The following is a 288,358-nucleotide window of genomic DNA, read 5'->3' as shown; positions in this document are numbered from 1 at the left end:
CACCACAGGTGATTAATCTTCAGTGCTAGTGGTATCCTGCAATTACATGATATGTGACCGTGCTCCTCCTAAATTACTGGTAATCGTCAACCTTCACTAGAGGTGAGCATGCTCCTCCAGTACTGGCGGAACACACTAGAGAGAGGTGTACATGTGAAAAGTGATGGTGTGATTCCGGATTCCGCACACTGACGACACCCAGCACTACCTCATCACCAACTCTGCCGAACCCTCCATTGTCACTGCATGTCCGACATCCAGTTCGGGATCAGCACAAATTTACTCCAACCAATTAATTGTCTTCGGTCCCCGCCACAAACCCCGCTCCCGAGCCAGCGACTCCAAACCACACCCTACACTAGAAATGATTGTGCACCTCTGGTCCTGCTGGGACCGACACTTCCACTACCTGTGACCGTTCTACTCCTGTATTGGTGGCAACTACACTGACACTAGAGGTTTTCGCGCTAATGCGTTATTACTCGCATCACGACATTTATAATAGACGTGAACTTGATCCACCGGTACTGGTGAAAGCTAATTTTCGTCATAGGCGGTTCTTCGAACGAGGAGGACTTGCATTCACGGGTTCACAGGTATTTCGATGAAAAACACGATGTTTCAGTCCTGAACTCCAATTGAGGGGGAGGAAGATGCCTGTGCATTATATTTTTTTTTGGCGTGTGGTGACTTTTGCACACCAGCCACCACACGGGCTTGACAGAGCTCGGTCTTAGTCCAGTTTAAGGGTGAACCAACACGACTGGAGACCTGCTCTGCTGCACTGATCTGTTGTGCACACATTTTGCAGTGTGGGCTGGCCGGTGCTGCCCCTTGGCCCGCAGCTCTTCTGGCCCCCGTACCAGCATCTGTCGAACCTCCGCCCCAAACACATGCCGCTCCCCCGCCCCGACCTTCCCATTCCTCTGTACCTGGGTCTTACCGATGTTCCTGCTCACGCCCTAAAACGGCGAACTGGGTTTTGATGACGTCACCCAGACGCCCATCTCATTATCCTTGGAGCAACTAGCGCTGGAGTTTGAAGTGGTATGCTGCTCCAGCTCTTTTATAGCACGACCTGCGGAGCTTTTCACTCTCAGGTTGGAGGCCACGATGTCCCAGCCCAGCCACTCCAGCTCTTTTACAGCCCGTTCTCTCACACGTCGGGGGGCATCGATGTCGCAGGCCGGCCGCTCCAACTCGTTTATAGCCCGAACTGCGGAGCTGTTCTATCGCAGGTCGGGGGGCCACGATCTAATGCTACATTTACACTGGAGTTGGCCGTGCTCCTCGTATACCACTGGTACCATGCACTTACACTGGAGGTGACCCTGTTCCTACTATAGTACTGATACCCTGCACTTACACTGGAGGTGCCCATGCTCCGACTCTACTACTGATAGCCTGCACTTACAGTGGAGGTGACACAGCTTATCCTGTGGTATTGGTGTCCTTCACTTACACTGGAGGTGATCATGCTCCTCTTCTACTACTGATTGCCTGCACTTAAACTGAAGGTGGCACAGCTCATCCTGTCGTACTAGTACCCTGCACTTATACTGGAGGTGACTGTGCTCCTCCTGTACTACTGATACCCTGCACTTAGACTGGAGGTGACACTGCTCATCCGTTATTAATGGTACCCTGCACTTACACTGGAGGTGACACTGCTCATCCTGTACTACTGTTACCCTGCACTTACACTGGAGGTGACCGTGCTCCTCCTATACTATTGATACCCTGCAGTTACACTGGAAGTGACCGTGCTCCTCCTATACCACTGGTACCATACACTTACAGTGGAGGTGACCCTGTTCCCACTATAGTACTGGTTCCCTGCACTTACACTGGAGGTGACCAAGCTCCGACTCTACGACTGATAGCCTGCACTTACAGTGGAGGTGACAGAGCTCATCCTGTAGTATTGGTGTCCTTCACTTACACTGGAGGTGACCATGCTCCTCCTCTACTACTGATAGCCTGCACTTACACTGGAGGTGACACAGCTCATCCTGTAGTACTGGTACCCTGCGCATACACTGGAGGTGACACTGCTCAGCCTGTGCTACTGACACCCTGTACTCACACTGGACGTGACCGTACTCCTCCTGTACTACTGGTACCCTGCACCTACACTGGAGGTGTCACTGCTCACCCTGTAGTAATGGTACCAACATTTACACTGGAGGTGACCGTGCTCCTCCTACACTATTGGTACCTGCACTTACACTGGAAGTGACCGTGCTGCTCCTATACTACTGATACCCTGCACCTACACTGGAGGTGCCACTGCTCATCCTGTACTACTGCCTCTACACTGGAGGTGACCATGCTCCTCCCATACTGGTTGTACAGTGTACTTACACTCGAGGTGACTTTGCACTCCTGTACTGGTGCTGCTCAGAACTTACACTGGAGGTGACAGTGTTCCTCTGATACAATTGATGCACTGCTCTTAAACTGAAGGCACCAGTGCTCCGGTACTGCTGGCACCCACACTTATACTAGCTGTCAACGTTCCACTCCTGTATGAGTGACATCTATAGTAATATTAGAAGTGACCGTGCCTCACCCATTATGCTCGCACCACTACATTTATACGAGAGGTAACCGTGCTCCTCCGGTACTGGTGGCAGCTACATTTACATTAGAGGTGACCGTGTTTCTCCGGTACTGGTGCTGCCCTACACTTAAAATATAGATGACCTTGCTCCTCCAGTACAGGTTGCAGATGCACTTACAATATAGGTGATCGTGCTTCTCCGGCACTGCTGGCACAGCTACATTTAGACTAGAAGTGAACGTGCTCCTGCGGTATTAGTGGTGCACAACACTTGTTTCATTCATGGTATGTGGGCGCCGTTGGCAAGGCCCACATTTAATGCCCACAACTAACTGCAATTGAGAAGGAGGTGGTGAGAAGCTTATTGAACCGCTGCAGTCGGTGTGGTGAAGATACTGCCATAGTACTGTTACGGAGGGAGTTACATGATGTTGGCGCAACCGCAATGAAGAAGTGGCCACATATATCCAAGTCATGGATGGTTTCAGGTTTGGAGGAGAACTTGGACATGGTGGTGTTGTCCTGCGACTGCTGCCCTTGTCCTTCTGGTGGTAGAGGTTGCGGGCTTTGGAGGAACTATTGAAGAAGCCTTAGCAAGTTTTGCAGTTCATCCTGGAAACGGTACAGACTGCATCCAAGGTGCGCCAGTGCTGGACAGCATGCATTGTTAAGGTGGAGGATCAGGAATCAATCAAAAGAGCTGCGGTGTCATGAATTGTGTCGAGCCTCTTGACTGTTGTTGGAGCTGCACGCATTCAGCTAATCGGAGAGAATTTCACCTCACTCCAGACTTAAAACATAAGAGAATAAGAAATTTGAGCAGGAGTCGGCCATACGGCGGCTCGAGCCTGCTCCGCCATTTCAATAAGATCATGGTTGATCTGATCGTGGATTCAGCTCCACTACCCCACCCGTTCCCATAACCCTTTATCAGCTAATCGTTTAAGAAGCTATCTATTTCTGTCTTAAATTTGTTCAATGTTCCAGCTTACACAGCTCTCAGTAGCAGTGAATTCCACAGATTTACAACCCACTGAGAGAAGAAATTTCTCCTCATCTCTGTTTTAAATGGGCGGCACCTTATTCTAAGATCATGCCCTCTAGTTCTCGTCTCCCCTATCAATGAAGTATCCTCTCTGCATGCACCTTGTCAAGCCCCCTCATAATCTTATACATTTCGAGAAGATCACCTCTCATCATTCTGATTTCCAATGAGCAGAGGACCAACCTACTCATCCTTTCCTCATAAGTCAAACCCCTCATCCCCGGAATCAACCGAATGAACCTTCTCTGAACTGCCTCCAAAGCAAGTATATTCTTTCATAAATGTGGAAACCAAAATTGCACGTAGTATTCAAGGTGTAGCCTCACCAATACATTAAATAGCTAGTTCAAGATTTCCCTGCTTTTAAACTCCATCCCTTTGAAATAAAGGCCAGCGTTCCATTGGCCTTTCTGAACACTTGCTGTAGCATACTATCCTTTTGCGTTTCATGTACTTGTGCCTTGTAGAAAGTCGAAAGCATTTGTGGAGTCAGTTGCTGAGAGTTGCATTAGACCAAGTCTGAAACCTGCTCTTGTAGCCAGAGTACTTTGGTGGCTGATCCAGTAAAGATTATTTTCAATGGTGACCCACAAGATGTTGATGATTGGGAATTCGGCGAAGGTAATACCGATGAATGTCAAGGATGGTGGTTAGCCTCTCAGTTATTGGCAATGGTCATTGCCTGGCACTTGTGTGGCGTGAATGTTACTTGCCACTTTTAATTTCAAGCCTGGCTATCGTCCCGGTCTTGCTGCAGGCGGGCATGGACTTTTTAATTTTCTGAGGAGTTGCGAATGGAACTGCACACTGTCTAATCTTCAGCGAACATTCCCACTTATGAACTTAGTGTGGAGTGAAGATTATTGATGAAGTAGCTGAAGATGGTTCGGTCTTGGCGAACTCCTACAGCGATGTCCTAGGGCTGAGATGTTTGGCGTCCGAAAGCTACAATCATTCTCTTTGTGCTAGTTATGACTCCAGCTGGTGGAGAGTGTACCTCTAATTTCATTGATCAATTTAATTAGGGCGATTGATTTCGCAATCGGTTAAATGCTGTATTGAATTCAAGGGCAGACCCTCTCACCTCACCTCTGCAATTAAATTCTTTTGCCCAGGTCGGTAACAAAGGCAACCTGAGGATTGGTGAACAGTGTGGAATCATCGTAGAATAGTAGAATGATTACAGCACGAAAGAAGGATATTCAGCCCTTCGAGCCTGTGCTGGCTATTTGCAAGAGCAACTCAACTAGTTCTACTGCAGCGTACTTTCCGCATAGCCCTGCAAAGGTGTTCCTTTTAGCGACTTATCAATATCTCTTTTGAAAGCCAAGATTGAGTCTGCCTCCAACATCCTTTTACTAAGCGCAATCCAGATAATAGCCACTCGCTGCGTGAAAAAGATTTTTCTTATGTTGGATTAGGTTACTTTGCCAAATCACCTTAAATCTGCATTCTCTGTTTTTCGACCCTTCTGCAAATGGGAAGAGTTTTTCTCTGTCTGCTCTGTCCAGATCCCTCCTGATTTTATCACTGCTATCAAATCTCCTCTCAATCTTCTCTGCTCTAAGGAGAATAACCCCAGCTCCTCCAATCGATGCACGTAACTGAAGTCACTCCTCCCTTTTCCGAACCCTCTCTAGCGCTTTCACATCCTTCCTAAAGTGCGCTGTCCAGAATTGGACACAATACTCCAGCTGAGGCTGAACCAATGTTATACACAGGATTATCATATTTTCCATAAGCTTTTTTAACTACTTTCACAACCGGCCCTACCAACTTAAACTATTTGTGCACATATATCCGCAAGTATTCCGGTCTTGCACCCTCTTTAGGATTGAACCCTTTTTATATATTGTCCCGCCTCATTCTTCTACCAAAATGAAGTATTCACACTTTACTGCATTTAATTGCATCTGCCACATTTCCACACATTCCATCAGCCAGGTTTGTCCTCTTGAAGTTTATCCTCATTCTCCTCACGGTTGAATAATCACCGACTGTCACCTGCAAATTTTGAAATTGTACGCTGTCGTCCCAAATCATTCAGAAAGCGTGTGACTCTGTATGCGTCTGGTAGCGGGAATTTAGGATGGGTTGAGAAAGACGCCACAAAGACAGTGGTCCTGTTCAACATGTACAGTATACTCGCTAGCTGTGAGGAAAAGGAGAAAGACTGCAGTGTGGATAGAAAAAATGCAGGCAAAGGCAGTCCAAGTGTTGGGGGTATAGAGAGCCCGACAGAAATGTGTAAGTGAAAGGGGACTATAATTAGGGGGTACAGAGCGTCCTATGAGAATCGGGAAGTGTGTGTGCAAATATTTTTGTTGTAATCAGAAAATCAACTGCCCCTGATTAAAGTGGGGGCCGGGGGGGGGTGGTCGGGTGGGTAACACTCTAAAACACTTTTCAAGTGCCCTCTTTTTTTATACCTGGAGCCAGGATAAGGTACATCGCACCTCGGCTGGAGAACAACTTGGAAAGCGAGTGGTAAATCCAGTTGACGTGTTCCATCCTGCAACAAACGACTTATTGTCGGAACAGGGAGGAGCTCCTGCTGAAAGTTAGGCACTACGTTAAAAAGTAGGATCTCGATGATAATAATCTGTGGATTAGTGCCCGAGCCACGTGCAAAACGGCATTGAAGCAGACAATTAAGGGGAATTCATACGTAGCTGAAGGGCTGGTGTGGGAAAGATGCGTTCCTTTCCATGGGTCACTTGCATTCTTTCTTTGACACGAAGGAGCTGTACTGATGTGACCGGCTCCACCAGAACTGGGAAGAGTCCCGTGTCTTAGTGGAAAAGGTAAATAATACGGTGGCAAAGGCATTAAACTAGTAAGATGCAGCAGGGGATCTACGAGAACCGTAATTAATCGAAAAAAAACAGGAAAGGAGTGCATAGGAAAAAATTAAGGAAGGGAGGAAATTAATGGCAAATAAATTAAAAGAGTTATAGAACAGGAAACGAAAACTATGGTTAAACATAAAATGAGTGGGAATTCTATTAAAAGTGAGTTAAACTCTCAGCACAACAATGCACAGAATGTCTGTAATAAAACAGGGAAGCTGGAGACAATAATGTGTTGCGAGGAACCAGACATAGTCGGGATTACTGAGACATAGCTGCAGAAAAAAACATTCCCGAGGGGACGCATGGCCTAGTCCTGCTCCTATTTCTTATATTCTTACCAAATCCACAGTCCACGCAAATATATTATCCCCAAACGCAGGAGCCCAAATTTTATGCAATAACCTATTTAGTGACATCATTTCGAATGCTTTCTGAAAATCCCAAAGAAGTGCATCCACTGGTTCTTCTTACTTACTCACATAAATCCATGTTAACGCTGCCCAATCATATTATAATTATAAAAGTTGCCACGCTCCTAATGATAGATTTGAACATTTTCTCTATTATTGGTGTCAGACTAACTGGCTTATAGTTCACTGTTTTATCTCTCCTAGCTGTATTCTTTGGTCTGTTTACCTATGACACCTTCCAATGTACGAGGTCCATTTAGAATCCAGGGAATTTTACAAGAACACAACCAATGCATTCACTATCTCTGCAGACACCTTATAGAGAGCCCTAGGATATAGGCCTTCAGGTCCAGGGGGTTAGTTGGCGTTTAGTCCCATTAATATCTCAATGATTATTTAATTAGCAACTCTAATTTATTGGATTTCCCCATTCTCACTAGACACCTGGTTCCCCAATATCTTCAGATAATTTTGTTTAAGTGTATTCTTCCATAGAGAAAGAGCCAAATTATTTGTTTAATGTATCTGCCATCTACTTATCCCCCCATGATAATTGCATCTGTCTCTGTGACACATGTTTACTTTCACTAATTTCTTCCATTTGCATATGTATATCATTTCTACAATCTGTTTTTAGGCTTTTGCTCGTTTAATTCTGTATATCAATGCGTGCAGCATCAGATATAATTTAGAATCTTAAATTCATCGTAAAATTTATGATATTTTATCAATTGCAGAGACATGGTTACATACTGGGAATGATTGAGAAATTAGAATTGCAGATTACAGGATGTTTGGAAGGGTCAAGAAACGTAGGCCCAATTACAGTAGCAGAAAGAACAGTTTCAGTAAAGGGCGATCAAGTACTGGGAACACTATTCTTAGAGGTAAGGGACAGTAAAGCATGCACGACTCTAGTGTGAGAAGTCAATAAAACTCCTGATAATAGTGATGCAATTGGATGTAGTAAACAGAGCAATTAGTGAAGCATGTTGCAAAGCAATGTCTTATAAAGGGAGATTTTATTTTTAACGCAGACTGGGAAAAACAAAACAGCTCAAGTAGTAAAGTCAATAAATGTAATAATTCAGGAAATTTTTCAAGAATAGGCTATCTTACAATCAACACGAGCACAGGTCGATTTAACGGCAAGGAATCATCCGGTTATTGCAAGGAAAATTAGGTTTGAGAGGTGGAAATTCGGATCTTAACTCAATGTTTACATTTAATTAAGACAAACGTCTGTGCAATGGGATTTGATCAGAGGAAACTAAATTTAACTCTTAATGGATAAACTTAAAGACAAACAGATAGATGTATGAAAATAATTATTCGACAAGACACAACAAACAGCACGTGCCCCTAAACGGCCAATAACTGCTTATGTGGTTAAGCAACCATGGCCACCAAATGAGGCAACAGAGCGTATCAAGCTAAAAAACGTACGTTCACAAATGCATAGAGCAGTGAAAATCCAGCATTCTATGAGCGGTGTTGAAACCTGAAAAGGGATGCAAAACATGTAACGAGAGGTGAGAAAACGGAAGCTGAAATATCAAATTTAACAGCAAAAGATTTTTATGAATATATTAAGAGAAAAATATTCGAAAGGAGAACGTGGGATCTTAAAGACAATGCAAGCGAGATTACATTGAGTAAGTGGCAGAATTGTTAAATGAGTATTACGTGTGCAATTTACAGTGGAAGTGGACAGCAAAATAAGTTATCAGAAGGTATCTAAAACAAATCGTGGGGAGGATCTTAGTAGATTTAATATCAGTAAAATGGAAATAATGGGCTATAAGGTAGACAAATCTGCATGAGTTGATGATTTCCGTCCCAAAGTATTAAAATAAATAGGTGAAGAAATTGCATATTTGTTACGTGCATTTCGAAAGCTCTCTAGATTGGGTTGGAATAGAAGATAGCAAATGTTACTCCATTATTGAAGAAGAGCGGAAAGCAAAAGGTAGGTAATACAGACTGATCTGTTTAACATCAGTTGTAGGAAATTTCATTGATTCGATTATCAGACAGGCGTGACTGAACAATGAGGCAAGAATGAGCTGCTCAAATAAAAGGAGCATGAATGGGCGACGGCAACCGTGTCTGACTAACCTAATTGAGTTTCTTGACGAGGTCATTAACATGGTGGACAATGACGTGTCCATGGAAGCTGTCCACTTGGGTATTCAGACAGCATTTCAAAATTTTCGTCAAAGAAGATTATCAACAAAATAGAAAATGAAGTTAATCTTGTGACAAGGGTTTGTCATTGGTTATCAGATAGGAGATAGAGATTTACTTTGAAGGGAATTTTCTATAATTGGCCGGATTTGATTTGTGGTGTTTTTTAGGGATGTGCACTGCTGCCACAGTTTTTAACCATATATATTATTGGCCTATATTAAGGAATAGAGCGGTGTATATCCAAGTTTGCACTACACTAAGTTAAGAGGTAAATTACCTTGTGTAGTTTGGCGTAGGAAATTACAAAAGGACGGAACCTGCATAGAGTGGATAAATATATTTCAAATAGAGCTGACCATGGTGGAATGTGAAACCATTCACTTTGGATCTGAGAAATACAAATTGAAATACCTTATCAATGCTGACAGACGCGTTGATGCTGATGAGAAAACCGATTTCGGTCTCCATGTCGGCAAATCAGTAAAATCTAGATCACAGATACAAAAATTAGCAAAACTGTCAATGGAATGCAATCGCTTTTCTCCAAGATTTTGAATATAAAAATGACCACAACGTGCTTTCGTTTTATTTAATGATGGTGAGACTTAGTTTTGGGCACCGAATATCAGGAAAAATAAATAATCCTTATAGCAGACAAAGTGCAGCTTCACCACAGTTGTACACGTGTTAAATTATGAGTGCATGTTGCATAAACTGGCTTGTATTTCCTTGTGGTTAAACAGTTGAGGGTTCAACATATCGAAACATTTTAATTCATAAACGTATTCAAAAGGGTAGATACATAAAACGTATTTCCTCTAAAGTAGAAATACAGAATACAAATTTCAACGGACAATCTGCTTATCTGTGAATGTCCTATTTTATTTGCATAAAAAATGTTGAACCTGATGAAGTCAGTAAGTAACTCGAGTCTGTCCCAGCATTCAATCACATCAGCAGTAATCTGTACCTTAAATCCTCTTGCACACCTTTGTTCCGTATCTTCTGATACCCTTATGTAAAGAAACACCTGTCCATTTGTGTCTTCAAAATTTGCGATGTCCAGCATCAATGACCTTTTTAGGAGGCGAGTTCCAGAATCCCAATAACCTTTGTGTGAAAAGATGCTTCCTGGTCTCATTCCAAAATGGCCTCGCTCTAATTCAAAGATTATGCCCAGAAAGAGAAAATGTTCTGTCTCCGAGCTCACAGCACATGGACCAGACAAGATGGAAAATTGTACAGCATTGCAAAACCTCAGTTATTTTGCCCAGTTCTGGGCGCATTACTTTCGGACGAATGTGGCGGAGGCGATGGAGACGGTGCAAAATGTATTCACTCGAATCATACTGTGATGACAGGCTTCAGTTATTAAGGAAATAAGGCAAAGTGAACTAAGAAAGTTAAGAGACATTCTGAAACGCGTGTTCAAATATTCAGAAGATCGGCTGGGAAATTCGGCAACTAGAGGGCATTAACATAGTCTCACCTGCAAAAATAATTTGAGATTGTAAGATGCTTATTTTAGGACGATTATATGTTATAACCAGGAATGCCTTAACATGAACAATGGAGGAAGCAGAATTCATAATACGATTCATAAGTGAAGTGAAGAAATTATGAAAAATAAAAAAGGAGCAGGAGGAAGGGTTGGGGAAATAGAACTAAATATATACCGCTTTCAGAGAGCCAGCAGAGGAACGATGGGCCGAATGTTTATAATGTGGATATAACGTGCATAATGTGGATAAATGTGACGTTATCATATATCATCTGAATGGTGGCAGATTAGGAAAAGGGGAGATGCAATGAGACCAGGGTGTCATGGCTCATCAGTCATTGAAAGTTGGCGTACAGATACAGCAGGTGGTAAAGAAGGCAATTAGTATGTTGGCGTTCATAGCTATGGGATTTGAGTATAGGATCAGGGAGCTCTTACTGTAGTTGTACAGGGCCTTGGTGAGGCATCACCTGGAACATTGTGCTCAGTTTTGGTCTCCTACTCTCAGGAAGGACGTTCTTGCTATTGAGGATGTGTCGCGAAGGTTCACCAGACTGAGTCCCGGGATGGCCGGACTGATATGTGAGGAGAGATTGGATCAACTGGGCCTTTATTCACTGGAGCTCAGAAGGATGAGAGGGGATCTCATAGAAACATACAAGATTCTGACGGGACTGGAAAGGTTAGATGCAGGTAGATTGCTCCCGATGTTCGTGAAGTCCAGAAGCAGGGGGCACAGTCTTAGGATCAGGGATACGCCATTTAGGACTGAGATGAGAAGAAACATCTTCACTCAGAGAGTTTTTAACCTGTGGAATTACCTGCCGCAGAAAGTTGCTGATGCCATTTCATTGGCTGTATTTAAGAGGGAGTTAGATATCGTCCTTACGGCTAAGGGGATCAAGTGGTATGGAGAGAAAGCAGGAAAGTCTGTGATTTTTCAGTTCATGATTCTGTGGACAGGAAATATCCTCCGCAGCTCAATCGACTCACAGCAGTACATGTAAGCCTCGTTTTCACAATGGAAGTGCGACTTTAATGCACCCTGCGTTAGTGATCAGTTCATGAGAATGCTCCAGATTGAATGATCAATGCAACCAATGCATCAGTCCTATTGATGAGGTTGTTCCAATTTTAATGATTGATGCAGCCATGGTTATATCCCAATATAGAGAATGCCCCAAATTGAACAACAACACAAACTTATAATGGTGTAGGAATTTAATGTAATAAAACTTCCCAGGACATTCACATCAGCCTTAATCACTGCAAACTCCGACAGCTGCACAGCCCCCGAGATGTCTACGCTCCTCTAATTCTGCCGTCCTGACCATCCCTGAATGTTATCATCATAGGCAGACCCTCGAAGTAAGGATGACTTGCTTCCAAGCCAAAAAGCGATGAGTTCACAGGTCTTTCAATGAAAGACCGAATATTCCAGTTCCCGAACTATGTTTTGAAGGGTGGAAGATGCCTGTGCATGGATTTTTTTAACGTTTGGTGGCCGTTGCACACCAGCCACCACACGGGCTTGACAGAGCTTGCTCTTGGTCCAGTGGAAGGAATAACCAAGACGACTGGAGACCTGCTCTGCTGCACAAAACTTGCACACATCGCAGTGTGGTCTGGCCCGTGCTGCCCCTAGGCCCTCGCCTCTCGTGGGCCTCGGTAAATTCGCTCTACGAACTCTTGCCGATCCTTCGCCCCTCCTGTTGTGCCTGTCCCCACTGCAATCAGCAACCTGGCTTCACAGCTGTCGCCCTCCTGCAACGGCACGCGCATCTCTCAGCAATGGCCTGCCATCGCACGCTGCTCCCTGTAATGGACCCGGCCTGCTGATGGTCTTGCATGCCTGTACGAAGCCGATTTCCAGCTCATACGTTACACACGTAAACCTGTTTGTAATCGCTCAACTATTGGTGATCTTGCCTACAGCTACCTTGGCCCTAACCTCTGGAACTCCCTCCCGAAATGTGTTCGCCTCTCCCTCTCTTTCCTCATTCAAAATGCTACTTAAGCCATAACTATTTGATCAAATTGTTTGTCACCTGCGATAATTTCTAATTATGTGGCTCAGTGCCAAATTTTTTAATCGCATATGCTCGTGTGAAGCGATTGGGAAGTTTTGCTGTGTTAAATGTGCTGTATAAATACAAGTTGTTTGTGTTAGCAAACAAAATTCGACACCGAAATATATATAAGGTGATTTAAGAGACAGCGACCTAAACCATGTTCAAAGAGATGAGTTTTAAACAGCACCTTCAAGGACGGGAGAGACGTACAGAGGAGGAGCGACTGCTAAGCAAATTCCACAGCATTGGTTCCAGGCAAGTGATTGCATGGTTGACTGCATGAAGCCACATTTGCAGGAGCACGGAGATTGCGGACTAATGAGAGTGAAGTCTGGGCCTTGCTCACCAGGCTCATCAGAAAGACGGAATCGCTGAGAGAAGAGTGCTCCCTCAGTACCGTCAATGGAAGTGCCGATCTAGAATAGGTGCTCAACACTGTGCAATGGGACTTGACCCCATCACCTCCTCACTCAGAGGCCAGAGTGACGCGAACGATGCCAACCATATGGACATCATCTGTGAATCGAAAGGCTGTGGGTTCAAGCGTGACTCCAGAGACTTGTGCAAAAAATCTGGACAAACAATACCACTGCATTATTTAAGGAGTGCTGCTCTGTCGCTGGTGCTGTCTTTCAGGTGAGTTGTTAAAACGAAGACCTTGTCTGCTCTCTCATGTGGATGTAAAAGCTCCCATGGCAATACTTTGAAGAAGAGTGGGTGAGTTCTCCCCGGTGTTCTGGCCAAGATTGATCGCTGACCACAATAAATCTAAAGCAGATTATCCAATCATTGTCGTAATCCTGTAATTGAAGGTTGCTGTGGGCAAATATGGCTGGCACATTTCTTGCATTACAATAGCGACAGCAATTGAAAAATGCATACTTTTCTGTAAAGAGCTTTGGGATGTCCTGAGGTCATGAAAGGAGCTTTATAGAATCATAGAATAGTACAGCACAGAAGCAGGCATTGGGCCCTGAAGTCTGCGCCTGCTCTTTCGAAGAGCAATCCAGTTACTCCCCCTCCCCCAATCATTCAGCATATCACTGCATTTTTTCTTCTTCAATTAGTTATACTATTCCCTTTTGAAAGCCGTTATTGAATATTCCTCCATCGCCCTATCAGGCAGTGTATTCCACATCCTAACCACGTCTTATGAAAAGTAAGTTTTCCTTCTGTGGCTCTGATTCTTTTGACAATCAACTTAAATATGGTTATCGAACATTTAATGCTTGGAATCGTTTCGCTTTATATATTCTATCTAAATCCGTCTTCATTTTTATAACCACGATCATTTCTCCTCTTAGCCCTCCCGAATTCAACGATAACATAGAAACATAGAAACATAGAAAATAGGTGCAGGAGTAGGCCATTCGGCCCTTCTAGCCTGCACCGCCATTCAATGAGTTCATGGCTGAACATGCAACTTCAGTACCCTATTCCTGCTTTCTCACCATACTCCTTGATCCCCTTTGTAGTTAGGACTACATCTAACTCTTTTTTGAATATATTCAGTGAATTGGCCTCAACAACTTTCTGTGATAGAGAATTCCACAGGTTCACCACTCTCTTGGTGAAGAAGTTCCTCCTCATTTCGGTCCTAAATGGCTTGGCCCCTTATCCTTAGACTGTGACCCCTTATTCTGGACTTCAGCAACATTGGGAACATTCTTCCTGCATCTAACCTGTCTAAACCCATCAGAATTTTAAAGGTTTCTAGGAGATCCCCTCTCATTCTTCTGAACTCCAGTGAATACAAGCCCTGTTAATCCAGTCTTTCTGGATAGGTCAGTCCCGTCATCCCGGGAATCAGTCTGGTGAACCGTCGCAGCACTCCCTCAATAGCAAGAATGTCCTTCCTCAGGTTAGGAGACCAAAACTGTACACAATACTGCAGGTGTGGCCTCACCAATGCCCTGAACAACTGTAGCAACACCTCGCTGCCCTTCTACTCAAATCCCTTCGCTATGAAGACCAACATGCCATTTGCTTTCTTAACCGCCTGCTCTACCTACATTCCAACCTTCAATGACTGATGTACCATGACACCCAAGTCTTGTAGCACCTCCCCTTATCCTAATCTGTCAACATTCAGATAATAGTCTGTCTCTCTGTTTTTACCACCAAAGTGGATAACCTCACATTTATTCACATTATACTTCATCTGCCATGCATTTGCCCACTCACCTAACCTATCCAAGTCGTTCTACAGCCTCGTGGCATCCTCCTCGCTGCTCACACTGCCACCTAACTTAGTGTCATCCGCAAATTTGGAGATACTACATTTAATCCCCTCTTCTAAATCATTAATCTACAGTGTAACAGCTGGGGCCCCAGCACAGAACCTTGCAGTACTCCACTAGTCACCGCCTGCCATTCTGAAAAGTACCCATTTACGCCTACACTTTGCTTCCTGTCTGACAACCAGTTCTCAATCCAGTTTCAGCAAACTACCCCCAATCCCATGTGCTTTAACTTTGCACATTAATATCATGTGTGGGACCTTGTCGAAAGCATTCTGAAAGTCCAAATATACCACATCAACTGGTTCTCCCTTGTCCACTTTACTGGAAACATCCTCAAAAATGTCTAGAAGCTTTGTCAAGCATGATTTCCCTTTCACAAATCCATGCTGACTTAGACCTATCATGTCACCTCTTTCCAAATGCGCTGCTATGACATCCTCAATAATTGATTCCATCATCTTACCCATACCGATGTCAGGCTTACTGGTCTATTATTCCGTGTTTTCTCATTACCTCCTTTTTTAAAAAGTGGGGTTACATTGGCTACCCTCCACCCGATTGGAACTGATCCAGAGTCAATGTAATGTTTGAAAATGACTGTCAATGCATCCGCTATTTCCAAGGCCACCTCCTAAAATACTCTGGGATGCAGTCCATCAGGCCCTGGGGATTTATCGGCCTTCTATCCCATTAATTTCCCAAACACAATTTCCCGACTAATAAGGATTTCCCTCAGTTCCTCCTCCTTACTAGACCCTCTGACCTCTCTTATTTCCGGAAGGTTATTATTGTCCGCCTTAGTGAATACCGAACCAAAGTAGTTGTTCAATTGGTCCGCCATTTCTTTGTTGCCCGTTATGACTTCCTCTGATTCTGGTTGCAGGGGACCTACATTTGTCTTTACTAACCTTTTTCTCTTTACATATCTATATAAACTTTTGTAATCCGTCTTAATGTTCCCTGCAAGCTTCTTCTCGTACTCCATTTCCCCTGCCCTAATCAAACCCTTTGTCCTCCTCTGCTGAGTTCTAAATTTCTCCCAATCTCCGGGTTCACTGCTATTTCTGGCCAATTTCTATGCCATTTCCTTGGCTTTACTACTACCCCTGATTTCCCCTGATAGCCACAGTTGATCCACCTTCCCTTTTTTAATTTTGCGACAGACAGGAATGTACAATTATTGTCGTTCATCCATGCGGTCTCGAAATGTCTGCCATTGCCCATCCACAGTCAACCCCTTAAGTATTATTAGCCAATCAATCCTAGCTAATTCACACCTCATACCTTCCAAGTTACCCTTCTTTAAGTTCTGTACCATGGTCTCTGAATTAACTGTTTCATTCTCCATCCTAATGCAGAATTTCACCATATTATGGTCACTCTTCCCCAAGGGGCCTCACACAACGGTATTGCTAATTTATCCTCTCTCATTACACAACATCCAATCTAACAGGCCTCCCCCCTAGTTGGTTCCTCGACATATTGGTCTGGAATAGAATCTCTTATGCACTCTAGGAAATCCTCCTCCACCGTATTGCTTCCAGTTTGGTTAGCCCAATCTATGTGCATATTCAAGTCACCCATTATAACTGCTGCACCCTTATTGCATGCACCGCTAATTTCTTGTTTGATGCTCTCCCCAACATTACTACTACTGTTTGGAGGTCTGTACACAACTCCCACTAACGTTTTTTGCCCTTTGGTGTTCTGCAGTTCTACCCTTATAGATTCCACATCATCCAAGCTAATGTCCATGCTAACTATTGCATTAATCTCTTCTTTAACCAGCAATGCTACCCCACCTCCTTTTCCCTTTATTCTATCCTTCCTGAATGTTGATTACCCCTGGATGTTGAGTTCCCAGACCTGATCATCCTGGAGGCACGTCTCTGTAATCCCAATCACATCATATTTGTTAACATCTATTTGCACAGTTAATTCATCCCCCTTATTACGGATACTCAGATACATGCACAGCTTCTCTAGTCATCCCGATAAATATAACCCCTCATCCTTGGAACCATCTGTCATTCCATACCCTCAACAGTAGCCACGTGCATCACAATTTGCTCCGCAGAATTGGGCACAATAATCCAGCTGGGGCGAAACTATTATTTTATGTTGGTTTAGCATAAGGTCTTAGCTTTTTTACTCTATGCTTCTAATTATAAAGCGCCGAATCCCATATGCTTTATGAACTGCTCTGCTAATTTGTCCAGCCAAAGTCGAACATTAGGAACGAGAGAATACCTTGCTGATATCTGGTCATGCCTGCCTCTGGAGCCTGCTACAGCGCCAAACATTTGTGAACGAACTCCCCCTGGTGGCTCTGCTCTTGCACCCCGTTTAATATTTTAATGTGTATGTTCTCTCTGCATTCTTAGAACCAAATGTATCACCTCACGCTTCTCTGCTATGAATTATATTTGAGATGTGTCCATCTATTCCACCAGCCTGTTTATGTCTTTTTAAGTCCATCACTATCTTCCTCACTTTCGACTATACTTCTAAGATTTGTATAATCTGCAAATTTCGAAATTGTTCCCCATGCTCCCAAGATCAAATCATTAATGTATATCAGAAACCGCACTAATCCTCGTACTAAACTTTGGGGAATGCTACATGATAACTCTATCTTAATTTTCTTTTTATTTCTGCTTTTAATTGTTAATCATCAAGACTCTCCCACTGAAGAAATTGCTTAATCTTGTCACGTCTCAGTTTAAGTTCCATCTAAAGTGTTCACCAAGATGACTTTTTTGCACAGCAATGCAAGATCTGCTCGCAGACATGAGGTTTCACAACAGTTCCGCTTTGAAATCTTTCACAGGTTTCGTCAAATTGTCACAACTTGTTGTATTATTGCCACATTGCAATCTTTTATCTCATGCACTATGCTAGTATTTCCATCTGATGTGGCAATTCTCTGCGCAAACCGGGCATATTCGTCAACGAGATTCTAATAATCAGATTTATGAAATGCCGTTGGAAAGTGTAATTCGACCTAATCGGGGAGACCGATGTTTGAGCAGATCCAAGCCCAGCATTTTCAATGGTAAAAGATGGCGTTTTTCAATTCAAGCATTGAAATAGTTCACTCTGGCTTGCTTTGTCTGTTTATAAGGTTATGGTGATAGGGTTAGATGAAGATGATTGGTAGGGGGCTCCTGTGTAGGTGAAACACTGACATGCACCAGTTAGCCGAAAGGGTCTGTCACTGCGTTGTATTTTAGGTGTCCGTATGGTTATTGAGAGTAATTTTATGGTCATGTGAGATTCCAAGTTAACTTTCAAGTTAACCTGGAAAAGGGAATAGAGAATTATGTCATGTCGATTGGAGTTCGCACGGTTGATGAAAAGGTCAGATCCCAAATTAAGAGGGCACTACTCTTTATGGTAAATGGTGACGGGGCCCCTAAGTAACTTGTATTTCCAGTAACTACCTGATACTTTCAGTTGGTTACCACCCTAGGCCTGTTTAATAAGGAATTGCGAACCTATCTGTCCTGGCTCCAGATGTAGTCCACATGAGCATTCAGACTAAAAGGAACATAAGGGCAGAAGGACAATTCGGCTAATTAATACGGTTACATACGAAAATTAGGATGCCATTCCAACACTCGATGCTGTTACATAGGAACAGGACGAGGCTATTCAAATCCTCGATGACGTTATGAAGGCAAATGTGGAGGTCATTCTTCACCTCAAGGCTATTACGTAGCGACAGGAATAGGTTGATCTGTCCCGCGATACATTTACAGAAGAGCTGCAGAATGACGTTCTGCTCTCCTGTCTCTCCCGCCTGCCGCAACCTGTTGCAACTTCATACATTTGTGAAATAACACCCACAGGTCTCTCTGCTCCTGCACCCCATTAAAATTGTACAGTTTAAGGTGTATGGTCATTCTTAGTACCGAATGTATCACCTCCCACTTCTCTGCTTTGAATTATGTTTCAGATGGGTCCATCTGTTATACCAGCTTGTATACGTTTTTTAAGTCAATCACTATGTACTTCACTGTTTATTACACTTCTAAGCTTCATATTATCTGCAAATTCCTAAATTGTGCCGTGTAGCCCTTAGACCAAATTGTTAATGTATCGCAGAAACCGAAGTGGTCCTTGTGCTGAACCTTGGGAAGAGCCACTCGATATCTCTATCTATCTTTTGTTTTTATTTCAACCTTTAATTGATAGTACACAATATCACCAAAAGTACAAACTGAAGAAATTGCTTAATCTTGTCACGTCTCAGTTTCAGATCCATCTTAAGAGTTCACAAGATGATATTTTTACGAGGCAAAGCAGAATCTGCAAGCACACATGTGGTTTCACGGCAGTTCAGCTTTGAGATCTTTCAAAACTTTTGTCAAATTGACATAACTAGTTACATTGTTGCCAAATTTCAGTTTTTGATCTAAGGCACATTGTTAGTATTTTCATCTGATGGGGCAATTGTCTGCGCAACCGGGACATAATGATCAACGAGATTTTAGTGATCAGATCGATTAAATGCCTTTGGAAATGTAATTGGACCTAACCAGGGCGTCCTGTTTTTGAGCAGATCCATGCCCACCATTTTCACATTTTGCTTTTCCTTATTAGAAGGTTATGCTGATATGGTTAGATGAAGATGGTTTGGAGGATGCTCTTGTTCACGTTAAATACATCATGCACTCGTTAGCTGAACTGGTCTGTCACTGTGCTGTAGTTCAGGTGTAAGTATATTTTCAACATGGTTATTAAGAGTAATGAAATGGTCATATGAGATTCCAAGTTATGATGCGAGTTTGGAAAAGCAGTGGAGAATCATGGCATTCCGTTTGGAGGTAACCCTGCGGATGAGATGTGATCAGTTCACAAATTAAGAGGGCGCTGCTCTTTATGATAAATGGTGACTGGGCACCTTGAGTAACTATTATTTCCAATATCTACCTGATCCCTTCAGGTCGTCACCACCCAGGAAATGATAAATAATGAAGAACCAATCGAATTGTCCTTGCTTCAGGAGGATACCATATGCTCCCATTGGGGCACGCAACGCATCGCTATGGAACCCCAGAAAAAAGATTTAATGAACGTCTTGCAACCAGTGCCTTGCACACCTGCTCGCCACGCCCGGGCGATACTGCTGCACTACCCTGCAAAACCGGCAGCAAATGCCCCGAAAGGGCACTGGAAGCTGGCCGCCGACCTGGAAATAATTTGCACCGCAATCACTGACGCTACGAAGCGCGAACACAAGCGGTAACGGACCGAATTACCAGCCCACATTGTTTTATTGCCTGACGCTAGTTTCAGAGGTAAGTATAATATCTATTTAATGCTTTGTTTCAATCTTAAGCGATCACAACACAGTTGCAATATATAACTACAAACAAAAGTGTTCCAAAATTGGAAGAGCAGAGGGAATAAAGTCATCGTCAAGAAATGCATCCTCAAGATTTTCAAATCTGATCAAATATTTTGAATCCTTTAATTTAGTTCATTCCCTTTATCATTCTCGTTACCCATCATGTTTCTGTAAGCCGATGTAGTGCAATCCTTTTTCTAAATGTGCTCCTTGGATATGCGCATTGCTAACAAGGCCAACATTTATTACACATGTGTAATTGCCCTTTTGTAGGTGGTGGTGAGCTGCCTTCTTGAACTGCTGCAGTCCGTGTGGTGAACCATCTGCGCAGTGCTGTTAGGGCAGGAGTTGAGAAATATAAAATATAAATAAAGAAACGTCTTGTATTTATGCAGCGCCTTTTACGACCTCAGGATGTCCTGAAGTGCTCTACAGCCAATGATGTACTTTTCAAATGGAATAACCCTGTTGTGTTCTCGGAAACTTGGCAGCTAATTTGCGCCATAAACAGCAACGTAATACTAGAAACATAGAAACATAGAAACATAGAAAATAGGTGCAGGAGTAGGTCATTAGGCCCTTCTAGCCTGCACCGCCATTCAATGAGTTCATGGCTGAACATGCAACTTCAGTACCCCATTCCTGCTTTCTCACCATACCCCTTGATTCCCCTAGTAGTAAGGACGTCATCGAACTCCTTTTTGAATATATTTAGTGAATTGGCCTCAACAACTTTCTGTGGTAGAGAATTCCACAGGTTCACAACTCTCTGGGTGAAGAAATTCCTCCTCATCTCAGTCCTAAATGGCTTCCCCCTTATCCTTAGACTGTGTCCCCTGGTTCTGGACTTTCCCAACATTGGGAAAATTCTTCTGCATCTAACCTGTCTAACCCCGTCAGAATTGTAAACGCTTCTATGAGGTCCCCTCTCATTCTTCTGAACTCCAGTGAATACATGCCCAGTTGATCCAGTCTTTCTTGTTATGTCAGTCCCGCCATCCCGGGAATCAGTCTGGTGAACCTTCGTTAACTCCCTCAATAGCAAGAATGTCCTTCCTCAGGTTAGGAGACCAAAACTGTACACAATACTCCAGGTGTGGCCTCACCAAGGCCCTCTATAGTTGTAGCAACACCTCCCTGTACTCAAGTCCCCTCGCTATGAAGGCCAACATGCCAATTGCTTTCTTAACCGCCTGCTGTACCTGCATGCCAACCTTCAATGACTGATGTACCATGACACCCAGGTCTCTTTGCACCTCCCCTTTTCCGAATCTGTCAACATTCAGATAATAGTCTGTCTCTCTGTTTTTACCACCAAAGTGGATAACCTCACATTTATCCACATTATACTTCATATGCCATGCATTTGCACACTCACCTAACCTATCCAAGTCGCTCTGCAGCCTCATAGCATCCTCCTCGCAGCTCAAACTGCCACCCAACTTAGTGTCATCCGCAAATTTGGAGATACTACATTTAACCCCCTCGTCTAAATCATTAATGTACAGTGTACACAGCTGGGGCCCCATCACAGACACTTGCGGTACCCCACTAGTCACTGTTGCCATTCTGAAAAGTCCCCATTTACTCCTACTCTTTGCTTCCTGTCTGACAACCAGTTCTCAATCCATGTCAGCACTCTACCCCCAATCCCATGTGCTTTAACTTTGCACATTGATCTCTTGTGTGGGACCACATATCATTATCTTCCTTTATCCCTCATTTAATTATATAGCTTCTCATTAAAAACTGTTTACCTCAACCACTCCTTGCGGTGGTGAGTACCACATTCTCAGTACTTTCTTAATAAAGAGTTTCCTCCAGAATTCCTTATTGAATTTATTACTGGCAATCTTATATTAATGAGCGCTAGTTTTGGACTGACCGACAAGAGGAAATATATTCTCTACGTTTAACCTATCGAAGCCCTTCCTAATTTTAAAGAATTCTATTACGTTACCCCTCGGGCTTCTCTTTCCTCGAGAACAGAGCCTCAGTGTGAGCAGACTTCCCTGATAGTTACACCTTCTCAGTTCTGATATCATCCTTGTAAACCCATTTTGCTGTTTCTCCAGTGAATCTATAGCCTTTGTAACTTTGTTCGTGTTGTCTAACCAAGGTTGTAAATATGTCCATCACAGCTTCTCTACTTTCCGACAATCCATTTCTTGCTAACCTTCGTTAACCTGAGTTACTGTTTGTAAAGATTTTGAACGCTACTCCTGCCTCTGTTTGGGCCTCTACCCATTTAGACTCATTCTCCCTTCTGACCTTCTTATTGCTGCTATCAAAATGTACCCACACATATTTAACTATATTGCAATTAATTTGCCATTGGCAAGCACATTCCGCAAGATTGTTAATGTCTTCTTTCTTGCTTCGCAGCCTGGAAGGGCCTTATGGACTCCTCCTGCTCATATTTTTTATTAAACAAACACCCCTTTGGTATGATCCACAGATTTGGATATTGTGCTTCCTATTGCCCAGTCAGTCTGATATCGAATTTTCAGCCGCTTCTCATTCGGCCTGATTTACTTTTGCATTGACTTGATATCTCCATGATCATTTTTATTCTTTGGGTGCCGCTTTCTGTTCTCTGCCCCTGCTGATTAGTGTTTCAGCAAGCAATCCTCAATCATCTCAGTGCAGGCCCTTGCCTATAAACTTTTGGGGCATTGTTATAACCCTGCTCCTGGTGAGTTGCTTTTAATAACCTTTGGTAAACGTCCCTTTCTGCACTTTAGTGTTTGGCCTATTCCGAGCCGAACCTGCTTCTCAGCCACATTTAATCGATATGTGTGCCTATTATCATCATTTACGTTTGATTTTCACTGTTGCATATCCGCAAATCAGGCGACCCTTGTCTGAAAATTGCTCGATTGTGTTAAATCAACCACTGAGGCAGTAACCGCTATTGCGGGAACGCATTAAAATGAGGACACGCAGAAGTGGTTAGTGCGGTTGGAATTGCCATTTGCATCTTGAAATGGAGACTGATCATTGCAGAGTTTCCCATAAGAATGGTATGAATTGCAATTCGACTCAATAATTGGGCCTAATATTTCGTCCTTATGCTGTAAACTGAGCCTAAAGCTTATTATCGATGCTGCATCCATCATAACATTCAGCCAGCTCCCTTCCCTGATCCTATGTCCCGAATCCCGCTTCCCCAGATCCCCTTCTCGCACCACCCTTTGCTTTTCCCTGTTTCCTTCCCCATATCCTCGCTTTCCCCAACTCAAAACTCTGCTCATCAGCCTCGGATTCCAAATCCCCCAGCTCGCCCGTTACTTCATTCGCTTTTTCTGTCTCCCATTTTGACTGAGCTCTGAACAGAAAACGCTGATGCTAAAACCATGATGTGCAACTGAAACATAGGAATTTCAGAGTATTGGTAAAGAAAAACGTGGATTCACACAGCGCCTTTCAAGGCAACCGGGCATCTCAAGCGCTCTGCAGCCAACGAAGTACTTTTGGAATATATAGTAAATGTTGTAATGTAGGTGAACTTTGATTGACAATGTTATAATTTGAAGATAACAGTTGATGTTAGATTCATCATGGGTCATTGAGTTCCCTGTTGGTGAAGGATGAGACAATATGGGAGCAAACAAGCATATTGACGGTTACATAAACTTGCTTCAAAGTTCACATTTATTTATTACGATCAATTGAAAGTTGTTTAAAATGACAGACAATTACAAGGTGACCTGCGGCAGTACGTATCATCACTCAGGATCAAATGGAGGACATTTAATTCAGACTCACGATATAAAATATGATGCTTTTGAAAAAAATGTGGGTAAATGTGCAGAGAGCAGCAGCACAGTAAAACACCCGGAGAACTCAGACTGAGAAATCAGACTGAAGTTGTATACATGGGGGTGAAATTTGTCGCTGGCTTATCTCAAAATGGGTGATCGCCAATCTGTAGCCATTATTTACCCTGCCCGATTTTCTTTAGCAGCAAAATCAATATCACCACCGTGGTTTTCAGAAGAAACTAGGGCGTAATTTTAACTAAAATAATTGCACAAAGCGGTGATAGCAACGGCGCTTTTAAACTTAGCTCTTGTCGCGCATGGTCGATTGCCTGGGTCGATTGCCTGTTTTACACCACACCCCATTTTACACTCCATGGTTCCCAATACAAATACAGATATCACAATTCCTAATGGAATGTAAAAATAAGAGCAAAATGCAGGACTATACAACTGGTATTGAATCATATCTACGTACCTTGATCCATTAATCTTTCCAAGCCCTGCTCCAATTGCAGAATGCACTTGGTCTTGACTCAGCAAGCATTACCACCAGTGGACTTTTTTATTGGTTCCTGAGATGTGGGTTTCGCTGGTGGTGGAGGGAGTGAATGTTTAAGATGGTGGAGGGAGTGAATGTTGAAGGTGATGAATGTGGTGGAGATCAAGCAGGCTACTTTGTCATGGATGGTTTCCAGATTTTTGTGTTTCAGGAACTGCACTCATCTAGGCAAGTGGAGAATAGTCCATCACATTCTTGTGCCTTGTAGATAGTGAAAAGGTTTGCGGGACTAAGGGGTGGGAGACACACCACAGAATACTCAGCCTCTGACCTGCTGTTGAAGGCACACTATTAATGTGGTGGTCCAGTTAAAATTTCCCGTCAATGGTGACCTCCAGGATGTTGATGGTGGAGTATTCTGTGATGTAATCCCATTGAATATCAAGGGCAGTGGTTAGAGTATATCTTTTAGGAGATAATTATTAACTGGCAGCTATGTGACGTGAATGTTACTTGCCACTTATCAGTCAAAAACTGAATGTTGTCCAGGTCTTGCTGCAAGTGGGCATGGACTGCTTCATTATCTGTGGATTTGCAAATGGAATGGAATATTGTACACACATCAGCGAACAGCCCCAGTTCTGAACATATGATAGAGGAACAGTGATAGATGAAGCAGCTGAAAATGGTGAGACCTCGGACACTGTCCTGAGGAACTCCTGCAGCAATGTCCTGGGGTTGACATCATCATCATCATAGGCAGTCCCTCGAAATCGAGAAAGATATGCTTCCATTCTAAAAATGAGTTCTTAGCTGTCTGAAGAGTCAAATATGGTAACTATTGCCTCTATCAGAGTTTGAAGGAAAGGGTGGGTGGGAGTGATTTGAGTCACGCTCCTTGCACTGCCTGCGCTTGGTTTCTGTATGCTCTATGCGACAGAGACTCGAGGTGCTCAATGGCCTCCCGGATGCACTTACTCAAGTTCTGGCGATTTTCGGCCAGGGACTCACAGGTGTCGGTGGGGATGTTGCATTTTTATCAAGGAGAATTTGAGGGTGTCCTTGAAACGTTGCATCTGCTCACCTGGGGCTATCTTGCCGTGCAGGAGTTCCGGGTAGAGCCCTTGCTTTCGGAGTCTTGTATCAGGCATGCAAACGATGTAGCCCGCCCAGCGGAGCTGGTTGATTGTGGTCAATGCTTCGATGCTGGGAATTTTGGCCTAACCACAACCATCTTCCTTTGTCCGAACCAGTGGAGAGTTTTTTCACCTGATTCCAATTGACTTCAGCCTTTCTCGGGATCCTTGATGCCACAATTGGTCACATGCCGCCTTGGTGTTAAAGGCAGTCGCTCTAACCTTCGAATTCAGCTCTTTTGTCAACTTTTGGACTTAGGCTGGAATGAGGTTTGAAGTCGGCTGGTTGTCGCCTATTTGTTATTTTATATTATATTTTTGATCAGCCTTAGCTTTACATATAATGTGTCAAGCCGACAGATTGAGTGGTGATCTGATGAAGGAATTCAAAATGATGAAGAATTTGGATCAGATGTATCAGAAAAACGTATTTCCACTTGTTGGCCAATGGATTACTTAAGACCATCTCGAAAAGTGGAGAGCGATGTTTAGATCGATTTTATCTATCCTGTGGGTCCTCCTTGTTTTTGTAAAGTGGCTCAGTAAAACTACACCAAGGACCAAGCATTGTTCCAGCTTTAATCCCCAAACAGATTGATTAACCATTAAGAGAACAAGGAAAGAGCAGCAACAATTTAAAGCGTATTTAAATAGTTGCATTGTGTTTTGTAAAATAATAAATCGCTTGCAGGTCTTGTGTTCAAACGGTACTGTAATTAATTTTTTTATGCAGTGATACCTTTAATATTTTCTCATCAAATGCAGTAATTATCAGTCTTCATGGAAGATGTTTAAATGCCAAGCCGAGAGAACTAGATTTCTCAGTCCATGTACAATGGCTGTTGGATTTCTTCAAAACAGTGAGTGCAGGGGAATTGGTGGAAGAGGAGGACAGGTCCCGAATGAACACACCCGAATTTCTGACCATTATTTTAAATGGGCACCAATTTGAGCAGGATCACTTCTGGGCATTTACCCCTCTCTGTCTTTCTCCTTTTCACGGTTCCGAGGTGATTTAAAAAAAAACAGACACAGTCACAGGCCATTCTGCCCACTCTACTCTCTAGAAACCATCCAGCGCAATTTGCTTTGATTGCAAAAGTGCCGACATTAACTCCGTGAGCTTCATGGATTAATAAATCGCTGTTAAAATTGAATCAACAGCCCAGCAGCCGCAACCCGGGCAGAGCATGCTCCAGGGGCCGTATGGCCGACTCCTGTTCCTATTTCTTATGTGGTAACCTTGAGCAATTCACACAACTTGATCCTCAAAAATTTTACCTGACAACAGCTCAACAATTCTAGCAACAGTGTGTTCAGAACAGTTGGGACAGGATTTATGCCTGTTATGTGGGTTGTAAACGCTTGTGTAACAGAACCGAATGAGAGAAGTTGATACCAAGCTAAATTGAAGAAAATGATGCTTACATTTTCTTTACCGCCAACCTTTAAATCTGTGCAAATCTGCATTGGAGCTTCTGTAAATAGCCTGACGTTTGGGAATTTGAGAAACATAATATTTAAATTGTCACCTTTACTGCCTGGGCATTAAACATTCATTGAAATAAATCAGGAAGATCAGATGGGTTCTGTAAGGGGCGTGCAAACGAGGCAGTAAGTATTATAATCTAGCCCCACCTCTCTCTAATCTGCCAACATCCATTGTAGCCACAACTACACAAGGGCAAAATGTAGAATTTAGTTTCAATTAGATATTCAGGGGCCGGCAGCCAGTGCAGGTCAAACACACCTCATCAGATGCTCTTTACAAGTAGGAGCAGGTACCTGGGCTTCCTTTCTCCCCTTTTCTTTCTGCTCATTAACTCAACCATACAGCTACCCAGGCTCTTTCTGAGATGCCGCGATGCACAGGATAACCTGTAAAACAGCACTTACTGCGTCCAAATAATTGTACTTGTTGCATTTTGTTACCTTTATGAGAAACATGATGAGATGGTTCATATTCAGAAGGAGTTAATTTTTCTCACTGATTTTATTTTTAACCATTCACCGTCCGGGATAATTTACTGACAAAACACACCAGGCCCAGAAGCTCCGCCGCCACTTTGGAAATTCGTGTTTTAGCTTCCCAGGATGTAATTTTCATCCATTAAAATACTGGAACGCGAATCATGAGTTGATGGCATGGTTTTTTCACCGGTGCTCCTGGGCAGTGCTCAGATCGCCAAAGTGGTAATTGTCTTTTAAACAGATCAAGAGAGTCCCTGGTTTTATCCCTGGTCTGAGCTGAGTTATCTGGTCTCAGTAGGAACAGCAGTAGAGAGACTGAATTAGACGTCCTTCCAATGGTCGACCAGCACTCAGAGCAAAGACTCAATCTGAAGACTTGCCAGCAGAGTATGACATGGAAAAATTATCCTCACACTGAACCTGAACCCATTGAGGGAAGTGAAAGGATAGAGTGAGCAAAAATGTTTGCAAATTGTCACTTTCTCCCATTAGAGCGACTGGTTACTGTGGTTACTAGAATTCATGGCCACAATATCTGACTGCTAATTGATAGAGCTTTGCATCGGCCTTTTTTTTGAATTGAAAGATATCTGATGAGGTGGGTGCTTTTCTGTGAAGGACATTTACTGCGAGATGGCAGCATTTAAACCAGTGCCAGATTTAAGCCCCATAGCAAGTTTTATTGCACATACTGAGAACCAGTTCTGCGCAGTTATTGGGGCTGGGGAGACTTGGAAGGAACAATACACATTTGTTACAATTACGTTAGGAAAAGGAGTGTGGTCAGGAGCAATTTGGGTCCATTGACAACTGATAACATTGATATTGGGGCTGATTTCACGGCCGCTATGAGTGCGTATGAGGTGCGCAGACACGCATAAGATTCCCGCAAGTTTCGGGTTTCATCACCCATTGCACATGCACCTTAATCCGGAAGTTGTAGGCTGTCAAGAATCCACTGGACAGATCATACGAGGCTAAGAGAAATGGGCATTTTGTGGAGGAGAGTGCATTATTTGCCCAACTTCTATCCATCGAAAGCCTGTGAAATTCTTACGCCTTTCTAAGTCATTTAAAGGACAGAAAATTAAATGTTTTATATAATTTAAATATATAAAGAACTGTGATATAAGGTAAGTTTATTTTTAGACCCGTTAAAATATGTACATTTATTTTTCGAAAATTGCTTTTAAATAGCTCTAAATAGCTTTAAATAGCTTTAAATAGATTTAACTCGTTTTAAATAGCTAATTAAATTCCAGTTTGATTAATTGTAAATATATGATATATTTAAAAGATGACTTTAAATGTTTGTGTATTTTTGGGGTATTCCCATTCATTCTTATGGTAATTCCCGACATACTGAACTCACCACAAGTAGGAATTGGAATACCCCTAATTTGATTGGTTGGGCCTGCCGATGGACACTTACAAAACGCCTGCTTCCCTGGGATAAGTGGGCCTCTAATCAAGCCGATGTGTCGAAACCCAGGGCCGCAAACGCCGAACCACCTGGACCATAATGTAAGTTGCGAGATTTTTTTAAGATCTGAGGCTGACGCCCGCAGCAAATCTCTCACCCCAATTTCTGCAACATTGTAAATATAAATAAGGAAATAGTGGATATGTTAAATAATTATTTGCATCATTTACATTTGCCAGACAATTCTAGACAATTAATATTGAATCATGGATGGGACTCAACAAAAGTAATGTAAGCAAAGTCAGTGTAATGAAGAAAATCATGGAATTAAAGAGTGACAAATCCCAAAGACCAGATCGGTTCCATCTCAGGGTTTCAAAGAAATTAGGTGAGGGGATTGCAGATGCCCTAACAACAATCTTCCAATGTTCTCTAGATGTGGAAACCGTTCCTTTAGATTGCAAATTTTAGCATGTCAGTCTGCTATTTAGAAAGTTGAGAGAGGGAAACCAACGAATTCGCCTAAGAGCCGGTGCTGGAAAATAACTAGAATCTATAATTAATGATTTATCGTTTGGACAGCTTGAAAAACCTTCTGGTGAGTGGCCACAGGTCATAGATGCCAATCAGAGAGAGCCAGCATGGCTTTGTAAAGGTTAAGTCAGGCCTCCCCAAATTGAGTGATATATTTTGCAGATGTGGTATTGAACAGGGAAATGTTTATGGACGCTTTTTTTATGCAGCAACGAGTTGTAATAAGTTTCCCTTCTGCGCATGCCTATCAAGAGAGAGTGAGGACAAATATCATCGGCTCCGTCCCATCCCCAGCGCAATATGTACTAACCTTGTTCTGCTCATGCGTCTCAGCCAATCCATCCAGCATGAGGCCCGAAGCCCGTGCAGCCGAACGTATCCGCCGAGACACCAATTGAGGCCCTGTCTCCCATAATGCCGAGCTCCGAGCCTCCCATAGCGCTGAGCCTCGCATAGCGCTGAGTTCCAAGCCTCCAATAGCGCTGACTTCCGCACCTCCCATAGCGCCGAGCCCCGAGCCTCGCATAGCGCTGAGTTCTGAGCCACCCATAGTGCCGAACCCTGAGCCTCCTATAGCGCAGTTCCGAGGCTCCCATAGCGCCATTCCGAGCCTCCCATAGCGCCGAGATACGAGCCTCCCATGGAGCCGAGCCCCGAGCCTCCCATAGTGCCTAGCACCGAGCCCCGGGCGTCCCATAGCGCTGTTCCGAGCCTCCCATAGCGCCGTTCCGTACCTCTCATAGCGCCGAGCCTCGAGCCTCCCAAAGCCACCAGCCCCAAGCAGGCGGCGGACCACGAGCCTCCACAGCGACGGGGAGAGCAAGAGGCAGGCAGGGAGATTGGGCGGTGAGGACAGCGAGAAGTGGAGAAAGAGGGTTTGAGGAGCGGTGGGAGACCTTGCCGGGGGACACAGAGCGAGAGACAGAGCCTTGTGCGGGGGGACAAGAGAGAGGGAGAGTCTTGGGGAAGAGAGGTAGAGAGAGCCTGGGGGCACGGGGGGTGGAGGGTGGTGACGGAGAGAAAGAGAGAGTCCGGGGGACGTGAACTTGGGCTGGGTGGTTCCAGTTTCACATTCCAGAGGAAATTGAGGGTGTGGCTTATCCTCCAAGGGGACAAATCAGCAATATGTCTGGAGAGCCAATCAGAGAACCCGCTGCATTTCAGTTAGTGCAAATAAGGTTATGCTTATTTATATGGATTTCCAGAAGGCATTTAATGAAGTCCCTGATTAGAGACTGTTCGCTGAAGTTGAAGCTCATGGAATTCAATGCAAATTATTGAGCTGGTTAGGTAATTGGCTGAGCAGTGGAAGAAAGAGTGTAGGGATAATGGGCAGATAATCTAATTGGCAGGATATGAGTAGTGGTGTCCCACAAGGATCTGTGTTTGAGATTTATCAATTCACCATATTTATTAAAGACTTAGATAATGCGATAGGAAGCTACATATCCAAGCTAATTGGCGAAAAAAAGATAGGCGGCATTATAAGCAGTCTAGTTGGAAGGATAACATTAGAAAGATAGTAATACATTCAGTGAACGGGCAAAATTGGCAAATGGATTTCAACGTAGACAAATGTAAGTTCACCCACTTCAGAATTAAAAAGGATAGAAAAGAGTACTTTCAAAATGGCGAAAAGCTTGCAGCAGTGTATGTCCAAACAGACTTGGGGTCCATGTACGTAGTGATTCAACATCATTAAATAGGGTCAGAAAATAATTTAAACGGCTAATGGAATGTGGGCCTTTATATGAAGAGGATTGGAATACACGGGGATAGAAGTTATGCTGCAGGTGTATACAGCCCTGTTAGAAAAGACCTGGAGTGCTGTGACAACTTCTGGACACCACACCGTTGGAAGCATATATTGGCCTTGGAAGAGTGTAGCATAAATTTACCAGAATGGTAATTGCACTCCAAGGGATAAATTACGAGGAGAGATTGCACAAACTATGGTTGTATTCCATGGAATTTACACGGTTAAGAAGTGGTTTGGTCAATGTTTTCAAGATATAAGGGGAACTGATATGGTAGATAGTTAATTTCATCTGGTTTGGGCAGTCGAGGACTAAGGGGCATTGAAAAAAAATGAAAGCCAGGCCATTCTGCAATGAAGTTAGGAAACACTTCCGCACACACACAGGCTGGCAGATGTTTGGAAATTTCTTCCGCAAAGGACATTTGATACTAGATCAATTGTTAATTTTAAAACTGAGATTGATAGCTTTTTGGTAAACAAAGTAATTACGGGATATGTGGCAAAGGCGGGTATATGGAGTTAGGCCACAGATCAGCACGAATATGGCAGAAAAGGGTCAAAGGGTTAAATAGCCTGCTCCTTTTCCTATGTTCCTATGTGGAGTAATGGTTTAAATTTAGTGCTGTTAATTTGAATTAATTCGCTTAATTATCTGATCAAAGGGATATTTAATTGCATTATTTAATGCATCTCTGAACTTAGTCTGGGCCACTGCATAAATAAGCGTGTTGGTGCAGGAATTCAAACCCTGGAGTATATATCCACTGTGTTCCATGATGGTTAAAGGATCCACGTAACCTGTTCGGAAAAATTGAGTGTCTGTAATTTCAACACATATTTGACAGAGGGAATTTACTATTAATAACAGGATAAAGCTGCCTGAAATTGCAAGCAATAAAGTAATGGATTTCCTTTGGTTCTCCATCTCTGGATCATTATGACTCTCTCCCTTCTTCCTTCCTCGGAGCCCTCTCCTGCCTCGACTGGCCTGTAGAATGTGCCTGATGGTCAGAGCATTGAACAGTGCAATCAACACAAAAGGAGCGAATGGGGTTAAAACAATGCGAAACCAGTGGTAAGCCATTGAAATGGGCAAGATGTAGCTGGCAGATTTTACAACACAGAACCATCGTATGTTATCAATTATTTCACCAAAATCGACTGCAAAGTAAAGTGGAATATTTAGTAAAAGACTCAACCCTCACACCGTTGTTACAACCACAGCCGCAGTTTTCGCCGTGCAATATTTGAATCTCAGCTTCTGGTAACAAATGGTGATGAATCGATCAAAGGTGAAGGCGACGGTTAACCAGACAGAACACTCAATGGCAGCAAATGCCAGGCAGATATTGAGAGTGCAGATGAGAGTATAGTTTAGGAATGAATGTGCTAAATAAATTCCTTTAATCTCATGCAGAATCACGTCAAATATCAGGACCAGTAGATCTGCCGTTGCCATGGCTACCAGGTAACGAGTGATACATGCGGAGAGACCGCACCTTCGCCGGGAGAGAATCACAATTGTGATTAAATTCGCTTCAATAGAAATGGGATAAATAAATTAATCATTGTCGTTGTTACAAAATGGCCGGCAGATAATGAGATTGAATCAATTTGCAGCATATATGTTCTGCTACTCAGCTCATGCTCTCTCTCTGACTCTTGATGTATTTCTATAGCTGTCACTGATTCCGACCATCCCTCTGTTGTCCTCACAATCTACGTTTCTCCTGCCTCTATCTATATGTTTCAGTTTGTTTCGGTGTCGCTCTAATAATCTCTGCCTCTCTATCTTTAGCTGGGAATTTTCTATTCGGTCATTTTTGGCGCGAATGGCTTAGGGTTAATATAGGTTCTTACCCAGAAACGTGATCTTAACCACCAGGTCTCCACAGTAGCATAGCGTGAGCTGCAGATTAGGACAGCTTTGTGAGCACACTCGTGCTGGCATCAGAAAACGTGTATCATTCAAATAAAATGGATGGGAACATTAAAGGGAGTGTAAGAATATGGGGAGAAATATTCTGAGATACTTTGGAGAGTCTCAGAAGATATCACCACCGGTTAGCCATCTTGGCCAGGGTGAAGGAGTGGATTACGCAGAAGATACAGGCAACTATATAAATAACGGAAGCCCGAGGTTCAGACATAATTTGGCAAGCCATGAGCCGACGCAATAAGGGAAAAATACAAATGGTTAAAGCACAATTGCCTTTAATGTAAATTGATTGATTCTTTGGATGTGGGCATCGCTGACCCCTCCCGAATTCTGTTCGGTGACTTGCTGGACCGCTTCAGAGCTCAGTTAGTTATCAGCCACGCAGATGTGGGACATGAGTCAGGCATAGGCCAGATGGTTAAGGATGGCAGGTTCCTTCACTGAAGGATAAAGGTGAATAAGTTTGCACATTATGACAGTCCGATATGCATGTGCTCAATTTATTACTGCTAAGTTTATTTTAAGTTCCAGATATTTTTGAGTGAATTTAAATTCTTAACCAGCCATGGTGGGTGTGATCTCACGTTTGTTGGGATTATTAGTCCATGTCTCTGCTTTCCTAGTCCAGGAGCAAAACCAATGTCCTTTGAAGTAAATCATCCAGCGCGTTTTCAAATACGCTATCAGTTTACACCTGGAGAAAATAGTTCTATTTACCCCTCAGTCTCTCAGATTGGCTTTGTTTACCACTTTATTTTTACTCTATCGATATTTTTGACCCTGTCACTCTCTAACTTTCTGTCTCTTTCTCTATTTCTGACTCTGTGGGTGAAATCGGTTTTCGATGCTAAAGCGAAGTAGGCAATAATGAATTGAAACTAATCTTATTCAGCGCCAGATGTTTTTGAATGTATTCCAATGGGAAAGGTAATTGGGCGCGGAGTAAAACGGGCTGGCATTCGCTTTGAGCCCGTCTACCACTGCTGCAGAAGACCAGTCCTGTAAGGCTCTAAAGAAAATTATTAACACTATCGGTGCTGAACCTGCGGGGAATTTCTTTTAGATTATTGCATTAAGGTTTTAGTAGAAACTAATGCCAGTTAATTGATCTCTGTGATTATGGGCTGTGCCAACAACCCCGTGAAAATAAACAGACGACAGAATCCACAAGAGCAGCGACACACCTAAACAGTGAATGAAATTGACAACTAATAGTAATGACTTACCAGGAACACCAAACACTGCGAGAATAAGGTACTAAACCTCTACAATCTGGGCAAGTATTGGTCGATCCTATTGTCCCAGTGACACGGTTCGGTGCTGCAGGCAATAGATCAGTCTGACATTAAGATGAAGCCGCTTCAATCCAACCATTATCTATATCTGAGATAAATCTCAAAGGAGACAATTAGCTTACGCAATGACGGACATTACTTACAGTCTTTTAAACAAACAAATCGGACCCCTGCTGTTCCACAAATTATATTTGGCTATTAGGAGGGTGAAGCTCCTGATTAGTGAAATATGGCGCTTGTTTTCCTCAAATAATGATTAAATGTGTCAGACAGAGCTTGTTTTTTATCGAGTACTTTTTGTTCTAGCCCACAATTTTCAGGGTTGTTTCAATGTTTTCTATTTTCTGGTTCCAGAAGCTAACACACGCCCAATCTAATGACTCAATATCCTCCCCTTGTACATTTCACTCCCTCTATATTATTCCTTGGTGAAGACTGGGGCAGGAGATTTGCTTCTGTTTTATCTCTACCATTGTACCTTCCTCTAGATGGTTATTTCCTTGTACATTCAATGAATCATTCCCTTTATGTAACTATTATTTTGTTTTTGATCTGTTTCTAAATACATTAAATTCGTTTGCTATTTACTTGCCACTCTTCCTTCAGACTTCTTACCGCCAGTTCCAATCTATTTTGCTTCCGGCCAATATTTCAGTTTGATTTATTTAACACTCGAAATGTCACGTGCTTTTTAAACTCATTTTAATTTTTATTCCACTGCAACTTCTTGGAACTGCACCTTTGGTTGAGCTACCTTTACGTGTGGGAATACGTGCAGATTGTAGATTAATATTCTGCTGTTTGAATGATTCCCACGATCTCTCCACTGCCTTATGGTGAGACTTTCATTCCACATTTTCTAGGATTGTTTACTTTCATTAACTGAAACTAACTTCGCCCTGTTCTGTATCTTTATCTGTGATTGTTGTCCCTCCTTTTCAGTTTTATCATGGAATGTTACTATATTTTACTATGCTACAGCACAGACGGTTATTTATTATAATCCTTGAACCGTGATATTTACACCTCCTTCACGTCTGCTCACTTTGGCTCTTACATTTCTTCTCATTCACCTGTCCTTTTCCTTCCCTTCACCTATCTTTCATTTCTGCCAGCATCAGTATCTCCTTCACTTTTGTCACGCACTGCCTGATATTCAATCCAATTGAGGGTTATGGAAGTGAATATTGGGCGCTTTGTTTAACAGGCAGGCGATGCTGTACCACCCGTAATACACAGAGGCCGATATTCAATCCCATCGACTGTAATGGAACATAACATTATGAAGTGTGTATAACAGGCAGGCAACGTCGTGTTATAAGCAAAACCTGATATTTAATACATTAGCTCGAATGTAACTGAAAGTATGCTTAACAGGCAGTATATGCTGTACTACCCGTACAAACAGCGCCCTCCTGTTAAATATTACCCAATATTCTGCTGCATTGCAGTCAATGAAATTGAATAGCCAGCTCTGTTTATAACGGGCGGTACAGCATATACTGCCTGTTAAGCACACTTTCAGTTCCATTCGAGCTGATGGATTAAATATCAGGTTTTGCTTATAACACGACATTGCCTGCCCGTTAAACAGAGAGCCTGATATTCTATCCCATTGACTGTAAGGGAACTAAATATTGGACGGTGTGTTTAACAGTCGGGCGATGCTGTTGCGCCCATTGTACACAGAGGCTGATATTGACTGTAATGGAGCTTAATATTGGGCGGTGTGGAAACAGGCGGGCGATGCTGTACCGCCCGTTATTTGAAGCACTGTAATGGAACTGAATATAATAAGAACATAATGAATAGTAGCAGGATTAGATGATTTGGCATCACGAGTCTGCTCCGACATTCAACAAGATCTTGGTTGATGTGATACTGGGCAATGTCTTTAACAGGCGGGAGATGCTGTACCACCCGTTATACACAGAGCCGGATATTCACTCCCACTGACTGTAATGGAAGTGAATATCGGTCGGTGTGGCAACGGCCGGGCGATGCTGTACTAGCGGTTTGTGCCACTGCTTGAGAAACATTTATAATCCGAGACCCTGAACATATAATACACAATTGTCAGCACAGATTTCAAAAGGGAAAATCTTGCATGACCAATCGTATTGTATTCTGTGACGAAGTAACACAAAGAGTATATTATGTTAATCTGCGATAATTTGATTTTCAAAAGGCCTCCCTCCTATGAGGTACTTAAAATAATCAATTCATGACAGATGCCAAGGCATGTGGGGTGAGGGGAAAAGTGGCTGAATGGATAGTAACCTACTACCAAACAGAAAACATCGCATGGAGGTTAAGGGTAGATGCTCAGACTGGCAAGATGGGAAGTGGTGTTAAACTGAGGTCAGTGCTGGGCCCACTGTTATTCAACAATTCCTTAAACTATTTGGACTATGAAATCAGAAGTACAGTTTCAACATTTGTAAATAAAACAATAAGTACAACTTTAATTTTTATAGTGCCGTTAACATAATAGAACTTACATGGCGCTTCACAGGAGTGTCATAAGACAAAAAACATTTAACGCCGAGCCAGATAAGGAGAAATTAGGGCAAAAAACAAAAACTTTGATCAAAGAGATAGGTTTTAAGAAATGTCTTAAGAACATAAGGAATAGGAACATGAGTCGGCCACCTGGTCCCTTCAAGCCTGCTCAGCCATTTAATAAGATCATGGACTCAGCTCCAATTCCCTGCCACCTCCGCAGTACTCTTGATTTCTTTATTGCTGAAGAATCTGTCTGTCACCGCCTTAAATACATTCAATGACCCAACCAACCGGAAAATGATGCATTTATCCCGACTCTCAGATTTTTGTTGGTTAGCCAATCCACTATCCATGGTAAAATATTGCCCCTAACCCCGTGAACATTTATCTTCTACAGTAACCTTTTATGTGGCACCTTATCAAATGCCTTCTGGAAATCCAAATACACCACATCCAACAGTTGCCTTTTATCCACCCTGCTCATTACGTCCTCACAGAAGTCCAGCAAATTGGTCAAACTTGATTACCCTTTCATAAAACCATGCTGATTGATTGAACTATGCTTTTACAAATGTCCCACTAATACTTCCTTAATAATGGACTCCAGCATTTTCCCAATAACATATGTTAGGCTAACTGGTATGTCGTTTCCTGTTTTTCGTCTGCCTCATTTTTTAATAGGGGTGATATATTTTCGGTATTCCAATCCGCTGGGACCGCCCCAGAACCCAAGGAATTTTGGGAGATTGCAACCAATGCATCCACTATCTCCACAGCTACTTCTTTTAAAACCCTAGTATATAAGCCATCAGGTTCAGTGGACTTGTCCGCCTTTAGTTACATTATTTTACAGAGTACTACTTCATTATTGTTCGTGACTGTATTAAGTCCCTCCATCTTTGTAGCCTTTTGATTATCCAGTATTGATTAACAATGAATAGTGGGGTGCTGCCGGGATCGCTGCTGGATCCGCAATTATTTACAATCTATATTAATGACTTGGAGGTAGGGACCGACGGTAATTTAGCCTAGTTTGCTGATGATACAAAGATACGTGGGAAAGAAAATTTTGAGGAGGACACAATTCTGCAAAGGGATATAGACAGGTTAAGTGAGTGGGCAAAAATATGCAGATGGAATATAACGTAGGAAAATGTGAGATTATCCACTTTGGTAGAAAAAGTAGGAGTGCAAATTTTAATTTAAATGTAGAAAAATTGCAAAGTGCTGCAGCACAGAGGGACTGGGCTACCTTGTACAATGTTTTAGTGTTTGCTACCGTGAAGACCGATGAAAAAATATTTGTTCAAAGTCTCTGTCATTTCGCTCTGCTCCATTATTAATTCCCCAGTCTCATCCTCGAGGGGACCAACATTTACTGTAGCTGCTCTTTTCCTTTTTATGTACCTGTAGCAACTCTTACAATCTGTTTTTATATTTCGTGGTAGTTTACTTTCATAATCTAGCTTCCCTCTCGTTATCAATTTTTAGACATTCTTTGCTGGCTTTTATAAGTTTCACAATTTTCTGGCTTCTCACTCGTCTTGGCCACATTGTGTGCCATTCTTTCAATTTGATACAATACCTTATTTCCTTTTTTGCCACGAATAGTTATTCCTTCTCTTCCTGTCTTTCCTTCTCATTGTAATATATTGTTGATGCGAGTTTTGAAATATTTCCTTAATTGTCTGCCACTATTCATGAAACATCCGATAATTTAAGGAGGAAAGAGAGTCGGAGAGGATGAGCGATGGAATTCCAGGGCTTGGGGTCTAGGCTGCAGAAGGCACGGCCACCAATTGTTGAGTGATTAGAATCATGGATGAGCAAGAGATCAGAATTGGAGGAGTAAGGGGTTTGTGGGGCTGGAGGTGATTACAGAAATAGGGAGGAGAAGGATGTGGGTCGCATGGACAAGCTGAGCACGGATAGGTCATGAAGTGAGAGAAAGAGGAGAAGGATGTGTGTTCAGAGCTGGGCAGGAGCAACCTTAGAGGAAGTTTGGCTCGGTTGTCATGGAGAAGGAAGGGAAGTGGCAGAGGCAGCTGAAATGTTGGTCACAATTTTAGAGACAAAGAAGTCGATGAGCTCTTCACACTTGTTATCGGAGGTGAATATGGAGGAGGCAGGGAAGCGGGGTTTAACAAGATGGTTAGCATTGAGAATAGAAGCCATGGTTTATCTTTGTTTTCCAGAATGATTCTGGAATCGTGAGCAATTTTGTCAGACAAGAGTAAATCCGATAATTATTTACATAGTCCAGCAGATCTGCTGGTGCATGGCATAAACTAATTGTCCACCTTGCGACCAGTACTCAAGGCAAAGAAGGTTATTGCCGGACCGTGGGGAACGAGCAGTGTAAGAGAAAGTAATTTTTTGAATAGTGAATAGGGCATCAACAGGGTGTGCGAGGAGATCGGTAACAGCAGGAATGTCGTTATGAATGGAGCGCCAGAGGTTGGACCGTTTAGATCCCATAAGTACGGCTGTAAGAGTGTTGTGAGAAAGTTTTTTTCCAGGGCTAAACACAGAAAGAAATAGGGTTAGGGGTGCGAGGGGCATGTGGTTAAAGAATGATAAAAGGAAGTGGTCAGAGACCATTTTATCTGTGATCGACATGATGAGAGTAGCGAGGCCACAAGAGATCGCAAGGTCGAGGGGTTGCCCTTCAATATGGTATGGGAAGTTTACATGGAGGGAAAGCAACAAATGCGAGGTATCGACTCGACTGAGAAAGACTATAACAAATTACAAGGAGACATTAAGACATTTTCAGAATAGACCTGTGATTAGCAAATTAATTTCAATGTCGTTTGATGTGAGATGGACATTTTGATGGAAGATTAAGCAGTTATGAAGTCAAATGGTATATTGGCCTTCATTGCAAGAGGATTTGAGTAGAAGAGCAAGTATTTTATACTGCAGTTATACAGGGCCTTGGTGTGACCCCACCTGGAGTATTGTGTGTAGTTTAGGTCTCCTTACCTCAGAAAGGATAAATTTGCCACAGAGGGATTGCAGCGAAGTTTCAGCAGACTGATTCTTGGGATGGCAAGACTGTCGTATGAGGAGAGATTGGATCGACTCGGCCTGTATTTACTAGAGTTTAGATGAATGAGAGGGGATCTCATTGCAACGTGTAATATTCTGACTGGGTTAGAAAGAATGGAGGCGGGGAGGATGTTTTCCCTGGCTAGGAAGTCTAGAACAAGCGGTCACAGTCTTATGATATGTGGTAGGAAAATTAGGACCGAGATGAGGAGAAATTATTTCACTCAGAGGGTGGTGAACCTGTGGAATTGTCCACCACAGAAGACTGTGGAGGCTAAGTCACTGAATGTGTTTAAGAGGGAGATAGATGGATTTGTAGAAAAAAAGGCATCAAGGCGTATGTGCGAAAAGCGGGAATATCGTTTTGCGATAGAGGATCACTTTCAACATATTGAAAGTCGGTGCAGACGCGGGGGGCCGAATGGCCTACTACTGCTCTGACCTTCTATGTTTCTATGACACCACACATTCCTTGGAAAATAAAAGTCTAAATGCAGTAGAGGAGTAATTTGATCTAGCGGTTACTGAACGTCGTGCAGAGATTAATAAGGCCACAAAATGCAAAGCAAGCTCTAGGATACATTTCTAGAGGGATCTAATTGGAAAGCAGAGAAGATACCTTCGAACTACAGTTGGAGTACACATCACTTTACACAGTTCTGGTCCACATATTTTAATCATCAGATCTAGGCACGAGAGAAGGCATAAAACGATTTCCAACGATTATACCTTAACAAAAAAATACACCTTTTAGGAACGACTGAACATGTTCTGGCTCTTTTCTATAGAAAAGAGACGAATGTGGTGGGAGCGCGGTGATTTTAAAGAAGTCTTCAAGATTATGAAAGGGTGGGGTAATGGACTAGATTTGCGGTGATGGGCAACTTTTGGGTGAAGGGTCAGTTTGGGGGTGATGGGTCAGTTTGGATGTGATGGGTCAGTTTGGGGGTGATAGGTAAGTTTGGGGTGATGAGTCAGTTTGGGGTGAGGGGTCAGTTTAGGGGTGATGGGTAAGTTTGGGGTGATGATTCAGTTGGTGGAGATGGGTCAGTTTGGGTTGATGGGTCAGTTTTTGGTGATGGGTCAGTTTTTGGTGATGGGTCAGTTTGGGGTGATTGGTCAGTTGAGGTGATGAGTCAATTTGGGGTGAGGGATCAGTTTGGGGGTAATGGGTCAGATTGGGTTGATGAGTCAATTATAGGGTGATGGGTCAGTTTGGGGTGATGAGTAAGTTTGGGGTTGATGGATCAGTTCGGGTGTGATGGGTCAGTTTGGGGTGATGAGTCCGTGTGGGGTGATGGGTCACTTTGGGGTGATGAGTCAGTTGTGGGGTGATGGGTCAGTTTGGGGATCATGGGTCCATTTGGGGGTGATGGGTCAGGTTGGGGTGATGAATAAGTTTGGGGGTGATGGATCAGTTCGGGTGTGATGGGTCAGTTTGGGGTGATGAGTGCATGTGAGGTGATGGGTCACTTTGGGGTGATGAGTCAGTTGTTGGGTGATGGCCAGTTTGGGGATGATGGGTCCATTTGGGGGTGATGGCCCAGTTTGGGGCGATGGATCAGTTTGGGTGTGATGGGTCAGTTTGGAGTGAGCGGTCAGTTTGGGATGAGGGGTCAGTTCGAGGTGGTAACTCAATTTTGAGTGAGGGTTCAGTTTGGGGTGATGACTCAGTTTTGCGGATGATGGGTCAGTTTGGGGTGATGAGTCAGTTTGGGGTGATGGGTCAGATTGCGGTGATGTGTCAATTTGGGGTGATGGGTCATTTTGGGGATACGTGTCAGTTTGGGGGTAAAGGTTCAGTTTGTGTTGATGAGTCAGTTTGGCGGTGATGGGTCAGTTTGGGGTAAGAGTTCAGTTTGGGCTGGTGGGTCAGTTTGGGGAATTGTCAGTTTGGGGTGAGGGGTCAGTTTGGGGTGATGGATCAGTTTCGGGTGATGGTTCATTTTGGGGTGATCGTTCAGTCTGGGGTGATTAGTCAGTTTGGGGGATGGGTCAGTTTGCGGGTGATGAGTCAGTGTGGGCTGAGGGGTCAGTTTGGGGAGATGGGTCAGTTTCGGGTGATGGATCAATTTGGGGTGAGGTATCAGTTTGGGGTGAAAGGAAAGTTTTAGGTGATTAGTCATTTTGGGGTGAGGGGTCAGTTTGGAGTGATTAATCAGTTTGGGGTGAGGAGTCCGTTTGTGGTGACGTGATAGTTTGGGCTGATTAGTCAGTTTGGGGTAATGGGTCAGTTTGAGGTGATTAGCCAGTTTCGCGTAAGGCGTCCGTTTGTAGTGATGGATTAGTTTGGGGTGATGGGTCAGTTTTGTGTAATAGTTCAGTTTGGGGTGATGAGTCAGTTTGGGGTGATGGGTCAGTTTCGGGTGAGGGGACAGTTTGTTCTGAAGAGTTAGGTTGGGGTGATGAGTCAGTTTGGGGTGAAGGGTCATTTTGAGGTGAATGGTCAGTTTGGGGTGAGGATTCAGTTTGGGTGATGAGTCAGTTTAGGGTGATGAGTCAGTTTGGGGTGATGGGTCAGTTTGGGGTGATGAGTCAGTTTGGGGTGATGGGTCAGTTTCGGGTGAGGGGACAGTTTGTTCTGAAGAGTTAGGTTGGGGTGATGAGTCTGTTTGGGGTGAAGGGTCATTTTGAGGTGAAGGGTCAGTTTGGGGTGAGGGTTCAGTTTGGGTGAATAGTCAGTTTAGGGTGATGAGTCAGTTTGGGGTGATGGGTCAGTTTGGGGTGATGGGTCAGTTTAGCGTGATGGGTTAGTCTGGGGTGATGTGTCAGTTTGGGGTGATGAGTAAGTGTTGGGGGTGATAGGTCAGTTTGGGGTGATGAGTTAATTTTTGGGTGATGGTATCAGTTTGGGTGATGAGTCAGTTTGGGGGTGATGGGTCACTTTGGGGGTGATGGTTCAGTTTGGGGGTGATGAGTCAGTTTGAGGGTAATTTATCAGTTTGGGGGTGATGGGTTAGTTTGGGAGTGATGGGTCAGTTTGCGGTGATAGGTCAGCTTGGGGGTGATGGGTCAATTTTGGGTGATAGGACAGTTTGGGGCGATGTGTCAGTTCGGGCTGATAGATCAGTTTGATCTTGTTGGCTATTTTGGGGTGATGGGCCAATTTGGGGATAGCGATCAGTTTGGGGTGAGTTTGCAGTTTTGGCTAATCCGTCAAGTTGGGGAGTTGCATCAGTTTGGGCGTGAGGTGTAAGTTTGTGGGTGATGGATCAGGTTGAGTTCATGAATCAGTTAGGCTGTAATGGGGCGTTTTGGGCGTATTGGGTCAGTTAGGAGTGATGCGTCTGTTTGGGGGTGATGGATCAGTTTGATTTGATGGGCCATTTTGTGGTGATGGGTCAGTTTGGGATGATGGGTCAGTTTGTGGGTGAGGGGTCGGTTTGGGGTGATGGGATGGTTTGGGAAGATAGATCAGTTTGGGAGTGAGGGGTAAGTTTCCGGTGATGGATCAGTTTAGGTGTCATGGATTAGTTTGTGTACGATGGGTAACTTTGCGGATGATGGGTCGGTTTTGGTGTGATAGTCCGGTTTGGCGTGATGGGTCAGTTTGGGGGTGAGGGCTCATTTGGGGGTGAGGGTTCAATTTTGGGGTGAAGGGTCAGTTTGGGAGTGAGGGATAAGTTTGGGGGTCAGTGGTCATTTTGGGGTGAGGGATCAGTTTGTGGATAATGTCCAACTAAGACACAGAAGGAAGTTTGTAAATTGACATGTAGGATCCATCGCTCAGACATAATCTCCAACCTGATCGCAGGGGACCCGACTTGTGCCCGGAAATTAAGGTACCGCGTCAACATGTCCCCGCCCCCACCCCTGTATGCCCGTGGTCAGGTGACTCCATCTCACAGAGTGCAGTGCGGCCATAGCGTTAAATCGCTGGAGCCTTTTTGTCTGCCGCCCTGCAATGTGCGAACGTGGGGCCACCATCGCTGCATCCGTTGGTCTGCAATTTATTGTAAATCCTTCAAAACTGGACAATGTTTATCTGTGTATTGTGGAAAGTGTGGAATGAGAGAGAAAGTAGAGCAAATGCTGTAATATTATTATAGGTCAATAACCCAGACGTTATCATGTGCGACATTAATGATTATTTGAATAATGTAAATATTTCTGAACTTGCAAATAATCATATGGAAAGTTATTGAACCGGGAAGATCATTCATGCCAGATTCATTTTTTAATACTAGACAGGAATCAGTGAGCTAGTTGTTGTGAAATGTTTAAGGACTACAATAAATACCAAGAGGATTGTTGTACCGAGGTATCAGTCTCTATATTGGTATCAAGAGGTGGTAAAATAGGATCACGATAATTTCTCCTCCCCTACTTCATTACTGTGTGCACAGTTTTAGTCTGCATAGTACAAGAAGTTTATAGAGGCATTGGGAACGTGCAAAAAGGATGAAAGCAGAACTGAAAGGTTATACCATTCAGGAAATGCTGAATAGGTTGGGGAGCATTTCTCTAGAAAAGATAAGGTTGAACAGCTACTTAAATTATGAAATTCTTTGATAGGGTAGATGTGGAGTAGATGTCTTTACTTTTGGGAGGGAACAAAACTACGAGCCATATATATTAAATATTCATAAATAAATCCAATCAGGAATTCAAGAGAAACTTATTTTTACCCAGTGAGTGTTCAGAATGTGGAACCAGCTATTACATGGAGTAGGTGACGTGATTAGCACAGGTACAGTTTAGGGGAAGCTCGAATTGCATATGCAGGAGAAAGGAATATAAGGTTATGCTGATGGGTTGGATGAAGATGGATGGGAGGAGGCTCATCTGGAGCACAGATCAGTTGTGCCGAATGGTCTGTTTCTAGACTGTAGACTCGATGTAACTTCATGTAAAATTAAAGTGGATTAATGATTTTAAATGGCGTGCAGGAACAGAGAGACCTGAGTGTGTATGTAGACAAACTTTGACGGTGGCAGGAAAAGATAAACCGTCTCTTCAAAAAGCACACGAGATCTCTGGCTTGATAAATAGAGGCACAGGAGCCGAAATCCCCGCCCCCGCCGGAACGCGGTGCACTTACCATGTTTCAGCTGTTTGCATTGCCACGGTGGCCTCTTTTGCGAAATTGCATTCTTAGTCTTTTTTTTCTAGTGGCCGGGAAGTCGTGACAATGGGGGCGGTCGTGAGCGGAAGTTTGGTATGTTGAGTGGCGGAAGTAGGGCGGCAGTCGGAATGTCCGCAGCTGTCACTCGTCAGCGTAGCACTTATGACATCATCGTGCTGTCGTGTCGCCATGTCTCACCCCTTTACTTAAAAGGGAGTACCACTGCGAGCTCTGCGATTCTTTTATTTACCAGGCAGGGTTTCGGCCTGGCCAGAGGTGTGGCACCCAAGGGGTGGTAGGTGCCTGTTGCCGGCCGAACCCGGCGGGGCATAATTGTCGGCCTGACCTATCAGTCTTCCAGCAAAAAATAAGTAAGATGGCGGCCGGGGCAGTGCACTCTCCCCTGTAATGGTGACCGCACCGAGATTTTGAACACACTGCAAGCACAGTGCACTGACAGAATACGCTGTCGGTGGTACCAAGCGGCGGCAGCAACATTTAATTGGTGGAATCTCGCATTCGGGTGGAATATCGGCGGTGTGCCCTTTGATGACTCAATTAGGATGGATCGGTAGCAGTGGGGCAGAAGTGGTGGGAGCAGGGCACCGTCGGGATGCAGTTGATCGGCATATTTTAACATGACAGCCAATCTACGAAAAATGGGTGGACATTCCACTCCGCAGCGTGGCCGTCGTTTTCTGGCGCTAACAGGCCGAAAGTGAAGGGGCAATTTCGGCCCCATAGACGACAAAGATCAAGGAAGCTATGCTAAACCTTTCTAAATCATTGTTTAGGACCCAGCTAGTGTACTATGTCCAATTCTGGGTGCTACATCTTCGGAAGAATGTCCAAGTATTGGAGAGGGTGCACAGGATATTTTCACGTATGTTTCGACTGGCAGACGAGTGGATCACCAAAGGAGACAGAATAAAATAAGTCGCAATAAAATCACGTGGAAACAATTTTTATTACAAAACAAGTTATTATGATCTGCAATGCACTGCCTGAAAGGGCGGTGGATGCACATCCAACAGTAACTTTCAAAACTAGCTGGATAAATATTGCAAAGGAAAGATTACAGGGAACCACAGACAAACCGCAGCAAATTCTCTCAGGGAAAATCACTGAATATATATATTATTTTAGTTATAGCATTTTCAACATGTTTTTGTTAAAACAATTATGGTGTTTCGATTTAGCAGCGAAAGATTCAATATGTGAGTACAATAATTTGATTGAGTATAAATATTTGCCATCCCACATTTAGAAGATCCATATTGAAATCTCTCAAGCTTTTCAGGAATTTCTGTACTTCTGAATACCGCAGTTAATTTACAACGGAATAACTTCAATCCATGACCTGGCATCAAATAAATACTGCAACCTGCAGATAAAAGCAAGAATCAGATTTTCAACCTCAATCAACGGACGACTGATGAGCACAAAAATATCTTCGTTGAAATGTTCCGATCCCTCGCCAAAAGACGGGAATTATTTTGCTGATAAAACATATAGGAAAATCTTTAGTGGGGAATCACCAGCCCCATTGAAGAATGAACGAAACTGTCAGGTAAAAAAAAACTTACAATTAAGACAAGACTCTGAAATGAAGCTCTAGCTCTTTATATAACTCTCCTCTGATGGTAACTGAGTTATATGGACCGAATTTCATGAAGTCATCCGCCCACCTAAGTGCTTCCAAAGGACCTCCAATGGCCGCTGAGGACCCACAAAGGTCGGCGTATGCAAATCAGCGACGTACGCTACCAATCTGAGCGGCAGCGGGCGGGAGCTCTCATTCTTGGCAGGAAAAGCGCTTGCCGCCCAAGTGCAAGCAATGAAGGACTCGGGCCCACGGAGGGTCGAAGTGGTAAAAATAAAATGCATCAAAACCAAAAAGAATACATCTGGCGACCTTCAGGGAATCGATCCAGAAATAATTTAAATAAACTTCACTAACCTTTTTCGCAGCATCTTCATACTTACCATTGAGGACAGAGCTGCCTGCACTCAACGGACCAAAACTAAACTAAAATTAAGTAGCGCTATCTCAATGCAAAGGGCGATAAGAATGAAATGCTTGCTAAGATCGATGATCCATGAAACAGATAGATTGGAGATAACCCAGGTGCTGCACATACCATAATCTATAACCGAAGTGAAGCAGAAAAAAATCAATGTGATCCGACCCATTCATTTCCACGGAGAAAACGTGTTTCATTCGAAGCCAGGGACCTGGTGTGAAGTGTTTAACAAACAAACAATTTAAACACATTTCGCATTTAAAAGCATTAAATAAAATGCAGAACGATTAGAGGAATATTATGAATAATCGCAAAATATGTGGTCACATAAAGCAAGTTGATTTCGCTGGAAAAATGCAATAATATAAGAGAGAGAAATAGATAGATAGATAAAAAGACAGATAGACAGACTGACAGACATAGATCAATACGTAGATAGCAGACAGACAGCGAAATATATTGTTAGATATTTAGATAGTAGACAGGCAGACAGATGGATAACCGTGTTGCCCGAGCAACTTTGCTGCATCATATTAGTGTAAGAACCCTTAAACTGTTAAATGTCCTTATCCATGTTTTAATACTAGTTCGTGCATTTCTACTGGGCTAATGACTTTAGAACAAGAGTGGTTTCAGACTTTGTCCCCAAAATTATATTGTATTAATACAACCTACATTATCTGGATTCTTGACTGTAACACACTTTTGTACCTGCAGTAATTTAGGACATTTGTTCAGTCTAAACAAACGGGCGGTTTCTTATTTAGCGATATATTCAGATTGGAGTTCCATGATACTGTTTAGAATTCAGACAAATATCATGGACTGGTCTCACCCCCTACCCCCACTGACTCAACCCAACTACCGTCTGGGACCCAGAACATCTTGTAGGTTGTAATTGCATCCCAGCTCATCTCCTGTATAAGAATCGCCGCCCTCTCTGGCCTGCTGCTCGACCGAGCTCCTGACCCTTTAAAACCCTCTCCCCCAATGTCGGTGCAAGGGTTAATATATTCCTTTCAAAAGGCGTAATTTGCTGTTTGCAAACTGCCGTCAGCAGCCCCACATTAAAAGGTCTGCCCTGAAACAGCAGCGTCAAGGAGAAAGACAGGAGAAGCTACCTGAGCAAGGAACTCATTTTGAGTTATTGGCCTACAGATAAAGGACCTTCAGCACAAGTACCAACTTCATTGTCGCAGAGCCTCGAGGTCAGAGCATTCTGTTCTGGGGCGCTGTAAGATACAGTGCATCTAATACCTACATTCACAACAATTAAATAAAAGAGAGCTCCATGTAATGCTCTTAAACTGCACCGAGCGCATCATCTGTTACATATAATAGCTTTAACAATACGGCAAACCCAGATTGAAACAAAATCTTTAATTCATACCGCGCCTTTCATGACCTCAGGACGTGGCAAAACAACTTGCAGCCAATGAAATACTTTTTTAATAAGGAACCCTCGTAATGTATTGCAACACCATATTTCTGAATTGTCCCTTTTGGACAAGATCAGATTTCTGATTTGTCCCGTGTAGGAAAAGTCACACGCCACAGTTTGTCTGAAATGTGAAATTAGATCCTGCCTGCTGCAGAATAATCAGGGTCTTGCTAATCTGTAATTTGATCCATTCATCCTGACAGCCAGGCTCCAGAGATCAGAGTGCTAACACTACTGCTTTCAGAGAGCAGTCAAGGCGCATCCCTCCTGAGCTAGGAGTACTCACAGCACTCATACCGCTAAGTTCAGAGAGGTATGGGCGATGCCATGGAACGATTTTACCAAAGACGCAAATTTTTAATCAAGGTTTTGGTGGACAAACTTCTTTCTCCTGTGTTCCTGAGCTGTGGCTCAGTGGGTAGCTCATGTACCTCGAAATCAGAATGGCAGTGCGTTCAAATCCTACTTGAGCACTAACAAATCTCGGTTAACACTGCACTGGTGGAGGTGCTGTGTTTTAAATGAGAAATTAAACCCACGCCCTATTTGCTATCTCAAGAGGACATAAAAAAGTTCAACGGCACTATTCTGCAGCAGAGCAGGGGAGTTATCGCCGATGTCTTGGGGCCAATATTTATCCCTCAATCAACATAACATAAAACCCAGATGATCTAATCATTATCACATTGCTGCTTGTGCGCAAATTGGCTTTGTATCATCAGCAAACATAGATACATTCGAATCGGTCCCTTGATCTAAGTCATGTATAACAATTGTAAATAGCTGAGGCCCAAGCACTTATCCTTGAGTCACCCCACTATTTACAGCCTGTCAACCGGAAAATGACCTGTTTATCCCTACTCTCTGTTTTCTGTCCATTATCTAATCGTCTATCCATGCTACTATATATCCCAAATCCAAGAGCCCTTAACTTGGTAACAACATTTTGTGTGGCACCTTATAGAATGCCTTTTGAAAATCCAAATATACTACATCTACTATTTCCGCTTTATCTACCCTACTAGTCTCTTCCTCAAAAATCTCTAATAAATTTGTTAAACATGATTTTCCTTTAATAAAACATGTTGATCCTCCCTAATCATATTATGATTTCTGTAAATGTTTCCTTAAGAATATATTCTGTTAATGTTTCCTTAAGAATGGATTCGAACATGTCAGGCTAACTTGCCTATCGTTCCGTTTTCTCTCTCCCTTCTTTCTTGAATAGCAGTTTTACATTTGCTACCTTCCAATCCGTTGGGTCTGTTCTAGGATCTAGGGAAAGTTGGAATATCACAACCAATGCATCCACTGTCTCTGCAGCCATACCTTTTACAGCCCTCGGATGTAGATCATCAAGTCAAGGGATTTGTTAGCTTTTAGTCCCATTACTTTCTCAAGTACTTTTTGGCAACAGCACTTTGTTACTTTAAGTTGATCGCTCTTATTCGCCCTTCGGTTCCCCATTATTTTGTTATGCTTTTTGTATATTCTACTGTGAAGACAGACACATAATAATTGTTTCATATTCTATTTTCTCACTTTTCATACATTTTTTGGTCATCCTTTGCTGAATATACTTGACCACTAACAAGATTACTGTGGAAATATTCACCACCTTTTGTAATCATAAACATTCTTTAACCTTAATTCAGTTAACAAATCTTATTTATGAAAATTGGCAGGAACAATTTGCAGAAATTTACTTTTCCTCCCATCACTCTATTCCACTACCAGCAGTGTGGCATGTGGGGGTGTGAGGCAAAGGACATGTTGACTGAAGTTGGATAATCTTTTTCGACAGAGTTGTTTCTAACATCATGCCTCAACCACTGAACAATGACTTCCTGATGATCCCAAGCTGCTGGCTCGTTTTTCGAATCTTCACCCCTTCTCACTGTATCCAAATTGATGAAGATATTTGTAGCGCTCAACCCAAATCTGATCTTCTGACTTCATACCCTCCCTGATCCCACATCCTCCCCGATCCCTTACCCTCCATGATCCCATACCCTTCATGATGCCATACCCTCCATAATCCCATACTCTGCCTGATCCCATATATTCCCTGACCCCTTATTCTCTCTGATCCCATATCCTCCCTGACCCCATAGGCTCCCCGACCCCATATCCACTAACTCCATATCCTCCCTGACTCCATAACTCCCTGAGCACATATCCTCCCTGATCACATATCCTGCATGACACCATATACTCTCTGGGCCCACGTTCTCTCTGACCCAGCATCCTCCACGACCCCATATCCTCTCAGATGCCATACGCTCTTCAAGCCAATATCCTCTCCAAATCCATATACTCTCTGAAATCAAAACCTCTGCGAACTCGTATCAACTCTGATCACTAATGTCTCCATCACTAAGATAATTCCCTGCACACAATCTCCTTCCAATTCCCTCCTCACAATCTCCCTCCAATTCACTGCTCACAATCTCCCTCCAATTCCCTACTCACAATCTCCCTCCATTCCCTCCTCACAATCTCCCTCCAATTCCCTCCTCACAATCTCCCTCCAATTACGTCTCACCCTGCAATTCCCTCCTCGCCATCTCCCTCCAATTCCCTCCTCACAATGACCCTCAAATTCCCTCCTCACACTGTCCCTCCAATTCCCTCCTAGCAATCTCCCTCCAATTCACTGCTCACCATCTCCCTCTAATCCCGTCCTCGCAATATCTCTCCAATTCCCTGCTCAAAATCGCCCTTCAATTACCCCTGACTACCTCCCTCCAATTCCCTCCTCACAATCTCCCTCCAATCCCCTCCTCACAATCTCCCTCCAATTCACTGCTCACAATCTACCTCCAATTCCCCCCTCACAATCTCATTCCAATTCACTGCTCACAATCTCCCACCAATTCCCTCCTCACAACCTACCTCCAATTCCCTCCTCACACTCTCCCTCCATTTCCCATTCGCAATCTCCCTCCAAGTCCCTCCTCACATTCTCCCTCCAATTCCCCCCTCATACTCTCGCTCAAATTCTCCCCTCACCATTTCCCATTCCATTGTTGTGTTTCTCCCAAACTCTGGAGGTTTCTGCACTTTTACAAATCTCCCTCCATATCGACCGTCCCGTTGATTGCAGCCTCGTCTGTATTCCCTGTCCCTTCAACCCATCATTGCGCAGCCTGCGTTCAGCCGCCCTGGTCCTGCAGTTTAAAATTCACTCCGTAAATTTCGCCAACTTTCAACTACTTTTCATCCCTCAAGAATTTCATTTACATCCTATATATTTGATTATTAAATGAGCACAAACCCACAATGGGTGGATGTTACGGGAAGAGTGCCGAGATTTTGGCCACAAGTTTACAATCTGCCATAAATATGTAAATCTTAATGTGTGAGTGGCAGTCGGCCATAGATGACCCTGGTTTATGAAAGGAGAGAAGTGTAAGTGAGGTACCTATAGAACAATAAGAATAACATCACTCGTTGGGCTCATTTTCGCATCGGGCGATGTTGTGAAATGGGGGATGTTAAATTAGTCGTGCTTTATGCTCCACGGCCAAATTTTCCAATCGATTGAAATTAATGGAAACGGAAATCAGGCGGGGTTTATAAGGGGCAGATCATTCAATGTCACCCATTTTACACCACATTCCAAATTTAAAATCGCACCTGTTGTCTTCGCTAAACATTGAGATCTGCGAGACTTTTTTGCAGAAAAAAATCAATTTCTTTGGTTTACGCTATCAGTTCTTCCATATCCTCCTCCAGAACACCCCAATTCTTGTTTCGATAATCATTTGTGAAAACTGGTGCAGAGTGTTTATTTATTTACATGTTGCATTGGTTCCTTTGCTCCGCGTCTCCTTTACTTAACTTTAAGAGAAAGAGCTCTCTGCATTCGTTATACTTTCCATCAGCTCCGACTGGCCAACAATGCACTGACATGCTCATAGGGCAATGTTGTGGCTTCCGGTCTGATTAGCGTCGTTAACAATAAACATAATGTAGTGGCTCAGGATCAAGGCTTCCTGCAGTGAAAATAATGCACCAAGTTTCCCTTCCATGGTTTGAAAAATAGATAAGGACGACCATGTTCAAGTAAGTGCCGTCTGACATTTCATACACCAGAAACCCTGCCAGTTTCAACTGAAGGAGGGTAAAGGTTATCTGCTGATGGGACCAGATGGGACAACCAGCGATGCCAGTGGGAAGGAAGTCATCTTCAAAAATATCAAAACTGCAAAACACACCAAACAGAATACTGCCAGTGTACGGTAGATCTGTGCAAGTGAATGCTTGAATGGATGGATGAGCTGGAATTCGATGCAGTAGCAGTGGGCTGCGATCTAATGAGCTGATTTGGCCAGACTGGGGCCTGAGTTTCTGGAATGTTGTTGGACCTGGACCCACCCTGGCCAAGTTTTGGTGCTCCACGGAAACCCTGCCTTGAAATGTATAGGTAAGGGGCTGGGCAAGGCTTCCAGTGGCTAACAGGTGGTGTTCTTTTCTCGGAATATTAATTCTCTGACCTGTTCCTTTAAAGCCATTTAGTTTCACTGGTCACCTGATTGATTAACAAGGTGGACGCTTGACTAGTAAAGCCACTCAGTTGCATAAACGAAGAAATGCTGCCCACCCAGGACAGCAGCACTTCCAGGAGAAGGTCCAGCACCACCTGTTCAGGACAACTAGGGATGGGCAATAAATGTTTGCCTTGCCAGGGGTGCCCACATCGCGAGAAGGAATAATAAACCTTCTGATGTGTGAAAACACAGCAGCCAAAATTGATAGCTTGACCGCCCAATGCCGCCAACATTTCTCTAGTCGAACATCCCAGTGCCACTTGCGTTGTGGCCTGGAGCGGGCGGGAGGGGAGAGCCACGGGAAGGGCCCGCCGACGTCAGTGGACGGCCGATGCACGTAATTATACTCACGCCCGCGGAGATGCCATATTCATGCGGGCGGGAGTCGGCAGCAGGATGGCGGGGGACCATTGAGTGCAGGCAGCTCTGTCCTCAATGATAAGTGTGAAGATGCTGCGAAAAACGTTAGTAAAGTTTATATAAATTATTTCCTGGATGGTGTTCCTTCAAGGTCGGCAGATGATTTTTCTTGATGCTTTTTATTTTTAGTTCATCGTCCCACCCTGGGCCGATTCTATCCTTGTTGGCACTTGGGCGGAAAACACCTTTGCTGCCGAGAATGAGAGCTCCCGTCCGCTGCCGCTCAGATTGGCTGCAAACTTTGCAGATTTGCCAACAAGCGAACTTCGAGGGACATGCGTGATGAAACCCTCGCCCAAATAACCGTCAGGGTCCTCAGCCGCCATCGCCAGTCCTTTGGGCAGGACTTGAGTGGGTGGAGGACTTCATGAAATTCTGGCCCATACTTACTGAGACGCAACCCATATAACTCAAACACCATCGGAGGAAAGTTATGCAAAGAACTGGACCGTCATTTCTGAGTCTTGTCTTAGTTGTAAATGTGTGTTTACTTACAGTTTTGTTCATTCGTCAATGGGGCTGATGATTTCCCACTAAACATTTTCCTGTATGTTTTAGCAGCAAAATAAGTCCCGTCTTGTGGCGGAGAATCGGTACGTTTCCACAAAGATATATTTGTGCCCATCTTTCAGCACAATGGTCTGCTCCACAGGACAGTAGTCAGTTGATGGCGGTTGAATATCTGATTCTTGCTTATATCTGCAGGATTCAGAATTTATTTCATGCCAGGTCGTGGATAGAAGTTAATCCAGTGGAAGTTACCCGCGGGATTCGGATGTACAGAAATTCCTGAAAAAGCATTAGAGATTTCAGTAATGTTGTTGTTAATGTAGGATGCCAAATATAGTGTCAATCAAATTATTGATGCTGACATATTGAATCTTTCGCTGCCATATACGAACGCAATAATTGTTTAAACAAAGACATGTTTAGAATGCTATACAAGAAATAAAATATACATTCAGTAACCTTCCCTGTGAGATTTTGCTTTGGTTTGTCTGAGTTTCCCTGTAATCTTTCCGTTGCAAGTATTTATCCAATTCCGTTTTGAAAGTTACTGTTGAATCGGCTTCCACCGCCCTTTCACGCAATGCATTTCAGATCATAATAACTTGCTTTGTAAAAATATATTATGTCCACGAAATTTTGTTGCAACGTATTTTATTTCTATGTGCTTTGGTTATCAATTGGTCTGCTAGTAGAAACGTTCGAGTACATCTCCTGTGTACCCTCTCCAATATCTGGACATTCTCGCTAAGATGTAGCACCCAGAATTGGACATAGTACACCAGCTGGGGCGTAAACAATGATTAAAAAGGTTTAGCATAACTTCCTTGAACTTGTAGTCTATGGGGCCGAAATTGCCCCTTCACTTTAGGCCTGTTATCGCCGGCAACCGACGGCCACGCTGCGGATTAATATGGTCGCCCATTTTTCCTAGAATGGCTGTCATATTGAAAATTGGCCATATACTGTATCCCGACGGTGGTGTGCTCCTACCACTTCTGCCCCGCTGCTGCCGATCCGTCCTAATTGCGACATCAAAGCGCACCCAGGCCGGCATCTTACTTATTTTTCTGGAAGACTGCCAGGTCTGGCCCACAATTATGCTCTGCCAGAGGCCTGGCATCCAAGGGGGTGGGGGGAGGTGTCAGGATGCCTGTTGACGGCCCGGTCGAATCCCTCACTGGTGGCCCAGTGGACCTAAATTAAAGAATCGTAGACCACGGACAGGCAGGGTGATGGTGTGCCTTCTTTTCCGGGCACAAGTCAGGTCACCTGCGATCAGGTTTGAGATCATGTCTGCGCGCTGAAGTCAAAAGCACTGAGCCAACAAGTCAAGTTGTAAACTTCTATCTGTGACTTAGTCTGACTTCACCCACAAACTGAACCCTCACCCTAAACTGACCCCTTACCCCCAAACGCACAGCTCACCCCCAAACTGACCACTCATCCCCAAACTGAACACTCACTCCGAAATGGAACTCTCACCGCCAATCTGAACCATTACACCCAAAACTGACTCATCGCAGTCAAATCTACCACTCACCTGCAAACCGATCCAACTTTCCTAAACTGACCCATCACCCCCAAATTGACCCATCACCCAAAACTTTCTCCTCACTCCCAAACTGATCCATCAAACCAAACTTTCCCATCAACCCAAAATCGACACCGCACCCGCCAAGTGAACCATCACCACAAACTGACCATCACCAAAAAGGAATCCATCACCCCAAACTGACGCATCATCCACAAACTGACTCTTCAACCACAAACCGACCCATCCCCCACACTGACTCCACGTACCCAAACTGATCGATCACCCCAAACTGACCCATCACCACCAAATCAACACCGCACCCGTGAAATTAACCATTACCACAAACTGACCCAACACCAAAAAGTGATCCATCACCCCAAGCTGACCCATCACCCCAAACCAACACATCACCACAAACTGATGCGTCATCCACAATCTGACTCATCAACCAAAAACTGACCCAACCCCCAAACTGAATACTCGCGCACGAACTGATCAATCAACGCAAACTGACCCATCACCGCAAACTGAAATATCACCCCAAACTTACCCATCAGCCCAAACTGAAATATAACCCCAAAATGACCTATCACCCGAAACTGACCCATTGCACAAACTGACCCATCACCCCAAACTGAAATATCACCCCAAACTGACGCATCACCACAAACTGAACCATCACCTCAAACTGTCATCACCCCAAAGTGACCCATCACCCCCAAACTGACCCATCACCCACAAACTGATTCATCACCAAAACTGAACCATCATCCCAAACTGACCCATCACCCACAAACTGACTCATCAACAAAAACTGACCAACCACCTCAAACTGACCCAACACCCCAAACTGACATATCACCCCAAACTGACCCATCACTCTAAACTGCCCCATCCCCCCAAACTGACATATCACGCAAAAACTCACTCATCACCACAAACTGACACATCACCCCAAACTGACCGATCAGCGCAAATCGAAGCATCACTGCAAGCTTCCCATCACACACAAACTGACCCATCACTCCCAAATTGACCCATCACCCTAAACCGACCCATCACCAAAACCGATCCATCAACACCAAACTGGCCGTCACCCTAAACTGACCCATCACCCAAAAACTGACCCATCACCCAGAAACAGACCCATCCCCCCAATCTGTCCCATCGTCCCAAACTGACCCATCACCACAAACTGACCCATCACCCCCAAACTCACTCATCACCCCAAACTGACTCTTCGCCCCAAACTGACACATTACCCCAAACTGACTCACCAACCCAAACTAACCCATCACCCAAACTGACCCATCACTCCAAACTATCCCATCACCCCAAACTGACCCATCACCCAAACTGATCCATTGCCCCTAAATTGACCCATCACACCAAACTGATCCATCACAAACAAACTGACCATCACCAACAAACTGACTCATTACCCCAACCTGGCCCATCACCGAAACTGATCCATCATCCCCAAACTGACTCATCTCCCACAAACTAACTCATCACCCACAAACTGACCCATCACCCCAAACTGACCCATCACACACAAACTAACTCATCCACCACAAACGGACCCATCACCCCAAACTGAGGCATGATATCAAACTGACCCATCACCCAAAAAGACCCATCACCCCCAAACTTACCCATCACCCTAAACTGAACCATCACCGACAGCAGACCCATCACGCACAAACTGTTCCGTCACCCCAAACTGACCTATCACCGCAAAACTAACCCAACACCCAAAACTGACCCATCACCCACAAACTGACCCATCCCACCAAAATGACTTATCACACCCAAACTGACCCATCACCCCAAGCTGACCTATCAGCCCCAAACTGACCCGTCATACAAAACTGCCCGAAAACCACAAACTGCTCCATTGCACAATACATACCCTTTACCACAAACTGACACATAATCAAAAACTGTCCAATCATAACAAACTGACCCATCACCCCAAATTGACCTATCACCCCAAACTGACCCAACACCCACAAATTGACTAATCACCAAAAACTGACTCAACACCCGAAAATGACCCATCACTCAAAACTGACCCATCACCGCAAACTGACCCATCACACCAAACTGACAAATCACCGAAACCGACCCATCAACGCCAAACTGACCCATCACCCGAAACTAACCCATCACCCACAAACTGAAACATCACCCACAAACTGACCCATCACCAAAACTGATCCATCTCCCCAAACTGATCGATCACACACAAACAGACACATCACACCAAACTGACCCATAACCTAAACTGACCAATTTCCCCCAAACTGAGCGATCACACACAAACTTACGCATCACCAACAAACTGACCCATCACCCAAAAATTTACCCATCACCGCAAACTGACCCATCACACCAAACTGACACATCACCCAAACCGACCCATCACCCCAAAACTGACCCATCACCCCAAACTGAACCATCACCCACAAACTGACCCATCACGCACAAACTGATTCGTCACCCCAAACTTACCTATTACCCCCAAAATTACGCAACACCCCAAACTGACCCTTCAACCACAAACTGTCCCATCACCCCAAAATGAACCATCTCTCCCAAACTGCCCCATCACTGCAAACTGCCCCATCACCCCAAACAGACACTTCACCCCAAACTGACCCATCACCAAAAACTGCCCCATCAAACCAAACTGACCCATCACACCAAACTGACTCAGCACCAAAAATGACCCATCATCCCAAACTGACCCATCACCCTAAACTGACCCATCACCCACAAACTGATACATCACCCACAAACAGACCTATCACACAAATTGATCCATCACCCCAAACTGACCCATCACACCAAAGTGACCCATAACCTAAACTGACCAATCAAACCAAACTGACCCATCACACCAAACTGACTCATCACCAAAAATGACCCATCATTCCAAACTGCCCCATCACCCCAAATTTACCCATCACCCCAAACTGGCCCATCACCCCAAACTGACCCAACACCCCAAACTGACCCAACACACACAAACTGACTCATCACCAAAAACAACTTATCACCCGAAACTGAACCATCACCCAAAACTGAACCATCACCCAAAACTGACCCATCATCCCATACTGGCCCATCACCCCAAACTGACCCATCACACCCAACTGACCCATATCCTAAACTAACCCATTTCCCCCAAACTGACCCATCACCCCAAACTGATCGATCACACACAAACTGACCCATCTCCCCAAAATGACCCATAACTAAACTGACCGATTTCACCCAAACTGACCCATCACCCCAAACTGAGCAATCACACACAAACTAACTCATCCACCACAAACTGACCCATCACCCCAAACTGAGCCATGCTACCAAACTGACCCATCACCCAAAAAGACCCATCACCCCCAAACTGACCCATCACCCTCAACTGAACCATCACCCACAACAGACTCATCACACACAAACTGTTCCGTCAACCCAAACTGACCTATCACCGCAAAACTAACCCAACACCCAAAACTGACCCATCACCCACAAACATAGCCATCACACCAAAATGACCCATCACCCCCAAACTGACCCATCACCCCAAGCTGACCTATCAGCCCCAAACTGACCCGTCACACAAAACTGCCCGAAAACCACAAACTGCCCCATTGCCCGATACAGACCCTTTACCACAAACTGACTCATCACCAATAACTGCCCCATCACACCAAACTGACCCATCACCCCAAACTCATCCATCATTCAAATACTGACACATCACCCCAAACTGATCCATCACCTCAAACTGACTCATCACCAAAAACTGACCCATCATCCCAAACTGACCCATCACCCCAAATTGACCTATCACCCCAAACTGACTCAACAACCACAAATTGACTAATCAACAAAAACTGACTCATCACCCGAAAATGACCCATCACCCAAAACTGACCCATCAGCACAAACTGACCCATCACCCCAAACTGACCCATCACCGCAAACTGACCCATCACACCAAACTGACAAATCACCGAAACCGACCCATCAACCCCAAACTGACGCATCTCCCTAAACTGACCCATCACCCACAAACTGAAACATCACCCACAAACTGACCCATCACCAAAACTGATCCATCTCCCCAAACTGATCGATGTCAAACAAACTGACACATCACACCAAACTGACCCATAACCTAAACTGACCAATTTCCTCCAAACTGACCCATCACCGCAAACTGAGCGTTCACACACAATCTGACGCATCAGCAACAAACTAACGCATCACCCCCAAACTGACCCATAACCCCATACTAACCCATCACCTCAAACTAACACATCACCTCAAACTGACCCATCACCCCAAACAAATCCATCACCCCAAACTGACCCATCACCCAAAACTGACTTATCACCCCAAACTGACTCATCACTCAAACTGACCCATTACCCCAAACTTACACATCACGACAAACTGACTCATAACCTAAATTAACCCATTTTCCACAAACTGACCCATCACGCCAAACTGAGCGATCACACACAAACTGACCCATCACCAACAAGCTGACCCATCACGCCAAACTGACCGATCACCGAAACTGACCCATCAGCCCCAAACAGACGCGTCACCAACAAACTAACCCATCAACCACAAACTGACCCATCACCCCAAACTGAACCAACACACCAAACTGACCCATCACCCAAAATGACCCATTACCCCCAAACTGACCCATCACACAAAACTGACCCATCACCCAAAACGACCCGTCACCCCCAAACTGACCCAACACGCTAAACTGACCCAGCACCCACAAACTGACCCATCATGCACAAATTGATCCGTCATCCCAAACTGACATATCTCCATAAACTGACCCAACACCGCAAACTGACCCATCACCGCAAACTGACTCATCACCACAAATTGACCCATTACCCCAAACTGATCCATCACCCCAAACTGACTCATCACCCCAAACTGACTCATCACCAAAAACTGACCCATAACCCCAAACTGATTCATCACCCAAAACTGACCCATCACCCTAAATTGAATCATCATCCCCAAACTGACTCATCGCCCAAAACTGACCCATCAAGCCAAACTGACTCATCACCCAGTACTAACTCAAGACCCCAAACTGACTCATCACCCCAAACTGATCAATCACGCACAAACTGAGGCATCACCCATAACTGATTCGTCAAGAAAATCTGAGCCATCTCCGCAACATGACTGATCACCCCAAACTGACCCATCAACCCATACCGACCCAGCACCCTAAACTGACTCATCACCCCAAACTGACCCATCACCCCAAACTGACCCATTTCCCACAAACTGATGCTTCACCCCAACTGACCCATCACCCAAAAACTGACGCATCACCGCAAACTGATTCATCACCAAAATCTGAGCCATCTCCACAAACTGACCCATTACCGAAAACTGACCCATCACCCCAAACTGACTCATCACCCCAACCTGACTCATCACCAAAAACTGACCCATAACCCCAAACTGACTCATCACCCCAAACTGACCCATCATGCCAAACTTACCTATCACCCCAAACTGACTCATCACTCAAACTGACTTATTACCCCAAATTGACACATCACCCCAAATTAACCCATTACCCAACCTGAACCATCACCCCAAACATACCCATCACCCAAACTGGTCCATCACCGCAAACTGATCGATCACACACAAACTGACCCATCAGCCCAAACTGAACTATAACCTAAGCTGTCCCATTTCCCCCAATCTAACCCATCACCTCAAACTGAGCGATCAAACAAAAATTGACCCATCACCAACAAACTGACCCATCACGCCAAACTGACCCATCGCCGAAACTGACCCATCAACCCCAAACTGAACCAACACCCACAAACTAACCCATCACCCATAAACTGACACATCACCCCAAACTGATCCATCACACCAAACTGACCCATCACCCAAACCGACCTATCACCCCCAAACTGACCCATCACCATAAACTGAACCATCACCCACAAACTGACCCATCACGCACAAACTGATCCGTCACCCCAAACTGACCTATTACCCCCAAATTGACCCAACACCCCAATCTGACCCATCACCCATAAACTGACCCATCACCCCAAAATGACCCATCGACCACAAACTGACCCATCACCCCAAACTTACTCATAGCCCACAAACTGACGCATCACTCCAAACTGCCCCATCACCACAAACTTCCCCATCACCCCAAACAGACACTTCATCTCAAACTGACCCATCAGCAAAAACGACTCATCACCCAAAACAGACCCATCACCAAAAACTGACCCATCACCCCAAACTGACTCATCACCCAAAACTGACTCATCACCCAAAACTGACTCATCACCCCAAACTGATCCATCAACCAAAAACTGAAGCATCAACCCAAACTGATTCATCAAGAAAATCTGAGCCATCTCCACAAGCTGACTCATCACCCCAAACTGACCCATCAACCCATACCGACCGAGCAACCTAAACTGACCCATCTCCCAAAAACTGAAGCTTCACCACAAACTGATTCATCAGCAAAAACTGATCAATCACCCCAAATTGACTCATCACCTCAAACTGACCCATCACACCAAACAAATCCATCACCCCAAACTGACCCATCACCCAAAACTGACTTATCACCCCAAACTGACTCATCACTCAAACTGACCCATTACCCCAAACTTACACATCACGACAAACTGACCCATAACCTAAACGAACCCATTTTCCACAAACTGACCCATCACGCCAAACTGAGCGATCACACACAAACTGACCCATCACCAACAAGCTGACCCATCACGCCAAACTGACCGATCACCGAAACTGAACCATCAGCCCCAAACTGACCCGTCACCAACAAACTAACCCATCAACCACAAACTGACCCATCACCCCAAACTGAACCAACACACCAAACTGACCCATCACCCAAAATGACCCATTACCCCCAAACTGACCCATCACACAATACTGCCCCATCACCCAAAACGACCCGTCACCCCCAAACTGACCCAACACGCTAAACTGACCCAGCACCCACAAACTGACCCATCATGCACAAATTGATCCGTCATCCCAAACTGACATATCTCCATAAACTGACCCAACACCGCAAACTGACCCATCACCGCAAACTGACTCATCACCACAAATTGACCCATTACCCCAAACTGATCCATCACCCCAAACTGACTCATCACCCCAAACTGACTCATCACCAAAAACTGACCCATAACCCCAAACTGATTCATCACCCAAAACTGACCCATCACCCTAAATTGAATCATCATCCACAAACTGACTCATCGCCCAAAACTGACCCCTCAAGCCAAACCGACTCATCACCCAGTACTAACTCAAGACCCCAAACTGACTCATCACCCCAAACTGATCAATCACGCACAAACTGCGGCATCACCCATAACTGATTCGTCAAGAAAATCTGAGCCATCTCCGCAACATGACTCATCACCCCAAACTGACCCATCAACCCAAACCGACCCAGCACCCTAAATTGACTCATCACCCCAAACTGACCCATCACCCCCAAACTGACCCATCTCCCACAAACTGAAGCTTCACCCCAAACTGATTCATCACCCCAACTGACCCATCACCCAAAAACTGACGCATCACCCCAAACTGATTCATCACCAAAATCTGAGCCATCTCCACTTAACTGACCCATTACCGAAAACTGACCCATCACCCCAAACTGACTCATCACCCCAACCTGACTCATCACCAAAAACTGACCCATATCCCCAAACTGACTCATCACCCCAAACTGACCCATCATGCAAAACTTACCTATCACCCCAAACTGACTCATCACTCAAACTGACTTATTACCCCAAATTGACACATCACCCCATTTAACCCGTTACCCAAACTGACCCATCACCCCAAACTGACCCAACACCCCAAACTGAACCAACACACACAAACTGACTCTTCACCAAAAACTGACTTATCACCCGAAACTGAACCATCACCCAAAACTGAACCATCACCCAAAACTGACCCATCATCCCATACTGGCCCATCACCCCAAACTGACCCATCACACCAAACTGACCCATATCCTAAACTAACCCATTTCCCCCAAACTGACCCATCACCCCAAACTGATCGATCACACACAAACTGACCCATCTCCCCAAAATGACCCATAACTTAAACTGACCGATTTCCCCCAAACTGACCCATCACCCCAAACTGAGCAATCACACATAAACTAACTCATCCACCACAAACTGACCCATCACCCCAAACTGAGCCATGCTACCAAACTGACCCATCACCCAAAAAGACCCATCACCCCCAAACTGACCCATCACCCTCAACTGAACCATCACCCACAACAGACTCATCACGCACAAACTGTTCCGTCAACCCAAACTGACCTATCACCGCAAAACTAACCCAACACCCAAAACTGACCCATCACCCACAAACATACCGATCACACCAAAATGACCCATCACCCCCAAACTGACCCATCACCCCAAGCTGACCTATCAGCCCCAAACTGACCCGTCACACAAAACTGCCCGAAAACCACAAACTGCCCCATTGCCCGATACAGACCCTTTACCACAAACTGACACATCACCAAAAACTGCCCCATCACACCAAACTGACCCATCACCCCAAACTCATCCATCATCCAAATACTGACACATCACCCCAAACTGACCCATCACCTCAAACTGACTCATCACCAAAAACTGACCCATCATCCCAAACTGACCCATCACCCCAAATTGACCTATCACCCCAAACTGACTCAACAACCACAAATTGACTAATCAACAAAAACTGACTCATCACCCGAAAATGACCCATCACCCAAAACTGACCCATCAGCACAAACTGACCCATCACCCCAAACTGACCCATCACCGCAAACTGACCCATCACACCAAAATGACAAATCACCGAAACCGACCCATCAACCCCAAACTGACCCATCTCCCTAAACTGACCCATCACCCACAAACTGAATCATTACCCACAAACTGACCCATCACACCAAAATGACCCATCACCCCCAAACTGACCCATCACCCCAAGCTGACCTATCAGCCCCAAACTGACCCGTCACACAAAACTGCCCGAAAACCACAAACTACCCCATTGGCCGATACAGACCCTTTACCACAAACTGACACATCACCAAAAACTGCCCATTCACACCAAACTGACCCATCACCCCAAACTCATCCATCATCCAAATACTGACACATCACCCCAAACTGACCCATCACCTCAAACTGACTCATCACCAAGAACTGACCCATCATCCCAAACTGACCCAACAACCACAAATTGACTAATCAACAAAAACTGACTCATCACCCGAAAATGACACATCACCCAAAACTGACCCATGAGCACAAACTGACCCATCACCCCAAACTGACCCATCACCGCAAACTGACCCATCACACCAAACTGACAAATCATCGAAACCGACCCATCAACCCCAAACTGACCCATCTCCCTAAACTGACCCATCACCCACAAACTGAAACATCACCCACAAACTGACCCATCACCAAAACTGATCCATCTCCCCAAACTGATCGATGTCAAACAAACTGACACATCACACCAAACTGACCCATAACCTAAACTGACCAATTTCCTCCAAACTGACCCATCACCGCAAACTGAGCGTTCACACACAATCTGACGCATCAGCAACAAACTAACGCATCACCCCCAAACTAACCCATAACCCCATACTAACCCATCACCTCAAACTAACACATCACCTCAAACTGACCCATCACCCCAAACAAATCCATCACCCCAAACTGACCCATCACCCAAAACTGACTTATCACCCCAAACTGACTCATCACTCAAACTGACCCATTACCCCAAACTTACACATCACGACAAACTGACCCATAACCTAAACTAACCCATTTTCCACAAACTGACCCATCACGCCAAACTGAGCGATCACACACAAACTGACCCATCACCAACAAGCTGACCCATCACGCCAAACTGACCGATCACCGAAACTGACCCATCAGCCCCAAACTGACCCGTCACCAACAAACTAACCCATCAACCACAAACTGACCCATCACCCCAAACTGAACCAACACACCAAACTGACTCATCACCAAAAACTGACCCATAACTCCAAACTGATTCATCACCCAAAACTGACCCATCACCCTAAATTGAATCATCATCCACAAACTGACTCATCGCCCAAAACTGACCCATCAAGCCAAACTGACTCATCACCCAGTACTAACTCAAGACCCCAAACTGACTCATCACCCCAAACTGATCAATCACGCACAAACTGAGGCATCACCCATAACTGATTCGTCAAGAAAATCTGAGCCATCTCCGCAACATGACTCATCACCCCAAACTGACCCATCAACCCAAACCGACCCAGCACCCTAAACTGACTCATCACCCCAAACTTACCCATCACCCCCAAACTGACCCATCTCCCACAAACTGATGCTTCACCCCAAACTGATTCATCACCCCAACTGACCCATCACCCAAAAACTGATGCATCACCCCAAACTGATTCATCACCAAAATCTGAGCCATCTCCACAAACTGACCCTTTACCGAAAACTGACCCATCACCTCAAACTGACTCATCACCCCAACCTGACTCATCACCAAAAACTGACCCATAACCCCAAACTGACTCATCACCCCAAACTGACCCATCATGCCAAACTTACCTATCACCCCAAACTGACTCATCACTCAAACTGACTTATTACCCCAAATTGACACATCACCCCAAATTAACCCATTACCCAACCTGAACCATTACCCCAAACTAACCCATCACCCAAACTGGTCCATCACCGCAAACTGATCGATCACACACAAACTGACCCATCAGCCCAAACTGACCCATAACCTAAGCTGTCCCATTTCGCCCAATCTGACCCATCACCCCAAACTGAGCGATCACACAAAAATTGATCCATCACCAACAAACTGACCCATCACGCCAAACTGACCCATAGCCGAAACTGACCCATCAACCCCAAACTGAACCAACACCCACAAACTAACCCATCACCCATAAACTGACCCATCACCCCAAACTGATCCATCACACCAAACTGACCCATCACCCAAACCGACCCATCACCCCCAAACTGACCCATCACCATAAACTGAACCATCACCCACAAACTGACCCATCACGCACAAACTGATCCGTCACCCCAAACTGACCTATTACCCCCAAATTGACCCAACACCCCAATCTGACCCATCACCCATAAACTGACCCATCACCCCAAAATGACCCATCGACCACAAACTTCCCCATCACCCCAAACAGACACTTCATCTCAAACTGACCCATCAGCAAAAACGACTCATCACCCAAAACTGACCCATCACCAAAAACTGACCCATCACCCCAAACTGACTCATCACCCAAAACTGACTCATCACCCAAAACTGACTCATCACCCCAAACTGTTCCATCAACCAAAAACTGAAGCATCAACCAAAACTGATTCATCAAGAAAATCTGAGCCATCTCCACAAGCTGACTCATCACCCCAAACTGACCCATCAACCCATACCGACCCAGCAACCTAAACTGACCCATCTCCCAAAAACTGATGCTTCACCACAAACTGATTCATCAGCAAAAACTGATCAATCACCCCAAATTGACTCATCACCTCAAACTGACCCATCACCCCAAACAAATCCATCACCCCAAACTGACCCATCACCCAAAACTGACTTATCACCCCAAACTGACTCATCACTCAAACTGACCCATTACCCCAAACTTACACATCACGACAAACTGACCCATAACCTAAACTAACCCATTTTCCACAAACTGACCCATCACGCCAAACTGAGCGATCACACACAAACTGACCCATCACCAACAAGCTGACCCAACAAGCCAAACTGACCGATCACCGAAACTGAACCATCAGCCCCAAACTGACCCGTCACCAACAAACTAACCCATCAACCACAAACTGACCCATCACCCCAAACTGAACCAACACACCAAACTGACCCATCACCCAAAATGACCCATTACCCCCAAACTGACCCATCACACAAAACTGACCCATCACCCAAAACGACCCGTCACCCCCAAACTGACCCAACACGCTAAACTGACCCAGCACTCACAAACTGACCCATCATGCACAAATTGATCCGTCATCCCAAACTGACATATCTCCATAAACTGACCCAACACCGCAAACTGACCCATCACCGCAAACTGACTCATCACCACAAATTGATCCATTACCCCAAACTGATCCATCACCCCAAACTGACTCATCACCCCAAACTGACTCATCACCAAAAACTGACCCATAACCCCAAACTGATTCATCACCCAAAACTGACCCATCACCCTAAATTGAATCATCATCCCCAAACTGGCTCATCGCCCAAAACTGACCCATCAAGCCAAACTGACTCATCACCCAGTACTAACGCAAGACCCCAAACTGACTCATCACCCCAAACTGATCAATCACGCACAAACTGAGGCATCACCCATAACTGATTCGTCAAGAAAATCTGAGCCATCTCCACAACCTGACTCATCACCCCAAACTGACCCATCAACCCAAACCGACCCAGCACCCTAAACTGACTCATCACCCCAAACTGACCCATCACCCCCAAACTGACCCATCTCCCACAAACTGATGCTTCACCCCAAACTGATTCATCACCCCAACTGACCCATCACCCAAAAACTGACGCATCACCCCAAACTGATTCATCACCAAAATCTGAGCCATCTCCACAAACTGACCCATTACCGAAAACTGACCCATCACCCCAAACTGACTCATCACCCCAAACTGACTCATCACCCAAAACTGACTCATCACCCAAAACTGACTCATCACCCCAAACTGATCCATCAACCAAAAACTGAAGCATCAACCCAAACTCATTCATCAAGTAAATCTGAACCATCTCCACAAGCTGACTCATCACCCCAAACTGACCCATCAACCCATACCGACCCAGCAACCTAAACTGACCCATCTCCCAAAAACTGATGCTTCACCACAAACTGATTCATCAGCAAAAACTGATCAATCACCCCAAATTGACTCATCAACCCTAACTGACCCATCAACCCAAACTGACCCTTCACCCCAAACTGACCCATCACCAAAAACTGTCCCATCACATCAAACTGACCCATCACCCACAAACTCACCAATCACCCCAACGTGACCCATCACCCCATACTGACTCATTACCCCTCACAAATCCATCACCCCAAAATGTCGCATCACCCAAAACGGACTCATCAACCCAAACTGACACATCATCCCAAACCGACTCAGCTCCCTAAACTGACTCATCACCCACAAACTGACCCATCACCCCCAAACTGACCCACCTCCCACAAACTGATGGTTCACCCCAAACTGACTCATCAGCAAAAACTGATCCATCACCCCAAATTGACCCATTACCCCAAACTAACACATCACGTCAAACTGACTCAACTTCACAAACTTCAACATCACCCTAAACTGACCCATCACCCCAAACTAACCAGTCACCCAAAATGACTCGTCACCCCAAACCAGCCCATCACCACAAACTGACTCACTACACCCAAACTGACCGATCACTCCAAAATCATCCATCACACACAAACTGTCCCATCACCAACAAACTGACCCATCTCACCAAACTGACCCATCACACAAACAGACCCGTCACCGTCAAACTGACGCATCACACCAAACTGACCCATCACCCACAAACTGACCCATTACCCCAAACTGACCCATCACCCAAAAATGACCCACCACCCAAACTGATTCATCAGCCCCAAACTGACCCATCGCACCAATCTGAACCATCACCCCAAACTGACTCATCACCCAAAACTGACCCATCACGCGAAACTGATCCATAACCCCAAACTGAAGCACCACTCCAAACTGACAGATCACCCCCAAATTGAATCATCTCCCGAAACTGACTCATCATCCCAAACTGACCCATCACCCCAAAACTGACCCATCACCCACAAACTGACGCAACACCCCAAACTGATTCATCACCAAAAACTGACCAATCACCCCAAAATGACTCATCACCCCAAACTGACCCATTACCCCAAATTGACCTATCACGCCAAACTGATCCATAACCCCAAACTGAAGCACCACTCCAAATTGACAGATCACCCCCAAACTAACCCATCTCCCGAAACTGAACCATCACCGCACAATGACTCATCACCCCAAAATGACCAATCACCCTGCAAACTGAACCATCATCCACAAACTGACGCAACATTCCAAACTGATTCATCACCAAAAACTGACCAATCACCCCCAACTGACTCATCACCCCAAACTGACCCATTACCCCAAATTGACCTATCTCGCCAAACTGATCCATAACCCCAAACTGAAGCACCACTCCAAATTGACAGATCACCCCCAAACTAACCCATCTGCCGAAACTGAACCATCACCGCACACTGACTCATCACCCCAAAATGACCAATCACCCTGCAAACTGAACCATCATCAACAAACTGACGCATCACCCCAAACTAATTCATCACCAAAAACTGATCCACCACCCCAAATTGACTCATCACCCAAAACTGACCCATCACCACAATCCGACCCAGCACCCTAAACTGACCCATCACCTCAAACTGACCCTTCACTCCAAACTGACCCATCATCAAAACTGCCCGATCACCCCATACTGACCCATCACCGCAAACTGACTCATCACCACAAACTGACCCATTACCACACACTGCCCCATCACCCCAAACTGACTCATCACTCCAAACTGACTCATCACCAAAAACTGACCCAGATCCCCAAACTGACTCATCACCCATACTGACTCATCACCGCAAACTGACTCATCACCCAAAATTGATTCATCATCCCAAACTGACTCATCAGCCCAAACTGAACCATCACCCACACACTGACGCATCGCCGCAAACTGATTCATCAAGAAAATCTGAGCCACCTCCGCAAGCTGACTCATCACCCCAAACTGACCCATTAACCCAAACCGACCCATCACCCGCAAATTGACGCATCACCCCAAACTGATTCATCACCAAAAACTGATCCATCATCCCAAACTGACTCATCACCCCAAACATCCCATTTCTCCAAAATGACCTATCAGCGCAAACTGACCCATTGCCGCAAACTAATCCATCACCGCAAACTAACTCATCACACCAGACTAACCGATCACCCTCAAACTGAACCATCACCCACAAACTGATGCATCACCGCAAACTGATTCATCACCAAAACCTGTCCCATCACCGCAAACTGTCCCATCAACCCAAACTGACCCATCAACCACAAACTAACCCATCACCCCAACGTGACCCATCACCCCATACTGACACATCACTCCAAACAAATCTAGCAACCCAAAATGACTTATCACCCCAAACTGACCCATCACCCCAAACTGACCCATCATCCCAAACTGACACATCATCCAAAACTGACACATCACCGCAAACTGATTCATCACTCCAAACTGACCCTTCACCCAAAAATTGACGCATCACAGCAAACTGATTCATCTCCAAAATCTGAGACATCTCCGCAAGCTGACTCATCACCGCAAACTGACCCATCACCCCAAAACTGACCCATCTCCCACAAACTGATGCTTCACCCCAAACTGATTCATCAGCAAAAATTGATCCATCACCCCAAACTGACTCATCACTGCAAACTGACCTAGTACCGCAAACTAACCCATCACCCCAAACTTACTCAACTTCACAAACTGACTCATCTCCCACACACTGACCCATCACCCCAAACTGTACCATCTTCCCAAAACTGACTCATCACCGCAAACTGACTCATCACCCCAAATCGACCCATCACCCAAACTGACCCATCACTCTCAAACTGACGCATCACACCCAAACTGATGCATCACCCCCAAAATGACCCATCACCCCTTACTGAACTTTCACCCCAAACTGACTCATCACCCCAAACTGACCCATCACCCGAAACTGACCCATCACACCAAACTGACTCACCACCCAAACCGACCTATCACCCCAAACACACCCATCACCTTAAATTGACCCATCACTTACAAACTGACCCATCACCCACAAACAGACCCATCACCTCAATCTGACCCCTTGCACAAACTGACCGATCAGCCACAAACTTACCCATCACCCACAAACTGACCCATTACCCCAAACTGACCCATCACCCAAAAATGACCCACCACCCAAACTGATTCATCAGCCCCAAACTGACCCATCGCACCAATCTGAACCATCACCCCAAACTGACTCATCACCCAAAACTGACCCATCACGCAAAACTGATCCATAACCCCAAACTGAAGCACCACTCCAAACTGACAGATCACCCCCAAATTGAATCATCTCCCGAAACTGACTCATCATCCCAAACTGACCCATCACCCCAAAACTGACCCATCACCCACAAACTGACGCAACACCCCAAACTGATTCATCACCAAAAACTGACCAATCACCCCAAAATGACTCATCACCCCAAACTGACCCATTACCCCAAATTGACCTATCACGCCAAACTGATCCATAACCCCAAACTGAAGCACCACTCCAAATTGACAGATCACCCCCAAACTAACCCATCTCCCGAAACTGAACCATCACCGCACAATGACTCATCACCCCAAAATGACCAATCACCCTGCAAACTGAACCATCATCCACAAACTGACGCAACACCCCAAACTGATTCATCACCAAAAACTGACCAATCACCCCCAATTGACTCATCACCCCAAACTGACCCATTACCCCAAATTGACCTATCGCGCAAAACTGATCCATAACCCCAAACTGAAGCACCACTCCAAATTGACAGATCACCCCCAAACTAACCCATCTGCCGAAACTGAACCATCACCGCACACTGACTCATCACCCCAAAATGACCAATCACCCTGCAAACTGAACCATCATCCACAAACTGACGCATCACCCCAAACTAATTCATCACCAAAAACTGATCCACCACCCCAAATTGACTCATCACCCAAAACTGACCCATCACCACAATCCGACCCAGCACCCTAAACTGACCCATCACCTCAAACTGACCCTTCACTCCAAACTGACCCATCATCAAAACTGCCCGATCACCCCATACTGACCCATCACCGCAAACTGACTCATCACCACAAACTGACCCATTACCACACACTGCCCCATCACCCCAAACTGACTCATCACTCCAAACTGACTCATCACCAAAAACTGACCCAGAACCCCAAACTGACTCATCACCCATACTGACTCATCACCGCAAACTGACTCATCACCCAAAATTGATTCATCATCCCAAACTGACTCATCAGCCCAAACTGAACCATCACCCACACACTGACGCATCGCCGCAAACTGATTCATCAAGAAAATCTGAGCCACCTCCGCAAGCTGACTCATCACCCCAAACTGACCCATTAACCCAAACCGACCCATCACCCGCAAATTGACGCATCACCCCAAACTGATTCATCACCAAAAACTGATCCAACATCCCAAACTGACTCATCACCCCAAACATCCCATTTCTCCAAAATGACCTATCAGCGCAAACTGACCCATTGCCGCAAACTAATCCATCACCGCAAACTAACTCATCACACCAGACTAACCGATCACCCTCAAACTGAACCATCACCCACAAACTGATGCATCACCGCAAACTGATTCATCACCAAAACCTGTCCCATCACCGCAAACTGTCCCATCAACCCAAACTGACCCATCAACCACAAACTAACCCATCACCCCAACGTGACCCATCACCCCATACTGACACATCACTCCAAACAAATCTAGCAACCCAAAATGACTTATCACCCCAAACTGACCCATCACCCCAAACTGACCCATCATCCCAAACTGACACATCATCCAAAACTGACACATCACCGCAAACTGATTCATCACTCCAAACTGACCCTTCACCCAAAAATTGACGCATCACAGCAAACTGATTCATCTCCAAAATCTGAGACATCTCCGCAAGCTGACTCATCACCGCAAACTGACCCATCACCCCAAAACTGACCCATCTCCCACAAACTGATGCTTCACCCCAAACTGATTCATCAGCAAAAATTGATCCATCACTCCAAACTGACTCATCACTGCAAACTGACCTAGTACCCCAAACTAACCCATCACCCCAAACTTACTCAACTTCACAAACTGACTCATCTCCCACACACTGACCCATCACCCCAAACTGTACCATCATCCCAAAACTGACTCATCACCGCAAACTAACTCATCACCCCAAATCGACCCATCACCCAAACTGACCCATCACTCTCAAACTGACGCATCACACCCAAACTGATGCATCACCCCCAAAATGACCCATCACCCCTTACTGAACTTTCACCCCAAACTGACTCATCACCCCAAACTGACCCATCACCCGAAACTGACCCATCACACCAAACTGACTCACCACCCAAACCGACCTATCACCCCAAACACACCCATCACCTTAAATTGAACCATCACCCACAAACTGACCCATCACCCACAAACAGACCCATCACCTCAATCTGACCCATTGCACAAACTGACCGATCAGCCACAAACTTACCCATCACGCACAAACTGACCCATCACCCAAAACTCACCCATCAGACCCAAACTGACCCATCACTCAAACTAACCCATCACCCACTAACTGACCCATCACCCCAAACTGTACCATCATCCCAAATTGACCCATCACCCCAAAATGACTCATCACCCCAAACTGAACCATCACCCAAAATGACTCATCACCCCAAACTAACCCATCACCCAAAACAGATGCATGACACACAAACTGACCCATCATCAACAACCAGACCCATCACCCCAAACTGACTCAGCACGCAAACTACCCATCACCCTAAAACTGACCCACCACCCCAAACTGACCCAACACCCCAAAATGACTCATCATGCCAAACTGACCCATCACCGCCAAACTGACGCATCACCCAAACTGACCCATCACCCTCAAACTGACGCATCACCCACAAACTGATCCATCAACCTCAAAATGACCCATCACCCAAAACTGAACCCTCACCCCAAACTGACTCATCACCCCAAACTGACCCATCACCCGAAACTGACCCATCACATCAAACTGACTCATCACCCAAACCGAACTATCACCTCCAAACTGACCCATCACCCTAAAGTGATCCATGACCCACAAACTGACCCATCACCCACAAACAGACCCATCACCCCAATCTGACCCATTGCACAAACTGAATGATCACCTCCAAACTGACCGATCAGCCACAAACTGACCCATCACGCACAAACTGACCCATCACCCAAAACTCACCCATCACACCCAAACTGACCCATCACTCAAACTGACCCATCACCCACAAACTCACCCATCACCCCAAACTGGACCATCATCCCAAATTGAACCACAACCCCAAAATGACCCATCTCCCCAAACTGAACCATCACCCAAAACTGACCCATTACCCCAAACTGACTCATCACCAAAAACTGACCCATCATCCCAAAACTTACCCATCACCCAAACTTACCAATCACCCAAAATGACTTATCACACCAAACTAACCCATCACCCCAAACAGATCCATGACATACAAACTGTCCCATCATTAACAAACTGACCCATCAACCCAAACTGACCCAGCACGCAAACTACCATCACCTTCAAGCTGACCCACCAGTCCAAACTGACCCATCACCGCAAACTCACTGATCATGCCAAACTGACCCATCACCCTCAAACTGAAGCATCACCCGAAACTGACCCATCACCCCCAAACTGACCCATAACCTAAGCTGGCCCATTTCCCCAAATCTGACCCATCACCCCAAACTCAGCGATCACACAAAAACTGACCCATCACCAACAAACTGACCCATCACCCCAAACTGATCCATCACACCAAACTGACCCATCACCCAAACCGACCCATCACCCCCAAACTGACCCATCACCATAAACTGAACCATCACCCACAAACTGACCCATCACGCACAAACTGATCCGTCACCCCAAACTGGCCTATTACCCCAAATTGACCCAACACCACAAACTGACCCATCACCCAAACTTACTCATCGCCCACAAACTGACGCATCACTCCAAACTGCCCCATCACCACAAACTACCCGATCACCCCAAACAGACACTTCATCTCAAAGTGACCCATCAGCAAAAACGACTCATCACCCAAAACTGACCAATCACCAAAAACTGACCCATCACCCCAAACTGACTCATCACCCCAAACTGATCCATCAACCAAAAACTGAAGCATCAACCCAAACTGATTCATCAAGAAAATCTGAGCCATCTCCACAAGCTGACTCATCACCCCAAACTGACCCATCAACCCATACCGACCCAGCAACCTAAACTGACCCATTTCCCAAAAACTGATGCTTCACCACAAACTGATTCATCAGCAAAAACTGATCAATCACCCCAAATTGACTCATCACCCCAAACTGACCCATTAACCCAAACTAACCCTTCACCCCAAATTGACCCATCACCAAAAACTGTCCCATCACATCAAACTGACCCATCACCCACAAACTTACCAATCACCCCAACGTGACCCATCACCCCATACTGACTCATTACCCCTACAAATCCATCACCCCAAACTGTCGCATCATCCAAAACGGACTCATCACCCCAAACTGACCCATCATCCCAAACCGACCCAGCTCCCTAAACTGACTCATCACCCACAAACTGACCCATCACCCCCAAACTGACCCACCTCCCACAAACTGATGGTTCACCCCAAACTGACTCATCAGCAAAAACTGATCCATCACCACAAACTGACCCATTACCTCAAACTGACACATCACGTCAAACTGACACAACTTCACAAACTTCAACATCACCCTAAACTGACCCATCACCCCAAACTGACCCATCAACCACAAACTAACCCATCACCCCAACGTGACCCATCACCCCATACTGACACATCACTCCAAACAAATCCAGCAACCCAAAATGACTTATCACCCCAAACTGACCCATCACCCCAAACTGACCCATCATCCCAAACTGACACATCATCCAAAACTGACACATCACCGCAAACTGATTCATCACTCCAAACTGACCCTTCACCCAAAAATTGACGCATCACAGCAAACTGATTCATCTCCAAAATCTGAGACATCTCCGCAAGCTGACACATCACCCCAAACTGACTCATCACCCCAAACCGACCAAGCACCCTAAACTGACTCATCACCGCAAACTGATCCATCACCCCAAAACTGCCCCATCTCCCACAAACTGATGCTTCACCCTAAACTGATTCATCAGCAAAAATTGATCCATCACCCCAAACTGACTCATCACTGCAAACTGACCTAGTACCCCAAACTAACCCATCACCCCAAACTTACTCAACTTCACAAACTGACTCATCTCCCACACACTGACCCATCACCCCAAACTGTACCATCATCCCAAAACTGACTCATCACCGCAAACTGACTCATCACACCAAATCGACCCATCACCCAAAGTGACCCATCACTCTCAAACTGACGCATCACACCCAAACTGATGCATCACCCCCAAAATGACCCATCACCCCGAACTGAACTTTCACCCCAAACTGACTCATCACCCCAAACTGACCCATCACCCGAAACTGACCCATCACACCAAACTGACTCACCACCTAAACCGACCTATCACCCCAAACACACCCATCACCTTAAATTGACCCATAACCCACAAACTGATCCATCACCCACAAACAGACCCATCACCTCAATCTGACCCATTGCACAAACTGACCGATTAGCCACAAACTTACCCATCACGCACAAACTGACCCATCACCCAAAACTCACCCATCAGACCCAAACTGACCCATCACTCAAACTAACCCATCACCCACTAACTGACCCATCACCCCAAACTGTACCATCATCCCAAATTGACCCATCACCCCAAAATGACTCATCACCCCAAACTGAACCATCACCCAAAATGACTCATCACCCCAAACTAACCCATCACCCCAAACAGATGCATGACACACAAACTGACCCATCATCAACAAACAGACCCATCACCCCAAACTGACTCAGCACGCAAACTACCCATCACCCTCAAACTGACCCACCACCCCAAACTGACCCAACACCTCAAAATGACTCATCATGCCAAACTGACCCATCACCGTCAAACTGACGCATCCCCCAACTGACCCATCACCCTCAAACTGAAGCATCACCCACAAACTGATCCATCAACCTCAAAATGACCCATCACCCAAAACTGAACCCTCAACCAAAACTGACTCATCACCCCAAACTGACCCATCACCCGAAACTGACCCATCACATCAAGCTGACTCATCACCCAAACCGAACTATCACCTCCAAACTGACCCATCACCCTAAAGTGATCCATCACCCACAAACTGACCCATCACCCACAAACAGACCTATCACCCCAATCTGACCCATTGCACAAACTGAATGATCACCTCCAAACTGACCGATCAGCCACAAACTGACCCATCACGCACAAACTGACCCATCACCCAAAACTCACCCATCACACCCAAACTGACCCATCACTCAAACTGACCCATCACCCACAAACTCACCCATCACCCCAAAATGGACCATCATCCCAAATTGAACCACCACCCCAAAATGACCCAACTCCCCAAACTGAACCATCACCCCAAACTGAACCATCACCCAAAACTGACCCATCACCCCAAACTGATTCATCACCAAAAACTGACCCATCATCCAAAACTTACCCATCACACCAAACTTACCAATCACCCAAAACGACTCTTCACCCCAAACTAACCCATCACCCCAAACAGATCCATGACACACAAACTGACCCATTATCAACAAACTGACCCAACACCCCAAACTGACTCAGCACGCAAACTACCCATCACCCTCAAACTGACCCACCACCACAAACTGACCCATCACCCCAAACTGACTCATCATGCCAAACTGACCCATCACCCTCAACTGACGCATCACCACCAAACTGATTCATCAGCCCCAAACTGACCTATCGCACCAATCTGAACCATCACCCCAAACTTACTCATCACCCCAAACTGACCCATCACTCCAAACTGATCCATCACACAAAACTGACCCATCACCCAAACCGACCTATCACCCCCAAACTGACCCATCACCCTAAAGTGACCCATCACGCACAAACTGACCCATCACCCCAAACTCACCCATCACACCCAAACTGACACATCACTCAAACTGACCAATCACCCACAAACTGAACCTCACCACAAACTGGACCATCATCCCAAATTGACCCATCACCCCAAAATGACTCATCACCCCAAACTGAACCATCACCCAAAATTGACTCATCACCCAAAACTGACCCATCACCCCAAACTGACTCATCACCCAAAACTGACTCATCTCCGCAAACTGACTCATCACCCGAAACTGACCCATCACACCAAACTGACTCATCACACAAACCGACTTATCACCCCCAAACTGACCCATCACCCTAAAGTGACGCATCACCCACAAGCTGATCCATCACCAATAAACTGATCCATCACCCCAAACTGTACCATCATCCCAAATTGAACCATCACCCAAAATGACCCATCACGCCAAACTGAACCATCACCCCAAACTGAACCATCACCCAAAACTGACCCATTACCCCAAACTGACTCATCACCAAAAACTGACCCATAATCCCAAAACTTACCCATCACCCAAACTTACCAATCACCCAAAATGACTTATCACACCAAACTAACCCATCACGCCAAACAGATCCATGACACACAAACTGTCCCATCATTAACAGACTGACCCATCACCCCAAACTGACCCAGCACGCAAACTACCCATCACCTTCAAGCTGACCCACCAGTCCAAACTGACCCATCACCGCAAACTCACTGATCATGCCAAACTGACCCATCACCCTCAAACTGAAGCATCACCCCGAAACAGATCCATCACCCCCAAACTGACCCATCACCCCAAACTAAACCATCACTCCAAACTGACCCCTCACCCGAAACCGACCCAGCACCCTAAACTGACTCATTACCGCAAACTGACCCATCACCCCAAAACTGACTCATCTCCCACAAACTAATGCTTCACCCCAAACTGATTCATCAGCAAAAACTGATCCATCACACCAAACTGACTCATCATCAAAAACTGACCCATCATACAAAACTTACCCATCACCCCAAACTTACAAATCACCCAAAATGAATTATCTCCCAAAACTAACACATCACCCCAAACTGATCCATGACACACAAACTGACGCATCATCTACAAACTGACCCATCACCCCAAACTGACCCATAACCTAAGCTGGCCCATTTCCCCAAATCTGAACCATCACCCCAAACTCAGCGATCACACAAAAACTGACCCATCACCAACAAACTGACCCATCACCCCAAACCGACCCATCACCCCCAAACTGACCCATCACCATAAACTGAACCATCACCCACAAACTGACCCATCACGCACAAACTGATCCATCACCCCAGACTGGCCTATTACCCCCAAATTGACCCAACACCCCAATCTGACCCATCACCCATAAACTGACCCATCACCCCAAAATGACCCATCTACCACAAACTGACCCATCACCCAAACTGACTCATCGCCCACAAACTGACGCATCACTCCAAACTGCCCCATCACCACAAACTACCCGATCACCCCAAACAGACACTTCATCTCAAAGTGACCCATCAGCAAAAACGACTCATCACCCAAAACTGACCAATCACCAAAAACTGACCCATCACCCCAAACTGACTCATCACCCAAAACTGACTCATCACCCAAAACTGACTCATCACCCCAAACTGATCCATCAACCAAAAACTGAAGCATCAACCCAAACTGATTCATCAAGAAAATCTGAGCCATCTCCACAAGCTGACTCATCACCCTAAACTGACCCATCTCCCAAAAACTGATGCTTCACCACAAACTGCTTCATCAGCAAAAACTGATCAATCACCCCAAATTGACTCATCACCCCAAACTGACCCATCAACCCAAACTAACCCTTCACCCCAAATTGACCCATACACAAAAACTGTCCCATCACATCAAACTGACCCATCACCCACAAACTCAACAATCACCCCAATGTGACCCATCACCCCATACTGACTCATTACCCCTAACAAATCCATCACCCCAAACTGTCGCATCACCCAAAACGGACTCATCACCCCAAACTGACCCATCATCCCAAACCGACCCAGCTCCCTAAACTGACTCATCACCCACAAACTGACCCATCACCCCCAAACTGACCCACCTCCCACAAACTGATGGTTCACCCCAAACTGACTCATCAGCAAAAACTGATCCATCACCACAAACTGACCCATTACCTCAAACTGACACATCACGTCAAACTGACTCAACTTCACAAACTTCAACATCACCCTAAACTGACCCATCACCCCAAACTAACCAGTCACCCAAAATGACTCGTCACCCCAAACCAGCCCATCACCACAAACTGACTCATTACACCCAAACTGACCTATCACTCCAAAATCATCCATCACGCACAAACTGACCCATCACCAACAAACTGACCCATCTCACCAAACTGACCCATCACACAAACAGACCCGTCACCGTCAAACTGACGCATCACACCAAACTGACCCATCACCCATAAACTGACCCATTACCCCAAACTGACCCATCACCCCAAAATGACCTACCACCCTAACTGAACCATCACCCCCAAACTTACCCATCAGCCACAAACTGACCCATCACGCAAAAGCTGATCCATCACCCCAAACTGACCCATCACGCAAAACTGATCCATAACCCCAAACTGAAGCACCACTCCAAACTGACAGATCACCCCCAAATTGACTCATCTCCCGAAACTGACTCATCATCCCAAACTGACCCATCACCCCAAAACTGACCCATCACCCACAAACTGACGCAACACCCCAAACTGATTCATCACCAAAAACTGACCAATCACCCCAAAATGACTCATCACCCCAAACTGACCCATTACCCCAAATTGACCTATCACGCCAAACTGATCCATAACCCCAAACTGAAGCACCACTCCAAATTGACATTTCACCCCCAAACTAACCCATCTCCCGAAACTGAACCATCACCGCACAATGACTCATCACCCCAAAATGACCAATCACCCTGCAAACTGAACCATCATCCACAAACTGACGCAACACCCCAAACTGATTCATTACCAAAAACTGACCAATCACCCCCAACTGACTCATCACCCCAAACTGACCCATTACCCCAAATTGACCTATCGCGCCAAACTGATCCATAACCCCAAACTGAAGCACCACTCCAAATTGACAGATCACCCCCAAACTAACCCATCTCCCGAAACTGAACCATCACCGCACACTGACTCATCACCCCAAAATGTACAATCACCCTGCAAACTGAACCATCATCCACAAACTGACGCATCACCCCAAACTAATTCATCACCAAAAACTGATCCATCACCCCAAATTGACTCATCACCCAAAACTGACCCATCACCACTATCCGACCCAGCACCCAAAACTGACCCATCACCCCAAACTGACCCTTCACCCCATACTGACCCATCATCAAAAACAGCCCCATTATCCCACACTGTCCCATCACCCCAAACTGACCCATCACCCACAAACTAACCCATCACCACAACGTGTTCCATCAATCCATACTGACCCATCACCCCAGACAAATCCATCACCACAAACTGACTCATCACCCCAAACTAACCCATCACCCCATACTGACCCATCACCGCAAACTGACTCATCACCACAAACTGACCAATTACCACAAAATGCCCCATCACCCCAAACTGACTCATCAGTCCAAACTGACTCATCACTAAAAACTGACCCATAACCCCAAACTGACTCATCACCCATACTGACTCATCACCGCAAACTGACTCATCACCCAAAATTGTTTCATCATCCCAAACTGACTCATCACCCGAAACTGACCCATCACCCACAAACTGACGCATCGCCCCAAACTGATTCATCAAGAAAATCTGAGCCACTTCCGCAAGCTGACTCATCACCCCAAACTGACCCATTAACCCAAACCGACCCAGCGCCCTAAACTGACTCATCACCCCAACCTGACACATCACCCCCAAACTGATCCATCTCCCACAAACTGATGCTTCACCTCAAAATGATTCATCAGCAAAAACTGATCTATCACCCCAAAATGACTCATCACTCCGAAGTGACCCATTACCCCAAACTTATCCATCACTGCAAACTGACCCATTACCCCAAACTAACCCATCACCACAAGCTGACTCAACTTCACAAGCTGACCAATCACCCCAAACTGACCCATCACCCCAAACCGATCCACCACCCTTAACTGACCAATCACCCCAAACTAACAATCATCCAAAATCACTCATCACCCCAAACTAACCCATCACCCCAAACTGACTCATCATTCTAAACTGACCCATCACCCCCAAACTGACCCATCAGCCGCAAACTGACCCATCAAGCACAAACAGAACCATGTCCCAAACTGACCCATCACACCCAAACTGACCCATCACCCACAAATTGACCCATCACACCAAACTGATCCATCACCCAAAACTGTCCCATCACCCCAAATTGAAAAATCACCCCAAACTGACCCATCAACCCAAACTGACTCATCACGCCAAACGGAGACATCACCCCAAACTGAACCACCACTCCAAACCGACCGGTCACACATAAACTGACCCATCTCCCGAAACTGACCAAACAGCGCAAACTGATACATCACCCCTAAATGACTCATCACCAAAAACTGACCCATCACCACAAACTGACTCATCACTCCATACTGACGCATCTCCCAAAACTGACCCATCACTCCAAATTGACTCATCATTCCAAACTGTCCCATTACCCCAAAACTGACCCATCACCCGCAAATTGACGCATCACCCCAAACTGATTCATCACCAAAAACTGATCCATCATCCCAAACTGACTCATCACCCCAAACATCCCATTTCTCCAAAATGACCTATCAGCGCAAACTGACCCATTGCCGCAAACTAATCCATCACCGCAAACTAACTCATCACACCAGACTAACCGATCACCACCAAACTGAACCATCACCCACAAACTGATGCATCACCGCAAACTGATTCATCAGCAAAAACTGATCCATCTCCACAAATTGACTCATCACCCCAAACTGACCCATCACCCCAAACTGACCCATTACGCCCAAACTGACCCATCACTCAAAACTGATCCATCACATACAAACTGACCTGTCACCAACAAACTGACCCTTCACCCCATACTGACCCATCACCCAAACTGACCCATCACACTCAAACTGACGCATCATCCCCAAACAGACCCATCATTCCAAACTGACCCATCACCCAAACTGAACCATCACTACCAAACTGACCCATCACCTCAAACTGACCCATCACCCCAAACTGTCCCATCACCCCAAATTGACACATCACCCCAAACTGACACATCACCCCAAACTGACTCATCACGCCAAACGTACCAATCACCCCAAAGTGAACCACCACTCAAATCTTACCAGTCACGCCAAAACTGACCCATCTCCCGAAACTGAACCATCACCGCAAACTGATTCATTACCCGGAAATGACTCATCACCAAAAACTGACCCATCACCCCTTACTGACACATCTCCCAAAACTGACCCATCACCCCAAACTGACTCATCATTCTAAACTGACCCATCACCCACACTGAACCATCAACCCCAAACTGACCCATCACACCCAAACTGACCCATCACCCACAAATTGACCCATCACACCAAACTGACCCATCACCCAAAACTGTCCCATCACCCCAAATTGAAAAATCACCCCAAACTGACCCATCAACCCAAACTGACTCATCACGCCAAACGGAGACATCACCCCAAACTGAACCACCACTCCAAACCGACCGGTCACACACAAACTGACCCATCTCTCGAAACTGACCAAACAGCGCAAACTGATACATCAACCCTAAATGACTCATCATCAAAAACTGACCCATCACCACAAACTGACTCATCACTCCATACTGCCACATCTCCCAAAACTGACCCATCATTCCAAATTGACTCATCATTCCAAACTGACCCATTACCGCAAAACTGACCCATCACCCGAAAATTGACGCATCACCCCAAACTGATTCATCACCAAATACTGATCCATCATCCCAAACTGACTCATTACCCCAAACATCCCATTTCTCCAAGATGACCTATCAGCGCAAACTGACCCATTGCCGCAAACTAATCCATCACCGCAAACTAACTCATCACACCAGACTAACCGATCACCCCCAAACTGAACCATCACCCACAAACTGATGCATCACCGCAAACTGATTAATAGGCAAAAACTGATCCATCACCACAAATTGACTCATCACCCCAAACTGACCCATCACCCCAATCCGACCCAGCACCCTAAACTGACCCATCACCCCAAACTGACCCTTCACCCAAACTGACCAATCACCAAAACCTGTCCCATCACCGCAAACTGTCCCATCAACCCAAACTGACCCATCAACCACAAACTAACCCATCACCCCAACGTGACCCATCATCCAATACTGACACATCACTCCAAACAAATCCAGCACCCCAAAATGCCTTATCACCCCAAACTGACCCATCACCCCAAACTGACCCATCATCCCAAACTGACACATCACCCAAAACTGACACATCACCGCAAACTGATTCATCACTCCAAACTGACCCTTCACCCAAAAATTGACGCATCTCAGCAAACTGATTCATCTCCAAAATCTGAGACATCTCCGCAAGCTGACTCATCACCCCAAACAGACTCATCACCCAAAACCGAACCAGCACCCTAAACTGACTCATCACCGCAAAATGACCCATCACCCCAAAACTGACCCATCTCCCACAAACTGATGCTTCACCCCAAACTGATTCATCAGCAAAAATTGATCCATCACCCCAAACTGACTCATCACTGCAAACTGAACGATTACCCCAAACTAACCCATCACCCCAAACTGACTCAACTTCACAAACTGACTCATCTCCCACAAACTGACCCATCACCCCAAACTGTACCATCATCCCAAAACTGACTCATCACCGCAACCTGACTCATCACCCCAAATCGACCCATCACCCAAACTGACCCATCCTCTCAAACTGACGCATCACACCCAAACTGATCCATCACCCCCAAAATGACCCATCACCCCAAAATGAACTCTCACCCCAAACTGACTCAGCACCCCAAACTGACCCATCACCCGAAACTGACCCATCACACCAAACTGACTCACCACCCAAACCGACCTACCACCCCCAAACAGACCCATCACCTTAAATTGACCCATCAGCCACAAACTGACTCATCACCCACAAACAGACCCATCACCTCAATCTGACCCATTGCACAAACTGACCGATCAGCCACAAACTTACCCATCACGCACAAAATGACCCATCACCCAAAATTCACTCATCAGACCCAAACTGACCCATCACTCAAACTAACCCATCACCCACAAACTGACACATCATCCCAAACTGTACCATCATCCCAAATTGAACCATCACACCAAAATTACACATCACCCCAAACTGAACCATGACCCCAAACTGAACCATCACCCAAAACTGACCCATCACCCCAAACTAACCCATCACCCCAAACAGATGCATGACACATAAACTGACCCATCATCAACAAACAGACCAATCACCCCAAACTGACTCAACACGCAAATTACCCATCACCCTCAAACTGACCCACCACCCCAAACTGACCCAACACCCCAAAATGACTCAACATGCCAAACTGACCCATCACCGTCAAACTGACGCATCACCCAAACTGACCCATCACCCTCAAACTGACGCATCACCCCCAAACTGATCCATCAACCCCAAAATGACCCATCACCCCAAACTGAACCCTCACCCCAAACTGACTCATCACCCCAAACTGACCCATCACCCGAAACTGACCCATCATATCAAACTGACTCATCACCCAAACCGAACTATCACCTCCAAACTGACCCATCACCCTAAAGTGATCCATCACCCACAAACTGACCCATCACCCACAAACAGACCAATCACCCCAATCTGACCCATTGCACAAACTGAACGATCACCTCCAAACTGACCGATCAGCCACAAACTGACCCATCACGCACAAACTGACCCATCACCCAAAACTCACCATCACACCCAAACTGACCCATCACTCAAACTGACCCATCACTCACAAACTCACCCATCACCCCAAACTGGACCATCATCCCAAATTGAACCACCACCCCAAAATGACCCATCACCCCAAACTGAACCATCACCCAAAACTGACCCATCACCCCAAACTGATTCATCACCAAAAACTGACCCATCATCCAAAACTTACCCATCACACCAAATTTACCAATCACCCAAAATGACTCATCACCCCAAACTAACCCATCACCCCAAACAATTCCATGACACACAAACTGACCCATTATCAACAAACTGACCCATTACCCCAAACTGACTCAGCACGCAAACTACCCATCACCCTCAAACTGACCCACCACCACAAACTGACACATCACCCCAAACTGACTCATCATGCCAAACTGACCCATCACCCTCAAACTGACGCAGCACCACCAAACTGATTCATCAGCCCCAAACTGACCCATCGCACCAATCTGAACCATCACCCCAAACTCACTCATCACCCGAAACTGACCCGTCACTCCAAACTGATCAATCACACAAAACTGACCCATCACCCAAACCGACCTATCACCCCCAAACTGACACATCACCCTAAAGTGACCCATCACGCACAAACTGACCCATCACCCCAAACTCACCCATCACACCCAAACTGACACATCACTCAAACTGACCAATCACCCACAAAGTGAACCTCACCAAAAACTGTACAATCATTCCAAATTGAACCATCACCCCAAAATGACTCATCATTCCAAACTGACCCATCACCCCAAATTGACTCATCACCCAAAACTGACCCATCACCCCAAACTGACTCATCACCCAAAACTGACTCATCTCCGCAAACTGACTCATCACTCCAAACTGACCCATCACCCTCAAACTGACGCATCACCCCCAAACTGATCCATCACCCCCAAAATGACCCATCACCCCAAACTGAACCCTCACCCCAAACTGACTCATCACCCCAAACTGACCCATCATTCGAAACTGACCCATCACACCAAACTGACTCATCACACAAACCGACTTATCACCCCCAAACTGACCCATCACCCTAAAGTGACCCATCACCCACAAGCTGACCCATCACCAACAAACTGATCCATCACCCCAAACTGTACCATCATCCCAAATTGAACAATCACCTAAAATGACCCATCACGCCAAACTGAACCATCACCCCAAACTGACTCATCACCAAAAACTGACCCATCATCCCAAAACTTACCCATCACCAAAACTTAGCAATAACCCAAAATGACTTATCACACCAAACGAACCCATCACCCCAAACAGATCCATGACACACAAACTGTCCCATCATTAACAGACTGACCCAACACCCCAAATTGACCCAGCAGGCAAACTACCCATCACCTTCAAGCTGACCCACCACCCCAAAACTGACCCATCAACGCAAACTCACTGATCATGCATAACTGACCCATCACCCTCAAACTGACGCATCACCCCGAAACAGATCCATCACCCCCAAACTGACCCATCACCCCAAACTAAACCATCACTCCAAACTGACCCATCACCCCAAACCGACCGAGCACCCTAAACTGACTCATTACCGCAAACTGACCCATCACCCCAAAACTGACCCATCACCCACAAACTAATGCTTCACCCCAAACTGATTCATCAGCAAAAACTGATCCATCACCCCAAACTGACTCATCATCAAAAACTGACCCATCATCCAAAACTTACCCATCAACCCAAACTTACCAATCACCCAAAATGACTTATCACCCAAAACTAACCCATCACCCAAAACTGATCCATGACACATAAACTGATGCATCAGCTACAAAGTGACCCATCACCCCAAACTGAACCATCTCCCTCAAAGTGACCCAGCAGCCCACACTGACTCATCACCCCAAACTGACTCATCATGCCAACTGACCCATACATGCCAAACTGACCCAACACTCCAAACTGACCCATCACCCCGAAAATGACTTAAAACCCCAAACTAACCCATCACCCCAACCAGATCCATGACACACAAACCGGCCCATCATCAACAAAATGACCCATCACCCCAAACTGACCCAGCACGCAACCTGGGATTGGGGGTAGTGTGCTAACGTGGATTGAGAACTGGTTGTCAGACAGGAAGCAAAGAGTAGGAGTAAACGGGTACTTTTCAGAATGGCAGGCAGTGACTAGTGGAGTGCCGCAAGGTTCTGTGCTGGGGCCCCAGCTGTTTACATTGTACATTAATGATTTAGACGAGGGGATTAAATGCAGTATCTCCAAATTTGCGGATGATACTAAGTTGGGTGGCAGTGTGAGCTGCGAGGAGGATGCTATTAGGCTGCAGAGTGACTTGGATAGGTTAGGTGAGTGGGCAAATGCATGGCAGATGAAGTATAATGTGGATAAATGTGAGGTTATCCACTTTGGTGGTAAAAACAGAGAGACAGACTATTATCTGAATGGTGACAGATTAGGAAAAGGGAAGGTGCAACGAGACCTGGGTGTCATGGTACATCAGTCATTGAAGGTTGGCATGCAGGTACAGCAGGCGGTTAAGAAAGCAAATGGCATGTTGGCCTTCATAGCGAGGGGATTTGAATACAGGGGCAGGGAGGTGTTGCTACAGTTGTACAGGGCCTTGGTGAGGCCACACCTGGAGTATTGTGTACAGTTTTGGTCTCCTAACTTGAGGAAGGACATTCTTGCTATTGAGGGAGTGCAGCGAAGGTTCACCAGACTGATTCCCGGGATGGCGGGACTGACCTATCAAGAAAGATTGGATCAACTGGGCTTGTATTCACTGGAGTTCAGAAGAATGAGAGGGGACCTCATAGAAACGTTTAAAATTCTGACGGGTTTAGACAGGTTAGATGCAGAAAGAATGTTCCCAATGTTGGGGAAGTCCAGAACCAGGGGTCACAGTCTGAGGATAAGGGGTAAGCCATTTAGGACCGAGATGAGGAGAAACTTCTTCACCCAGAGAGTGGTGAACCTGTGGAATTCTCTACCACAGAAAGTAGTTGAGGCCAATTCACTAAATATATTCAAAAGGGAGTTAGATGAAGTCCTTACTACTCGGGGGATCAAGGGTTATGGCGAGAAAGCAGGAAGGGGGTACTGAAGTTTCATGTTCAGCCATGAACTCATTGAATGGCGGTGCAGGCTAGAAGGGCTGAATGGCCTGCTCCTGCACCTATTTTCTATGTTTCTATATTTCTACCTATCACCCTCCAACTGACCCACCACACCAATCTGACCCATCACCACAAAGTGAATCATCGTGCCAAAGTGACCCATCGCCCTCAAACTGAAGCATCACCCCCAAACTGATCCATCACCCACAAACTGACCCATCGCCACAAACTGAACCATCACCCCAAACTGACTCATCACCCCAAACTGACCCATCACCCCAAACTAACACATCACACCAAATTGACCCATCACCCAAACCGACCTATCACCCCCAAACTGAACCATCACCCTAAAGTGACCCATCACCCACAAACTGACCCATCACCCACAAACAGACCCATCACCCCAAACTGACTCATTACACAAACTGAACGATCACCTCCAAACTGACCGATCAGCCAAAAACTGACCCATCACGCACAAACTGACCAATCACCCCATAGTCATCCATCACACCCAAACTCACCCATCTCTCAAACTGACCCATCACCCACAAACTGACCCAGCACCCCAAATTGTACCATCATCCCAAATTGACCCATCACCCCAAAATGACCCATCACCCCAAACTGGCTCAACTTCAGAAACTGACCCATCACCCCAAACTGACCCATCACCCCAAACTGACCCACCACTATAAACAGCCCCATCACGCCAAACTAACCAATCCCCCAAAATGATTCATCACCCCAAACTAACCCATAACCCCAAACTGACCCATTACGCCCAAACTGACCCATCACTCCTAACTGATCCATCACACACAAACTGAGCCATCACCAACCAACTGACCCATCACCCCAAATCGAACCATCACCCAAACTGATCCATCACGCTCAAACTGACGCATCACCCCCAAATTGATCAATCACCCCCAAAATGACCCATCACCCAAAACTGAACCATCACCCACAAACATACCCATCAGACCAAACTGACCCATTACACAAACTGAACGATCACCTCCAAACTGACCGATCAGCCACAAACTGACCCATCACGCACAAACTGACCCATCACCCCAAACTCACCCATCACTCCCAAACTGACCCATCACTCAAACTGACCCATCACACACAAACGGACCCATCACCCCAAACTGTAACATTATCCCAATTTGAACCATCACCCCAAAATGACCCTTCACCCCAACCTGAACCATCACCCCAAACTGAACCATCACCCAAAACTGGCCCATCACCGCAAAGTGACTCATCACCAAAAACTGACCCATCATCCAAAACTTACCCATCACCCCAAACTTACCAATCACCCAAAATGACTTATCACCCCAAACTAACCCATCACCCCAAACAGATCCATGACACACAAACTGAACCATAATCAACAAACTGACCCATCATCCCAAAGTGACCCAGCACGCAAATTACCCATCACCCTCAAACTGACCCATCATGCCAAACTGACCCAACACTCCAAACTGACCCATCACTCCTAAACTGACTCATCACGCCAAGCTGACCCACTACACCAAACTGACTCATTACCAAAACTGACCCATAACCTAAAACTGAACCATCACTGCAAACTGACCCATTACCACAAACTAACCCATCACCCCAAACTGACCCATCACCCCGAACTGACCCATCACCCCAAACTGACCCATCACCCCAAACTGACTCATCACCAAAAACTGACCCATAACCTCAAACTGAACCATCACTGCAAACTGACCCATTACCACAAACTAACCCATCACCCCAAACTGAACCAACACTCCAAACTGTCCGATCACCCCCAAACTGACCCATCTCCCGAAACTGATCCATCACCCCAAACTGATTCATCACGGCAAACTGACTCATCACCAAAAACTGACCCATCACCCCATGCTGACTCATCACCCAAAATGGACACATCACCCCAAACTGACTCATCATCCCTAACTGACCCATCACCCCAAACCTGAAACATCACCCACAAACTGAGGCCTCACCCCAAACTGATTCATCACCAAAAACTGACTCATCACTCCAAATTGACTCATCACCCCAAACTGACCCATTACCCCAAACTGACCCATCACCGTAAACTGACTCATCACCCCAAACTGACTGATCACCCCAAACTGACCCATCACCAAAATCGGAACTGCACCCTAAACTGACCCAGCACCCCAAACTGACCCTTCACCCAAAACTGACCCATCACCAAAAACTGCCCCATCACACCAAACTATCCAACCACTCCAAACTGACCCAGCACCCACAACCTAACCCATCACCCCAACGTGACACATCAGCACATACTGGCCCATCACCCCAAATAAATCCATCACAGCAAACTGACTCATCACCCCAAACTGACCCATCACCCCATACTGACCCATGACCGCAAACTGACTCATCACCACAAACTGACCCATTACCCGAAATTGACCCATCACCCCAAACTGACTCATCACCCCAAAATGAATCATCACCAAAAACTGACCCATAACCCCAAACTGACTCATCACCCAAAACTGACCCATCACAGCAAACTGACTCATCACCCCAAACTGACCCACCACTATAAACAGACCCATCACGCCAAACTAACCAATCCCCCAAAATGACTCATCACCCCAACTGACCCATCACACACAAACTGATGCATCACCCCAAACTGATTCATCAAGAAAATCTGAGCCATCTCCGCAAGCTGACTCATCACCCCAAACTGACCCATCAACCCATACCGATACAGCACCGTAAACTGACTCATTACTCCAAACTGACCCATCACCACCAAACTGACCCACCTCACACAAACTGATGCTTCACCCCAAACTGATTAATCAGCAAAAACTGATTCACCACCACAAACTGACTCATTACCCCAAACTGACCCATTAACCCAAACTGACACATCACTGCAAACTGTCCTATTACCCCAAACTAACCCATCACCCCAAATTGACTCAGCTTCATAAACTGACCCATCACCCCAAACTGACCCATCACTATAAACAGACCCATCACCCCAAACTAACCAATTCCCCTAAATGACTCATCACCCCAACTGACCCATTACCCCAAAATGACCCATTACGCCCAAACTGACACATCACTCCAAACTGATCCATCACACACAAAGTGAGCCATCACCAACAAACTGACCCATTACCCCAAATCGACCCATCACCCAAACTGACCCATCACGCTCAAACTGACGCATCACCCATAAACTTATCCATCACCCCTAAAATGACCAATCACCCCACACTGAACCATCACCCCAAACTGACTCATCAGCCCAAACTGACCCATCACCCCAAACTGACCCATCACACCAAACTGACCCATCACCCAAACCGACCTATCACCCCCAAATTGACCCATCACCCTAAAGTGACCCATCACCCACAAACTGATCATCACCCACAAACAGACCCATCACCCCAAACTGACCCATTACACAAACTGACCCATCACCACCAAACTGACCCATCTCCCACAAACTGATGCTTCACCCCAAACTGATTAATCAGCAAAAACTGATTCATCACCACAAACTGACTCATTACCCCAAACTGACCCATTAACCCAAACTGACATCTCACTGCAAACTGACCTATTACCCCAAACTAACTGATCACCCCAAACTGACTATACTTCATAAACTGACCCATCACCCCAAACTGACCCATCACCCCAATCAGACCCACCACTATAAACAGACCTATCACCCCAAACTAACCAATTCCCCAAAATGACTCATCACCCCAAACCGACCCATAACCCCAAACTGACCCATTACTCCCAAACTGACCCATCATCCCAAATCGACCCATCACCCAAACTGACCCATCACGCTCAAACTGAAGCATCACCCCCAAACTGATCCATCACCCCTAAAATGACCAATCACCCCAAACTGAACCATCACCCCAAACTGACTCAATCGCCCTAACTAACCCATCACCCCAAACTGACTCATCACACCCAAACTGACTCATCACTCAAACTGACCCATCACCCACAAACTGACCCATCACCCCAAACTGTACCATCATCCCAAATTGAACCACCACCCAAAATGACCCATCACCCCAAACTGAACCATCACGCCAAACTGAACCATTACCCTAAACTGACCCATCACCCCAAACTGATTCATCACCCAACATTTCTCATCACCCCAAACTAACCCATCACCCCAAACAGATCCATGACACACAAACTGACCCATTATCATCAAACTGACCCATCACCCCATACTGACTCAGCACGCAAACTACCCTTCACCCTCAAACTGAGCCACCACCACAAACTGATCGATCACCCCAAACTGACACATCATGCCAATCTGATCCATCAACCTCAAACATACGCTTCACCCCCTAACTGATCCATCACCACCAAACTGACCCATCGCACTAATCTGAACCATCACCCCAAACTGACTCATTATCCCAAACTGACCCATCACCCCAAACTGATCCATCACACAAAACTGACCCATCAACCCAAACTGTACCATCATCCCAAATTGAACCATCACCCAGAATGACCCAATCACGCCAAACTGAACCATCACACAAACTGAACCATCACCCAAAACTGACCCATAATTCAAACTGACTCATCACCAAAAACTGACCAATCATCCAAAACTTACCCATTACCCAAACTTACCAATCACCCAAAATGACTTATCACACCAAACTAACCCATCTCCCTAAACAGATCTATGGCACACAAACTGTCCCATCATCAACAAACTGACCCATCACCCCAAACTGACCCAGCACGCAAACTACCCATCACCTTCAAGCTGACCCACCACCCCAAACTGACCCATCACCGCAAACTCACTGATCATGCCAAACTGACCCATCACGCTCAAACTGACGCATCACCCCCAAACTGATCCATCACCCCCAAACTGACACATCACCCCAAACTAAACCATCACTCAAATCTGACCCATCACCCCAAACCAACCCAGCACCCTAAACTGACTCATTACCGCAAACTGACTCATCACCCCAAAACTGACCCATCTCCCACAAACTGATGCTTCACCCCAAACTGATTCATCAGCAAAAAATGATTCATCACCCCAAACTGACTCATCATCAAAAACTGACGCATCATCTACAGACTGAACCATCACCCCAAACTGAGCCAGCACCCAAACTACCCATCACCCTCAAACTGAGCCAGCAGCCCAATCTGACTCATCACCCCAAACTGACTCATCATGCCAACTGACCCACACGTGCCAAACTGACCCATCACCCCGAAAATGACTTAAAACCCCAAACTAACCCATCACCCCAACCAGATCCATGACACACAAACCGGCCCATCATCAACAAAATGATCTATCACCCCAAACTAACACAGTACCCCAAACTGACTCATCATGCGAAACTGACCCATTACCCTCAAACTGACGCATGACCCCCAAACTGTTCCATCACCCCCAAACTGACCCATCACCCCAAACTGAACCATCACCCCAAATTGAACCATCACCCCAAACTGACCCATCACACCAAATTGACCCATCACCCAAACCGACCTATCACCCCCAAACTGACCCATCACCCTAAAGTGACCCATCACCCACAAACTGACCCATCACCCACAAACAGACCCATCACCCCAAACTGACCCGTTACACAAACTGAACGATCATCTCCAAACTGACCGATCAGCCACAAACTGACCCATCACGCACAAACTGACCCAGCACCTCAAACTGTACCATCATCCCAAATTGACCCATCACCCCAAAATGAGCCATGACCCTAAACTGACTCATCACCCCAAACTATCCCATTACCCCAAACTGACAGATAACTGCAAACTGATCTTATTACCCCAAACTAACCCATCACCCCAAATTTACTCAACTTTATAAACTGACCCATCACCCCAAACTGACCCATCACCTCAAGCTCACCCACCACTATAAACAGCCCCATCACGCCAAACTAATCAATCCCCCAAAATGACTCATCACCCCAAAATAACCCATAACTCCAAACTGACCCATTACGCCCAAACTGACCCATCATTACGAACTGATCAATCACACACAAACTGAGCCATCACCCCCCCAACAAGCTGAACCATCACCCCAAATCGACCCATCACCCAAACTGACCCATCACCCTCAAACTGACGCATCACCCCCAAACTGATCCATTACCCCCAAAATGACACATCACCCAAAACTGAACCATCAGCCCAAACTCACTCATCACCCAAACCGAGCTTTCACCCCCAAACTGACCCATCACCCTAAAGTGACCCATCACCCACAAATTGAACCATCACCCACAAACATACCCATCAGACCAAACTGACCCATTACACAAACTGAACGATCACCTCCACACAGACCGATCAGCCACAAACTGACCCATCACGCACAAACTGACCCATCACCCCAAACTCACCCATCACACCCAAACTGACCCATCACTCAAACTGACCCAACATCCACAAACTGACCCTTCACCCCAAACTGTACCATCATTCCAATTTGAACCATCACCCCAAAATGAAACTTCACCCCAAACTGAACCATCACCCCAAACTGAACCATCACCCCTAAAATGACCAATCACCCCAAACTGAACCATCACCCCAAACTGACTTATCAGCCCAAACTGACCCATCACCCCAAACTGACCCATTACCCAAACCGACCTATCAACCCCAAATTGACCCATCACCCTAAAGTGACCCATCACCCACAAACTGATCATCACCCACAAACAGACCCATCACCCCAAACTGACCCATTACACAAACTGAACGATCACCTCCAAAAAACTGACCCATCACGCACAAACTGACCCATCACCCCAAACTCACCCACCACACCCAAACTGAACCATTACTCAAACTGACCCATCACCCTAAAACTGACCCATCACCCCAAACTGTACATCATCCCAAATTGACCCATCACCCCAAACTGACCCATCAACCCAAACTGACACACCACCCAAAACTGACTCATCACCGCAAACTGACTCATTACCCCAAATCGACCCATCACGCAAATTGCCCATCACCCTCAAACTGACCCACCACTCCAAACTGACACATCACTCGAAACTGACTCATCATGCCAAACTGACCCATCATGCCAAACTGACCCAACACTCCAAACTGACGCATCACTCCTACACTGACGCATCACCCCAAGCTGACCCACTACCCCAAAATGACTCATCACCAAAACTGACCCATAACCTCAAACTGACCCATCACCGCAAACTGACCCATTACCACAAACTAACCCATCACCCCAAACTGACCCATCACCCCAAACTGAACCACCACTCCAAACTCACCGATCACCCCCAAACTGACCCACCTCCCGAAACTGATCCATCACCCCAAACTGACTCATCATCCCTAACTGACCCATCACCACAAAACTGAAACATCACCCACAAACTGAGGCATCACCTCAAACTGATTCATCACCAAAAACTGACTCATCACCCCAAATTGACTCATCACCCCAAGCTGAACCATTACCCCAAAAAGACCCATCACCCTAAACTGACCCATCACCCCAAACTGACTCTTCACCCAAAAATGACCCATCACCAAAAACTGCCCCATCACACCAAACTATCCAACCACTCCAAACTGACCCATCACCCAGAACTTAACCCATCACCCCAACGTGAAACATCACCCCATACTGGCCCATCACCCCAAACAAATCCATCACACCAAACTGACTCATCACCCCAACTGACCCATCACCCCATACTGACACATCACCGCACACTGAGGCATCACCCCAAACTGAATCATCACCAAAAACTGACCCATAACCCCAAACTGACTCATCACCCAAAACTGACCCATCACACCAAACTGACTAATCACCCCAAACTGACCCATCACACACAAACTGATGCATCACCCCAAACTGATTCATCAAGAAAATCTGAGCCATCTCCGCAAGCTGACTCATCACCCCAAACTGACCAATCAATCCAAAACCGATACAGCACCCTAAACTGACTCATTACTCCAAACTGACCCATCACCACCAAACTGACACATCTCCCACAAACTGATGCTTCACCCCATACTGACTAATCAGCAAAAACTGATTCATCACCACAAACTGACTCATTACCCCAAACTGACCCATTAACCCAAACTGACATATCACTGCAAACTGACCTATTACCCCAAACTAACACATCACCCCAAACTGACTCTACTTCATAAACTGACCCATCACCCCAAACTGACCCATCACCCCAAACAGACCCACCACTATAAACAGACCCATCACCCCAAACTAACCAATTGCCCAAAATGACTCATCACCCCAAACCGACCCATAGCCCCAAGCTGACCCATTACTCCCAAACTGACCCATCACCCCAAATCGACCCATCACCCAAACTGACCCATCACGCTCAAACTGAAGCATCACCCCCAAACTGATCCATCACCCTTAAAATGACCAATCACCCCAAACTGAACCATCACCCCAAACTGACTCAATCGCCCTAACTGACCCATCACCCCAAACTGACTCATCACACCCAAACTGACCCATCACTCAAACTGACCCATCACCCAGAAACTGACCCTTCACCCCAAACTGTACCATCATCCCAAATTGAACCACCACCCAAAATGACCCATCACCCCAAACTGAACCATCACCCCAAACTGAACCATTACACAAAACTGACCCATCACCCCAAACTGATTCATCACCCAAAATTTCTCATCACCCCAAACTAACCCATCACCCCAAACAGATCCATGTCACACAAACTGACCCATTATCAACAAACTGACCCATCACCCCATACTGACTCAGCACGCAAACTACCCTTCACCCTCAAACTGAGCCACCACCACAAACTGACCCATCACCCTCAAACAGACGCTTCACCCCCTAACTGATCCATCACCACCAAACTGACCCATCGCACGAATCTGAACCATCACCCCAAACTGACTCATTACCCCAAACTGACACATCACCCCAAACTGATCCATCACACAAAACTGACCCATCACCCAAACCGACCTATCACCCCCAAACTGACCCACCACCCTAACGTGACCCATCACGCACAAACTGACCCATCACCCCAAACTCACCCATCACACCCAAACTGATCCATCACTCATACTGACCCATCACCCACAAACTGAACCTCACCCCAAACTGTACCATCATCCCAAATTGACCCATCACCCCAAAATGACTCAACACCCCAAACTGACTCATCACCCCAAATTGAACCCTCACCCCAAACTGACTCATCACCTCAAACTGACCCATCACCCGAAACTGACCCATCACACCAAAATGACTCATCACACAAACCGACTTTTCACCCCCAAAATGACCGATCACCCTAAAGTGACCCATCACCCACAAACTGACCCATCACCAACAAACTGACCCATCAACCCAAACTGTACCATCATCCCAAATTGAACCATCACCCAGAATGACCCATCACGCCAAACTGAACCATCACCACAAACTGAACCATCACCCAAAACTGACCCATAATTCAAACTGACTCATCACCAAAAACTGACCAATCATCGAAAACTTACCCATTACCCAAACTTACCAATCACCCAAAATGACTTATCACACCAAACTAACCCATCACCCTAAACAGATCTATGACACACAAACTCTCCCATCATCAACAAACTGACCCATCACCCCAAAGTGACCCAGCACGCAAACTACCCATCACCTTCAAGCTGACCCACCACCCCAAACTGACCCATCACCGCAAACTCACTGATCATGCCAAACTGACCCATAACGCACAAACTGACCCATCACCCCAAACTCATCCATCACACCCAAACTGACACATCACTCAAACTGACCCATCATCCACAAACTGTACCATTATTCCAATTTGAACCATCACCCCAAAATGAGACTTCACCCCAAACTGAACCATCACCCCAAACTGAACCATCACCCAAAACTGACCCATCACCCCAAACTGACTCATCACCAAAAACTGACCCATCATCCAAAACTTACCCATCACCCCAAACTTACCAATCACCCAAAATGACTTATCACCCCAAACTAACCCATCACCCCAAACGGGTCCATGACACACAAACTGAACCATAATCAACAAACTGATCCATCATCCCAAAGTGACCCAGCACGCATATTACCCATCACCCTCAAACTGATCCACCACTCCAAACTGACTCATCACTCCAAACTGACTCATCATGCCAAACTGAGCCATCGTGCCAAACTGACCCAACACTGCAAACTGACCCATCACTCCTAAACTGACGCATCACCCCAAGCTGACCCACTACCCCAAACTGACTCATTACCAAAACTGACCCACAACCTCAAACTGACACATCACTGCAAACTGACGCATTACCACAAACTAACCCATCACCCCAAACTGACCCATCACCCCAAACTGACCCATCGCCACAACGGACCCATCACCCCAAACTGACTCATCACGCCAAACTGACCCATCACCCCAAACTGAACCAGCACTCCAAACTGACCGATCACCCCCAAACTGACCCATCTCCCGAAACTGATCCATCACCCCAAACTGATTCATCACGGCAAACTGACTCATCACCAAAAACTGACCCATCACCCCATGCTGACTCATCACCCAAAACTGACACATCACCCCATACTGACTCATCTCCCAAAACTGACCCATCACCCCAAACTGACTCATCATCCCTAACTGACCCATCACCCCAAAACTGAAACTTCACCCACAAACTGAGGCATCACCCCAAACTGATTCATCACCAAAAACTGACTCATCACTCCAAATTGACTCATCACCCCAAACTGACCCATTACCCCAAACTGAACCATCACCGTAAATTGACTCATCACCCCAAACTGACTGATCACCCCAAACTGACCCATCACCAAAATCCGAACCAGCACCCTAAACTGACCCATCACCCCAAACTGACCCTTCACCCAAAACAGACACATCACCAAAAACTGCCCCATCACACCAAACTATCCAACCACTCCAAACTGACCCAGCACCCACATCCTAACCCATCACCCCAACGTGACACATCACCCCATACTGGCCCATCACCCCATAAAAATCCATCACACCAAACTGATTCATCACCACAAACTGACTCATTACCCCAAACTGACCCATTACGCCCAAACTGACCCATCACTCCAAACTGATCCATCACACACAAATTGAGCCATCACCAACAAACTGACCCATCACCCCAAATCGACCCATCACCCAAACTGACCCATCACGCTCAAACTGACGCATCACCCCCAAACTGATATATCACCCCTAAAATGACCAATCACCCTAAACTGAACCATCACACCAAACTGACTCATCAGCCCAAACTGACCCATCACCCCAAACTGATCCATCACACCAAACTGACACATCACCAAACCGTCCTATCACCCCCAAACTGACCCATCACCCTAAAATGACCCATCACCCACAAACTGATCATCACCCACAAACAGACCCATCACGCCAAACTGACCCATTACACAAACTGAACGATCACCTCCAAACTGACCGATCAGCCACAAAATGACCCATCACGTACAAACTGACCCATCACCCCAATCTCACCCACCACACCCAAACTGAACCATTACTCGAACTGACCCATCACCCACAAACTGACCCATCACCCAAAACTGTACATCATCCCAAATTGACCCATCACCCCGAACTGACCCATCACCCCAAACTGACACACCACCCAAAACTGACTCATCACTACAAACTGACTCATCACCCCAAATCGACCCATCACGCAAATTACCCATCACCCTCAAACTGACCCACCACTCCAAACTAACTCATCACTCGAAACGGAGTCATCATGCCAAACTGACCCATCATGCCAAACTGACCCAACACTCCAAACTGACCCATCACACCTAAACTGACGCATCACCCCAATCTGACCCACTACCTCAAACTGACTCATCACCAAAACTGACCCATAACCTCAAACTGACCCATCACCGCAAACTGACCCATTACCACAAACTAACCCATCACACCAACTGACCCATCACCCCAAACTGACCCATTACCCCAAACTGACCCATCACCCCAAACTGACTCATCACACCAAACTGACCCATCACCCCAAACTGAACCAGCACTCCAAACTGACCGATCACCCCCAAACTGACCCATCTCCCGAAACTGATCCATCACCCCAAACTGATTCATCACGGCAACCTGACTCCACCAAAAACTGATCCATCACCCCATGAAGACTCATCACCCAAAACTGACATCATCACCCCATACTGACTCGTCTCCCAAAACTGATCCATCACCCCAAACTGACTCATCATCCCTAACTGACCCATCACCCCAAAACTGAAACATCACCCACAAACTGAGGCATCACCCCAAACTAATTCATCATCGTAAACTGACTCATCACCCTCAACTGACCCATCACCAAAATCCAAACCAGCACTCTAAACTGACCCATCACCCCAAACTAACCCTTCACCCGAAACAAATCCGTCACACCAAACAGACTCATCACCCCAAACTGACCCATCACCCCATACTGACCAATCACCGCAAAGTGACTCATCACCACAAACTGACCCATTACCCGAAACTGACCCATCACCCCAAACTGACTCATCACCCCAAACTGAATCATCACCAAAAACTGACCCATAACCCCAAACTGACTCATCACCCAAAATTGACCCATCACACACAAACTGATGCATCACGACAAACTGATTCATCAAGAAAATCTGAGCCATCTCCGCAAGCTGACTCATCACCCCAAACTGACCAATCAACCCAAACCGATACAGCACCCTAAACTTACTCATTACTCCAAACTGAGACATCATCACCAAACTGACCTATCTCCCACAAACTGATGCTTCACCCCAAACTGATTAATCAGCAAAAACTGATTCATCACCAAAAACTGACTCATTTCCCCAAACTGACCCATTAACCCAAACTGACACATCACTGCAAACTGACCTATTACCCCAAACTAACACATCACCCCAAACTGCCTCAACTTCATAAACTGACACATCACCCCAAACTGACCCATCACCCCAAACAGACTCACCACTACAAACAGACCAATCACCCCAAACGAACGAATTCCCCAAAATGACTCATCACCCCAAACTGACCCATAACCCCAAACTGACCCATTACGCCCAAACTGACCCATCACTCCAAACTGATCCTCACACACAAATTGAGCCATCACCAACAAACTCTCCCATCACCCCAAATCGACCCATCACCCAAACTGACCCATCACGCTCAAACTCACGCATCACACCCAAACTGATACATCACCCCTAAAATGACCAATCACCCCAAACTGAACCATCACCCCAAACTGACTCATCAGCGCAAACTGACTCTTCACCCCAATCTGACTCATCAGCCCAATCTGACCCATCACCCCAAACTGACCGATCACACCAAACTGACCCATCACCCAAACTGAACGATCACCTCCAAACTGACGGATCAGCCACAAACTTACCCATCACGCACAAACTGACCCATCACCCCAAACTCACCCACCAGACCCAAACTGAACCATTACTCAAACTGACCCATCACCCACAAACTGACCCATCACTCCAAACTGTACCATCATCCCAAATTGAGCCATCATCCCAAATTGACCCATCACCCCAAACTCACGCACCACCCAAAACTGACTCATCACCGCAAACTGTCTCATCACCCCAAATCGACCCATCACGCAAACTGACCCATCACCCTCAAACTGACGCATCACCCCCAAACTGATCCACCACCCCCAAAATGACCCAACACCCCAAACTGAACCCTCACCCCAAACCGAACTACCACCCCCAAACTGACCCATCACCCGAAAGTGACCCATCACCCACAAACTGACCCATCACCAACAAACAGACTCATCACCCCAATCTGACCCATTGCACAAACTGAACGATCACCTCCATACTGACCGAGCAGCCACAAACTGACCCATCACGCAAAAACTGACCCATCCCCCAAAACTCACCCATCAAACCCAAACTGATCCATCACTCAAACTGACTCAGCAAGCAAACTACCCATCTCCCTCAAACTGACCCAACACCACAAACTGACCCATCACCCCAAACTGACTCATCATGCCAAACTGACCCTCACCCTCAAACTGACGCATCACCCCCAAACTGATCCATCACCCCCAAACTGACCCATCGCACCAATCTGAACCATCACCCCAAACTGACTCATCACCCCAAACTGACCCATTACCCCAAATTGATCCATCACACAAAACTGATCCATCACCCAAACAGACCTATCACCCCCAAACTGACCCATCACACTAAAGTGACCCATCACGCAAAAACTGACCCATCAACCCAAACTCACCCATCACACTCAAACTGATCCATCAATCAAACTGACCCATCACCCACAAACTGACCCATCACCACAAACAGTCTCATCATCCCAAATTGACCCATCACCCCAAAATGAGCCATCACCCCAAACTGACTCATCACCCCAAACTGACCCATCACGCCAAACTGACCCATCACCACAAATTGACTCATCACGCAAAACTGACCCATCACCCCAAACTGACTCATCACTCCAAACTGATCCATCACCCTCAAACTGACGCATCGCCCCCAACTGATCCATCACCCCCAAAATGACCCATCACCCCAAACTGAACCCTCACCCCAAACTGACTCATCACCCCAAACTGACCCATCACCCCAAACTGTACCATCATCCCAAATTGAACCATCACCCAAAATGACCCATCACGCCAAACTGAACCATCACCCCAAACTGAACCATCACCCAAAACTAACCCATTACCCCAAACTGAATCATCACCAAAAACTGACCCATCACCCCAAACTTACCAATCACCCAAAATGATTATCACACCAAACAAACCCATCACCCCAAACAGATCCATGACACACAAACTGACCGATCATCAACAAACTGACCCACCACCCCAAACTGACCCATCACCGCAAACTGACTGATCATGCCAAACTGACCCATCACCCTCAAACTGACGCATCACCCCCAAACTGATCCATCACCCCCAAACTGACTCATCAACCCAAACTAAATCATCACTCCAAACTGACCCATCACCCCAAACATACCCAGCACCCTAAACTGACTCATTACCGCAAACTGACCCATCACCCCAAAACTGACCCATCTCCCACAAACTGATGCTTCACCCCAATCTGATTCATCAGCAAAAACTGATCCATCACCCCAAACTGACTCATCATCAAAAACTGAACCATCATTCAAAACTTACCCATCACCCCAAACTTACCAATCACCCAAAATGACTTATCAACCCAAACTAACCCATCTCCCCAAACTGATCCATGACACACAAACTGACCCATCATCTACAAACTGACCCATCACGCCAAACTGAGCCAGCACGCAAACTACCCATCACCCTCAAACTGACCCACCATCGCAAACTGACTCATCACCCCAAACTGACTCATCATGCCAACTGACCCATACATGCCAAACTGACCCAACACTCCAACCTGACCCATCACCCCGAAAATGACTTAAAACCCCAAACTAACCCATTCACCCCAACCAGATCCATGACACAAAAACCGGCCCATCATCAACAAACTGACCCATCACCCCAAACTGACGCAGTACGCAAACTACCCATCACCCTCTAACTGACCCACCACCCCAATCTGACCAATCATCCCAAACGGACTCATCATGCCAAACTGACCCATCACCCTCAAACTGACGCATCACCCCTAAACTGATCCATCACCCCCAAACTGACCCATCACCCCAAACTGAACCATCACCCCAAACTGACTCATCACCCCAAACTGGCCAATCACCCCAAACTGACCCATCACACCAAATTGACCCATCACCCAAACCGACCTATCACCCCCAAACTGACCCATCACCCTAAAGTGACCCATCACCCACAAACTGACCCATCACCAAGAAACAGACCCATCACCCCAAACTGACCCATGACACAAACTGAACGATACCGTCCAAACTGACCGATCCGCCACAAATTGACCCATCACGCACAAACTGACCCATCACCCCATACTCACCCATCACACCCAAACTCACCCATCACTCAAACTGACCCATCACCCACAAACTGACCCAGCACCCCAAACTGTGCCATCATTCCAAATTGACCCAGCACCCCAAAATGACCCATCACCCTAAACTAAATCATCACCCCAAACTGACTCATCACCTCAAACTGACCCATTACCCCAAACTGACCCATCACCCCAAACTGACACACCACCCAAAATTGACTCATCACCGCAAACTGACTCATCACCCCAAATCGACCCATCACGCAAACTGACCCATCACCCTCAAACTGATGCATCACCCCCAAACTGACCCATCATCCAAAACTTACCCATCACCACAAACTTACCAATCACCCAAAACGACTTATCACCCCAAACTAACCCATCACCCCAAACTGATCCATGACACAAAAACTGACCCATCATCTACAAACTGACCCATCACCCCAAACTGAGCCAGCACGCAAACTACCCATCACCCTCAAACTGACCCACCATTGCAAACTGACTCATCACCCCAAACTGTCTCATCATGCCAACTGACCCATACATGCCAAACTGACCCAACACTCCAAACTGACCCATCACCCCGAAAATGACTTAAAACCCCAAACTAACCCATCACCCCAAACAGATCCATGACACAAAAACCGGCCCATCATCAACAAACTGACCCATCACCCCAAACTGACGCAGTATGCAAACTACCCATCACCCTCAAACTGACCCACCACCCCAATCTGACCCATCTTCCCAAACGGACTCATCATGCCAAACTGACCCATCACCCTCAAACTGACGCATCACCGCTAAACTGATCCATCACCCCCAAACTGACCCATCACCCCAAACTGAACCATCACCCCCAAACTGACTCATCACCCCAAACTGACCAATCACCCCAAACTGACCCATCACTTCAAATTGACCGATCACCCAAATCGACCTATCACCCCCAAACTGACCCATCACCCTAAAGTGACCCATCACCCACAAACTGACCCATCACCCAGAAACAGACCTATCACCCCAAACTGACCCATTACACAAACTGAACGATAACGTCCAAAGTGACCGTTCCGCCACAAACTGAACCATCACGCACAAACTGACCCATCACCCCATACTCACCCATCACACCCAAACTCACCCATCAATCAAACTGACCCATCACCCACAAACTGACCTAGCACCCCAAACTGTACCATCATGCCAAATTGACCCAGCGCCCCAAAATGACCCATCACCCTAAACTGAATCATCACCCCAAACTGGCTCATCACCACAACCTGACCCATCACCACAAACTGACCCATCACCCCAAACTGACACACCACCCAAAACTGACTCATCACCGCAAACTGACTCATCACCCCAAATCGACCCATCACGCAAACTGACCCATCACCCTCAAACTGACGCATCACCCCCAAACTGACGCATCACCCGAAACTGACACATCACATCAAACTGACCCATCACCCAAAAGTGACCCATCACCCACAAACTGACCCATCCCCAACAAACATACTCATCACCCCAATCTGACCCATTGCACAAACTGAACGATCACCTCCAAACTGACCGATCAGCCACAAACTGACCCATCACGCAAAAACTGACCCATCACCCAAAACTCACCCATCACACCCAAACTGATCCATCACTTAAACTGACCCATCACCGACAAAGTGACCCATCACCCCAAACTGTACCATCATCCCAAATTGAACCATCACCCGAAAAGGACCCATCACCCGAAACTGAACCATCACCCCAAACTGAACCATCACCCAAAACTGACCCATCACCCCAAACTGACTCATCACCAAAAACTGACCCATCATCCAAAACTTACCCATCACCCCAAACTTACCAATCACCCAAAATGACTCATCACCCCAAACTAACCCATCACCCCAAACAGATCCATGAAACACAAACTGACCCATTATCTACAAACTGACCCATCACCTCAAACTGACTCAGCACGCAAACTACCCATCTCCCTCAAACTGACACATAACCACAAACTGACCCATCACACCAAACTGACTCATCATGCCAAACTGACCCATCACCCTCAAACTGATGCATCAGCCCAAACTGATCCATCACCCCCAAATTGACACATCGCACCAATCTGAACCATCACCCCAAACTGACACATCACCCCAAACTGACCCATTACCCCAAATTGATCCATCACACAAAACTGATCCATCAACCAAACCGACCTTTCACCCCCAAACTGACCCATCACACTAAAGTGACCCATCACCCACAAACTGAACCATCACCCCAAACTGTACCATCATCCCAAATTGACCCATCACCCCAAACTGACTCATCACCCCAAACTGACACACCATCCAAAACTGACTCATCACCGCAAACTGACTCATCACCCGAAATCGACCCATCACGCAAACTGACCCACACCCTCAAACTTACGCATCACCCCCAAACGGATCCATCACCCCTAAAATAACCCATCACCCCAAACTGAACCATCACCCCAAACTGACTCATCACCCCAAACTGACCCATCACCCGAAACTGACCCATCACATCAAACTGACCCATCACCCTAAAGTGACCCATCACGCACAAACTGACCCATCAACCCAAACTCACCCATCACACCCAAACTGATCCATCACTCAAACTGACCCATCACCCACAAACTGACCCATCACCCCAAACTGTACCATCATCCCAAATTGACCCATCACCCCAAAATGAGCCATCACCCCAAACTGACTCTTCACCCCAAAGTGACTCATCACCCCAAACTGACCCATCACCACAAATTGACTCATCACCCAAAACTGACCCATCACCCCAAACTGACTCATCACACAAAACTGACTCATCTCCACAAATTGACTCATCACTCCAAACTGATCCATCACCCTCAAACTGACGCATTATCCCCAAACTGATCCATCACCCCCAAAATTACCCATCACCCTAAACTGAACACTCACCCCAAACTGACTCATCACCCCAAACAGACCCATCACCCCAAACTGTACCATCATCCCAAATTGAACCACCACCTAAAATGACCCATCACGCCAAACTGAACCATCACCCCAAACTGAACCATCTGCCAAAACTGACCCATTACCCCTAACTGAATCATCACCAAAAACTGACCCATCATCCAAAACTTACCCATCACCCCAAACTTACCAATCACCCAAAATGACTTATCACACCAAACTAACCCATCACCCAAAACAGATCCATGACACACAAACTGTGCCATCATCAACAAACTGACCCATCACCCCAAACTAACCCAGCACGCAAACTACCCATCACCTTCAAGCTGACCCACCACCCGAAACTTGCCCATCACCGCAAACTGACTGATCATGCCAAACTGACCCATCACCCTCAAACTGACGCATCACCCCCAAACTGATCCATCACCCCCAAACTGACTCATCAACCCAAACTAAATCATCACTCCAAACTGACCCATCACCCCAATCATACCCAGCACCCTAAACTGACTCATTACCGCAAACTGACCCACCACCCCAAAACTGACCCATCTCCCACAAACTGATGCTTCACCCCAATCTGATTCATCAGCAAAAACTGATCCATCACCCCAAACTGACTCATCATCAAAAACTGACCCATCATCCAAAACTTACCCATCACCCCAAACTTACCAATCACCCAAAATGACTTATCACCCCAAACTAACCCATCACCCCAAACTGATCCATGACACACAAACTGACCCATAATCTACAAACTGACCCATCACCCCAAACTGAGCCAGCACGCAAACTACCCATCACCCTCAAACTGAACCACCATCGCAAATTGACTCATCACCCCAAACTGACTCATCATGCCAACTGAACCATACATGCCAAACTGACCCAACACTCCAAACTGACCCATCACCCCGAAAATGACTTAAAACCCCAAACTAACCCATCACCCCAACCAGATCCATGACACACAAACCGGCCCATCATCCTCAAACTGACCCACCACCCCAATCTGACCCATCACCCCAAACTGACTCATCATGCCAAACTGACCCTTCACCCTCAAACTGACGCATCACCCCTAAACTGATCCATCACCCACAAACTGACCCATCACAACAAACTGAACCATCACCCCAAACTGACTCATCACCCTAAAGTGACCCTTCACCCAAAAACTGACCCATCACCCACAAACAGACCCATCACCCCAAACTGACCCATTACACAAACTGAACGATCACCTCCAAACTGACCGATCTGCCACAAACTGACCCATCACGCACAAACTGACCCATCACCCCATACTCACCCATCACACCCAAACTCACCCATCACTCAAACTTACCCATCACCCACAAACTGACCCAGCACCCCAAACTGTACCATCATCCAAAATTGACCCAGCACCCCAAAATGATCCATCACCCAAAACTGACTCATCATCCCAAACTGACTCATCACCTCAAACTGACCCATTACCCCAAACTGACAGATCACTGCAAACTGACCTATTACCCCAAACTAACCCATCACCCCGAACTGACTCAACTTCATAAACTGACCCATCACCCCAAACTGACCCATCACCCCAAACTGACCAACCACTATAAACAGACCCATCACGCCAAACAAACAATTCCCCCAAAATGACTCATCACCCCAAACTAACCCATAACCTCAAACTGACCCATTACGCCCAAACTGACCCATCACTCGAAACTGATCCATCACACACAAACTGAGCCATCACCAACAAACTGACCCATCACCTCAAATCGACCCATCACCCAAACTGACCCATCACCCTCAAACTGACGAATCACCCCCAAACTGATCCATCACCCCCAAAATGACCCATCACCCAAAACTAAACCATCAGCCCAAACTGACTCATCACCCAAACCGAGCTATCGCCTCGAAACTGACCCATCACCCTAAAGTGACCCATCACCCACAAACTGAACCATCACCCACAAACATACCAATCACCCCAAACTGATCCATTACACAAACTGAACGATCACCTCCAAACTGACCGATAAACCACAAACTGACCAATCACGCACAAACAGACCCATCACCCCAAACTCACCCATCACACCCAAACTGACCCATCACTCAAACTGACCCATCAACCACAAACTGACCCATCAGCCAAAACTGTACCATCATACCAAGTTGAACCATCACCCCAAAATGACCCTTCACCCCAAACTGAACCATCACCCCAAACTGAACCATCACCCAAAACTGACCCATCACCCCAAAACTGACCCATCTCCCACAAACTGATGCTTCACCCCAATCTGATTCATCAGCAAAAACTGATCCATCACCCCAAACTGACTCATCATCAAAAACTGACCCATCATCCAAAACTTACCCATCACCCCAAACTTACCAATCACCCAAAATGACGTATCACCACAAACTAACCCATCACCCCAAACTGATCCATGACACACAAACTGACCCATAATCTACAAACTGACCCATCACCCCAAACTGAGCCAGCACGCAAACTACCCATCACCCTCAAACTGACCCACCATCGCAAACTGACTCATCACCCCAAACTCACTCATCATGCCAACTGACCCATACATGCCAAACTGACCCAACACTCCAAACTGACCCATCACCCCGAAAATGACTTAAAACCCCAAACTAACCCATCACCCCAACCAGATCCATGACACACAAACCGGCCCATCATCAACAAACTGAACCATCACCCCAAACTGACCCAGTACGCAAACTACCCATCATCCACAAACTGACCCACCACGCCAATCTGACCCATCACCCCAAACTGACTCATCATGCCAAACTGACCCATCACCCTCAAACTGACGATTCACTCCTAAACTGATCCATCACCCCCAAACTGACCCATCACCCCAAACTGAACCATCACCCCAACCTGACTCATCACCCCAAACTGACCCATCACCCCAAACTGACCCATCACACCATATTGACCCATCACCCAAACCGACCTATCACCCCCAAACTGACCCATCACCCTAAAGTGACCCATCACCCTAAAACTGACCCATCACCCACAAACAGACCCATCACCCCAAACTGACCCATTACACAAACTGAACGATCACCTCCAAACTGACCAATCCGCCACAACCTGACCCATCACGCACAAACTGACCCATCACCCCATACTCACCCATCACACCCAAACTCAACCATCACTCAAACTGACCCATCACCCACAAACTGACCCAGCACCCAAAACTGTACCATCATCCCAAATTGACCCAGCACCCCAAAATGACCCATCACCCAAAACTGACTCATCATCCCAAACTGACTCATCACCCCAAACTGACCCATTACCCCAAACTGACAGATCACTGCAAACTGACCTATTACCCCAAACTAACCCATCACCCCGAACTGATTCAACTTCATAAACTGACCCATCACCCCAAACTGACCCATCACCCCAAACTGACACACCACTATAAACAGACCCTTCACGCCAAACAAACAATTCCCCCAAAATGACTCATCACCCCAAACTAACCCATAACCTCAAACTGACCCATTACGCCCAAACTGACCCATCACTCGAAACTGATCCATCACACACAAACTGAGCCATCACCAACAAACTGACCCATCACCTCAAATCGACCCATCACCCAATCTGACCCATCACCCTCAAACTGACGCATCACCCCCAAACTGATCCATCACCCCCAAAATGACCCATCACCCAAAACTAAACCATCAGCCCAAACTGACTCATCACCCAAACCGAGCTATCACCTCCAAACTGACCCATCACCCTAAAGTGACCCATCACCCACAAACTGAACCATCACCCACAAACATACCCATCACCCCAAACTGACCCATTACACAAACTGAACGTTCACCTCCAAACTGACCGATCAGCCACAAACTGACCAATCAGGCACAAACAGACCCATTACCCCAAACTCACCCATCACACCCAAACTGACCCATCACTCAAACTGACCCATCAACACAAACTGACCCAACAGCCAAAACTGTACCATCATCCCAAGTTGAACCATCACCCCAAAATGACCCTTCACCCCAAACTGAACCATCACCCCAAACAGAACCATCACCCAAAACTGACCCATCACCCCAAAACTGACTCATCACCAAAAACTGACCCATCATCCAAAACTTACCTATCACCCCAAACTTACCAATCACCCAAAATGACTTATCACCCCAAACTAACCCATCACCCCAAACAGATCCATGACACACAAACTGAACCATAATCAACAAACTGACCCATCATCCCAAAGTGACCCAGCACGCAAATTACCCATCACCCTCACACTGACCCACCACTCTAAACTGACTCATCACTCCAAACTGACTCATCATTCCAAACTGCCTCACATTCCAAACTGACCCAACACTCCAAACTGACCCATCACTCCTAAACTGACGCATCAGCCCAAACAGACCCACTACCCCAACTGACCCATCACCCTAAAGTGACCCATCTCCGATAAACTGACCCATCACCCACAAATAGACCCATCACCCAAAACTGACCCATTACACAAACTGGACGATCACCTCCAAACTGACCGATCAGCCACAAACTGACATATCACGCACAAACAGACTCATCACCCCAAACTCACCCATCGCACCCAAACTGACCCATCACTCAAACTGACGCATCACCCACAAACTGACCCATCACCCCAAACTGAACCATCATCCCAAATTGAACCATCACCCCAAAATGACCCTTCACCCCAAACAGAACCATCACCCCAAACTGAACCATCACCCAAAACTGACCCATCACCCCAAACTGACTCATCACCAAAAACTGACCCATCATCCAAAACTTACCCATCACCCCAAACTTACCAATCACCCAAAATGACTTATCACCCCAAACTAACCCATCACCCCAAACAGATCCATGACACAAAAACTGAACCATAATCAACAAACTGACCCATCATCCCAAAGTGACCCAGCACGCAAATTACCCATCACCCTCAAACTGACCCACCACTCCAAACTGACTCATCATGGCAAACTGACTCACATTCCAAACTGACCCAACACTCCAAACTGACCCATCACTCCTAAACTGAAGCATCACCCCAAGCTGACCCACTACCCCAAACTGACTCATCAGCTAAACTGACCCATTACCTCAAACTGACCCATCACCGCAAACTGACCCATTACCACAAACTAACCCATCACCCCAAACTGACCCATCACCCCAAACTGACCCATCACGCCAAACTGACCCATCACCCCAAACTGACTCATCACGCCAAACTGACCCATCACCACAAACTGAACCACCACTCCTAAACTGTCCGATCACCCCCAAACTGACCCATCTCCCGAAACTGATCCATCACCCCAAACTGCTTCATCACGGCAAACTGACTCATCACCAAAAACTGACCCATCCCCCCATGCTGACGCATCACCCAAAACTGACACATCTCCCCATACTGACTCATCTCCCAAAACTGACCCATCACCCCAAACTGACTCATCATCCCTAACTGACCCATCACCCCAAAACTGACACATCACCCACAAACTGAGGCATCACCCCAAACTGATTCATCACCAAAAACTGACTCATCACCCCAAATTGACTCATCACTCCAAACTGACACATTACCCCAAACTGACCCATCACCGTAAACTGACTCATCACCCCAAACTGACTGATAACCCCAAACTGACCCATCACCAAAATCCGAACCAGCACTCTAAACTGACCCTTCACCCAAAACTGACCCATCACCAAAAATTGCCCCATCACACCAAACTATCCCACCACTCCAAACTGACCCAGCACCCACAACCTAACCCATCACCCCAACGTGACGCATCACCCCATACTGGCCCAGCTCCCCAAACAAATCCATCACACCAAACTGATTCATCACCCCAAACTGACCCATCACCCCATACTGACCCATCACCGCAAACTGACTCATCACCACAAACTGACCCATTACCCGAAGCTGACTCATCACCCCAAACTGACTCATCACCCCAATCTGAATTATCACCAAAAATTGACCAATTACCCCAAACTGACTCATCACCCAAAACTGACCCATCACACCAAACTGACTCATCACCCCAAACTGACCCATCACACAAAAACTTACGCACACCCCAAACTGATTCATCAAGAAATTCTGAGCCATCTCCGCAAGCTGACTCATCACCCCAAACTGAACCATCATCCCAAACCGAAACAGCACCCTAAACTGACTCAATACTGGAAACTGATACATCACCACCAAACTGACCCATCTCCCACAAACTGATGCTTCACCCCAAACTGATTAATCAGCAAAAACTGATTCATCACCACAAACTGATTCATTACCCCAAACTGACCCAGTCATCCAAACTGACACATCACTGCAAACTGACCTATTACCCCAAACTAACCCATCACCCCAAACTGACTCAACTTCATAAACTGACCCATCACCCCAAACTGACCCATCACCCCAAACAGACCCACCACTATAAACAGAACCATCACCCCAAACTAACCAATTCCCCAAAATGACTAATCATCCCAAACTGACCCATAACCCCAAACTGACCCATTAAGCCCAAACTGACCCATCACTCCAAACTGATCCATCACACACAAACTGAGTCTGTCCAACAAACTGACCCATCACCCCAAATCGACCCATCACGCAACCTGACCCATCATCCTCAAACTGACGCATCATCCCCAAACTGATCCTTCACCCCCAAACTGACTCATCACGCCAAACTGACCCATCACCACAAACTGAACCACCACTCCTAAACTGTCCGATCACCCCCAAACTGACCCATCTCCCGAAACTGATCCATCACCCCAAACTGCTTCATCACGGCAAACTGACTCATCACCAAAAACTGACCCATCCCCCCATGCTGACGCATCACCCAAAACTGACACATCTCCCCATACTGACTCATCTCCCAAAACTGACCCATCACCCCAAACTGACTCATCATCCCTAACTGACCCATCACCCCAAAACTGACACATCACCCACAAACTGAGGCATCACCCCAAACTGATTCATCACCAAAAACTGACTCATCACCCCAAATTGACTCATCACTCCAAACTGACACATTACCCCAAACTGACCCATCACCGTAAACTGACTCATCACCCCAAACTGACTGATAACCCCAAACTGACCCATCACCAAAATCCGAACCAGCACTCTAAACTGACCCTTCACCCAAAACTGACCCATCACCAAAAATTGCCCCATCACACCAAACTATCCCACCACTCCAAACTGACCCAGCACCCACAACCTAACCCATCACCCCAACGTGACGCATCACCCCATACTGGCCCAGCTCCCCAAACAAATCCATCACACCAAACTGATTCATCACCCCAAACTGACCCATCACCCCATACTGACCCATCACCGCAAACTGACTCATCACCACAAACTGACCCATTACCCGAAGCTGACTCATCACCCCAAACTGACTCATCACCCCAATCTGAATTATCACCAAAAATTGACCAATTACCCCAAACTGACTCATCACCCAAAACTGACCCATCACACCAAACTGACTCATCACCCCAAACTGACCCATCACACAAAAACTTACGCACACCCCAAACTGATTCATCAAGAAATTCTGAGCCATCTCCGCAAGCTGACTCATCACCCCAAACTGAACCATCATCCCAAACCGAAACAGCACCCTAAACTGACTCAATACTGGAAACTGATACATCACCACCAAACTGACCCATCTCCCACAAACTGATGCTTCACCCCAAACTGATTAATCAGCAAAAACTGATTCATCACCACAAACTGATTCATTACCCCAAACTGACCCAGTCATCCAAACTGACACATCACTGCAAACTGACCTATTACCCCAAACTAACCCATCACCCCAAACTGACTCAACTTCATAAACTGACCCATCACCCCAAACTGACCCATCACCCCAAACAGACCCACCACTATAAACAGAACCATCACCCCAAACTAACCAATTCCCCAAAATGACTAATCATCCCAAACTGACCCATAACCCCAAACTGACCCATTAAGCCCAAACTGACCCATCACTCCAAACTGATCCATCACACACAAACTGAGTCTGTCCAACAAACTGACCCATCACCCCAAATCGACCCATCACGCAACCTGACCCATCATCCTCAAACTGACGCATCATCCCCAAACTGATCCTTCACCCCCAAACTGACCCATCACCCCAAACTGAACCATCACCCCCAAACTGACTCATCACCCCAAACTGACCAATCACCCCAAACTGACCCATCACTTCAAATTGACCGATCACCCAAACCGACCTATCACCCCCAAACTGACCCATCACCCTAAAGTGACCCATCACCCACAAACTGACCCATCACCCAGAAACAGACCTATCACCCCAAACTGACCCATTACACAAACTGAACGATAACGTCCAAAGTGACCGTTCCGCCACAAACTGAACCATCACGCACAAACTGACCCATCACCCCATACTCACCCATTACACCCAAACTCACCCATCAATCAAACTGACCCATCACCCACAAACTGACCTAGCACCCCAAACTGTACCATCATGCCAAATTGACCCAGCGCCCCAAAATGACCCATCACCCTAAACTGAATCATCACCCCAAACTGACTCATCACCACAACCTGACCCATCACCACAAACTGACCCATCACCCCAAACTGACACACCACCCAAAACTGACTCATCACCGCAAACTGACTCATCACCCCAAATCGACCCATCACGCAAACTGACCCATCACCCTCAAACTGACGCATCACCCCCAAACTGACGCATCACTCGAAACTGACCCATCACATCAAACTGACCCATCACCCAAAAGTGACCCATCACCCACAAACTGACCCATCCCCAACAAACATACTCATCACCCCAATCTGACCCATTGCACAAACTGAACGATCACCTCCAAACTGACCGATCAGCCACAAACTGACCCATCACGCAAAAACTGACCCATCACCCAAAACTCACCGATCACACCCAAACTGATCCATCACTTAAACTGACCCATCACCTACAAAGTGACCCATCACCCCAAACTGTACCATCATCCCAAATTGAACCATCACCCGAAAAGGACCCATCACCGGAAACTGAACCATCACCCCAAACAGAACCATCACCCAAAACTGACCCATCACCCCAAACTGACTCATCACCAAAAACTGACCCATCATCCAAAACTTACCCATCACCCCAAACTTACCAATCACCCAAAATGACTCATCACCCCAAACTAACCCATCACCCCAAACAGATCCATGAAACACAAACTGACCCATTATCTACAAACTGACCCATCACCTCAAACTGACTCAGCACGCAAACTACCCATCTCCCTCAAACTGACACATCACCACAAACTGACCCATCACACCAAACTGACTCATCATGCCAAACTGACCCATCACCCTCAAACTGATGCATCAGCCCAAACTGATCCATCACCCCCAAATTGACACATCGCACCAATCTGAACCATCACCCCAAACTGACACATCACCCCAAACTGACCCATTACCCCAAATTGATCCATCACACAAAACTGATCCATCAACCAAACCGACCTTTCACCCCCAAACTGACCCATCACACTAAAGTGACCCATCACCCACAAACTGACCCATCACCCCAAACTGTACCATCATCCCAAATTGACCCATCACCCCAAACTGACCCATCACCCCAAACTGACACACCATCCAAAACTGACTCATCACCGCAAACTGACTCATCACCCGAAATCGACCCATCACGCAAACTGACCCACACCCTCAAACTTACGCATCACCCCCAAACGGATCCATCACCCCTAAAATAACCCATCACCCCAAACTGAACCATCACCCCAAACTGACTCATCACGCCAAACTGACTCATCACCCGAAACTGACCCATCACATCAAACTGACCCATCACCCTAAAGTGACCCATCACGCACAAACTGACCCATCAACCCAAACTCACCCATCACACTCAAACTGATCCATCACTCAAACTGACCCATCACCCACAAACTGACCCATCACCCCAAACTGTACCATCATCCCAAATTGACCCATCACCCCAAAATGAGCCATCACCCCAAACTGACTCTTCACCCCAAACTGACTCATCACCCCAAACTGACCCATCACCACAAATTGACTCATCACCCAAAACTGACCCATCACCCCAAACTGACTCATCACACAAAACTGACTCATCTCCACAAACTGACTCATCACTCCAAACTGATCCATCACCCTCAAACTGACGCATTATCCCCAAACTGATCCATCACCCCCAAAATTACCCATCACCCTAAACTGAACCCTCACCCCAAACTGACTCATCACCCCAAACAGACCCATCACCCCAAACTGTACCATCATCCCAAATTGAACCACCACCCAAAATGACCCATCAGGCCAAACTGAACCATCACCCCAAACTGAACCATCTGCCAAAACTGACCCATTACCCCAAACTGAATCATCACCAAAAACTGACCCATCATCCAAAACTTACCCATCATCCCAAACTTACCAATCACCCAAAATGACTTATCACACCAAACTAACCCATCACCCCAAACAGATCCATGACACACAAACTGAGCCATCATCAACAAACTGACCCATCACCCCAAACTGACCCAGCACGCAAACTACCCATCACCTTCAAGCTGACCCACCACCCGAAACTGGCCCATCACCGCAAACTGACTGATCATGCCAAACTGACCCATCACCCTCAAACTGACGCATCACCCCCAAACTGATCCATCACCCCCAAACTGACTCATCAACCCAAACTAAATCATCACTCCAAACTGACCCATCACCCCAAACATACCAGCACCCTAAACTGACTCATTACCGCAAACTGACCCACCACCCCAAAACTGACCCATCTCCCACAAACTGATGCTTCACCCCAATCTGATTCATCAGCAAAAACTGATCCATCACCCCAAACTGACTCATCATCAAAAACTGACCCATCATCCAAAACTTACCCATCACCCCAAACTTACCAATCACCCAAAATGACTTATCACCCCAAACTAACCCATCACCCCAAACTGATCCATGACACACAAACTGACCCATAATCTACAAACTGACCCATCACCCCAAACTGAGCCAGCACGCAAACTACCCATCACCCTCAAACTGACCCACCATCGCAAATTGACTCATCACCCCAAACTGACTCATCATGCCAACTGACCCATACATGCCAAACTGACCCAACACTCCAAACTGACCCATCACCCCGAAAATGACTTAAAACCCCAAACTAACCCATCACCCCAACCAGATCCATGACACACAAACCGGCCCATCATCCTCAAACTGACCCACCACCCCAATCTGACCCATCACCCCAAACTGACTCATCATGCCAAACTGACCCTTCACCCTCAAACTGACGCATCACCCCTAAACTGATCCATCACCCACAAACTGACCCATCACCCCAAACTGAACCATCACCCCAAACTGACTCATCACCCTAAAGTGACCCTTCACCCAAAAACTGACCCATCACCCACAAACAGACCCATCACCCCAAACTGACCCATTACACAAACTGAACGATCACCTCCAAACTGACCGATCCGCCACAAACTGACCCATCACGCACAAACTGACCCATCACCCCATACTCACCCATCACACCCAAACTCACCCATCACTCAAACTGACCCATCTCTCACAAACTGACCCAGCACCCCAAACTGTACCATCATCCCAAATTGACCCAGCACCCCAAAATGATCCATCACCCAAAACTGACTCATCATCCCAAACTGACTCATCACCTCAAACTGACCCATTACCCCAAACTGACAGATCACTGCAAACAGACCTATTACCCCAAACTAACCCATCACCCCGAACTGACTCAACTTCATAAACTGACCCATCACCCCAAACTGACCCATCACCCCAAACTGACACACCACTATAAACAGACCCTTCACGCCAAACAAACAATTCCCCCAAAATGACTCATCACCCCAAACTAACCCATAACCTCAAACTGACCCATTACGCCCAAACTGACCCATCACTCGAAACTGATCCATCACACACAAACTGAGCCATCACCAACAAACTGACCCATCACCTCAAATCGACCCATCACCCAAACTGACCCATCACCCTCAAACTGACGAATCACCATCAAACTGATCCATCACCCCCAAAATGACCCATCACCCAAAACTAAACCATCAGCCCAAACTGACTCATCACCCAAACCGAGCTATCCCCTCGAAACTGACCCATCACCCTAAAGTGACCCATCACCCACAAACTGAACCATCACCCACAAACATACCAATCACCCCAAACTGACCCATTACACAAACTGAACGATCACCTCCAAACTGACCGATAAACCACAAACTGACCAATCACGCACAAACAGACCCATCACCCCAAACTCACCTATTACACCCAAACTGACCCATCACTCAAACTGACCCATCAACCACAAACTGACCCATCAGCCAAAACTGTACCATCATACCAAGTTGAACCATCACCCCAAAATGACCCTTCACCCCAAACTGAACCATCACCCCAAACTGAACCATCACCCAAAACTGACCCATCACCCCAAACTGATGCTTCACCCCAATCTGATTCATCAGCAAAAACTGATCCATCACCCCAAACTGACTCATCATCAAAAACTGACCCATCATCCAAAACTTACCCATCACCCCAAACTTACCAATCACCCAAAATGACTTATCACCCCAAACTAACCCATCACCCCAAACTGATCCATGACACACAAACTGACCCATAATCTACAAACTGACCCATCACCCCAAACTGAGCCAGCACGCAAACTACCCATCACCCTCAAACTGACCCACCATCGCAAATTGACTCATCACCCCAAACTGACTCATCATGCCAACTGACCCATACATGCCAAACTGACCCAACACTCCAAACTGACCCATCACCCCGAAAATGACTTAAAACCCCAAACTAACCCATCACCCCAACCAGATCCATGACACACAAACCGGCCCATCATCCTCAAACTGACCCACCACCCCAATCTGACCCATCACCCCAAACTGACTCATCATGCCAAACTGACCCTTCACCCTCAAACTGACGCATCACCCCTAAACTGATCCATCACCCACAAACTGACCCATCACCCCAAACTGAACCATCACCCCAAACTGACTCATCACCCTAAAGTGACCCTTCACCCAAAAACTGACCCATCACCCACAAACAGACCCATCACCCCAAACTGACCCATTACACAAACTGAACGATCACCTCCAAACTGACCGATCCGCCACAAACTGACCCATCACGCACAAACTGACCCATCACCCCATACTCACCCATCACACCCAAACTCACCCATCACTCAAACTGACCCATCTCTCACAAACTGACCCAGCACCCCAAACTGTACCATCATCCCAAATTGACCCAGCACCCCAAAATGATCCATCACCCAAAACTGACTCATCATCCCAAACTGACTCATCACCTCAAACTGACCCATTACCCCAAACTGACAGATCACTGCAAACAGACCTATTACCCCAAACTAACCCATCACCCCGAACTGACTCAACTTCATAAACTGACCCATCACCCCAAACTGACCCATCACCCCAAACTGACACACCACTATAAACAGACCCTTCACGCCAAACAAACAATTCCCCCAAAATGACTCATCACCCCAAACTAACCCATAACCTCAAACTGACCCATTACGCCCAAACTGACCCATCACTCGAAACTGATCCATCACACACAAACTGAGCCATCACCAACAAACTGACCCATCACCTCAAATCGACCCATCACCCAAACTGACCCATCACCCTCAAACTGACGAATCACCATCAAACTGATCCATCACCCCCAAAATGACCCATCACCCAAAACTAAACCATCAGCCCAAACTGACTCATCACCCAAACCGAGCTATCCCCTCGAAACTGACCCATCACCCTAAAGTGACCCATCACCCACAAACTGAACCATCACCCACAAACATACCAATCACCCCAAACTGACCCATTACACAAACTGAACGATCACCTCCAAACTGACCGATAAACCACAAACTGACCAATCACGCACAAACAGACCCATCACCCCAAACTCACCCATTACACCCAAACTGACCCATCACTCAAACTGACCCATCAACCACAAACTGACCCATCAGCCAAAACTGTACCATCATACCAAGTTGAACCATCACCCCAAAATGACCCTTCACCCCAAACTGAACCATCACCCCAAACTGAACCATCACCCAAAACTGACCCATCACCCCAAACTGATGCTTCACCCCAATCTGATTCATCAGCAAAAACTGATCCATCACCCCAAACTGACTCATCATCAAAAACTGACCCATCATCCAAAACTTACCCATCACCCCAAACTTACCAATCACCCAAAATGACGTATCACCACAAACTAACCCATCACCCCAAACTGATCCATGACACACAAACTGACCCATAATCTACAAACTGACCCATCACCCCAAACTGAGCCAGCACGCAAACTACCCATCACCCTCAAACTGACCCACCATCGCAAACTGACTCATCACCCCAAACTGACTCATCATGCCAACTGACCCATACATGCCAAACTGACCCATCACCCCGAAAATGACTTAAAACCCCAAACTAACCCATCACCCCAACCAGATCCATGACACACAAACCGGCCCATCATCAACAAACTGAACCATCACCCCAAACTGACCCAGTACGCAAACTACCCATCATCCACAAACTGACCCACCACGCCAATCTGACCCATCACCCCAAACTGACTCATCATGCCAAACTGACCCATCACCCTCAAACTGACGATTCACTCCTAAACTGATCCATCACCCCCAAACTGACCCATCACCCCAAACTGAACCATCACCCCAACCTGACTCATCACCCCAAACTGACCCATCACCCCAAACTGACCCATCACACCATATTGACCCATCACCCAAACCGACCTATCACCCCCAAACTGACCCATCACCCTAAAGTGACCTATCACCCAAAAACTTACCCATCACCCACAAACAGACCCATCACCCCAAACTGACCCATTACACAAACTGAACGATCACCTCCAAACTGACCAATCCGCCACAACCTGACCCATCACGCACAAACTGACCCATCACCCCATACTCACCCATCACACCCAAACTCAACCATCACTCAAACTGACCCATCACCCACAAACTGACCCAGCACCCAAAACTGTGCCATCATCCCAAATTGACCCAGCACCCCAAAATGACCCATCACCCAAAACTGACTCATCATCCCAAACTGACTCATCACCCCAAACTGACCCATTACCCCAAACTGACAGATCACTGCAAACTGACCTATTACCCCAAACTAACCCATCACACCGAACTGACTCAACTTCATAAACTGACCCATCACCCCAAACTGACCCATCACCCCAAACTGACACACCACTATAAACAGACCCTTCACGCCAAACAAACAATTCCCCCAAAATGACTCATCACCCCAAACTAACCCATAACCTCAAACTGACCCATTACGCCCAAACTGACCCATCACTCGAAAATGATCCATCACACACAAACTGAGCCATCACCAACAAACTGACCCATCACCTCAAATCGACCCATCACCCAATCTGACCCATCACCCTCAAACTGACGCATCACCCCCAAACTGATCCATCACCCCCAAAATGACCCATCAGCCAAAACTAAACCATCAGCCCACACTGACTCATCACCCAAACCGAGCTATCCCCTCGAAACTGACCCATCACCCTAAAGTGACCCATCACCCACAAACTGAACCATCACCCACAAACATACCCATCACCCCAAACTGACCCATTACACAAACTGAACGTTCACCTCCAAACTGACCGATCAGCCACAAACTGACCAATCAGGCACAAACAGACCCATTACCCCAAACTCACCCATCACACCCAAACTGACCCATCACTCAAACTGACCCATCAACACAAACTGACCCAACAGCCAAACCTGTACCATCATCCCAAGTTGAACCATCACCCCAAAATGACCCTTCACCCCAAACTGAACCATCACCCCAAACTGAACCATCACCCAAAACTGACCCATCACCCCAAAACTGACTCATCACCAAAAACTGACCCATCATCCAAAACTTACCCATCACCCCAAACTTACCAATCACCCAAAATGACTTATCACCCCAAACAGATCCATGACACACAAACTGAACCATAATCAACAAACTGACCCATCATCCCAAAGTGACCCTGCACGCAAATTACCCATCACCCTCACACTGACCCACCACTCCAAACTGACTCATCACTCCAAACTGACTCATCATTCCAAACTGCCTCACATTCCAAACTGACCCAACACTCCAAACTGACCCATCACTCCTAAACTGACGCATCAGCCCAAACAGACCCACTACCCCAACTGACCCATCACCCTAAAGTGACCCATCTCCGATAAACTGACCCATCACCCACAAATAGACCCATCACCCAAAACTGACCCATTACACAAACTGAACGATCACCTCCAAACTGACCGATCAGCCACAAACTGACATATCACGCACAAACAGACTCATCACCCCAAACTCACCCATCGCACCCAAACTGACCCATCACTCAAACTGACGCATCACCCACAAACTGACCCATCACCCCAAACTGTACCATCATCCCAAATTGAACCATCACCCCAAAATGACCCTTCACCCCAAACTGAACCATCACCCCAAACTGAACCATCACCCAAAACTGACCCATCACCCCAAACTGACTCATCACCAAAAACTGACCCATCATCCAAAACTTACCCATCACCCCAAACTTACCAATCACCCAAAATGACTTATTACCCCAAACTAACCCATCACCCCAAACAGATCCATGACACAAAAACTGAACCATAATCAACAAACTGACCCATCAGCCCAAAGTGACCCAGCACGCAAATTACCTATCACCCTCAAACTCGAAACGGACTCATCATGCCAAACTGACCAAACTGACTCATCATGGCAAACTGACTCACATTCCAAACTGACCCAACACTCCAAACTGACCCATCACTCCTAAACTGACGCATCACCCCAAGCTGACCCACTACCCCAAACTGAGCATCAGCTAAACTGACCCATTACCTCAAACTGACCCATCACCGCAAACTGACCCATTACCACAAACTAACCCATCACCCCAAACTGACCCATCACCCCAAACTGACCCATCACGCCAAACTGACCCATCACCCCAAACTGACTCATCACGCCAAACTGACCCATCACCACAAACTGAACCACCACTCCTAAACTGTCCGATCACCCCCAAACTGACCCATCTCCCGAAACTGATCCATCACCCCAAACTGCTTCATCACGGCAAACTGACTCATCACCAAAAACTGACCCATCCCCCCATGCTGACGCATCACCCAAAACTGACACATCTCCCCATACTGACTCATCTCCCAAAACTGACCCATCACCCCAAACTGACTCATCATCCCTAACTGACCCATCACCCCAAAACTGACACATCACCCACAAACTGAGGCATCACCCCAAACTGATTCATCACCAAAAACTGACTCATCACCCCAAATTGACTCATCACTCCAAACTGACACATTACCCCAAACTGACCCATCACCGTAAACTGACTCATCACCCCAAACTGACTGATAACCCCAAACTGACCCATCACCAAAATCCGAACCAGCACCCTAAACTGACCCTTCACCCAAAACTGACCCATCACCAAAAATTGCCCCATCACACCAAACTATCCCACCACTCCAAACTGACCCAGCACCCACAACCTAACCCATCACCCCAACGTGACGCATCACCCCATACTGGCCCAGCTCCCCAAACAAATCCATCACACCAAACTGATTCATCACCCCAAACTGACCCATCACCCCATACTGACCCATCACCGCAAACTGACTCATCACCACAAACTGACCCATTACCCGAAACTGACCCATCACCCCAAACTAACTCATCACCCCAATCTGAATTATCACCAAAAATTGACCAATTACCCCAAACTGACTCATCACCCAAAACTGACCCATCACACCAAACTAACTCATCACCCCAAACTGACCCATCACACAAAAACTTACGCACACCCCAAACTGATTCATCAAGAAATTCTGAGCCATCTCCGCAAGCTGACTCATCACCCCAAACTGAACCATCATCCCAAACCGCAACAGCACCCTAAACTGACTCAATACTGCAAACTGATACATCACCACCAAACTGACCCATCTCCCACAAACTGATGCTTCACCCCAAACTGATTAATCAGCAAAAACTGATTCATCACCACAAACTGATTCATTACCCCAAACTGACCCAGTCATCCAAATTGACACATCACTGCAAACTGACCTATTACCCCAAACTAACCCATCACCCCAAACTGAATCAACTTCATAAACTGACCCATCACCCCAAACTGACCCATCACCCCAAACAGAACCACCACTATAAACAGACCCATCACCCCAAACTAACCAATTCCCCAAAATGACTAATCATCCCAAACTGACCCATAACCCCAAACTGACCCATTAAGCCCAAACTGACCCATCACTCCAAACTGATCCATCACACACAAACTGAGCCATCACCAACAAACTGACCCATCACACCAAATCGACCCATCACGCAACCTGACCCATCATTCTCAAACTGACGCATCATCCCCAAACTGATCCTTCACCCCCAAAATGACCCATCACCCCAAATTGAACCATCACCCACAACCTGACCCATCACCCGAAACTGTACCATCATCCCAAATTGACCCATCACCCCAAAATAACCCATCACCCCAAACTGACTCATCACCCCCAACTGACCCATCACCCCAAACTGACCCATCACCCCAAACTGACACACCACCCAAAACTGACTCATCACCGCAAACTGACTCATCACCCCAAATCGACAAATCACGCTACCTGACGCATCACCCTCAAATTTGACGCATCATCCCCAAACTGATCCTTCACCCCAAAATGACCCATCACCCCAAATTGAACCCTCACCCCAAACTGACTCATCACCCAAACCGACCTATCTCCCTCAAACTTACCCCATCACCCTAAAGTGACCCATCACCCACAAACTGACCCATCACCCACAAACTGACCCATCACCCCAAACTGTGCCATCATCCCAAATTGAACCATCACCCCAAAATGACCCATCACGCCAAACTGAACCATCACCCCAAACTGAACGATCACCCAAAACTGACACATTACCCCAAACTGACTTATCACCAAAAACTGACCCATCATCCAAAACTTACCCATCACCCCAAACTTACCAATCACCCAAAATGACTTATCACCCCAAGCTAACCCATCACCCCAAACAGATCCATGACACACACACTGAGCCATCATCAACAAACTGACCCATCACCCTAAAATGACACAGCACGCAAACTACCCATCACCCTCAAACTGACCCACCACCCCAAACTGACTCATCGTCCCAAACTGACCCAGCACTCAAAGTACCCATCACATTCAAGCTGACCCACCAGCCCAAACTGACCCATCACCCCAAACTGATTGATCATGCCAAACTGACCCATCACCCTGAAACTGACGCATCACACCCAAACTGATCCATCCCCGCCAAACTGACCCATCACCCCAAACTATAACATCACCCCAAACAGACCCATCACCCCAAACTGACTCCACACCCAAAACTGACTCATCACTGTAAACTGACTCATCACTCCAAACTGACCCATCAGCCAAAACTGACCCATTACCCCAAACTGACTCATCACCAAAAACTGACCCATCATCCAAAACTTACCCATCACCCCAAACTTACCAATCACCCAAAATGACTTATCACACCAAACGAACCCATCCCCCCAAACAGATCCATGACACACAAACTGACCCATCATCAACAAACTGACCCCACACCCCAAACTGACCAATCACTGCAAACTGACTGATCATGCCAAACTGACCCATCACCCTCAAACTGACGCACAACCCCCAAACTGATCCATCACCCCCAAACTTACCCATCACCCCAAACTAAACCATCACTCCAATCTGACCCATCACCCCAAACCGACCCAGCACCCTAAACTGACTCATTACCGCAAACTGACCCATCACCCCAAAACTGACCCATCTCCCACAAACTGATGCTTCACCCCAAACTGATTCATCAGCAAAAACTGATCCATCACCCCAAACTGACTCATCATCAAAAACTGACCCATCATCCAAAACTTACCCATCAAACCAAACTTACCAATCACCCAAAATGACTTATCACCCCAAACTAACCCATGACCCCTAACTGATCCGTGACACACAAACTGACCCATCATCCCAAGTTGAACCATCACCCCAAAATGACCCTTCACCCCAAACTGAACCATCACCCCAAACTGAACCATCACCCAAAACTGATCCATCACCCCAAACTGACTCATCATCAAAAACTGACCCATCATCCAAAACTTACCCATCACCCCAAACTTACCAATCACCCAAAATGACGTATCACCACAAACTAACCCATCACCCCAAACTGATCCATGACACACAAACTGACCCATAATCTACAAACTGACCCATCACCCCAAACTGAGCCAGCACGCAAACTACCCATCACCCTCAAACGGACCCACCAGCCCAAACTGACTCATCACCCCAAACTGACTCATCATGCCAACTGACCCATACATGCCAAACTGACCCAACACTCCAAACTAACCCATCACCCCAACCAGATCCATCACACACACAACGGCCCATCATCAACAAACTGACCCATCACCCCAAACTGACCCAGCACGCAAACTACCCATCACCCTCAAACTGACCCACCACCCCAAACTGACCCATCACCCCAAAGTGACTCATCATGCCAAACTGACTCATCACCCTCAAACTGACGCATCACCCCCAAATGGATCCATCTCCCGCAAACTGACCTATCACCCCAAACTGAACCATCACCCCAAACTGTCTCATCGCACCAAACTGACCCATCACCCCAAACTGACCCATCACACCAAATTGAGCCATCATCCAAACCGACCTATCATGCGTAAACTGACCATTCAGCCTAAAGTGACCCATCACACACAAACTGACTTATCACCCACAAACAGACCCATCACCCAAAACTGACCCATTACACAAACTGAACGATCACCTCCAAACAGACTGATCAGCCACAAACTGACCCATCACGCACAAACTGACCCATCACCCCAAACTCACCCATCACACCCCAACTGACCCATCACTCAAACTGACCCATCACCCACAAACTGACGCAGCACCCCAAACTGTACCATCACCCCAAACTGACCCATCACCCCAAACTGACTCATCACCCAAAAATGACTCATTACCGCAAACTGACCCATCACCCCAAAACTGACCCATCTCCCACAAACTGATGCTTCAACCCAAAGTGATTTATCAGCAAAAATTGAACCATCAACCCAAAATGACTCATCATCAAAAACTGACCCATCATCCAAAACTTACCCTTCACCCCAAACTTAACAATCACCCAAAATTACTTATCACACCAAACTAACACATCACCCCTAAATAATGCATGAAACACAAATTGACCCATCGCCCCACACTGACCTTGCACCCCAAACTGACTCATCACCAAAAACAGACCCATCGTCCCAAATTGACTCATCAACCCAAACTGACTCATCACCCGCAACTGATCCATGATCGCAAAATGACCCATCACCCCAAACTGACTCATCACCCCAATCTGACTCATCGCCCAAAACTGACTCATCGCCCCAAACTGACTCATTGAACCCAACTAATACATCACCCCAAACTGACGCGTCACCCTAAACATACTTATCATCTCAAACTGACTCATCACGTGAAACTGACCCATGACCCCAAATTGACCCATCACCCCACACTGACCTTGCATTCCAAACTGACTCATCACCAAAAACAGACCCATCATCCGAAACTGACTCATCGCGCCAAACTGACTCATCGAACCAAACTAATTCATCACCCCAAACTGACACATCACCCCAAACTGACGCATCACCCAAAAACTGACACATCACACCAAACTGACCCATCACCCCAAACAAACCCATCACCCCAACTGAAGCATCACCACCAGCTGACTCATCACCACAAACTGACTCATCACCTCAAACAGACCCATCACCCCAAACAGACCCATCACCCCAAACTGACTCATCACCCCAAATTGAAACATCACCCTAAACTGACGCATCACCCCAACTAACCCATCACCCAAACTGACGCATCAACCCAAACTGACTCATCAAACGAAATTGACCCATGACCCCAAATTGACCCATCACCCCACACTGACCATGCACCCCAAACTGACTCATCACCAAAAGCAGACCCATCCTACCAAACTGATTCATCAATCCAAACTGACTCATCACCCGCAACTGACCCATTATCTCAAAATGACCCATCAACCCAAACTGACTCATCAACCAAAACTGACTCATCGCCCCAAACTGACTCAATGAACCAAACTAATTCATCACCCCAAACTGACCCATCACCCCAAACTGAACGTTCACCCCAAACTGACCCATAACCCGCACACTGAACAATCATCCCAAACTGATTCATCACCCCAAATTGACTCATCACCATTAACTGACGCATCACCCCAACTAAACCATCACCCCAAACTGACGCATCACCCCAAACATACTTATCATCCCAAACTGACTCATCAACCCAAACTGACTCATCATCCGCAACTGACCCATGACCCGAAAATGGCCCATCACCCCAAACTGATTCATCACCCACGAACTGACTCATCACCAAAAACTGCCCAACACGCCAAACTGACTTATCGCCCCAAACTAACTCATCGCCCCAAACTGACTCATCAACCCAAACTGACCCATCACCCAAAACTGACTCATCACCCCAAACTGACTCTTGACCAATAACTGACACATTACACCAAACTGATTCATCACGACAAACTGACCCATTTCCCCAAACTCACCCATCACTCCAAACTGACACATTGCCCCAATCTGACACATCACCCCAAATTGACTCATCACCCCAAACAGAACCATCACCCCAAAGTGACGCAACACGCTAAACCGACCCATCAACATAAACTGAACCATGCCCCACTCTGAATCATCACCTCAATCTGACTCATCACCCCAAACTGACACATCAACACAAACTGACTCATCACCCCAAACTGACCCATCACCCCAAACTGACCCATTACCCGCACACTGAACAATCATCCCAAACTGACTCATCACCCCAAATTGACTCATCACCATTAACTGACGCATCACCCCAACTAAACCATCACCCCAAACTGACGCATCACCCCAAACATACTTATCATCCCAAACTGACTCATCAACCCAAACTGACTCATCATCCGCAACTGACCCATGACCCCAAAATGGCCCATCACCCCAAACTGATTTATCACCAACGAACTGACTCATCACCAAAAACTGACCCATCACGCCAAACTGACTTATCGCCACAAACTAACTCATCGCCCCAAACTGACTCATCACCCCAAACTGACCCATCACCCAAAACTGACTCATCACACCAAACTGACTCTTGACCAATAACTGACACATTACACCAAACTGATTCATCACGACAAACTGACCCATTTCCCCAAACTCACCCATCACTCCAAACTGACTCATTGCCCCAATCTGACACATCACCCCAAATTGACTCATCACCCCAAACAGAACCATCACCCCAAAGTGACGCAACACGCTAAACCGACCCATCAACACAAACTGAACCATGTCCCCACTCTGAATCATCACCTCAATCAGACTCATCACCCCAAACTGACACATCAACACAAACTGACTCATCACCCCAAACTGACCCATCACCCCAAACTAACCCATCACACCAAACTGACTCATCACCCCAAATTGAAACATCACCCTAAACTGACGCATCACCCCAACTAACCCATCACCCAAACTGACGCAGCAACCCAAACTGACTCATCAAACGAAATTGACCCATGACCCCAAATTGACCCATCACCCCACACTGACCATGCACCCCAAACTGACTCATCACCAAAAGCAGACCCATCCTACCAAACTGATTCATCAATCCAAACTGACTCATCACCCGCAACTGACCCATTATCTCAAAATGACCCATCAACCCAAACTGACTCATCAACCAAAACTGACTCATCGCCCCAAACTGACTCAATGAACCAAACTAATTCATCACCCCAAACTGACCCATCACCCCAAACTGAACGTTCACCCCAAACTGACCCATAACCCGCACACTGAACAATCATCCCAAACTGATTCATCACCCCAAATTGACTCATCACCATTAACTGACGCATCACCCCAACTAAACCATCACCCCAAACTGACGCATCACCCCAAACATACTTATCATCCCAAACTGACTCATCAACCCAAACTGACTCATCATGCGCAACTGACCCATGACCCGAAAATGGCCCATCACCCCAAACTGATTCATCACCCACGAACTGACTCATCACCAAAAACTGCCCAACACGCCAAACTGACTTATCGCCCCAAACTAACTCATCGCCCCAAACTGACTCATCAACCCAAACTGACCCATCACCCAAAACTGACTCATTACCCCAAACTGACTCTTGACCAATAACTGACACATTACACCAAACTGATTCATCACGACAAACTGACCCATTTCCCCAAACTCACCCATCACTCCAAACTGACACATTGCCCCAATCTGACACATCACCCCAAATTGACTCATCACCCCAAACAGAACCATCACCCCAAAGTGACGCAACACGCTAAACCGACCCATCAACATAAACTGAACCATGCCCCACTCTGAATCATCACCTCAATCTGACTCATCACCCCAAACTGACACATCAACACAAACTGACTCATCACCCCAAACTGACCCATCACCCCAAACTGACCCATTACCCGCACACTGAACAATCATCCCAAACTGACTCATCACCCCAAATTGACTCATCACCATTAACTGACGCATCACCCCAACTAAACCATCACCCCAAACTGACGCATCACCCCAAACATACTTATCATCCCAAACTGACTCATCAACCCAAACTGACTCATCATCCGCAACTGACCCATGACCCCAAAATGGCCCATCACCCCAAACTGATTTATCACCAACGAACTGACTCATCACCAAAAACTGACCCATCACGCCAAACTGACTTATCGCCACAAACTAACTCATCGCCCCAAACTGACTCATCACCCCAAACTGACCCATCACCCAAAACTGACTCATCACACCAAACTGACTCTTGACCAATAACTGACACATTACACCAAACTGATTCATCACGACAAACTGACCCATTTCCCCAAACTCACCCATCACTCCAAACTGACTCATTGCCCCAATCTGACACATCACCCCAAATTGACTCATCACCCCAAACAGAACCATCACCCCAAAGTGACGCAACACGCTAAACCGACCCATCAACACAAACTGAACCATGTCCCCACTCTGAATCATCACCTCAATCAGACTCATCACCCCAAACTGACACATCAACACAAACTGACTCATCACCCCAAACTGACCCATCACCCCAAACTAACCCATCACACCAAACATAACCGTCACCCCAAACTGACCCATTAACCCAATTGACACATTACAAAAACAGGCCCATCATCCCAAACTAACCCATCGCCCCAAACTGCCTCATCGCCCCAAACTGACTCATCACCACAAACTGAACATCAGCCCAAACTGACCATTCACCCGAAACTGATCCATCACCCCAAAATGAACCATCATTCCAAACTGACTCATCACGCCAAATTGAGTCATCATCACAAACTAACACATCACCCCAAACCAAACCATCACCCCAAACTGACGCATCACCACAAACTGACATATCACCCCAAACTGACTCATGACGCGAAACTAACCCAAGAACCCTATTTGACCCATCACCCCACACTGACGTTGCACCCCAAACTGACTCATCAACAAAAACAGACCCATCATCACAAACTGACTCATCAACCCAAACTGACTCATCATCCGCAACTGACCCATGTCCCCAAAATTACCCATCACCGCAAACTGACTCATCACCCACAAACTGACTCATCACCAAAAACTGACCCATCTCCACAAACTGTCTCATCGCCCCATACTGACCCATCACCCCAAACTGACCCTTCACCCAAAACCGACTCATCACCCCATACTGACACTTCACCAATAACTGACCCATTACACCAAACTGATTCATCACGACAAACTGACCCATTACCCCAAACTCACCCATCACCCCAAACTGACTCATTGCCCCAAACTGACACATCACCCCAAATTGACTCATCACCCCAAACAGAACCATCAGCCCAAACTGAACCATCACTCTAAATTAACTCATCACAAAAACAGACCCATCATCCCAAACTGAACCATCACCCCAAATTAAGCCATCACGCCTAAGTGACTCTCCTCACAAACAGACCCATCACCCCAAACTGACGCAACACGCTAAACTGACCCATCAACACAAACTGAACCATGTCCCCACTCTGACTCATCACCTCTATCTGACTCATCACCCCATACTGACACATCAACACAAACTGACTCATCACCCCAAACTGACCCATCACCCCAAACTAACCCATCACCCCAAACATAACCATCACCGAAAACTGACCCATCACCCCAATTGACACATCACAAAAACAGGCCCAGCATCCAAAACTAACCCATCACCGCAAACTGACCCATCACTCCAAACTGAATCATCACACACAAACTCACTCATCACCAAAAACTGACACATCGCCCCAAACTGACTCATCGCCCCAAACTGACTCATCACCACAAACTGACCCATTACCCCAAACTGACCCTTCACCCCAAACTGACCCTTCAGCCCAAACTGATCCATCACCCCAAAATGAAACATCATTCAAAACTGACTCATCACCCCAAATTGAGTCAACATCCCAAACCAAACCATCACCCCAAACCAAACCATCAGCCCAAACTGACGCATCACCACAAACTGACCCATCACCCCAAACTGACTCATCGCCCCAAACTGACTCATCACCACAAACTGACTCATCACGCCTAACTAACCAAACACCCCAAACTGACTCATGACGAGAAACTAAACCAAGACTCCAAATTGACCCATCACCCCACACTGACCTTGCACCCCAAACTGACTCATCAACAAAAACAGACCCATCATCTCAAACTGACCCACCAACCCAAACTGACTCATGACCCGCAACTGACCCATGACGCCAAAATGACCCATCGCCCCAAACTGACTCATCAACCACAAACTGACTCATCACCAAAAATTGACCCATCACCCCAAACTGGCTCATCGCCCCAAACTGACTCAACACCCCAAACTGACACATCACCCAAAACTGACTCATCAGCCTAAACTGACACTTGACCAAAACTGACCTATTACTACAAACCGATTCATCACCCCAGCTGACCCATCATCCCAAATTGGTTCATCAACAAAAACAGGCCCATCATCCCAAATTAACGCATCACCCCAAACTGACCCGTCACCCCAAACTGGCTCATCACCCACAAACTGACTCATCACCAAAAACTGACACATCACCCCAAACTGACTCATCGCCCCAAACTGACTCATCACCACAAACTGACTCATCACGCCTAACTGACAAAACACCCCAAACTGAAACATCATCCCAAACTGACTCATCACCCCAAATTGGCTCATCACCCCAAACTGACGCATCAACCAACTAACCCATCACCCCAAACTGACACATCACCACAAACTGACTAATCACCCCAAACTGACTCATCACCCCAAACTGACTCATCAGCCCAAACTAACCCATAACCACAAACAAACCCATCACCCCAAACTGACCCATCACCCCAAATTGACTCATCACCAAAAACAGGCCCATCATCACAAACTGACCCGTCACCCCAAACTGACCCATCACCCCAAACTGAGGCATCACCCCAAACTGACTTATCATCCCAAACTGACTCATGACGCAAAACTGACCCATGACGCCAAACTGACTCATCAATCCAAACTGACTTATCACCGGCAACTGACCCATGGTCTCAAAATAGCCCATCTCCCCAAACTGACTCATCACCCAAAACTGACTCATCCCGCCAAAATGACTCATCGAACCAAACTAATTTATCACCCCAAACTGACACATCACCCCAAACTGATGCATCACCCACAAACTGACAAATCACCAGAAACTGACCTACCACCCCAAACTGTCTCATCACCCCAAACTGACCCATTACCCCAAACTGACTCATCACCACAAACTGACTCATCACCCCAAACAGACCCATCACCCCAAACAGACCCATCACCCCAAACTGACTCATCACCCCAAATTGAAACATCACCCTAAACTGACGCATCACCCCAACTAACCCATCACCCAAACTGACGCATCATCCCAAACTGACTCATCAAACGAAATTGACCCATGACCCCAAATTGATCCATCACCCCACACTGACCATGCACCCCAAACTGACTCATCACCAAAAGCAGACCCATCCTACCAAACTGATTCATCAATCCAAACTGACTCATCACCTGCAACTGATCCATTATCCCAAAATGACCCATCAACCCAAACTGATTCATCAACCAAAACTGACTCATCGCCCCAAACTGACTCAATGAACCAAACTAATTCATCACCTCAAACTGACCCATCACCCCAAACTGAACGTTCACCCCAAACTGACCCATAACCCGCACACTGAACAATCATCCCAAACTGACTCATCACCCCAAAGTGACTCATCACCATTAACTGACGCATCACCCCAACTAAACCATCACCCCAAACTGACGCATCACCCCAAACATACTTATCATACCAAACTTACTCATCAACCCAAACTGACTCATCATCCGCAACTGACCCATGACCCCAAAATGGCCCATCACCCCAAACTGATTCATCACCCACGAACTGACTCATCACCAAAAACTGACCCAACACGCCAAACTGACTTATCGCCCCAAACTAACTCATCGCCCCAAACTGACTCATCACCCCAAACTGACCCATCACCCAAAACTGACTCATCACCCCAAACTGACTCTTGACCAATAACTGACACATTACACCAAACTGATTCATCACGACAAACTGACCCATTTCCCCAAACTCACCCATCACTCTAAACTGACTCATTGCCCCAATCTGACACATCACCCCAAATTGACTCATCACCCCAAAAAGAACCATCACCCCAAAGTGACGCAACACGCTAAACCGACCCATCAACATAAACTGAACCATGTCCCCACTCTGAATCATCACCTCAATCTGACTCATCACCCCAAACTGACACATCAACACAAACTGACTCATCACCCCAAACTGACCCATCACCCCAAACTAACCCATCAACCCAAACATAACCATCACCCCAAACTGACCCATCACCCCAATTGACACATTACAAAAACAGGCCCATCATCCCAAACTAACCCATCACCGCAAACTGACCCATCACTCCAAACTGAATCATCACACACAAACTGACTCATCACCAATAATTGACCCATCGCCCCAAACTGCTTCATCGCCCCAAACTGACTCATCACCACAAACTGAACATCAGCCCAAACTACCATTCACCCGAAACTGATCCATCACCCCAAAATGAACCATCATTCCAAACTGACTCATCACCCCAAATTGAGTCATCATCCCAAACTAGCACATCACCCCAAACCAAACCATCACCCCAAACTGATGCATCACCACAAACTGACATATCACCCCAAACTGACTCATGACGCGAAACTAACGCAAGACCCCTATTTGACCCATCACCCCACACTGACGTTGCACCCCAAACTGACTCATCAACAAAAAAAGACCCATCATCACAAACTGACTCATCAACCCAAATGACTTATCATCCGCAACTGAGCCAAGTCCCCAAAATGACCCATCACCGCAAACTGACTCATCACCCACAAACTGACTCATCACCAAAAACTGACCCATCACCACAAACTGACTCATCGCCCCATACTGGCCCATCACCCCAAACTGACCCTTCACCCAAAACTGACTCATCACCCCATACTGACACTTCACCAATAACTGACCCATTACACCAAACTGATTCATCACGACAAACTGACCCATTACCCCAACTCACCCATCACCCCAAACTGACTCATTGCCCCAAACTGACACATCACTCCAAATTGACTCATCACCCCAAACAGAACCATCACCCAAACTGAACCATCACCCTAAATTAACTCATCACCAAAAACAGACCCATCATCCCAAACTGAACCATCACCCCAAATTAAGCGATCGCTCCTAAGTGACTCTCCTCACAAACAGACCAATCACCCCAAACTGACGCAACACGCTAAACTGACCCATCAACACAAACAGAACCATGTCCCCAATCTGACTCATCACCTCAATCTGACTCATCACCACAAACTGACACATCAACACAAACTGACTCATCACCCCAAACTGACTCATCACCCCTAACTAACCCATCACCCCAAACATAACCATCACCGCAAACTGACCCATCACCCCAATTGACACATCACAAAAACAGGTCCAGCATCCAAAACTAACCCATCACCGCAAACTGACCCATCACTCCAAACTGAATCATCACACACAAACTCACTCATCACCAAAAACTGACACATCGACCCAAACTGACTCATCGCCCCAAACTGACTCATCACCACAAACTGACCCATTACCCCAAACTGACCCTTCACCCCAAACTGACCCTTCACCCCAAACTGATCCATCACCCCAAAATGAACCATCATTCAAAACTGACTCATCACCCCAAATTGAGTCATCATCCCAAACCAAACCATCACCCCAAACCAAACCATCAGCCCAAACTGACGCATCATCACAAACTGACCCATCACCCCAAACTGACTCATCGCCCCAAACTGACTCATCACCACAAACTGACTCATCACGCCTAACTGACCAAACACCCCAAACTGACACATGACGCGAAACTAAACCAAGACTCCAAATTGACCCATCACCCCACACTGACCTTGCACCCCAAACTGACACATCACCACAAACTGACTCATCACCCCAAACTGGCTCATCACCCACAAACTGACTCATCACGCCTAACTGACCAAACACCCCAAACTGAAACATCATCCCAAACTGACTCATCACCCCAAATTGGCTCATCACCCCAAATTGAAACATCACCCTAAACTGACGCATCAGCCCAACTAACCCATCACCCAAACTGACGCATCATCCCAAACTGACTCATCAAACGAAATTGACCCATGACCCCAAATTGATCCATCACCCCACACTGACCATGCACCCAAAACTGACTCATCACCAAAAGCAGACCCATCCTACCACACTGATTCATCAATCCAAACTGACTCATCACCCGCAACTGACCCATTATCCCAAAATGACCCATCAACCCAAACTGACTCATCACCCAAAACTGACTCATCGCCCCAAACTGACTCAATGAACCAAATTAATTCATCACCCCAAACTGACCCATCACCCCAACCTGAACGTTCACCCCAAACTGACCCATAACCCGCACACTGAACAATCATCCCAAACTGACTCATCACCCCAAAGTGACTCATCACCATTAACTGACGCATCACCACAACTAAACCATCACCCCAAACTGACGCATCACCCCAAACATACTTATCATCCCAAACTGACTCATCAACCCAAACTGACTCATCATCCGCAACTGACCCATGACCCCAAAATGGCCCATCACCCCAAACTGATTCATCATCCACGAACTGACTCATCACCAAAAACTGACCCAACACGCCAAACTGACTTATCACCCAAAACTAACTCATCGCCCCAAACTGACTCTTGACCAATAACTGACACATTACCCCAAACTGACACATCACCACAAACTGACTCATCACCCCAAACTGGCTCATCACACACAAACTGAATCATCACGCCTAACTGACCAAACACCCCAAACTGAAACATCATCCCAAACTGACTCATCACCCCAAATTGGCTCATCACCCCAAACTGACCCATTACCCCAAACTGACCTTTCACGCCAAACTGACCCTTCACCTCAAACTGATCCATCACCCCAAAATGAACCATCATTCAAAACTGACTCATCACCCCAAATTGAGTCATCATCCCAAACCAAACCATCACCCCAAACCAAACCATCAGCCCAAACTGACGCATCACCACAAACTGACCCATCACCCCAAACTGACTCATCGCCCCAAACTGACTCATCACCACAAACTGACTCATCATGCCTAACTGACTAAACACCCCAAACTGACTCATGACGCGAAACTAAACCAAGACTCAAATTGACCCATCACCCCACACTGACCTTTCACCCCAAACTGACACATCACCACAAACTGACTCATCACGCCTAACTGACCAAACACCCCAAACTGAAACATCATCCCAAACTGACTCATCACCCCAAATTGGCTCAACACCCCAAACTGACGCATCAACCAACTAACCCATCACCCCAAACTGACACATCACCACAAACTGACTCATCACCCCAAACTGACTCATCACCCCAAACTGACTCATTAGCCCAAACTAACCCATCACCCCAAACAAACCCATCACCCCAAACTGACCCATCACCCCAAATTGACTCATCACCAAAAACAGGCCCATCATCACAAACTGACCCATCACCCCAAACTGACCCATCACCCCAAACTGACCCATCACCCCAAATTGAACCATCATCCCAAACTGACTCATCACCCCAAGTTGACTCATCACCCTAAACTGACGCAGCACCACAACTAACCCATCACCCAAACTGAGGCATCACCCCAAACTGACTTATCATCCCAAACTGACTCATCACGCAAAACTGACCCATGACCCCAAACTGACTCATCAATCCAAACTGACTTATCACCGGCAACTGACCCATGGTCCCAAAATGACCCATCTCCCCAAACTGACTCATCACCCAAAACTGACTCATCCCGCTAAAATGACTCATCGAACCGAACTAATTTATCACCCCAAACTGACACATCACCCCAAACTGACGCATCACCCACAAACTGACAAATCACCAGAAACTGACTCATCACCCCAAACTGAAACATCACCCCAAACTGACACATCACCCCAAACTGACTCATCACCAAAAACTGAACCCATCACCCCAAACAGACTCATCGCCTCAAACTGACTCATCACCCCAAACTGAGTCATCACCCCAAACTTTCACATCACCCCAAACTGACCCATCATCCCAAACTGACCTTTCACCCCAAACTGATTCATCACCCAAAACTGACTCATCCCGCCAAAATGACTCATCGAACCGAACTAATTTATCACCCCAAACTGACACATCACCCCAAACTGACGCATCACCCACAAACTGACAAATCACCAGAAACTGACCTACCACCCCAAACTGACTCATCAACCCAAACTGACTCATCATCCGCAACTGACCCATGACCCCAAAATGGCCCATCACCCCAAACTGATTCATCATCCACGAACTGACTCATCACCAAAAACTGACCCAACACGCCAAACTGACTTGTCACCCAAAACTAACTCATCGCCCCAAACTGACTCTTGACCAATAACTGACACATTACCCCAAACTGACACATCACCACAAACTGACTCATCACCCCAAACTGGCTCATCACAGACAAACTGAATCATCACGCCTAACTGACCAAACACCCCAAACTGAAACATCATCCCAAACTGACTCATCACCCCAAATTGGCTCATCACCCCAAACTGACCCATTACCCCAAACTGACCTTTCACCCCAAACTGACCCTTCACCTCAAACTGATCCATCACCCCAAAATGAACCATCATTCAAAACTGACTCATCACCCCAAATTGAGTCATCATCCCAAACCAAACCATCACCCCAAACCAAACCATCAGCCCAAACTGACGCATCACCACAAACTGACCCATCACCCCAAACTGACTCATCGCCCCAAACTGACTCATCACCACAAACTGACTCATCATGCCTAACTGACTAAACACCCCAAACTGACTCATGACGCGAAACGAAACCAAGACTCAAATTGACCCATCACCCCACACTGACCTTTCACCCCAAACTGACACATCACCACAAACTGACTCATCACGCCTAACTGACCAAACACCCCAAACTGAAACATCATCCCAAACTGACTCATCACCCCAAATTGGCTCAACACCCCAAACTGACGCATCAACCAACTAACCCATCACCCCAAACTGACACATCACCACAAACTGACTCATCACCCCAAACTGACTCATCACCCCAAACTGACTCATTAGCCCAAACTAACCCATCACCCCAAACAAACCCATCACCCCAAACTGACCCATCACCCCAAATTGACTCATCACCAAAAACAGGCCCATCATCACAAACTGACCCATCACCCCAAACTGACCCATCACCCCAAACTGACCCATCACCCCAAATTGAACCATCATCCCAAACTGACTCATCACCCCAAGTTGACTCATCACCCTAAACTGACGCAGCACCACAACTAACCCATCACCCAAACTGAGGCATCACCCCAAACTGACTTATCATCCCAAACTGACTCATCACGCAAAACTGACCCATGACCCCAAACTGACTCATCAATCCAAACTGACTTATCACCGGCAACTGACCCATGGTCCCAAAATGACCCATCTCCCCAAACTGACTCATCACCCAAAACTGACTCATCCGCTAAAATGACTCATCGAACCGAACTAATTTATCACCCCAAACTGACACATCACCCCAAACTGACGCATCACCCACAAACTGACAAATCACCAGAAACTGACTCATCACCCCAAACTGAAACATCACCCCAAACTGACACATCACCCCAAACTGACTCATCACCAAAAACTGAACCCATCACCCCAAACAGACTCATCGCCTCAAACTGACTCATCACCCCAAACTGAGTCATCACCCCAAACTTTCACATCACCCCAAACTGACCCATCATCCCAAACTGACCTTTCACCCCAAACTGATTCATCACCCAAAACTGACTCATCCCGCCAAAATGACTCATCGAACCGAACTAATTTATCACCCCAAACTGACACTTCACCCCAAACTGACGCATCACCCACAAACTGACAAATCACCAGAAACTGACCTACCACCCCAAACTGTCTCATCACCCCAAACTGACCCATAGCCCCAAACTGACTCATCACCAATGTCCTCGGGGGAGTGTTTGCTAGTGCTGTTGGGGAGGAGTTAAACTAATATGGCAGGGGGATGAGAACCAATGCAGGGAGATAGAGGGAAACAAAAAGGAGGCAAAAACAAAAGACAGAAAGGAGATGAGGAAAAGTGGAGGTCAGAGAAACCCAAGGCAAAGAACAAAAAGTGCCATTGTACAGCAAAATTCTAAAAGGACAGAGGGTGTTAAAAAAACAAGCCTAAAGGCTTTGTGTCTTAATGCAAGGAGTATCCGCAATAAGGTGGATGAATTAACTGTGCAAATAGATGTTAACAAATATGAGGTGATTGGGATTACGGAGACGTGGCTCCAGGATGAGCAGGGCTGGGAACTCAACATCCAGGGGTATTCAACATTCAGGAAGGATAGAATAAAAGGAAAAGGAGGTGGGGTAGCATTGCTGGTTAAGGAGGAGATTAAGGCAATAGTTAGGAAGGACATTAGCTTGGATGATGTGGAATCTATATGGGTAGAGCTGCAGAACACCAAAGGGCAAAAAACGTTAGTGGGAGTTGTGTACAGACGTCCAAACAGTAGCAGTGATGTTGGGGAGGGCATCAAACAGGAAATTAGGGGTGCGTGCAATAAAGGTGCAGCAGTTATAATGGGTGACTTTAATATGCACATAGATTGGGCTAACCAAACTGGAAGCAATACGGTGGAGGAGGATTTTCTGGAGTGCATAAGGGATGGTTTTTTAGACCAATATGTCGAGGAACCAACTAGGGGGGAGGCCATCTTAGACTGGGTGTTATGTAATGAGAAAGGATTAATTAGCAATCTCGTTGTGCGAGGCCCCTTGGGGAAGAGTGACCATAATATGGTGGAATTCTGCATTAGGATGGAGAATGAAACAGTTAATTCAGAGACCATGGTCCAGAACTTAAAGAAGGCTAACTTTGAAGGTATGAGGCGTGAATTGGCTGAGATGGATTGGCGAATGATACTTAAGGGGTTGACTGTGGATGGGCAATGGCAGACATTTAGAGACCGCATGGATGAACTACAACAATTGTACATTCCTGTCTGGCATAGAAATAAAAAAGGGAAGGTGGCTCAACCGTGGCTATCAAGGGAAATCAGGGATAGTATTAAAGCCAAGGAAATGGCATACAAATTGGCCAAAAATAGCAGCGAACCTGGGGACTGGGAGAAATTTAGAACTCAGCAGAGGAGGACAAAGGGTTTGATTAGGGCAGGGAAAATGGAGTATGAGAAGAAGCTTGCAGGGAACATTAAGACGGATTGCAAAAGTTTCTATAGATATGTAAAGAGAAAAAGGTCAGTAAAGACAAACGTAGGTCCCCTGCAGTCAGAATCAGGGGAAGTCATAACGGGGAACAAAGAAATGGCGGACCAATTGAACAAGTACTTTGGTTCGGTATTCACGAAGGAGGACACGAACAACCTTCCGGTTATAAAAGGGGTCGGGGGGTCTAGTAAGGAGGAGGAACTGAGGGAAATCCTTATTAGCCGGGAAATTGTGTTGGGGAAATTGATGGGATTGAAGGCCGATAAATCCCCAGGGCCTGATGGACTGCATCCCAGAGTACTTAAGGAGGTGGCCTTGGAAATAGTGGATGCGTTGACAGTCATTTTCCAACATTCCATTGACTCTGGATCAGTTCCTATGGAGTGGAGGGTAGCCAATGTAACCCCACTTTTTAAAAAAGGAGGGAGAGAGAAAACAGGGAATTATAGACCGGTCAGCCTGACATCGGTAGTGGGTAAAATGATGGAATCAATTATTAAGGATGTCATAGCAGTGCATTTGGAAAGAGGTGACATGATAGGTCCAAGTCAGCATGGATTTGTGAAAGGGAAATCAAGCTTGACAAATCTTCTGGAATTTTTTGAGGATGTTTCCAGTAGAGTGGATAAGGGAGAACCAGTTGATGTGGTATATTTGGACTTTCAGAAGGCGTTCGACAAGGTCCCACACAAGAGATTGATGTGCAAAGTTAGAGCACATGGGATTGGTGGTATTGTACTGACATGGATTGAGAACTGGTTGTCAGACAGGAAGCAAAGAGTAGGAGTAAATGGCTACTTTTCAGAATGGCAGGCAGTGACTAGTGGGGTACCGCATGGTTCTGTGCTGGGGCCCCAGCTGTTTACACTGTACATTAATGATTTAGATGAGGGGATTAAATGTAGTATCTCCAAATTTGCGGATGACACTAAGTTGGGTGGCAGTGTGAGCTGCGAGGAGGATGCTGTGAGGCTGCAGAGCGACTTGGATAGGTTAGGTGAGTGGGCAAATGCATGGCAGATGAAGTATAATGTGGATAAATGTGAGGTTATCCACTTTGGTGGTAAAAACAGAGAGACAGACTATTATCTGAATGGTGACAGATTAGGAAAAGGGGAGGTGCAAAGAGACCTGGGTGTCATGGTACATCAGTCATTGAAGGTTGGCATGCAGGTGCAGCAGGCGGTTAAGAAAGCAATGGCATGTTGGCCTTCATAGCAAGGGGATTTCAGTACAGGGGCAGGGAGGTGTTGCTACAGTTGTACAGGGCATTGGTGAGGCTACACCTGGAGTATTGTGTACAGTTTTGGTCTCCTAACCTGAGGAAGGACATCCTTGCTATTGAAGGAGTGCAGCGAAGGTTCACCAGACTGATTCCCGGGATGGCGGGACTGACCTATCAAGAAAGACTGGATCAACTGGGCTTGTATTCACTGGAGTTCAGAAGAATGAGAGGGGACCTCATAGAAACATATAAAATTCTGACGGGGTTAGACAGGTTAGATGCAGGAAGAATGTTCCCAATGTTGGGGAAGTCCAGAACCAGGGGTCACAGTCTAAGGATAAGGGGTAAGCCATTTAGGGCCGAGATGCGGAGGAACTTCTTCACCCAGAGAGTGGTGAACCTGTGGAATTCTCTACCACAGAAAGTTGTTGAGGCCAATTCACTAAATATATTCATAAAGGAGTTAGATGAGGTCCTTACTGCTAGGGGGATCAAGGGGTATGGCGAGAAAGCAGGAATGGGGTACTGAAGTTGAATGTTCAGCCATGAACTCATTGAATGGCGGTGCAGGCTAGAAGGGCCGAATGGCCTACTCCTGCACCTATTTTCTATGTTTCTATGTTTCTATCATCCGAAACTGCCCATGACCCCTAAATGAACCATCAACTCAAACTGACTCATCACCCGAAACTGACTCATCGCCCCAAACTGACTCATCACCAAAACAGACCCATCATCCCAAACTGACTAATCACCGCAAACTGACTCATCACTAAAACTGACCCATCATCCCAAACTGAACCATCACCCCATACTGAAGCATCACCCCATTCTGACCCATTACCCAAAACTGACCCATCATCGCAAAGTGACCCATCACCCCAAACTGACCCATCATCCCCAACTGACTGATCACCCACAAACTGACTAATCACCAAAAATTCAACTACCAGCCCAAACTGACTCATCTCCCCAAACTAACCCATCACCCCAAACTGACCCATCACCCACAAACTGGCCCATCACCCGCAACTGAACCATCACCCCCAACTGAACCGTCACCCCAAACTGGCTCATCATCCCAAACTGAACCATCATCCCAAACTGACTCATCACCTCAAATTGAATCATCACCCTAAACTGACGCATCACCCCAACTAACCCATCACCCAAACAGATTATCATCCCAAACTGACTCATCATGCAAAACTGACCCATGACCCCAAATTGACCCATCGCCCCACACTGAACTTGCACCCCAAAGTGACTCATCACCAAAAACAGACCCATCGTCCCAAATTGACTCATCAACTCAAACTGACTCATTACCCGCAACTGATCCCTGATCGCAAAATGACCCATCACCCCAAACTGACTCATCAACCCAAACTGACTCATCGCCCAAAACTGACTCATCGCCCCAAACTCACTCATTGAACCCAACTAATACATCACCCCAAACTGACGCATCACCCTAAACATACTTATCATCTCAAACTGACGCATCACGTGAAACTGACCCATGACCCCAAATTGATCCATCACCCCACACTGACCTTGTATTCCAAACTGACTCATCTCCAAAAGCAGACCCATCATGCGAAACTGACTCATCGCGCCAAACTGACTCATCGAACCAAACTAATTCATCACCCCAAACTGACACATCACCCCAAACTGACGCATCACCCACAAACTGACCCATAACCCCAACTGAGGCATCACCCACAAACTGAGTCATCACCCCAAATTGAGTTATCACCCCAACTGAATCATCACCCCAAACTGAGTCATCACCCCAACTGAACCATCACCACTAACTGACTCATCACCACAACCTGACTCATCACCCCAAACAGAACCATCACCCCAAACAGACCCATCACCCCAAACTGACTCATCACCCCAAATTGAAACATCACCCTAAACTGACGCATCACCCCAACTAACCCATCACGCAAACTGACGCATCATCCCAAACTGACTCATCAAACGAAACTGACCCATGACCCCAAATTGACCCATCACCCCACACTGACCATGCACCCCAAACTGAGTCATCACCAAAAGCAGACCCATCATACCAAACTGATTCATCAATCCAAACTGACTCATCACCCGCAACTGACCCATTATCCCAAAATGACCCATCAACCCAAACTGACTCATCACCCAAAACTGACTCATCGCCCCAAACTGACTCAATGAACCAAACTAATTCATCACCCCAAACTGACCCATAACCCGCACACTGAACAATCATCCCAAACTGACTCATCACCCCAAATTGACTCATCACCATTAACTGACGCATCACCCCAACTAAACCATCACCCCAAACTGACGCATCACCCCAAACATACTTATCATCCCAAACTGACTCATCAACCCAAACTGACTCATCATCCGCAACTGACCCATGACCCCAAAATGGCCCATCACCCCAAACTGATTCATCACCCACGAACTGACTCATCACCAAAAACTGACCCGTCACGCCAAACTGACTTATCGCCCCAAACTAACTCATAGCCCCAAACTGACTCATCACCCCAAACTGACCCATCACCCAAAACTGACTCATCACCCCAAACTGACTCTTGACCAATAACTGACACATTACACCAAACTGATTCATCACGACAAACTGACCCATTTCCCCAAACTCACCCATCACTCCAAACTGACTCATTGCCCCAATCTGACACATCACCCCAAATTAACTCATCACCCCAAACAGAACCATCACCCCAAAGTGACACGCTAAACCGACCCATCAACACAAACTGAACCATGTCCCCACTCTGAATCATCACCTCAATCTGACTCATCACCCCAAACTGACACATCAACACAAACTGACTCATCACCCCAAACTGACCCATCACCCCAAACTAACCCATCACACCAAACATAACCATCACCGCAAACTGACCCATTACCCCAATTGACACATTACAAAAACAGGCCCATCATCCCAAACTAACCCATCACCGCAAACTGAATCATCAAACACAAACTGACTCATCACCAATAATTGACCCATCGCCCCAAACTGCCTCATCGCCCCAAACTGACTCATCACCACAAACTGAACATCAGCCCAAACTGACCATTCACCCGAAACTGATCCATCACCCCAAAATGAACCATCATTCCAAACTGACTCATCACCCCAAATTGAGTCATCATCCCAAACTAACACATCACCGCAATCCAAACCATTACCCGAAACGGACGCATCACCACAAACTGACATATCACCCCAAACTGACTCATGACGCGAAACTAACCCAAGAACCCTATTTGACCCATCACCCCACACTGACGTTGCACCCCAAACTGACTCATCAACAAAAACAGACCCATCATCACAAACTGACTCATCAACCCAAACTGACTCATCATCCGCAACTGACCCATGTCCCCAAAATGACCCATCACCGCAAACTGACTCATCACCCACAAACTGACTCATCACCAAAAACTGACCCATCACCACAAACTGTCTCATCGCCCCATACTGAACCATCACCCCAAACTGACCCTTCACCCAAAACTGACTCATCACCCCATACTGACACTTCACCAATAACTGACCCATTACACCAAACTGATTCATCAAGACAAACTGACCCATTACCCCAAACTCACTCATCACCCCAAACTGACTCATTGCCCCAAACTGACACATCACCCCAAATTGACTCATCACCCCAAACAGAACCATCAGCCCAAACTGAACCATCACCCTAAATTAACTCATCACAAAAACAGACCCATCATCCCAAACTGAACCATCACCCCAAATTAAGCCATCACCCCTAAGTGACTCTCCTCACAAACAGACCCATCACCCCAAACTGACGCAACACGCTAAACTGACCCATCAACACAAACTGAACCATGTCCCCACTCTGACTCATCACCTCTATCTGACTCATCACCCTATACTGACACATCAACACAAACTGACTCATCACCCCAAACTAACCCATCACCCCAAACATAACCATCACCGCAAACTGACCCATCACCCCAATTGACACATCACAAAAACAGGCCCAGCATCCAAAACTAACCCATCACCGCAAACTGACCCATCACTCCAAACTGAATCATCACACACAAACTCACTCATCACCAAAAACTGACACATCGCCCCAAACTGACTCATCGCCCCAAACTGACTCATCACCACAAACTGACCCATTACCCCAAACTGACCCTTCACCCCAAACTGACCCTTCAGCCCAAACTGATCCATCACCCCAAAATGAAACATCATTCAAAACTGACTCATCACCCCAAATTGAGTCATCATCCTAAACCAAACCATCACCTCAAAACAAACCATCAGCCCAAACTGACGCATCACCACAAACTGACCCATCACCCCAAACTGACTCATCGCCCCAAACTGACTCATCACCACAAACTGACTCATCACCACAAACTGACTCATCACGCCTAACTGACCAAACACCCCAAACTGACTCATGACGCGAAACTAAACCAAGACTCCAAATTGACCCATCACTCCACACTGACCTTGCACCACAAACTGACTCATCAACAAAAACAGACCCATCATCTCAAACTGACCCACCAACCCAAACTGACTCATCACCCGCAACTGACCCATGACGCCAAAATGACCCATCGCCCCAAACTGACTCATCAACCACAAACTGACTCATCACCAAAAAATGACCCATCACCCCAAACTGACTCATCGCCCCAAACTGACTCAACACCCCAAACTGACCCATCACCCAAAACTGAATTATCACCCAAAACTGACACTTGACCAAAACTGACCTATTACTCCAAACCGATTCATCACCCCAGCTGACCCATCATCCCAAATTGGTTCATCAACAAAAACAGGCCCATCATCCCAAATTAAGGCATCACCCCAAACTGACCCGTCACCCCAAACTGGCTCATCACCCACAAACTGACTCATCACCAAAAACTGACACATCACCCCAAACTGACTCATCGCCCCAAACTGACTCATCACCACAAACTGACTCATCACGCCGAACTGACCAAACACCCCAAACTGAACCATCATCCCAAACTGACTCATCACCGCAAACTGACTCATCACCCCAAACTGACGCATCACCCCAACTAACCTATCACCCCAAACTGACACATCACCACAAACTGACTCATCACCCCAAACTGGCTCATCACCCACAAACTGACTCATCACCAAAAACTGACAGATCACCCCAAACTGACTCATCACCACAAACTGACTCATCACGCCTAAGTGACCAAACACCCCAAACTGAAACATCATCCCAAACTGACTCATCACCCCAAATTGGCTCATCACCCCAAACTGACGCATCAACCAACTAACCCATCACCCCGAACTGACACATCACCACAAACTGACTCATCACCCCAAACTGACTCATCACCCCAAACTGACTCATCAGCCCAAACTAACACATAACACCAAACAAACCCCTCACCCCAAACTGACCCATCACCCCAAATAGACTCATCACCAAAAACAGGCCCATCATCACAAACTGACCCGTCACCCCAAACTGACCCATCACCCCAAACTGAGACATCACCCCAAACTGACTTATCATCCCAAACTGATTCATGACGCAAAACTGACCCATGACCCCAAACTGACTCATCAATCCAAACTGACTTATCACCGGCAACTGACCCATGGTCTCATAATGACCCATCTCCCCAAACTGACACATCACCCCAAACTGACGCATCACCCACAAACTGATAAATCACCAGAAACTGACCTACCACCCCAAACTGTCTCATCACCCCAAACTGACCCATAACCCCAAACTGACTCTTCACCACAAACTGACTCATCACCCCAAACTGAAACATCACCCCAAACTGACACATCATCCCAAACTGACTCATCACCTAAAACTGAACCCATCACCCCAATTACTCATCGCCCCAAACTGACTCATCACCCCAAACTGACTCATCATCCCAAACTTTCACATCACCCCAAACTGACCCCTCATCCCAAACTGACCTTTCACCCCAAACTGATTCATCACCCGAAACTGCCCATGACCCCTAAATGAACCATCAACTCAAACTGACTCATCACCCGAAACTGACTCATCGCCCCAAACTGACTCATCCCCAAAACAGACCCATCATCCCAAACTGACTAATCACCCCAAACTGACTCATCACTAAAACTGACCCATCATCCCAAACTGAACCATCACCCCATACTGAAGCATCACCCCATTCTGACCCATCACCCAAAACTGACCCATCATCGCAAAGTGACCCATCACCCCAAACTGACCCATCATCCCCAACTGACTGATCACCCACAAATTGACTAATCACCAAAAATTCAACTACCAGCCCAAACTGACTCATCTCCCCAAACTAACCCATCACCCCAAACTGACCCATGACCCACAAACTGGCCCATCACCCGCAACTGAACCATCACCCCCAACTGAACCATCACCCCAAACTGACTCATCACCCCAAACTGACACATCACCACAAACTGACTCATCACCCCAAACTGACTCATTACCCCAAACTAACCCATCACCCCAAATTGACTCATCGCCAAAAACAAGCCCATCATCCCAAACTAACCCATCGCCCAAACTGACTCATCACCACAAACTGACTCATCACCCCTAACTGACTAAACACCCCAAAATGACGCATCACCCACAAACTGACTCATCACCACAAACTGAACATCACCCGAAATGACCCATCACTCCAAACTGACCCTTCACCCCAAACTGACCCATCACCGCAAAATGAACCATTATCCCAAACTGACTCATCACCGCAATTTGACGCATCACCCGAAACTGACGCATCACCCCAAACTGACTCATCACCCCAAACTGACTCATCACCCCAAACTGACACATCATCACAAACTGACTCATCACCCCAAACTGACTCATTACCGCAAACTAACCCATCACCCCAAATTGACTCATCGCCAAAAACAGGCCCATCATCCCAAACTCACCCATCATCCACAAACTGACTCAACACTAAAAATTGACACATCACCGCAAACTGACTCATCACCCCTAACTGACCAAACACCCCAAAATGACGCATCACCCACAAACTGAATAGTCACCACAAACTGAACATCACCCCAAACTGACCCTTCACCCCAAACTGAACCATCACCGCAAAATGAACCATTATCCCAAACTGAATCATCACCGCAAATTGACGCATCACCCCAAACTGATTCATCACGCGAAACTGACTCATCACCCGAAACTGACTCATCACGCGAAACTGACCCATGAATCGAAATTGAACCATCACCCCACACTGACTTCGCACCACAAACTGACTCATCACCAAAAACAGACCCATCATCTCAAACTGACTCATCAACCCAAACTGATTCATTATCCGCAACTGACCCATGACCCCACAATGACGCATCATTCCACACATCATTGCACACTTCATTCCACACATCATTCCACACATCATTCCACACATCATTCCACAAATCATTCCACACCTCATTCCACACATCATTCCACACATCACTGCACACTTCATTCCTCACATCATTCCACACATCATTCCATACATCATTCCACACATCATTCCACACATCATTCCACACATCATTCCACACCACATTCCAAACCTCATTCCAAACCTCATTCCACACATCATACCACACATCTTTCCACACATCATTCCACACATCATTCCACACATCATTCCACACGTCATTCCACACATCATTCCACACGTCATTCCACACGTCATTCCACACGTCATTCGACACCGCCTTCCAAACCTCATTCCACACCTCATTCCACACCTCATTCCACACCTCATTCCACAACTCATTCCACAACTCATTCCACACATCATTCCACACATCATTCCACACATCATTCCAATTATCATTCCACACATCATTGCACACGACATTCAAAATATCATTCCACACATCATTCCACACATCATTCCACACATCATTCCACACACCATTACACACATCATTCCATACATCATTCCACACATCATTCCACACATCATACCACACATCATTCCACACATCATTCCACACATCATTCCACACATCATTCCACACATCATTCCACACATCATTCCACACGTAATTCCACACATCATTCCGCACTTCATTCCGCACGTCATTCCGCGCGTCATTTCGCACGACATTCCTCACATCATTCCTCACCTCATTACACACCTCATTCCACACCTCATTCCACAACGCATTCCACACCTCAATCCACACCTCATTCCACAACTCATTCCACACCTCATTCCACACATCATTCCACACATCACTCCACACATTATTCTACACTTCATTCCACACATCATTCCGCACAATATTCCAAACATCATTCCATACATCATTCCACACATCATTCAATGCATCATTCCACATATCATTCCACACAACATGCCACACCTCGTTCCACACATCATTCCATAACATTCCACACATCATGACACACATCAATCCACACACCATGCCACACATCATTCCACGCATCATTCCACATCTCAGTCCACACCTCGTTCCACACATCATTCCTCACATTTTCCACACTTCATTCCTCACCTCATTCCACACATCATTCAATGCATCATTCCACATCTCATTCCACATCGCATTCCACATCTCATTCCACACATCATTCCACACATCATTCCATACCTCATTCTACAGCTCGTTCCACACATCATTCCTCACATCCTTCCACACACCATTCCACACATCATTCCACACTTCATTCCACACTTCATTACACACATCATTCCACACATCTTTCTACACTTCATTCCACACATCATTCCACACATCATTCCACACATCATTCCACACATCATTCAATACATCATTCCACATAACATTCCACATATCATTCCACACATCATTCCACATCTCATTCCACACATTCTTTCACACATCATTCCAGACCTCATTCCACAACTCGTTCCACACATCATTCCTCACATCCTTCAACGCACCATTCCACACATCATTCCACACATCATTCCACACATCATTCCACACATTTTTCCACACATCTTTCCACACAATATTCCACACAGCATTCCATACACCATTCCACATTTGATTCCACGCGTCATTGCATACATCATTCCACACATCATTCCACACATCATTCCAAACATCATTCCACACACCATTCCACACATCATCCCACACATCAATCCACACCTCATTCCACATATCATTCCACACCTCATTCCACATAACATTCTACAACTCATTCCACAATTCATTCCACACATCATTCCACACATCATTCCAAAAATCATTCCACACATCATTCCACACCACATTACGCACCTCATTCCACACATCATTCCACACATCATTCCTCACCTCATTACACACATCATTCCACACATCATTCAATACATCATTCCACATTTCATTCCACACATCATTCCACACATCAATAAACACATCATTCCACACCTCATACTACATAACATTCCACACCTCATACTACATAACATTCCACACATCATTCCACACATCATTCCACACATCCTTCCACACATCATTCCACACATAATTCCACACATCATTCCACACATCATTCCATACATCATTTCACACATCATTCCACAACATTTCACACATTATTCCACACTTCATTCCACACCTCATTCCACACCTTATTCCACACCTCATTCCACACCTCATTCCAGACCTCATTCCACACCTCATTCCACACCTCATTGCACTACTCATTCCACACATCATTCCAAACATCATTCCACACATCATTCCACACATCATTCCACACATCATTCCACACATCATTCCACACATCATTCCGAACATCATTCCACAACTCATTCCACACATCATTCCACACATCATTCCACACATCAATAAACACATCATTCCACACCTCATACTACATAACATTCCACACATCAGTCCACACATCAATCCACACATCATTCCACACATCATTCCACATATCATTCCACACATCATTCCACACGTCATTCCACACATCATGCATCACATCATTCCACACATCATTCCACATCACATTCCACAACTCATTCCACACCTCATTCCACACCTCATTCCACACGTCATTCCACACCTCATTCCACAACTCATTCCACAACTCATTCCACATATCATTCCACACATCATTCCACACATCATTCCACACAACATTCCACAGTTCATTCCACACTTCATTCCACATGTCATTCCAAACCTCATTCCACACATTATTCCAAACGCCATTCCACACATCATTCCACAACACATTCCACACATCATTCCTCACGTCATTCTACATATCATTTCACACATGATTCCACACATCATTCCACACATCATTCCACACATCATTCCACACATTATTCCACACAGCATTCCACACATCATTGCACACAACATTCCACACACCATTCCACACCTCATTCCACACATCATTTACATTTCATTCCACACATCATTCCACAGATCTTTCCACACATCATTCAACACAACATTCCACACATCATTCCACACCTCATTACACACATCTTTCCACACATCATTTACACCTCATTCCACACCTCATTCCACACATCACTCCTTACATCACTCCACACATCATTCTATACATCATTCCACACATCATTCCAAACATCATTCCAAACATCATTCCACACATCATTCCACACATCATACCACACATCATTCCACACATCATTCCACTCATTCCACACATCATTTCACACATCACTCCACACATCATTCCACACATCATTCCAAACATCATCCCACACATCATTCCACACATCGTTCAATACATCATTCCACATATCATTCAACACAACATACCACATATCATTCCACACCTCATTCCACACATCATTCCATAACATTCCACACCTCATTACACAGATCAATCCACACATCGTGCCACACATCATTCCACACAGCATTCTACACATCATTCCACACCTCATTCCACATCTCATTCCACACCTCATTCCACACATCATTCCATATCATTCCACACATCATTACACACATCGATCCACACATCATTCCAAACAACATTCCAAATTTGATCCACTCCTTATTCCACAAATCATTCCACGCATCATTCCACATCTCATTCCACAGATCATTCCACACAGCATTCCAAACATCATTGCACACATCATTCGACACATTATTCCACACATCATTCCTCACCTCATTCCACACATCATTCCACACATCATTCAATACATCATTCCATATTTCATTCCACACATCATTCCACACATCATTCCACACATTCCACACATTATTCCACACAGCATTCCACACATCATTCCACACATCTTTCCACACAGCATTCCAGATCTCATTCCACACCTCATTCCACACCTCATTCCACATATCAATCCACGTTTCATTCCACGCATCATTCCACGCATCATTCCAAGCATCATTCCACACATCATTCCAAACCTCATTCCAAAGATCATTCCACACCTTATTTCACACCTCATTCCAAACCTCATTCCACACATCATTCCACACATCATTCCACGCATCATTCCACACATCATTCCACACATCATTCCCCACATCATTTCACATCTCATTCCACACAGCATTCCACACATCATTGCACACAACATTCCACACATCATTTCACATCTCATTCCACACATCTTTCCACACATGATTCAATACATCATTCAACACCACATTCCACACCTCATTCCACTCATAATTCCAAACATCATTACATACATAATTCCACAGCTCATTCGACAGCTCATTCGAAAGCTCATTCCACACCACATTCTACACATCATTACAAACATCATTCCACACATCATTCCACAAATCATTCCACAAATCATTGCACACATCATTGCACACATCATTGCACACATCATTGCACACATAATTGCACAGATCATTGCACACATCATTCCACACATCATTCCACACATCATTCCACACGTCATTTCACACATCATTCCATACGTCATTCCACACAGTATTCCACACAGCATTCCACACATCATTCCACACATCATTCCACACATCATGCCACACATCATTCCACACCTCATTCCACACATCATTCCACATATCATTCCACGCATCATTCCACAACTCATTCCACATCCCATTCCACATTTCATTCCGCAACTCATTCCACACATCATTCCACACATCATTCCACAACATTCCACACATCATTCCGAACCTCATTCCACATCTCATACCACATTTCATTCCACACCTCATTCCACACATCATTCCACGCATCATTCCACGCATCATTCCACACATCATTCCGAACCTCATTCCAAAGATCAATCCAAACCTCATTCCACACAACATTCCACAACACATTCCACAACTCATTCCACAACTCATTCCACAAATCATTCCACAAATCATTCCACACATAATTCCACACATCGTTCTACACCTCATTCCACAAATCATTCCACACATCATTCCATCCCTCATTCCACAACTCATTCCACACATCATTCCACACATGATTGATAACATCATTGCACATATCATTCCACACATTATTCCACAACATTCAACACATGATTCCACATATCAATCCACACATCATTCCATCCCTCATTCCACTCCTCATTGAACACCTCATTCCACACATCATTCCACACCCCATTCCACACCCCATTCCACAACTCATTCCACATATCATTCCACAACATTCAACACATCATTCCACAAAACAATCCACACATCATTCCATCCCTCATTCCACACGTCATTGAACAACTCATTCCACACATCATTCCACACATCATTCCACACAACATTCCACACCTCATTCCACACCTCATTCCACACATCATTCCACACATCATTCCACACATCATTCCAAACATCAGTCCATACTTCATTCCACACCTCATTCTAGAACTTATTCCACAACTCATTCCAAACATCATTCCACACATCATTCCACACATCATTCCACACATCATTCCACACATCTTTCCAAACATCAGTCCACACACATCATTCCACACATCTTTCCAGATATTATTCGACACATCATTGCACACATCATTCCACATGTCATTCCACACGTCATTCGAAACATCATTCCACTCATCATTCCACACATTATTCCATACATAATTCCACATATCATTCCAGACATCATTCGACACATCATTCCACACATAATTCCACACAGCATTCCACACATCATTGCACACATCATTCCACACATCATTCCACACCTCATTCCTTACATCATTCCACACAGCATTCCACACATCATTCCAAACAACATTCCAAATATCATCCAATCCTCATTCCTCATATCATTCCACGCATCATTCCACATCTCATTCCACACCTCATTCCACACATCATTCCACGCAGCATTCCACACAGCATTCCACACAGCATTCCACACATCATAGCACACAACATTCCATACATCATTCCACACATCATTCCACACCTCATTCCACACATCAGTCCATACCTCATTCCACACCTCATTCTACACATCATTCCACACGTCATTCCATACATCATTCCACACAACATTCCAAATATCATCCAAACCTCATTCCTCATATCATTCCGCGCATCATTCCACATCTCATTCCACACATCATTCCACACATCATTCCATACATCATTCCAGATGTCATTCAACAAATTGTTCCACACTTCATTCAACACATCATTCCTCACCTCATTCCACACATCATTCAATACATCATTCCACATATCATTCCACACATCATTCCACACATCATTCCACACAACATTCCACACAACATTCCACACATCATTGAATACATCATTGCATACATCATTGCATACATCATTGCACACATCATTGCACACATCATTCCACACAGCATTCCACACATCATTAACACATCTTTGACACATCATTCCACACCACATTCCACACATCATTCCACACATCATTACACACATCATTCCACACAGCATTTCAAATATCATTCCACACCTCATTCCACATATCATTCCACGCATCTTTCCACACATCATTCCACACATCATTCCACACCTCATTCCACACATCATTGCACACATCATTGCACACATCATTCCACACATTATTCCAAATCTCATTCCACACATCATTAAACAACATTCCACACATCATTCCACACATCAATCCACACATTAGTCCACACCTCATTCCACACCTCATTCCACAACTCATTCCACTCATCATTCCACAAAGCATTCCACACATCATTGCATATATCATTCCACACCTCATTCAACACCACATTCCACACATCATTCCACACAGCATTCCACACATCATTCCACACATCATTGCAAATATTAGTCCACATCTGATTCCACAACTCATTCCACAACTCATTCCAAATATCATTCCACGCATCATTCCACACATCATTCCACACAGCATTCCACACATCATTGACACATCATTCCACACGTCATTCCACACGTCATTCACCACATCATTCCACACATCATTCCACACATCATTCCACACATCATTGCACACATCATTCCACACAGCATTCCAAATATCATTCCACACCTCATTCCACATATCATTCCACGCATCATTCCACATTCTCACTCTAAACCTCATTCCACACATCATTGCACACATCATTGCACATATCATTCCACACCTCATTCCACACCTCATTCCACACCACATTCCACACAACATTCCACACATCAATCCACACATCATTCCACACATCATTCCACACATCATTCCTCACATCATTCCACACATCATTCCACACATCATTCCACACATCATTCCACACATCATTCCACACAACATTACATACTTCATTCCACACATCATTCCAAACATCATTCCACACCTCATTGCACACCTCATTCCACACCTCATTCCACACCTCATTCCACACCTCATTCCACACCTCATTCCAAACCTCATTCCACACCTCATTCCACCCATCATTCCACACATCATTCAATACATAATTCCACATATCATTCTACACATGAGTCCACACATCATTCCACACCTCATTCCACATGTCATTCCACACGCCATTCCAAACATCATTCCACACATCATTTCACACTGCATTCCACACATAATTACACACATCATTCCATACCTCATTCCACATCTGCTCCAACACCTCATTTTCACACATCATTCCACACATCATTGCAAACATCATTGCAAACATCATTCCACACATCATTCCACACATCATTCCACACCTCATTCCACACATCATTCCACAACATTCCACACATCATTCCACACATCAATCCACACATCACTCCACACATTAGTCCACACCTCATTCCACACCTCATTCCACAACTCGTTCCACACATCATTCCATACATCATTGCACACATCATTGCACACATCATTCCACACAGCATTTCATACATCATTGCACACATCATTCCACATATCATTCCACACATCATTCCACACCTCATTCCACACATCATTGCAAACATCATTGCACTCATCATTGCATACATCATTGCACACATCATTCCACACATCATTCCACACCTCATTCCACACATCATTAAACAAAATTGCACACATCATTCCACACATCAATCCACAATACATTCCACACATTAGTCCACACATCATTCCACACTCATTCCACACCTCATTCAACACCACATTCCACACATCATTCCACACAGCATTCCATATATCATTCCACGCAACATTCCAAATATCATCCCATCCTCATTCCTCATATCATTCCACGCATCATTCCACACCTCATTCCACACATCATTCCACACATCATTCCACTCCTCATTCCACACATCGTTCCACACATTATTCCACACATCATTCCACACGTCATTCCACACATCATTCCACACATCATTCCACACATCATTCCACACAACATTCCACAAATCATTCCACACATCATTCCACGCATCATTCCACACATCATTCCACACATCATTCCACACATCATTCCACACAACATTCCACAAATCATTCCTCACATCATTCCATCCCTCATTCCACAACTCATTCCACACATCATTCCACACATGATTGATAACATCATTGCACATATCATTCCACACATCATTCCACAACATTCAACACATCATTCCACATATCAATCCACACATCATTCCATCCCTCATTCCACACCTCATTGAACACCTCATTCCACACATCATTCCACACCCCATTCCACACCCCATTCCACAACTCATTCCACATATCATTCCACAACATTCAACACATCATTCCACAAAACAATCCACACATCATTCCATCCCTCATTCCACACGTCATTGAACAACTCATTCCACACATCATTCCACACATCATTCCACACAACATTCCACACCTCATTCCACACCTCATTCCACACATCATTCCACACATCATTCCACACATCATTCCAAACATCAGTCCATACCTCATTCCACACCTCATTCTAGAACTTATTCCACAACTCATTCCAAACATCATTCCACACATCATTCCACACATCATTCCACACATCATTCCACACATCTTTCCAAACATCAGTCCACACACATCATTCCACACATCATTCCAGATATTATTCGACACATCATTGCACACATCATTCCACATGTCATTCCACACGTCATTCGAAACATCATTCCACTCATCATTTCACACATTATTCCATACATCATTCCACATATCATTCCAGACATCATTCCTCACATCATTCCACACATAATTCCACACAGCATTCCACACATCATTGCACACATCATTCCACACATCATTCCACACCTCATTCCTCACATCATTCCACACAGCATTCCACACATCATTCCAAACAACATTCCAAATATCATCCAATCCTCATTCCTCATATCATTCCACGCATCATTCCACATCTCATTCCACACATCATTCCACACATCATTCCACACAACATTCCACACGTCATTCCACTCATCATTCCACACATCATTCAATACATCATTCCACACATCATTCCACACAACATTCCACAAATCATTCCTCACATCATTCCATCCCTCATTCCACAACTCATTCCACACATCATTCCACACATGATTGATAACATCATTGCACATATCATTCCACACATCATTCCACAACATTCAACACATCATTCCACATATCAATCCACACATCATTCCATCCCTCATTCCACACCTCATTGAACACCTCATTCCACACATCATTCCACACCCCATTCCACACCCCATTCCACAACTCATTCCACATATCATTCCACAACATTCAACACATCATTCCACAAAACAATCCACACATCATTCCATCCCTCATTCCACACGTCATTGAACAACTCATTCCACACATCATTCCACACATCATTCCACACAACATTCCACACCTCATTCCACACCTCATTCCACACATCATTCCACACATCATTCCACACATCATTCCAAACATCAGTCCATACCTCATTCCACACCTCATTCTAGAACTTATTCCACAACTCATTCCAAACATCATTCCACACATCATTCCACACATCATTCCACACATCTTTCCAAACATCAGTCCACACACATCATTCCACACATCATTCCAGATATTATTCGACACATCATTGCACACATCATTCCACATGTCATTCCACACGTCATTCGAAACATCATTCCACTCATCATTTCACACATTATTCCATACATCATTCCACATATCATTCCAGACATCATTCCTCACATCATTCCACACATAATTCCACACAGCATTCCACACATCATTGCACACATCATTCCACACATCATTCCACACCTCATTCCTCACATCATTCCACACAGCATTCCACACATCATTCCAAACAACATTCCAAATATCATCCAATCCTCATTCCTCATATCATTCCACGCATCATTCCACATCTCATTCCACACATCATTCCACACATCATTCCACACAACATTCCACACGTCATTCCACTCATCATTCCACACATCATTCAATACATCATTCCACATATCATTCTACACATCATTCCACACATAATTCCACACAGCATTCCACACATTATTGCACACAACATTCCACACCTCATTCCACACCTCATTCCACACATCATTCCACACCTCATTTCACTCATCATTCCACACATCATTCAATACATCATTCCACATATCATTCCACACATCATTCCACACCTCATTCCACATAACATTCCACACATCATTCCACACATCATGCTACACATCATTGAAAACATAATTCCGACCTCATTCCACATAACATTCCACACATCATTCCACACATCATTCCACACTTCATTTCACACATCATTCCACACATCATTCCAAATTTCATTTCATACCTCATTCCACATATCATTCCGCTCATCATTCCACACCTCATTCCACACTTCATTCCACACCTCATTCCTCACATCATTCCGCACGTCATTCCACACAGCATTCCACACATCATTCCACACAGCATTCCACACATCATTCCATCCCTCATTCCACACGTCATTGAAAAACTCATTCCAAACATCATGCCACACATCATTCCACACACCATTCCACACCTCATTCCACACCTCATTCCACACCTCATTTCACACCTCATTCCACACATCATTCCACACGTAATTCCACACATCATTCCACACGACATTCCACACATCATTCCACACTTCATTCCAAACTTCATTCCACACATCATTCCAAACATCATTCCACATCACATTCCACATAACATTCCACGCATCATTCCAAACATCATTACAAACATCATTCCACACATCATTCCATACATCATTCCAGATGTCATTCCACACATCTTTCCACACATCATTCCACACAACATTCCACACAACATTCCACACATCATTGAATACATCATTGCATACATCATTGCACACATCATTGCACACATCATTCCACAAAGCAATACATACATCATTCCACACATCATTCCACACAGCATTCCACACATCATTGACACATCTTTGACACATCATTCCACACCTCATTCCACACATCATTCCACACATCATTACACACATCATTCCACACAGCATTTCAAATATCATTCCACACCTCATTCCACATATCATTCCACGCATCTTTCCATACATCATTCCACACATCATTCCACACCTCATTCCACACATCATTGCACACATCATTGCACACATCATTCCACACATCGTTGCAAACATTAGTCCACATCTGATTCCACAACTCATTCCACAACTCATTCCAAATATCATTCCACGCATCATTCCACACATCATTCCGCACATCATTCCACACAGCATTCCACACATCATTGACACGTCATTCCACACGTCATTCCACACATCATTCCACACATCATTCCACAGATCATTCCACACATCATTGCACACATCATTCCACACAGCATTCCAAATATCATTCCACACCTCATTCCACATATCATTCCACGCATCATTCCACATTCTCACTCTAAATCTCATTCCACACTTCATTGCACACATCATTGCACATATCATTCAACACCTCATTCCACTCCTCATTCCACACCACATTCCACACAACATTCCACACATCAATCCACACATCATTCCACACATCATTCCACACATCATTCCTCACATCATTCCACACATCATTACACGCATCATTCCACACATCATTCCACACCTCATTGCACACCTCATTCCACACCTCATTCCACACCTCATTGCACACCTCATTCCACACCTCATTCCAAACCTCATTCCACACCTCATCCACCCATCATTCCACACATCAATCCACACATCATTCCACAACATTCTACAACATTCCACACATCATTCCTCACCTCATTCCCCACATCATTCCACACATCATTCAATACATAATTCCACATATCATTCTACACCTGAGTCCACACATCATTCCACACCTCATTCCACATGTCATTCCACACGTCATTCCAAACATCATTCCACACACCATTTCACACTGCATTCCACACATAATTACACACATCATTCCATACCTCATTCCACATCTGATCCAACACCTCATTCCACACAGCATTCCATATATCATTCCACGCAACATTCCAAATATCATCCCATCCTCATTCCTCATATCATTCCACGCATCATTCCACACCTCATTCCACACATCATTCCACACATCATTCCACTCCTCATTCCACACGTCGTTCCACACATTATTCCACACATCATTCCACACGTCATTCCATACATCATTCCATACATCATTCCATACATCATTCCATACATCATTCCACACCTCATTCCACGCATAATTCTACGCATCATTCCACACATCATTCCACACAACATTCCACACATCATTCCACACAACATTCCACAAATCATTCCACACATCATTCCATCCCTCAATCCACAACTCATTCCACACATCATTCCACACATGATTGATAACATCATTGCACATATCATTCCACACATCCTTCAACAACGTTCAACACATCATTCCACATATCAATCCACACATCATTCGATCCCTCATTCCACACGTCATTGAACAACTCATTCCACACATCATTCCACACAACATTCCACACCTCATTCCACACCTCATTCCACACATCATTCCACACGAAATTCCACACATCATTCCGAACATCAGTCCATACCTCATTCCACACCTCATTCTAGAACTTATTCCAGAACTCATTCCAAACATCATTCCACACATCATTCCACACATCATTCCACACATCATTCCAAACATCTTTCCAAACATGTCCACACACATCATTCCACACATCATTCCAGATATTATTCGACACATCATTGCACACATCATTCCACATGTCATTCCACACGTCATTCGAAACATCATTCCACTCATCATTCCACACATTATTCAATACATCATTCCACATATCATTCCAGACATCATTCCACACATCATTCCACACATAATTCCACACAGCATTCCACACATCATTGCACACATCATTCCACACATCATTCCACACCTCATTCCACACATCATTCCACACAGCATTCCACACATCATTCCAAACAACATTCCAAATATCATCCAATCCTCATTCCTCATATCATTCCACGCATCATTCCACATCTCATTCCACACCTCATTCCACACATCATTCCGCACATCATTCCACACCTCATTCCACTCATCATTCCACACATCATTCAATACATCATTCCACATATCATGCTACACATCATTCCACACATAATTCCACACAGCATTCCACACATTATTGCACACATCATTCCACACCTCATTCCACACCTCATTCCACACATCATTCCTCACCTCATTTCACTCATCATTCCACACATCATTCAATACATCATTCCACATATCATTCCACACATCATGCTACACATCATTGAAAACATCATTCCACACCTCATTCCACATAACATTCCACACATCATTCCACACATCATTCCACACTTCATTTCACACATCATTCCACACATCATTCCAAATATCATTTCACACCTCATTCCACATATCATTCCGCGCATCATTCCACACCTCATTCCACACTTCATTCCACACCTCATTCCACACATCATTCCGCACGTCATTCCACACAGCATTCCACACATCATTCCACACAGCATTCCACACATCATTCCATCCCTCATTCCACACGTCATTGAAAAACTTATTCCAAACATCATGCCACACATCATTCCACACACCATTCCATACCTCATTCCACACCTCATTCCACACCTCATTTCACACCTCATTCCATACATCATTCCACACTTCATTCCACACATCATTCCAAACATCATTCCACATCACATTCCACATAACATTCCACGCATCATTCCAAACATCATTCCAAACATCATTCCACACATCATTCCATACATCATTCCAGATGTCATTCCACACATCTTTCCACACTTCATTCCACACATCATTCCTCACCTCATTCCACACATTATTCAATATATCATTCCCCATATCATTCCACACATCATTCCACACATCATTCCACACAACATTCCACACAACATTCCACACATCATTGCACACATCATTGCACACATCATTGCATACACCATTGCACACATCATTCCACACAGCATTCCATACATCATTCCACACATCATTCCACACAGCATTCCACACATCATTGACACATCATTTACACATCATTACACACCTCATTCCACATATCATTCCACACATCATTGCACACATCATTCCACACAGCATTTCAAATATCATTCCACACCTCATTCCACATATCATTCCACGCATCATTCCACACATTATTCCACACCTCATTCTACACATCATTAAACAACATTCCACACATCATTCCACACATCAATCCACACATTAGTCCACACCTCATTCCACACCTCATTCCACAACTCATTCCACACTCCATTCCACACCTCATTCCAAATTTCATTCCACAACATTCAACACATCATTCCACAAAACAATCCACACATCATTCCATTCCTCATTCCACACGTCATTGAACAACTCATTCCACACATCATTCCACACATCATTCCACACAACATTCCACACCTCATTCCACACATCATTCCACACATCATTCCACACATCATTCCGCACATCATTCCACACCTCGGTCCATACCACATTCCACACCTCAATCCACTCATCATTCCACACTTCATTTAATACATCATTCCACATAACATTCCACACATCATTCCACACATAATTCCACACAGCATTCCACACATCATTGCACACATCATTCCACACCTCATTCCACACCTCATTCCACACATCATTCCAAACAGCATTCCACACATCATTCCAGACAACATTCCAAATATCATCCAATTCACATTCCTCTTATCATTTCACGCATCATTCCACATCTCATTCCACACGTCATTCCACACGTCATTCCACACATCATTCCACACATCATTCCACACATCATTCCGCACATCATTCCACACATCATTCCGCACATCATTCCACACATCATTCCACACCTCAGTCCATACCACATTCCACACCTCATTCCACTCATCGTTCCACACATCATTCAATACATCATTCCACATATCATTCTACACATCATTCCACACAAAATTCCACACAGCATTCCACACATCATTGCACACATCATTCCACTACACATTCCACACCTCATTCCACACATCATTCCACACAGCATTCCACACATCATTCCACACAACATTCCAAATATCATCCAATCCTCATTCCTCTTATCATTCCACGCATCATTCCACATCTCATTCCACACGTCATTCCACATGTCATTTCACACGTCATTCCACACATCATTCCACACGTCATTCCACACATCATTCCACACGTCATTCCACACATCATTCCATACATCATTCCATCGATCATTCCACACCTCATTCCACGCGTCATTCCACACATCATTCCACCCATCATTCCACAACATTCCACAACATTCCACACATCATTCCAAAATTCATTCCACACATCATTCCTCACTTCATTCCACACATCATTCCACACATCATTCAATACATCATTCCACAAATAATTCCACACCTCAGTCCATACCACATTCCACACAACATTCCAAATATCATCCAATCCTCATTCCTCATATCATTCCGCGCATCATTCCACATCTCATTCCACACATCATTCCTCACTTCATTCCTCACCTCATTCCACACATCATTCAATACATCATTCCACATGTCATTCCACACATCATTCCACACATCATTCCACACAACATTCCACACAACATTCCACACATCATTGAATACATCATTGCATACATCATTGCACACATCATTGCACACATCATTGCACACATCATTCCACAAAGCAATACATACATCATTCCACACATCATTCCACACAGCATTCCACACATCATTGACACATCATTGACACATCATTCCACACCTCATTCCACGCATAATTTCACACATCATTCCACACATCATTCCACACCTCATTCCACACATCATTGCACACATCATTGCACACATCATTCCACACATCATTCCAAACCTCATTCCACACATCATTAAACAACATTCCACACATCATTCCACACATCAATCCACACATTAGTCCACACCTCATTCCACACCACATTCCACAACTCATTCCACACATCTTTCCACATAGCATTCCACACATCATTGCACACATCATTCCACATCTCATTCAACACCACATTCCACACATCATTCCACACAGCATTCCACACATCATTCCACACATCATTGCAAAACATTAGTCCACATCTGATTCCAGAACTCATTCCACAACTCATTCCAAATATCATTCCACGCATTATTCCACACATCATTCCACACATCATTTCACACAGCATTCCACATATCATTGACACATCATTCCACGCGTCATTCCACACGTCATTCCACACATCATTCGACACATCATTCCACACATCATTCCACACAGCATTCCACACGTCATTCCACACATCACTCCACAACTCATTCCACACATTATTCCACGCATCATTGCACACATCATTCCAAACAGCATTCCAAATATAATTCCACACCTCATTCCACATATCATTCCACGCATCATTCCACATTCTTACTCTAAACCTCATTCCACACATCATTCCACACATCATTGCACACATCATTGCACACATCATTGCACATATCATTCCACACCTCATTCTACACCTCATTCCACACCACATTCCACACATCATTCCACACATCATTCCACACATCATTCCACACATCATTCCACACATCATTCCACACATCATTCCACACATCATTCCACACATCATTCCACACTTCATTCCACACATCATTCCACACATAATTCCACACCTCATTCCACACCTCATTCGACACCACATTCCATACCTCATTCCACACCTCATTCCACACCTCATTCCACCCATCATTCCAAACATCAATCCACACATCATTCCACAACATTCCACAACATTCCACACATCATTCCTCACCTCATTCCACACATCATTCCACACATCATTCAATACATAATTCCACACATCATTCAACACCTCATTCCACATGTCATTCCACACGTCATTCCACACATCATTCCACACATCATTTCACACAGCATTCCACACATAATTACGCACATTATTCCATACATCATTCCACAACATTCCACACATCATTCCACACATCAATCCACACATCATTCCACACATTAGTCCACACCTCATTCCACACCTCATTCCACTACTCATTCCACACATCATTCCACACATTATTGCACACATCATTGCACACATCATTCCACACAGCATTCCATACATCATTCCACACATCATTCCAAACAACATTCCACACATAATTGACACTTCATTCCACACCTCATTCCACACCTCATTCCACACATCATTGCACACATCATTCCACACAGCATTCCAAATATCATTCCACACCTCATTCCACATATCATTCCACGCATCATTCCACATCTCATTCCACACATCATTCCACAACTCATTCCACACATCATTGCACACTTCATTGCACACATCATTCCACACATCATTCCACACATAATTCCACACAGCATTCCACACATCATTGCGCACATCATTCCACACATCATTCCACACCTCATTCCACACATCATTGCACACTTCATTGCACACATCATTCCACACAGCATTCCACACATCATTCCAAACAACATTCCAAATATCATCCAATCCTCATTCCTCATATCATTCCACGCATCATTCCACATCTCATTCCACGCCTCATTCCACTCATCATTCCACACATCATTCAATACATCATTCCACATATCATTCTACACATCATTCCACACATAATTCCACACAGCATTTCACACATCATTGCACACATCATTCCACACAGCATTCCACACATCATTCCACACAACTTTCCAAATATCATCCAATCCTCATTCCTCTTATCATTCCACGCATCATTCCTCATCTCATTCCACACTTCATTCCACATGTCATTCCACACGTCATTCCACACATCATTCCACACGTCATTCCACACATCATTCCACACGTCATTCCACACATCATTCCATACATCATTCCATACATCATTCCACACCTCATTCCACGCGTCATTCCACACATCATTCCACACATCATTCCACAACATTCCACAACATTCCACACATCATTCCAAAATTCATTCCACACATCATTCATCACCTCATTCCACACATCATTCCACACATCATTCAATACATCATTCCACAAATCATTCCACAAATCATTCCACACGTCATTCCATACATCATTCCACACATCATTTCACACAGCATTCCAAACATAATTCCACACATCATTCCATACCTCATTCCACATCTGATCCAACACCTCATTCCCCACATCATTCCACACATCATTGCAAACATCATTCCACACATCATTCCACACATCAATCCACACATCATTCCACACATCATGCCACACATCCTTGAAAACTTCATTCCACACCTCATTCCACATAACATTCCACACAGCAGTCCACACATCATTCCACACTTCATTTCACAAATCATTCCACACATCATTCCAAATATCATTCCACACCTCATTCCACATATCATTCCGCGCATCATTCCACACCTTATTCCACACTTCATTCCACACCTCATTCCACACCTCATTCCGAACGTCATTCAACACATCATTCCACACATCATTCCACACAGCATTCCACACATAATTCCATCCCTCAATCCACAAGTCATTGAAAAACTCATTCCAAACATCATGCCAAACAGCAGTCGACACACCATTCCACACCTCATTCCACACCTCATTCCACACCTCATTTCACACCTCATTCCAGACATCATTCCTCACATAATTCCACAACTCATTCCACACATCATTCCACACCTCATTCCACACATCATTGCACACATCATTCCACACAGCATTCCAAATATCATTCCACACCTCATTCCACATATCATTCCACGCATCATTCCACATCTCATTCCACACACCATTCCACACCTCATTCCACACATCATTGCACACTTCATTGCACACATCATTCCACACATCATTCCACACATAATTCCACACAGCATTCCACACATCATTGCGCACATCATTCCACACATCATTCCACACCTCATTCCACACATCATTCCACACAGCATTCCACACATCATTCCAAACAACATTCCAAATATCATCCAATCCTCATTCCTCATATCATTCCACGCATCATTCCACATCTCATTCCACGCCTCATTCCACTCATCATTCCACACATCATTCAATACATCATTCCACATATCATTCTACACATCATTCCACACATAATTCCACACAGCATTTCACACATCATTGCACACATCATTCCACACCACATTCCACACGTCATTCCACACATCATTCCACACAGCATTCCACACATCATTGACACGTCATTCCACACATCATTCCACACGTCATTCCACAGATCATTCCATACATCATTCCATACATCATTCCACACCTCATTCCACGCTTCATTCCACACATCATTCCACACATCATTCCACAACATTCCACAACATTCCACACATCATTCCAAAATTCATTCCACACATCATTCATCACCTCATTCCACACATAATTCCACACATCATTCAATACATCATTCCACAAATCATTCCACAAATCATTCCACACGTCATTCCATACATCATTCCACACATCATTTCACACAGCATTCCAAACATAATTCCACACATCATTCCATACCTCATTCCACATCTGATCCAACACCTCATTCCCCACATCATTCCACACATCATTGCAAACATCATTCCACACATCATTCCACACATCATTCCACACCTCATTCCACTCCTCATTCCACACCTCATTCCACACATCAATCCACACAACATTCCACACATCATGCCACACATCCTTGAAAACTTCATTCCACACCTCATTCCACATAACATTCCACACAGCATTCCACACATCATTCCACACTTCATTTCACAAATCATTCCACACATCATTCCAAATATCATTCCACACCTCATTCCACATATCATTCCGCGCATCATTCCACACCTTATTCCACACTTCATTCCACACCTCATTCCACACCTCATTCCGAACGTCATTCAACACATCATTCCACACATCATTCCACACAGCATTCCACACATAATTCCATCCCTCAATCCACAAGTCATTGAAAAACTCATTCCAAACATCATGCCAAACAGCAGTCGACACACCATTCCACACCTCATTCCACACCTCATTCCACACCTCATTTCACACCTCATTCCAGACATCATTCCTCACATAATTCCACAACTCATTCCACACATCATTCCACACCTCATTCCACACATCATTGCACACATCATTCCACACAGCATTCCAAATATCATTCCACACCTCATTCCACATATCATTCCACGCATCATTCCACATCTCATTCCACACACCATTCCACACCTCATTCCACACATCATTGCACACTTCATTGCACACATCATTCCACACATCATTCCACACATAATTCCACACAGCATTCCACACATCATTGCGCACATCATTCCACACATCATTCCACACCTCATTCCACACATCATTCCACACAGCATTCCACACATCATTCCAAACAACATTCCAAATATCATCCAATCCTCATTCCTCATATCATTCCACGCATCATTCCACATCTCATTCCACGCCTCATTCCACTCATCATTCCACACATCATTCAATACATCATTCCACATATCATTCTACACATCATTCCACACATAATTCCACACAGCATTTCACACATCATTGCACACATCATTCCACACCACATTCCACACGTCATTCCACACATCATTCCACACAGCATTCCACACATCATTCCACACGTCATTCCACACATCATTCCACACGTCATTCCACAGATCATTCCATACATCATTCCATACATCATTCCACACCTCATTCCACGCTTCATTCCACACATCATTCCACACATCATTCCACAACATTCCACAACATTCCACACATCATTCCAAAATTCATTCCACACATCATTCATCACCTCATTCCACACATAATTCCACACATCATTCAATACATCATTCCACAAATCATTCCACAAATCATTCCACACGTCATTCCATACATCATTCCACACATCATTTCACACAGCATTCCAAACATAATTCCACACATCATTCCATACCTCATTCCACATCTGATCCAACACCTCATTCCCCACATCATTCCACACATCATTGCAAACATCATTCCACACATCATTCCACACATCATTCCACACCTCATTCCACTCCTCATTCCACACCTCATTCCACACATCAATCCACACAACATTCCACACATCATGCCACACATCCTTGAAAACTTCATTCCACACCTCATTCCACATAACATTCCACACAGCATTCCACACATCATTCCACACTTCATTTCACAAATCATTCCACACATCATTCCAAATATCATTCCACACCTCATTCCACATATCATTCCGCGCATCATTCCACACCTTATTCCACACTTCATTCCACACCTCATTCCACACCTCATTCCGAACGTCATTCAACACATCATTCCACACATCATTCCACACAGCATTCCACACATAATTCCATCCCTCAATCCACACGTCATTGAAAAACTCATTCCAAACATCATGCCAAACAGCAGTCGAACACCATTCCACTCCTCATTCCACACCTCATTTCACACCTCATTTCAGACCTCATTCCAGACATCATTCCTCACATAATTCCACACATCATTCCACACGTCATTCCACACATCATTCCACACATCATTCCACACTTCATTCCATACATCATTCCAAACATCATTCCACATCACATTCCACATAACATTCCACGCATCATTCAAAACATCATTCCAAACATCATCCCACACATCATTCCATACATCATTCCAGATGTCATTCCACACATCTTTCCGCACTTCATTCCACACATCATTCCTCACCTCATTCCACACATCATTCAATACATCATTCCACATATCATTCCACACATCATTCCAAACAGCATTCCACACATCATTGACACAGCATTCCACACGTCATTCCACACGTCATTCCACACATCGTTCCACACATCATTCCACACAGCATTCCACACATCATTCCACACATCATTCCACGACTCATTCCACACATCATTCCACACAACATTGCACACATCATTCCACACAGCATTCCAAATATCATTCCACACCTCATTCCACATCATTCCACGCATCATTCCACATTCTCATTCCAAACCTCATTCCACTCATCATTCCACACATCATTGCATACATCATTGCACACATCATTGCACACATCATTCCACACCTCATTACACAACTAATTCCACACATCATTCCACACATCATTCCACACATCATTCCATACATCATTCCACACATCATTCCACACATCATTCCACACATCATTCCACACTTCATTCCACACATCATTCCACACATCATTCCACACCTCATTCTACACCTCATTCCACACCTCATTCCACACCTCATTCCACACCTCATTCCACACCTCATTCCGCTCCTCATTCCACACCTCATTCCACACCTCATTCCACCCATCATTCCACACATCAATCCACACATCATTCCACAACATTCCACAACATTCCACACATCATTCCTCACCTCATTCCACACATAATTCCACACATCATTCAATACATAATTATACATATCATTCCACACATGAGTCCACACATCATTCCACAACTCATTCCACACCTCATTCCACACGTCATTCCACACATCATTCTACACATCATTTCAAACAGCATTCCACACTTAATTCCACACATCATTCCATACCTCATTCCACATCTGATCCAACACCTCATTCCACACATCATTCCACACATCATTGCAAACATCATTGCAAACATCATTCCACACATCATTCCACACATCATTCCACACCTCATTCCACACATCATTCCACAACATTCCACACATCATTCCACACATCAATCCACACATCATTCCACACATTAGTCCACACCTCATTCCACACCTCATTCCACTACTCATTCCACACATCATTCCACACATTATTGCACACATCATTGCACACATCATTCCACACAGCATTCCATACATCATTCCACACATCATTCCAAACAACATTCCACACATAATTGACACTTCATTCCACACCTCATTCCACACCTCATTCCACACATCATTGCACACATCATTCCACACAGCATTCCAAATATCATTCCACACCTCATTCCACATATCATTCCACGATTCATTCCACATCTCATTCCACACATCATTCCACAACTCATTCCACACATCATTGCACACTTCATTGCACACATCATTCCACACATCATTCCACACATAATTCCACACAGCATTCCACACATCATTGCGCACATCATTCCACACATCATTCCACACCTCATTCCACACATCATTGCACACTTCATTGCACACATCATTCCACACAGCATTCCACACATCATTCCAAACAACATTCCAAATATCATCCAATCCTCATTCCTCATATCATTCCACGCATCATTCCACATCTCATTCCACGCCTCATTCCACTCATCATTCCACACATCATTCAATACATCATTCCACATATTATTCTACACATCATTCCACACATAATTCCACACAGCATTTCACACATCATTGCACACATCATTCCACACCACATTCCACACGTCATTCCACACATCATTCCACACAGCATTCCACACATCATTCCACACAACTTTCCAAATATCATCCAATCCTCATTCCTCTTATCATTCCACGCATCATTCCTCATCTCATTCCACACTTCATTCCACATGTCATTCCACACGTCATTCCACACATCATTCCACACGTCATTCCACACATCATTCCACACGTCATTCCACACATCATTCCATACATCATTCCATACATCATTCCACACCTCATTCCACGCGTCATTCCACACATCATTCCACACATCATTCCACAACATTCCACAACATTCCACACATCATTCCAAAATTCATTCCACACATCATTCATCACCTCATTCCACACATCATTCCACACATCATTCAATACATCATTCCACAAATCATTCCACAAATCATTCCACACGTCATTCCATACATCATTCCACACATCATTTCACACAGCATTCCAAACATAATTCCACACATCATTCCATACCTCATTCCACATCTGATCCAACACCTCATTCCCCACATCATTCCACACATCATTGCAAACATCATTCCACACATCATTCCACACATCAATCCACACATCATTCCACACATCATGACACACATCCTTGAAAACTTCATTCCACACCTCATTCCACATAACATTCCACACAGCATTCCACACATCATTCCACACTTCATTTCACAAATCATTCCACACATCATTCCAAATATCATTCCACACCTCATTCCACATATCATTCCGCGCATCATTCCACACCTTATTCCACACTTCATTCCACACCTCATTCCACACCTCATTCCGAACATCATTCAACACATCATTCCACACATCATTCCACACAGCATTCCACACATAATTCCATCCCTCAATCCACAAGTCATTGAAAAACTCATTCCAAACATCATGCCAAACAGCAGTCGACACACCATTCCACACCTCATTCCACACCTCATTCCACACCTCATTTCACACCTCATTCCATACATCATTCCTCACATAATTCCACACATCATTCCACACATCATTCCACACATCATTCCACACATCATTCCACACTTCATTCCATACATCATTCCAAACATCATTTCACATCACATTCCACATAACATTCCACGCATCATTCCAAACATCATTCCAAACATCATCCCACACATCATTCCATACATCATCCCAGATGTCATTCCACACATCTTTCCACACTTCATTCCACACATCATTCCTCACCGCATTCCACACATCATTCAATACATCATTCCACATATCATTCCACACATCATTCCACACATCATTCCACACAACATTCCACACTTCATTCGACACATCATTCCTCACCTCATTCCACACATCATTCAATACATCATTCCACATATCATTCCACACATTATTCAACACATTAGTCCACATCTGATTCGACAATTCATTCCACAACTCATTCTAAATATCATTCCACGCATCATTCCACATATCATTCCACACATCTTTCCAAACAGCATTCCACACATCATTGACACAGCATTCCACACGTCATTCCACACGTCATTCCACACATCGTTCCACACATCATTCCACACAGCATTCCACACATCATTCCACACATCATTCCACGACTCATTCCACACATCATTCCACACAACATTGCACACATCATTCCACACAGCATTCCAAATATCATTCCACACCTCATTCCACATCATTCCACGCATCATTCCACATTCTCATTCCAAACCTCATTCCACTCATCATTCCACACATCATTGCAGACATCATTGCACACATCATTGCACACATCATTCCACACCGCATTACACAACTAATTCCACACATCATTCCACACATCATTCCACACATCATTCCACACATCATTCCATACATCATTCCACACATCATTCCACACATCATTCCACACATCATTCCACACTTCATTCCACACATAATTCCACACATCATTCCACACCTCATTCTACACCTCATTCCACACCTCATTCCACACCTCATTCCACACCTCATTCCATACCTCATTCCAAACCTCATTCCACTCCTCATTCCACACCTCATTCCACACCTCATTCCACCCATCATTCCACACATCAATCCACACATCATTCCACAACATTCCACAACATTCCACACATCATTCCTCACCTCATTCCACACATAATTCTACACATCATTCAATACATAATTCTACATATCATTCCACACATGAGTCCACACATCATTCCACAACTCATTCCACACCTCATTCCACACGTCATTCCACACATCATTCTACACATCATTTCACACAGCATTCCACACTTAATTCCACACATCATTCCATACCTCATTCCACATCTGATCCAACACCTCATTCCACACATCATTCCACACATCATTGCAAACATCATTACAAACATCATTCCACACAACATTCCACACATCATTCCACACCTCATTCCACACATCATTCCACAACATTCCACACATCATTCCACACATCAATCCACACATCATTCCACACATTAGTCCACACCTCATTCCACACCTCATTCCACTACTCATTCCACACATCATTCCACACATTATTGCACACATCATTGCACACATCATTCCACACAGCATTCCATACATCATTGCACACATCATTCCAAACAACATTCCACACATAATATACACTTCATTCCACACATCATTCCACACCTCATTCCACACATCATTGCACACATCATTCCACACAGCATTCCAAATATCATTCCACACCTCATTCCACATATCATTCCACGCATCATTCCACATCTCATTCCACACATCATTCCACACCTCATTCCACACATCATTGCACACTTCATTGCACACATCATTGCATACATCATTCCACACCTCATTCCACACATCATTAAACAACATTCCACACATCATTCCACACATCAATCCACAAATCATTCCACAAATTAGTCCACACCTCATTCCTCACCTCATTCCACAACTCATTCCACACAGCATTCCACACATCATTCCACACAGCATTCCACACATCATTGCACACATCATTCCACACCTCATTCAACACCACATTCCACACATCATTCCACACAGCATTCCATATATCATTCCACACAACATTCCAAATATCATCCAATCCTCATTCCTCATATCATTCCGCGCATCATTCCACATCTCATTCCACACATCATTCGGCACATCATTCCATACATCATTCCAGATGTCATTCCACTCATCTTTCCACACTTCATTCAACACATCATTCCTTACCTCATTCCACACATCATTCAATACATCATTCCAAATATCATTCCACAAATCATTCCACACATCATTCCACACAACATTACACACAACATTCCACACATCATTGAACACATAATTGCATACATCATTGCACACATCATTGCACACATCATTCCACACAGCATTACATACATCATTCCACACATCATTCCCACAGCATTCCACACATCATTAACACATCATTGACACATCATTCCACACCTCATTCCACACATCATCCCACACATCAATGCACACATCATTCCACACAGCATTTCAAATATCATTCCACACCTTATTCCACATATCATTCCACGCATCATTCCACACATCATTGCACACATCATTGCACACATCATTCCACACATCATTCCAAACCTCATTCCACACATCATTAAACAACATTCCACACATCATTCCACACATCAATCCACACATTAGTCCACACCTCATTCCACACCTCATTCCACAACTCCTTCCACACATCATTCCACACAGCATTCCAAACATCATTGCACACATCAGTCCACACCTCATTCAACACCACATTCCACACATCATTCCACACAGCATTCCACACATCATTCCACACATCATTGCAAACATTAGTCCACATCTGATTCCACAACTCATTCCACAACTCATTCCAAATATCATTCCACGCTTCATTCCACACAGCATTCCACACATCATTGACACATTATTCCACACGTCATTCCACACGTCATTCCACACATCATTCCAGAATTCATTCCGCACATCATTCCACACAGCATTCCACACATCATTCCACACATCATTGCACAACTCATTCCACACATCATTACACACATCATTGCACACATCATTCCACACAGCATTCCAAATATCATTCCACACCTCATTCCACATATCATTCCACGCATCATTCCACATTCTCACTCTAAACCTCATTCCACACATCATTCCACACATCATTGCACACATCATTGCACAAATCATTGCACATATCATTCCACACCTCATTCCACACCTCATTCCACACCACATTTCACACAACATTCCACACATCAATCCACACTTCATTTCACACATCATTCCACACATCATTCCACACATCATTCCACACATCATTCCACACATCACTCCACATATCATTCCACACATCATTCCACACATCATTCCACACTTCATTCCACACATCAATCCACACATCATTCCACACCTCATTCCACACCTCATTCCACACCTCATTCCACACCTCATTCCACACCTCATTCCACCCATCATTCCACACATCCTTCCACACATCATTCCACAACATTCCACAACATTCCACACATCATTCCTCACCTCATTGCCCACGTCATTCCACACATCATTCAATACATCATTCCACATGTCCTTCCACACATGAGTCCACACATTATTCCACACCTCATTCCACATGTCATTCCACACCTCATTCCACACATCATTCCACACATCATTTCACACAGCATTCCACACATAATTACACACATCATTCCATACCTCATTCCACATCTGATCCAACACCTCATTCCACACATCATTCCACACATCATTGCAAACATCATTGCAAACATCATTCCACACATCATTCCACAACTCATTCCACACATCATTCCACACATCATTCCACACATCATTGCAAACATCATTGCACACATCATTGCATACATCATTCCACACATCATTCCACACATCATTCCACACCTCATTCCGCACATCATTAAACAACATTCCACACATCATTCCACACATCAATCCACAAATCATTCCACACATTAGTCCACACCTCATTCCACACCTCATTCCACTTCTCATTCCACACAGCATTCCACACATCATTCCACACAGCATTCCACACATCATTGCACACATCATTCCACATCTCATTCAACACCACTTTCGACACATCATTCCAAACAGCATTCCATATATCATTCCACACAGCATTCCATATATCATCCAATCCTCATTCCTCATATCATTCCACGCATCATTCCAAACCTCTTTCCATACATCATTCCACGCATCATTCCACTCCTCATTCCACACGTCGCTCCACACATTATTGCATACATCATTCCACACGTCATTCCACACATCATTCCATGCATCATTCCATACATCATTCCATACAACATTCCACACCTCATTCCACGCATCATTCCACGCATCATTCCACACTTCATTCCACACATAATTCCACACATCATTCCACACATCATTCCACACAGCATTCCATCCCTCATTCCACAACTCATTGCACACATCATTCCACACGTCATTGAAATTGTCATTGCACATATCATTCCACACATCATTCCACAACATTCAACACATCAGTCCACATATCAATCCACACATCATTCCATCCCTCATTCCACACCTCATTGAACACCTCATTCCACAAATCATTCCACACCACATTCCACACCCCATTCCACACGTCATTCCACATATCACTCCACAACATTCAACACATCATTCCATCCTTCATTCCACAACTCATTCCACACACAATTCCAAACCTCATTCCACATATCATTCCACAATATTCAACACATCATTCCACAAAACAATCAACACATCATTCCATTTCTCATTCCACACGTCTTTGAACAACTCATTCCACACATCATTCCACATCTCATTCCACACATCATTCCACACTTCATTCCACACATAATTCCACACATCATTCCACACATCATTCCACACAGCATTCCATCCCTCATTCCACAACTCATTGCACACATCATTCCACACGTCATTGAAATTGTCATTGCACATATCATTCCACACATCATTCCACAACATTCAACACATCAGTCCACATATCAATCCACACATCATTCCATCCCTCATTCCACACCTCATTGAACACCTCATTCCACAAATCATTCCACACCACATTCCACACCCCATTCCACACGTCATTCCACATATCATTCCACAACATTCAACACATCATTCCACAAAACAATCCACACATCATTCCATCCCTCATTCCACACGTCATTGAACAACTCATTCCACACATCATTCCACACATCATTCCACACAAGATTCCACACCTCATTCCACACCTCATTCCACACATCATTCCACACATCATTCCACACATCATTCCACACATCAGTCCATACCTCATTCCACACCTCATTCTAGACCTTATTCCACAACTCATTCCAAACATCATTCCAAACATCATTCCAAACATCATTCTAAACATCATTCCACACATCAATTCACACATCATTCCACACATCTTTCCAAACATCAGTCCACACACATCATTCCACACATCATTCCAGATATTATTCGACACATCATTGCACACATCATTCCACACGTGATTCCACACGTCATTCGAAACATCATTCCACTCATCATTCCACACATTATTCAATACATCATTCCACATATCATTCCACACATCATTCCACACCTCATTCCACACATCATTCCACACAGCATTCCACACATCATTCCAACAACATTCCAAATGTCATCCAATCCTCATTCCTCATATCATTCCACGCATCATTCCACATCTCATTTCACACCTCATTCCACACATCATTCAACACATCATTCCACACCTCATTCCACGCATCATTCCACGCATCATTCCACACATCATGCCACACATCATTCCACATATCATTGCACACATCATTCGACACATCATTCCATCCTTCATTCCACAACTCATTCCACACACAATTCCAAACCTCATTCCACATATCATTCCACAATATTCAACACATCATTCCACAAAACAATCAACACATCATTCCATTTCTCATTCCACACGTCTTTGAACAACTCATTCCACACATCATTCCACATCTCATTCCACACATCATTCCACACGTCATTCCACACATAATTCCATACATCATTCCATACATCATTCCACACCTCATTCCACACGTCATTCCACACGTCATTCCCCACATCATTCCACAACATTCCACAACATTCCACACATCATTACTAACTTCATTCCACACATCATTCCTCACCTCATTCCACACATCATTCCACACATAATTCAATACATCATTCCACAAATCATTCCACACCTCATTCCACACATCATTCCACACATCATTCCACAACATTCCACACATTATTCCACACATCAATCCACACATCGCTCCACACATTACTCCACACCTCATTCCACACCTCATTCCACAACTCATTCCACAACTCATTCCACATATCATTCCACACAGCATTCCACACATCATTGCACACATCATTCCACACCTCATTCAACACCACATTCCACACATCATTCCACACAGCATTCCACACATCATTCCACACATCATTGCAAACATTAGTCCACATCTGATTCCACAACTCATTCCACAACTCATTCCAAATATCATTCCACGCATCATTCCGCACATCATTCCACACATCATTCCACACAGCATTCCACACATCATTGACACATAATTCTACACGTCATTCCACACGTCATTCCACACATCATTCCACACATCATTCCACACATCATTCCACACAGCATTCCAAACATCATTCCAAACATCATTCCACAACTCATTCCACACATCATTCCACACATCATTGCAAACATCATTCCACACAGCATTCCAAATATCATTCCACACCTCATTCCACAAATCATTCCACGCATCATTCCACATTCACATTCCAAACCTCATTCCACACATCATTCCAAACATCATTGCACACATCATTGCACACATCATTCCACACCTCATTCCACACCTCATTCCACACAACATTCCAAACATCAATCCACACATCATTCCACACATCATTCCACACATCATTCCACACATCATTCAACACATCATTCCACACATCATTGACACATAATTCCACACGTCATTCCACACGTCATTCCACACATCATTCCACACATCATTCCACACATCATTCCACACAGCATTCCAAACATCATTCCAAACATCATTCCACACATCATTCCACACATCATTCCACACATCATTCAACACATCATTCCACACCTCATTCCACGCATCATTCCACGCATCATTCCACACATCATGCCACACATCATTCCACATATCATTCCACACATCATTCGACACATCATTCCATCCTTCATTCCACAACTCATTCCACACACAATTCCAAACCTCATTCCACATATCATTCCACAATATTCAACACATCATTCCACAAAACAATCCACACATCATTCCATTTCTCATTCCACACGTCTTTGAACAACTCATTCCACACATCATTCCACATCTCATTCCACACATCATTCCACACGTCATTCCACACATAATTCCATACATCATTCCATACATCATTCCACACCTCATTCCACACGTCATTCCACACGTCATTCCCCACATCATTCCACAACATTCCACAACATTCCACACATCATTACAAACTTCATTCCACACATCATTCTTCACCTCATTCCACACATCATTCCACACATAATTCAATACATCATTCCACAAATCGTTCCACACCTCATTCCACACATCATTCCACACATCATTCCACAACATTCCACACATCATTCCACACAACAATCCACACATCATTCCACACATTAGTCCACACCTCATTCCACACCTCATTCCACAACTCATTCCACAACTCATTCCACATATCATTCCACACAGCATTCCACACATCATTGCACACATCATTCCACACCTCATTCAACACCACATTCCACACATCATTCCACACAGCATTCCACACATCATTCCACACATCATTGCAAACATTAGTCCACATCTGATTCAACAACTCATTCCACAACTCATTCCAAATATCATTCCACGCATCATTCCACACGTCATTCCACACATCATTCCACACATCATTCCACACATCATTCCACACAGCATTCCAAACATCATTCCAAACATCATTCCACAACTCATTCCACACATCATTCCACACATCATTGCAAACATCATTCCACACAGCATTCCAAATATCATTCCACACCTCATTCCACAAATCATTCCACGCATCATTCCACATTCTCATTCCAAACCTCATTCCACACATCATTCCAAACATCATTGCACACATCATTGCACACATCATTCCACACCTCATTCCACACCTCATTCCACACAACATTCCAAACATCAATCCACACATCATTCCACACATCATTCCACACATCATTCCACACATCATTCCACAAATCATTCCACACATCATTCCACAAATCATTCCACACATCATTCCACACCTCATTCCACCCCATCATTCCACACATCAATCCACACATCATTCCACAACATGCCACAACATTCCACACATCATTCCTCATCTCATTCCACACATCATTCAATACATAATTCCACATATCATTCCACACATGAGTCCACACATCATTCCACACCTCATTCCACACGTCATTCCACACGTCATTCCACACATCATTCCACACATCATTTCACACAGCATTCCACACTTAATTCCACACATCATTCCATACCTCATTCCACATCTGATCCAACACCTCATTCCACATATCATTCCACACATCATAGCAAACATCATTGCAAACATCATTCCACACATCATTCCACACATCATTCCGCACATCATTCCACACATCATTCCACAACATTCCACACATCATTCCACACATCAATCAACACATCATTCCACACATTAGTCCACACCTCATTCCACACCTCATTCCACACCTCATTCCACTACTCATTCCACACATCATTGCACACATCATTGCAAACATCATTCCACACAGCATTCCATACATCATTCCACACATCATTCCATACAGCATTCCACACATAATTGACACATCATTCCACAACTCATTTCACACCTCATTCCACACATCATTGCACACATCATTGCACACATCATTCCACACATCATTCCAAACCTCATTCCACACATCATTAAACAACATTCCACACATCATTCCACACATCAATCCACACATTAGTCCACACCTCATTCCACACCTCATTCCACAACTCCTTCCACACATCATTCCACACAGCATTCCAAACATCATTGCACACATCAGTCCACACCTCATTCAACACCACATTCCACACATCATTCCACACAGCATTCCACACATCATTCCACACATCATTGCAAACATTAGTCCACATCTGATTCCACAACTCATTCCACAACTCATTCCAAATATCATTCCACGCTTCATTCCACACAGCATTCCACACATCATTGACACATTATTCCACACGTCATTCCACACGTCATTCCACACATCATTCCAGAATTCATTCCGCACATCATTCCACACAGCATTCCACACATCATTCCACACATCATTGCACAACTCATTCCACACATCATTACACACATCATTGCACACATCATTCCACACAGCATTCCAAATATCATTCCACACCTCATTCCACATATCATTCCACGCATCATTCCACATTCTCACTCTAAACCTCATTCCACACATCATTCCACACATCATTGCACACATCATTGCACAAATCATTGCACATATCATTCCACACCTCATTCCACACCTCATTCCACACCACATTCCACACAACATTCCACACATCAATCCACACTTCATTTCACACATCATTCCACACATCATTCCACACATCATTCCACACATCATTCCACACATCACTCCACATATCATTCCACACATCATTCCACACATCATTCCACACTTCATTCCACACATCAATCCACACATCATTCCACACCTCATTCCACACCTCATTCCACACCTCATTCCACACCTCATTCCACACCTCATTCCACCCATCATTCCACACATCCTTCCACACATCATTCCACAACATTCCACAACATTCCACACATCATTCCTCACCTCATTGCCCACATCATTCCACACATCATTCAATACATCATTCCACATGTCCTTCCACACAAGAGTCCACACATCATTCCACACCTCATTCCACATGTCATTCCACACCTCATTCCACACATCATTCCACACATCATTTCACACAGCATTCCACACATAATTACACACATCATTCCATACCTCATTCCACATCTGATCCAACACCTCATTCCACACATCATTCCACACATCATTGCAAACATCATTGCAAACATCATTCCACACATCATTCCACAACTCATTCCACACATCATTCCACACATCATTCCACACATCATTGCAAACATCATTGCACACATCATTGCATACATCATTCCACACATCATTCCACACATCATTCCACACCTCATTCCGCACATCATTAAACAACATTCCACACATCATTCCACACATCAATCCACAAATCATTCCACACATTAGTCCACACCTCATTCCACACCTCATTCCACTTCTCATTCCACACAGCATTCCACACATCATTCCACACAGCATTCCACACATCATTGCACACATCATTCCACATCTCATTCAACACCACTTTCGACACATCATTCCAAACAGCATTCCATATATCATTCCACACAGCATTCCATATATCATCCAATCCTCATTCCTCATATCATTCCACGCATCATTCCAAACCTCTTTCCACACATCATTCCACGCATCATTCCACTCCTCATTCCACACGTCGCTCCACACATTATTGCACACATCATTCCACACGTCATTCCACACATCATTCCATGCATCATTCCATACATCATTCCATACAACATTCCACACCTCATTCCACGCATCATTCCACGCATCATTCCACACTTCATTCCACACATAATTCCACACATCATTCCACACATCATTCCACACAGCATTCCATCCCTCATTCCACAACTCATTGCACACATCATTCCACACGTCATTGAAATTGTCATTGCACATATCATTCCACACATCATTCCACAACATTCAACACATCAGTCCACATATCAATCCACACATCATTCCATCCCTCATTCCACACCTCATTGAACACCTCATTCCACAAATCATTCCACACCACATTCCACACCCCATTCCACACGTCATTCCACATATCATTCCACAACATTCAACACATCATTCCACAAAACAATCCACACATCATTCCATCCCTCATTCCACACGTCATTGAACAACTCATTCCACACATCATTCCACACATCATTCCACACAAGATTCCACACCTCATTCCACACCTCATTCCACACATCATTCCACACATCATTCCACACATCATTCCACACATCAGTCCATACCTCATTCCACACCTCATTCTAGACCTTATTCCACAACTCATTCCAAACATCATTCCAAACATCATTCCAAACATCATTCCAAACATCATTCCACACATCAATTCACACATCATTCCACACATCTTTCCAAACATCAGTCCACACACATCATTCCACACATCATTCCAGATATTATTCGACACATCATTGCACACATCATTCCACACGTGATTCCACACGTCATTCGAAACATCATTCCACTCATCATTCCACACATTATTCAATACATCATTCCACATATCATTCCACACATCATTCCACACCTCATTCCACACATCATTCCACACAGCATTCCAACATCATTCCAACAACATTCCAAATGTCATCCAATCCTCATTCCTCATATCATTCCACGCAGCATTCCACATCTCATTTCACACCTCATTCCACATATCATTCAACACATCATTCCACACCTCATTCCACGCATCATTCCACGCATCATTCCACACATCATGCCACATATCATTCCACATATCATTCCACACATCATTCGACACATCATTCCATCCTTCATTCCACAAATCATTCCACACACAATTCCAAACCTCATTCCACATATCATTCCACAATATTCAACACATCATTCCACAAAACAATCAACACATCATTCCATTTCTCATTCCACACGTCTTTGAACAACTCATTCCACACATCATTCCACATCTCATTCCACACATCATTCCACACTTCATTCCACACATAATTCCACACATCATTCCACACATCATTCCACACAGCATTCCATCCCTCATTCCACAACTCATTGCACACATCATTCCACACGTCATTGAAATTGTCATTGCACATATCATTCCACACATCATTCCACAACATTCAACACATCAGTCCACATATCAATCCACACATCATTCCATCCCTCATTCCACACCTCATTGAACACCTCATTCCACAAATCATTCCACACCACATTCCACACCCCATTCCACACGTCATTCCACATATCATTCCACAACATTCAACACATCATTCCACAAAACAATCCACACATCATTCCATCCCTCATTCCACACGTCATTGAACAACTCATTCCACACATCATTCCACACATCATTCCACACAAGATTCCACACCTCATTCCACACCTCATTCCACACATCATTCCACACATCATTCCACACATCATTCCACACATCAGTCCATACCTCATTCCACACCTCATTCTAGACCTTATTCCACAACTCATTCCAAACATCATTCCAAACATCATTCCAAACATCATTCTAAACATCATTCCACACATCAATTCACACATCATTCCACACATCTTTCCAAACATCAGTCCACACACATCATTCCACACATCATTCCAGATATTATTCGACACATCATTGCACACATCATTCCACACGTGATTCCACACGTCATTCGAAACATCATTCCACTCATCATTCCACACATTATTCAATACATCATTCCACATATCATTCCACACATCATTCCACACCTCATTCCACACATCATTCCACATATCATTCCACACCTCATTCCACGCATCATTCCACGCATCATTCCACACATCATGCCACACATCATTCCACATATCATTGCACACATCATTCGACACATCATTCCATCCTTCATTCCACAACTCATTCCACACACAATTCCAAACCTCATTCCACATATCATTCCACAATATTCAACACATCATTCCACAAAACAATCAACACATCATTCCATTTCTCATTCCACACGTCTTTGAACAACTCATTCCACACATCATTCCACATCTCATTCCACACATCATTCCACACGTCATTCCACACATAATTCCATACATCATTCCATACATCATTCCACACCTCATTCCACACGTCATTCCACACGTCATTCCCCACATCATTCCACAACATTCCACAACATTCCACACATCATTACAAACTTCATTCCACACATCATTCCTCACCTCATTCCACACATCATTCCACACATAATTCAATACATCATTCCACAAATCATTCCAGACCTCATTCCACACATCATTCCACACATCATTCCACAACATTCCACACATTATTCCACACATCAATCCACACATCGTTCCACACATTACTCCACACCTCATTCCACACCTCATTCCACAACTCATTCCACAACTCATTCCACATATCATTCCACACAGCATTCCACACATCATTGCACACATCATTCCACACCTCATTCAACACCACATTCCACACATCATTCCACACAGCATTCCACACATCATTCCACACATCATTGCAAACATTAGTCCACATCTGATTCCACAACTCATTCCACAACTCATTCCAAATATCATTCCACGCATCATTCCGCACATCATTCCACACATCATTCCACACAGCATTCCACACATCATTGACACATAATTCTACACGTCATTCCACACGTCATTCCACACATCATTCCACACATCATTCCACACATCATTCCACACAGCATTCCAAACATCATTCCAAACATCATTCCACAACTCATTCCACACATCATTCCACACATCATTGCAAACATCATTCCACACAGCATTCCAAATATCATTCCACACCTCATTCCACAAATCATTCCACGCATCATTCCACATTCACATTCCAAACCTCATTCCACACATCATTCCAAACATCATTGCACACATCATTGCACACATCATTCCACACCTCATTCCACACCTCATTCCACACAACATTCCAAACATCAATCCACACATCATTCCACACATCATTCCACACATCATTCCACACATCATTCAACACATCATTCCACACATCATTGACACATAATTCCACACGTCATTCCACACGTCATTCCACACATCATTCCACACATCATTCCACACATCATTCCACACAGCATTCCAAACATCATTCCAAACATCATTCCACACATCATTCCACTCATCACTCCACACATCATTCAACACATCATTCCACACCTCATTCCACGCATCATTCCACGCATCATTCCACACATCATGCCACACATCATTCCACATATCATTCCACACATCATTCGACACATCATTCCATCCTTCATTCCACAACTCATTCCACACACAATTCCAAACCTCATTCCACATATCATTCCACAATATTCAACACATCATTCCACAAAACAATCCACACATCATTCCATTTCTCATTCCACACGTCTTTGAACAACTCATTCCACACATCATTCCACATCTCATTCCACACATCATTCCACACGTCATTCCACACATAATTCCATACATCATTCCATACATCATTCCACACCTCATTCCACACGTCATTCCACACGTCATTCCCCACATCATTCCACAACATTCCACAACATTCCACACATCATTACAAACTTCATTCCACACATCATTCTTCACCTCATTCCACACATCATTCCACACATAATTCAATACATCATTCCACAAATCATTCCACACCTCATTCCACACATCATTCCACACATCATTCCACAACATTCCACACATCATTCCACACAACAATCCACACATCATTCCACACATTAGTCCACACCTCATTCCACACCTCATTCCACAACTCATTCCACAACTCATTCCACATATCATTCCACACAGCATTCCACACATCATTGTACACATCATTCCACACCTCATTCAACACCACATTCCACACATCATTCCACACAGCATTCCACACATCATTCCACACATCATTGCAAACATTAGTCCACATCTGATTCAACAACTCATTCCACAACTCATTCCAAATATCATTCCACGCATCATTCCACACATCATTCCACACATCATTCCACACAGCATTCCACACATCATTGACACATAATTCCACACGTCATTCCACACGTCATTCCACACATCATTCCACACATCATTCCACACATCATTCCACACAGCATTCCAAACATCATTCCAAACATCATTCCACAACTCATTCCACACATCATTCCACACATCATTGCAAACATCATTCCACACAGATTCCAAATATCATTCCACACCTCATTCCACAAATCATTCCACGCATCATTCCACATTCTCATTCCAAACCTCATTCCACACATCATTCCAAACATCATTGCACACATCATTGCACACATCATTCCACACCTCATTCCACACCTCATTCCACACAACATTCCAAACATCAATCCACACATCATTCCACACATCATTCCACACATCATTCCACACATCATTCCACAAATCATTCCACACATCATTCCACAAATCATTCCACACATCATTCCACACCTCATTCCACCCCATCATTCCACACATCAATCCACACATCATTCCACAACATGCCACAACATTCCACACATCATTCCTCATCTCATTCCACACATCATTCAATACATAATTCCACATATCATTCCACACATGAGTCCACACATCATTCCACACCTCATTCCACACGTCATTCCACACGTCATTCCACACATCATTCCACACATCATTTCACACAGCATTCCACACTTAATTCCACACATCATTCCATACCTCATTCCACATCTGATCCAACACCTCATTCCACATATCATTCCACACATCATAGCAAACATCATTGCAAACATCATTCCACACATCATTCCACACATCATTCCGCACCTCATTCCACACATCATTCCACAACATTCCACACATCATTCCACACATCAATCAACACATCATTCCACACATTAGTCCACACCTCATTCCACACCTCATTCCACACCTCATTCCACTACTCATTCCACACATCATTGCACACATCATTGCACACATCATTCCACACAGCATTCCATACATCATTCCACACATCATTCCATACAGCATTCCACACATAATTGACACATCATTCCACAACTCATTTCACACCTCATTCCACACATCATTGCACACATCATTCCACACAGCATTCCAAATATCATTCCACACTTCATTCCACACATCATTAAACAACATTCCACACATCATTCCACACATCAATCCACATCTGATCCAACACATCATTCCACACATCATTCCACACATCATTGCAAACATCATTGCAAACATCATTCCACACATCATTCCACACATCATTCCACACCTCATTCCACACATCATTCCACAACATTCCACACATCATTGCACACATCATTCCACACCTCATTCCACATATCATTCCACGCATCATTCCACATCTCATTCCAAACATCATTCCACACCTCATTCCACACATCATTGCACACATCATTGCACACATAATTGCATACATCATTGCACACATCATTCCACACATCATTCCACACCTCATTCCACACATCATTAAACAACATTCCACACATCATTCCACGCATCAATCCACAAATCATTCCACACATTAGTCCACACCTCATTCCACACCTCATTCCACAACTCATTCCACACAGCATTCCACACATCATTGCACACATCATTCCACACCTCATTCCACACCTCATTCCAAACATCATTCCACACATCATTCCACTCCTCATTCCACACGTCGTTCCACACATTATTGCACACATCATTCCACACGTCATTCCACAGATCATCCCATACATCATTCCATACATCATTCCATACTTCATTCCACACGTCATTCCACGCATCATTCCACGCATCATTCCACACATCATTCCACACATCATTCCACACATCATTTCACACATCATTCCACACATCATTCCACACATCATTCCATCCCTCATTCCACAACTCATTCCACACATCATTCCACACATCATTGATATCATCATTGCACATATCATTCCACACATCATTCCACAACATTCAACACATCATTCCACATATCAATTCACACATCATTACATCCCTCATTCCACACCTCATTGAACACCTCATTCCACACATCATTCCACACCACATTCCACACCCCATTCCACACCTCATTCCACATATCATTCCACAACATTCAACACATTATTCCACAAATCAATCCACACATCATTCCATCCCTCATTCCACACGTCATTGAACAACTCATTTCACACATCATTCCACACATCATTCCACACAACATTCCACACCTCATTCCACACCTCATTCCAAACATCATTCCACACATCATTCAACACATCATTCCACACATCAGTCCATACATCATTCCACACCTCATTCTAGAACTTATTCCACAACTCATTCCAAACATCATTCCAAACATCATCCAAACATCATTCTAAACATCATTCCAAACATCATTCCACACATCATTCCACACATCATTCCACACATCATTCCACACATCATTCCACACATAATTCCACACAGCATTCCACACATCATTGCACACATCATTCTACACATCATTCCACACCTCATTCCACACATCATTCCACACAGCATTCCACACATCATTCCAAACAACATTCCAAATATCATCCAATCCTCATTTCTCATATCATTCCACGCATCATTCCACATCTCATTCCACACCTCATTCCACACATCATTCCACACATCATTCCATATATTATTCCACACAACATTCCAAATATCATCCAATCCTTATTCCTCATATCATTCCGCGCATCATTCCACATCTCATTCCACACGTCATTCCGCACATCATTCCAGACATCATTCCAGATGTCATTCCACACATTTTTCCACACTTCATTCAACACATCATTCCTTACCTCATTCCACACATCATTCAATACATCATTCCACATATCATTCCACACATCATTCCACACATCATTCCACACAACATTACACACAACATTCCAAACATCATTGAACACATCATTGCATACATCATTGCACACATCATTCCACACAGCATTACATACATCAATCCACACATCATTCCACACAGCATTCCACACATCATTAACACATCATTGACACATCATTCCACACCTCATTCCTCACATCATTCCACACATCATTGCACACATCATTCCACACAGCATTTCAAATATCATTCCACACCTCATTCCACATATCATTCCATGCATCATTCCACACATCATTCCACACATCATTCCACACCTCATTCCACACATCATTGCACACATCATTGCACACATCATTCCACACATCATTCCAAACCTCATTCCACAACTTATTCCACACATCATTCCACACAGCATTCCACACATCATTGCACACATCATTCCACACCTCATTCAACACCACATTCCACACATCATTCCACACATCATTGCAAACATTAGTTCACATCTGATTCCACAACTCATTCCACAACTCATTCCAAATATCTTTCCACGCATCATTCCACACAACATTCCACACAGCATTGACACATCATTGCACACGTCATTCCACACGTCATTCCACACATAATTCCAGAATTCATTCCACACATCATTCCACACAGCATTCCACACATCATTCCAAACATCATTCCACAACTCATTCCACACATCATTCCACACATCATTGCACACATCATTCCACACAGCATTCCAAATAACATTCCACACCTCATTCCACATATCATTCCACGCATCATTCCACATTCTCACTCTAAACCTCATTCCACGCATCATTCCACACATCATTGCACACATCATTGCACACATCATTGTACATATCATTCCACACCTCATTCCACACCTCATTCCACACCACATTCCACACAACATTCCACACATCAATCCACACTTCATTCCACACATCATTCCGCACATCATTCCACACATCATTCCACACATCATTCCACACATCATTCCACACATCATTCCACACATCATTCCACACATCATTCCACACTTCATTCCACACATCATTCCACACATATTCCACACCTCATTTCACAACTCATTCCACACCTCATTCCACACCTCATTCCACACCTCATTCCACACCTCATTCCACCCATCATTCCACACATCAATCCACACATCATTCCACAACATGCCACAACATTCCACACATCATTACTCACCTCATTCCCCACATTATTCCACACATCATTCAATACATAATTCCACATATCCTTCCACACATGAGTCCAAACATCATTCCACACCTCATTCCACATGTCATTCCACACGTCATTCCACACATCATTCCACACATCATTTCACACAGCATTCCACACATCATTCCACACATCATTCCACACATCATTCCACACATCATTTCACACATCATTGCAAACATCATTGCAAACATCATTCCACAAATAATTCCACACATCATTCCACACCTCATTCCACACCTCATTCCACAACTCATTCCACACATCATTCCACACATCATTACACACATCATTGCACACATCATTCCACACAGCATTCCATACATCATTCCACACATCATTCCACACCTCATTCCACACATCATTGCAAACATCATTGCACACATGATTGCATACATCATTGCACACATCATTCCACACATCATTCCACACCTTATTCCACACATCATTAAACAACATTCCACACATCATTCCACACATCAATCCACAAATCATTCCACACATTAATCCCCACCTCATTCCACACCTCATTCCACAACTCATTCCACACAGCATTCCACACATCATTCCACACAGCATTCCACACATCATTGCACACATCATTCCACACCTCATTCAACACCACATTCCACACATCATTCCACACTGCATTCCATATATCATTCCACACAACATTCAAAATATCATCCAATCCTCATTCCTCATATCATTCCACGCATCATTCCACACCTCATTCCAAACATCATTCCACACATCATTCCACTCCTCATTCCACACGTCGTTCCACACATTATTGCACACATCATTCCACACGTCATTCCACAGATCATTTCATACATCATTCCATACATCATTCCATACATCATTCCACACGTCATTCCACGCATCATTCCACGCATCATTCTACACATAATTCCACACATCATTCCACACATCATTCCACACATCATTCCACACATCATTCCACACAGCATTCCACACATCATTCCAAACAACATTCCAAATATCATCCAATCATCATTTCTCATATCATTCCACGCATCATTCCACATCTCATTCCACACCTCATTCCACACATCATTCCACACATCATTCCGCACCTCATTCTACGCATCATTCCACGCATCATTCCACACATCATGCCACACATCATTCCACATATCATTCCACACATCATTCGACACATCATTCCATCCCTCATTCCACAACTCATTCCACACACAATTCCACACCTCATTCCACATATCATTCCACACAGCATTCCACACATCATTCCAAACAACATTCCAAATATCATCCAATCCTCATTCCTCATATCATTCCACGTATCAGTCCACATCTCATTCCACACCTCATTCCACACCTCATTCCACACCTCATTCCAAACCATCATTCCACACATCAATCCACACATCATTCCACAACATTCCACAACTTTCCACACATCATTCCTCACCTCATTCCACACATCATTCAATACATAATTCCACATATCATTCCACACATGAGTCCACACATCATTCCACACCTCATTCCACACGTCATTCCACACGTCATTCCACACATCATTCCACACATCATTTCACACAGCATTCCACACTTAATTCCACACATCATTCCATACCTCATTCCACATCTGATCCAACACCTCATTCCACACATCATTCCACACATCATTGCAAACATCATTGCAAACATTATTCCACACATCATTCCACACATCATTCCACACCTCGTTCCACACATCATTCCACACAGCATTCCACACATCATTAACACATCATTGACACATCATTCCACACCTCATTCCTCACATCATTCCACACATCATTGCACACATCATTCCACACAGCATTTCAAATATCATTCCACACCTCATTCCACATATCATTCCATGCATCATTCCACACATCATTCCACACATCATTCCACACCTCATTCCACACATCATTGCACACATCATTGCACACATCATTCCACACATCATTCCAAACCTCATTCCACAACTTATTCCACACATCATTCCACACAGCATTCCACACATCATTGCACACATCATTCCACACCTCATTCAACACCACATTCCACACATCATTCCACACAGCATTCCACACATCATTCCACACATCATTGCAAACATTAGTTCACATCTGATTCCACAACTCATTCCACAACTCATTCCAAATATAATTCCACGCATCATTCCACACAACATTCCACACAGCATTGACACATCATTGCACACGTCATTCCACACGTCATTCCACACATAATTCCAGAATTCATTCCACACATCATTCCACACAGCATTCCACACATCATTCCAAACATCATTCCACAACTCATTCCACACATCATTCCACACATCATTGCACACATCATTCCACACAGCATTCCAAATAACATTCCACACCTCATTCCACATATCATTCCACGCATCATTCCACATTCTCACTCTAAACCTCATTCCACGCATCATTCCACACATCATTGCACACATCATTGCACACATCATTGTACATATCATTCCACACCTCATTCCACACCTCATTCCACACCACATTCCACACAACATTCCACACATCAATCCACACTTCATTCCACACATCATTCCGCACATCATTCTACACATCATTCCACACATCATTCCACACATCATTCCACACATCATTCCACACATCATTCCACACATCATTCCACACTTCATTCCACACATCATTCCACACATATTCCACACCTCATTCCACAACTCATTCCACACCTCATTCCACACCTCATTCCACACCTCATTCCACACCTCATTCCACCCATCATTCCACACATCAATCCACACATCATTCCACAACATGCCACAACATTCCACACATCATTACTCACCTCATTCCCCACATTATTCCACACATCATTCAATACATAATTCGACATATCCTTCCACACATGAGTCCAAACATCATTCCACACCTCATTCCACATGTCATTCCACACGTCATTCCACACATCATTCCACACATCATTTCACACAGCATTCCACACATCATTCCACACATCATTCCACACATCATTCCACACATCATTCCACACATCATTGCAAACATCATTGCAAACATCATTCCACAAATCATTCCACACATCATTCCACACCTCATTCCACACCTCATTCCACAACTCATTCCACACATCATTCCACACATCATTACACACATCATTGCACACATCATTCCACACAGCATTCCATACATCATTCCACACATCATTCCACACCTCATTCCACACATCATTGCAAACATCATTGCACACATGATTGCATACATCATTGCACACATCATTCCACACATCATTCCACACCTTATTCCACACATCATTAAACAACATTCCACACATCATTCCACACATCAATCCACAAATCATTCCACACATTAATCCCCACCTCATTCCACACCTCATTCCAAAACTCATTCCACACAGCATTCCACACATCATTCCACACAGCATTCCACACATCATTGCACACATCATTCCACACCTCATTCAACATCACATTCCACACATCATTCCACACTGCATTCCATATATCATTCCACACAACATTCAAAATATCATCCAATCCTCATTCCTCATATCATTCCACGCATCATTCCACACCTCATTCCAAACATCATTCCACACATCATTCCACTCCTCATTCCACACGTCGTTCCACACATTATTGCACACATCATTCCACACGTCATTCCACAGATCATTTCATACATCATTCCATACATCATTCCATACATCATTCCACACGTCATTCCACGCATCATTCCACGCATCATTCCACACATCATTCCACACATCATTCCACACATCATTCCACACATCATTCCACACATCATTCCACACAGCATTCCACACATCATTCCAAACAACATTCCAAATATCATCCAATCCTCATTTCTCATATCATTCCACGCATCATTCCACATCTCATTCCACACCTCATTCCACACATCATTCCACACATCATTCCACACCTCATTCCACGCATCATTCCACGCATCATTCCACACATCATGCCACACATCATTCCACATAGCATTCCACACATCATTCGACACATCATTCCATCCCTCATTCCACAACTCATTCCACACACAATTCCACACCTCATTCCACATATCATTCCACACAGCATTCCACACATCATTCCAAACAACATTCCAAATATCATCCAATCCTCATTCCTCATATCATTCCACGTATCATTCCACATCTCATTCCACACCTCATTCCACACCTCATTCCACACCTCATTCCAAACCATCATTCCACACATCAATCCACACATCATTCCACAACATTCCACAACATTCCACACATCATTCCTCACCTCATTCCACACATCATTCAATACATAATTCCACATATCATTCCACACATGAGTCCACACATCATTCCACACCTCATTCCACACGTCATTCCACACGTCATTCCACACATCATTCCACACATCATTTCACACAGCATTCCACACTTAATTCCACACATCATTCCATTCCTCATTCCACATCAGATCCAACACCTCATTCCACACATCATTCCACACATCATTGCAAACATCATTGCAAACAATATTCCACACATCATTCCACACATCATTCCACACCTCGTTCCACACATCATTCCACAACATTCCACACATCATTCCACACATCAATCCACACAATATTCCACACATTAGTCCACACCTCATTCCACACCTCATTCCACTACTCATTCCACACATCATTCCACACATCATTGCACAGATCATGGCACACATCATTCCACACAGCATTCCATACATCATTCCAAACATCATTCCATACAGCATTCCACACATAATTGACACATCATTCCACAAAACATTCCACACCTCATTCCACACATCATTGCATACATCATTCCACACAGCATTCCAAATATCATTCCACACTTCATTCCACACATCATTAAACAACATTCCACACATCATTCCACACATCAATCCACATCTGATCCAACACTTCATTCCACACATCATTCCACACATCATTGCAAACATCATTGCAAACATCATTCCACACATCATTCCACACATCATTCCACACCTCATTCCACACATCATTCCACAACATTCCACACATCATTGCACACATCATTGCATACATCATTGCACACATCATTCCACACATCATTCCACACCTCATTCCACACATCATTAAACAACATTCCACACATCATTCCACGCATCAATCCACAAATCATTCCACACATTAGTCCACACCTCATTCCACAACTCATTCCACACAGGATTCCACATATCATTCCACACAGCATTCCACACATCATTGCACACATCATTGCACACATAATTGCAAACACCATTACACACATCATTCCACACAGCATTCCATATATCATTCCACACAACATTCCAAATATCATCCAATCCTCATTCCTCATATCATTCCGCGCATCATTCCACATCTCATTCCACACATCATTCCGCACATCATTCCATACATCATTCCAGATGTCATTCCACACATCATTAACACATCATTGACACATCATTCCACACCTCATTCCACACATCATTCCACACATCATTCCACACCACATCCCACACCCCATTCCACACCTCATTCCACATATCATTCCACATATCATTCCACACATCATTCCACACATCATTGCACACATCATTCCACAGCTCATTCGACACATCATTGCACACATTATTGCACACATCATTCCACACATCATTCCAAACCTCATTCCACAACTTATTCCACACATCATTGCACACAGCATTCCACACAGCATTTCAAATATCATTCCATACCTCATTCCACATATCATTCCACGCATCATTCCACACATCATTGCACACATCATTCCACACCTCATTCAACACCACATTCCACAAATCATTCCACACAGCATTCCACACATCATTCCACACATCATTGCAAACATTAGTCGACATCTGATTCCACAACACATTCCACAACTCATTCCAAATATCATTCCAAGCATCATTCCACACAGCATTCCACACATCATTGACACATCATTCCACACGTCATTCCACACGTCATTCCACACATCATTCCAGAATTCAATCCACACGTCATTCCACACAGCATTCCACACATCATTCCACACATCATTCCACAACTCATTCCACACAACATTCCACACATCATTGCACACATCATTCCAAACAGCATTCCAAATATCATTCCACACACTCATTCCACATATCATTCCACGCATCATTCCACATTCGCACACTAAACCTCATTCCACACATCATTCCACACATCATTGCACACATCATTGCACACATCATTGCAGATATCATTCCACACCTCATTCCACACCTCATTCCACACCACATTCCACACAACATTCCACACATCAATCCACACTTCATTCCACACATCATTCCGCACATCATTCCACACATCATCCCACACATCATTCCACACATCATTCCACACATCATTCCACACATCATTCCACACTTCATTCCACACATCATTCCACACATCATTCCACACCTCATTCCACAACTCATTCCACACCTCATTCCACACCTCATTCAACACCTCATTCCACACCTCATTCCACCCATCATTCCACACATCAATCCACACATCATTCCACAACATTCCACAACATTCCACACATCTTTACTCACCTCACTCCCCACATTATTCCACACATCATTCAATACATAATTCCACATATCCTTCCACACATGAGTCCACACATCATTCCACACCTCATTCCACATGTCATTCCACACGTCATTCCACACATCATTCCACACATCATTTCACATAGCATTACACACTTAATAACACACATCATTCCATACCTCATTCCACATCTGATCCAACACCTCATTCCGCACATCATTCCACACATCATTGCAAACATCATTGCAAACATCATTCCACACATCATTCCACACATCATTCCACACCTCATTCCACACCTCATTCCACAACTCATTCCACACATCATTGCAAACATCATTGCACACATCATTGCATACATCATTGCACACATCATTCCACACATCATTCCACACCTCATTCGACACATCATTAAACAACATTCCACACATCATTCCACACATCAATCCACAAATCATTCCACACATTAGTCCACACCTCATTCCACACCTCATTCCACAATTCATTCCACACAGCATTCCACACATCATTCCAGACAGCATTCCACACATCATTGCACACATCATTCCACACCTCATTCAACACCACATTCCACACATCATTCCACACTGCATTCCATATATCATTCCACACAACATTCCAAATATCATCCAATCCTCATTCCAGATATCATTCCACGCATCATTCCACACCTCATTCCACACATCATTCCACACAGCTTCCTCACATCATTCCAAACAACATTCCAAATATCATCCAATCCTCATTCCTCATATCATTCCACGCATCATTCCACATCTCATTCCACACCTCATTCCACACCTCTTTCCACACCTCATTCCACCCCTCATTCCACACCATCATTCCACACATCAATCCACACATCATTCCACAACATTCCACAACATTCCACACATCATTCCTCACCTCATTCCACACATCATTTCACGCAGCATACCACACTTAATTCCACACATCATCCATACCTCATTCCACATCTGATCCAACACCTCATTATACACATCATTCCACACATCATTGCAAACATCATTGCAAACATTATTCCACACATCATTCCACACATCATTCCACACCTCATTCCACACATCATTCCACAACATTCCACACATCATTCCACACATCAATCCACACATCATTCCACACATTAGTCCACACCTCATTCCACACCTCATTCCACTCCTCATTCCACACATCATTCCACACATCATTGCACAAATCACTGCACACATCATTCCACACAGCATTCCATACATCATTCCACATATCATTCCATACAGCATTCCACACATAATTGACACATCATTCCACAACTCATTCCACACCTCATTCCACACATCATTGCACACATCATTCCACACAGCATTCCAAATATCATTCCACACTTCATTCCACACATCATTAAACAACATTCCACACATCATTCCACACATCAAAAACATCTGATCCAACACATCATTCCACACATCATTCCACACATCATTGAAAACATCATTGCAAACATCATTCCACACATCATTCCACACATCATTCCACACCTCATTCCAGACATCATTCCACAACATTCCACACATCATTGCACACATCATTCCACACCTCATTCCACATATCATTCCACGCATCATTCCACGTCTCATTCCAAACAAAATTCCACACCTCATTGCACACATCATTGCGCACATCATTGCACACATCATTGCATACATCATTGCACACATCATTCCACACATCATTCCACACCTCATTCCACACATCATTAAACAACATTCCACACATCATTCCACGCATCAATCCACAAATCATTCCACACATTAGTCCACACCTCATTCCACACCTCATTCCACAACTCATTCCACACCACATTCCACACATCATTCCACACAGCATTCCATATATCATTCCACACAACATTCCAAATATCATCCAATCCTCATTCCTCATATCATTCCGCGCATCATTCCACATCTCATTCCACACATCAATCCGCACATTATTCCTTACATCCTTCCAGATGTCATTCCACACATTTTTCCACACTTCATTCAACACATCATTCCTTACCTCATTCCACACATCATTCAATACATCATTCCACATATCATTCCACACATCATTCCACACATCATTCCACACAACATTACACACAACATTCCACACATCATTGAATACATCATTGCATACATCATTGCACACATAATTGCACACATCATTGCACACATCATTCCACACAGCATTACATACATCATTCCACACATCATTCCACACAGCATTCCACACATCATTAACAAATCATTGACACATTATTCCACACCTCATTCCGCATATCATTCCACATATCATTGCACACATCATTCCACACAGCATTTCAAATATCATTCCACACCTCATTCCACATATCATTCCACTCATCATTCCACACATCATTGCACACATCATTCCACACCTCATTCCACACATCATTCCACACATCATTCCACACAACATTCCACACATCATTCCACACATCATTCCACATATCATTCCACACATCATTACACACATCATTCCACACATCATTCCACATCTCATTCCACACCTCATTCCAAACCTCATTCCACACCATCATTCCACACATCAAACCACAGATCATTCCACAACATTCCACAACATTCCATACCTCATTACTCACCTCATTCCACACATCATTCCACACATCATTCGACATATCATTCCACACATGAGTCCACACATCATTCCACACCTCATTCCACGCATCATTCCACACGTCATTCCACACATCATTCCACACATCAATTCACACAGCATTCCACACATAATTCCACACATCATTCCACACATCATTCCACACCTCGTTCCACACATCATTCCACAACATTCCACACATCATTCCACACATCAATCCACACAATATTCCACACATTAGTCCACACCTCATTCCACACCTCATTCCACTACTCATTCCACACATCATTCCACACATCATTGCACACATCATGGCACACATCATTCCACACAGCATTCCATACATCATTCCAAACATCATTCCATACAGCATTCCACACATAATTGACACATCATTCCACAAAACATTCCACACCTCATTCCATACATCATTGCATACATCATTCCACACAGCATTCCAAATATCATTCCACACTTCATTCCACACATCATTAAACAACATTCCACACATCATTCCACACATCAATCCACATCTGATCCAACACTTCATTCCACACATCATTCCACACATCATTGCAAACATCATTGCAAACATCATTCCACACATCATTCCACACATCATTCCACACCTCATTCCACACATCATTCCACAACATTCCACACATCATTGCACACATCATTGCATACATCATTGCACACATCATTCCACACATCATTCCACACCTCATTCCACACATCATTAAACAACATTCCACACATCATTCCACGCATCAATCCACAAATCATTTCACACATTAGTCCACACCTCATTCCACAACTCATTCCACACAGGATTCCACATATCATTCCACACAGCATTCCACACATCATTGCACACATCATTGCACACATAATTGCACACACCATTACACACATCATTCCACACAGCATTCCATATATCATTCCACACAACATTCCAAATATCATCCAATCCTCATTCCTCATATCATTCCGCGCATCATTCCAAATCTCATTCCACACATCATTCCGCACATCATTCCATACATCATTCCAGATGTCATTCCACACATCATTAACACATCATTGACACATCATTCCACACCTCATTCCACACATCATTCCACACATCATTCCACACCACATCCCACACCCCATTCCACACCTCATTCCACATATCATTCCACATATCATTCCACACATCATTCCACACATCATTGCACACATCATTCCACAGCTCATTCGACACATCATTGCACTCATTATTGCACACATCATTCCACACATCATTCCAAACCTCATTCCACAACTTATTCCACACATCATTGCACACAGCATTCCACACAGCATTTCAAATTTCATTCCACACCTCATTCCACATATCATTCCACGCATCATTCCACACATCATTGCACACATCATTCCACACCTCATTCAACACCACATTCCACAAATCATTCCACACAGCATTCCACACATCATTCCACACATCATTGCAAACATTAGTCGACATCTGATTCCACAACACATTCCACAACTCATTCCAAATATCATTCCAAGCATCATTCCACACAGCATTCCACACATCATTAACACATCATTCCACACGTCATTCCACACGTCATTCCACACATCATTCCAGAATTCAATCCACACGTCATTCCACACAGCATTCCACACATCATTCCACACATCATTCCACAACTCATTCCACACAACATTCCACACATCATTGCACACATCATTCCAAACAGCATTCCAAATATCATTCCACACCTCATTCCACATATCATTCCACGCATCATTCCACATTCGCACACTAAACCTCATTCCACACATCATTCCACACATCATTGCACACATCATTGCACACATCATTGCAGATATCATTCCACACCTCATTCCACACCTCATTCCACACCATATTCCACACAACATTCCACACATCAATCCACACTTCATTCCACACATCATTCCGCACATCATTCCACACATCATCCCACACATCATTCCACACATCATTCCACACATCATTCCACACATCATTCTACACTTCATTCCACACATCATTCCACACATCATTCCACACCTCATTCCACAACTCATTCCACACCTCATTCCACACCTCATTCAACACCTCATTCCACACCTCATTCCACCCATCATTCCACACATCAATCCACACATCATTCCACAACATTCCACAACATTCCACACATCATTACTCACCTCATTCCCCACATTATTCCACACATCATTCAATACATAATTCCACATATCCTTCCACACATGAGTCCACACATCATTCCACACCTCATTCCACATGTCATTCCACACGTCATTCCACACATCATTCCACACATCATTTCACACAGCATTACACACTTAATAACACACATCATTCCATACCTCATTCCACATCTGATCCAACACCTCATTCCGCACATCATTCCACACATCATTGCAAACATCATTGCAAACATCATTCCACACATCATTCCACACATCATTCCACACCTCATTCCACACCTCATTCCACAACTCATTCCACACATCATTGCAAACATCATTGCACACATCATTGCATACATCATTGCACACATCATTCCACACATCATTCCACACCTCATTCGACACATCATTAAACAACATTCCACACATCATTCCACACATCAATCCACAAATCATTCCACACATTAGTCCACACCTCATTCCACACCTCATTCCACAATTCATTCCACACAGCATTCCACACATCATTCCAGACAGCATTCCACACATCATTGCACACATCATTCCACACCTCATTCAACACCACATTCCACACATCATTCCACACTGCATTCCATATATCATTCCACACAACATTCCAAATATCATCCAATCCTCATTCCAGATATCATTCCACGCATCATTCCACACCTCATTCCACACATCATTCCACACAGCTTCCACACATCATTCCAAACAACATTCCAAATATCATCCAATCCTCATTCCTCATATCATTCCACGCATCATTCCACATCTCATTCCACACCTCATTCCACACCTCTTTCCACACCTCATTCCACCCCTCATTCCACACCATCATTCCACACATCAATCCACACATCATTCCACAACATTCCACAACATTCCACACATCATTCGTCACCTCATTCCACACATCATTTCACGCAGCATACCACACTTAATTCCACACATCATTCCATACCTCATTCCACATCTGATCCAACACCTCATTATACACATCATTCCACACATCATTGCAAACATCATTGCAAACATTATTCCACACATCATTCCACACATCATTCCACACCTCATTCCACACATCATTCCACAACATTCCACACATCATTCCACACATCAATCCACACATCATTCCACACATTAGTCCACACCTCATTCCACACCTCATTCCACTCCTCATTCCACACATCATTCCACACATCATTGCACAAATCACTGCACACATCATTCCACACAGCATTCCATACATCATTCCACATATCATTCCATACAGCATTCCACACATAATTGACACATCATTCCACAACTCATTCCACACCTCATTCCACACATCATTGCACACATCATTCCACACAGCATTCCAAATATCATTCCACACTTCATTCCACACATCATTAAACAACATTCCACACATCATTCCACACATCAAAAACATCTGATCCAACACATCATTCCACACATCATTCCACACATCATTGCAAACATCATTGCAAACATCATTCCACACATCATTCCACACATCATTCCACACCTCATTCCAGACATCATTCCACAACATTCCACACATCATTGCACACATCATTCCACACCTCATTCCACATATCATTCCACGCATCATTCCACGTCTCATTCCAAACAAAATTCCACACCTCATTGCACACATCATTCCACAACTCATTCCACACAGCATTCCACACATCATTCCACACAGCATTCCACACATCATTGCACACATCATTCCACACCTCATTCAACACCACATTCCACACATCATTCCACACAGCATTCCATATATCATTCCACACAACATTCCAAATATCATCCAATCCTCATTCCTCATATCATTCCGCGCATCATTCCACATCTCATTCCACACATCAATCCGCACATTATTCCTTACATCATTCCAGATGTCATTCCACACATTTTTCCACACTTCATTCAACACATCATTCCTTACCTCATTCCACACATCATTCAATACATCATTCCACATATCATTCCACACATCATTCCACACATCATTCCACACAACATTACACACAACATTCCACACATCATTGAATACATCATTGCATACATCATTGCACACATAATTGCACACATCATTGCACACATCATTCCACACAGCATTACATACATCATTCCACACATCATTCCACACAGCATTCCACACATCATTAACAAATCATTGACACATTATTCCACACCTCATTCCGCATATCATTCCACATATCATTGCACACATCATTCCACACAGCATTTCAAATATCATTCCACACCTCATTCCACATATCATTCCACTCATCATTCCACACATCATTGCACACATCATTCCACACCTCATTCCACACATCATTGCACACATATTTGCACACATCATTCCACACATCATTCCAAACCTCATTCCACAACTTATTCCACACATCATTCCACACAGCATTCCACACATCATTGCACACATCATTCCACACCTCATTCAACACCACATTCCACACATCATTCCACACAGCATTCCACACTTCATTCCACACATCATTGCAAACATTAGTCCACATCTGATTCCACAACTCATTCCACAACTCATTCCAAATATCATTCCACGCATCATTCCACACAGCATTCCACACATCATTGACACATCATTCCACACGTCATTCCACACGTCATTCCACACATCATTCCAGAATTCATTCAACACATCATTGCACACAGCATTCCACACATCATTCCACACATCATTCCACAACTGATTCCACACATCATTCCACACATCATTGCACACATCATTCCATACAGCATTCCAAATATCATTCCACACCTCATTCCACATATCATTCCACGCATCATTCCACATTCTCACTCTAAACCTCATTCCACAACTTATTCCACACATCATTCCACACCTCATTCCGCACATCATTCCACATATCATTGCACATATCATTCCACACAGCATTTCAAATATCATTCCTCACCTCATTCCACATATCATTCCACGCATCATTCCACACATCATTGCACACATCATTCCACACCTCATTCCACACATCATTGCACACATATTTGCACACATCATTCCACACAATTCCAAACCTCTTTCCACTACTTATTCCACACATCATTCCACACATCATTCCACACATCATTGCACACATCATTGCACACATCATTCCACACCTCATTCCACACCTCATTCCACACAACATTCCAAACATCAATCCACACATCATTCCACACATCATTCCACACAACATTCCACACATCATTCCACACATCATTCCACACATCATTCCACACATCATTCCACACATCATTCCACACATCATTCCACATCTCATTCCACACCTCATTCCAAACCTCATTCCACACCATCATTCCACACATCAAACCACAGATCATTCCACAACATTCCACAACATTCCATACCTGATTACTCACCTCATTCCACACATCATTCCACACATCATTCGACATATCATTCCACACATGAGTCCACACATCATTCCACACCTCATTCCACGCATCATTCCACACGTCATTCCACACATCATTCCACACATCAATTCACACAGCATTCCACACATAATTCCACACATCATTCCACACATCATTCCACACCTCATTCCACACATCATTCCACAACATTCCACACATCATTCCACACATCAATCCACACATCATTCCACACATTAGTCCACACCTCATTCCACACCTCATTCCAGAACTCATTCCACACATCATTGCACACATCATTGCACACATCATTCCACACAGCATTCCATACATCATTCCACACATCATTCCACACAGCATTCCACACATCATTGACACATCATTCCACACCTCATTCCACACATCATTCCACACATCATTGCACACTTCATTCCACACAGCATTCCATACCTCATTCGACATATCATTCCACGCATCATTCCACACCTCATTCCACACCTCATTCCACACATCATTAAACAACATTCCACACATCATTCCACACATCAATCTACAAATCATTCCACAAATTAGTCCACACCTCATTCCAAACCTCATTCCACAACTCATTCCACACAGCATTCCACACATCATTCCACACAGCATTCCTCACATCATTGCACACATCATTCCACACCTCATTCAACACCACATTCCACACATCATTCCACACAGCATTCCATATATCATTCCACACAACATTCCAAATAACATCCAATCCTCATTCCTCATTTCATTCCACCCATCATTCCACATCTCATTCCACACATCATTCCACACATCATTCCACTCCTCATTCCACACGTCGTTCCACACCTTATTCCACACATCTTTCCACACCCCATTCCACACCCCATTCCACACCTCATGCCACATATCATTCCATAACATTCAACACATCATTCCACAAAACAATCCACACATCATTCCAACCCTCATTCCACACGTCATTGAACAACTCATTCCACACCTCATTCCACACATAATTCCACACATCATTCCACACATCATTGCACACCTCATTCCACACATCATTCCACAACATTCCACACATCATTCCACACATCAATCCACACCTCATTCCAGAACTCATTCCACACATCATTGCACACATCATTCCACACAGCATTCCATACATCATTCCACACATCTTTCCACACAGCATTCCACACATCATTGACACATCATTCCACACCTCATTCCACACATCATTCCACACATCATTGCACACATCATTCCACACAGCATTCCAAATATCATTCCATACCTCATTCCACATATCATTCCACGCATCATTCCACATCTCATTCCACACCTCATTCCACACCTCATTCCACACATCATTGCACACATCATTGCACACATCATTCCACACATCATTCCACACCTCATTCCACACATCATTAAACAACATTCCACACATCATTCCACACATCAATCCACAAATCATTCCACACATTAGTCCACTCCTCATTCCAAACCTCATTCCACAACTCATTCCACACAGCATTCCACACATCATTCCACACAGCATTCCTCACATCATTGCATACATCATTCTACACCTCAGTCAACACCACATTCCACACATCATTCCACACAGCATTCCAGATATCCTTCCACACAACATTTCAAATAACATCCAATCCTCATTCCTCATATCATTCCACGCATCATTCCACATCTCATTCCACACATCATTCCACACATCATTCCACTCCTCATTCCACACGTCATTCCACACGTTATTCCACACATCATTCCACACAACATTCGACACCTCATTCCACACATCATTCCACACATCATTCCACACATCATTTAACAAATCAGTCCACACATCATTCCAATCCTCATGCCACACATCATTCCACACAGCATTCCACACATCATTCCACACAACATTCCAAATATCATCCAATCCTCATTCCTCATATCATTCCACGCATCATTCCACATCTCATTCCACACGTCATTCCACAAGTCATTCCACTCATCATTCCACACATCATTCCACACATCATTCCACACATCATTCCACACATCATTCCATACATCATTCCGCACCTCATTCCACACATCATTCCACGCATCATTCCACGCATCATTCCACACATCATTCCACACATCATTCCACATATCATTCCACACGTCATTCGATACATCATTCCATCGCTCATTCCACACCTCATTCCAAACAACATTGATTACAACATTGCACATTAAATTCCACACCTCATTCCACACATCATTCCACACATAATTCCACACATCAGTCCATACCTCATTCCACACCACATTCCACACCTCATTCCACACTTCATTCCACAAATCATTCCACATATCATTTCACAACATTCAATACATCATTCCACAATTCATTCCACACCTCATTCCACACCTCATTCCTCATCATTCCACACATCATTCCACACATCATTCCATCCTTCATTCCACACACCATTCCACACCTCATTCTACATATCATTCCACAACATTCAACACATCATTCCACACCTCATTCCACACCTCATTCCACACCTCATTCCACATCATTCCACACATCATTCCACACATCATTCCACACATCATTCCACAAATCATTCCACATCACATTCCACATAACGTTCCACGTATCCACGTATCATTCCACACATCATTCCTCACCTCATTCCACACATCATTCAATACATCATTCCACATACCATTCCACACATCATTCCACAACTCATTCCACACATCATTCCACACTACATTCAACACATCATTCCACACAATAATTCCAAACATCATCCACTCCTCATTCCACATATCATTCCACATATCATTCCACTTCACATTCCACACATCATTCGACACATCATTCCAAACATCATTACATTCATCATTCCACACAAAATTCCACACAGCATTTCACACATCATTCCACACATCATTCCACACCTCATTCCACACCTCATTCCACACCTCAATCCACATATCATTCTACGCATCATTCCACGCATCATTCCACACATAATTCCAAACATCATCCCACACATCATTCCACACCTCATTCCAAACCTCATTCCACACCTCATTCCACATATCATTCCGCGGACATTCCACACCTCATTCCAAACCTCATTCATCATTCCAAATATCATTCCACACATCATTCTACACGTCATTCCACACAGCATTCAACACATCATTCCATCCCTCATTCCACACGTCATTTAAAAAATCATTCCAAACATCATGCCACACATCATTCCAAACATCCTTCCACATCACATTCCATATAACATTCCACGCATCATTCCAAACTTCATTCCAAACATCATTCCGCACATCATTCCATACATCATTCCAGATGTCATTCCACACATCTTTCCACACTTCATTCGACACATCATTCCTCACCTCATTCCACACATCATTCAATACATCATTCCACATATTATTCCACACATCATTCCACACATCATTCCACACAACATTCCACACATTATTGCACACATCATTCCAAACATCATTCCACACCTCATTCCACGCATCATGCCACATCTCATTCCACACATCATTCCACACATCATTCAACAACCTCATTCCACATACCATTCCACAACTCATTCCGCACATCATTCCACACATCATTCCACACATCTGTCCATACCTCATTCCACACCTCATTCAATTCCTCTTTCCGCACATCATTCCGTACGTCATTCCACACATCATTCCACACTGCATTCCACACATCATTCCATCCCTCATTCCACACGTCATTGAAAAACTCATCTCAAACATCATGCCACACATCAGTCCATACTTCATTCCTCACCTCGTTCCACACATCATTCCACAATTCATTCCATACATCATTCCACACATCATTCCAAACATCATTCCACATCAGATTCCACATAACATTCCACGCATCATTTCACACATCATTCCAAACATCATTCCACACATCATTCCATACAATATTCCAGATGTCATTCGACACATCGTTCCACACATTGAGGGAGTAGGAGTAAATGGGGACTTTTCAGAATGGCAGGCAGTGACTAGTGGGGTACCTCATAGAAACGTTTAAAAATCTGACGGGGTTAGACAGGTTATATGCAGGGAGAATGTTTCCAATGTTCAGAACCAGGGGACACAGTCTAAGGATAAGGGGGAAGCCATTTAGGACTGAGATGAGGAGGAATTTCTTCACCCAGAGAGTGGTGAACCTGTGGAATTCTCTACCACAGAAAGTTGTTGAGGCCAATTCACTAAATATATTCAAAAAGGAGTTAGATGAAGTCCTTACTACTAGGGGAATCAAGGGGTATGGTGAGAAAGCAGGAATTGGGTACTGAAGTTGCATGTTCAGCCATGAACTCATTGAATGGCGGTGCAGGCTAGAAGGGCCGAATGGCCTACTCCTCCACCTATTTTCTATGTTTCTATGTTTCTATTGCACACATAATTCCACACATCATTCCACACCTCATTCCACACCTCATTCCACACATCATTCCACGCATCAGTCCACATATCATTCCAAACATCATTCCAAATATCATTCCACATCACATTCCACATCATTCCACACATCATTCCACACAATATTCCACGCATCATTCCACACACGATTCCACACATCATTCCACACATCATTACCTGCATCATTCCACACATCATTCCACACCTCATTCCACACCTCATTCCAAATATCATTCCACGCATCATTCCACGCATCATTCCACACCTCACTCCACACGTCGTTCCACACATCATTCCAACAATCATTCCAAAAAGCATACCACACATCATTCCACAACATTCCACAACATTCAACACATCATTCCACGCATTATACCACACATCAGTCCATTCCTTATTCCACACCTCATTCCACACATCATTCCATACATCATTCCACACATCATTGCAAACATCATTCCACATCACATTCCACATCATTCCACACATCATTCCACACCATATTCCACCCATCATTACACACATCATTCCAAACATCATTACATACATCATTCCACACATCTTTCCACACTTCATTCCACACATAATTCCACACATCATTCCACACATCATACCACACATCATTCCAAATATCATTCCACATCACATTCCACATCATTCCACACATCATTCCACACCATATTCCACGCATCATTCCACACATCATTCCACACAACATTCCACACATCATTCCACACAGCATGTCACACATCATTCCACACATCATTCCAAACATCATTCCACACCTCATTCCACACCTCATTTCAGAGCTCATTCCACAAATCATTCCAAACATCATTCCACACAACATTCCATACATCATTCCAGGTGTCATTCGACACATCATTCCACACATCTTTCCACACTTCATTCCACAAATCATTCCTCACCTCATTCCACACATCATTCCACCCATCATTCCAAAAATCATTACATACATCATTCCACACATCATTCCACACAGCATATGAAACATCATTCCGCACCTAATTCCACAATTCATTCCACACATCATTCCACACATCTTTCCACACTTCATTCCACAAATCATTCCACACATCATTGCACACATCATTCCACACATCATTCCACACCTCATTCCACACATCATTCAACACATCATTCCACACAACATTCCAAATATCATCCACTCCTCATTCCACATATCATTCCACGCATCATTCCACATCTCATTCCACACATCATTCCACACATCATTCAACAACCTCATTCCACATAACATTCCACACCTCATTCCACACATCATTCCACACATCATTCCACACATCATTCCAAACATCATTCCACATCACATTCCACATAACGTTCCACGCATCATTCCATACATCATTACACACATCATTACACACATCATTCCACATAGCATTCCACATATCATTGCAAACATCATTCCAAACATCATTCCACATCCCATTCCACATCATTCCACACATCATTCCACATCACATTCCACATAACATTCCACGCTTCATTCCACACATCATTCCTCACCTCATTCCACACATCATTCAATACATCATTCCACATACCATTCCACACATCATTCCTCACATCATTCCACACATCATTCCACACATCATTCAACACATCATTCCACACTTCATTCCTCACCTCATTTCACACATCATTCCACACTATATTCCACATATCATTCCACATATCATTCCAAACATCATTCCAAACATCATTCCACATCACATTCCACATCATTCCACCCATCATTCCACCCATCATTCCACACATCATTCCTCACATCATTCCAGAACATTCGACAACATTCCACACATCATTTCACTCATCAGTCCATACCGCAGTCCATACCTCATTCCACACACTCATTCCATACATTATTCCATACATCATTCCACACATCATTCCAAACATCATTCCACATCACATTCCACTTCATTCCACACATCATTCCACACCATATTCCACGCATCATTACACATATCATTCCAAACATCATTCCACACATCATTCCACACATCATTCCACACCTCATTCCACACCTCATTTCACACCTCATTCCACACATCATTCCGCACAGCATTCCAAATATCATTCCACATCTCATTCCACATATCATTCCACGCATCATTCCACACATCATTCCACACATCATTCCACACAGCATTCCACACATCATTCCATCTCTCATTACACAAGTCATTGAAAAACTCATTCCACACATCATGCCACACATTATGCCATACACCATTCCACACCTCATTCCACACCTCATTCCACACATCATTGCACACATCATTCCACACCACATTCCACATACCATTCCACAAATCATTCCACACATTATTCCAAACAACATTCCACACATCATTGCACACGTCATTCCACACCTCATTCCAAACCTCATTCCACACATCATTCAACACATCATTTAACAACCTCATTGCACCTACCATTCCACACCTCATTCCACATATCATTCCACACATCATTCCACACATCAGTCCATACCTCATTTCTCACATCAGTCCATACCTCATTCCACACCTCATTCCACACCTCATTCCACACATCATTCCACACATCATTCCACACATCATTCCACAAATCAGTCCACACATCATTCCAAACATCATTCCACATCACATTCCACATAAAATTCCATGCATCATTCCAAACATCATTCCACAACATATTCCCCGCATCATTCCAAACATAATTACATACATCATTCCATAAATCATTCCACACAGCATTTCACACATCATTCCACACCTCATTCCACACCTCAGTCCAAATATTATTCCACGCATCATTCCACACATCATTCGACACATCATTCCACACCTCATTCCACACCAAATTCCACACTTCATTCCACACATCATTCCACCCATCATTCCACACATCATTCCACACATCATTCAACAGCATTCCACACATCATTCCACACATCAGTCCATACCTCATTCCACACCTCATTCCACACATCATTCCACATCACATTCCACATCATTCCATACATCATTCCACACCATATTCCATGCATCATTCCACACATCATTCCAAACATCATTACATACATCATTCCACACATCATTCCACACATCATTCCACACATCACTCCACACATCATTCCACACATTATTCCAAACACCATTCCACACGTCATTCCACACATCATTCCACACATCATTACACACATCATTCCATACATCATTCCAGATGTCATTCGACACATCATTCCGCACATCTTTCCACACTTCGTTCAACACATCATTCCACGCATCATTCCAAACGTCATTCCACATCACATTCCACATCATTCCACACATCATTCCACACCATATTCCACGCATCATTCCACACATCATTCCAAACTTCATTATATACATCATTCCACACATCATTCCACACATCATTCCACACCTTATTCCACACCTCATTCCACACATCATTCCACACCTCATTCCACACCTCATTCCAAATATCATTCCTCGCAACATTCCACACATCATTCCACACATCATTCCACACATCATTCCACACATCATTCCGCACCTCATCCCGCACCTCATTCCACACAGCATTCCACACAGCATTCCACAATAATTCCACACATCATTCACACATCATTCCGCACCTCATTCCGCACCTCATTCCACGCAGCATTCCACACAGCATTCAACACACAAATCCACACATCATTCCATACCTCATTCCACATCTGATCCAACACGTCATTCCACACATCATTCCACACATCATTCCACACATCATTCCACACATCATTGAACACATCATTCCACATATCATTCCACACATCATTCCACAACATTCCATACATCAATCCACACATCATTTAACACGTTATTCCACATCTCATTCCACACCTCATTCCACAACTCATTCCACAACTCATTCCACACATCATTCCACAAATTACTCGACACATCATTGCATACATCATTGCACACATCATTCCACACCTCATTCTACACATCATTCCACACATCATTGCACACACCATTCCACACAGTATTCCATACATAAATACACATCATTCCACACAGCATTCCACACATCATTGAAACATCATTCCACACTTCATTCCACACAGCATTCCACACAGCATTCTACACATCATTCCACACATCATTCCACACATCATTGCACACATCATTCCACACAGCATTCCAAACATCATTCCACACCACATTCCACATATCATTCCACGCATCATTCCACACATCATTCCAAACATCAGTCCACACACATCATTCCACACATCATTCCAAATATTATTCGACACATCATTGCACACATCATTCCAAACTTCATTCCACACATCATTCCTCACCTCATTCCACTCATCATTCCACACATCATTCAATATATCATTCCACATATCATTCCAAACATCATTCCACACATCATTCCCCACATAATTCCACACAGCATTCCACACATCATTGCACACATCATTCCACACATCATTCCACACCTCATTCCACACAGCATTCCACACATCATTCCACACATTATTCCAAATATCATCCAATCCTCATTCCTCATATCATTCCACACATCATTCCACATCTCATTCCACACGTCATTCCACAAGTCATTCCACTCATCATTCCACACATCATTCCAGACATCATTCAACACATCATTCCACACATCATTCCACACATCATTCCACACATCATTCCACACTTCATTTCACACATCATTCCATACATCAATCCAAATATCATTCCACACCTCATTCCACATATCGTTCCGCACATCATTTCACGCCTCATTCCACACTTCATTCCACACCTCATTCCACACCTCATTGCGCACGTCATTCCACAAATCATTCCACACATCATTCCACACATCATTCCACATCACATTCCACATAACATTCCACGCATCATTCCACACATCATTCCTCACCTCATTCCACACATCATTCAACACATCATTCCACACAATAATTCCAAATATCATCCACTCCACATTCCACATATCATTCCACGCATCATTCCACTTCTCATTCCACACATCATTCGACACATCATTCCAAACATCATTACATTCATCATTCCACACAACATTCCACACAGCATTTCACACATCATTCCACACATCATTCCACACCTTATTCCACACCTCATTCCACACCTCAATCCACATATCATTCTACGCCTCATTCCACGCATCATTCCACACATCATTCCAAACATCATTCCACACCTCATTCCACACCTCATTCCAAACCTCATTCCACCCATCATTCCACACATCGGTCCACAACATTCCTCAACATTCCAGACATCATTCCACACATCATTCCACACATCATTCCACACTTCAGTCCATACCTCATTCCATACCTCATTCCATACCTCATTCCACACCTCATTCCACACATCATTCCACACATCATTCCACCCATCATGCCACACATCATTCCAAACATCATTCCACAGCTCATTCCACATAACATTCCACACATCATTCCACACATCATTCCACACTTCATTTCACACATCATTCCATACATCATTCCAAATATCGTTCCACACCTCATTCCACATATCATTCCGCACATCATTCCACACCTCATTCCACACTTCATTCCACACCTCATTCCACACCTCATTCCGCACGTCATTCCACACATCATTCCACACATCATTCCACACAGCATTCCACACATCATTCCATCCCTTATTCCACACATCATTGAAAAACTCATTCCAAACATCATGCCACACATCATTCCACACACCATTCCACACCACATTCCACACCTCATTCCACACCTCATTCCACACCTCATTCCACACATCATTCCACACATCATTCCACACATCATTCCACACTTCATTCCACACATCATTTCAAACATCATTCCACATCACATTCCAGACGTCATTCGACACATCTTTCTACACTTCATTCCACACATCATTCCTCACCTCATTCCACACATCATTCAATACATCATTCCACATAATATTCCACACATCATTCCACACATCATTCCACACAACTTTCCACACTTTATTGCACACATCATTCCACACATCATTCCACACCTCATTCCACACGTTATTCAACACATCATTCCACACAATATTGCAAATATCATCCACTCCTCATTCCAGATATCATTCCACGCATCATTCCACATCTCATTCCACACATCATTTCACACATCATTCAACAACCTCATTCCACATACCATTCCACAACTCATTCCGCACATCATTCCACACATCATTCAACACATCAGTCCATACCTCATTCCACACCTCATTCAACACCTCATTCCGCATATCATTCTGCACGTCATTCCACACATCATTCCACACTGCATTCCACAATCATTCCATCCCTCATTCCACACGTCATTGAAAAACTCATCCCAAACATCATGCCACACATCAGTCCATACCTCATTCCACACATCATTCCACACACCATTCCACACCTCATTCCAAGTATCATTCCCCAACTTTCAACACATGATTCCTCACATTAATCCACACATCATTCTATCCTTCATTCCACACCACATTGAACACCTCATTCCACACATCATTCCACACATCATTCTACACACCATTCCAAACCTCATTCCACATATCATTCCACAACATTCAACACATCATGCCACACATCATTCCACACACTATTCCACACCTCATTCCACATCACATTCCACGCATCATTCCACGCATCATTCCACGCATCATTCCACACATCATTCCACACATCATTACGTCCCTCATTCCACACGTCATTGAACAACTCATTCCACACATCATGCGACACATCATTCCACACACCATTCCACACATCATTCAACACCTCATTCCACACCTCATTCCACACCTCATTTCACACCTCATTCCACACCTCATTCCACACATCATTCCACACATCATGCCACACATCATTCCAAACATCATTCCACATCAAATTCCACATAACAATCCACGCATTATTCCAGACATCATTCCAAACATAATTCCACACATCATTCCATAAAATATTCCAGATGTCATTCCACACATCATTCCACAATTCATTCCATACATCATTCCACACTTCATTCCACACATCATTCCTCACCTCATTCCACACATCATTCAATACATCATTCCACATACCATTCCACACATCATTGCACACATCATTCCACACATTATTCCACACCTCTTTCCACACATCATTCAACACATCATTCCACACAACATTCCAAATATCATCCACTCCTCATTCCACAAATCATTCTACGCATCATTCCACACATCATTCCACACATAATTCCACACATCATTCCACACCTCATTCCACACCTCATTCCACACTTCATTCCACACATCATTCCACACATCATTCCACGCATCAGTCCACATATCATTCCAAACATCATTCCAAACATCATTCCACATCACATTCCACATCATTCCACACATCATTCCACACAATATTCCACGCATCATTCCACACTCCATTCCACACATCATTCCACACATCATGACCTACATCATTCCACACATCATTCCACACCTCATTCCACACCTCATTCCACACCTCATTCCACACCTCATTCCACAGCTCATTCCAAATATCATTCCACGCATCATCCATGCATCATTGCACAACTCATTCCACACGTCGTTCCACACATCATTCCAACCATCATTCCACACATCATTCCACACATCATTCCACAACATTGCACAACATTCCACACATCATTCCACACATTATTCCACACAACAGTCCATACCTCATTCCACACCTCATTCCACACATCATTCCATACTACATTCCACACATCATTGCAAACATCATTCCATATCACATTCCACATCATTCCACACATCATTCCACACCATATTCCACGCATCATTACACACATCATTCCAAACATCATTACATACATCATTCCACACATCTTTCCACACTTCATTACACACATCATTCCACACATCATTCCACACATCATTCCACACATCATTCCAAATATCATTCCACATCACATTCCACATCATTCCACACATCATTCCACACCATATTCCACGCATCATTCCACACATCATTCCACACATCATTCCACACAGCATGTCACACATCATTCCACGCATCAATCTACACATCATTCCACACCTCATTCCACACCTCATTTCAGAGCTCATTCCACTCATCATTCCAAACATCATTCCACACAACATTCCATACATCATTCCAGGTGTCATTCGAAACATCATTCCACACACCTTTCCACACTTCATTCCACAAATCATTCCTCACCTCATTCCACACATCATTCCACCCATCATTCCAAAAATCATTACATACATCATTCCACACATCATTCCACACAGCATATGACACATCATTCCACACCTAATTCCACAAATCATTCCACACATCATTCCAAAAATCAGTCCATACATCATTCCACACATCATTGCACACAACATTCCACACATCATTCCACACCTCATCCACACATCATTCAACACATCATTCCACACAACATTCCAAATATCATCCACTCCTCATTCCACATATCATTCCACGCATCATTCCACATCTCATTCCACACAACATTCCACACATCATTCAACAACCTCATTCCACATACCATTCCACACCTCATTCCACACATCATTCCACACATCATTCCACACATCATTCCAAACATTATTCCACATCACATTCCACATAACATTCCACGCATCATTCCACACATCATTACACACATCATTACACACATCATTCCACATATCATTCCACATATCATTGCAAACATCATTCCAAACATCATTCCACATCACATTCCACATCATTCCACACATCATTCCACATCACATTCCACATAACATTTCACGCATCATTCCACACATCATTCCTCACCTCATTCCACACATCATTCAACACATCAATCCACATACCATTACACACATCATTCCACACCTCATTCCACACATCATTCCACACATCATTCAACACATCTTTCCACACTTCATTCCTCACCTCATTTCACACATCATTCCACACATCATTCCACATATCATTCCACATATCATTCCAAACATCATTCCAAACATCATTCCACATCACATTCCACATCATTCCACACATCATTCCACACCATATTCCACGCATTATTCCACACATCATTCCTCACATCATTACCGACATCATTCCACACATCATTCCACACCTCATTCCACACCTCATTCCACACCTCATTCCAAATATTATTCCACATATCATTCCACACATCATTCCACACCTCATTCCACATTCTCATTCCAAACCTCATTCCACACATTCCACACATCATTGCACACATCATTACACACATCATTCCACACCTCATTCCACACCTCATTCCACACAACATTCCAAACATCAATCCACACATCATTCCACACATCATTCCACACAACATTCCACACATCATTCCACACATCATTCCACACATCATTCCACACATCATTCCACACATCCTTCCACACATCATTCCACACATCATTCCACACCTCATTCTACACCTCATTCCACACCTCATTCCACACCTCATTCCACACCATCATTCCACACATCAATCCACACATCATTCCACAACATTCCACATAATTCCACACATCATTCCACACACAATTCCACACATCATTCCACACATCATTCCACAACATTCCACACATCATTCCACACGTCAATCCACACGTCATTCCACACATTACTCCACACCTCATTCCACACGTCATTCCAGAACTCATTCCACACATCATTGCACACATCATTGCACACATCATTCCACACAGCATTCCATACATCATTCCACACATCTTTCCACACTACATTCCACACATCATTGACACATCAGTCCACACCTCATTCCACACATCATTCCACACATCATTACACACATCATTCCACACAGCATTACAAATATCATTCCACACCTCATTCCACATATCATTCCACGCATCATTCCACACCTCATTCCACACCTCATTCCACACCTCATTCCACACATCATTGCACACATCATTGCACACATCATTAAACAACATTCCACGCATCATTCCACATATCAATCCACAAATCATTCCACACATTAGTCCACACCTCATTCCAAACCTCATTCCACAACTCATTCCACACAGCATTCCACACATCATTCCACACAGCATTCCTCACATCATTGCACACATCATTCCACACCTCATTCAACACCACATTCCACAAATCATTCCACACAGCATTCCATTTATCATTCCACACAATATTCCAAATAACATCCAATCCTCATTCCTCATATCATTCCACGCATCATTCCACATCTCATTCCATACATCATTCCACACATCATTCCACTCCTCATTCCACACCTCGTTCCACACGTTATTCCACACATCATTCCACACGTCATTCCACACATCATTCCATACATCATTCCATACATCATTCCATACATCATTCCGCACCTCGTTCCACGCATCATTCCACGCATCATTCCACACATCATTCCACATATCATTCCACACATCATTCCACACATCATTCCACTCATCATTCCACACATCATTCCATCCCTCATTCCACAACTTATTCCACACATCATTCCACACATCATTGATAACATCATTGCACACAACATTCCACACCTCATTCCACATATCATTCCACAACATTCAACACATCATTCCACATATCAATCCACACATCATTCCATCCCTCATTCCATACCTCATTGAACACCTCATTCCACACATCATTCCACACCCCATTCCACACCCCATTCCACACCTCATTCCTCATATCATTCCATAACATTCAACACATCATTCCACAAAACAATCCACACATCATTCCATCCCTCATTCCACACGTCATTGAACAACTCATTCCAAACATCATTCCTCACATCATTCCACACAACATTCCACACCTCATTCCACACATCATTCCACACATCATTCCACACATCATTCCACACACCAGTCCATACCTCATTCCACACCTCATTCCAGACCTTATTCCACAACTCATTCCATACATCATTCCAAACATCATTCTAAACATCATTCCCCACATCATTCCACACCTCATTCCACACATCTTTCCAAACATCAGTCCACACACGTCATTTCACACATCATTCCAGATATTATTCGACACATCATTGCACACATCATTCCTCACCTCATTCCACTCATCATTCCACACATCATTCAATACATCATTCCACATATCATTCCACACATCATTCCACACATCATTCCACACATAATTCCACACAGCATTCCACACATCATTGCTCACATCATTCCACACATCATTCCACACCTCATTCCACACCTCATTCCACACATCATTCCACACAGCATTCCACACGTCATTCCACGCATCATTCCACGCATCATTCAACGCATCATTCCACACATCATTCGACACATCATTCCATCGCTCATTCCACACCTCATTCCAAACAACATTGGTTACATCATTGCACATATCATTCCACATCTCATTCCACACATCATTCCACACATCATTCCACACATCAGTCCATACCTCATTCCACACCTCATTCCACACCTCATTCCACGCATCATTCCACAGCTCTTTCAACACCACAGTCCACACATCATTCCACACAGCATTCCATATATTATTCGACATAACATTCCAAATATCATCCAATCCACATTCCTCATATCATTCCACGCATCATTCCACATCTCATTCCACACATCATTCCACACATCAGTCCATACCTCATTCCACACCTCATTCCACACCTCATTCCACACATCATTCCACACATCATTCCACACATCATTCCACACATCATTCCACACATCATACCAAACATCATTCTAAACATCATTACACATCACATTCCACATAACATTCCACACATCTTTCCAAACATCAGTCCACAAACATCATTCCACACATCATTCCAGATATTATTCGACACATCATTGCACACATCATTCCAAACATCATTCCACACATCATTCCTCACCTCATTCCACTCATCATTCCACACATCATTCAATATATCATTCCACATATCATTCCACACATCATTCCACACATCATTCCACACATAATTCCACACAGCATTCCACACATCATTGCACACATCATTCCACACATCATTCCACAACTCATTCCACACCTCATGCCACACATCATTCCACACAGCATTCCACACATCATTCCACACAACATTCCAAATATCATCCAATTTTCATTCCTCATATCATTCCACACCTCATTCCACATTCTCATTCCAAACCTCATTCCACACATCATTCCACACATCATTCAACACCTCATTCCACACCTCATTCCACACCTCATTCCACACCATCATTCCACACATCAATCCACACATCATTCCACAACATTCCACAACATTCCATACATCATTCCTCACCTCCTTCCACACATCATTCCACACATCATTCGACATATCATTCCACACATGAGTCCACACATCATTCCACACCTCATTCCACGCATCATTCCACACGTCATTCCACACATCATTCCACACATCAATTCACACAGCATTCCGCACATAATTCCACACATCATTCCACACATCATTCCACACCTCATTCCACAAATCATTCCACAACATTCCACACATCATTCAACACATCAATCCACACCTCATTCCACACCTCATTCCAGACATCATTCCATATATCATTCCACACAACATTCCAAATGACATCCAATCCTCATTCCTCATATCATTCCACACCTCATTCCACACCATCATTCCACACATCAATCCACACATCATTCCACAACATTCCACAACATTCCATACATCATTCCTCACCTCCTTCCACACATCATTCCACACATCATTCCACACATCATTCGACATATCATTCCACACATGAGTCCACACATCATTCCACACCTCATTCCACGCATCATTGCACACATCATTGCACACATCATTCCACACAGCATTACATACATCATTCCGCACATCATTCCACACAGCATTCCACACATCATTGACACATCATTCCACACCTCATTCCACACATCATTCCACACATCATTGCACACATCATTCCACACAGTATTCCAAATATCATTCCATACCTCATTCCACATATCATTCCACGCATCATTCCACACCTCATTCCACACCTCATTCCACACATCATTGCACACATCATTGCACACATCTTTCCACACATCATTCCACACCTCATTCCACACATCATTAAACAACATTCCACACATCATTCCACACATCAATCCACAAATCATTCCACACATTAGTCCACACCTCATTCCAAACTCATTCCACAACTCCTTCCACACAGCATTCCACACATCAATACACACAGCATTCTTCACATCATTGCACACATCATTCCACACCTCATTCAACACCACATTCCACACATCATTCCATATATCATTCCACACAACATTCCAAATGACATCCAATCCTCATTCCTCATATCATTCCACGCATCATTCCACATCTCATTCCACACATCATTCCACACATCATTCCACTCCTCATTCCACACGTCGTTCCACACCTTATTCCACATATCATTCCACACGTCATTCCATACATCATTCCATACATCATTCCATACATCATTCCATACATCATTCCACACCTCATTCCACGCATCATACCACGCATCATTCCACACATCATCCAACACATCATTCCACACATCATTCCACACATCATTCCACACATCATTCCACACATCATTCCATCCCTCATTCCACAACTTATTCCACACATCATTCCACACATCATTGATAACATCATTGCACACAACATTCCACACCTCATTCCACAAATCATTCCACAACATTCAACACATCATTCCACATATCAATCCACTCATCATTCCATCCCTCATTCCACACCTCATTGAACACCTCATTCCACACATCATTCCACACCCCATTCCACACCCCATTCCACTCCTCATTCCACATATCATTCCATTACATTCAACACATCATTCCACAAAACAATCCACACATCATTCCATCCCTCATTCCACACGTCATTGAACAACTCATTCCACACATCATTCCACACATCATTCCACACAACATTCCACACCTCATTCCACACATCAATCCACACATTATTCCACACATAATTCCACACACCAGTCCATACCTCATTCCACACCTCATTCCAGAACTTATTCCACAACTCATTCCATACATCATTCCAAACATCATTCTAAACATCATTCCACACATCATTCCACACATCATTCACACATTTTTCCAAACATCAGTCCACACACATCATTCCACACATCATTCCAGATATTATTCGACACATCATTGCACACATCATTCCTCACCTCATTCCACTCATCATTCCACACATCATTCAACACATCATTCCACATAACATTCCACACATCATTCCACACATCATTCCACACATAATTCCACACAGCATTCCACACATCATTGCTCACATCATTCCACACCTCATTCCACACCTCATTCCACACATCATTCCACACAGCATTCCACACATCATTACACGCATCATTCCACGCATCATTCCACGCACATTCCACACATCATTCCACACATCATTCCACATATCATTCCACACATCATTCGACACATCATTCCATCGCTCATTCCACACCTAATTCCAAACAACATTGGTTACATCATTGCACATATCATTCCACACCTCATTCCACACATCAATCCACACATCATTCCAAACATCAGTCCATACCTCATTCCACACCTCATTCCACACCTCATTCCACGCATCATGCCACACCTCATTCAACACCACAGTCCACACATCATTCCACACAGCATTCCATATATCATTCGACACAACATTCCAAATATCATCCAATCCTCATTCCTCATATCATTCCACGCATCATTCCACATCTCATTCCACACATCATTCCACACATCATTCCACTCCTCATTCCACGCATCATTCCACGCATCATTCCACACATCATTCCACACATCATTCCACACATCATTCCACACATCAGTCGACACATCATTCCATCCCTCATTCCACAACTCATTCCACACATCATTCCACACATCATTGATAACATCATTGCATATATCATTTCACATATCAATCCACACATCATTCCATCCCTCATTCCACACCTCCTTGAACACCTCATTTCACACATCATTCCACACCACATTCCACACCCCTTTCCACACCTCATTCCACATATCATTCCACAACATTCAACATATCATTCCACAAAACAATCCACATATCATTCCATCCCTCATTCCACACGTCATTGAACAACTCATTACACACATCATTCCACACATCATTTAACAAATCAGTCCATACCTCATTCCACACCTCATTCCAGACTTATTCCACAAATCATTACAAACATCATTCCAAACATCATTCTAAACATCATTCCACACATCATTCCACACATCATTGATTACATCATTGCACATATCATTCCACACATCATTCCACACATCATTCCACACATCATTCCACACATCAGTCCATACCTCATTCCACACCTCATTCCACACCTCATTCCACACATCATTCCACACATCATTCCACACATCATTCCACACATCATTCCACACATCATACCACACATCATTCCAAACATCATTACACATCACATTCCACATAACATTCTACATATCTTTCCAAACATCAGTCCACACACATCATTCCACACATCATTCCAGATATTATTCGACACATCATTGCACACATCATTCCAAACATCATTCCATACTTCATTCCTCACCTCATTCCACTCATCATTCCACACATAATTCCACACAGCATTCCACACATCATTGCATACATCATTCCACATCTCATTCCACACGTCATTCCACAAGTCATTCCACTCATCATTCCACACATCATTCCACGCATCATTCCACGCATCATTCCACACATCATTCCACACATCATTCCACATATCATTCCACACATCATTCGATACATCATTCCATCGCTCATTCCACACCTCATTCCAAACAACATTGATTACATCATTGCACATTAAATTCCACACCTCATTCCACACATGATTCCACACATAATTTTACACATCAGTCCATAACTCATTCCACACCTCATTCCACACCTCATTCCACACTTCATTCCACAAATCATTCCACATATCATTTGACAACATTCAATATATCATTCCACAATTCATTCCACACCTCATTCCACACCTCATTCCACATCATTCCACACATCATTCCATATATCATTCCATCCTTCATTCCACACACCATTCCACACATCAATCTACATATCATTCCACAACATTCAACACTTCATTCCACACCTCATTCCACACCTCATTCCACACCTCATTCCACATCATTCCACACATCATTCCACACATCATTCCACTTCACATTCCACATAACGTTCCACGTATCATTCCACACATCATTCCTCACCTCATTCCACACATCATTCAATACATCATTCCACATACCATTCCACACATCATTCCACAACTCATTCCACACATCATTCCACACAACATTCAACACATCATTCCACACAATAATTTCAAATATCATCCACTCCTCATTCCACATATCATTCCACCCATCATTCCACTTCTCATTCCACACATCATTCGACACATCATTCCAAACATCATTACATTCATCATTCCACACAACATTCCACACAGCATTTCACACATCATTCCACACATCATTCCACACCTCATTCCACACCTCATTCCACACCTCAATCCACATATCATTCTACGCATCGTTCCACGCATCATTCCACACATCATTCCAAACATCATCCCACACCTCATTCCACACCTCATTCCAAACCTCATTCCACCCATCATTCCACACATCATTCCACAACATTCCTCAACATTCCACACATCAATCCACACATCATTCCACACATCATTCCACACATCAGTCCATACCTCATTCCATACCTCATTCCACACATCATTCCACACCTCATTCCACACATCATTCCACACATCATTCCACCCATCATGCCACACATCATTCCAAACATCATTCCACACCTCATTGCACATAACATTCCAGACATCATTCCACACATCATTCCACACTTCATTTCACACATCATTCCATACATCATTCCAAATATCATTCCACACCTCATTCCACATATCATTCCGCGCATCATTCCACACCTCATTCCACACTTCATTCCACACCTCATTCCACACCTCATTCCGCACGACATTCCACACATCATTCTACACATCATTCCACACAGCATTCCACACATCATTCCATCCCTCATTCCACACGTCATTGAAAAACTCATTCCAAACATCATGCCACACAACATTCCACACACCATTCCACACATCATTCCATACATCATTCCAAATATCATTCCACACCTCATTCCACATAACATTCCACACATCATTCCACACATCATTCCACACTTCATTTCACACATCATTCCATACATCATTCCAAATATCATTCCACACCTCATTCCACATATCATTCCGCGCATCATTCCACACCTCATTCCACACTTCATTCCACACCTCATTCCACACCTCATTCCACACCTCATTGCACACCTCATTCCACACTTCATTCCACACATCATTCCACACATCATTCCACACGTCATTCTACACATCATTCCAGACTTCATTCCACACATTATTCCAAACATTCTTCCACATCACATTCCACATAACATTCCACGCATCATTCCAAACTTCATTCAAAACATCATTCCATATGTCATTCCACACATCTTTCCACACTTCATTCCACACATCATTCCTCACCTCATTCCACACATCATTCAATACATCATTCCACATATTATTCCACACATCATTCCACACATCATTCCACACAACATTCCACACATTATTGCAAACATCATTCCACACATCATTCCACACCTCATTCCACACATTATTCAACACACCATTCCACACAATATTGCAAATATCATCCACTCCACTTTCCACATATTATTCCACACATCATTCCACACATCATTCCACACAACATTCCACACATTATTGCACACATCATTCCACACATCATTCCACACCTCATTCCACACATTATTCAACACACCATTCCACACAATATTGCAAATATCATCCACTCCACATTCCACATATCATTCCACATAACATTCCACACATCATTCCACACATCATTCCACACATCATTCAACAACCTCATTCCACATACCATTCCACAACTTAATCCGCACATCATTCCACACATCATTCCACACATTAGTCCATACCTCATTCCACACCTCATTCAACACCTCATTCCGCACATCATTCCGCACGTTATTCCACACATCATTCCACACTGCATTCCACACATCATTCCATCCCTCATTCCACACGTCATTGAAAAACTCATCCCAAACATCATGACACACATCAGTCCATACCTCATTCCACACGTCGTTCCACACATCATTCCACAATTCATTCCATACATCATTCCACACATCATTCCAAACATCATTCACATCACATTCCACATAACATTCCACGCATCATTTCACACACCATTCCAAACATCATTCCACACATCATTCCATACAATATTCCAGATGTCATTCGACACATCATTCCACACATCTTTCCACACTTCATTCCACACATCATTCCTCACCTCATTCCACACATCATTCAATACATCATTCCACATACCATTCCACACATCATTCCACTCATCATTCCACACATCATTCCACACCTCATTCCAAATATCATTCCACGCATCATTCCACGCATCATTCCACACCTCACTCCACACGTCGTTACACACATCATTCCAACCATCATTCCACACATCATTCCACACATCATTCCACAACATTCCACAACATTCCACACATCATTCCACACATTATACCACACATCAGTCCATTCCTCATTTCACACCTCATTCCACACATCATTCCATACTTCATTCCACACATCATTGCAAACATCATTCCACACATTATTGCACACATCATTCCACACATCAGTCCATACCTCATTCCACACCTCATTCCACACATCATTCCAGATCACATTCCACATCATTCCACACATCATTCCACACCATATTCCACCCATCATTACACACATCATTCCAAACATCATTACATACATCATTCCACACATCATTCCACACATCATTCCACACATCTTTCCACACATAATTCCTAATATCATTCCACATCACATTCCACATCATTCCACACCTCATTCCACACCTCATTCCACACCTCATTCCACATCATTCCACACATCATTCCACACATCATTCCACTTCACATTCCACATAGTTCCACGTATCATTCCAAACATCATTCCTCACCTCATTCCACACATCATTCAATACATCATTCCACATACCATTCCACACATCATTCCACAACTCATTCCACACATCATTCCACACAACATTCAACACATCATTCCACACAATAATTTCAAATATCATCCACTCCTCATTCCACATATCATTCCACGCATCATTCCACTTCTCATTCCACACATCATTCGACACATCATTCCAAACATCATTACATTCATCATTCCACACAACATTCCACACAGCATTTCACACATCATTCCACACATCATTCCACACCTCATTCCACACCTCATTCCACACCTCAATCCACATATCATTCTACGCATCGTTCCACGCATCATTCCACACATCATTCCAAACATCATCCCACACCTCATTCCACACCTCATTCCAAACCTCATTCCACCCATCATTCCACACATCATTCCACAACATTCCGCAACATTCCACACATCATTCCACACATCATTCCACACATCAATCCACACATCAGTCCATACCTCATTCCATACCTCATTCCACACATCATTCCACACCTCATTCCACACATCATTCCACACATCATTCCACCCATCATGCCACACATCATTCCAAACATCATTCCACACCTCATTCCACATAACATTCCACACATCATTCCACACATCATTCCACACTTCATTTCACACATCATTCCATACATCATTCCAAATATCATTCCACACCTCATTCCACATATCATTCCGCGCATCATTCCACACCTCATTCCACACTTCATTCCACACCTCATTCCACACCTCATTCCGCACGACATTCCACACATCATTCTACACATCATTCCACACAGCATTCCACACATCATTCCATCCCTCATTCCACACGTCATTGAAAAAGTCATTCCAAACATCATGCCACACATCATTCCACACACCATTCCACACATCATTCCATACATCATTCCAAATATCATTCCACACCTCATTCCACATAACATTCCACACATCATTCCACACATCATTCCACACTTCATTTCACACATCATTCCATACAACATTCCAAATATCATTCCACACCTCATTCCACATATCATTCCGCGCATCATTCCACACCTCATTCCACACTTCATTCCACACCTCATTCCACACCTCATTCCACACCTCATTGCACACCTCATTCCACACTTCATTCCACACATCATTCCACACATCATTCCACACGTCATTCTACACATCATTCCACACTTCATTCCACACATCATTCCAAACATTCTTCCACATCACATTCCACATAACATTCCACGCATCATTCCAAACTTCATTCAAAACATCATTCCATATGTCATTCCACACATCTTTCCACACTTCATTCCACACATCATTCCTCACCTCATTCCACACATCATTCAATACATCATTCCACATATTATTCCACACATCATTCCACATATTATTCCACACATCATTCCACACATCATTCCACACCTCATTCCACACATTATTCAACACACCATTCCACACAATATTGCAAATATCATCCACTCCACATTCCACATATTATTCCACACATCATTCCACACATCATTCCACACAACATTCCACACATTATTGCACACATCATTCCACACATCATTCCACACCTCATTCCACACATTATTCAGCACACCATTCCACACAATATTGCAAATATCATCCACTCCACATTCCACATATCATTCCACATAACATTCCACACATCATTCCACACATCATTCCACACATCATTCAACAACCTCATTCCACATACCATTCCACAACTTAATCCGCACATCATTCCACACATCATTCCACACATTAGTCCATACCTCATTCCACACCTCATTCAACACCTCATTCCGCACATCATTCCGCACGTTATTCCACACATCATTCCACACTGCATTCCACACATCATTCCATCCCTCATTCCACACGTCATTGAAAAACTCATCCCAAACATCATGACACACATCAGTCCATACCTCATTCCACACGTCGTTCCACACATCATTCCACAATTCATTCCATACATCATTCCACACATCATTCCAAACATCATTCACATCACATTCCACATAACATTCCACGCATCATTTCACACACCATTCCAAACATCATTCCACACATCATTCCATACAATATTCCAGATGTCATTCGACACATCATTCCACACATCTTTCCACACTTCATTCCACACATCATTCCTCACCTCATTCCACACATCATTCAATACATCATTCCACATACCATTCCACACATCATTCCACTCATCATTCCACATATCATTCCACACCTCATTCCAAATATCATTCCACGCATCATTCCACGCATCATTCCACACCTCACTCCACACGTCGTTACACACATCATTCCAACCATCATTCCACACATCATTCCACACATCATTCCACAACATTCCACAACATTCCACACATCATTCCACACATTATACCACACATCAGTCCATTCCTCATTTCACACCTCATTCCACACATCATTCCATACTTCATTCCACACATCATTGCAAACATCATTCCACACATTATTGCACACATCATTCCACACATCAGTCCATACCTCATTCCACACCTCATTCCACACATCATTCCACATCACATTCCACATCATTCCACACATCATTCCACACCATATTCCACCCATCATTACACACATCATTCCAAACATCATTACATACATCATTCCACACATCATTCCACACATCATTCCACACATCTTTACACACATAATTCCTAATATCATTCCACATCACATTCCACATCATTCCACACCTCATTCCACACCTCATTCCACACCTCATTCCACATCATTCCACACATCATTCCACACATCATTCCACTTCACATTCCACATAGTTCCACGTATCATTCCAAACATCATTCCTCACCTCATTCCACACATCATTCAATACATCATTCCACATACCATTCCACACATCATTCCACAACTCATTCCACACATCATTCCACACAACATTCAACACATCATTCCACACAATAATTTCAAATATCATCCACTCCTCATTCCACATATCATTCCACGCATCATTCCACTTCTCATTCCACACATCATTCGACACATCATTCCAAACATCATTACATTCATCATTCCACACAACATTCCACACAGCATTTCACACATCATTCCACACATCATTCCACACCTCATTCCACACCTCATTCCACACCTCAATCCACATATCATTCTACGCATCGTTCCACGCATCATTCCACACATCATTCCAAACATCATCCCACACCTCATTCCACACCTCATTCCAAACCTCATTCCACCCATCATTCCACACATCATTCCACAACATTCCGCAACATTCCACACATCATTCCACACATCATTCCACACATCAATCCACACATCAGTCCATACCTCATTCCATACCTCATTCCACACATCATTCCACACCTCATTCCACACATCATTCCACACATCATTCCACCCATCATGCCACACATCATTCCAAACATCATTCCACACCTCATTCCACATAACATTCCACACATCATTCCACACATCATTCCACACTTCATTTCACACATCATTCCATACATCATTCCAAATATCATTCCACACCTCATTCCACATATCATTCCGCGCATCATTCCACACCTCATTCCACACTTCATTCCACACCTCATTCCACACCTCATTCCGCACGACATTCCACACATCATTCTACACATCATTCCACACTGCATTCCACACATCATTCCATCCCTCATTCCACACGTCATTGAAAAACTCATTCCAAACATCATGCCACACATCATTCCACACACCATTCCACACATCATTCCATACATCATTCCAAATATCATTCCACACCTCATTCCACATAACATTCCACACATCATTCCACACATCATTCCACACTTCATTTCACACATCATTCCATACAACATTCCAAATATCATTCCACACCTCATTCCACATATCATTCCGCGCATCATTCCACACCTCATTCCACACTTCATTCCACACCTCATTCCACACCTCATTCCACACCTCATTGCACACCTCATTCCACACTTCATTCCACACATCATTCCACACATCATTCCACACGTCATTCTACACATCATTCCACACTTCATTCCACACATCATTCCAAACATTCTTCCACATCACATTCCACATAACATTCCACGCATCATTCCAAACTTCATTCAAAACATCATTCCATATGTCATTCCACACATCTTTCCACACTTCATTCCACACATCATTCCTCACCTCATTCCACACATCATTCAATACATCATTCCACATATTATTCCACACATCATTCCACACATCATTCCACACAACATTCCACACATTATTGCACACATCATTCCACACATCATTCCACACCTCATTCCACACATTATTCAACACACCATTCCACACAATATTGCAAATATCATCCACTCCACATTCCACATATCATTCCACGCATCATTCCACATCTCATTCCACACATCATTCCACACATCATTCAACAACCTCATTCCACATACCATTTCACAACTCATTCCGCACATCATTCCACACATCATTCCACACATTAGTCCATACCTCATTCCACACCTCATTCAACACCTCATTCCGCACATCATTCCGCACGTTATTCCACACATCATTCCACACTGCATTCCACACATCATTCCATCCCTCATTCCACACGTCATTGAAAATCTCATCCCAAACATCATGGCACACATCAGTCCATACCTCATTCCACACGTCGTTCCACACATCATTCCACAATGCATTCCATACATCATTCCACACATCATTCCAAACATCATTCACATCACATTCCACATAACATTCCACGCATCATTTCACACACCATTCCAAACATCATTCCACACATCATTCCATACAATATTCCAGATGTCATTCGACACATCATTCCACACATCTTTCCACACTTCATTCCACACATCATTCCTCACCTCATTCCACACATCATTCAATACATCATTCCACATACCATTCCACACATCATTCCACACATCATTCAACAACCTCATTCCATATACCATTCCACACCTCATTCCACACATCATTCCACACATCATTCCACACATAATTCCACACATCATTCCACACCTCATTCCACACCTCATTCCACAGATCATTCCACGCATCAGTCCACATATCATTCCAAACATCATTCCAAACATCATTCCACATCATATTCCACATCATTCCACACATCATTCCACACAATATTCCACGCATCATTCCACACACCATTCCACACATCATTCCACACATCATTACCTACATCATTCCACAAATCATTCCACACCTCATTCCACACCTCATTCCACACCTCATTCCACACCTCATTCCAAATATCATTCCACGCATCATTCCACGCATCATTCCATACCTCACTCCACACGTCGTTCCACACATCATTCCAACCATCATTCCACACATCATGCCACAACATTCCACAACATTCCACACATCATTCCACACATTATACCACACATCAGTCCATTCCTCATTTCACACCTCATTCCACACATCATTCCATACTTCATTCCAGACATCATTGCAAACATCATTCCACATCACATTCCACCCATCATTACACACATCATTCCAAACATCATTACATACATCATTCCACACATCTTTCCACACTTCATTCCACACATCATTCCACACATCATTCCACACATCATTCCACACATCATTCCAAATATCATTCCACATCAAATTCCACATCATTCCACACATCATTCCACACCATATTCCACGCATCATTCCACACATCATTCCACACATCATTCCACACATCATTCCACACAGCATGTCACACATCATTGCACACATCATTCCACACATCATTCCACACCTCATTCCACACCTTATTTCAGAGCTCATTCCACACATCATTCCAAACATCATTCCACACAACATTCCATACAACATTCCAGCTGTCATTCGACACATCATTCCACACAACTTTCCACACTTCATTCCACAAATCATTCCTCACCTCATTCCACACATCATTCCTCCAATCATTCCAAAAATCATTACATACATCATTCCACACATCATTCCAAACAGCATATGACACATCTTTCCGCACCTAAATCCACAAATCATTCCACACATCATTCCAAAAATCATTCCATACATCATTCCACACATCATAGCACACATCATTCCACACATCATTCCACACCTCATTCCACACATCATTCAACACATCATTCCACACAACATTCCAAATATCATCCAATCCTCATTCCACATATCATTCCACGCATCATTCCACATCTCATTCCACACATCATTCCACACATCATTCAACAACCTCATTCCACATACCATTCCACACCTCATTCCACACATCATTCCACACATCATTCCAAACATCATTCCACATCACATTCCACATAACATTCCACGCATCATTCCATACATCATTACACACATCATTACACACATCATTCCACATATCACTCCATATATCATTGCAAACATCATTCCAAACATCATTCCACATCACATTCCACATCATTCCACACATCATTCCACATCATATTCCTCGCATCATTCCACACATCATTCCACACATCATTACCGACATCATTCCACACATCATTCCACACCTCATTCCACACCTCATTCCACACCTCATTCCAAATATCATTCCACACATCATTCCACACATCATTCCACACGTCATTCCACACGTCGTTCCACACATCATTCCACCCATCATTCCACCCATCATTCCACACATCATTCCTCACATCATTCCACAACATTCCACAACATTCCACACATCATTTCACTCATCAGTCCATACCGCAGTCCATACCTCATTCCACACACTCATTCCATACATTATTCCACACATCATTACACATATCATTCCACACATCATTACACACATCATTCCAAATCACATTCCACATCACATTCCACACATCATTCCACACCATATTCCACGCATCATTCCACACATCATTCCACACATCATTCCACACATCATTCCACACAGCATGTCACACATCATTCCACACATCATTCCACACATCATTCCACACATCATTCCACACATCTTTCCACACTCCATTCCACACATCATTCCTCACCTCATTCCAAACTTCATTCCACACATCATTCCACATATCATTCCAAACATCAGTCACACTTCACTCCAAATATCATTCCACATCACATTCCACATAACATTCCACGCATCATTCCACACATCGTTCCACACTTCATTCCATACATTATTCCTCACCTCATTCCACATCATTCCACACATCATTCCACACCATATTCCACGCATCATTCCACACATCATTCCAAACATCATTACATCCACCATTCCACATATCATTCCACACATCATTCCACAAGCATTCCACACATCATTGCACACATCATTCCACACAGCATTCCACACCGCATTCCACACCTCATTCCACACATCATTCAACACATCATTCCACACAACATTCCAATTATCATCCACACCTCATTCCACATATCATTCCACGCATCATTCCACAGCTCATTCCTCACATCTTTCCCCACATCATTCCACACATCATTTAACAACCTCATTCCACCTACCATTCCACACCTCATTCCACACATCATTCCACACATCATTCCACACATCAGTCCATACCTCATTTCACACATCAGTCCATAACTCATTCCACACCTCATTCCACACCTCATTTAACACTTCATTCCACACATCATTCCACACATCATTTAACACTTCATTCCACACATCATTCCACACATCATTCCACAAATCAGTCCACACATCATTCCAAACATCATTCCACATCACATTCCACATAACATTCCATGCGTCATTCCACACATCATTCCACAACATATTCCCGGCATCATTCCAAACAGCATTACATACATAATTCCACACATCATACCACACAGCATTTCACACATTATTCCACACCTCATTCCACACCTCATTCCACACCTCATTCCAAATATTATTCCACGCATCATTCCACACATCATTCCACACATCATTCCACACCTCATTCCACACATCATTCCACACCTCATTCCACACATCATTCCACCCATCATTCCACACATCATTCCACACATCATTCAACAGCATTCCACACATCATTCCACACATCAGTCCATACCTCATTCCACACCTCATTCCACACATCATTCCACATCACATTCCACATCATTCCATACATCATTCCACACCATATTCCATGCATCATTCCACACATCATTCCACACATCATTACATACATCATTCCACACATCATTCCACACATCATTCCACACATCATTCCACACATCATTCCACACATTATTCCAAACATCATTCCACACGTCATTCCACACATCATTCCACACATCATTCCACACATCATTCCATACATCATTCCAGATGTCATTCGACACATCATTCCACACATCTTTCCACACTTCATTCCACACATCATTCCTCACCTCATTCCACACATCATTCCACACATCATTCCAAACGTCATTCCACACATCATTCCACACATCATTCCAAACATCATTCCACAAATCATTCCACACCATATTCCACGCATCATTCAACACATCATTCCAAACATCACTACATACATCATTCCACAGATCATTCCACACAGCATTTCACACATCATTCCACACATCATTCCACACCTCATTCCACGCATCATTCCACACATAATTCCACACATCATTCCAAGCATCAATCCAAGCATCATTCCACACGTCATTCCACATCTCATTCCACACATCATTTCACCCATCATTAGACACATCATTCCGCACATCATTCCACAACATCCCACAACATTCCACACATCGTTCGACACATCATTCGATCCCTCATTCCACACCTCATTCCACACATCAATCCACACATAATTCCATCCCTCATTCCACACCTCATTGAACACCTCATTCCACACATCATTCCACACATCATTCCACACCCCATTCCACACATCATTCGACACATCATTCCACACATCTTTCAACACCTCATTCCACATACCATTCCACATCTCATTCCACACCTCATTCCACACCTCATTCCGCACCTCATTCCACGCATCATTCCACACATCATTCCGCACAACATTCCAAACATCATTCCACATAACATTCCAGATGTGATTCGGCTATTCATTCCACACATCTTTCCACACTTCATTCCAAACATCATTCCTCACCTCATTCCACACATCACTCCACACATCATTCCACACATCATTGCACACATCATTCCAAACATCATTCCACACATCATTCCACACCAGATTCCACGCATCATTCCACACATCATTCCAAACATCATTACATACATCATTCCACACATCATTCCACACTGCATTTCACACATCATTCCACATCACATTCCACATAAAATTCCATGCGTCATTCCACACATCATTCCACAACATATTCCCCGCATCATTCCAACAGCATTACATACATAATTCCACACATCATTCCACACAGCATTTCACACATCATTGCACACCTCATTCCACTCCTCATTCCACACCTCATTCCAAATATTATTCCACGCATCATTCCACACATCATTCCACACATCATTCCACAACTCATTCCACACATCATTCCACACCTCATTCCACACATCATTCCACACATCATTCCACACGTAATTCCACACGTCATTCCACACAGCATTACACACATCATTCTTCACGTCAATTCACACCACATTACGCACCACATTAAACACCTCATTCTACACCTCATTCCACACCTCATTCCACACATCATTCCACACAACATTGCACACTTCATTCCAAACATCATTCCATACATCATTCCACAAATCATTCCACAAGTCATTTAAACACCTCATTCCATTCATCATTCCACGCATCATGCCACACCTCATTCCACAACTCATTCCACACCTCATTCCACACATCATTCCACACATTATTCCAAACTTCATTCCACACCTCATTCTACATATCATTCCACGCATCATTCCACATATCATTCCGCACATCATTCCACGCATCATTCCACATATCATTCCACACATCATTCCACACATCATTCGACACATCATACCATCCCTCATTCCACACCTCATTCCACACCTCATTCCACACATCATTGAATACATCATTGCACATATCATTCCACACATCATTCCACACACCATTCCACACATCATTCCACGTATCCTTCCACAACATTCCTCACATCATTCCAACATCATTCCACACATCATTCCACAACCCATTCCACACCTCATTCCACATATCATTCCACAACATTCAACACATCATTTCACACATCAATCCACACATCATTCCATCCATCATTCCACACGTCATTGAACAAATCATTCCACACATCATTCCACACATCATTCCACACCTCATTCCAGACCTCATTCCACACATCATTCCAAACATCATTCCAAACTTCATTGCACACATCATTCCTCACCTCATTCCACTCATCATTCCACACATCATTCAATACATCATTCCACACATCATTCCACACATCATTCCACACATCATGCCACACAACATTACAAATATCATTCCACACATCATTCCACACAGCATTCTAAATACCATTCCACAACTCATTCCCACCTCATTCCACACCACATTCCATACGTAATTACATGCGTCATTCCACACAGCATTACACACATCATTCTTCACATCAATTCACACCTCATTCCACATCTCATTCCACACATTATTCCACACATCATTGCACACTTAATTCCAAACACCATACCACACATCATTCCACAAATCATTCCACACGTCATTTAAACACCTCATTCCACTCATCATTCCACTCATCATTCCACGCATCATTCCACGCATCATTCCACGCATCATTCCACATCTCATTCCACACCCCATTCCACACATCATTCCACACATCATTCCACACATCATTCCACACATCATTCCACACATCATTCCACACATAATTCCACACATCATGCCACACATCATTCGACACACCATTCCATCCCTCATTCCACACCTCATTCCACGTATCATTCCACAACATTCAACACAACATTCCACACATTAATCCACACATCATTCCATCCATCATTCCACACCTCATTGAACACCTCATTCCACACATCATTCCACACATCAATCCACACATCATTCCACACCCCATTCCACACCTCATTCCACATATCATTCCACAACATTCAACACATCATTCCACACATCAATCCACACATCATTCCATCCCTCATTCCACACGTCATTGAACAAATCATAACACACCTCATTCCACAAATCATTCCACACATCATTCCGCAAATCATTACACACATCATTGACACATCATTCCAAACCTCATTCCACACATCATTCCATTACATTCCACACATCATTACACAGATCAATCCACACATCATTCCACACATCATTCCACACATCATTCCAAACATCATTCCAAACATCATTCCACACATCATTCCACACATCATTCCACACATCATTGCACACTTCATTGCAAACATAATTCCACACATCTTTCCAAAAATCATTCCACACGTCATTTAAACACCTCATTCCACTTATCATTCCACGCATCATGCCACACCTCATTCCACACCTCATTCCACACATCATTCCACACCTCATTCCACACATCATTCCACAACATTCCACATTTCTTTCCACAAATCATTCCAAACATCAATCCACACATCATTCCACACATTAGTCCACACATCATTCCACACATCATTCCACACGTCATTCCACACAGCATTACACACATCATTCTTCACGTCAATTCACACCACATTACACACCACATTAAACACCTCATTCTACACCTCATTCCACATCTCATTCCACACATCATTCCACACAACATTGCACACTTCATTCCAAACATCATTCCATACATCATTCCACAAATCATTCCACAAGTCATTTAAACACCTCATTCCACTCATCATTCCACGCATCATGCCACACCTCATTCCACAACTCATTCCACACCTCATTCCACACATCGTTGCATACATCATTGCACATATCATTCCACACATCATTCCGCACACCATTCCACACATCATTCCACGTATCATTCCACAACATTCCACACATCATTCCAACATCATTCCACACATCATTCCACAACCCATTCCACACCTCATTCCACATATCATTCCACAACATTCAACACATCATTTCACACATCAATCCACACATCATTCCATCCATCATTCCACACGTCATTGAACAACTCATTCCACACATCATGCCACACATCATTCCACACCTCATTCCACACCTCATTCCACACATTATTCCAAACATCATTCCAAACATCAGTCCACACATCATTCCACACATCATTCCAGATATTATTCGACACATCATTGCAAGCATCATTCCAAACTTCATTCCACACATCATTCCTCACCTCATTCCACTCATCATTCCACACATCATTCAATACATCATTCCACACATCATTCCACACATCATTCCACACAACATTACAAATATCATTCCACACATCATTCCACACAGCATTCTAAATACCATTCCATAACTCATTCCACACCTCATTCCACACCACATTCCACACGTAATTACATGCGTAATTCCACACAGCATTACACACATCATTCTTCACATCAATTCACACCTCATTACACAACTCATTCCACACCTCATTCCACACATCATTCCACACATCATTGCACACTTAATTCCAAACACCATTCCACACATCATTCCACAAATCATTCCACACGTCATTTAAACACCTCATTCCACTCATCATTCCACTCATCATTCCACGCATCATTCCACGCATCATTCCACGCATCATTCCACATCTCATTCCACACCCCATTCCACACATCATTCCACACATCATTCCACACATCATTTCACACATCATTCCACACATCATTCCACACATTATTCCACACATCATGCCACACATCATTCGACACATTATTCCATCCCTCATTCCACACCTCATTCCACGTATCATTCCACAACATTCAACACAACATTCCAAACATTAATCCACACATCATTCCATCCCTCATTCCACACCTCATTGAACACCTCATTCCACACGTCATTCCACACATCAATCCACACATCATTCCACTCCCCATTCCACACCTCATTCCACGTATCATTCCACAACATTCAACACATCATTCCACACATCAATCCACACATCATTCCATCCCTCATTCCACACGTCATTGAACAACTCATTCCACACATCATGCCACACATCATGCCACACATCATGCCACACATCATTTCAAACCTCATTCCACACGTCATTCCACACATCATTCCACTCATCATTGCACACATTATTCCAAACATCATTCCACATCACATTCCACGCATCATTCCACACATCATTCCAAGCATAATCCACACATCATTCCAGACATCATTGCAGATATCATTCGACACATCATTCCACACATCTTTCCACACTTCATTCCACACATCATTCCTCATCTCATTCCACACATCATTCAATACATCATTCCACATACCATTCCACACATCATTCCACACCATATTCCACGCATCATTCCACACATCATTCCACAACAGTCCTCAACATTCCACAACATTCCTCAACATTCCACACATCATTCCACACATCATTCCACACATCAGTCCACACCTCATTCCACACCTCATTCCACACTTCATTCCACACATCATGCCACACATCATTCCAAACATCATTCCACACCTCATTCCACATAACATTCCACATAACATTCCACACATCATTGCACAAATCATTCCACACATCATTGCACACATCATTCACACATCATTGCACACATCATTCCAGACAGCATTCCAAATATCATTCCACACCTCATTCGACATATCATTCCACGCATCATTCCACATCTCATTCCGCACGTCATTCCATACAACATTCCACACCTCATTCCACAAATCATTCCACACATCATTCCGCAAATCATTCCACACATCATTGACACATCATTCCACACCTCATTCCACACATCATTCCATAACATTCCACACATCATTACACAAATCAATCCATACATCATTCCACACATCATTCCACACATCATTCCAAACATAATTCTACACATCATTCCACATATCATTCCACACAATATTCCACACATCATTCCACACATCATTCCACACATCATTCACACATCATTCCACATATCATTCCACATATCATTCCACACCTCATTCCACAAATCATTCCACACATCATTCCGCAAATCATTCCACACATCATTGACACAACATTCCACACCTCATTCCACATCATTCCATAACATTCCACACATCATTACACAAATCAATCCACACATCATTCTACACATCATTCCACACATCATTCCACACATCATTCCACATATTAGTCCACACATCATTTCACACATCATTCCACTCAGCATTCCACACCCCATTCCACACCTCATTCCACACATCATTCCACACATCATTCCACACGTAATTCCACACGTCATTCCACACAGCATTACACACATCATTCTTCACGTCAATTCACACCACATTACGCACCACATTAAACACCTCATTCTACACCTCATTCCACACCTCATTCCACACATCATTCCACACAACATTGCACACTTCATTCCAAACATCATTCCATACATCATTCCACAAATCATTCCACAAGTCATTTAAACACCTCATTCCATTCATCATTCCACGCATCATGCCACACCTCATTCCACAACTCATTCCACACCTCATTCCACACATCATTCCACACATTATTCCAAACTTCATTCCACACCTCATTCCACATATCATTCCACGCATCATTCCACATATCATTCCGCACATCATTCCACGCATCATTCCACATATCATTCCACACATCATTCCACACATCATTCGACACATCATACCATCCCTCATTCCACACCTCATTCCACACATCATTGAATACATCATTGCACATATCATTCCACACATCATTCCACACACCATTCCACACATCATTCCACGTATCATTCCACAACATTCCTCACATCATTCCAACATCATTCCACACATCATTCCACAACCCATTCCACACCTCATTCCACATATCATTCCACAACATTCAACACATCATTTCACACATCAATCCACACATCATTCCATCCATCATTCCACACGTCATTGAACAAATCATTCCACACATCATTCCACACATCATTCCACACCTCATTCCAGACCTCATTCCACACATCATTCCAAACATCATTCCAAACATCAGTCCACACAACATTCCACACATCATTCCAGATATTATTCGACACATCATTGCAAGCATCATTCCAAACTTCATTGCACACATCATTCCTCACCTCATTCCACTCATCATTCCACACATCATTCAATACATCATTCCACACATCATTCCACACATCATTCCACACATCATTCCACACAACATTACAAATATCAGTCCACACATCATTCCACACAGCATTCTAAATACCATTCCACAACTCATTCCACACCTCATTCCACACCACATTCCATACGTAATTACATGCGTCATTCCACACAGCATTACACACATCATTCTTCACATCAATTCACACCTCATTCCACATCTCATTCCACACATCATTCCACACATCATTGCACACTTAATTCCAAACACCATACCACACATCATTCCACAAATCATTCCACACGTCATTTAAACACCTCATTCCACTCATCATTCCACTCATCATTCCACGCATCATTCCACGCATCATTCCACGCATCATTCCACATCTCATTCCACACCCCATTCCACACATCATTCCACACATCATTCCACACATCATTCCACACATCATTCCACACATCATTCCACACATAATTCCACACATCATGCCACACATCATTCGACACACCATTCCATCCCTCATTCCACACCTCATTCCACGTATCATTCCACAACATTCAACACAACATTCCACACATTAATCCACACATCATTCCATCCCTCATTCCACACCTCATTGAACACCTCATTCCACACATCATTCCACACATCAATCCACACATCATTCCACACCCCATTCCACACCTCATTCCACATATCATTCCACAACATTCAACACATCATTCCACACATCAATCCACACATCATTCCATCCCTCATTCCACACGTCATTGAACAAATCATAACACACCTCATTCCACAAATCATTCCACACATCTTTCCGCAAATCATTACACACATCAGTGACACATCATTCCAAAGCTCATTCCACACATCATTCCATTACATTCCACACATCATTACACAAATCAATCCACACATCATTCCACACATCATTCCACACATCATTCCAAACATCATTCCAAACATCATTCCACACATCATTCCACACATTATTCCACACATTATTCCACAGATCATTCCTTACATCATTCCACACATCATTCCACACATCATTCCACACATCATTGCACACTTCATTGCAAACATAATTCCACACATCTTTCCAAAAATCATTCCACACGTCATTTAAACACCTCATTCCACTTATCATTCCACGCATCATGCCACACCTCATTCCACACCTCATTCCACACATCATTCCACACCTCATTCCACACATCATTCCACAACATTCCACATTTCTTTCCACAAATCATTCCAAACATCAATCCACACATCATTCCACACATTAGTCCACACATCATTCCACACATCATTCCACACGTCATTCCACACAGCATTACACACATCATTCTTCACGTCAATTCACACCACATTACACACCACATTAAACACCTCATTCTACACCTCATTCCACATCTCATTCCACACATCATTCCACACAACATTGCACACTTCATTCCAAACATCATTCCATACATCATTCCACAAATCATTCCACAAGTCATTTAAACACCTCATTCCACTCATCATTCCACGCATCATGCCACACCTCATTCCACAACTCATTCCACACCTCATTCCACACATCATTGCATACATCATTGCACATATCATTCCACACATCATTCCGCACACCATTCCACACATCATTCCACGTATCATTCCACAACATTCCACACATTATTCCAACATCATTCCACACATCATTCCACAACCCATTCCACACCTCATTCCACATATCATTCCACAACATTCAACACATCATTTCACACATCAATCCACACATCATTCCATCCATCATTCCACACGTCATTGAACAACTCATTCCACACATCATGCCACACATCATTCCACACCTCATTCCACACCTCATTCCACACATTATTCCAAACATCATTACAAACATCAGTCCACACATCATTCCACACATCATTCCAGATATTATTCGACACATCATTGCAAGCATCATTCCAAACTTCATTCCACACATCATTCCTCACCTCATTCCACTCATCATTCCACACATCATTCAATACATCATTCCACACATCATTCCACACATCATTCCACACAACATTACAAATATCATTCCACACATCATTCCACACAGCATTCTAAATACCATTCCATAACTCATTCCACACCTCATTCCACACCACATTCCACACGTAATTACATGCGTAATTCCACACAGCATTACACACATCATTCTTCACATCAATTCACACCTCATTACACAACTCATTCCACACCTCATTCCACACATCATTCCACACATCATTGCACACTTAATTCCAAACACCGTTCCACACATCATTCCACAAATCATTCCACACGTCATTTAAACACCTCATTCCACTCATCATTCCACTCATCATTCCACGCATCATTCCACGCATCATTCCACGCATCATTCCACATCTCATTCCACACCCCATTCCACACATCATTCCACACATCATTCCACACATCATTTCACACATCATTCCACACATCATTCCACACATTATTCCACACATCATGCCACACATCATTCGACACATTATTCCATCCCTCATTCCACACCTCATTCCACGTATCATTCCACAACATTTAACACAACATTCCACACATTAATCCACACATCATTCCATCCCTCATTCCACACCTCATTGAACACCTCATTCCACACATCATTCCACACATCAATCCACACATCATTCCACACCCCATTCCACACCTCATTCCACGTATCATTCCACAACATTCAACACATCATTCCACACATCAATCCACACATCATTCCATCCCTCATTCCACACGTCATTGAACAACTCATTCCACACATCATGCCACACATCATGCCACACATCATGCCACACATCATTTCAAACCTCATTCTCACGTCATTCCACACATCATTCCACTCATCATTGCACACATTATTCCAAACATCATTCCACATCACATTCCACGCATCATTCCACACATCATTCCAAGCATAATCCACACATCATTCCAGACATCATTGCAGATATCATTCGACACATCATTCCACACATCTTTCCACACTTCATTCCACACATCATTCCTCATCTCATTCCACACATCATTCAATACATCATTCCACATACCATTCCACACATCATTCCACACCATATTCCACGCATCATTCCACACATCATTCCACAACAGTCCTCAACATTCCACAACATTCCTCAACATTCCACACATCATTCCACACATCATTCCACACATCAGTCCACACCTCATTCCACACCTCATTCCACACTTCATTCCACACATCATGCCACACATCATTCCAAACATCATTCCACACCTCATTCCACATAACATTCCACATAACATTCCACACATCATTGCACAAATCATTCCACACATCATTGCACACATCATTCACACATCATTGCACACATCATTCCAGACAGCATTCCAAATATCATTCCACACCTCATTCGACATATCATTCCACGCATCATTCCACATCTCATTCCGCACGTCATTCCATACAACATTCCACACCTCATTCCACAAATCATTCCACACATCATTCCGCAAATCATTCCACACATCATTGACACATCATTCCACACCTCATTCCACACATCATTCCATAACATTCCACACATCATTACACAAATCAATCCACACATCATTCCACACATCATTCCACACATCATTCCAAACATAATTCTACACATCATTCCACATATCATTCCACACAATATTCCACACATCATTCCACACATCATTCCACACATCATTCACACATCATTCCACATATCATTCCACATATCATTCCACACCTCATTCCACAAATCATTCCACACATCATTCCGCAAATCATTCCACACATCATTGACACAACATTCCACACCTCATTCCACATCATTCCATAACATTCCACACATCATTACACAAATCAATCCACACATCATTCTACACATCATTCCACACATCATTCCACACATCATTCCACATATTAGTCCACACATCATTTCACACATCATTGCACACATCATTCCACACATCATTCCACACATCATTCCAAACATCATTCCACACATCATTCCACACATCATTCCAGAAATTATTCGACTCATCATTGCACACATCATTCCAAACTTAATTCCACACTTCATTCCTCACCTCATTCTACTCATCATTCCACATATCATTCAATGTATCATTCCACATATCATTCCACACATCATTCCACACATCATTCCACACATCATTCCACACATAATTCCACACAGCATTCCACACATCATTGCACACATCATTCCACACCTCATTCCACACATCTTTCCACACAGCATTCCACACATCATTCCACACATCATTCCACACATCATTCCACACATCATTCCACACCTCATTCCACTCGTCATTCCACAGATCATTCCACACATCATTCCACACATCCTTCCACACAGCATTCTACACCTCATTCCACACATCATTCCACTCATCACTCCACATATCATTCCACACCTAATTCCACACGTAATTCCACGCGTCATTCCACAAAGCATTACACACATCATTCTTCACATCAATTCACACCACATTACACACCTCATTCCACACCTCATTCCACATATCCTTCAACAACATTCCACACATCATTCCAACATCATTCCACACATCATTCCACAACCCATTACACACCTCATTCCACATATCATTCCACAACATTCAACACATCATTCCACACATCAATCCACACATCATACCATCCCTCATTCCTCACATCATTGAACAACTCATTCCACACATCATTCCACACATCATTCCACACATCATTGCACACATCATTCCAAACATCAGTCCACACATCATTCTACACATCATTCCAGATATTATTCGACACATCATTGCAAGCATCATTCCAAACTTCATTCCACACATCATTCCTCACCTCATTCCACTCATCATTCCACACATCATTCAATACATCATTCCATATATCATTTCACACATCATTCCACACATCATTACACACTTCATTCCACACATCATTCCACATAGCATTGCACACATCATTCCACACCTCATTCCACACATCATTCCACACATCATTCCACACATCATTCCACACATCATTCCACACAACATTCCAAATATCATCCAATCCTCATTCCTCATATCATTCCACGCATCATTCCACATCTCATTCCACACATCATTCCACACATCATTGCACACATCATTCCACACCTCATTCCACACATCTTTCCACACAGCATTCCACACATCATTCCACACATCATTCCACACATCATTCCACACATCATTCCACACCTCATTCCACTCGTCATTCCACAGATCATTCCACACATCATTCCACACATCCTTCCACACAGCATTCTACACCTCATTCCACACATCATTCCACTCATCACTCCACATATCATTCCACACCTAATTCCACACGTAATTCCACGCGTCATTCCACAAAGCATTACACCCATCATTCTTCACATCAATTCACACCACATTACACACCTCATTCCACACCTCATTCCACATATCCTTCAACAACATTCCACACATCATTCCAACATCATTCCACACATCATTCCACAACCCATTACACACCTCATTACACGTATCATTCCACAACATTCAACACATCATTCCACACATCAATCCACACATCATACCATCCCTCATTCCTCACATCATTGAACAACTCATTCCACACATCATTCCACACATCATTCCACACATCATTGCACACATCATTCCAAACATCAGTCCACACATCATTCTACACATCATTCCAGATATTATTCGACACATCATTGCAAGCATCATTCCAAACTTCATTCCACACATCATTCCTCACCGCATTCCACTCATCATTCCACACATCATTCAATACATCATTCCATATATCATTTCACACATCATTCCACACATCATTACACACTTCATTCCACACATCATTCCACATAGCATTGCACACATCATTCCACACCTCATTCCACACCTCATTCCACACATCATTCCACACATCATTCCACACATCATTCCACACAACATTCCAAATATCATCCAATCCTCATTCCTCATATCATTCCACGCATCATTCCACATCTCATTCCACACATCATTCCACACCTCATTCCACACCTCATTCCAAAATTCATTCCACACCTCATTCCACACCTCATCCCACACATCATTCCACACGTAATTCCACGCTTCATTACACACAGCATTACACACATCATTCTTCACATCAATTCACACCTCATTACGCACCTCATTACGTACCTCATTCCACACCTCATTCCACACCTCATTCCACACATCATTCCACACATCATTGCATACTTCATTCCAAACATCATTCCACACATCATTCCACAAATCATTCCACACGTAATTCCACGCGTCATTCCACACAGCATTACACACATCATTCTTCACATCAATTCACACCACATTACACACCTCATTCCAAACATCATTCCACACATCATTGCACACTTCATTCCAAACATCATTCCACACATCATTCCACAAATCATTCCACACGTCATTTAAACACCTCATTCCACTCATCATTCCACGCATCATGCCACACGTCATTCCAAAACTCATTCCACACCTCATTCCACACATCATTCCACACATAATTCCACACAGCATTCCACACATCATTGCACACATCATTCCACACCTCATTTCACACCTCATTCCACACATCATTACACACAGCATTCCACACATCATTCCACACATCATTCCACACATCATTCCAAATATCATCCAATCATCAATCCTCATAACATTCCATGCATCATTCCACGCATCATTCCACATTTCATTAAACACTTCAGTCCACACATCATTCCACAGCTCATTCCACACCTCATTCCACACATCATTCCACACATCATTCCACACATCATTCCACACAGCATTCCACACCTCATTCCACACTTCATTCCACACGTAATTCCACGCGTCATTCCACACAGCATTACACACATCATTCTTCACATCATTCCACACCTCATTCCACACCTCATTCCAGACATCATTCCACACATCATTGCACACTTCATTCCAAACATCATTCCACACATCATTCTACAAATCATTCCACACGTCATTTAAACACCTCATTCCACTCATCATTCCACGCATCATGCCAAAGCTCATTCCACAACTCATTCCACACCTCATTCCACACATCATTCCACACATTATTCCAAACATCATTCCACACATCATTCCACATAACGTTCCACACATCATTCCACACATCATTCGACACATCATACCATCCCTCATCCCACACCTCATTCCACACCTCATTCCACACATCATTCCATACAACATTCCACACCTCATTCCACGTATCATTCCACAACATTCCACACATCATTCCAACATCATTCCACACATCATTCCACAACCCATTACACACCTCATTCCACATATCATTCCACAACATTCAACACATCATTCTACACATCATTCAATCCCTCATTCCACACTTCATTGAACAAGCCATTCCACACATCATGCCACTCATCATTCAACACATCATTCCACACATCATTCCAAACATCAGTCCACACATCATTCCACACATCATTCCAGATAGTATTCCACACATCATTGCACGCATCATTCCAAACTTCATTCCACACATCATTCCTCACCGCATTCCACTCATCATTCCACACATCATTCATTACATCATTCCACATATCATTCCACACATCATTCCACACATCATTCCACACATCATTCCACACATAATTCCACACAGCATTCCACACATCATTGCACACATCATTCCACACCTCATTCCACACCTCATTCCACACATCATTCCAAACAGCATTCCACACATCATTCCACACAACATTCCAAATATCATCCAATCCTCATTCCTCATTACATTCCACGCATCATTCCACATCTCATTCCACACATCATTCCACACATCATTCCACACCTCATTCCACACTTCATTCCACACATCATTCCACACCTCATTCCACACCTCATCCCACACATCATTCCACACGTAATTCCACGCGTCATTCCACACAGCATTACACACATCATTCTTCACATCAATTCACACCTCATTACGCACCTCATTATGCACCTCATTCCACACCTCATTCCACACTTCATTCCAAATATCATTGTACGCATCATTCCACACATCATTCCACACCTCATTCCACACCTCATTCCACAACTCATTCCACACCTCATTCCACATCTCATTCCACCCATCATTCCACACATGATTCCACCCATCATTCCACCCATCATTCCACACATGAATCCACACATCATTCCACACATCATTCCACACATCATTCCACACATCAGTCCATACCTCATTCCACACATCATTCCACCCATCATTCCAAACATCATTCCACGTCACATTCCACATAATTCCACACATCATACCACATCATATTCCACGCATCATTCCACACATCATTCCAACCATCATTACATCCAACATTCCACACCTCATTCCACACCTCATTCCACACATCATTCCACACATCAGTCCATACCTCATTCCACACCTCATTCCACACATCATTCCACACATCATGCCACACATCATTCCAAATATCATTCCACACCTCATTCCACGTAACATTCCACATAACATTGCACACATCATTACACACATCATTGCACACATCATTCCACACATCATTCCACACCGCATTCCACACATCATTCCACACATCATTGCACACATCATTCCACACAGCATTCCAAATATCATTCCACACCTCATTCGACATATCATTGCACGCATCATTCCACATCTCATTCCGCACGTCATTCCATACAACATTCCACACATCATTCCACACAGCATTCCACACACTATTCCACACAGCATTCCGCACATCATTCCACACAGCATTCCACGCATAATTGCACACAACATTGCACACATCATTCCACACCTCATTCCACACATCATTCCAAATCTCTTTCCACACATCATTCCACACATCTTTCCACACATCATACTATACATCATTCCACACATCATACTACACATCATTCCACACATCATTCCACACCTCATTCCAAACATCATTCCACAAATCATTCCACACCTCATTCCACAAATCATTCCACACATCATTCCGCAAATCATTCCACACATCATTGACACATCATTCCAAACATCATTCCACACATCATTCCATTACAATCCACACATCATTACACAAATCAATCCACACATCATTCCACACATCATTCTACACATCATTCCAAACATCATTCAAAACATCATTCCACACATCATTCCACACATTATTCCAAACATCATTGCACACTTCATTCCAAACATCATTCCACACATCTTACCAAAAATCATTCAACACGTCATTTAAACACCTCATTCCACTCATCATTCCACGCATCATGCCACACCTCATTCCACACCTCATTTCACACATCATTCCACACCTCATTCCACACATTATTCCACAACATTCCACATATCATTCCACACATCATTCCACACATCAATCCACAAATCATTCCACACATTAGTCCACACATCATTCCACACATCATTCCATACATCATTCCACACATCATTCCACACAGCATTTCACACAACATTACAAACTTCATTCCACACATCATTCCTCACCTCATTCCACTCATCATTCCACACATCATTCAATATATCATTCCACACATCCTTCCACACATAATTCCACACAGCATTACACACATCATTCTTCACATCAATTCACACCACATTACACACCACATTACACACCTCATTCCACACCTCATTCCACGCCTCATTCCACACATCATTCCACACAACATTGCACACTTCATTCCAAACATTATTCCATACATCATTCCACAAATCATTCCACAATCATTTAAACACCTCATTCCACTCATCATTCCACGCATCATGCCACACCTCATTCAACAACTCATTCCACACCTCATTCCACACATCATTACACACATTATTCCAAACATCATTCCAAACCTCATTCCACGCATCATTCCACATATCATTTCACACATCATTCCACACATCATTCGACACATCATACCATCCCTCATTCCACACCTCATTCCACACCTCATTCCATACATCATTGCATACATCATTGCACATATCATTCCACACATCATTCCACACACCATTCCACACATCATTCCAACATCATTCCACACATCATTCCACAACACATTCCACACCTCATTCCACATATCATTCCACAACAGTCAACATATAATTCCACAGATCAATCCACACATCATTCCACAGATCATTCCACACATCATTCCACACATCATTCCACAACATTCCTCAACATTCCACAACATTCCTCAACATTCCACTTAACATTCCGCATAACATTCCACACACCATGGCACACATCATTCCACACATCATTGCACACATCATTCCACACCGCATTCCACACATCTTTCCACACATCATTGCACACATCATTCCACACAGCATTCCAAATATCATTCTACACCTCATTCGACATATCATTCCACGCATCATTCCACATCTCATTCCGCACGTCATTCCGTACAACATTCCACACCTCATTCCACAAATCATTTCACACATCAATCCGCAAGTCAATCCACACATCATTGACACATCATTCCACTCCTCATTCCACACATCATTCCATAACATTCCACACATCATTACACAAATCAATCCACACATCATTCTACACATCATTCCACACATCATTCCACACATCATTCCACATATTAGTCCACACATCATTCCACACATCATTCCACACATCATTCCATACATCATTCCACACATCATTCCAAACATCATTCCACACATCATTCCACGCATCATTCCAGACATTATTCGACTCATCATTGCACACATCATTCCAAACTTTATTCCACACATCATTCCTCACCTCATTCTACTCATCATTCCACACATCATTCAATGTATCATTCCACATATCATTCCACACATCATTCCACACATCATTCCACACATCATTCCACACATAATTCCACACAACATTCCACACATCATTGCACACATCATTCCACACCTCATTCCACACAGCATTCCACACATCATTCCACACATCATTCCACACATTCCACACGTAATTCCACGCGTCATTCCACACTTCATTCCACACATCATTCCACTCATCATTCCACGCATCATGCCACACCACATTCCACAACTCATTCCACACCTCATTCCACACATCATTCCACACATTATTCCAAACATCATTCCACACATCATTCCACACATCATTCCACACATCATACCATCCCTCATTCCACACCTCATTCCACACCTCATTCCACACATCATTGCATACATCATTGCACACATCATTGCACATATCATTCCGCACATCATTCCACACACCATTCCACACCTCATTCCACGTATCCTTCCACAACATTCCACACATCATTCCACACATCATTCCACACATCATTCCACAAGCCATTACACACCTCATTCCACATATCATTCCACAACATTCAACACATCATTCCAAACATCAATCCACACATCATTCCATCCCTCATTCCACACGTCATTGAACAACTCATTCCACACATCATTCCACACATCATTCCACACATCATTCCACACATCAATCCAAACATGAGTCCACACATCATTCCACACATCATTCCAGATATTATTCGACACATCATTGCACGCATAATTCCAAACTTCATTCCACACATCATTCCTCACCGCATTCCACTCATCATTCCACACATCATTCAATACATCATTGCACATATCATTCCACACATCATTCCACACATCATTCCTCACCGCATTCCACTCATCATTCCACAAATCATTCAATACATCATTCCACATATCATTCCACACATCATTCCACACATCATTCCACAACTCAGTCCACACCTCATTCCACACCTCATTCCACACAGCATTCCACACATCATTCCAAACAACATTCCAAATATCATCCAATCCTCATTCCTCATATCATTCCACGCATCATTCCACATCTCATTCCACACATCATTCCACACCTCATTCCACACATCTTTCCACACATCATTGCACACTTCATTCCAAACATCATTCCAAACATGATTCCACAAATCATTCTACACGTCATTTAAACACCTCATTCCACTGATCATTCCACGCATCATTCCACACCTCATTCCACAACTCATTCCACACCTCATTCAACACCTCATTCAACACATCACTCCACACATCATTCCACACGTAATTCCACGCGTCATTCCACACAGCATTACACACATCATTCTTCACATCATTCATACCTCATTACACAACTCATTCCACACTTCATTCCACACCTCATTCCAAACATCATTCCACACATCATTGCACACTTGATGCATAACATCATTCCACACATCATTCCACAAATCATTCCACACGTCACTTAAACACCTCATTCCACTCATCATTCCACGCATCATGCCACATCTCATTCCACAACTCATTCCACACCACATTCCACACATCATTCCACGCATAATTCCACACAGCATTCCACACATCATTGCACACTTCATTCCACACCTCATTTCACACCTCATTCCATAAATCATTCCACAGAGCTTTCCACACATCATTCCACACATCATTCCACACAGCATTCCACACCTCATTCCACACATTCCACACGTAATTCCACGCGTCATTCCACACAGCATTACACACATCATTCTTCACATCAATTCACACCACATTACACACCTCATTCCACACCTCATTCCACACCTCATTCCACACATCATTCCACACATCATTGCACACTTCATACCAAACATCATTCCACACATCATTCCACAAATCATTCCACACGTCATTTAAACACCTCATTCCACATATCATTCTACGCATCATTCCACGCATCATTCCACACATCATTCCACACATCATTCCACATATCATTCCACACATCATTCCACACAGCATTCGACACAACATACCATCCCTCATTCCACACCTCATTCCGCACATCATTCCACACATCATTGCACATATCATTCCACACATTATTCCACACATCATTCCAAACCTCATTCCACGTATCATTCCACAACATTCCACACATCATTCCAACATCATTCCACACATCATTCCACAACCCATTACACACCTCATTCCACATATCATTCCACAACATTCAACACATCATTCCACACATCAAACCACACATCATTCCATCCCTCATTCCACACGTCATTGAACAGCTCATTCCACACATCATGCCACACATCATTCCACACAGCATTCCACACATCATTCCAAACTACAGTCCACACATCATTCCACACATCATTCCAGATATTATTCGACACATCATTGCACGCATCATTCCAAACTTTATTCCACACATCATTCCTCACCGCATTCCACTCATCATTCCACACATCATTCAATAAATCATTCCACATATCATTCCACACATCATTCCACACATCATTCCACACATCATTCCACACCCCCACATCATTCCAACATCATTCCACACATCATTCCACAACCCATTACACACCTCATTCCACATATCATTCCACAACATTCAACACATCATTCCACACATCAATTCACACATCCTTCCATCCCTCATTCCACACGTCATTTGAACAGCTCATTCCACACATCATGCCACACATCATTCCACACATCATTCCACACATCATTCCAAACTACAGTCCACACATCATTCCACACATCATTCCAGATATTATTCGACACATCATTGCACGCATCATTCCAAACTTTATTCCACACATCATTCCTCACCGCATTCCACTCATCATTCCACACATCATTCAATAAATCATTCCACATATCATTCCACACATCATTCCACACATCATTCCACACATCATTCCACGCATAATTCCACTCAGCATTCCACACGTCATTGCACACATCATGCCACACCTCATTCCACACCTCATTCCACACATCATTCCACACAGTATTCCACACATCATTCCACACAACATTCCAAATATCATCCAATCCTCATTCCTCATATAATTCCACGCATCATTCCACATCTCAATCCACACATCATTCCACACATCATTCCACACCTCATTCCACACTTCATTCCACACTTCATTCCACACCTGATTCCACACCTCATCCCACACATCATTCCAAATGTTATTCCAAGCGTCATTCCACACAGCATTACACACAACATGCTTCACATCAATTCACACCTCATTACGCACCTCATTATGCACCTCATTCGACACCTCATTCCACACCTCATTCCACACATCATTCCACACATCATTGCACACTTCATTCCAAACATCATTCCACACATCATTCCACAAATCATTCCAAACGTCATTTAAACACCTCATTCCAATCATCATTAAACGCATCATGCCACACCTCATTCCACAATTCATTCCACACCTCATTCGACACATCATTCCACACATTATTCCAAACATCATTCCACACCTCATTCCACATATCATTCCACGCATCATTCTACGCATCATTCCACACAGCATTCCACACATCATTCCACACATCATTCCACATATCATTCCACACATCATTCCACACATCATTCGACACATCATACCATCCCTCATTCCACACCTCATTCCACACCTCATTCCACACATCATTCCACACATCATTGCATACATCATTGCACATATCATTCCACACATCATTCCACACACCATTCCACACCACATTCCACGTATCCTTCCACAACATTCCTCACATCATTCCAACATCATTCCACACATCATTCCACAACCCATTACACACCTCATTCCACGTATCATTCCACAACATTCAACACATTATTCCACACATCAATCCACACATCATTCCATCCCTCATTCCACACGTCATTGAACAACTCATTCCACATATCATTCCAGATATTATTCGACATATCATTGCACGCATCATTCGAAACTTCATTCCACACATCATTCCTCACCGCATTCCACTCATCATTCCACACATCATTCAATACATCATTCGACATTTCATTCCACACATCATTCCACACATCATTCCACACGTAATTCCTCGCGTCATTCCACACAGCATTACACACATCATTCTTTACTTCAATTCACACCTCATTACGCACCTCATTACGCACCTCATTCCACACATCATTCCACACCTCATTCCACACATCTGTCCACAACTCATTGCACACTTCATTCCAGATATTATTCGACACATCATTGCACGCATCATTCCAAACTTCATTCCACACATCATTCCTCAGCGCATTCCACTCATCATTCCACACATCATTCAATACATCAAATCACACCTCATTACGCACATCAGGGAGGGCAGCAGCAGCCAAGTTCATGGCACCGTAGGTGGCTCTGCTGCAAAGGAGGGCAGGAAAAAGAGTGGGAGCGCGATAGTGACAGGGGATTCGATGGTGAGGGGAATAGATAGGCGTTTCTGCGGATGCAACCGAGACTCCAGGATGGTATGTTGCCTCCCTGGTGCAAGGGTCAAGGATGTCTCGGAGCGGGTGCAGGACATTCTGAAATGGGAGGGAGAACAGCCACTTGTCGTGGTGTACATTGGTACCAACGACATAGGCAAAAAAATGGATGAGGTCCTACGAAAAGAATTTAAGGAGCTAGGAGCTAAATTAAAAAGTAGGACCTCAAAAGAATAATCTCGGGATTGCTACTAGTGCCACGTGCTAGTCAAAGTAGGAATCGCAGGATAGCGCAGATGAATACATGGCTTGAGCAGTGGTGCAGCAGGGAGGGATTCAAATTCCTGGGGCATTGGAACCGGTTCTGGGGTAGGTGGGACCAGTACAAACCGGACGGTCTGCACCTGGGCAGGTCTGGAACCAATGTCCTAGGGGGAGTGTTTGCTAGTGCTGTTGGGGAGGAGTTAAACTAATATTGCAGGGGGATGGGAACCTATACAGGGAGACAGAGGGAGACAAAAATGAGGCAAAAGCAAAAGACAGAAAGGAGATGAGGAAAAGTGGAGGGCAGAGAAACCCAAGGCAAAGAACAAAAAGGGCCACTGTACAGCAAAATTCTAAAAGGACAAAGGGTGTTAAAAAAGCAAGCCTGAAGGATTTGTGTCTAAATGCAAGGAGTATCCGCAATAAGTTGGATGAATTTACTGTGCAAATAGATGTTAACAAATATGATGTGATTGGGATTACGGAGACGTGGCTCCAGGATGATCAGGGCTGGGAACTCAACATCCAGGGGTATTCAACATTCTGGAAGGATAGAATAAAAGGAAAAGGAGGCGGGGTAGCATTGCTGGTTAAAGAGGAGATTAATGCAATAGTTCGGAAAGACATTAGCTTGGATGACGTGGAATCTATATGGGTAGAGCTGCAGAACACTAAAGGGCAAAAATCGTCAGTTGGCGTTGTGTACAGACCACCAAAGAGTAGTAGTGACGTTGGGGAGGGCATCACACAGGAAATTAGTAGTGCATGCAATAAAAGTGCAGCAGTTATAATGGGTGACTTTAATATGCACATAGATTGGGCTAGCCAAACTGGAAGCAATATGGTGGAGGAGGATTTCCTGGAATGCATAAGGGATGGTTTTCTAGACCAATATGTCGAGGAAGCAACTAGGGGGGAGGCCATCTTAGACTGGGTGTTGTGTAATGAGAGAGGATTAATTAGCAATCTCGTTGTGCGAGGCCCCTTGGGGAAGAGTGACCATAATATGGTGGAATTCTGCATTAGGATGGAGAATGAAACAGTTAATTCAGAGACCATGGTCCAGAACTTATAGAAGGGTAACTTTGAAGGTATGAGGCATGAATTGGCTAAGATAGATTGGCTAATGATACTTAAGGGGTTGACTGTGGATTGGCAATGGCAGACATTTAGAGACCGCATGGATGAATTACAACAATTGTACATTCCTGTCTGGCGTAAAAAATAAAAAAGGGAAGGTGGCTCAACGGTGGCTATCTAGGGAAATCAGGGATAGTATTAAAGCCAAGGAAATGGCATACAAATTGGCCAGAAATTGCAGCGAACCTGGGGACTGGGAGAAATTTAGAACTCAGCAGAGGAGGACAAAGGGTTTGATTAGGGCAGGGAAAATGGAGTACGAGAAGAAGCTTGCAGGGAACATTAAGGCGGATTGCAAAAGTTTCTAATGGTATGAAAAGAGTAAAAGGTTAGTAAAGACAAACGTAGGTCCCCTGCAGTCAGAATCAGGGGAAGTCATAACGGGGAACAAAGAAATGGCAGACCAATTGAACAAGTACTTTGGTTCAGTATTCACTAAGGAGGACACAAACAACCTTCTGGATATAAAAGTGGTCAGAGGGTCTATTAAGGAGGAAGAACTGAGGGAAATCTTTATTAGTCGGGAAATTGTGTTGGGGAAATTGATGGGATTGAAGGCCGATAAATCCCCAGGGCCTGATGGACTGCATCCCAGAGTACTTAAGGAGGTGGCCTTGGAAATAGCGGATGCATTGACAGTCATTTTCCAACATTCCATTGACTCTGGATCAGTTCCTATCGAGTGGAGGGTAGCCAATGTAACCCCACTTTTTAAAAAAGGAGGGAAAGAGAAAGCAGGGAATTATCGACCGGTCAGCCTGACCTCAGTAGTGGGTAAAATGATGGAATCAATTATTAAGGATGTCATAGCAGCGCATTTGGAAATTGGTGACATGATAGGTCCAAGTCAGCATGGATTTGTGAAAGGGAGATCATGCTTGACAAATCTTCTGGAATTTTTTGAGGATGTTTCCAATAAAGTAGACAAAGGATTACCTGTTGATGTGGTATATTTGGACTTTCAGAAGGCTTTCAACAAGGTTCCACACAGGAGATTAATGTGCAAAGTTAAAGCACATGGGATTGGGGGTAGTGTGCTGACGTGGATTGAGAACTGGTTGTCAGACAGGAAGCAAAGAGTAGGAGTAAACGGGTACTTTTCAGAATGGCAGGCAGTGACTAGTGGAGTGCCGCAGGGTTCTGTGCTGGGGCCCCAGCTGTTTACATTGTACATTAATGAGTTAGACGAGGGGATTAAATGTAGTATCTCCAAATTTGCGGATGACACTAAGTTGGGTGGCAGTGTGAGCTGCGAGGAGGATGCTATGAGGCTACAGAGTGACTTGGATAGGTTAGGTGAGTGGGCAAATGCGTGGCAGATGAAGTATAATGTGGATAAATGTGAGGCTATCCACTTTGGTGGTAAAAACAGAGAGACAGACTATTATCTGAATGGTGACAGATTAGGAAAAGGGAAGGTGCAACGAGACCTGGGTGTCATGGTACATCAGTCATTGAAGGTTGGCATGCAGGTACAGCAGGCGGTTAAGAAAGCAAATGGCATGTTGGCCTTCATAGCGAGGGGATTTGAGTACAGGGGCAGGGAGGTGTTGCTACAGTTGTACAGGGCCTTGGTGAGGCCACACCTGGAGTATTGTGTACAGTTTTGGTCTCCTAACTTGAGGAAGGACATTCATGCTATTGAGGGAGTGCAGCGAAGATTCACCAGACTGATTCCCGGGATGGTGGGACTGACCTATCAAGAAAGACTGGATCAACTGAGCTTGTATTCACTGGAGTTCAGAAGAGTGAGAGGGGACCTCTTTGAAACGTTTAAAATTCTGACGGGTTTGGACAGGTTGGATGCAGGAAGAATGTTCCCAATGTTGGGCAAGTCCAGAATCAGGGGTCACAGTCTAAGGATAAGGGGTAAGCCATTTAGGACCGAGATAAGGAGAAACTTCTTCACCCAGAGAGTGGTGAACCTGTGGAATTCTCTGCCACGGGAAGTGGTTGAGGCCAATTCACTAAATATATTCAAAAGGGAGTTAGATGAAGTCCTTACTACTCGGGGGATCAAGGGGTATGGCGTGAAAGCAGGAAGTGGGTGCTGAAGTTTCATGTTCAGCCATGAACTCATTGAATGGCGGTGCAGGCTAGAAGGGCTGAATGGCCTGCTCCTGCAACTATTTTCTATGTTTCTATGTTTCTAAACATCATTCCACACATCATTCCACAAATCATTCCACACGTCATTTAAACAGCTCATTCCACTCATCATTCCACGCATCACTCCACACCTCATTCCACACCTCATTCCACACCTCATTCAACATCTCATTCAAAACATCATTCCACACATCATTCCACACGTAATTCCACGCGTCATTCCACACAGCATTACACACATCATTCTTCAGATCAATTCACACCACATTACACAACTCATTCCACACCTCATTCCACACCTCATTCCAAACATCATTCCACACATCATTGCACACTTCATTCCAAACATCATTCCACACATCATTCCACAAATCATTCCACACGTCATTTAAACACCTCATTCCACACCTCATTCAACACCTCATTCCACACATCATTCCACACATAATTCCACACAGCATTCCACCAATCATTGCACACATCTTTCCACACCACATTCCACACCTCATTTCACACATCATTCCACATAGTATTCCACACATCATTCCACACATCATTCCACACAACATTCCAAATATCATCCAATCCTCATTCCTCATATCATTCCACGCATCATTCCACATCTCATTCCACACATCATTCCACACATCATTCCACACATCATTCTACACCTCATTCCACACCTCATTCCACACATCATTCCACACATCATTCCAAACATCAGTCCACACACCATTCCACACATCATTCCAGATATTATTCGACACATCATTGCACGCATCATTCCAAACTTCATTCCACACATCATTCCTCACCGCATTCCACTCATCATTCCACACATCATTCAATACATCATTCCACACATCATTCCACATATCATTCCACACATCATTCCACACATCATTCCACACATCATTCCACACATAATTCCACACAGCATTCCACACATCATTGCACACATCATTCCACACCTCATTCTACACCTCATTCCACACATCATTCCACACAGCATTCCACTCATCATTCCACACAACATTCCAAATATCATCCAATCCTCATTCCTCATATCATTCCATGCATCATTCCACATCACATTCCACACATCATTCCACACATCATTCCACACCTCATTCCACACTTCATTCCACACCTCATTCCACACCTCATCCCACACATCATTCCACAAGTAATTCCGCGCGTCATTCCACACAGCATTAGACACATCATTTTTCACATCAATTCACACCTCATTACGCACCTCATTACGCATCTCATTCCACACCACATTCCACACCTCATTCCACACATCTTTCCACACATCATTGCACACTTTATTCCAAACATCATTCCACACATCATTCCACAAATCATTCCACATGTCATTTAAACACCTCATTCCACTCATCATTCCACGCATCATTCTACACCTCATTACACACGTCATTCCACACCTAATTCAACACCTCATTCAACACATCATTCCACACATCATTCCACACGTAATTCCACGCGTCATTCCACACAGCATTACACACATCATTCTTCACATTAATTCACATCTCATTACGCACCTCATTACGCACCTCATTCCACACCTCATTCCTCATATCATTCCACGCATCATTCCACATCTCATTCCACACATCATTCCACACATCATTCCACACATCATTCCACAACTCATTCCACACCTCATTCCACACATCATTCCACACATCATTCCACACATCATTCCACACAGCATTTCACACCTCATTCCACACATCATTCCACACATCATTCTACACGTAATTCCACGCGTCATTCCACAGAGCATTACACACATTATTCTTCACATCAATTCACACCACATTACACACCTCATTCCACACCTCATTCAACATCTCATTCCAAACATCATTCCACGCATCATTCCAAACCTCATTCCAAACCTCATTCCACACCTCATTCAACACCTCATTCAACACATCATTCCACACATCATTTCACACGTAATTCCACGCGTCATTCCACACAGCATTACACACATCATTCTTCACATCAATTCACACCACATTACACAACTCATTCCACACCTCATTCCACACCTCATTCCAAACATCATTCCACACATCATTGCACACTTCATTCCAAACATCATTCCACACATCATTCCACAAATCATTCCACACGTCATATAGACACCTCATTACACACCTCATTCAACACCTCATTCCACACATCATTCCTCACATAATTCCACACAGCATTCCACCAATCATTGCACACATCTTTCCACACCACATTCCGCACCTCATTCCACACATCATTCCACACAGCATTCCACACATCATTCCACACATCATTCCACACAACATTCCAAATATCATCCAATCCTCATTCCTCATATCATTCCACGCATCATTCCACATCTCATTCCACACATCATTCCACACATCATTCCACACATTATTCCACACCTCATTCCACACCTCAGTCCACACATCATTCCACACAGCATTCCACTCATCATTCCACACAACATTCCAAATATCATCCAATCCTCATTCCTCATATCATTCCACGCATCATTCCACATCTCATTCCACATATCATTCCACACATCATTCCACACCTCATTCCACACTTCATTCCACACCTCATTCCACACCTCATCCCACACATCATTTCACTCGTAATTCCACGCGTCATACCACACAGCATTAAACATCATTCTTCACATCAATTCAAACTTAATTACGCACCTCATTACGCACCTCATTCCACACCTCATTCCACACCTCAATCCACACATCTTTCGACACATCATTGCACACTTAATTCCAAACATCATTCCACACATCATTCCACAAATCAATCCACACATCATTCCATCGATCATTCCACACGTCATTGAACAGCTCATTCCACATATCATGCCACACATCATTCCACACATCATTCCACACCTCATTCCACACATCATTCCACACATCATTCCAAACATCAGTCCACACATCATTCCACACATCATTCCAGATATTATTCGACACATCATTGCAAGCATCATTCCAAACTTCATTCCACACATCATTCCTCACCTCATTCCACTCATCATTCCACCAATCATTCAATAGATCATTCCACACATCATTCCACTCATCATTCCACACATCATTCCACACATAATTCCACACAGCATTCCACACATCATTCCACACAACATTTCAAATATCATTCCACACATCATTCCACACAGCATTCCACATACCATTCCACAACTCATTCCACACCTCATTCCACACCACATTCCACACGTAATTACAGGCGTCATTCCACACAACATTACACACATCATTCTTCACATCAATTCACACCTCATTACACACCTCAATCCACACCTCATTTCACACATCATTCCACACATCATTGCACGTTTAATTCCAAACAGCATTCCACGCATCATTCCACGCATCATTCCAAGCATCATTCCACATCTCATTCCACACCCCATTCCACACATCATTCCACACATCATTCCACACATCATTCCACACATCATTCCACACATTATTCCACACATCATGCCACACATCATTCGACACATCATTCCATCCCTCATTCCACACCTCATTCCACGTATCATTCCACAACATTCAACACAACATTCCACACATTAATCCACACATCATTCCATCCCTCATTCCACACCTCATTGAACACCTCATTCCACACATCATTCCACACCCCATTCCACACCTCATTCCACATATCATTCCACAACATTCAACACATCATTCCACACATCAATCCACAATTCATTCCATCCCTCATTCCACACGTCATTGAACAACTCATTCCACACATCATGCCACACATTATGCCACACATCATGCCGCACATTATACCACACCTCATTCCACACCTCATTCCACACATCATTCCACACATCAGTCCATACCACATTCCACACCTCATTCCACACATCATTCCACACGTCATTCCACACATCATTCCACTCATCATTGCACACATTATTCCAAACATCATTCCACATCACATTCCACGCTTCATTCCACACATCATTCAAAACATAATCCACACATCATTCCATACATCATTGCAGATGTCATTCGACACATCATTCCACACATCTTTCCACACTTCATTCCACACATCATTCCTCACCTCATTCCACACATCATTCAATACATCATTCCACATAACATTAAACAGATCATTCCACACCATATTCCACGCATCATTCCACACATCATTCCAAACATCATTACATACAACATTCCACACCTCATTCCACACCTCATTCCACCCATCATTCCACAGATCATTCCACACATCATTCCACACATCATTCCACAACATTCCTCAACATTCCACAACATTCCTCAACATTCCACATAACATTCCGCATAACATTCCACACACCATGGCACACATCATTCCACACATCATTGCACAAATCATTCCACACCGCATTCCACACATCTTTCCACACATCATTGCACACATCATTCCACACAGCATTCCAAATATCATTCTACACCTCATTCGACATATCATTCCACGCATCATTCCACATCTCATTCCGCACGTCATTCCGTACAACATTCCACACCTCATTCCACAAATCATTTCACACATCAATCCGCAAATCAATCCACACATCATTGACACATCATTCCATTCCTCATTCCACACACCATTCCATAACATTCCACACATCATTACACAAATCAATCCACACATCATTCTACACATCATTCCACACATCATTCCTCACATCATTCCACATATTAGTCCACACATCATTCCACACATCATTCCACACATCATTCCATACATCATTCCACACATCATTCCAAACATCATTCCACACATCATTCCACACATCATTCCAGACATTATTCGACTCATCATTGCACACATCATTCCAAACTTTATTCCACACATCATTCCTCACCTCATTCTACTCATCATTCCACACATCATTCAATGTATCATTCCACATATCATTCCACACATCATTCCACACATCATTCCACACATCATTCCACACATAATTCCACACAATATTCCACACATCATTGCACACATCATTCCACACCTCATTCCACACAGCATTCCACACATCATTCCACACAACATTCCACACATCATTCCACACATCATTCCACACCTCATTCCACTCGTCATTCCACACTTCATTCCACACATCATTCCACTCATCATTCCACGCATCATGCCACACCACATTCCACAACTCATTCCACACCACATTCCACACATCATTCCACACATTATTCCAAACATCATTCCACACATCATTCCACACATCATTCGACACATCATACCATCCCTCATTCCACACCTCATTCCAAACCTCATTCCACACATCATTGCATACATCATTGCATACATCATTGCACATATCATTCCGCACATCATTCCACACACCATTCCACACCTCATTCCACGTATCCTTCCACAACATTCCACACATCATTCCACACATCATTCCACAAGCCATTACACACCTCATTCCACATATCATTCCACAACATTCAACACATCATTCCACACATCAATCCACACATCATTCCATCCCTCATTCCACACGTCATTGAACAACTCATTCCTCACATCATTCCACACATCATTCCACACATCATTCCACACATCATTCCAAACATCAGTCCACACATCATTCCACACATCATTCCAGATATTATTCGACACATCATTGCAAGCATCATTCCAAACTTCATTCCACACATCATTCCTCACCGCATTCCACTCATCATTCCACACATCATTCAATACATCATTGCACATATCATTCCACACATCATTCCACACATCATTCCTCACCGCATTCCACTCATCATTCCACAAATCATTCAATACATCATTCCACATATCATTCCACACATCATTCCACACATCATTCCACACCTCAGTCCACACCTCATTCCACACCTCATTCCACACAGCATTCCACACTTCATTCCAAACAACATTCCAAATATCATCCAATCCTCATTCCTCATATCATTCCACGCATCATTCCACATCTCATTCCACACATAATTCCACACCTCATTCCACACATCTTTCCACACATCATTGCACACTTCATTCCAAACATCATTCCAAACATGATTCCACAAATCATTCTACACGTCATTTAAACACCTCATTCCACTGATCATTCCACGCATCATTCCACACCTCATTCCACAACTCATTCCACACCTCATTCAACACCTCATTCAACACATCACTCCACACATCATTCCACACGTAATTCCACGCGTCATTCCACAGAGCATTACACACATCATTCTTCACATCATTCATACCACATTACACAACTCATTCCACACTTCATTCCACACAGCATTCCAAACATCATTCCACACATCATTGCACACTTCATGCGTAACATCATTCCACACATCATTCCACAAATCATTCCACACGTCACTTAAACACCTCATTCCACTCATCATTCCACGCATCATGGCACATCTCATTCCACAACTCATTCCACACAACATTCCACACATCATTCCACGCATAATTCCACACAGCATTCCACACATCATTGCACACATCATTCCACACCTCATTTCACACCTCATTCCACAAATCATTCCACAGAGCTTTCCACACATCATTCCACACATCATTCCACACAACATTCCAAATATCATCCAATCTTCATTCCTCATATTATTCCATGCATCATTCCACGCATCATTCCACATCTCATTCCAAACATCATTCCACACATCATTCCACACCTCATTCCACACCTCATTCCACAACTCATTCCACACATCATTCCACACATCATTCCACACATCATTCCACACAGCATTCCACACCTCATTCCACACATTCCACACGTAATTCCACGCGTCATTCCACACAGCATTACACACATCATTCTTCACATCAATTCACACCACATTACACACCTCATTCCACACCTCATTCCACACCTCATTCCACACATCATTCCACACATCATTGCACACTTCATACCAAACATCATTCCACACATCATTCCACAAATCATTCCACACGTCATTTAAACACCTCATTCCACATATCATTCTACGCATCATTCCATGCATCATTCCACACATCATTCCACACATCATTCCACATATCATTCCACACATCATTCCACACAGCATTCGACACAACATACCATCCCTCATTCCACACCTCATTCCGCACCTCATTCCACACATCATTGCACATATCATTCCACACATTATTCCACTCACCATTCCAAACCTCATTCCACGTATCATTCCACAACATTCCACACATCATTCCAACATCATTCCACACATCATTCCACAACCCATTACACACCTCATTCCACATATCATTCCACAACATTCAACACATCATTCCACACATCAATCCACACATCATTCCATCCCTCATTCCACACGTCATTGAACAGCTCATTCCACACATCATGCCACACATCATTCCACACATCATTCCACACATCATTCCAAACTACAGTCCACACATCATTCCACACATCATTCCAGATATTATTCGACACATCATTGCACGCATCATTCCAAACTTTATTCCACACATCATTCCTCACCGCATTCCACTCATCATTCCACACATCATTCAATAAATCATTCCACATATCATTCCACACATCATTCCACACATCATTCCACACGTCATTCCACACCCCCACATCATTTCAACATCATTCCACACATCATTCCACAACCCATTACACACCTCATTCCACATATCATTCCACAACTTTCAACACATCATTCCACACATCAATTCACACATCATTCCATCCCTCATTCCACACGTCATTGAACAGCTCATTCCACACACCATGCCACACATCATTCCACACATCATTCCACACATCATTCCAAACTACAGTCCACACATCATTCCACACATCATTCCAGATATTATTCGACACATCATTGCACGCATCATTCCAAACTTTATTCCACACATCATTCCTCACCGCATTCCACTCATCATTCCACACATCATTCAATAAATCATTCCACATATCATTCCACACATCATTCCACACATCATTCCACACATCATTCCACACATAATTCCACTCAGCATTCCACACATCATTGCACACATCATGCCACACCTCATTCCACACCTCATTCCACACATCATTCCACACAGCATTCCACACATCATTCCACACAACATTCCAAATATCATCCAATCCTCATTCCTCATATAATTCCACGCATCATTCCACATCTCAATCCACACATCATTCCACACATCATTCCACACCTCATTCCACACTTCATTCCACACTTCATTCCACACCTCATTCCACAACTCATCCCACACATCATTCCAAATGTTATTCCAAACGTCATTCCACACAGCATTACACACAACATGCTTCACATCAATTCACACCTCATTACGCACCTCATTATGCACCTCATTCCACACCTCATTCCACACCTCATTCCACACATCATCCACACATCATTGCACACTTCATTCCAAACATCATTCCACACATCATTCCACAAATCATTCCACACGTCATTTAAACACCTCATTCCAATCATCATTAAACGCATCATGCCACACCTCATTCCACAATTCATTCCACACCTCATTCCACACAACATTCCACACATTATTCCAAACATCATTCCACACCTCATTCCACATATCATTCCACGCATCATTCTACGCATCATTCCACAAAGCATTCCACACATCATTCCACACATCATTCCACATATCATTCCACACATCATTCCACACATCATTCGACACATCATACCATCCCTCATTCCACACCTCATTCCACACCTCATTCCACACATCATTCCACAGATCATTGCATACATCATTGCACATATCATTCCACACATCATTCCACACACCATTCCACACCTCATTCCACGTATCCTTCCACAACATTCCTCACATCATTCCAACATCATTCCACACATCATTCCACAACCCATTACACACCTCATTCCACATATCATTCCACCACATTCAACACATTATTCCACACATCAATCCACACATCATTCCATCCCTCATTCCACACGTCATTGAACAACTCATTCCACACATCATTCCAGATATTATTCGACATATCATTGCACGCATCATTCCAAACTTCATTCCACACATCATTCCTCACCGCATTCCACTCATCATTCCACACATCATTCAATACATCATTCGACATATCATTCCAAACATCATTCCACACATCATTCCACACATCATTCCACACATAATTCCACACAGCATTCCACACATCATTGCACACATCATTCCACACCTCATTCCACACCTCATTCCACACATCATTCCACACAGCATTCCACTCATCATTCCACACAACATTCCAAATATCATCCAATCCTCATTCCTCATATCATTCCACGCATCATTCCACACCTCATTCCACACCTCATCCCACACATCATTCCACACGTAATTCCTCGCGTCATTCCACACAGCATTACACACATCATTCTTTACTTCAATTCACACCTCATTACGCACGTCATTACGCACCTCATTCCACACATCATTCCAAACCTCATTTCACACATCTTTCCACACCTCATTGCACAAGTCATTCCAGATATTATTCGACACATCATTGCACGCATCATTCCAAACTTCATTCCACACATCATTCCTCAGCGCATTCCACTCATCATTCCACACATCATTCAATACATCAAATCACACCTCATTACGCACATCAGGGAGGGCAGCAGCAGCCAAGTTCATGGCACCGTAGGTGGCTCTGCTGCAAAGGAGGGCAGGAAAAAGAGTGGGAGCGCGATAGTGACAGGGGATTCGATGGTGAGGGGAATAGATAGGCGTTTCTGCGGATGCAACCGAGACTCCAGGATGGTATGTTGCCTCCCTGGTGCAAGGGTCAAGGATGTCTCGGAGCGGGTGCAGGACATTCTGAAATGGGAGGGAGAACAGCCACTTGTCGTGGTGCACATTGGTACCAACGACATAGGCAAAAAAATGGATGAGGTCCTACGAAAAGAATTTAAGGAGCTAGGAGCTAAATTAAAAAGTAGGACCTCAAAAGAATAATCTCGGGATTGCTACCAGTGCCACGTGCTAGTCAGAGTAGGAATCGCAGGATAGCGCAGATGAATACATGGCTTGAGCAGTGGTGCAGCAGGGAGGGATTCAAATTCCTGGGGCATTGGAACCGGTTCTGGGGTAGGTGGGACCAGTACAAACCGGACGGTCTGCACCTGGGCAGGTCTGGAACCAATGTCCTAGGGGGAGTGTTTGCTAGTGCTGTTGGGGAGGAGTTAAACTAATATTGCAGGGGGATGGGAACCTATACAGGGAGACAGAGGGAGACAAAAATGAGGCAAAAGCAAAAGACAGAAAGGAGATGAGGAAAAGTGGAGGGCAGAGAAACCCAAGGCAAAGAACAAAAAGTGCCACTGTACAGCAAAATTCTAAAAGGACAAAGGGTGTTAAAAAAGCAAGCCTGAAGGCTTTGTGTCTAAATGCAAGGAGTATCCGCAATAAGTTGGATGAATTTACTGTGCAAATAGATGTTAACAAATATGATGTGATTGGGATTACGGAGACGTGGCTCCAGGATGATCAGGGCTGGGAACTCAACATCCAGGGGTATTCAACATTCAGGAAGGATAGAATAAAAGGAAAAGGAGGCGGGGTAGCATTGCTGGTTAAAGAGGAAATTAATGCAATAGTTCGGAAAGACATTAGCTTGGATGACGTGGAATCTATATGGGTAGAGCTGCAGAACACTAAAGGGCAAAAATCGTCAGTTGGCGTTGTGTACAGACCACCAAAGAGTAGTAGTGACGTTGGGGAGGGCAGCAAACAGGAAATTAGTAGTGCATGCAATAAAAGTGCAGCAGTTATAATGGGTGACTTTAATATGCACATAGATTGGGCTAGCCAAACTGGAAGCAATACGGTGGAGGAGGATTTCCTGGAATGCATAAGGGATGGTTTTCTAGACCAATATGTCGAGGAACCAACTAGGGGGGAGGCCATCTTAGACTGGGTGTTGTGTAATGAGAGAGGATTAATTAGCAATCTCGTTGTGCGAGGCCCCTTGGGGAAGAGTGACCATAATATGGTGGAATTCTGCATTAGGATGGAGAATGAAACAGTTAATTCAGAGACCTTGGTCCAGAACTTAAAGAAGGGTAACTTTGAAGGTATGAGGCATGAATTGGCTAAGATAGATTGGCCAATGATACTTAAGGGGTTGACTGTGGATTGGCAATGGCAGACATTTAGAGACCGCATGGATGAATTACAACAATTGTACATTCCTGTCTGGCGTAAAAAATAAAAAAGCGAAGGTGGCTCAACCGTGGCTATCTAGGGAAATCAGGGATAGTATTAAAGCCAAGGAAATGGCATACAAATTGGCCAGAAATTGCAGCGAACCTGGGGACTGGGAGAAATTTAGAACTCAGCAGAGGAGGACAAAGGGTTTGATTAGGGCAGGGAAAATTGAGTACGAGAAGAAGCTTGCAGGGAACATTAAGGCGGATTGCAAAAGTTTCTACAGGTATGTAAAGAGTAAAACGTTAGTAAAGACAAACGTAGGTCCCCTGCAGTCAGAATCAGGGGAAGTCATAACGGGGAACAAAGAAATGGCAGACCAATTGAACAAGTACTTTAGTTCAGTATTCACTAAGGAGGACACAAACAACCTTCTGGATATAAAAGTGGTCAGAGGGTCTATTAAGGAGGAGGAACTGAGGGAAATCTTTATTAGTCGGGAAATTGTGTTGGGGAAATTGATGGGATTGAAGGCCGATAAATCCCCAGGGCCTGATGGACTGCATCCCAGAGTACTTAAGGAGGTGGCCTTGGAAATAGCGGATGCATTGACAGTCATTTTCCAACATTCCATTGACTCTGGATCAGTTCCTATCGAGTGGAGGGTAGCCAATGTAACCCCACTTTTTAAAAAAGGAGGGAAAGAGAAAGCAGGGAATTATAGACCGGTCAGCCTGACCTCAGTAGTGGGTAAAATGATGGAATCAATTATTAAGGATGTCATAGCAGCGCATTTGGAAATTGGTGACATGATAGGTCCAAGTCAGCATGGATTTGTGAAAGGGAGATCATGCTTGACAAATCTTCTGGAATTTTTTGAGGATGTTTCCAATAAAGTAGACAAAGGAGTACCAGTTGATGTGGTATATTTGGACTTTCAGAAGGCTTTCAACAAGGTTCCACACAGGAGATTAATGTGCAATGTTAAAGCACATGGGATTGGGGGTAGTGTGCTGACGTGGATTGAGAACTGGTTGTCAGACAGGAAGCAAAGAGTAGGAGTAAATTGGTACTTTTCGGAATGGCAGGCAGTGACTAGTGGGGTACCGCAGGGTTCTGTGCTGGGGCCCCAGCTGTTTACATTGTACATTAATGAGTTAGACGAGGGGATTAAATGTAGTATCTCCAAATTTGCGGATGACACTAAGTTGGGTGGCAGTGTGAGCTGCGAGGAGGATGCTATGAGGCTACAGAGTGACTTGGATAGGTTAGGTGAGTGGGCAAATGCGTGGCAGATGAAGTATAATGTGGATAAATGTGAGGCTATCCACTTTGGTGGTAAAAACAGAGAGACAGACTATTATCTGAATGGTGACAGATTAGGAAAAGGGAAGGTGCAACGAGACCTGGGTGTCATGGTACATCAGTCATTGAAGGTTGGCATGCAGGTACAGCAGGCGGTTAAGAAAGCAAATGGCATGTTGGCCTTCATAGCGAGGGGATTTGAGTACAGGGGCAGGGAGGTGTTGCTACAGTTGTACAGGGCCTTGGTGAGGCCACACCTGGAGTATTGTGTACAGTTTTGGTCTCCTAACTTGAGGAAGGACATTCATGCTATTGAGGGAGTGCAGCGAAGATTCACCAGACTGATTCCCGGGATGGTGGGACTGACCTATCAAGAAAGGCTGGATCAACTGAGCTTGTATTCACTGGAGTTCAGAAGAGTGAGAGGGGACCTCATTGAAACGTTTAAAATTCTGACGGGTTTGGACAGGTTGGATGCAGGAAGAATGTTCCCAATGTTGGGCAAGTCCAGAACCAGGGGTCACAGTCTAAGGATAAGGGGTAAGCCATTTAGGACCGAGATAAGGAGAAACATCTTCACCCAGAGAGTGGTGAACCTGTGGAATTCTCTGCCACGGGAAGTGGTTGAGGCCAATTCACTAAATATATTCAAAAGGGAGTTAGATGAAGTCCTTACTACTCGGGGGATCAAGGGGTATGGCGTGAAATCAGGAAGTGGGTACTGAAGTTTCATGTTCAGCCATGAACTCATTGAATGGCGGTGCAGGCTAGAAGGGCTGAATGGCCTGCTCCTGCAACTATTTTCTATGTTTCTATGTTTCTAAACATCATTCCACACATCATTCCACAAATCATTCCACACGTCATTTAAACAGCTCATTCCACTCATCATTCCACGCATCACTCCACACCTCATTCAACACATCATTCCACACATCATTCCACACGTAATTCCACGCGTCATTCCACACAGCATTACACACATCATTCTTCACATCAATTCACACCACATTTCACAACTCATTCCACACCTCATTCCACACCTCATTCCAAACATCATTCCACACATCATTGCACACTTCATTCCAAACATCATTCCACACATCATTCCACAAATCATTCCACACGTCATTTAAACACCTCATTCCACACCTCATTCAACACCTCATTCCACACATCATTCCACACATAATTCCACACAGCATTCCACCAATCATTGCACACATCTTTCCACACCACATTCCACACCTCATTCCACACATCATTCCACATAGCATTCCACACATCATTCCACACATCATTCCACACAACATTCCAAATATCATCCAATCCTCATTCCTCATATCATTCCACGCATCATTCCACATCTCATTCCACACATCATTCCACACATCATTCCACACATCATTCTACACCTCATTCCACACCTCATTCCACACATCATTCCACACATCATTCCAAACATCGGACCACACACCATTCCACACATCATTCCAGATATTATTCGACACATCATTGCACGCATCATTCCAAACTTCATGCCACACATCATTCCTCACCGCATTCCACTCATCATTCCACACATCATTCAATACATCATTCCACACATCATTCCACATATCATTCCACACATCATTCCACACATCATTCCACACATCATTCCACACACAATTCCACACAGCATTCCACACATCATTGCACACATCATTCCACACCTCATTCTACACCTCATTCCACACATCATTCCACACAGCATTCCACTCATCATTCCACACAACATTCCAAATATCATCCAATCCTCATTCCTCATATCATTCCACACATCATTCCATATCACATTCCAGACATCATTCCACACATCATTCCACACCTCATTCCACACTTCATTCCACACCTCATTCCACACCTCATCCCATACATCATTCCACAAGTAATTCCACGCGTCATTCCACACAGCATTAGACACATCATTTTTCATCATCAATTCACACCTCATTACGCTCCTCATTACGCATCTCATTCCACACCTCATTCCACACCTCATTCCACACATCTTTCCACACATCATTGCACACTTTATTCCAAACATCATTCCACACATCATTCCACAAATCATTCCACATATCATTTAAACACCTCATTCCACTCATCATTCCACGCATCATTCTACACC

The sequence above is a fragment of the Pristiophorus japonicus genome, chromosome 28 (genome assembly GCF_044704955.1).
Source record: "Pristiophorus japonicus isolate sPriJap1 chromosome 28, sPriJap1.hap1, whole genome shotgun sequence".
Lineage (NCBI taxonomy): Eukaryota > Metazoa > Chordata > Chondrichthyes > Pristiophoridae > Pristiophorus > Pristiophorus japonicus.
Note: the sequence above shows the minus strand (reverse complement) of the source record.